Source organism: Oryctolagus cuniculus, chromosome 2 (genome assembly GCF_964237555.1).
Source record: "Oryctolagus cuniculus chromosome 2, mOryCun1.1, whole genome shotgun sequence".
Lineage (NCBI taxonomy): Eukaryota > Metazoa > Chordata > Mammalia > Lagomorpha > Leporidae > Oryctolagus > Oryctolagus cuniculus.
The window spans coordinates 197,557,420-197,782,670 of record NC_091433.1 but is presented as its reverse complement, the minus strand read 5'-3'; the positions used below and the strand labels follow the sequence as shown (position 1 = coordinate 197,782,670).

General features: G+C 46.4%; 2 protein-coding genes across 9 annotated transcripts; both read left to right on the top strand.

Annotated features, from left to right (window-relative positions):
• The first annotated feature begins 14,764 nt into the window (after positions 1 to 14,764).
• ALLC (allantoicase) lies at positions 14,765 to 51,462 on the top strand. 4 transcript variants are annotated; one of them, XM_008274559.3, is made up of 12 exons: positions 14,765 to 14,914; positions 27,392 to 27,486; positions 28,937 to 28,987; positions 33,163 to 33,250; positions 34,383 to 34,508; positions 36,475 to 36,554; positions 38,429 to 38,561; positions 46,065 to 46,220; positions 46,573 to 46,646; positions 48,344 to 48,452; positions 50,378 to 50,502; positions 51,136 to 51,462. In XM_008274559.3, exons 2-12 carry the CDS (start codon positions 27,397 to 27,399, stop codon positions 51,340 to 51,342), a joined length of 1,239 nt encoding a protein of 412 aa, XP_008272781.1. In that variant the 5' UTR covers positions 14,765 to 14,914; positions 27,392 to 27,396; the 3' UTR covers positions 51,343 to 51,462. The 4 variants fall into 4 exon arrangements, with proteins under 4 accessions (XP_008272781.1, XP_008272780.1, XP_051689244.1 ...); XM_008274558.3 differs by having other exon boundaries at positions 14,767 to 14,935; XM_051833284.2 differs by having other exon boundaries at positions 14,767 to 14,935; positions 27,319 to 27,486.
• Positions 51,463 to 51,788: 326 nt separating this feature from the next.
• DCDC2C (doublecortin domain containing 2C) lies at positions 51,789 to 184,783 on the top strand. Of its 5 annotated transcripts, none has more exons than XM_051833277.2 (14): positions 51,867 to 52,867; positions 57,915 to 57,966; positions 74,555 to 74,631; positions 82,578 to 82,706; positions 94,526 to 94,663; positions 97,758 to 97,800; positions 119,255 to 119,381; positions 122,130 to 122,230; positions 127,900 to 127,968; positions 134,425 to 134,466; positions 169,273 to 169,336; positions 177,849 to 177,896; positions 181,656 to 182,345; positions 184,350 to 184,783. In XM_051833277.2, exons 1-13 carry the CDS (start codon positions 52,293 to 52,295, stop codon positions 182,240 to 182,242), a joined length of 2,052 nt encoding a protein of 683 aa, XP_051689237.2. In that variant the 5' UTR covers positions 51,867 to 52,292; the 3' UTR covers positions 182,243 to 182,345; positions 184,350 to 184,783. The 5 variants fall into 5 exon arrangements, with proteins under 5 accessions (XP_051689242.2, XP_051689241.2, XP_051689237.2 ...); XM_070069760.1 differs by lacking the exon at positions 184,350 to 184,783 and adding an exon at positions 183,727 to 184,294 and having other exon boundaries at positions 51,870 to 52,867; positions 181,653 to 182,345; XM_051833276.2 differs by having other exon boundaries at positions 51,871 to 52,867; positions 181,653 to 182,345.
• The last annotated feature ends 40,468 nt before the right edge of the window (positions 184,784 to 225,251 follow it).

Genomic DNA, 225,251 nt, shown 5'->3' with positions numbered 1-225,251 from the left:
TGGAACCTGGGGGACGGGGGGCTCAGGAGCGGGTGAGAAATGCCAGCCCTCTGTCCAGGGCGGCCACTGGCCATGGTAAAGTCCTTTGTCTCATGTCTTCCGCCAACATCCATGAAGCTGGGACAGGCCGATGTGTTCACTTGTACACAGGTGCAGTCCAGCCCCTTTGCTGGTCTTGATGAGAGTCTTGAAATTTCCTTGCATGTAATTATCCACTCATCAGAAGGTCAAAGCCACGAGTCTATTAAGGTTTCAGGGATCTGAGACTCACCTGCTGTGCTTGGAGAGAGGAGTTCTTGGTCTTTGAGCAAAGTCAAGTGCACAGCATCAGCAGAGAGACCAGGAGCTGCTGTCCACCTGTGGCAGGTACCTGGTCGAGGCTGTGGGTTTTGCTCCATCTGCCAGGGCTCCTCGTGGGAAGCCAGATTCCCTCCCAATAGCGCCGATGTCCTAGGGCTGCCAGCCAAGACATCCATTAACCCACCCATCTGGCTGCTGGTCCACTCATTTACCACTGTTATTTCTTCACTGTCTGTTTCTGGCTCTGTCAGGTTTTCAGTGTGGTGACTCTGTCAGGATCTGCGTGAACTTCATGAACTGGGGGACGGCTCTGTGGATGGGAGGGCAGGGCCATGTGGGGAGGGGGCATGTCCTCAAGTGGTCCCTGCTCCTGGTCAGTCACAGCATCTCCATGAGGAAGCAGTCTGTATTTGTGTGTGTGTGTGTGTGTGTGTGTGTGTGTACAGGGGAGAGGGAGAGGGGAGAGGGAGAGGGAGAGATCCCACAAATGCTGGTTCAGTCCTCAAATACCCAGGAGGCGGAGTGAGCTGGGAGGAATGAGGGCAGCGCTGGTGTCCGATGTGAGTGACTCCCTGGCAGGGGGTGCCACTGCGACGGGCCCAACTGGGAAGCAGAAAGTGCCCACGAGACGCCCACGTGCAGAATCAAAGTTGCCATCTGCTCATCCAGGTCTCCCAAGTGGGTGGCAGAGACCTAGCTCCCTGAGCCATCATCTGCTGCCTCTCAGGGTGCACATTAGCAGGAGGCTGGAGTCAGGTGCGGAGCTGGGACCGGGACCCAGGCTGTCGTATATGAGATGCAGGTGCCCAGCTCTGCAAGCACACCTTGTGGAAGTGTTCACAGGGCCTTGGGCTGCCCGCCTTCCCTCTCATCCCCTCCCTGCCCCAACACCAAGCTGCTGTCCTAGAGCAAATCCGAGTACACCATGCCCCCTGCCGGGACATGCCTAAGCCTCATTCCTCAGTCTCCCAGTCTGGGGGCCCTGGGAGGGCTCCCTGAGACAGTGCACGTGGAGCCCTGGGCACTGCATCTGCGCTAAGCCCCTCTTGGCTGCTGACGCTGGAGCCGAGGCCACGGTCCCCAGTGCTCCACAGCACCAGGATGTTTTCCCACAAACTCAAATGAATGAGATATTTTCCTACCCATCTGAGAACATGTAAATAGGCTGAGGGACCGTCTTCGGGCCTTCACCCTTTCTTCAACCGCTTATACCTGAATATTCCAGAAAGCAGGAACTGCACCAACTGCGCAGGGGCCACAGTCATAAAGGAGGGTGGCACTGGCATGGAGGCAGGAGAGCTCCCTGGCTCCTCCGGCAGCTTTAGGGAATTAACAAGGGCCAAGCAGCAGGGCCCTGCTCCAGGGTCCAGCTGGAGCCCCTGTGCCCCTAATGGGGGACTGGAATGGTGTCCACAGGGCTGTCAGGACAGCCAGAGGTCCCTGTCCCTGGTCACTGGCCTGAGTCCCTGACCTGGCTCAAGTTCTCTGGCTCGTCACGGCAGACACCATATGGGCCTGGGTAAGACACAACACAGCACGCTGTGGTGACCAGGTGGGCAGCGTGGAGGAGGCCTGGGCCAGGGGTGTGCAAAGCTCAAGCTTCAACAGCCTCACGACAGTGCCCCTCTGTGGAAGCGGCGGCTGTGGCCCCACAGCTCCTACTCCTGTATTTCTGGGGGTGTGCTCCTGCCCTCCGCCCTGCACCTGTCTGGGCCCCCGGGGTCCTCACCTCACAGGTGTGGCAGGCGGATGCCAACAGCTCTGTGCTTTTGTTTGCCCTTCAGCTGTGTGATCCTGCAGACCCCTCTGCGGCTGCCTCCACCAAGCCTGACCTAGGGGATTTTGTTCACACGAAGTGCGGCAGAGGCGCACATTTCTTTGTACCTGGTTGATAAACGCTTCTGTGATGATGATCTCTCTAAAGCCGAGCTGATGGGATACAGTGACAGGGCATGGAGTCACAACTGTTGCCCTAATTTAATTCCCACGGCGCTCCAGGGAGGGACCCGTTGTGCAGACGGCAGCATCTGATTTGCAAAGCAGGAGGGAAATGATCTGGCCAAGGAGGGCACGGAGATTTATGGGAGCCGCAGTGAGGCATGACCAGAAAGCTGGGAGGCAGGCTTTTTCCGGAGCCCTCTGTGAAGCGTGGGCTGAGATGGATGAGCAGGGAGACGCAGCCTGGGGCTGCCTGGTGGGCGGCTGCCATCTGCGAAGCCACACTGCCATCCAGCGGGCCGTGGGGACATGGGCCAGGAGGCTCTGGCTCAGCGGCTGGGCAGGAGCTGCACAGATGCTGGGCCGGGAGCGTGTGTGCATACATAAGTGTGGGTGTGCATGCCTGTGTGTGAGGGAGAGGAGGACTCCGTTAGTGACAGGGCGAGGGGGGATGCAGACAGAACAAAGAGCAGGAGGGGAGGAATGGAGAGGGGGTGGCAGCCCTGCTCCCCTGCGTTTCCCAGCTTCAGGTGTGCCCGCGTGGCAGAGGCTGGGCAGGAAGGCACGGCTCTCCGACTGCTGACAGCCAGCATCGATGGGATCCGGGGCGAGGCAGGGATGGGCCCTGTCGGGGCCCTGCAGCCACAGCTCAGAAGCCCTTCCAGGCTGAAATGCAGGCGCACACGGAGGCGGGCAGGGGTCGTGGGGCCGCGCCCCGCCGGAGGCTTGCGGGCTGGCCAGCGAGGACGGTGCGGCGCCCGCCTGCCCTCCCAGTGCGGGTGGGGAGAACCCGAGTCTGGCTAATTCGGGCGGGAAGGGGAATTGGGGGGAAGGCCGGGAGAACAAAGCCTGCGAGTCTCCCTCGGGGCGGGCGGTTGCTAGGCAGCCGCGGTTGCCATGGCAGCCGGCGGGGCCGCCCAGGCCGCGCTTCCCGGGCTTCCCGCGCGGGGGCGGGGCGGGGCTGTCGGGGGCGCGCGCCCAGCGCCTCAGGTGCACCGCGGGCGCCGTGGCGGCGGGTGCCGGGAGTCGCGGAGGCGCATGGCAGGGGCCTGAGGGTGGCTGGGAAGACAGAATCGGAAGGCACGGATGAGAGAACGGCCTCTGCTTCTCAGCGAAAGCGCCATCACGGTCCAGACGCGTCTGGGAGCCTGACTCGGGCGTTCGGCCCCTCCCGGAAGAGCTGAGGTCCTGGGAGTGCAGCCGCGCGTCTTTTTGACGTCGGTGCCACAGGAAATGGGTGCCCTTTAAGGAATTTTTTTGCCTCAGAAATTTTTACCTCAGAAAACAAAAAGCATCCGAAGGAGCCAAGCCAGAACTGCGAGGTAGATGCCCGATGATTTTCCATCGAAGCTCCAGCAGAGCTGTCCTGTGTGACGAGGCTGCCATCCAAGTGTTGGATCCATCTTCTGCTGCTTTCCCAGATGCGTTAGCAGGAAGCTGAATGGAAAGTGGAGTAGCCAGGACTTGAACCCGTGCTCACATAGGATGCCAGCATTACTGGCAGCGGCTTAACCCCCAGCCTGGCTTTGCTCTTGGCGCAGTCCATTTTTGCCGGCACTGGGCCACTTCCACGTCTTGGTAGTCATTGCTTTGGTGTTGCTGTGTCTTCCGGATCCTACTGGTAAAGCCATGTTTCATCTCCTGTTCTGAATCTTCAAGCAAATGCCTCAGGATTTTGGTCCCACTTGTTTAAAGTTTCCATGGAGAGCTCTGCTCTTGTGTGCAGTGCTCTGGGCCCACCAAGCAGAAAATCTACTCCACTTCAGTGTTTCATAACTGAGGAAGCTGGGCCTGTTGAGGGGTCTGTGGCATTCACAGCTGTGTCTGCTGCTAGTCAGCTGTCCTCAACAAAGGAACAACCAAATTAACTTTCCTCACAAATCCATGTGCGTGGCCTGGTGCTGCAGGCACTGTCTCCATCATCATCCTGTCCCTTCTTAACACGAATCATCCATTGTAAACTGCTGATTTCTTTGGGATATGATCCCCATATACTTTCCATAAAGCACCAGTTAGTTGCCTATCCTTCTACCCAGGTGTCACCAAGAACTTGATGCTTGTTCTTGCTTCAATTTTAGCAGAATTCATCTTGCTCTGATAGGGATGCTTCAAACTGATGTCAGCTTTCTCAGTGCTGTCTCAACAGGTTGTAACAAGTTAGGACCAGTATATTTTGGGGCAAAAATATATTGAAATCTATAAATAATTTAACCATAATATGCATTTTCCATGAACCTTTGGAAGAGCCCTATATTTTCAGGCCCCTGTGCTGCTTCCTGAGGTGGGGCAATCATGAACATGAGCCAGTCACCCTGAAGATTAGTGATCTGGGACAATTGCTATTTACTCATCCATTGACTGTGTCCATCTGGTCAGCTGTGTGAATGGGTCAGCCTCACAGTTCGACTGGTCTTGTGTGTCTCCAGGTGGCTGTGGAGGCAGCTGATCTAGGACCCCTCAGCTACATGGCTTGTTCCTGACCCATCCTCTATCCCCAAGTGAGCAGCCTGGACATGTTCACGGGGCCACTGCCAGTTCCAAAGGACGAAAGTGGGCATGCACAAGGCCTTTTAAGGCCTGAGCTCAGCTCTGGGACAGGAGGGCTCTGTCACCTGCTACAGTCAAAGTCAACTGGAAGGTGAGCCAGGGTCAAGAGGTTGGGAAGGAGACCACTGTGGATGGGAGAAGCTGTGGGTCCCAGTGCATGGGGGTGTGGAAGACCACAGCCACATTGGCAGTCTGCCTTGGGGAAGAAGCTCAGAGGGGCCCAAGAAAGGTTTGTAGAGGAGAGGGAAGGGTTTTTCCAGTCACCAGGAAGAGAATGGGTGTGGGACTGGGAGGAGTGTGCCCACAGGGCCCTGTGAGTTGGCAGCTGCAGGCCATCACCATGGCTCCTTGCATGTGCATCAGGTCTTATGCTTTTGCTCAGAACTCAGTGCTGATGGGAGAGTGCGGCCTGGGATGACCATTTTTGGCATTTATCTTGGGCTGGAGAATGCCCAGGGTGTTCCCAGAAACCCTTGCTGACAGGCAGTGCAGGTAGAGCTCTATCCCTCTGTCCCTTGGCAGTGAGGGTGCAAGGCCACCCTGAAGCAAGGCTGTGATGGGGGGGGTAGGGTGGAGTGGGAGCCGGTTTCAGTCTGTCCCACTTGTCCATCTGCAGTTGACCCCTAATCCGCACCCCCAGCTGAGTTGCCTGTTGGTGCATTATTCTGATTCCACAATGAATGTGTGTTACTTTATGTAGTTCCTGTGGATCAGGAATTCAGGAAGCTTAGCTGGGCGATCTGGCTCGAGGGCTCTTGCAAAATTATAGTGAGGGTGCTGCTGAGCCTCTCATCTGAGGCTCCAATGGGGCCAGAAGGTCAGTTCTAAGGAGGTCCACTCACACTGATGGGTTAGCACTGGCTTGTAGTAGGAGACCTTGGTTCTATGTGGGTCTCTACAGGGTTGCTTGTCTTTGTGACAAGGCACCTGGCTCCCCTCTTTGCAAATGACCCAAGAACACCTTATGGGAGAAACTGTGAAATTGTAGTGCAGAGGAATCGATCTGGGGGCAAGGGGAGAAGATTGTTCCATGTACAACTACTGCACATGGAAGGAAGGCAGCAGCTGCAGTGACTTCCGTAGCTTAGCCTCAGGGCTGCACTGTCATTTCTGTGACATCTCATGGCTGCAGTACTCGGGCTCCTCAGTGTGGCAGGGCTTTGCCCACAGGATGAGCCCCTAGAAGCTCTTTGGGACATCTTGGAAGCTGACTTCAGTTTTCTCCTTGGGGTTATGCTTTTTGTTGGTGAAAGTGTGTGACCTTGACACACGCATTCAGGCTATTGTCCAGGGGAACCTGAAGAGCCCCAACATATTCCCTAAGCCTTATTGTGAACCAGACACTCCATAAATGCTGGGACTGCATAGGCAGCTTGAACTCTCAGCATATGTATGGAGATGTACCAAACTGTGTGTGTGTGTGCCGGAAGAAACTCCATCCATCTGGACTTCAGGCTTTATTTCCCTGGATTGACTCTGAGATGAGGCATGTAGCATGTCACCTGACTGTGCCTTTGTCTCCAGCCAATGCTGACCTTGATGAGAAGAGCATTGTCGGCCGGCGCCGTGGCTCACTAGGCTAATCCTCCACCTTGCGGCACCGGCACACTGGGTTCTAGTCCCGGTCGGGGCACCGGATTCTTTCCCGGTTGCCCCTCTTCCAGGCCAGCTCTCTGCTGTGGCCAGGGAGTGCAGTGGAGGATGGCCCAAGTGCTTGGGCCCTGCACCCCATGGGAGAGCAGGAGAAGCACCTGGCTCCTGCCATCGGATCAGCGCGGTGCGCTGGCTGCAGCGTGCCAGCCGTGGCGGCCATTGGAGGGTGAACCAATGGCAAAAGGAAGACCTTTCTCTCTGTCTCTCTCTCACTATCCACTCTGCCTGTCAAAAAAAAAAAAAAAAAAAACAAAACAAAACAGCCTTTTCTTAGCTATCTACAGCTGCATTGCAAGTTACCCTGGGTTAGATGCTTAAACTGACACTGACTGCCTCCTGTGTCTGGTCACTGTTTGAGCCTGGATTCCCTGATCTTGTGGCCCATGGCCCCCCACTGGTGGCAGTCAGGGTGACCATTATCTGCTCTCATCTCAAGCCTCTGGGGGTGTAGGATCTGCTTCATCAGCCCCTGCCCACCCCATCATCAGCAGAATTCAGGATTCTCTGTAGTGCAGCTCACAACAGTACAACCAGCTTCATCAGGGCAGATAAATGACAAGAGAGTAAGCGAGAGCCCTGACAGAAGTCACAGACCTTTGTCACCTGGTCTATAGGTAACCCCCTCCACCCCTGCTGTGTTTTCTTCGCTATAAATGAGTCTCTGAGCCCAGCCCACACTCAGAAAGGATCGCTCAAGAGCAAGGACACAGAGGGGGGTTACAGACCTGTCTTGGAGTCTGCCTACCTCATGTTTGTGTGCACATCCCAGTAGTGTTGTACGTGGTGGGGACTGCTGTGGAAAACAAACTTAGGACTGTCAAAGCAACGACCTAATTGAAGGCACAGAGTTTAGGGATCTGCTGACCTCTCACAAGTGGCACAGAAGAAAAGCAGTGGATAAGTGGATGGTTGTCACCCACAGTGAACCTGGGTTTTAGTTGGAGCAATGAAGTTGTGGTCCACTATGACAGGGGATCACTGTAGGCCTGCTGCCTACAAAGCCAGGGAGCCCCACCTACAACATGTCTGGGAAGATCAGGCAGAAGGTTGCTGTACCCAAGGAGCAGGCATTTCCCCAGCATCAGATGCCCATCTCACCGTCCAGTGGAAAGGGCTGCTTTGATGGGAATGGCTGTCTGAGGGGTCTAGCACATAGCCATCTGTCCCCTGTTACCATTACACACTTGAAATCTAGCTCATGATACAGAGGATAAAAAATGTTTAATTCCTTTTACTTCTAATAAAATTGATTTTAATTTTACATAGCAATTTAACTTGAAACAGTTAGCAGCTACTCTGTTGGATGCTGCAACTTGTAGAACTATGTTTTCCAAGTGTGGTCCATGGGCCAGCAGCATTAGCATCACCTTGGAGCTTGTAGAATCTAGAATTGAAACCCTGAGAGCTCCAGACTCAGAATTCATACTTTAACTCACAGTGATTGGAAGCACATTAGGCTGTAGGGACTGACTAAAGTGCACTTCGAGTGTCAAGCAGATGGGGGAACATCTTAGACTGTAGGGCTGACTGGAGCACACACTGCTCTGGAGGGGCTGATTGGGAAGTATGGTGGACAACAGTAGTTAACTGCAGAGCACATCAAACTGTAGAGACTGACTGGAGAGCACTTTGGCATGCAGAGCCGACTGAAGCGTGCATTCATCTTTAAGGGCAGGCTGGAGAGCATGTTGGAGCTGCCTGGGGAATGCCTTTGGATTGCAGGGCTGATGGGTGAGCAGGTTGGACCATAGGGCTGACTGCCCAGCACAGTGGACTGTAGGTCTGACTGGAGTGCATGTTGGATGGTAGGAGCTGACTGAAGAGCATCTCAGACTGTAGGGGTGACTGGAGCAACCCTGATGTGTAAGGCTGACAGGGCCTCACTGGAGACCAGGTTAGAAAGTAGGGCTGTTGGAGCACACACTGACCTGTAGGGGCTGACTGGAGAGAATATTGCACTGTAGGAGCTAACTGGATAGCTTGTTGGACTGAGGGCTGAATGTAGCCAACACTGATCCTTAGGGGCTGACGGGAGGGCACGTTGCACTGTAGGAGATGACGGGAGTACACAATGATTTTGGGAGCTGGAGAGCACATTGGACTGTCAGTGCTCACTGGAGAGTGAGAGTTGTGGGGCTGTCTGGAGCACACTTTGATCTGTAGGAGCTGAGTGGAGGGCACAGGAAGCTGCAGGAGTTGAGAGTAGAGCATGTCAAAATGTAGGTCTGACTGGAGAGCATGTTGGGCTGCAGCACTGACTGGAGCACACACTGGTCTTTGGGGGCGGACTGAGAGCTTATTGGGCTATGGTGTTAACTGAAGAATGCCTTGGACTGTGGGGCTGACTAGGGAGCGAGTTGAGCAGGAGGAGCTAGCTTGGAGTGCACTTTGCAACGTAGGACTGACTGGAATATACATTGATCATTGGGTGGTGACTGAGAGCATGTACACTGGAAGAGCTGAGGGTAGAGCACGTCAAATGTGTGGGTGACTGGAGAGTATGTTGGGGTGTTGGAGCTGACTGGACAGCACGGTGGACTGTAGAAGCTGATTGGAGAGTGAATTGGAATGTGGAAGTGGACTGTAGACAGCAGGGTAGATGGGCACACATAGTGAACTTTGGGGGTGACTGGAGAGCAAATTGGATTTTAGAGGTTGTTGGCAAACATGTGAGTTGTGGGGCTGTCTGGAGCACCAGTTGATCTGTAGGGGCTGACTGGAAACACATTGGATTGTAGGGGTTTACTGGAGAACATTGAAGTTACAGGGCTTCTAGATCATGCATTAACCTTTAGGACTGATTTGAGAGCACAATGGGCTCGAGGAGTTGAGGGTAGAGCATGCTGAAATGTAGAGCTGACTGGAAGGCATGACGGACTGTAGGAGCCGACTGGAGACCATGGTGGACTTTGGACTTTATAGCTGCCTGGAGCAACGTTGATATTCGAGGACTGACTGAGAGTGCCTTGGACTTAGTGCTGATCAGTGAGCACATTGGACTGTGGGAGCTGAGTGGAGAGTATGATGGACTGCAGGGCTGAGTGCAGCACACACTGAAGTTTGGGGGCTGGATGGAGGGCAGGTTGGTCTGGACGGGCTAGCTGGAGAGCATGTAAGTTGCAGGGTGGATTGGAGTACATAACCTTTGGGAGATGACTGGTGAACATGTGGACTGCAGGACTGCCTAGACAGCACATTAGACTGTAGGAGCTGAGTGAGCTCACCTGGGACTGGAGAGCTGACTGGAGAGCTGACTGAAAAACGCACTGGATTATAGGAGCTGATAGGATTATAGGAGTTGATAGGACTGATTGGAGCACATGTTGCACTTTGCGGGTGATTGGAGGGCAAGTTGCACTTTAGCAGTCACTGAAGAGCATGCTAGACTGCAGGCGCTGGCTGGAGAGCACGGTAGACTGTAAGGCTGACTGGCACACATGTTGATCTTTGAGGGCTGACTGAAAGAATGTTGGACTACAGGAGATTACTGGAGAATGGACTGGATTGTACGGCTATATGGTGAGCATGTTGGATGGTAGTAGCGAAGGGCTGACTGGAGAGTGTTGGACTGTAGGAGCTGCACTGTAGGAGCTGACTTGAAAGTGCATTGGACTGTTGGCACTGACTGGAGAGTGCTTTGGGTGGTATGGCTGCTGGGAGCACATGTTGAACTTTGGTGTTGACTGGAGAGCAAGTTGGACTTCAAGGGTCACTGGAGAGCATGTGCGTTACAGGGATGCCTCAAACAGCACACATTGATCTGTGGCAGCTGACTGCATAGCATGACAGATTAGACGAACTGAAGGCATAACATGTCAAAGTGCAGGGCTGACTCGGAGAATGTTGGAGGTTAGGAGCTGACGGCAAACTTGTTGGCTTGAGTCACTGACGGAGAGCATGTTGCACAGCAGGAGCTGCGTGGAGAGCAGGTCGGACTGCAGGACTAACTGGAGCACACATTGATCTTTGGGGGCTCGCTGGAAAGCATGTTGGATTGTCAGGGCTCCCGGGAGAGCACGTGAGTTGTAGGGCTCCCTGGAGCACTCATTGATCTATAGGGAGTGGGTGGTAAGCATGGTGGACATGCGGAGTACTTCAAGGTGCAGAAGCTGAATGGAGAGCACTTTGGAATGTAGGCCTGCCTGGAGCAAACACGGACCTTTGTGAGCTGACTGGAGAACCTGTTGGAGGATAGTAGCTGACGAGAGAGCCTGGAAATGCATGGCTGACTCGTGAGCATGTTGGAAAATAGGGCCACCTATACAGCACACTTGTCCATAGGAGCCTACCGGAGAACACCTTGGATTGTAGGCCTGGGCATGTAGGACTGTTGGAGCTGACTGGAGGGGACTTTGGACTGTAGTGTGGACTGGAGCACATGTTAAACTTTGGGGTGAATGGAAAGCAAGTGGACTTTAGGGTTCACTGGAGAGCAGGTGAGTTTTGGGCAGTCTGTGGCACACATGCATCTGTAGAGGGTTGACTGGAGAGGCTGTAGTGTTGTAGGTGCTGACTGGAGAGGACGATGGAGTATAGGAGATGGCTAGAGGGCTCATGGGTCTGTTGTCCTGACTGGGGTCTCATGGTAGGAGCTTGCTGATCATGCTGTTCTGTACAAGCTGAATGGACAGTGTGATGGACTGGATTGTAGGAGCTGAGTGGAAAGAATGTGAGTTGTAGGGGTGCCGAGCACACGTTGATATGTGGGTGCTAACTGGAGAGCATGATGGACTGGAAGAGCTGGAGGCAGAGCACATCAAGCATTGGGCTGAGGGAGCACACGTTGACCTTTGGGGGTGACCAGAGAGCACGTTGGTCTGTAGGATCAGTGGAGAGCATGTGTGTCAGAGGGCTGACTGGAGCCCACAGTTAGCTGTGTGGGTGATTTGTAGTGGCTGAATGGCAAGCATGTTGGGCTCCAGGAGCTGACTAGAGAATGTATTGGACTATATGAGCAGAATGTAGAGCAACTGGTGTTGCACAGCCGACTGGAGTGCATGTTGGATTGTAGGTAGGGGCTGACTGAAGAACTCTTGGACAGTAGGTCTGATGAGCACACATTGATCTGTTAGGGCTCACTGGAGAGCATGTTGGAATACAGGAGCTTCCTGGAGAGAATGTGAGATTGTAGGGCTGGCTGGAGCACTGGAGAGTGTGTTAAACTGTACAGGCGACAAGAGCACACATTGCACTGTAGAAGTTGATTGGAAAGCACATATGACTGTAGGAATGACTGGTGAGCACCTTAGATTGTAGGGCTCACTGGACAGCATGTTCGGCTGTAGGGCTGACTGGGACACACTGATCTGCAGGAGCTGACTGGATGCTGGTTGGACTGCAGATGACTGCAGTGCTCATGGACTGTTGGGGCTGATGGGAGAGCACCTTAGGCTGCAGAGGCTGATGTACCTGTTGGGCTGTAGTGACTGCCTGGCGCACACCTTAGACTATTGATGCTGACTTGAGAGCATGGTGCTTTGTTGGAGCTGACTGGAGAACATGTTGATGGTGTAGGCTGACTGTCTTGCCTGTGGGGCTGTAGGAGCTCACTGGAGCACCCGTTGGAATATTGGAGGTGGCTGCAAGGTACAAGCAGGGGGATATGGCCACCTTCTTCAGCTTCCTGGGCATCCCTGTGTGGTTTGTTGCTATACTGGGGCCTAGGCTTAGGGAAGCAAAAGGATACAAATGAGGCCTTATGTTCTCTTTGCTTTGCAGTTTTATGGCTGATGAGCACTATCAAGGAGGAAACCACATCCATTAATTTATTAAAATACACTGTACTATAGAGGAGGTACAATGGTTTGTAGTCTTAAGGAATTCTCTCTGGGAGGGGAGACAGATGTGCAAATGTGGACTTGAAGGCCAGGCAGTTTGCTGTGCACAGAGAAAGCTGCTGGATGTGCATATGGGGTGAAGGTGGGCAGGTGCAGACAGGGAACTGAGCCAGCCCTTCAGATGGTCTTGCTTGGGACTGGTACCATGGCATAGTGGTAAAGCTGCTGCCTACAGTGCTGGCATCCTGTATGGGTACCGGTTTGAGTCCTGGCTGCTCTGATTTTGATCCAGCTCCCTGCTAATGTGCCTGGTGTGGGGAGCAGGGCCCGTCTCCTGTAACATGGCAGGACCCGTCGCCCGGGAGACAAATAAGTACTAAGACTGCAGACAAATAAATACTGAGGACAAATACTGAGATTACCAAGACTAGACTAGACTACTGGAACTGCTAAGACTAACTCTATGCATCTGATCTCCCACCATATGGCGCTGAGAGGGAGTAAACAACTTCCACACAGCTGCCTCACCCACTCGACTAACAAGCTGCAGGAGCTGATCCTCCCCTGATTGGAGGAGAGCAGCGTGCTCAGTGCGTGGGGAGAGAAGCCAGCACAGTTGGGATTGGTGGAAGAGGACTATAAAGGAGGAGAGAGACAACATGCAGGAGGAACATCTGAGGAACCCCTGAGAGAGCCAGCTGGCGGTGTGCCGCTCCTCCGCGGAAGCGGGGGAAGCGGCGGGGGGGGTGCCGCCCCTCCGCGGAGGTGGCGGGGGGCGGCAGCTAATCCGGGGAGGACCGGGGGAAGAAACAACAGCAAATCCGTTGCCGCTCCTCCGCGAGCCTGCAGAGCGAGCGACACCTGGGAAAGTAGCTGAAGATGGCCCAAGTTCTTGGGCCCCTGCACCCACGTGAGAGACCTGGAAGAAGCTCCTGGCTCCTGTCTGGTCCAACCCAGGTGTTGCAGCCATTTGGAGGAGTAAACCAGTGGATGGAAGACCTCTGTTTTTCTCTTTCTTTCCCTAATTCTGCCTTTCAAATAAATAAATAAGTAAAATCTTTAAAAAATGGTTTTCCTTTCTGCAGGGAAACAGAAGGATAAGCTAGGCCCTGCAAAAAGAAAGCCCATGAATGGAAGGAGAGATACCCGGTGATGGAATCTTCCAGACGTGCATTCTCTGACCCGGGTCTCCAGTGCATCTGTGGGCCTGACATCTGGCTGCAGGTCAGATACTCAGGACATAAGCAAGCTTGGATGATGTCCGTGCCTCTCTGAGCCTCGGTTTCCTCTGCCATGCAGGGGGCTGTGAGGACAGTGGCATCCTGCCCACCATTTGTGTCCTCCTTCCTGTTGAACAGGGCATCTCTGCAGGCAGGTGTGTATGTGTGTGTGTGTGTGTGTGTGTGTGTGATGTTCCATAGCGTGCAGCATCACTGGGCAAGGTGGTCCTTTCTGTGGGTTCATGGCTTTCTTTAAGTCACATTAAAATTTCATGTGTGTTTTCCTGGGGCTGAAGGTCCTTAGCCTTTATCAAGTTCCCCCAAATGCTGTGCCTCATCAGTAGGTCACAGACCATTGCTGGGCATGCTCAGGACTTGCTGAATAAATAAACTGATGGGTGACTTTGAGAGGTAAAACATTCACTCTGCTTTAACTTGGCTGGATTGGGAAGGTGGGGATCCAGGCCCAGAGTATAACCCTGCTGAATATATCTTTCCTTTCCTTCTCAGATTAGATAAACAAGAGCTAGAGACTAGTGTCTGTTCAAACAGGTAAATAATGCTTGCTTGTGAATTTCAGACTGGCCTTGGGAGAACCAGCTAGGGCTGGGAAATAATCTGGCCCTCCCTGGTCAGCATGAGCAGAGGAAAGAATTCATTGTAACAGAATATACAGGGGTATGAGTAACCAAGGGCACAATAAGCATGGGCCCCAGGCTGAGTGAGCTTCATCCTGGTTAACGGAACACTGAAGTCTCAAAATGCAGTGCTTCGCCTCTTTCGGATTCCGGCCAAATAACATTTTGTAGCTGCTTTTTTGTGCAGAATATATTGCTATGCCCAACTCATGATAAAGTCAAGCCGCCAAGCAAGTTTCTCCAGGAACTGTGTGGATGTCTGCGGCACCCTGTTTTCCACCCCACAGCGGGCTTCTACGCCTGCCTCTCTACCAGCCCACTCTCAGCAGCTCCATCTCCCTTTTGCACTCCTTAGGAGCCCCAGGCCCCCCTCACTGAGCAGGACAGCTCTTGAGACGCCCTCCCCCGCCCTGGGCCCCAGCTGCTACCTTCTTTCAACTGTCTCTTTCCTTTATCCCTGGGTCTTGTCTTCATTCTGATTCCGCACTGTTGAGAAGGACTGGGTTTTGATTACAAGGAGTGGCAGGTGCTTCTGTGCCGGAGCGGGCAGGTGTGGCTACAGTCTTGCCTGAGTGTCTTCCTGAGTGCTGTCTGGATTCTCTGGAGAGGGGCTGTTCCGGTTCTGAGCTTCATCTCCCTAGCCCTTGTGATGTCACACAGACAAAGGCAATCCCTAGAAAGTTCTATCTCAGGCCTTTTAAGTTCTCTCCGAGCTGGCCCTAAGCACCATGGGATCCTAAAGCTCAGGTTTCTGGGTAAGAGTGGAGTGCGGCTGACACCATTTGTAAACAACTCGCTGCTCCTAAAGCTGGCCTTGGGGGACGAGCGCCAGTTGCAGGAGGTGTGTTTGATGCTTTAGGAGGTAAGAGTGGGCCTGGGTGGCACACAGTCATCGGCGTGTTGCTGGCTTGGTGTTGCGTGTGTCCAGAGGGAGGTTGTTCAGCCTGGGCTCTGGTGCCTGCTCTGCCTGGCTTAAATTAATGAGACTCCGGTCTTTTAAAACAAAATCTAACCAACCAAATCCATAGGGAAGTAAAGCTGTGTTCACGAGAAGAGCTACCAGTTAGGGCTGGTCTTTGACAAACACCAGCAGGTACCCGAGGCCAGGGGTGCCTGCTGTCATCACGGGCATCTCCAAATCCCAGCTTCAGGTCACTCGTGTTTTGTCCCGCACTTGAACAGTCAGTAAATCTCACCGAAGTCTCACCCTGAGGTCAGAGGCTGTTTAGTACCCGCTGCCAGCGGAGATGAGAGCTCCACAAGACTGTGTTCTCCAGCAGGGAGCATGTTCTGGGCCTCGCAGCCTCCGTCCCAGGCTTGCTACACTCACCTGTGCTCCTTTTCTTATTTTAATGCAAATCCCAATGGAAAGAAACAGGGTGAGCTGCGTGGCTGTGTGGGATTTCCGGCTCAGGCTTTTCCATCTGAAGAGAGTGACAGTCTCGTGCGGCTGCAGCAGGCCCTCCTGGGAGGAACAGATGCACTGGCAAGGTTGCCGAATGCTAGATTCCAGGGCCGAGTCGCACCCCGCACTGCACTGCAAGCTCATTTGAGCAGACAGCAGGAGACGTTCCCAGTGAGAGTCACAAGTAGTGCCACAGGTGCTCTGAGTGTCATGGGAGAGAGAAAGCTGGGGCTGGCTGGTGGGCCGTGGCCCTAGCCAGGATGCAGCTGGCTCCTTCCCTTTCTCTCCTCGACTTGGGGGTTTTGTCAATGTGCTTGCTGCAGGGGACAGTGAGCAGAGCATTTGGCAAGCCTATGTCCCAGAAGTCATGGAGCTGTGACCTCCAGCTGTGACTGGGGCAGGGAACTAGCATGCTGAAACCTCAGGCCCGTGGTGGCCGTGGGGCGTCCTCCAGGGTCTCCTGTGACCCAGGAATGCTTTTGTGGCTGAGGAGAGGAACATAACAGGGAAGGCAACAAGGCTCTTTCCTCAGCAGACGCTGGCCAGTGCCAGCCATTCAGACACAGTGGTCAGGGCTGTGCTGGGCTCTGGCACTCACATGCAAGTGCATGTCTCCTTTCTTTCTCACGATTTCATCCTAGGGGCCTTGGCCTGGAACAGCTTTGGAGGCTGTGGGGAGCACATAGAGAGTAAACTGTGCAGTCCCAGGAAGACTGGGGAAGTCGTGCAGGACTGTGCTGTGGGAGGGCCATGGCTTTAGATGGTGTGGGATTAGGGTTACCCTCACCTGTGTTCCACATCTGTCCCCTTTAACTGTGTGACCTGAGTGCATGCCCCACCTCTCTGGGCTTCTGTAGTCACATGTGATGCATGTGGACATGCAGGCCTGGGGCTGTAGCTGGGGTGCTTAGTCTGCTCCCTGGGCTCCCAGCTCTGTGGTCCACCCGTGGCCTTATGGTGACCCAAGCTCTTAGTTGGGGGTGGGGCATTGGTATGGCAGACAAACTTCAGCTGAGGATGGGGATGGTCTGGGGGCTGGGGAGCTGCAGACTGGGCCTGACCAGCTGTGCAGCAAGACTGGCCTCTGGTCAAAGAAGAGCACAGCTTAGGCCCTAGGGGCTCCTGTGGAGGGAAGGGACCAGGCTACCCCTGGACTTTGGGCACCCAGAGGCCATGTCATACCTGCACTGTGAAAAGAAGCTGAGCATCTTTGGCCTCAGAAGGTTGGAGCTCAGCATCTCCTTGTGCTTTTTTCCTTGAAAGTTATTACTTTTCAGTTTATTTTTTTTAAGAAGATTTTTTTTTATTTTTAGGCTTTAAGATTTATTTATTTATTGGAAGTCAGAGTTAAACACAGAGAGAACCTGGGCCATCCTCTACTGCTTTCCCAGGCCACAACAGAGAGCTGGATCAGAAGTGGAGCAGCTGGGCCTCGAACTGGCACCCATATGGGATTTCAGAGCTTCAGGCCAGGGCGTTAACCCACTGCGCCATGGCGCCAAAATTAAATTGGCAAACAAAAAAGTTGTCTGCACCTTAATGTTTATTGCAGCTCAATTCACAATAGCTAAGACCTGGAATCAACCTAAATGTCTATCAACAGTAGACTGGATAAAGAAATTATGGGACATGTACTCTATAGAATACTATACAGCAGTCAAAAACAATGAAATCCGGTCATTTGCAACAAAATGGAGTAATCTGGAAAACATTATGCTGAGTGAAATAAACCAGTCCCAAAGGGACAAATATCATATGTTCTCCCTAATCGGTGACAACTGAGCACCAAAACGGAAACCTGTTGAAGTGAAAGGGATACTATGAGAAACAGTGACTTGATCAGCTCTTGTCCTGACTGTTGATGTACAACTTAATACTTTATCCCTTTTAGTATTTCTTTTTTCCTACTTAATACTATTGGTTGAACTCTGTAATTAACACACAATTATTCTTAGGTGTTTAAACTTAACTGAAAAGTGATCTCTGTTAAGTATAAGAGTGGGAATAAGAGAGGGAGGAGATGTACAATTTGGGACATGCTCAATCAGACTTGCCCCAAACGGTGGAGTTAGAAATGTGCCAGGGGATTTCAATTCAATCCCATCAAGGTGGCATGTACCAATGCCATCTCACTAGTCCAAGTGATTAATTTCAGTTCACAATTGATCACAGTGATAGGTCTAAGAGTCAAAGGGATCACACAAACAAAGACTAGTGTCTGCTAATACTAACTGATAGAATCAAAAAGGGAGAGAACGATCCGACATGGGAAGCAGGATACACAGCAGACGTATAGAATGGCAGATGTCCTAAACAGCACTCTGGCCTCAGAATCAGCCCTTAAGGCATTTGGATCTGGCTGAAGAGCCCAGGAGAGTATTTTAGGTATGGAAAGCCAAGACACTCTGGCAAAAACAAAAACAAACAAACAAAAAAAACTAAATGAAAGATCTCCGTGAGTGAGATCCCAGTGGAAAGAATGGGCCATCAAAGAAGGAGGTATCTTTCTCTGAAGGGAGGAGAGAACTTCCACTTTGACTACCACCTTGTCTAAATAAGATCGGAGTCTGCAAACTCAAAAGGCTTCCGTAGCCTTGGCAACTCATGACAAGAGCCTAGGGAGATTACTGATGCCATAAACAAGAGTGTAAATTTGTTAAGTCAATAACAGGAGTCATTGTGCACTTACTCCTCATGTAGGATCTCTGTCCTTAATGTGTTGTCCAATGTGAAGTAATGCTATAACTAGTACTGAAACGGTATTTTACACTTTAGGTTTCTGTGTGTGTGCAAACTGTTGAAATCTTTACTTAAGGCTGGCGCCACGGCTCACTAGGCTAATCCTCTGCCTGCGGCGCCGGCACCCTGGGGTCTAGTCCCGGTTGGGGTACCGGATTCTGTCCCGGTTGCTGCTCTTCCAGTCCAGCTCTCTGCTATGGCCCGGGAGTGCAGTGGAGGATGGCCCAAGTGCTTGGGCCCTGCACCCGCATGGGACACCAGGAGAAGCACCTGGCTCCTGCCTTCGGATCAGCGCAGTGCGCCGGTCCCAGCGCACCAGCCATGGCTGCCATTGGAGGGTGAACCAATGGCAAAAGGAAGACCTTTCTATCTGTCTCTCTCTCTCTCACTATCCACTCTGCCTGTCAAAAAAAAAAAAAAAAGTGAATCTTGACGCGAATGGAATGGGAGAGGGAGTGGGAGATGAGAGGGTTGTGGGTGGGAGAGAAGTTATGGGGGGGGGGAAGCCATTGTAATCCATAAGCTGTACTTTGGAAATTTATATTTATTAAATAAAAGTTAAAAAAGATTTATTTATTTATTTGAAAGTCAAGTTACACAGAGAGAGGAGAGGCAGAGAAAGGGAGAGAGAGAGGTCTTCCATCTGCTGGTTCACTCCCCAATTGACCTCATTGGCCAGCGCTGTGCCGATCCAAAGCCAGGAGCCAGGAGCTTCCTCCAGGTCTCCCACATGGGTGCATGGCCCCAAGGACTTGGGTCACCTTTTACTGCTTTCCCAGGCCACAGCAAAGAGCTGGATTGGAAATGGAGCAGCCGGGACTTGAACCATTGCCCATATGGGATGCTGGCACTGCAGGCGGCAGCTTTACCCACTAAACCACAGTGCTGGCCCCTATTTATGATTTTGATACAAGACAGAGAGGGAGAGTGTGCAAGAGAGGGCGAACAACATACCATAGATATCATCTACTGTTTCACTCCTCAAATGTCTGCAAAAGCCTGGACTGAACCAGGCCAATGCCAGGAGCCAGTAACTCCATCCAGGTCTCCCAGATCGGTGGCAGGACCCAAGAACTTGTGCCTTTGCTTCCTGGGGGCGTTATCAGGGATCTGGGTGGGGAAGGTGTCACTCTCTGGCTCTTCAAGCGAGTGTGATGTAGGAGTACCAGCTTTGGCATCAGAGAGGGGAAGGTCAGATTCCCTTTCCTAGGGAAGAGGACGACCACAGTACTGCCTGGCAAGGTATTTACTAGGATTAGGGGCAGCAGGTGTGTGCGTAGAAGGTCTTCAGCGCAGATAGTCACGGAGATGGTTGTGTGGTGGCATTGAGGGTTTCCTACATGGAGGAGAGGCAGCCTAAGACTTCTAAGGCCATTGCTAGCCTTTGGTATTAGTTCTGAAGTAATCAGTAAAAACGGATTTGGAAATAATGGGCAATCTTCTACAGTGTGCATGAAAACAGCTTCATCAGCCACATACACACTGTCTGGTAGAGATCTATGCCACAGTGGAAAAAGTGTTTCTGTGCTTCTCAGTGTGGCAGCTGCCAGTCACATAGATGTGGCCAATATGGCTAGGGAACTGAATTTAAAGATTTATTTACTTTTAGGGATTTATTTATTTGAAAAGCCAAGTTACACAAAGAGAGAGGGAGAGAGAGAGAGAGAGAGAGAGAGAAAGAAGAGATCTTCCATACACTGGTTCACTCCCCAAATAGCTGCCACTCTCAGGGATGGGCCAGGAAGAAGTCAGGAGCCAGGAAATACATCCAGATCTCCCATGCTCTTTGCCCAGAAGTATTAGCAGGGGGTTAAGTTGGAAAGGCAGAATATCAGAAGGAGGGAGAGTTAGAGAGAGAGAGAGAGAGAGAGAGAAGGAACAACATTAACAGGAAGTTGGATCAGATGCAGAGGAGCTGGTACTCAAATTGGCACTCAGATATGGGATGCTAACGTTGTAAGTGGCAGCAAAACCCACTGTAGCACAAAATCAACACTACCTGAACATTTTAAAATACTCCAGCATATATATATATATATATATAACATATATATATATGTAATATTTGAGGGGCTGGTGTTGTGGTGCAATGGATTAAGCTGTTGCCTGAGATGCTGGCATCCCATATCAGAGTGCTTGTTCGAGTCTCAGCTGCTCTACTTCTGATCCATCTCCCTGCAAATGCTCTTGGAAAGGCAGCGGATGATGTCCCAAGTACTTGGGGGCCCTGCCACCCATGTGGGAGACCAGGATGGAATTCCTGACTCCTGGCTTCAGCCTGGTCCCACCCTGGCTGTTGTGACCACTTGGAGAGTGAACCAGCAGATGGGAGATCATTCTCTGTCTCTCCCTCTCTCTTTGTCACTCTACATTTCCAACAAATACATGAATAAATATTTAAAAAATCTATTTTACTACTGGAAACTGTTCACCTAGTTGAATGTCAGGTCACGTTAAAGCAGCCTATACCTTGCCCCTGGATGGTGCCTAGAATATGGAGAGGAATAGTGGAAGTCTGCCTTCTAGCACAAACCACAGAGGGCACTATTTTCTGAAGCATTTTCTGAAGAAGAGTTTTTAACACATTTATTTTCAAGTCATTTCCAGAAGGGAGTTTTTTTTTTGGAGAATTGAGCTGAAGCGTTGAAATATCTACATTGAGATGAGTTTTTTGGGAGAGGGGATATAAATTGCGGCATTGAGACATTTGCCTTGAAAAGCTGCACAATGCCTTTCTCTCTGTTCATCTTTTTCTATTGAATCTGCAGCCTTGGGTGCACGCATGTAACACAGAATGCTCTGTGGAGGCCATTTGAGGCACATCAAAGAAAAAGATGAAACACAGCAGAGATGAAAGGATGTCTCCACCTCCAACTCTGTGCTGAGCAGGGAGGCTGGGGTGCAGGCCCCCAAGGGCTGTGTTGCTCTTACGATAACACTGTGCTTCCTCCAGCACACAGGGACCATGCAGAGGAGACAGAAAATAATGGACTCAGGCAGATGGTCAGCATGCTCTGCCCTGGTGCCTCTGGTCTTGGCTGCCCCTGAATGGGAACAGACGAGCTGTCCTGGGGAGCAATGGGGTAAATCAAGTGTTTAAGTTGCACAGTCATATATTGCCGGCGCCGCGGCTCACTAGGCTAAGTTGCACAGTCATGGCCTTGCTGCCTGCAGTGCCAGGCACAACCCTGTGTGATGGTAAAGGGGGTCCAAGCCCCTGGAACCTCCACCTTTGCAGCCTCCACACCTGTGCCTCACATCCTGCCAATCTAGCCCAGCAAACAGGGCAACGCAGGGAGAACCCCCAGCCTTGGGAAGCACTTTGAGGCTTGATGTAGGTCGCGAATTTGTGTTGTGGCTTAGTACTATCTCAATTTTCAGATTCCATGAGGTGGGGACTATGGGGTGGGCCCTGCACTATCACCTCCTTAAAGCTTTTAAAAACTTTTTTATTAATATAAAGAGAACAGTTTTTATACATTCCATATGTACAGTTCCAAGAAGAGAACATACTTCCCTCACTCTCCTACTGCCCCCACCTCCTCCCTCTCCTCTCTTCATCAGTTTTTACAAAGCCATAATTTGAATCCACTCTATATTCACAGGCTTAATTTGCCACTAATCATACTATTCAACAAGTAAAAATTATAAAGACCACAGTTCTACAGGAATATAAACAAGGGCTAAAAACAGCAATCATCCAAAATGACCATTTCATTCCTATATATTTTTTGGTATTCTATATAAACCACAATATATCAGAGAAAACATATGATATTTATCTTCTGGGGACTGGCTTGTTTTGCTAAGCATAATGGTTTCCAGTTGCATCCATTTTGTTGCAAAATACAGGACTTTACTCTTTTTTACGGTTGAGTAGTATTCCACTGTGTACATATACCACATTTTCTTTATTCAGTTGTAAGTTGATGAGCATCTGGGTTGATTCCACATCTTAGCTATTGTGAATTGAGCTGCAATAAACATGGGAATACAAATAACTCTTTCATATGCTGATTTTGTTTTGTTTGAGTAAATTCCCAGGAATGGGATGCTGTGTCATTTAGTAGATCTATTTTCAGATCTCTAAGGAATCTCCATGTCTTCTTTCATATAGTTGTACTAGTTTACATTCCCACCTAATCCCACCAGTGGATTAGGGTACCTTTTTTCCCACATACTCACCTGCATATATTGTTTTTCGATTTGTGGAAGACAGCCATTCTAACTGGGGTGAGGTGAAATCTGACTGTGGTTTGTATTTGCATTTCCCTGATGGCTAGTGATCCTGAACATTTTTTCATGTGTCTGTTAGCCATTTGTATTTCATCCTTTGAAAAGTGCTTGTTCATATCATTTGCCCGTTTCTTTTTCTTTTATTTTAAATATTTATTTATTTATTTGAGAAGCAGAGTTACAGAGAGAGGGAGAGACAGAGAGAGAGGTCTTCCAACCAATGGTTCATTCCTCAAATGGCCTCAAAATCTGGAGCTGGCTGGTCTGAAGCCAGGAGCCAGGAGCTTCATCTGGTTCTCCCTTGAGGGTACAGGCACCCAAGCACTTGGACCATCTTCCACTGCTTTCCCATGCTATTATCAGGAAGCTGAGTTGGAAGTCGAGTAGCTAGGACTCAAATTGGTGCCCTTATGGGATGCCAGCTTTACAGGCAAAAGCTTAACCTACTGTGCCACAGTGCTGGCCCCCTTTGCCCATTTCTTAACTGGATTGTTTTTTTTATTTTTGTTGAGTTTCTTGAGCTCTTTATAGATCCTGGATATTAATCCTCTATCAGTTGTATAGTTTACAAATATTTTTTCCCATTCTGTCAGTTGCCTCTTCATTTTGTTGAGTTTTTTCTTTGCAGTGCCCAAGCACTTGGGCCACCTTCCACTGCTTTCCCGGGCCATAGCAGAGAGCTGGATTGGAAGTGGAGCCATCAGCTCTTAAACTGGAACCCATATGGGATGCTGGCACTGCAGGTAGTGGCTTCACCCACCACGCCACAGCGCCAGTTCATATAATTTATAGTTTTTATTCTTCAATTTGTTAATATGATGTATTACATTATTGATTTGTGTATGTCGAGCCATCTCTGCATACCAGAGATAAATCCTACTTGATCCAGTAAATGATCTTCTGATGTGTTGTTGATTCAATTAGCTAGTATTTTGTTGAGGATTTTTGCATATATGTTCATCAGGGGTTTTGGTCTATAGGCTTCTTTCTTTTTTGTATCTTTTTCTGGTTTTGGAATTAAGGTGATGCTGGCTTCATAGAAGGAATTTGGGAGGATTCTCTCCCTTTCAGTTGTTTTGAATAGTTTGAGAAGAATTAATTCTTTAAAAGTCTGGTGGAATTCATGAGTAAAGCCATTCAGTCCTGGGCTTTTCTTTGTTCAGAAAGTCTTCATTACTGATCCAATCTCTACTTGAAACTTTTCTAGTAGAGCCTGGAAAATCTTGTATGTCTACCATCCAAGGTGGAGCTGCATTTGGCCACTGTGCATGAAAAGTGTCTGGGACAAAGGAGACTGGGCTTTAAGTTTCACTTTACTTTAACTAAAGTGAAATGCACTGATGGTCCTGGGTGGCTTCCCTGTTGGGTGGTGCAGGTCCAGGTGAGCAGCACCATGCAACTCCTCTGTTCACAGGGCCCATCTGCCTCTATGCCTTCCTGCCTGTAGTCCCTCATCTGGGGATTTGCTCCTTTTCTGAGTCAGGCTCATGTCCACTGTGGGGAGCAACTCGGACTAGACTAAGTTACTGGAATTAAGACTTATTCTATGCATCTGCTCTCCCACAATATGGCGCTGGGAGAGGAGGAAACAGCTTCTACACAGCTGCCTCCAGTTCAACCAATAAACTGTAGGACCTGCTCCTGATTGGAGGAGAGCAGCGTACTCGGCATGTGGGTAGCAGAGTTGGGATTGGTGGAAGAGGACTATAAAGGAGGAGAGAGACAACATGCACCAGGAACATCTAAGGGGAACATCTAAAAGGAACACCTGTGCAGCCCCCGAGAGAGCCGGCCGGTGGTGTGCCACTCCCCCGCGGAAGTGGGGAAAGTGGCTAGGGGGAACCGCCCTTCCACGGAGGTGGAAGGGACGGTAGCCAACCCGGGAAGAACCAGCAGCAAACCCGGGAAGGGCCGAGCAGACAAAAGAACAGCGCAGGGTCCTGTGTCGTTCCTCCATGAAGAGGGGGAGCGACAGTCCACTCCTCAGGGGGGATTCTTGATCCCCCCAACACAAGGCTCACCGGGGTGTCCTCTGTGCCCTGCTGTGCCTGGAGGCCAGTGCCTTGCCTAGGATGGGAGCCCTCTGAGGGCAGGTGGGTTCCCAGCACTTGGATCAGCATCTGAACACCTCAGGAGCTCTGTGCCTGCTTATTGAGTGAATAAATGCAGAACCACATGCAATTTGCTTGTTTAGCAGCATTAGCACGTCCCATGTGCCAGCACTGTCCTTAGAGCTCCCAAATATCCCTCATATGTGGACACACCTGGCTGGTACCATGGTTCACTGCTCAGCTGAGTGGTTAGACAACTTACGCAACCTTCCAAAAATGCATTTTCTTCATTTCTAAGATGTGGGTAACACCCAGTGGTGGGGTTTTCCTGAGGCTGACAGTGAGAGAAGATGTCTGAATGGTGTGTGACACTGAGGCAAACTCAGCACCAGGTACTCAGTGCTTGGGCAGCTTGTCTCTCCCAGGAAGCTTTGAGTCCAGTGAGGGAACAGGCTTTGTGACACAGACACAGGGAGGAAGTTGCTCATTCATCTCTTTATTCAGCAAGTATTTCATGGGCACCTTGTGTGTGCCACACAGTGTTCTAAGCCCTGGGGACACACTATGGAGTGTGTGTGTGAGTGTGTGTGTGTGTGTGTGGTGTGAGTGTGTGTGCCAGGTAGTATTCTAAGATCTTGGGATACACCTGTAGTGTGATTTGTGTGCATATGTGATGTGCGTGTGTGTGTGTGCCAGGTAGTGTTCCAAGCCCTGGAATGCACTGATGGTGTGATTGTGTGTGTGATGTGTGTGAGATATGCTTGTGTGTGCCACGCAGTGTTCCAGGCCCTTGGGATGACCCCGTGGTATGATGTGTGTGTGCATAATGTGTGTGTGTGATAAATGTGTGTGAGTGATGTGTGGTGTGTGAGATGTGTATGTGATGTGTGTGTGACATCTGAGTGAGACAGGTATATATGAGATAGGTGTATGATATATGTGTGACATGTGCATATGAGATATGTGTGTGATGTGTATGTGATAGGTGTGGTGAATGTGATGTATGTTGTATGAGATATGTATGTAATATGTGTGTGAGATTGATGTATGTGTGTGATGTGTGGTGAGATATGTATGTAATGTGTGTGTGACATCTGTGTGAGACAGGTATGTGTGAGATAGGTGTGGTGTGTGTGAGATATGTGTGGCTTTGAGTGTGGGTGATTTCACACACAGCAATGGGTACAGATACCATGTGACTGCTCCATGTCCCTGTCACCCTCCTGCTACAATCATCACCAGTGCTCGGCCCACCTCACCTCACCCATCCCTTCTTCGCACCCTTCGACTCAGTTTGCATTTGAGAAAATTCCAGGTATTTTACAATTTTAAGATCTCGTACCTACTTTTGAGGCAGACAGGGTTTGGCAGATGGGTGCGGGTGTGAGGGCGTCGGGGGCGAATGCTGATGACTGCAGGGTTCTGCCTAGCGACTGGGAGGGGAGGCTGAGGTGGGGCCACCTGCCGTGTCTCGGACAGGTCAGCTCTGGGATCTGATTGCACTCCCAAGGCAGGCACCACTCTGCTGCTGCCCGGGAAGACCATGTACATTTTGGGGGTCATCAGTGTGTGGGGACCCTAAGAGCCAGGCCTGGGTGCAGAGCAGGGGACAGCCCAGTGCCGAGAACCAGAGAAGGCCAGCTAAGGACAATGGCGGGAGCCCCTTCTCACATGGCTGGGTCTCCAAATCATGCTCTGGAGACACTATGCCCATTCGCATTCCTGTCAGTGGGTTGTAGAGAGCCTGTTGGTGAAAGGAGTGTGGGTTTCCTAGGGAAGGTGGTGTTTGATGGTCAGTTAGCCTCAGGGGAGAGCTGACTGCTCACATCCATGGAGCTGTGTGTCTCTTCTTGGTAAAATTAGAGAATAAATTTTAACAAGTTTTTTTAAAAAGATTTTTAAATTTATTTAAAAGGTAGAGTGACAGAGAGAGGAGGAGAGAGAGAGACAGAGAGATCTTCCATTTGCTGGTTTACTCCCCAGATGGTCACAAAAGCCAGGTCTGGCCAGACTGAAGCCAGAAGCCTGGAATCCCATCCTGGTCTCCCACATGTGGGGCAGAGGACCAAGCTCCTGGGGTCATTTCAGCTGCTTTCCCAGTTGCATTAGTAGGGAGTGGGATTGGAGGTGGAGCAGCTGGGACTTGAACTGACCCACGGTTATGGGATGCTGCCATTGCAGGAGGCAGCTTAACCTGCTGTACCACGATGCCAACCCTTAGATGTTAGCTTTTGTGTAGTTCCTCTCTCATGAGAGGCAGGAGGAAAGGGTAGAGGTGAGATTGTCCACTGTCTTGGGGGTGGGGAGGCCTTGGGGTGGGTCCAGACCCTGTCTTCCCCTTGAGGGCTCATCTCCACCTCTCCAAGTCCCTGCTTTCTCAGAGACACTGGGGAGCTGGGTAAAGTTCCGTCTCTTAGTTCCAGAGACAGGATGGCTCTGGCCTGAGTGTCCTGGGAGGTCTGTGGCATGGACAGCCCTCCTGGGTGTGCCAGCAGGCAGGTGCACCTGCTCCCTGGGCCCGTGGCTGGCTGGGCTGCCAACCGCTTGCTCTTTCCTAAATGAAAAGGATTTTTCCCTTTTAAATAGTAAAGCCAAGTTTGCATTTTGTGGTGGTAGGATCCGTATTTTCAGCAATATTCTATTCTCAGATACTTGAGGAGGAAGCCACAGTCTAAGCCTGAGCCCCCAAGGCTGTTTATGCAAAGTCACCTCTCACTGGCACATCATCCTGGGAGGGCACTGGCCACATCCAGCTGGCACTTGGTCCAGTTCTGCCGTGGCCTGAGCCCTGCACGTCTCCCATCTTGGTTTCAGGAGCCTGGAAGAGGGCCTCCCTGCTGCCCACCTGTGCCTGGAGTTTGATCGAGCCCACCTGTCTCTCTTGCAGGAAGCATGGCAGACACACCAAAGGAGGGTAAACTGACCAGGTTCCTGGACTTCACCCAGCTCATCGACATGGCCTCGGAGGCCGTGGGAGGAAAGGTAGTGAGTGAGTGTCCCATGGCCAGGACATGTGCTGCTTGTGCCTGTGCTGGGGTTCCACTCCCGTGGGGGGAATCTGATAGGAATGGTCAGAAACAGCTGACCAGCTGCAGCAGTGGCCTGGCCTGGAAGAACATGATCGAGGCTCCCAAAGAATTTCTCTAAAATTGGTGGCAATTCTGAGTAAGGGCAGCAGTACCTGAAGTTTTTTTTTTTTTTTTTTTTTTTTTTGTTGCTTGTTCATAAACATTTTGCATTTTTGGAAAGGATCCACATGGCTTCTGTGTGTCTCACAGCTAGTGCCACAGGGGAGCTCTCTGGGGAACTGGTTACACGTTCGGTGCAGAACGCTGAGGGATCAGGGATGTGCAGAGGCCCCGAGGCACTGGCACTATCAGAGCCACTCTGTACAGCACAGAAGGGAAGGGCCTTGCCTGCCCTTGAAAGTCTCACTCTTATGGGAGACAGGTGCGAATCTCAGGCCAGTGCTGAGACAAAGACAAGGCCAGGGTGTCGGGGTGGGTTGGGGGAAGCCCTGGACTCCAGCCATGGCCTGCTGGGGGCAGTGGTTGGGAAAGAGCACTCAGATAAGGACGCAGGAGAGGGAGGTGCTGGGCAAGGTGGGGCAGGGGCTTTGCAGCCGCTTTAGTGTTTCGGGTGCATGTAGGTGTTGGAGTGCAGAGGCAGCCTGGAGGGAGCTTCCCCTGAGCAGCATGAGTAGTTAGGCGGCCCTGCTGTGTCTGCCCATTCTCCCTGAGACATTCCTGGGGCAGGTCAGCCCCAGGCAGGAGCGACTCCCCTAACTCCTGTGCCCCAGCAGCTGTGGCTCCGCTTCAGCTCGGCCTCTCCTGCCCTTCAGGTGCATGTCTGGAGTCAGAGAGCAGAACGGTGCCCCTCCAGGCTGTACTGGCTACTTGGCCCTGGCTTAGGTGGAGTGAGGGATCCACAGCTTGTTTTGCTCGAGAAAATTGTGCCCATGTCTGTTTTCCTTGATAATGATCATGTCTGGTGTACAATTAGTAGCACCAAACGTTACTCTCAGAAGTGTGCTGAGGTGAATACATTCCCAGAACACTGCCCACGAGGCCAGAGCGAGCGTGTGGAGGAACTCCTGAGCTGGCCCAGGTGCCACGTGGTGTGGACTCTGCTCACTGCTGTTTGTGAAAGAGTAGCAAAGCCCGAGGTGTTTGGTTTTGGAAGAAGAATGTGGTTCATTTGCTTCTCAGGTGTAGGAAGTTCATGGCCAGGTGAGAAAGGGGTTTACACTGAAAGGGAGGGAAGAAAAGATTGGGGAGCAGGTAGACCACAGACCTTAAATGTTTCAAAAGCTCTGTGGCTCTGCCCCTAGCTGTTTCTTTCCACTGAGTCTTGTGACATTTCATCAGGGAATAAAATCAAATGGTCTTAATTTATGGTTATTTTATCCTTCTTCCTTCTTTTCTTTGTCTAGGTTTTATTTGCAACCGATGATTTTTTTTCACCTGCAGAGAACCTCATAAAGGTACCGTACACTGGTGTCCTGCCATGTAATGTGTTGGTGGAGCATGATCCATGTAGCTCTGTTTAAAATCTACCTGTCTATCTGGGCTGGGAGACCCATGCTGTGTGTCAGGGAGCCCAAAGGTTGGAAACCTGTGTGAATCAGCATCAGCTCAGGCTGTCACAGCACAGAGCAGACAGAGGCCTGACCATGGAATTGGGGACCACATTGCTTTATGGGGAAAATACTGAGATCTTTAAACACTGATCTTCTGATTAATGTGGATTTTATAATCTGTGTTGGGAAGAAAGCTGACATGTCATGAGTTTTTTTGGAAAATGGTTGACTTTCATAATTATAGAGGTATAGGACATGCTTATTTTACAAAATGGAGAAGATACTGACAAAAAGGGGAAGAAATGGAAGCTCTGGTGGAATCTCACACCCTTGTCACACTCAGCGTGGAGTGTGAATTCCTATGACTGCTGCACCAAGAGTGAGTGCCCACATGCAGGGAGTGTAGTCACAGTTGAGGGCCTTGCAGACTCCACTTGGGGGCAGTGGCCATCTGGTCAACCTGTAGAAATGGCTGCTCTCTGGGCAGAACCTGGCTGGGTTCAGAGCCAGCTGAGGGCTGACCTCTGGAGCCCCTTGCATCTATTGACTTTGCTTATTCTGCAGGAGAAAACCAAAGTAAAATGAGGGGCAGAGATGTTAATTACCTTTACCTAGGTCACAATGCAAGTAAGATCCAAGCCCTTACCATTTTGTCGTGTGTCCTATCTGAAAAATTTAAGTGCACAAGCACTCAAGTTGACATGGGTATTCTGGAGATTTATGTTATTTGCACAAGTAACCAAACAAGTGCAGAGAATTTTCAATCCGGTACTGTTTGAAGGGAAAGAAAAATCAACAGAGGACTAGTTTCAGATGTGGAGTGCCATGGCTTGGTCTGTGCACAGGACATGGAATGCCGTGGGCTAGCTTTCCACACGCCAGCAACTAAAGAGGCCCTTGCATGAAGCGGGGTTTGAATGGACACACATCAAACTGGGAGGCACAGTGTGTGAAGAGGTGGACTGAGGAAGGGGCATGGGGGGCTTCTTATGTTTTACACACACAAGAACACAGCCATCCCTACACATGTGCACACATATGTGGTATGTATATGTATAGTCTCGCAGCTGAACATCACACAGGATAGTGATTTTTTCTTTTTGGATGAGAAAATATTATATTAAAAGCTAAAGTCCCTTCTACCACCAATTTCAAGGCCAATCCGCTCCTTCCCTTCACAGAATTGGCCTTCTGTGAGGCTGGAGTAGGTCTCCATCATGGCTGCTGTAGCAGAGCGCCGTGGACTGAGTGCCTTTAGCACAAATACCTCTTGGGAGCAACTGAGACTAGACTAAGTTACTGGAATTAAGACTTATTCTATGCATCTGCTCTCCCACAATATGGCGCTGAGAGGGAGCAAACAACCTCTACGCAGCTGCCTCATCAGTTTGACTGATAAGCTGCAGGAGCTGATCCTGCTCCTGATTGGAGGAGAGCAGCGTGCTCGGCGTGTGGGTAGCAGAGTTGGGATTGGTGGAAGAGGACTATAAAGGAGGAGAGAAACAACATGCACCAGGAACATCTATCTGAAGGAACATCTGAGTAGCCCTCGAGAGAGCTGGCTGGCGGTGTGCTGCTCCCCCGCGGAAGTGGGGAAAGTGGCAGGGGGAACCGCCCTTCCACGGAGGTGGAAGGGACGGTAGCCAACCTGGGAAGAACCAGCAGCAAACCCGGGGAGGGCCGAGCAGACAAAAGAACAGCGCAGGGTCCTGTGTCATTCCTCCACGAATGGGGGAGCGACAACCTCTCACAGAGCTGCAGGCTGGGGTCTGAGATAGAGGTGCCGGAAGACCCTGTGTTTAAGGGCCCTCTCAGATGGCCATCTTCATGCTGGGTCCTCCCGTGGAGGGGAGCAGGTAGAGAGGGACCGGCTTTCTGGCGTCTCTTCTCCCTTCTTGCCTCCCTCTTTCCTGCCCCTCTGTTCCTCTCCCGATCCCAGACAGACAGACAGAGATCAATCCCCCATTTGCTGATTTACTTCTCAAATGCCCAGCACATCTGGGACTGGGCCAGATTGAAGCCAGGAGATGGGACTTAGTCCAGGCCTCCTGCATGGGTGGCAGGCACCCAAGTGCTTGAGTTATCACTGGCTACTTCCTAGGATGTAAATTAGCAGGAAGCTGGAATTTGGAGCAGAGGAGTTGAGACTTGAACTCAGGTGCTCTGGGACAGCACGTGGGTGTCCCGAGTGGCATTCTCACCTGGCACCAAACGCCCGCCCCCACACCTCTTATAATGGCTCTGATCCCCTCATGAGGCTCCGCCCTCATGGCGCAATCATCCCAAAGGCCCCCCCTCCCAGTCCTGTTGCCTTGAGGTTAGGCTTCAGCATAGGCATTATGGGGAGGACCCAAACATTCAGTCCATTACAGTCCTTTCATATAGACTCAACTTTTACGCGAATATCCCTTTAAACGGGTAAAGCATGATTTTGTGTTTTCACATGTTTGTGTGCATTGTCCTGCTTTTCCCTGAGTGCCGGAGAGCTCTGTCCTCGGTCCACGTGGGGGCAGGCCAGGCCCCTCCCTGCAGAATAACAGCTACGTCACTGTGGCCCCTCCCCTGGGGGGGTGCAGCTTTGCGAGGCTTTAATGCCTCGTGCAGGCATCTGTGCGCATGCGTGCGTTCCTCAGCACCTTGTTCAGGCGTCTGTGTGCTTGCCTGGGTCTTCTCTATACCTGTGCAGGCTTTGGTGCGCTTGCGTGGGTCTCTGCAAACACCCTTGCAGGCGTCTGCGCGCAGGCGTAATTGCGCATGCCTGGTCTCTGCTCGGCCTTTGCTTGTTCTCTCGGTTTAAGGACGTATGTGTTCCCACCTGGTGTGGGCCATGCTGCCAGCAGTCCTGTTTTCTCACACTGCCTGTTAAGCCGCGTGTTTCTAGTCTCCCGCATAGCAACAGCCACTCAGCACCACCCGCCTAAGATGAGGCATATGCTCCCGAAGCTGAACTTGACGCCAAAACATTTGGGGCCCAAAGGGCTGAGGTTCCTGGGGAAGGCCTCCCCCGTCTCCTGCTGGGTTCAGGACAGAGCAGTGCAACTCCTCACTAGCAATGGAGAGGCTGCTGCTGTTGGTGACCTCTAAGATCTGATGTGACGGCAATGAATTTCAAAACACAGCCAACTTTGGTTGGATGAAGCTGAACCAACACTGGGCTCTTGCTTGGTGCCAGATGCATTTAGCATTTAGCTCCCAGGGCAGGGCAGCACAGTCACCATCTGCCTTTGACAGATGAGGAAAATGGGGGTGCACACAGGGCGAGCACTCGCAGGGCCCTTGTCTGGGGATGCTGGACTGGGCTGCATGCTGGCTCTTGCTGTGTGGAATGCAGCTTGGCCTCACTCATCCAGGGTCCCACTGGAGCCTGCCCAGTCCTCCTTCCACTCTGTGGAGGCTCTTTCCTTTCTCTCTGTCCCTGTGGGGAGCTCTTACATGGTAACGTGAGGTCCTCTTTGCACAGACTGCATGGAACAAGGGTAATGATTGCTGAGCTTGGCCACCCACCCAGCACAGAGCGACTTCTGAGGTCTGCTCGGCCCAAGAGTCTCACAGGTGGTACTTCAACCTCACAACCCCCACGAGAGGTTTTTGTTTATGGTAAGTCCTTGCTCTTAAGGGCTGAGAAACGGAGGCCCCGTTGCTTGCATGAGGGTCTCCATAGGTGGCTGGGCTACCCCTGACCTTGTGGGGTGTTAGGATCCGAGTCTTTCCACAGGGGCTCGAGAGCGGCAGAGCTGGCCCTTGTTGGGCTGGGCTCTGAGCCTCCTCAGACACCGGCTGAATTGCCTGCCGCGCTGTCCCTCCTGGGCGGCTCTGGAAATCTGACCAGCCTCTCCCTTGGCTCAGTACCCACTGGGCTGCAGCTGGGAGTGAGCAGCATTTGTGGGGCCCAGTGAGTGCACACTTGCCTGTTGCTGTCAGTGGTTAATTCTGTGTACAGAGGCTCGCATAGAAGTCAGGTTTGTTTCTTCGGTGCTGATGCAAACGTAGGGAGGCGGCCGTGGATCTGCAGTGGGTGAGTGGAGCGTGCAGACTGGCCTGCTTGTTCACCGTGAGCTTGTTGTGCACTTGTGCTCTAGAGCGACAGCCCAAGTTTCAAAGAACACGAGTACACCGAGTTTGGCAAGTGGATGGATGGATGGGAGACCAGGAGGAAAAGGGTTCCAGGTAAGACAACGGTCACCGTGTCCACTCAGCACTGCCCAGTTGAAGAGCAGGGGCTGTTGTGGCACCGCATGTCCTTTGGGTCACTTCTAACTGGGAAGTGCTCCCGGCTGTCACTATCCGAGCACCAGGCTTGGAGGAGTCAGAAGGAGTGACTTGAGCCCTGGTCACTGAGGCGCTATTAGGCAAAGGGAGGATGGAACCAGTGGTGGGAAAATGACAATATTGGCAGGGCAAATGCCTGCTGAGCAGTGCGGCAGGCAGACTTAGCACATCTGATGCACATCACCACTCTCTGAAGGGGGAATTCTGATCCCATTCAACTGCCACGGAGCCAGCTTCCTTCACTGAGCCCGGGTCACACAGCCAATAAGCTAAGCTGGGCTCAAGCTGTCTGGCTCCGCTGTGAACATTATCTGTAAGGTCACCTCCAGGTGCTGTTTTTATTTTTTGCTACTTATCAGTCTGAATCAAAGTATATCTTTTGAAGTTTAAAAAGTCTAAAAATGTGCACTAGTCATGATGATAATCGGACTTTTTTGGCCACTGTTTCAATTATTACAGAAATATTGCACATTTCCAGTTTTCAGTATTTCCATAGTATTTGAGGCAGTATTTGATTTTAGCAAATTTGGACCTTTGAAGATGGCTTATATCTGGCAGCAAATAACCAGGCACTGCACAGTGATGCACTGACTTGAAGGTGTTAAAGAGCCACACTTCCTGAGCGGGGCGGAGAGTGGGCTCCAGGAGGCTCCTCAGTTACAGTGGCCGTGCAGGAGCGCCAGGCTGGGCTGGGTGCTTTCCACATCACAGCTGCCACATGTAAGCTTCCTGGAAGCTAACAGCATCCCTGATTAACAGCTGAAGAAATGAGGTTCCCAGAGGTGGAGCAACTTGCAAGGACAGTTGTAGGAAATACCCAGTGTACAACTGGAATCCTGTCTTTCTGAATCCGTGGCAGAGACTTTTTCTGGTCAGACCTGCAGATCCACACTGTGGCATGCAGGGCAAATGTGGCCAGGTTATAGTGATCTGAAAGTCTACTGGCTGAAAACCTGCACAGGTTTTTCCGTTAGTTCTGTCTAATTGTGGGCTTCACTGGCTGCATGCAATCTGACGTCTGTGTTCTCAGGTCATGACTGGTGCATCATCAGGCTGGGGATCCAGGGAGTGATCCGGGGCTTCGATGTGGACATTTCCTACTTCTCGGGAAGTTACGCTCCTCGAATGTCCATTCAAGCAGCAAACTTGGAAGAAGGTGCGGTGGGGCCCACTGCTTCCCAGAACAAGGGCGGTGGCTGTATATGTCCAGGCAGCGCCTCCCCATCTGTGCCTTGCAGTAAGATCCAGGCAGGGGCAGCAGCTTCTCTGAGGCCATGTACGGACAGACCCCTGGAGCCAGGATTCCTGCTAGTGCACTCTGTCATTCCTGATTTCCAGCCCAACAATGCTCTTTGGCTCAGTGTTGACGCCATTGTTCCATGGGCCTCACCCAGGGGCATGTTTTGTGTTCCCAGGACATTGAAGGGTAGGACCGCTGGGAAGGGTGGGAGGAGGTGGGCTGTGCCTTGGGTGACCTGGATGTTGTGGATCTGGGTCTTGGACATCCCTGGGGCCAGCAGGTCCAGCCCCACTTTGGGTGACCCTGGTGAATGTGATGGTGCAGCAGCTGTGGAGTTTCAGAGGGGCTCCTTCCTGCCTCTAGGAGCACTGGGCCTTATGGATTAAGCAGGGTTGCAAGTGAGACCTGTATTTTTATTCCATTACCTGGAAAAAAAAAAAAAGATTTTTAAAACTTTATTTGAGGCCAGCCGCCTTGGCTCAATAGGCTAATCCTCTGCCTGCGGCGCCAGCATACCAGGTTCTAGTCCCAGTCGGGGCACCGGAATCTGTCCTGGTTGCTCCTCTTCCAGGCCAGCTCTCTGCTATGGCCCGGGAGTGCAGTGGAGGATGGCCCAAGTCCTTGGGCCCTGCACCCGCATGGGAGACCAGGAGAAGCACCTGGCTCCTGCCTTCAGATCAGCATGATGCACCAGCTGCGGCGGCCATTGGAGGGTGAACCAACGGCAAAGGAAGACCTTTCTCTCTGTCTCTCTCTCTCACTGTCCACTCTGCCTGTCAAAAAAAAAAAAAAAAAAAAACCAAAAAACTTTATTTGAAAGCCAGGGTGGGGTCGGGGGGAATCTTTTATCCACTTGTTCACTTCCCAAATGGCTGCAACGGTTGGAGCTGAGCTGATCTGAAGCCAGGAGCCAGGAGCTTCTTCTGAATCTCCCACTTCGGTGGGAGGGGCCCAAGCGCTTGGACCATCCTCTACTGCTTTCCCAGATGCATTAGCAGGGAGCTGGATCTGAAGTGGAGCAGCCGAGTCTTGAATTGGCGCCCATATGAGGTACCAGCATCACAGGTGGTGGTGGCTTAACTCACTATGCCACAATGCCGGCTCCTAGGATTCATCTTTAAAAACAGATGTGCAATTATATGTTTATCTGCATGTCCTCAAGGAAGATAAACGATGTCAGCTGGGAAATTTATACTGGAAGTTCCAAGTGCCCTGTACTGTGTGGGGCTCTGTGGAAGTGAGTGGGCCCTGTTCCCCAAAGACGGCAGGGTCCCTGAAAAGCAGGTGACGACATGAGGGATATTACTTTGCAAGCAGGAGACGGCCATGATAAGTGAGTGACAAATGAGTAGGTTGACTAAAGCAAGCCCATTCTTGCCCATGAGTGCTTCTGTTTCCAAAACACCAAGTATCAATTCTGAAGGGGGAGGTAGTGTTTCTGGAACTGACCTTGCAATTTTCCAACTTCATTGATTCAAGTTTTGAAAACTCTAGGGATGTGAGGGATCTGAAGCTTGACCTGCCTTGGAAACAAAATTTACTGTCTTAACAAATGTAGTATCAAGTGCATGGCACTATGTTTTGTAATAAGCAGTCATGCCTGAAGCATTGAGGGTTTTCAGAAATGTGTGACTCTCATCATCTGATGTTTTGACTTAAGACACGATAACTTCATGTTATGTGACAAGTAAGAGAATATATGAGAGACTTCAAAAAGTTGGTGGAAATGGAATTTAAAGGGTTTTTTTTTGGTTGCAAAACATGTTTAAAATTCATGCGAAGTTTTCCACAATACACGTTTTGTATGAACTTTTTGTGGTAACCTCCTATTTTTTAGCACTGAACCCTAACCTGAATCTTTGTGTGGTCATTCTGATTTCAGAAAAACTACCAGAAATCCCACAAAGAGGCATCAGGACGGGAGCTGCTGCCACACCCGAGGAGTTCGAGGCCATTGCTGAGGTACGGTCTGACTGCTGGGCAGTAGGGGACGGCTCTGCAGCCTGACTATAAAGGCAGTCAGCTGGGGCTCGGATCCCCTCATGACTTACCCATCTGTGACCTTGCAAGTGTCCCATGAATGAGTCTTTCAACACCAAATGTGGGGACACCATGGCCCACAAGAGCTCCAGACTTCTTGTAGTGTTTCCCAAAGGGTCTCCTGGCCCTCTGCAAAGTTGCAGGCCTCAGATGAGCTCTGTACAGAAACTGACAGTAGGCCCTTCAACACTTCACACAGCAACTGGACAGCTTGTGTGTGTGATGACTTTCATCAAAACCAATTGGGGTTTGTGTTTTGGCACGTGTGATCTTTCTGTTTATTTGTCTAGCAGTTGTACTGTGCCTTGCACAAGTGCTGGTCTGCTCCAGACAGGGCAATACATACGCACAGCAAAACCAAGCAGGCCTTGCATTTGCGATGCATTCATCCAGGAAAGGCTGTAGGAAGGTTCAGCCTGGCAATTTCCCCAGACCTCACAGTCATGATTGTGCCAGTTTTTTTTAAAGATTTATTTACTTGAAAGAGTTATAGAGAGAGAGAGGGAGAGGCAAGACAGAGAGATCTTCTGGCTGCTGACTCCCCAGATGGCCACAGGGGCCAGCGTTGGGCTGGGACTTCATCTGGGTCTCCCAGGTGTGTGCTAGGGGCCCAAGCACTTGTTATATCCTCTGCTGCTGTTCCTGGCCATTAGTAGGAAGCTGCATCAGAAGTACAGCAGCTGGGGGCTGGTGCCGTTTTACAGCAGGTAAAAGGCACTGCTTGCAGAGCTGGCATCCCATAGGGGCACTGGTTTGGGTACTGGATGCTCCATTTCCAATCCAGTTCCTTACTAATGCAACTGGGAAAGCAGTAGAAGATGGCCCAAGTGCAGCCATGTGGAAGACCCTGATGGAGTTCCAGGCTCCTGGCTTTTCCAGCTCCAGCCATTGAGGCCATCTGGGGAGTGAACCAGCAGGTGGAAGATCTCTCTCTCTCTCTCTCTCTCTCTCTCTCTCTCTGACTCTGCCTTTCAAATAAATAAATAAATATTAAAAAAAGAAAAAAGGCGGAGCAGCTGGGACGCGAAATGGTGCCCATATGGGATACCAGTGTCATAGGTGGTAGCTTTACCTGCTATCCCACAACACTGGTCCCTTTCTTAAATTTTTCTTTTCTTTTCTTTGTACAAGTTTTTATTTACATGCTGGCTTTGCCATTCCAGTTTCTTCTAAGAATCATCAAGGTGAAGTCATCTGAGATCTTGTCCTTCATTTACAAGCCCCATCACAATCACTCAGTGGTTATTTTTTAAAAATATTTATTTATTTACTTGAAAGGTAGAATTACAGAGAGGCAGAGGCAGAGGCAGAGAGAGAGAGAGAGGTGTTTTCCATCCACTGGTTCACTCCCCAGATGGCTGCAACAGCTGGGGCTGGGCTGACCCAGGAGCTTCTTCCAGGTCTCCTACACGGGTGCAGGGGCCCAAGGGCTTGGGCCATCTTCCACTGGTTTCCCAGGCCATAGCAGAGAGCTGGATCAGAAGTGGAGTAGCTGGTACTTGAACCAGTGCCCTGATGGGATGCCGGCACTACAGGCGATAGCTTTACCCACTAAGCCACAGTGCTGTCCCCAAGTGGTTACTTTGATTAGCATGGAAAACAAAACAAAATGGGCCTTTAGTCTGTTTATTATGAAACCTGTGTAAGGTCTTCATTAGTATCTTATTACAGTGTCCCACTAGGCACTCATCGATTTTTCCTCCTAAGTGTCTATCCGCTGAGCGCACAGAAGCACCAGGATGAGGGAACTTGCTGTCCTCAAGAGCCATTGCTAATATTTTTATATCTCTTCCTAGCTCAAATCCAACAACTGGAGTTACTTGGTTCCCATGACAGAGCTTAAGCCAGGAAACCCTGCTTCCAGCCACAACTATTTCCTTGCCAATTCCCAGCAGAGATGGACTCATGTGAGACTCAACATTTTCCCAGGTGAGTGTGACACGGGCCACCCCCAGTTCTGCAGCTTCTTTACCTTATGTTTATAAAGTGGAAAATATACCCCCCTTCTTGATAATTGATTTCTTTGCCATTTTGAGAATATAATTTTTGTGTTCTAGTAAATTTCTCTTTCAGTCCACTCACCAGCAGGCAGTTCTTGAAAAACTATTAAGTAAATCAGGATGTGATGGCCGTAAGTTGTATTAGGATTGCTATCTCCTAGCAGTCCCCTATTTCACAGGTATGTTATAGTAGCAGTAGAAGTATATGAACAAATTACTCCCATTGTCCATATACAGGGACATGTCACCTGTGACTAGAGATAGTTTCGTGTCTTCCTTTCCAACCTGGATTCCCTGCCCCCACCTCCCATCCCCTAATTGCCCTGTTTAGGGTCTCTAATCTCCAGTAGAAGCAGCAAGCGCTGAATTCCTCCTTTTACCCCTAATCTCATGTGTCAAGCACCCAAGTTCTCCCCACGAGGTGTGCTGCTACTTGTGGATCTTTCTTTTGCAGATGCCCTTTGTCAGGTTATGAAAGTTCCCTGCCACTTCTCGTTTGTTGAGTGCTTTCATCATGAGAGGGTATTGGATATTGTGTCAAATGCCTTTCCTTTCTTTTTGTTCTTCAAATGCTTTTTCTGTGTCTACTGAGATGACAGTTCTTAGTTCTACTGATACTGGTATTTTATATTAGTTGATTATTGAGATATTAAACCAATTTGCATTCCTGGGATAAATCCCACAATTGTTGTGGTGTGTAACTTTTGAAAATAGTTTACTGGGTTTAGTTTGGTAGTTTTATTTTTTTAAATATTTACTCATTTATTTGAAAGGCAGAGAGAGAGAGAGAGAATGAATGAATGAGAATCTTTCATCTGTTTGTTCATTCCCCAAATGACTGCATTGGCTTGGCTGGGCCAGGCTGAAGCCAGGAGTCAGAAGGTGTTCCAAGTGTGTGCATGGGTCCAGGGACTTGGGCCATCTTCTGCTTTCTCAGGCACATTAGCAGGGAGCTGGATGGGAAGTGGAGCAGCTGGGAATGGGACCAGCACCCATATATAGGATGCAGGTGTTACAGGCAGCAGTTTAACCCACCGTGCTGTAGTGCCAGCCCTGGTTTGCTAGCGTTTTGTTGAGGGATTTTGTGTTCAGGTTCATATAAGAGCTACTGGCTTGTAGTTTTCTTTTCCCATGACATCTTTGCCTGGTATTGCTATAAGGTAATACTGGCTTCGTGGGATGGATGAGTTGGGATGAGTTCTCTCCTTGGCTATTATTTTTAAAGATTTATTTATTTATTTGAAAGGCAGATTTACAGAAAGGCAGAGGCAGGGAGAGAGAGAAAGAGAGAAAGAGAGAGAGAGAAAGTCTTCCATCTGTTGGCTCACTCCCCAAATGGCCACAACGGCCAGAACTGTGCCAATCCAGGAACTTCTTCTGGGTCTCCCACGTGGGTGCAGGAGCCCAAGCACTTGGGCCATTTTCTACTGCTTTCCCAAGCAGAGACCTGGATCAGAAGTGGAGCAGCCGAGGCTCAAACCGGCGCCCATATGGGATGCTGGCACTTCAGGTGGTGGCTTTATCTGCTATGCCACAGTGCTAGCCCTGACTAATTTTTTTTTTTTTGAAGGGTTTTGTGAAGAACGGGTATTTACAATTGCTTCCTAATTCAGTCTATTACTTATATGAGTCTATTCAGATTGTCTAATTTTTCTTGAGTCAGTTTGTACATCCAATCTAAGTTATCTCATTTATTGCCCTATCCTTGTTCACACTGTTCCTTTAGAATCCTTTTTACCTTTTTAAGTTAAAGGCTTTAAGGGCATTAGTAATGTTTCTGATTTCAGCAATTAGAGTCTTGTCTTTCTTTGTGCCGGGGTTAAAATACTCTCAGCTAGATGTTTGTCAATTTTGTTTCTCTTTTCAAAGAAGCACTTTTAGGTTCCACTGATTTTCTCAATTTTATTAATTTTACTCAACTCTCTTAGTTCCTTCCTTCAGCGTGCTATAAATTTAGTTTGCTCTTCATTACGAGTGTCCTGGGTGGGAAGTTATTTTTATTATGAAGGGCTAAAGCTGTACATTTTTCTTTAAGCATTACTTCCTGCTTCCTGTAAGTTTAGGTAGGTTGTATATTCATTTTTACTCGTTTCAAGTTATTTTCTATTTTATCTTTGGGTTTCTTCTTTTATCCAATAACTACTTAGCAGTATGTTAATTTTAAAAAGTTTGAGAGTTCCCAAATTTCTTCCTATTGTGGTTGGATAACATATTTGTTTTCTGGCTTTATATCCTAAAGGGTTTCAAAAGTTTAAGGAAAAACACATATTATTAAAAAACTATTCATGGATTTCAGTTTTTTGCACAAAAATTATCTTTACCAAAATTATCTTAAACTTGTTATATTAACCTGTTTATAATTTCTAGCTTTCCTCATTTATTTCTGAGGGTTTGACTTAACATCTGGAGTCATTTTCTTAGCTCAATACAGCTTTGCTCCAATTCACCTCCTTTGCTGTTATTGGTGAACATGTTACATATCGATTACCTTTCTAAGCCATTCAGATCTTTATACACTACTGGTGCCCCCTGTTTCTTCATGTGGAGTTGAGTTACTGTCTAGGGTCACTTGCTGAACTTAGGAACTTAAGCATGGAAAAAGGTCTGCTAGCAGCAGATTCTCTCAGCTTCTTTATATTCTGGAAATACCCTTTTCTTTTCAATGTTGAAACAAATTTTTGCTGGATATTCGGTTCTTGTTGACTTTTTGTCACTTTGAATGCTACCCCAGTGCCTCTGACCTCCACCGTTTGCACTGCTCAGTCGGTGTTAACCCACGGAGGTTTCCAGCCATTTTCAAGGTTCTCTCCTTGTCTCTAGCCTGCTGCCTCTTTGCTACTAAGTATCCATGCAGATCCTCTCACAGCTGTCATGCTGCAGTTTGCTGAGCTTCCTAGATGTGTAGGTTGGTTGATGACGTTTTAAAATAAGTTTGTGGGCCGGCGCCGTGGCTCAATAGGCTAATCCTCCGCCTGCAGCGCCAGCACACTGGGTTCTAGTCCTGGTCGGGGCACCGGATTCTGTCCCAGTTGCCCCTCTTCCAGGCCAGCTCTCTGCTGTGGCCCAGGAGTGCAGTGGAGGATGGCCCAAGTGCTTGGGCCCTGCACCCCATGGGAGACCAGGATAAGCACCTGGCTCCTGCCTTCGGATCAGCCCAGTGTGCTGGCCGCACACTGCGTGTGCATGCCGCTGCGGCGGCCATTGGAGGGTGAACCAATGGCAGACCTTTCTCTCTCTCACTGTCCACTCTGCCTGTCCAAAAAAAAAAAAAAAAAAAAAAAAAAGTATGGAAAGTCTGAACTGCTTTTTCTGCTCCTTTCTTTCATTTTGTACTCATGAAATATGTGTTGCTGTCATCATTGCCCTACATTTGATAGGGGTATCCCCCCCCCCACATTTTTTCCTCTGTTCTTCAATTGTGCAATGTCTATCATATAATTTTTAGATTTGCCAATTCTTTCTTCTAACAGGTCAAGTCTATTGAATTTTTCTAGTAAAATTTTTATATCAAATATGGTACTTTTCTATCTCATTACTTCCATTTGGTTCATATTTATAAAATCTAAGTCTTGATCTTGGTATTTTATGTGACATTGTCATCACACCTTCCTATACTCTTTAATCATGATTTTTTTTAGTGATTTGTGCATGTTTATAAATGGTTACTTTGAAATCTTTGTTAAATCTGATGTCTGAGGGCTGGCACTGTGGCACTGTGGGTTAAGCTGTGGCCTGCAGTGCCAACATCCATAATGGGTGCTGGTTTAAGTCCCAGCTGCTCCACTTCTGATCCAGCTCTCTGCTAATGCACCTGGGAAAGCAGTGGAAGATGGCCCAAATTCTTGGGCCCCTGCACCCACACGGGAGACACAGAAGAAGGTTCTGGCTCCTGACTTAAGTCTGGCTCAGCCCTGGTCATTGTGGCCATTTGGGGAATCAACCAGAAATAGAAGATCCTGCTCTCCCCTCCCTACCTCCCTCCCTCCCCCCCACCCTGACTCTGCCTTTCTGTATCTCTTTCAAATAAATAAATAAATCTTAAAAAATAAATATGATGTCTGGTCACTTTCACAGAAAGTCTGTTTTCCTTGATTTTTCTTCATGGTGTCTGCGTTTCCATTTCTTTGCACGTCTCATGATTTTTGCTGGGAAACGGACGTTGTAGGTAACATTACAATAATACTGGGCAGTGGCTCCCTCCCCTGGCATTTGTTCTGTTATTTATTTGCTTAGACACTGGATGCATTATTTTAGTGAAGTCTATGTCAACCCCATTGTGGAGCCTCTGAGCTGTCTCCTTGGGTGGGGCACAGCTGTGGGTCTGCTCACAGTGGTCATCTGGGCTGGCAGTTTACTGGGGCTCTCTTTGTCTCTTCTTCTAGCCTCATTTGGCGTCTGAGCTCCACTAGTTGTCATCTACTTGATTTATTTTTTTCAACATTGCCCTGGACATAAATTGCTCCACATACCAATTCAATCCAGTCCAATCCAATCCAGTCCAATCCAGTCCAATCCAATCCAGTCCAATCCAATCCAGTCCAGTCCAATCCAGTCCAGTCCAATCCAATGCAATCCAAGTCCAGTCCAGTCCAATCCAATCCAGTCCAATCCAATCCAGTCCAATCCAATCCAGTCCAATCCAATCCAATGCAATCCAAGTCCAATCCAATCCAGTCCAGTCCAATCCAGTCCAGTCCAGTTCAATCCAATCCAGTCCAGTCCAATCCAATGCAATCGATGTTCTTTTGAAGTGGCAGCTTCTGAGGCCCATGTGTAAGATTTGTTCTGACCCCAGGAAGGCTTCCTGCACTCTTTCCTTCTCCTTTCTAGGAAACTGGAGACCTAAGTCTGCAGCATGATTTTATAGCTTGTATCTCTAGTGAATCTATCAGTTCCCCCTTAATTGCTTTTACCACAACTTCCGTGGTTTTTGAGGGTCTGCCTAGGCCCGAACTTCTCAGCACTCTTGCAAATGGAGTCAGCTCACTTGGGAAGATACTCGGAGCTCTCTGTTCTCTGCACTACTCAGCCCCATGGGCAAAATCTTGAGCCCTGGCTCTGGAGCACTGAGTGACACCCCTGATTTTGGAGCTGAGTGCTCAGTGTGGGTGGGACAGTCACCTCAGGTCTTCTCAGCTGGCCTCTTCCAGCATGGAATCTCTGCCGTATGAACCTGGAGATGGGTGATTATGGCCCTGGTATTTCAGCAAGGTCATTCCCAAGGCAGAGTTCTTTAAAGCCGTTAAGAGAACAGTAGGGGCCAGGTGGAAGAAAGGAGCCCGCATTGCAGGATGCAAGCAGATGGGGCCACAGAACGAGAAACACTGATGGCCTGGCCATCCTCGGAAGACAGCTCTCCAGACACTAGACCCTGTGCCGTTGCTGCACCTCCTCGGGCTGGGAGGAGAGAGCAGAGGTGTGGTTTTGGTTCAGATTCTGCAGATTCTCACTGTTCTCATTGAGTTTGTGCATTCTTGAGTAAGTGTTGTCTCATTTGCCATATACCCTTAGAACTGCCTCCAGAGAACTGAAGTGGGTTTTCCCCGATTTTGCTGGGGGGCAGGCCTGCCAGAAGCATGTCTCTTGGTCCTCGTTTTAGATGCAGGTGTGTCTGGCTCTCATGCTGTAAAGGAAGGCACCAGCATGGAGGTCATGAGTTGACTGAGGTTGATACTCACTGGAACCATTGGTTCCAAAACCAGTGGAAGGGAATGAGTGGGCAAAGCTGACAAGAGAGATTTAGGCCTTTTCCCTACTTGTGAATTCAATAAACCCTTACCATATATCCACCTGGAGCTCAGGACTAAGCGCTGCATAGGGCAGAGCTAATGGGCTGTAAGAGTCCTGAAGACAAGGATTATGTGTCTGAGCTGTCATTGGTGTGTGGTGATGCCTGGCACTAAGCACTGCATGGGGCAAAGGACAGATGCTCAGTTAGTTGATAGAGTTTTTGCCCTTATAATCACCCCAGTGAAGACAGCCAAGAGAGATAACTGATAAGGTAGTGATAAGCATTCTCACAAAAGTACCTAGGTAGAACCATAAGTAATTTCTACTTGACAACTTTGATCACCTAAAATGGCAACTTCATGGATCAACCCAATTCAGCATCATGAATGCTACCTTTTGTATGCTCAGTTGCACCGCCTAGCAATGTGGGGTTGTAGACACAAAAATATAAGGTTCTTGGTTGAGTCCATGTGGAAGTTAGCAGTGCTCATTTGTGACACCAGAAATTCATCTGTGGCAAATTTTCCATTTGCTTTTGGACCTTCATGGTGTTGTTTATTAAAAAAAAAAATGGAGTAGCTACGATGTGCCAGAGCATGTTCTAGGTTTAGAAGATGCAGAAGTGACTGAGATTGGTGACTGGCCTGGCCTTCAAGGATTTTATATTCTGAGTTTGGGAGACTAATATTAGCAGGAATCTAAAGAATAATAGGGCTGGGCATTGGTGCAGTGGTTAAATTGCCGCTTGGGGTACCTGCATCCCACATTGGAGTTTTTTTTTTTTTTTTTGACAGAGTGGACAGTGAGAGAGAGAGAGACAGAGAGAAAGGTCTTCCTTTTGCCATTGGTTCACCCTCCAATGGCTGGCACGGCCAGTGCATCGCACTGATCTGAAGCCAGGAGCCAGGTGCTTCTCCTGGTCTCCCATGCGGGTGCAGGGCCCAAGCACTTGGGCCATCCTCCACTGCACTCCCTGGCCATAGCAGAGAGCTGGCCTGGAAGAGGGGCAACCGTGACAGAATCTAGCGCCCCGACCGGGACTAGAACCCGGTGTGCCAGCGCCGCAAGGTGGAGGATTAGCCTATTGAGCCATGGCACCGGCCACACATTGGAGTTCTTGGCTTCAGTCCTGGCTAATGTGCATCCCGAGAGGCAGCAGATAATGGATCAAGTAGTTGGGTTCTCTGCCACCCATGTGAGAGACTGATTGAGTTCCAGGCTCCTGGCTTCGGCCTGGCCCAGCCCTGTCTGTTGTGGCCATTTGAGGAATGAACAAGTGGATGGAAGATTTCTGTCTGTCTCTCTACCTTTCAAATAAAATTTAAAAAGTAGCTCTAGGCTATGACTAGAACTATGGGGAAAATAAAGAAACAGGAGATATGCTAGAAATGTTATGTGGGGAATTAGGCAGTGGCTGAGCAGAGAAGAGCATATAATATAACTTTAGAGGGTGAGAATCGGGGCCCTTATGGGGCCACAACACTTAAGACCTAAGCACACCAAGTGTCTTCTGGGGAGCTGGCAAAGGTGTTCTGATATGAGGCAATGCCTGGGGCAGTGACCTTGTAGTTAAACGCAGGGCACGCAGGTACAGATGGAAGCCAGCACGGGAAGAGACTGGAGCACATTGCAGGGTCCCACAAATTACGATACACACAGACCCATTTCCCCAAGTAGTAACTAAGGCTCTTTTCCTTTTCAGATGGTGGAATTGCTCGTCTTAGAGTATATGGTACTGGACAAAAAGACTGGACTGCCACAGATCCCAAAGAACCTGTAGACCTAGTGGCCACTGCTTTTGGAGGTGTCTGTGTAGGATTTAGTAATGCACACTTCGGGCACCCCAACAATGTGATAGGTAAGATGGTGTTCTAGGAGTTGGTTTTGTTTAGGGAGCCTGGCACCAGCATTCAATCCCCAGTGTGTCCAGGAGACTTAGGAGGGAGAGGTGGGCAGCTCGGGGAAGGAGCAGGTGAGGTTCATGTCCCACGCCACCTCTGTGAGGTGGAGGAAGTCAACAGTGGACCTTTCTTTCCTAGTTTTGTTTGAAGTAATTGCTATAGGAGGAAAAGTGAAACCAGTTTGTGGATTTACTGAAACACTGACTGTAAGGAAAATAATTTATGTAGCAAGGTTCAAGTGTGTGGGACTCAATGATAGCAGGAATTCACCCCGTGGGATACACTGTTAACTGCTCTTATCTTCTGTAGGAGTCGGCAGGGCAAAGTCTATGGCCGATGGCTGGGAGACGGCACGAAGGCCGGACCGGCCCCCAGTGTTAGAAGTAAGAAGTCAAAAAAGTTTAAGTATCCTAAAAAGTAGTTTTTTAAAAAACTCTGCCGGTGCCGTGGCTCAATAGGCTAATCCTCCACCTTGCGGCGCCGGCACACCGGGTTCTAGTCCCGGTCGGGGCGCCAGATTCTGTCACGGTTGCCCCTCTTCCAGGCCAGCTCTCTGCTGTAGCCCGGGAGTGCAGTGGAGGATGGCCCAAGTGCTTGGGCCCTGCACCCGCATGGGAGACCAGGAGAAGCACCTGGCTCCTGGCTTCGGATCGGTGCGGCGCTGGCTGCAGCAGCCATTGGAGGGTGAACCAACGGCAAAAAGGAAGACCTTTCTCTCTGTCTCTCTCTCACTGTCCACTCTGCCTGTCAAAAAACAAAACAAACAAACAAACAAACAAACAAAAAACTCCTTTCCTCTTATTTTATATCAAGGAAGCATTTGCTTATTTTAGAAGTCTCTGAAGCAGGGTTCTAAACCTTCCTCACTGTACTAGGTGCTCCTTACTGTTCTAAATGCTCATTATCTTCCTCCATGTTCGCCATGTTATTTCCCCCTACACCCCTCCCATTCCCAGGGCCTGGGCCCAGAACATGGGTCATTGCCAGCTGCTCTAAGGTGGTTTTTGAATATTACTGTTTCTTCAATAAAGGAACAAAAAGTATCTACAGGTTAATGGTACAAAAGCTATGAATAAATGCATTGGTAGCAGTGGAGAAAAAGCCAACATTGAGTAATTTTTTACCATCTATGAACACTTGTGACAGAAAGAGGGCTGCTGGGGTCAGCTGTCTAACTTGGCCAGTAACTCACCTGAGATAAAGAAACAGAAATTGAAGCTAAGCAACACACCAGTAGATTTTGCAAATTCCACTCAAAACCTAGACACAGCCCTTTCCCCCTTCTTGGGTTGGATTTCTTGTCACTGATGCTCCTGATGTATAAGAATAAGCTGTCCCTTCCAGAACTAAGGTTTGGAGGCAAATCAAAGAACTAGCTCCTGGGGAAGGTCCGGGACCAGCAGGTGGAGCAGGAGGAAGCCCCTGCTGATGTGACATTTGCACGGACCTCTGATTCATGTGCAAATACGTCTGTGTATCCACATCAGAGATCCGTGATGGTGCAACCTGTGCCCAGGCAGCTCGGGAGTGGGCAGATGCATGTAAGGAGTGACAGCAGGGGGCTGGCGCTGTGGCATAGAGGGTAAAGCCGCCGCCTGCAGTGCTGGCATCCCATATGTGTGCCGGTTCGAGACCCGGCTACTCCACTTCTGATCCAGCTCTCTGCTATGGTCTGGGAAGGCAGTAGAAGATGGCCCAAGTCCTTGGGCCCCTGCACACATGTGGGAGACCCAGAGGAGGCTCCTGGCTCCTGGCTTCAGATTGGCACAGCTCCAGCCATTGCAGCCATCTGGGGAGTGAATCAGCAGGTGGAAGACCTCTCTCTCTCTCTCTCTCTCTCTCTCTCTCTCTCTCTCTCTCTCTGCCTCTCCTTCTCTCCGTGTGTAACTGTGACTTTCAAGTAAAATAAATAAATCTTAAAAAAAGGAGTGACTTTAAAAAGGCCATTGGGAACACTGTTGCAGCAAGAAATAAAATCCGTAGCATAGCACAAAGTGTCAACATTTACACCTGCTCGTTTTCAGGAGCAGTTACTTGAATGGCCTCAAGTTAGTTTATCTTTTTTTTTTTTTAATTTTAGAATGATGAAAATGGCATTCTCCTGATTCCAGGTTGTGAATGGGCAGTTTTCCGACTGGCACATCCTGGAGTAATAACTCAGATTGAAATAGACACGAAATATTTTAAAGGTAAGTATAAAGCCATGGGTGTACCTTGTAATTGGTGTGCCCAGTCCACAGATACCACGTTCTGTGGGGCTGAGCTGTGGGCTCTCTTGGGTCCACCCTTATCTGTGCCCTTCTGAGCAAGTTGCTCTCTCTGTACTCTAGTAGGGAATTCAGAGTTGGATGGGAGGACCCCAGCATGTACTCTGAGATCCTGGGGTGCTGTAGGGCTCCTTATGCTGGAGGATCTGAGCCCACCTTGGAAAGAGCCTGGGAGAAATACAGGGATGGTGGCACCTGCTTACAGGTGAGCAGGTGAGCAGGTGCATGGGGCTGTCCAGCTCCTCTCTGGCTGGCACATTCTCCAAGTTGTGTACTTGGATTACTAAAAGCGTATTTAACAAGCAACTCTTTAGTCTATATTGACTTTCTTGTGAAATACAAGCAGTCTTCAGAAAGTTCATGGAAAATGCATGAAAAACCTACTCACGGATTTCAAAATTTTACCAGAATAAACTTAATTTCAGTTTCCATGAACTTTTTGACATGTGACACTACATTAAGAAAGTTCAAAAGAGGTTACTAAACTTTTATCCTTTTGAGGTGACATTTTGTGATTGTTCAGCTGTTTCTGTAATAAGTAGTGGTAGTTTATGTTCATATCGTAGATGGCTGACTTTCAAGAATCTTGCCAAGTCGTGATGACTTTATTCAGTTGTTAACTGTTACAGAAGGCACAAGACATCTGTAAGGACAGCTTTGTCATCCATGGTAATGGACGATGACGTTAATTATTTTTCAGCAGTTTTAACTTCCTTTTGGAGGGCTGCACTGAAGTCTGATTGTGTGGTCCTGGATTTTATTTTTCACTTGGGCTGATGAAGAGCCAACCTTCAGGATCAGGTGAAATGCTGGCACTGCTCTTTTCCTGTGTTCGTGTGTACTTTGTTTTAGGGTTTTCTTTAACCCTCGTTTTCTGCATGAATGCTTTAAAATTACTTGCTTATTTTTGTGAGGGACAGGTTAGCTACAAGCAGGGAGCAACCAGCAAATCCATTTAACCACGCTCCCAAACTGTACTGGATCACAAATGTTGTGCTGTTGATGGCTGTCGTGGGAATGAGGGAGCATCCAGTATCCACTTACATTATGTAATGACAAGAGAAACTATTTATATAAAATGCACAAAGCTCAACATATGCACTTATGTACAGGCATCAGAGAAACAGAAATTGTGGCTCTGTTGTTCCTCCTGAAATAGAAATCTTAGCTCTGTTGTCCTCTTCCTGTGCCCTTTGAGATTCACCCCAGACCCTAGGTACAGGCTCACCCCTGGGGGACACTGAGAGAGGAGCCAGGCAAGCAGTGAGCATCCCCTTCTTTGCTCCGTTCAGCATTGGCTGTTGTTGTTGAAGTCTGGGGGGCTGTCCCTAGGGTCTTACTGCTCTGCACCAGGCTTCCTATGAAATGAGAGAGAGCGAGAGCGAGGCCCAGAGTAGCATGGGGACACTTTGCAGAGGTCCTGGAGGATTGTGTTTGGTGCTCGGCACTGGCTGCTTGTCACGCTACAAACTATGACACCATGAGGAAAATGCTCCCAGCATGGTCATGGCGTCACGTGAGCACACAGCGGCACGCGAGTCGATGCATGTGGCACCCAGGAGCTCTTCACATATGTTCAGCTTTCAAAGCCAGAACTCTCTGCATTTAAAGGGGAATGTGCTAGGGCAGGCTGCTTCTGAGTGCTCTGGCAGACACACGCTTACCTATCTCCTGAGGCCTCCCAGCACCACCGCCAGCGGCTCCTTTTTCCTCTCCTGTCCCCCGGACCTTGGCTTGTACTCAGGAAGGACGACTTGTTTCTGATGTGATGAGAAAAGCCGGGCATGCTGTGGGCTGAGCCGTGCTGCGTGAGCCCGGGGTGGACAGGCTGTGTGTTGTTCCCACAGGCAATTATCCTGACAGCTGCAAAGTGGACGGCTGTGTCCTGACCACTCAGGAAGAAGAGGACATGATCAAGCAGAAGTGGGATCTCCCGGCCCAGAAGTGGAAGCCGCTGCTTCCCGTCACCAAGGTTCGGGGGTGGGGAGGTTTGGAGCAGGCCCACAGGGGCCATTTCCTTAGCTCCACTCTGCAGGCGTAGCATGCAACTCCAACCTTCCACTCAGGTTAGCAGCAAGGGTTTAAAAACTGTGTCTGCACACTTGAATAAGAAGACAGGCTCTGTTTCCCCCACTTTTGCATCTCTAACAGTTGACCTAAAAACCCGCCACGTGCTAAGAATACAGACATGGAAGACTATTTCTGTGTTACATTCAGCCTTGCAGAAGGGGTGACTGGCACCTGTGTTGCTATGGTGGTGTCTGCCCTGAGAGGGGACCTGAGACATCCCAGCACATCTCTTCTGCTCCAGCAAGGGGTGGGGCATGGCCCCTGAGCATCGCAGAGGTCTGCCTCCAGGAGGCACCAGGGGATCCAGTTAACTATGATGACAGGTGTCAAGGGGACTTGAACGTTCAAGCCGGTGTCAGTGGGCACTTTCCCCTCCAGCAGGTTCCTACAGCAAGCCAAATTACTATCATGAGAAAACTCTCTTTCTAAGCCCCTTAACACAAGCCTAAGCCACTGGGCTGTGCCGGGAGGGCTGGCCTCTCTGGGCCACCCACACCCTGTCCCACCAAGGACCTTGTATGTGCCTGTTTTTCAGCTGTCCCCCAACCAAAAGCACTCATTTAACAGCCTGACCCTGGAGCTGCAAGATGTCATCACGCATGCCAGGCTCACCATCGCACCAGACGGGGGACTGAGCCGCCTCCGCCTCAGGGGCTTCCCCAGCTCCATCTGCCTCCTGCGACCCCGGGAGAAGCCCGCCATGAGGTTCTTGGTGAAGCCGGGCTACAGAGCCAACCCTTAGGCCTAGGCTGAAACCCTGGCATTGGCTGCAGAGTGACAGCTGTCTGGGCAGGCTCCCTCTCATGGGTCTGGAACACCGAGCCTCCTGACGACATAATAAAGTGCTCCTCTCTCGAGCTGAGCCCTGCAGTCCGTGTGGCCAGGAAGCCGTGCTGAGGTGGGGAGGCCGTCTCTTAGGGAATCCTTAGGTTCCTGTCAGTAGTGTTCTGTACCTTCTGTGTGCAGCTCTGGTAGGTAATACATGGCCTACTGTCTTGGCAAGTTTTTTTTTTTTTTTTTTTGACAGGCAGAGTGGACAGTGAGAGAGAGACAGAGAGAAAGGTCTTCCTTTGCCATTGGTTCACCCTCCAATGGCCGCCGCGGCCGGCCGCGCTGATCCGATGGCAGGAGCCAGGTACTTCTCCTGGTCTCCCATGGGGTACAGGGCCCAAGCACTTGGGCCATCCTCCACTGCACTCCCTGGCCACAGCAAAGAGCTGGCCTGGAAGAGGGGCAACCGGGACAGAATCCGGCGCCCCGACCAGGACTAGAACCTGGTGTGCTGGTGCCGCAAGGTGGAAGATTAGCCTAGTGAGCCGCGGCGCCGGCCTTCTTGGAAAGTTTAAGCCCAGACACCATCACAAACTGCATTTCTGAGTCATTCACTGTCCCGGCCAAGAGGACTGCTGGTCTTCACGCCCAGAGCCTCTGCCCCCAGGTTTCTTCCTCCAGCTGAGGGTGCTCTCTGCTGAGCCCCCACCCTTGGCGCCTTCAGGAACCCGGTTTCTCATGTGCTGTGACTGCTTCCGGACCATTCTGCCCCTGGTAGAGGACGCCAGGTTACTCACTCTGAGCCAGGGGCCTGGAAGGGATCTGGCCTGAAGTGGACAAATGCTGCATGCTGGTCAGATAGGGACACCGAGCCCAGAAAGGGGAAGCAGCTTCCAGCATCGATGAGATTCTTAAGGAAAAATGGCTCAGGTGCCCTCCCCACTCCACCTCTATCTCTCTGCAGAGGGGGCAGCAAGTGTCATGGGATGGGTCACGTGGGCCCTGAACAGCGGGGTCTCACTTCCTCTCCATCACCCCCTCACCTGCCCGGGGTCTCAGGTACCTCCTCCCCTGTCCCGGCGGCCGGCCGGCCAGCGGTCACAATCGCCTGGGTCGCGTCAACACAGGCCGCCCCGCGGGGCCGCGCCGCAGCAGTCCCGCGCCCGCCGCCCGCTGTCCAAGGCGTCCGGTGCAGTGGGTGCCGCGGCCATGGGTTCCCGCGCGCCCTACACGCTGGTGGACACCACGCCCGCCAAGACCATCCTAGTGTACCGCAACGGAGACCAGTTCTACGTGGGCAAGAAGTTCGTGTTCTCGCGGCGCCGCGCCGCCACCTTCGAGGCGCTGCTGGAGCAGCTGACGGAGCAGGTGGACGTGCCCTTCGGGGTGCGGCGCCTCTACACGCCCACACGCGGCCACCAGGTGCGCGAGCTGGACGCGCTGCAGGCCGGCGGCAAGTACGTGGCGGCCGGGCGCGAGCGCTTCAAGAAGCTCGAGTAAGTGCGCGTCGCGGGGCGCGCAGGAGCAGGGGCTGCGGTGCGTCCGGATGGGCCTGGGCTGCTCCCGGGGCCAGCGCGCTGGGCTTCTGCACAGGATGCGCTCGGCAGTGCTGGCCCAGGGCGCCCATCCGGGAGTCCCGTCGCCAAAACGCGGCAATTCAGAGATGGGGGCAGTGGGAAAAGGGCGCTGGGTGGTGCGGGGCGCGGGGTTCACTCAACGTGGGCCTCTCGGAGCTCCAGGGTCACGAGGTCTGGGTCGGGCGCGCGTTTCTCAGCCTCGCCTTTGCCCTGTGGTCGGTGTGTGCCAGCCCGGGGCTGGAGCCTGCCCCGTCTCTGTGGCTTTCCTCTCCTGGGCTCCTGTCTCCCAGTAAATGGACCCATTTTTGACGCTGAACTCCCTTCTGCAGTTTTGTGTGGGGAATCTCTTCACAGGTTGAGGAAAAGAGGCGAGATCTCCAGGCAGAGTTCCCATCTTCTTCCCCCAAATGGCAGGGACGCTCCCAATCCCGATCCTCTCAGATCAGCAGCTTGAGTTGTTTTCTGTTCACTAAGCACTGCGTGAGAACTGGCTCATAGTTCCAAACACTTGGCAGCACGGGCGCAATGCAAATCTGACACCCTGTTGTTGTTGAAGACAAGTCGTGAACCACGGGCGTCGGAGTCGCCAAGAGGTGGAGTGTGGCTTGGAACCGTGGCCTTGGGGATCCACGGTTCTCTCCGTGACAGTCATAGGATTCTTTGGCGAGAAAGATGCCCCTTTGCAGATGTCTGACTGCAGGATGAGCTGGGCATTACACACGTGTAGAACTTATGACTTCCTGCCAGAAGCCGGTATTCAGCATTATTTCAAGACAACCAAAGAATATTTTTTTTTTATTTTGCAAAAATTGACTTTAAAATCCTTTGCACTCCATATGTGAGGAGAAGTGTTTAATTTTTTTCCCCAAAGCACTTTCTTGTAAATCTGAGGGAGGATATGTGGAATGCACCTGCTCTCACGCCTGGAGCACGCCCAGTGGATGCCACACCTACCTCCTTCCCTCTGACAGATACTCTTACACTTCTCATTGTACTTTATTTAAAGTGTTTTGGATGTATTTTGTTCCTCAAGAATATTGAGGAAGACAAGTATTTCTCATCCCTGCATTTTAATGTTTGTGATTACTTTCTTTGGAAGGATGGGTGATCGATCAATTCACAGAGGGCGAGTGGAGTTCCGTGTGGTCCTCAGCCAAGGTTTTCCTGCACTGTCCACGTTCCTATTGCTGTGCACAAATGTGCAGTTACACATGGAGAGGCCTTTGGGTTTCGTATCTGTCACCACTTCTTAGGTCAATGAAGTGTGAAATCAGAATCCAGACTTTGGTGATCAAAACTCTGAAAAACCATCTTGGCTGGCTTTCCACAAGTATCAGTAAGTGAGCACTTGTTGGGACTTTATATTCTGTAATTACCCAGCCACTGAGCAGCGAAAGTTAATTTCAGCAGGAAATAATGTGCTGATTATGCCGCCAGCAAGTGAAGTTGAAGTGCAGCCCCCCCCCCCCCCCAGCTCCCCTCCTGATAGTGGCTGTGAGAGTGCGCTCGGAAGACGAGCAGCACGGCTTTACCCAATACCCAATCACTGCTGGACTATTTCCTGCAGTTCCTGGAATAAACTAATAGGAGATGAAGAGGACAGTTTTTTTCTCTATAAAACAAAATGTTACAGGCTAATTAATATATTCAAAATAAACATGCCGTAAAACCTAGAATTATTTATTTTTTGGAGAAATCATATTCTTGACAAAATATTGCATGTGTGTACATGTGTGTGTGCATGTGCAATTATGTGTGAGGGAGGAACCCAAATAATTTGAATTATAATAGGAACATTGTCCTGTTTACCTTAGAGCTTGATACTGAGGTACAAATGTGAAAGTGGTATTTATTTTTATTCATTTTAGAGACAGAGGGAGCTCCCATCTGCTGGTTCGCTCCTGAAATGCCCAAGGCCAGGCTGAAACCAGGAGCTGGGAACTCAATCCAGCTCTCCCATGGGCGTTCCAGGGGCCACATTAGCAGGAAGCTGGAATTGGAGGCGGAGCCAGGACTCAAAGGCAGGCACTCCCGACTGGGGACGCAGTGCCCCAGGTTGCGTCTTAACTGCCGGGCCAAGCACTTGCCCCTGAAAATGCAATCTAAATCAACGTTCCTGCTTCTTCTGCGCACATCTCCTGATCTCCCTTGCCACCGTCTGTACCCCGAGGAACTAGTGAGTGACAGGAAAAGGAGGAAAATGAATGGTAAGAGGGATGCTGGTCTCAGAGCCCAACGCCTGTGTGCAGCTGAGTCCTTGTCCTACCTGAGTGACATGGAGCAAATGGAATAAGCTCTCTGGGACTCAGTTTCCTCATCAGTGACATGGGTTCCTCAAGGTCGCTCTCAAGGGCACTCCATATGCCACTATGAGAAGTACACGGTTGTGGTACTGTCAGGTGCTAAGTACAGGTCCTGGGCCTGTCCTCTCCCCTCATCCACTTCAGATGGCCACGTCTTCCGGCCCCCAAGGACACTGAGGCCTGACCAGCAAGCCTCACCCAGACCAGCCCATTGACCCTTGAGGGATGACCTTTTTGTTCTATTTATGTGTTCTTGGGTGTACAATATCGAACCAGTAAATAGTAGTCTGTGATTTGTAGGGTCTTAATTTTTCTGAATTTATTTTTGCTTTTTATTTCCGTGTAATCACAATCAGTTATCTTATTTGGGAGAACAGTGTTCTCAAACAAATATGGAATTTGAGAACTTAGAACCAGTTTACAGTGCTTATTTGGGAAAATGTGGAGACTTGGGGGCAGCTCGTGAAGACGTGAGGCCTGTGGGAGGAGATGGTGAACTGGGACACACAGGCTGCACCCAGCCAGCAGCCCTGATTTGCTTGGTGTTTATAATTCTCAGATTTGAATGCCAGTGACATTTTATAATAGAATTCAAACAATAATACGAACTTTCCTTCAACAGTTTCTATTGAAGAAAAATGAGGGGCTTGATTGTTCAGGGGCCTTGGTTTTTGTTGCCCGCATTTCCACATGGAAACTGTGCTGAGCTTCTCAGGCTCTGTCTGTCTTAGAAGGGAAGCAGTGCCGGATAATTAAAAATGTTATTGGATTAGAACTCAAATTTTTTAAACCTGGTCATATTTAAGAATGAAGTAGAAAATGCATGCTTTATGTTAATTACATTTCTTTAACATTGCCATTCTTTTTTCCTCCAGAAACGTACATTAATATTAATTAATGTGCACAATATTAATCAAAAAACATTTTGTGGGCCTACAGATTTCACTTGTTCTTTACCAGGATTCAGTATTGACTTCATCCTCGAAACCCTCATTCCTTTAACTTGGTCACATTGACATACTTTAGGCTTGAGAGAGGCCTAGAATTTTGAGACTTAAGAGTAGTTGCCCTTACTTAACATTCCAGAAGTTTTGTGCTTTCTTTTGTCGCCATGACCAACTTTGCCCGTCATCTTCCTTCCAGTGCAGTGCGTCCCACCGCGCTACCCCCAGGAGCTGCAGCTTTAGGCACTCAGCGGTGGCCCAGGGCTCTGAGACTTGTTCGTGGGATGAGGTTGGAGTGCTGTCTACTGAAACAATTCTCTTAAACAGATGTCGTGTGTCCTATTTTCTAATAAATTCTTTTGATAAACAAAAAAAAAAAAAAAAAAAAAAAAAAAAAAAGAAGGGAAGCAGTGAGCAGTGCCTTTTCTTTAGCCACAGTCTCCACCACTCCCTAAGAACGACCCTTGGTAAGTGATGTTGTTTACCAGACTGGTGTTTGTAGGGATGAGAGCTTACAACTCTAGACTCCATACTCAGTATTTATTTTTCCTTCCACCTATTAACTCTAAGTCAGTCTCTGATTATTGTTAAAACCGTCATAAACATAACAATTTCAAGTACTTTTTTAAAGCAGGAAGATATCTGAACATCAGATACAGTATCAAGGTGTTAGTCATTATCATTTACACCACTGGGTTTGTTTTTGGGGACCATGGAAACCTCTTCAAAGGTCCTCAGGGGTTAAAAACTGTACATGAGGGGAGCAGGAACGTTTTCATCTGGTGACGCTTTTCCAGTCTGTAGTTTTGGCAAAGCAGGAAGAGTGACGAAGCCCTGGGAGACAGAGGGAGGGGCCGGGGCCGGGAGCTGGGCGAGGAGTGGGGGTTCCTGCTCTGACACCCACCTGCAGCTGGGACACAGGTGCACTCACAATCCTGCTCTTCTGGTGACCTGGTTCCCGGGCACTGAATTAGATGGCCTGCATTTGGCTAGTAAAATGAGGGACGTTCATGTCATTTACGAGACAGTTTGCATGGGGCAATGCCTTTGGCAGCTGGCATGGAAATGGCCCTCCGTGGCGTGGCTGCTGTGTGTGGGGTGGTTCCAGCACTCACTGCTCTGACCATGTGGCTGCTGTGTGTGGGGTGTGGGGTGGTTCCAGCACTCACTGCCTGACCATGTGGCTGCTGTGTGTGGGGTGTGGGTGGTTCCAGCACTCACTGCTCTGACCATGTGGCTGCTGTGTGTGGGGTGTGGGTGGTTCCAGCACTCACTGCTCTGACCATGTGGCTGCTGTGTGTGGGGTGTGGGGTGGTTCCAGCACTCACTGCCTGACCATGTGGCTGCTGTGTGTGGGGTGTGGGGTGGTTCCAGCACTCACTGCCTGACCATGTGGCTGCTGTGTGTGGGGTGTGGGGTGGTTCCAGCACTCACTGCCTGACCATGTGGCTGCTGTGTGTGGGGTGTGGGGTGGTTCCAGCACTCACTGCCTGACCATGTGGCTGCTGTGTGTGGGGTGTGGGGTGGTTCCAGCACTCACTGACTGACCATGTGGCTGCTGTGTGTGGGGTGGTTCCAGCACTCACTGCTCTGACCATGTTGGTTTGGTATGTGGGGTTCTGTATGTAGGTGCTGAAAAGGACTCATCTCCAAAGAGGTCTCACCTTTCTGACTCAGTGTTTACCTTCTCACGAGGTTTTCTTGTTTCTTCTCTTGCAGCTATATTCACATAGTTCCCAGAAAACCTGGAAAGATGCGAAAGTTGAAGGAAGTAAGTGTTCACAGCCAACTGCGCAAGATGAGACAAGTTGGATGATTTGGTAAAGGTGTAATGTCAGTGCTGAATAATGGAAGTTTTACAAGGACGGTGCTTTGGGACGGGGGCTGCTCTGGGCTCAGATCCTCAGCACGAGCTCACCTTGACTCAAAGCACAAAGCACCTGAGTGACAAGTTAGAACGTTCTGAGACCTGGCTCGGGCGCCGTCCTCTCCAAGGCTCACCGTGCAGTCATTTGTGGAAACGTTCCATGTCCCTTTGGTTTTGGGAGATTTGGGAAGACGGGTGTCAGGAAAAGTTATTTTAAGTCATGCAGCATTGAAGCTGATGACAATGCTAGATTAAAAGGTTTGCGCCAAGTTCTCAAAGTTTTTGCAAATCCTTGATAAATATTTAAAAGGTCTGCAGAATGGAACAGTTCATCATTCTGTTTGCAGCATTTGATTCTTAGCAAAAATCAATTTTAGTTTGTTAAGAGACCCACCTTTTTTGGTAAGCCACAAAAATCGGCCAAGTTTTCAACAAGAGAGCCTATTGACGTTTAGAATTTGTTAAACTTTATTTTTAAAGATGGACTTTTCATTTTGTGGAGACTTAAACACATGGAATGCTTTGCGAGTGTCTGCTTCTCTAAGACATGGCCTGGCTGCTCTTAAGTCTCCTCTTCTATGAAGTGGAGACGATGATCTTGAACTTGGAATATTGCTGCCAGGATTACTTAATCAAGTGGGTGGATGTACCAGCCCCAGGATGGAGGCAGTTTCTCTTCCCCGGCCCTTTAAAGTTGGGCTCCTGTGTGTCCTGTGCCGCCATGCCGTGTCCCAGTGGAGGGTGATGTGGGAGCCCTGGCATCGCGCACGAGCTCCAGCCAACACACACCCTCCACAGCTTCCCTCTGTTCTACAGCAGGGCGGCGAGCCACGGCAGATTTGTCCTTTACTCGTCTGAAGTTGTAGCTTGCTAAGGCAGAAGGGCAAGTTTTCAGCTTGCAGCTGTGCAGTCATTGGATTCCAGGGCTACCTTAGGAGGGGAGGGGCAGTGGTCTTGGTCCATCTGTGTTTACCCCTCTTCCCGCAGGGCTGTGGTGGAGTTAACTGACAATTCTGAACATCATCTCTTGAGTGCATTTGTTAGAGTTTGAATCTCTGTTTATTTTTTGCATATTTGGTGATTTAAATGAGATATAATTAAAAGGTTATACTTGGGGCCGTCGCTGTGGTGCAGTGGGTTAACGCCCTGGCCTGAAGCATCAGCATCCCATATGGTCCACTTCGATAGTTCTCTGCTATGGCCTGGGAAAGCAGTGGAAGATGGCCCAAGTCACTGGACCCCTGCACCCGCATGGGAGACTCAGAAGAAGCTCCTGGCTCCTGGATTCAGATCGGCACAGTTCCTGCTGTTGTGGAGAGTGAACCATTGGATGGAGGACCTCTCTCTCTTTCTCTGCCTTTCCTCTCTCTGTGTAACTCTGACTTTCAAATAAATAAATATTTTAAAAAATAAAAGGTTATACTTTAGGACAGGGAGGGAACTTGCAGATCATTTTGTCAACACCACTTACCTTCTCCTAGAGGAAGCTCTGAGTCTGGAAAGACTCAGAGATGTGCCCAGTGATAAACACGCCTGCGAGAATTCACTCCCCTCTTGCCGTGAGCCTGGCACTCTGCCAGTCCGTGCCAGGCTGCTGTACACCCACACTGGGAGGCCACACTTGCCCGAATGAGTGTTGGGCTTTTCCTTTTGGAACTCCCAATTTGTTCATTTCAAAAACCTGATTTACACAAAGAGTTCTTATTGAGAAGTGTTTAGAAATTCATCCACAATCTTGCCTCCCACGGATGCCCACTACTGCATTCATCTTGCCCATTTTCAGTTGTGAGCGAACTCACGCAAGCACCATATATAGGCACATCACTTATGAAGACAGAATCCCCCTCATCTCTCTCTATGTGTGCAGTGTGATGGCCACTTCCTCGCACAGTGAGAGTCCCTCAGCATGGTTTCCTGCCCGAGAACTTCCTGCATGGAGCTGATCACAGCTACTGACCCGACCCTCATCAGCAAACCTTTAATTCATTTTCACTATTGTCTTATTTAAATTTGTTTATTTTTTGATTAACATGTAACACTTTGACATTTTTGTGGGTACAGGGCAATATTTCTACACATATGTGCAGTGTAAACTGATCAAATCAGGTAATTAGTGTTTTCGTTTCCATACCTTTGTGTTGGAGCCTATCAGCTCCTCCCTTGTAGCTCCTCCCACAGGTATGATCCATTACTGTGAACCGTGGCTGCCCCACTGTGCTGGGGAATGCTGAGCTTATGCCTTCTGTCTGAATGTTTAGGTACTTGTCATCCACTCTCCCTCTTCTCCCCTCCCAGCCTTCCAGCCTCTGGTTATCACTACTCTAAGTTCAGATGAACATCTTTTTTTTTTTTTTTTAAATAAATAATTATTTATGTATTTGAAAGGAAGAGTTACAGAGAAGCAGATGCAGAGAGAGGAAAGAGAGATCTTCCATCCACTGGTTCACTCCTCAAATGGCTGCAATGCTGGAGCTGGGCTGATCGGAAGCCAGGAGCCAGGAGCTTCTTCCGGGTCGCCCATGCAGGTGCAGGGGCCCAAGCACTTAGGCCATCTTCTACTGCTTTCCCAGGCCATAGCAGAGAGCGGGACGGGAAGTAGACAAGCTAGATCTCGAACTGGTGCCCATATGGGATGCGGGCACTGCAGGTGGTGGCTTTACCCACTACACCACAGTGCCGCCCCCAGATGGACACTTTTTAACTTCAACATGTGAGACACAGAATGCATGGTGTTTGTCTTTCCATGTCTGGTTTCCTTCACTTAATCATGAAGCTGTGGAGAATGTAAGTCCATGAAATCATTCGGTCTGGCCCTGCCAAGGCAACTGCAGGCAGGACTTTAAATTCAGTAAATCAGTATCAGTCTAATTTTTAAGTTGACAGTTATTCATGGCTCACATTAAATATCCAAATGGCTCTTGGCAGAAAAAATATTCCCCACCCCATAATGTAATGACCTTCAGTTCCATCTGTTTTAAATTCATTTTTTGTGGCTGAGTAATATTCCATTGTGTATTTATACCGCCCTTTCTTTGTCTGTTTATCTGTTGGTGGATACCTACCTTGAATCCATATCTTGGCCATGGTGAATAGGGCGCCATCGGAATGCAGAGGTCTGGATGTGCTGATTTCGTTTCCTTTCAGTCCATTCTCAGGAGTGATATAACTGGCCTGTATGGTACATCTATTTTTAGTTTTTTTTTTTTTTTGATGAAATTCCAGAGTTTTCTATAGTGATTGTATTAATCTGTGTTCCCATCAACATTGTATAAATCTTTTTGTCTTGTTATTAATAGCCATTCTAATGCTATCTCACTGTAGCTTTGATTTGCATTTCCCTGATGGCTAGCACTTTTCATATTTTGATTATATTATATACATATATTTGGTGGTGTATATGTTTCTTTTGAGAAATATTTGTTCCTTGTTTGTTTGTTGTCTTGCCTAAGTATTCTTTCCTCCCTTATTTAATTATTTATTTATTTTTCAAAAGATTTATTTATTTATTTGAAAGGCAGAATTACAGAGAAGCAGAGGCAGAGGCAGAGGCGGAGAGAAAGAGATCTTTCATCTGCTGGTTCACTCCCCAAATGGCTGCAATGGCTGGAGCTGTGCCAATCTAAAGCCAGGAGCCAGGAGCTTCTTCCAGGTCTTCTACATGGGTGCAGGGGCCCAAGGACTAGAGTCATCTTCTATTGGTTTCCCAGGCCATAGCAGAGAGCTGGATCAGAAGTGGAGCAGCCAGGACTTGAACCAGTGTCCATATGGGATGCCAGTACTGCAGGTGGCTTTACTTGTTACACCACAGTGCCGCCCCCCCCCTTATTTATTTTTAAGATTTATTTATTTATTTGAAAGGCAAATATATATATATCTATATGTGTGTGTGTGTATATATATATATAGACACACACACACACACAGAGCACAGAGAGCACAGAGAGCGAGCGCAGAGAGCGAGCTCTTCCATCCCCTGGATCACTTCCCAAATGGCCGCAACAGCCGGGGCTGTGCCAGGCTGAAGTCGGGAGCCAGGAGATTCTAATGGGTCTCCCATGTGGGTGCAGGGGACCAGGCACTTGGGCATCTTCCACTGCTTTCCCCAGCTCATTGGCAGGGAGCTGGATGTAAGTGGAGCAGATGGGACTTGAACAGGTGCCCCTATGGGTGCTGGCACTGCAGGCCTAACCTTCAAACCCACAACGCTGGCACCTAAATACTCCTCTAAATTTTTTTTATTTACTTTTATTTATTTGAAAAGCAGAGAGACAGACACACAGGGATTTTTCATCTGCTGGTTTACTTCTCAAATGCCCATAAAAGCCAAGTCTAGACCAGGCTGAAGCAGGAGCCTGGGATTGAATCTAGGTCTCCCATGTGGGTGACAGGGACCCAAATACTTGAGCAATCGCTTGCTGCCTTCCAGGTGCACATTGGTAGGAAGCTGGAATTAGGAGCAAAGCTGAGACTGCCACTCAGGCATTCACTCTATTATGGGAGGTGGCACCCAAACAACATGTTAGCTGCTGGGCCAAACACCTGCCCCTACCCACTTCCTAACTGAATTGTTTGCATTTTTGCTGTTGGCTTTTTTTGAGTTTCTCATATGCTTGGATATAGATCTTCTGTCAGCTGCATAGTTTGCAACTATTTCCTCCCATTCTGTTGGTTGTCTCTTCACTCTATTGATGATTTCCTTTGCAGAAGCTTCTTTTTTATTTTTTATTTATTTTTATTTTTTTGACAGGCAGAGTGGACAGTGAGAGAGAGAGAGACAGAGAGAAAGGTCTTCCTTTTGCAGTTGGTTCACCCTCCAATGGCCGCCGCGGCTGGCACTCTGCGGCCGGCACACCACGCTGATCTGAAGCCAGGAGCCAGGTGCTTCTCCTGGTCTCCCATGGGGTGCAGGGCCCAAGGACCTGGGCCATCCTCCACTGCACTCCCTGGCCACAGCAGAGAGCTGGCCTGGAAGAGGGGCAACCGGGACAGAATCCGGCGCCCCGACCTGGACTAGAACCTGGGGTGCCGGTGCCGCAAGGTGGAGGATTAGCCTAGTGAGCCGCGGTGCCGGCCCTGCAGAAGCTTCTTTAGTTTGGTATAATTTATTTGACTATTTTTGCTTTTGTTCTCTGTGCTTTTGGGGTTTATCAAAAAAATCAATGCCCATACTGATATCCTAAAGTGATCAGAAGCCACCAAGGAAATGCAAATCAGAACTACAATGAGATATCACCTACCCCTGTCAGAATGGCTATTATCTGTGGGGAGCAACTGAGACTAGACTAAATTACTGGAACTAGGACTAATTCTATGCATCTGATCTCCCACAATATGGTGCTGAGAGAGAGCAAACAACTTCTACGCAGCTGCCTCACCAATTTGACTGATAAACTGCAGGAGCTGATCCTGCTCCTGATTGGAGGAGAGCAGCGTGCTTGGCATGTGGGGAGCAGAGCATGGATTGGTGGAAGAGGACTATAAAGGAGGAGAGAGCCAACATGCACCGGGGAATATCTGAGCAACCCCTGAGAGAGCCAGCTGGCAGTGTGCCGCTCCTCCGTGGAAGCAGGGAAAGCGGCGGGGGTGCCGCCCCTCTGCGGAGGCAGGGCGGAGGGGGCGGCAGCTAACCCGGGAAGAGCCGGGGAAAGAGAACAGTGCAGGGTCCAGCTGGCAGCAAACCCGGGAAGGGCTGGGCAAAGAGAACAGCGCAGGGTCTAGTGTCGTTCCTCCCTGAGAGGGGGAGCAACAATTATCAAAAAGAGAATAAAAAATTTTGGCAAGAAAGTGCAGAAAGGGGAACTCCCTCTTGAAAGATTTATTTGAAAGGCAGAGTTACAAAGAGAGAGAGAGAGAGAAGTCTTCCATCTGCTGGTTCACTCCCCAGGTGGCTGCCACATCAAGGCCTGGCCCAGGCTGAAGCCAGGAGCCAGGCTGTTCTTCCAGGTCTCCCAAGTGGGTACAGGGGCTCAAGCGCTTAGGTCATCCTTCTCCAGGCAGGCACATTAGCAGGGAGCTGGATCAGAAGTGGGCAGCCAGGACTCAAGCTGGTGCCCACACCGTATGCTAGTATTGCTCGTGGCACCTTACCTGCAGCACAACTCAGCCCAGGTCTTTTTCTCTTTCTTGTTCTTACTCTCTCTTTCTCTTTCTTTCTGTCTTCCTCTCTCTCTTTCTCTCCCCCTCCCTGTCTGCCACTCTGCCTTACTTGAGGTTGGGTGGTGGGAGGGATAAAAGGAATTTGGATAAAAAAGGAATCTGGATGGAATTCACTGTGTTACTAATAGGGGATGTGCAGTGAGGGGTATATCAGAACTATTTGTATTACTACCTCACAGTTTTCATTTTGTAAATTTGAGACTATTCTGAAATAAAACATTAAAAATGTTTCTTTTATGTTCTCCTCTAGTAGTTGTAAGTTTCAAGCCTTGCATTTAGATCTTTGATCCATGCTGAGTTTTTTTGAATGGGGCAAGAGGTGAGAGGGAGAAGGCAAGCTTCAGTCTTACACTTGCATATCTGGTTCCCCAGCACCGTTTATTGAAGAGCCTGTCTTTTCCTAAATGTGTGTTTTGGCTCATTTATTGAGAACCAGTTGGCCGTAGGTGCATTGATTCACTTCTGGGATCTCTATTTTGTTTCAGTGTTCTGTCTGTCTGTTTTTATATCAGTACCATGCTGTTTTGGTTATTATAGCTCTGTAGTGTGTCTTAAAATCAGGCACTGTGTTATGTTGGGCTTGTTCTTTTTGCCCAAGATCGCTTTGGCAATTTTGGATGATTTGTGGTTCCGTACTAGTTTAGGATTGTTTTTTTTTTTTTTTTTTTTTTTTTAGTTCTGTGAAGAATGTCACTGGTATTTTAATGGGGAATGTGTTGAATCTGAAAATTATTTTAGGTAGTCTTGGCATTTTGACAATGCTAGTTTTTGTAATCCATGAACTTCTTTCTTAGTATTTTGTAATTTTCATTGTCAAGGTCTTTCATATTTTAGTTAAATTTATTCCAAGGTATTTTCCTTTCTTGATAGTTATTGTGAATGTGATTGTTCTTATAATTTTTTTCTCAGCAAATTCATTCTTGGTGCATAAAAATACTAGTGATTTGTATATGTTGATTTTTAATCCTGCAACTTCACTGAATTTGTTTCAGTTCTAATATTACTTCAGTGGGTCTTAAGGTTTATTATTAATATAGAGAATCATGTCATCTACAAACAGGAATACTTTGTCTTCCTTCTTTCCTATTTGTATACCTTTTATTTCTTTCTTTTGCACAATTGCTTTGGCTGAAACTTGCAGTACAATACTGAGTAAGAACAGCAGGAGTGGATATCTTCTCTGGTTCCAGATCTTAGAGGAAATGCATTTAGCGTCTCTCCACTCAGTGTGAGGTTGGCTGTGGGTCTGTCACATGCAGCCTTTGTTATGTTGATGTATGGTCCTTCTATACCTAATTTATTTAAGTTTTTTTTGTTTATCATGAATGGGCATGAATTTTATGGAAAGCTTTATCTGCATTTTTGAGAGGATCATGTGGTTCTTATCCTCATTCCTTGATGTGATATGTTTATTGATTTGCACGTGTCGAACCATCCCTGCACCCCTGAGGAAAATCCCATGTGATCGTGGTGAATGATCTTTTCTGTCCACTGCGTTAATAAGTGATGTAATGGGATTACTGTAGTGACATACTTACTCACATTCATGACTGTTTATATAGAGAAGTAGAATTACATGACAGTTTTAATACTTTTAATATTTACTTCTGGATTGGACCTTTGGAAGTTTCTACAAATTCTGCTGTTTCTGCCCATCTGTGAGTTGTTCATGACTGCCCACTGGGACAGTGAGGACTGAGCAGGAAAATGCCATGTGCATGGCCCAGCAGAGCTGGGTCTTCCCCTCTCCTGCCCCTCTTCTATTGTAAAGGAAGCCACCTCTGCAAAGTGTTTGTGGTTGTGGTTGTTTGATGTGTAAGTTTTTGTCCTGGTGGGAGTGTAGGACTTTCATGGTTACATGACAGGAGGTGTGGCCACCACTGAGGGCTTGGACCAACACACTTGATTTACTCCAAGATGTCTGCTTTGTGCTGGGCAGGATGTGCCTGAGTTTACAATTGGTGTTTTGCTGCCTTACGTGAGGGCATGGAGCCACTCAGGTACAGAATTAAAGGATGTCAGTCACTCTCATTGATATATGTTGAGTATTTTTATCCAAAATGCTTGCGATGAGATTAGTTCTAGAATTTGTAATTTTTTTCCAGATTTTGGAATGATATAATATATTGGAGGTGAGACCCAAGACTGACCATGGAATCCATCTGTATTTCATGTATACTTTTTTCTTATATCCTGAAGTCTTTCATACAATATTTTAAATGCTTTATGCATGAAACAAAGTTTGCATGTCCCAGCTGAAGGGCCTGGGAGGATCTCTCTCTTGCTGAGGATGCTGAATAAACTGTGTGCTCTGTGACCTGTCACGTGAAGTCAGGCTTGGAACACCATGTTGGCCCTGAAAAACCTCAGACTTGGGAGCATTTCAGGTTTCAGAGTTTGGAGTAGGGATGCCGAAAACCCACACTTCTCTCTTTTGTCACCTCTTACTATCGGGTAAGAACATTGTGCTGTGTATGGGATGTCCCCATGATCACAGAGGTGATAAAAGACTTAATGAGATAAAGACTTGTTTTTGTTATTCATCATGTTCTAGAAATAGAAATACTCTGACAAGATGTCAGGTGCTAAATTCTAGAATTCATGGTTTCATCATGAGCCTCCTGTGCCTTTGGTTTCATAAATGACCACCTTCACTTGCTAGAGTTTGTATGTTGCCACATCACATAATACATTTGGAAGTCATTTCAGACAGTGGATGCTTTATCATTATTTGATGTTAACTTTGCACAAGTTTGACATGGAATACATATGGTTTGTATTCTTGTCATAAGATTTATATTTACATCTGTGGTGTGCTGTGGGAAAATGGGGAAGTTGCAGTCATGCGAGGTAGAGCAGATCTTCGTACCTGCCAGTGACAAGATGAGTCGAGAGGCCAGGAGAGGTTACGGGATGTGAGGTTGGGTGGCAGGTTGGTAATGGCTCCAACATGAAGAGTTCCAGAGATGACCCCAGGATTTTCCCACTCCTTTCCCAGGGAAAGGCCCGCCACTGCATTTGTACAACCGGACAGTATCAAGTATTTCTTCTGTTTAATCCATAGAACTCGGCCGGCGCCGCGGCTCACTAGGCTAATCCTCCACCTTGTGGCGCCGGCACACCGGGTTCTAGTCCCGGTCGGGGCGCCGGATTCTGTCCCGGTTGCCCCTCTTCCAGGCCAGCTCTCTGCTGTGGCCCAGGAGTGCAGTGGAGGATGGCCCAAGTGCTTGGGCCCTGCACCCCATGGGAGACCAGAAGCACCTGGCTCCTGCCATCAGATCAGCGCGGTGCGCTGGCCGCGGTGGCCATTGGAGGGTGAACCAATGGCAAAGGAAGAACTTTCTCTCTGTCTCTCTCTCTCACTGTCCACTCTGCCTGTCAAAAAAAAAAAATCCATAGAACTAAGGACTTGCATGAATTATTTTTGGTCAACATTTGAGCACTTTCTGTAGGGAGAGAGAAGTGCTGTGACCATTGGGAAGTGAGCTACACAGTGCCTTACACTGTTTTCTATTGCTGTGAGATAATACTAGAGATGAGTGATTTGTATGGAAGCTTGTTTGACTCTCAGATCTGGAGGCTGGGAAGCAGAAAAGCCTGGTGCCAGCATCTGCTGGGCCCCAGGGAGGGCCTTCTTGCTGTATCATGGCACGGTGGCGGCACCCCTTGGTGAGGCAGAGCCGGCACTAGCCCTGTTCTCTCCGCCTCCTCTCACAAGGCTGCTAACACCACCACAGGGCTTCCTTTCACCATCTTACCCAACCTCCCAGCTGAAAGTACCATTAACATGAATTTGGTGATTAAATTTCCGGTACGTAGACTGGGGAACATGTTCAAGTTGTAGCACACAGGACAGGCACAAGGCTCTGCCAGGGAAGATGAGGAGGAGTGAGGGGTTAGCTGGATGGGGCAGGTGGTTTCTGTGATGTGAGGGAGGGCTAGGGGTGCTGGCTGCACAACAGCACCGAGAGGGAGACCCTGTCCCTCTGAGCTCCACTTTTTCTAGGGTCAGAGTTGGTTTGAAGGTTGGAGAAAAGCCAATGAGTCCCAGGTGCCGGGGTCAGGGAGCCGTGTGCCTGGGTGTTAGATGCTCCTGGAGTCTTGCTGCATTGAGGCCACGTGCAGTTCTGCTTGCACCATTCCTGCCACTCCCTCAGTGGACAGTCTTCAAGCTATTCATGTGCTGGGCCTCGAGGACACTTATAGCAGCTCGTGTGTGTGTGTGTGTGTGTGATTAGAAACACCTGTGGGAATATTCTGACCATTCACTACTACAGGAACAGTTGAACACTTCACAGCGTATCCCATTGTGATTAGGCGTAGAGATGTCGACCTGCAGTAGTTCTCTGGACATTGTCAGGATTATATAAAATACCCCTGTGAAGATTTAAACTGGTGCCTGGCATTTAGCAAGAACTCACTAAGAACCAGTAACCCTGTCCAAATCTGAGATCCACGCATGCCTACCAATTTGAAATCAGTGCCAACTGTTTCAAAGGTTAAATGCTGCAAGGTATAAGCGTTTGTCAAGTTCCAAAATCCAATGTGCAAATGTTTTGCTAAGCTATTTTGCTTCATTTTGTGAAGTGTCAATATGGAATAGAAATACCTATCTTCTGGAAGCTATTTTTTCATAGAATTTCTGTTTTGGCCAAAATATGTTAGTGGAAAAATTGAAGAAGCTTTATAAGAGATCTTGATTTAGCATAGAAATTTACTTAAAATTAATTAAAATATGATAATTCACAGTTAACATGGCCTCAGACATGGTTTATAAAATACTTGAATGTAATGAATTTAAAATTAAGTTCCATTGAGCACAGAGACAGGAAAATTAGATCTGCAACAGGCACTCTTGAAATCTTGGCTTTTGTTGACTGTCATGTGGATTTAAGGAGAGAAGAGTCCTTGCTCTCAGAGGATTTCAGTTGCAGCTTTGCGTAGTGCTGGCTTCTGATCTCAAGCTGCATAGACTTAGGCAGATGTAAAAGACAGCTCCAGCTCTCTGCTTCTCAGAACTTATGGGCCCTGTCACTATATTCTTCCCTGTGAAGGCCATGCTCAGTCTGCCCTTCTGTGGGTCTGCGTGTGGCTGAGAACAGGGGCCCAGGGGTTAGGCTGTGGTCACCTCCCACTGTCATGAGGAGACAGGTGCAATTTCCGAGAGGAGCTTTCCAGATCCCTCTAGCTACCCATGAATCTAACACAAGGAATATTTCACAGTGGGCTTTCCAGTGGACTGTTTTCCAGTGTTACACATGATGCTCTGCCTTATTGAAAGCTTGAGAAATAGAATTTGACTTTGCTTTGATGACTCAAGGGTTCAAGCACTTGGGCCATCTGCTACTGCCTTCCCAGGCATCCCAGAAGGAAGCTGGACCAGAAGTGGAGCAGCCATCCTTCCTTCCCGCCTCTCAACCCATGTCACCCTGTAGGCCTGGCTTCCTCTTCCTGGTGGCAGAAGCTGCTGTCAGTGGCTCCTCCCCATTACCTATCAGCAGTGTCACCATTATGTTTCTTTTTTTTAAATTTATTTATTTATTTGAAAGAGTTATGCAGAGAGAGAGAGAGAGAGAGAGAGAGAGAGAGAGAGAGAGAAAGAGAGAGACCCTACCTCTTCTCTTCTTCAGTTCATCATCCTGTGGTCTTAGGCTTTCTTACCTATTCCTTTCTGGTGATTTCATTCATAGTGGCTGTTATTAGAGTCCGTGCAAAGCATCAGGCCAGGGGCACTGGCTGGTCTTGGAATGGAAGGGTGCTCTCTCCAGGGACACTGGTCAGCTTTGCTGGTGTCTGCACCTGCAGGTTGAAGAAGGGGTTCAGGCTGCTGGGGTGGTGAAGAAGGTGAGGAGCAGAGGGAGAGAAACAGAGGCACAGGGGACCATTGGCAACTCAAAGTACTGTGGAGAAAACAAAGCCTCTTCCAATACAAAGAAATAAATCACTGAACACAGGTAGGTTTGAGATGTGAGCATCTGACTCCTGTTACTGTGCAGGCAGAGTGGAGGTGGAAAGCAGGGCTCCTAACGTTAGCAGTGTTGGTGCAACTGTGCTGACCTCGAGAAGCAACTGCTCCGCAAGCCTTGGTCTTCTCATCAGGGAGATGGGACTGCAGGCCCAGGTGATCCAGGGCCCCACAGCTCCTGGAGCTCCGATTACTCCCTTTGCAGGCCCATCACCCCTCAGTTCAGGCCTGTCTTGGACAGAGACATAAGTGACTGAAACAGGGACCTCCCTAGCCAAGGCATATTGTCAGGGACACTGGGCTGGGGGAGCAGTGACCCCCCACTTCCTTCCTAACTTTCCAAGGTGGGGTGGTGGGATGGGGTGCAACAGAATCCCATATTTTAGAATCACGATGAAACAGAAAATTGGGCAAGTCATTCATAAAAACCTAAACTTTTTTCTTAAAGGTAAAAGAACTATAGTATTCCCCAAAGGTGGAAAATAAAAACTCATCATCACCATGTCCCAGAAGGCAAGGAGTCCCTACCCCAAACCCATTATAGTCACACCTGCCTGCTCTACCCCCGGAACCTGCAGTGCTGCAGGAGGCAGGGCTGCAGAAGGCATTGGGTTTGCCCAGCTGTGCCACATTTCTGCAGGAAGCGACACCTGGCTGGTGAAGCATGAGTTCTCGTCTGTCCCCTCACGCCTTACCCCATCGCTGCAGAACAGTAACCCAGGGGGACTCTTAGGCAATCTGGGGAGAGAACCTGAGTGCTTCTTTGGCTCATGGTGTCCCCAGAAGAAGCTGGAGTGGCCTTGGGCTGAGCCGGTGCCACCTCTTACAGATGAGATGAGAGCTTTAAAGCCCACTTTCCACAGGCTTCCGTGCCCTGCAGCCGTCTTGTGTCCTTGTGGATGTTTACCTGCTCGGTCTCCTAGCTTGTGCACCTGCTGCTGAGCTGTTCCGCTGAACGTTCTGTCAGCTCACTCTGTACAGTGGGATCCTGGGTAGCCCAGATGAGTGCTGTCTGCTGACCCTGATGTTCTCTGCTGGGTGTGCATTTGTGATGGGATCTTTTCTTGATGCTGGGCTGTCTGGAATCTTTTTTGCTGGATATTTTCTGTGGAAAGGGCACTGAGGGGAGCTGGTGCAGAACCCACAGGTTGGGAGGGCCAGGACTGTGGAGCCGAATAACAGCAAAAAACAAAACAAAACAAAAGAAAAAATCAAAGCAACAGCTGCTGTCAATTGAGTTTCAGCTCATTCAGATCTGCTCAGCAGGTGACAAAATGTTACCTGATATTTTGTTTCTCCTACAGACAACAGCCACGTTATGAGGTGAGTTGTATGCAGCAGTGAATGGCTGGGGGGATGCATGACACCGTGCACGGTTACAGCCAGTGTCAGAGCCAGTGCTGTGCTCGTGGATGACTCAAAACCTAGGCTCCTGAGTGCTGTGCTCTGCTGGAGCAGGTTCCAATATGCGTTCTGCTAACAACTACAATGAAATATGTTTGATGGCTATCATGACCAGGGCACTTAATGCTGTGTGTTCTTAGGGAGATTAGAGGACCACTCTGATTCTTTGCTACCTGGATATTTGCCTGGCTGGTTTGAATGCACACGAAGTGTCGACTGCAGTGCCTAATGCCAGTCCGCATCTGGAAACCATAGTTGGGCCTTGGGTGAACAAGCCTATGGCAGCCCCGAGGATCTTCTGTCGTTGATTCAGCTGTGGTTTCATTCTCTGGGTTAAGGAGGTCTTAGCTGTTAGGCCCTCAGCTCAGGCAGGTGAGTGTGCATGGGACGGTCCTCACCATCAGACAGTAAGGGAAAACCATGTTTGTTCGGTAGTGCCGACGTGGAGTCAGGGGAGAAATCCAGAACTGTGCCTTAAATTGCTGGAGTTATTTAATTAGGCAGTGATATCAGGGTTAATGAATCATTAACACAGCAGAAGAGCAATTAGCTCATTGTTTCTGTGATGTGCAGTTGAGCAGAAAGCTGTGTCTGTGTCTTGGGGGCTGCGTCTCAGTGGAACTGTGCAGACAGCGATTTCTGTTGCTTTCCGGCTTGGTCTATAAATATTCATGGCATTGATTTCCTCACTATTAGTATGCAGGTGTATATACTGTAAAGAATTTGTTTGAGAGGCAGAGAGCCAGGGAGAGAATGTACTCCCATTTGCTGGTTCACTCCCTACATGCCCACAGTAGCTGGGGTGGTGGCCAGGAGCCAAGAATTCCATCTAAGTATCCCATGTGGGTGGAAGAGACCCCAGTACTTGAGCTGTAACCTGCTGCCTCACAGGGTCTGCACTAGCAGGAAGCCGGAATCAGGAGCCAGAGACAGGGATCTAACACAAGTACTCTGTGGGATGTGGGTGTCTTTGATTTTTTTTAAAGATTTATTTGTTTGAAAGAATTAGAGAGAGGGACACACACATACACACACACACACACACACAGAGAGAGAGAGAGAGAGAGAGAGAGAAAGGCCTTCCATCTACTGGTTCTTTCCCCAGATGTCCACAAGGGCTGGGGCTGGGCTAGATCCAAGCCATAAGCCAGGAGTGCCAGCCAGGGCTCCCCTGTGGGTGGCAGGGGCCCAAGTACTTGGGCCATCTTCTGCTGCTTTTCCAAGGCCATTAGCAGGGAGCTGGTGGTGGGAGTGGAACACGCGGGACAGGAACTGGGACCATATAGGATGCCAGCATTGCAGGTGGAGCTTTACCCATTATGCCACAATGCTGACCCTGTGGGAATCTTAACTGATAGGTCAACTGCACCCCTCCCCTCCTTAAAACCTGGTTCTCTGGGAAACACAAGTATCAGTCTTTTCTTACTCTGCCAGAGGTATATGCAGCTTGCTCCTATGTCACTGTGAGCCCACAGAACACAGGTGGTGTTGGTCTTGGTGTAGGATCTGTGGGTAACTTTCTACTCAAACTGGGCGATTCAACACAGCCCCTGGTATTAATGGGTTGGTGGCTCTTGTGTGGAAGCTAGGCGGGGTGGGGGGTGGCAGGGTCTGAGAGCAGAAGGGACCAGGGGGCAGGGCAGGCTCTGGGAGAGCCCCGGGGAGCAGAGTCTGCACAGGGTGGTGGTGGCTGTTTAAGGGGATGCAGGAAGCAGCAGGCCCGGGAGAACAGAGGTGTTGCAAGCAGAGCCAGAGAGTGAATGATGGCTTTGTGGCCACACTGAGTGCCAGTGGGTTGTGGACTGGAGGCCCCAGGGGGAGGGTCTGCAGAATGGAAGTGTCATGTGTGGAAGGAGCTCGTCACAGGGGCCAGGCCTACCTCTGTGGTGGTGAGGACGAGTGGGCACCCGACATGTTTCTGCTGAGAGTATATCTTGCAGGTGTGAGGGCAGCAGTGGAAAGGAAGCTGGACATGGGTCCTACTTAGGGCCGACAGGGAGACCACTGGTGTCAGATGAGAGGGGCAGGGAGCCTGCGGGGTGGAAGTGGGGCAGCTCCAAGCCCCCTTGCTGTACAGCCCAGGCCCAGGTCCGCTGGCTCCTTGAGAAAAGGTCAAGCCTGGCTGGGTGCATGCCTGGGGAGACATGGCGTGGGAGGCCTGTGTGCAAGTCAGCAGGCAGCAGCAGGGGTCTGGACTTTGCTCTGTGGCCGGTGGGAGCTGCCACTCACACGGAGAGCAGCAACTTTTCAGCGTGGCCATGGTTGGAGCACTGGAGGGACCTCCTTGCACAAGTTTCAGGACTGTGTGTGGGGCAGCGTGGGGGCCGTCAGCTTCTCCAGAACCTTCCCTCCGCTGCTTTCTGCATAGTCTGCGCCTGCAGGTGGTGAGCGTGGGGGAGTGTGCTGTTCTGTCAGGTCTCAGGAGTTCTTAGCGTCTCAACCCTGGTGAGCCTGAGGTTGAAGCTGTAACCAGACCATGGCTGTCGGCTCTGCCTCTCAGGCTGCAGTCACAGGGAAGGGGATCACGCCTGCTGGCCGGGACATTCTGGCTTAAAGCTCATGGTCTGAAATCAGAGTCCACCCTGTCCATTCTCGGGAGGGCAGAATTTGGCCTGCACAGAGCCTGTGGCAGTGGACTGCTGACTTGTGCTTGCTGCAGGAATGCTGGGCCCCGCCCGGGAGTGCACTGCCTGCCTTCCAAGTGGGGCTTTTGTCTGTCCCGTGGCTGCCTGACACTCTGCTCTTTCACATCTGAGTTTTTCTGTGACAGGAACATACAGCCTCCAGCCCTCTCGGCCACCAGCACACCCCTCTCTGTGACCCTACTGGGCCCTTCCCTGTGTCCTTTAGACAAGGGGACCCCCCTCCAGCCTTGATGATGTTTTGGGGTTGGTGCTGTGTGTGCTGTTGATCTTCAACAAGGCTTTGTGGATTTGAACTGCATCTGAGGCTTATTTCTTCTTTCAGATCAAGCCAGTGGTACATTGTGATATAAATGTGCCTTCCAGGTGGCAAACATATCATCGGATATCCAGACATATCAAGTAAGTACAGCATTACGGGTGAAAAGTAACAGTTGTGAGAATTTCTTGAAAGTGAACACTCTCTGTCCCAATAAGCTCACCTTAAACCTTTTCTTTCTCTCCTCACTTCCCACTTCTTCCTCTCCCTCTCCCTCTCTCCCTCCCTGTCTCTGTCTCTGTCTCTCTCCCTGGTTAATTCTTCTCCTAGCTACATGCCTCTCCTGGATTCAGCCTTTCAGGTGCTGTGTGTTCTTTCTTTTCTTGGACCGTGACTTGGGAAAGGAGGTCCGGCTACCACACTGTCGTCCACAGAGCCATTTTCCCAGGGTTGAAAAAGCAAGGACATCAGGCACCTGAGTTTTGGGCAAAGTGTTCTGTTTTATGTTTTTATCCAGCAGTGCGGTTGCTGCATGTTGGCGTTCCCAAGTGTTTCCCACCAGGAGCCTGGGCTCTCTGAAGGCTCCTCAGGGTGACGCACAGCCTAATCCTGGCCTCAGGGACAGACGCCCCCCCCCCCCCCCCGCCCCGAGCCCTGGGTCCTTGGTGGTGCTGGTACAGTGGGAGGCATCCAGGCTGACTGGCACGGGTGAGGGGTGGGTTTGTTTGTCTTGAGGCTGCAGGAAGAGAAGACGCTTGTCTCAAGGAAGCCTTGGTTCAGGTCCTAGCTCCTCACCATGTCAGGCTGTGACCTTCCCATGCTCCCTCACTCTGTGCCTGTTTCCTTGTCTGTCACAGGACTGTGTGTCAGCCACAGGACTGAACACCCACCCTGCAAAGCTGTGAGGGGCGCTTGCTCTGGCCGTGTTTGCAGGAAGTTCCGCCCAGTGGTCAATGCTTGCCGGGTCTTCCCCTGCACCCTTCTTTCAGGCAGGTGCCTTAATATGTCAGTGATTGAAATTCCCCTTTGCCGTGGTCTGCTCCAAGTGGGAAGCGTTTCTGTGAGTTTCCACAGGATCACGCGCTCTGAGAACCACAGGGACACTGGGGCTGGCACCAGCCCCAGCCTTTGTCAGCAGTGGTCACTTCTGCCCCTTCCTTCCTCCTCCTGGGGGGAGCAGGGCTGGATCCCTGCTTGACTAGCAGACCCGAGACTGGGGCATGAGAAGATAAAGGAAGCACCGCAGCCCGTCAGCCAGAGGCATCTGGGAGCCCTGTGGGTGTTTTTTTCAAACACTTTGCCTCAAGTTTCTGTCGGGAGCCACCTACATGAGCAGGGTCTGTCCTGGGGCCTACAGCAAGGTGAGAGCTGATGTGAAACACGAAAAGGCACGGAACTTCTCAGTTTTGCAAGTGACACCTTTCTTAGGAGGCTCCAGGTTACTGGTTCGAGGGCAAAGACTGTCCCTTGAGCCACATTTTCTGGGCAGGTCCGAGACAGCAGGGCTGCTCATCCACTGGGCAGACAGTTTCTCCAGTTGTAAACCGTTTGTTCCTGCACAGAGTGCCCCAGCCTCTATTTTGGTGCTGCAAGTTCCACTAGATGGACCCAAATATCCACGTAAATGCAGCGCCCTTCTACCGAGAAAAGAGCTGAGCGGCTTTGCTTGGAGACCTCGTAACTAACAGAAGCACACACACAACACTGACGCGGCTTTCAGAGCTGGACTATCCAAGAGCCAACGGGGCTCCCAGCCTGCCTTGTGCACAGAAGAGCCCGGCCTGGGGAGCGAGGGCTGCACGGAGCTTGTGCCTGCACAGAGGCGGGAACCTTCACAGCACCTTCCACGGGGAGGGGCACAGGTGCTTGAGAGACTCTGCTCCCCCGGGAATAGATATTTCTCTCTCTCTCTCTCTCTCTCTTTCTCTCTTTTTTTTTTGGACAGGCAGAGTTAGACAGTGAGAGAGAGAGAGAGAGAGAGAGAGAGAGAGAGAGAGAGAGAGAAAGGTCTTCCTTCCATTGGTTCACCCCCAAAATGGCCGCTATGGCCGGCGTGCTGATCTGAAGCCAGGAGCCAGGTGCTTCCTCCTGGTCTCCCATGCGAGTGCAGGGCCCAAGCACTTGGTCCATCCTCCACTGCACTCCTGGGCCACAGCAGAGAGCTGGACTGGAAGAGGAGCAACCGGGACAGAATCTGGCGCCCCAACCGGGACTAGAACCTGGGGTGCTGGCGCCGCAGGTGGAGGATTAGCCTAGTGAGCCACGGCGCCGGCCACCCCAGGGAATAGAGACACCTGTGGGTGGATGTGCTGTGAGAGGGAGGTTGACCATCCTCAGAGGTCCTCTGGCAGCAGTGTCCACAGTCATGCAGGCATTTACCAGGGGGATGGGAAAGAGCAGGTGCTGCAGGAGTCCCCTGGTGACATGGAATTTGGGTCCCCCAGTTCATGACAGTTCCTTAGCAGATTCCTTGGGGTGGTAGGGCTAGGGAAGAAGAGCACAGAGCTTTAAGAGGTTGCATAGTTGTATGAGTTTGAGGAGACAGGTCATGAGCCAAAGCCCTCCCACCGCTGTTGATGTGAGTGGTGCAGGGAGGGAGGCAGGGGGCGAGGTGCTGGTGAGGGTAGAAGGTATTGCCCCAGAACCATTAAGAAATGAGGGGGATGCACCTCCATATGCAGGATGCTGTCTCCTTGTGGACACAGGGGCAGTGGAGGGCACAGGGCATTTACTTCGTGGGGAGCAGCCAATGGGCTTCTAATGGGAGGAGATGTGGCTTCTTCCTTCCTCTTCGGACTGGGCAGTGGCTGCCCAGTGCCCAGAAAACGACAGCCCACCATTTTGGGCCTTGCCGTGAGTTAAATTATTTTTGCTCTGCTGATTATTTTAATTGAGGCATTTAATTGAGGTATTGAGGCTGGCGCCGTGGCTCACTAGGCTAATCCTCTGACTGTGGCGCTGGCACACCGGGTTCTAGTCCTGGTCGGGGCGGCAGATTCTGTCCCGGTTGCTCCTCTTCCAGTCTCGCTCTCTGCTGTGGCCAGGGAGTGCAGTGGAGGATGGCCCGAGTGCTTAGGCCCTGCACCCCATGGGAGACCAGGAGAAGCACCTGGCTCCTGGCTTTGGATCAGCGCAGCGTGCTGGCCATAGTGGCTATTTGGGGAGTGAACCAATGAAAAAAGTTCTCTCTGTCTCTCTCACTATCTAACTCTGCCTGTCCAAAAAAATATTTTAATTGAGGTATTGTAACCTCTGTTTTGTGTTGTGTGTGGCGATTCCCACAGTTCTGCAGTTCTCATTGAGGACTGGCACAGACTGGTATTTACCCCACTCAATTTCTTCCATGTGGCTTTAAATTCTTAGTTTTGAAAATCCCAATGAGAACAACAGTTATAACATTTCACTTTAAAAATGTATCTTTTTTTTTTTAACTCCTCTCAAATTTAAATTCCCATGAACTCTGCTTTCCTATGAAGCAGATAAGAACAACGATGCTTAATCTGGTGTCGTAAGTAGGGAGCTAAGACCCAGACTGAGGCCATTCATCTGATGCACATTCTTGTGTCACCGTCTGACCCACCCACACCACCACTGTCCAGTCTCTGCTGGGTGTTGGCAGGCCCTGGCCTGGGACTCAGAAATGTGTTTGTCTCCCATTGTCCAGTGGGGAATGCACTGTCCAGACATGGAGCTATTTAGTTCTAGCATCAGCTCTAGAGGCCATGGCTTCTGACTTCCAGTGTGGAGAACTTCTCAATTCAGCTTCAGCAGTAGCTTGAGTGGTTCTTGGGGGCGAACGTTAAGGGTGCTCAACCCCCTGGGTGGGTGGAGGGTACAGGCAGCCAGCGCTCACGTCCTGACCTGCTCATGACTCATTTGTTACCCCACTGCGATGGATTAGACAATGTGAGAATCATCTTGTGGCCATCAGCAGGTTTCTGAGAGAAACAGCCCATTGCTGACCCTTTTCATCTGGTTTTTCAATAGAGAAGGGAGGAAAGTAGGAGGAAGGGCAATGCTGTGGGAAGAGCACTTTCCAGCTTTGGGCCCAGGTGGACCTGGCTCTCCACTTCACCCCTGAGTTCCTTGGGATAGACACTTGACCACTCTGGGCTCACTTCACCTATCACCAGATTGCAGCTCCTGCACATCTGACTTGCTGGAGGGATTAGAGTCAGTGTGTGAAGTGTGAATGGTTGGTGTGGAGGAGGCGGCTCTCATCACCAGCTCCCTTGCCTGAAATCCATCTTTATGTCCATATGCTGCATTTATTTAAAGACTTTATTCATTTTTATTTTGGTGGGCAGAGTTACAGAGAGAAGAAGGGAGAGAGAGAGAAAGAGAGAGAGAGAGAGAGAGAGAGATGTCTTCCATTTGCTGGTTCACTCCTCAAATGGTTGCAACAGCCTGGGTTGGGCCAGGCTTAACCCAGGAGCCAAGAACTTCATCCAGGTCTCCCACGTGCATGCAGGTACCGAAGGATTTGGGTCACCTTCTGCTGATTTCTCAGGCCATTAGCAAGGAGCTGGATTGAAAGTGGAGAGGTTGGGACTCGAACTGGTGCTGATAGGGGGGTGCTGGCACAGCAGGTGGTGGCTTAATCCATTATGCCACAACTCCATCCCCATGTTTCTTGTTTTAAAATATCAAAAATTTTCTCTATTAAAATATTTATTTTTCCTATTTGCTATTTTTAAAACAGTGGACTTTTGAAAGATTTATTTATTTATTATTTGAAAGGCAGAGTTACAGAGAGGTAGAGGTAGAGGTAGAGGTAGAGGTAGAGGCGAGAGAGAGACGAGAGAGAGAGATGAGAGAGAGAGAGGGAGGGAGGAAGGAAGGAAAGGTGTGGGGAGCAACTGGGAGCAACTCGGACTAGACTAAGTTACTGGAATTAAGACTTATTCTATGCATCTGCTCTCCCACAATATGGCGCTGAGAAGGGAGTAACAACTTCTACGCAGCTGCCTCTCGCCAATTTGATTGACTGAGCTGCAGGAGCTGATCTTGCTCCTGATTGGAGGAGAGCAGCGTACTCGGAGTGTGGGTAGCAGAGTTGGGATTGGTGGAAGAGGACTATAAAGGAGGAGAGAGACAACATGCACCAGGAACATCTAAGGGGAACACCTGTGCAGCTCCCGAGAGAGCCGGCCGGCGGTGTGCCGCTCCCCCACGGAAGTGGGGAATGTGGCAGGGGAAACCGCCCTTCCACGGAGGTGGAAGGGATGGTAGCCAACCCGGGAAGGACCAGCAGCCAACCCGGGAAGAACCAGCAGCAAACCCGGGGAGGGCCGAGCAGACGAAAGAACAGCGCAGGGTCCTGTGTCGTTCCTCCACGAAGACGGGGAGCGACAGAAAGGAGAGAAAGAAAGAGAAAGAGACCTTCCATCCGCTGGTTCACTCCCCAAAATGGCTGTAATGGCTAGAAGTGAGCTGATCTGAAGCCAGGAGCCAGGAGCTTCTTCCAGGTCTTCCACATGAGTGCAGGGTCCCAAGCACTTGGGCTATCTTCTGCTTTCCTAGGCCATAACAGAGGGCTGGATTGGAAGTGGAGCAGCCAGAACTTGAACTGGTGCCCATATGGGATGCTGGCACTGCAGGTGTAGCTTTACCCGCTACACCACAGTGCTGGCCCCCCTATTTGCTATTGAAGAGCAGCATGTTAGGAGATACAATTTTAAAGTAATTTATGCCTTTCTCTTACTTCAATGGTATGTTTTAAATTAATTATTTTTATAGCCAGAAAAAAGTCATAACATTTATCATATAGTTACATGTAATAAACATATAGTTTTAAAAGGTACAAAGTAAAAAATGTCTTCATTCCACTTTTAAAAAATATTTTCATTTATTTGAAAGGCAGAGTGTGTGTGTGTGTGTGTGAAAGAGAGAGAGAGAGCGAGAGAGAGAGAGAGAGAGAGAGAGAGAGAGCTTCTATCCACTGGTTCACTCCCCAAATGGCCACAACGAATAGGTGCTGGGCCAGGTCAAGGTTGGGAGCCTGGAACCCCATCCACATCTCTCACATGGATGCATGGGTCCAGACACGTGGGCCATCTTCTGCTTTCCCAGGCTCACTATCAGGGAGCTGGATCAGAAGTGGCACAGCCAGGACTGGAACTGGTGCTCATATGGGATGCTGACAGTGTAGCAATGACTCAACTCACTGCACCACAATGCTGGCTTCTTCATTCTGTTTCCTAACTCAGCTCTCTATGGGGTTCCCCAGAGGCAGCCGCTGTTTATATGTCTTAAGTCTCCTCCTCAGTGGCTATGCACCCAAGCATTCATGGGTATACGCGTGCTGCATACACTGTGTGAACCTTCATGTTTTTTACCACGTGATTGTCTTGGAGATGGTTTCCTGTCAGCACATACAGATAAATTGTGCTTTCAAAGATGGCCTCACAGTATTCTCAAAACTCTCCCACCTATCAGCTCTCCTTGAGCCTCCCAGGGAAATGGGGGGGGGCATGGTTACCTGGGGTTGACCACCCACCCTACAGGTGGAAGGTGGAGCTCCAAACCCTTGAACAACCTGCTGTTACCAGAAGGATCCAGATTGGTTGTTCAGCTCACCTGGGAAGCATCCGGAGATGTATTCAGTCTACTTCTTCCTCTGAGCTTGAAATTTTACTACATCTCTCTTTTTTGCTGTTGTATTTTTGTTAATTAAATTTTACTTGACACATAAAGTTGTTCATATTTATGGGGTACCAAGTGATGCTTTGATATATATTTATGTTGTATAATGTTCAGAATCGTGTAGCTATGTGTCTTTCCTCAAACATCTTTTTGTGGTGAAAACATTCAAAACCCTTTATTCTAGCATTTTTGAAATCTATAGTAGAGTCTCATTATCTGGAGTTATCCTATTAATGCAGTAGAATGTTTATTTTATTTTAAAAATTTAAAATATTAAAAAAAGATTTATTTATTTCTTTGAAGGGGAGAATGAGAGAGAGAGAAAGGAGATCTTCCATCTGTTACTTCACTGCCCAGATGGCCGCAGTGGCTGGAGCTGCTTAGGCCAAAACCAGGAGTCCCGATCTCCATCTGGGTCTCCGATGTGGGTGGCAGGGGCCCAGTTGTATTTAGATCGTCATCCACTGCTTTCCCATGTGTATTAGCAGGGATCTGGATTGGAAGTGGAGCAGCCAGAGCTCCAACTGGTGCTCCAACACGGGACACCTTGAGATGGGATTATGGCGTCCCAAGCAGCAGCTTAGTTTGCTAGGCTACAGCAGCAGCCCCTAAAATTTGTTTTTTTACAGATATTTCCCTGTAAGTTTATATGCTTAAGGTAAAAATATAAAAATCTACAACAGCAACACTGGGTTTATGTATTCTTAAAGGGTATCATGATATCACTCATTATTTTGAAACTTAAACATATAGCCTATATTTCACCTTACTTTAATTTGAGTTTCAAGATTGCAGTCAGTTTTAAGCATTGTCAAGTGGCTCTGATAATGTGGTAGCAGCTCAGCAACAAAAGAGGACCAAGAATGTTCGCACTGAGATTTGAAAATCTGCCAAGTAGCCTGTTAGGCCGAACAGACAGCACTTATGAAGTCAGCCCACTGGGACCACCTTGAAGTGGCCTTGAAACTGAGGAGTGAAGTCACTTGTGTCCCTTGTGTTTCCAAAGGATTGCATGTGGTCTCCTTTGGGAGTCTGTTGTTCATTGCAAAGGGAAAATCGCTGCATTTTTCAAGATGTAATTTCTCCTTTGGTTTTCCAAATGAATGCAATTTTCTTCCATCTTATCTATCATAGCAGTTGGGAACATATACACTTGAAAGTAGAATTCTGTCTTGTTCATCTGGGCATTTAAGGTTGGATCAAAAGACATTTTCCTAATGTCAGTATCAGGTCAGCAGGCTCTAGGATGCTCTGCACAGTCTGATGGCAGCCCTCTGAACCTGCGTGGCGTGCACTCCCAGGGGCTGCTCAGTGCATGCCATTGTCTTTACAGTTTTGTGATTGTGTGTGTGTGTGTGTGTGTGTATAGTGTTTTTGAATTTTTAATGATTTCCTTCAAATTTAAGGTGCTGACATTCAAATGCTTTTCTTTTTATTCTTACAGTGTTTTCACAAATGGAAGATTATTTATCCCACCTATAAAAATTATTATCCCCAAATTCAGTCTGTCAGATTGGAATAGCGTGCTGGCCACGATTGGAGAGAAGGTCTTTCCTCTGGGAGGCGTTCGGAAGTAAGGAGATTCTCCTGTAGATCAGGGGTGGTGGCAGCTTGCCTTTTTACTTTTCTATGAGGATTTTCTGACTTGACCAGCAAGCTCTACAGTGATTTGTTATAAACTCTGGTTTTCATTCTTCAAATTAGCCAATATTTTCTGTCTTTGTACTGTACTTGTTTTTAACCAGTTTCACTAATTACTCAGCAAACTACCAACGTCTGCCATGTACCACATGTAGTGATTACAGTGCCCCCAGAACTGTTGTGGGACCAGCAGTTGCAGCTGGGATCAGGAAGGCCCCCAGTTGTTCTGCAGCAGTGGGAGGAACCACATGAGGGAGGGTCTGTGTGAAGGGAAATGAATTCTACCGGGCAGTAGCATGATGGTAGAAGGTGGGAGTGGATTCCATGGGCCAGCGGGCATGATGCAGGAGTCAGCACAGCCTGGTGGCTGCAATGTGGGCTTCAGGGTCAGAACTGGAGCCAAATCCTTTCTGCCCACTGTGTGCACCTGTATTACCCTGGGTCCATTCTTAACTTCTTGATGCCTTTTTCCTCATCTGGAAAATTGGAAATAGCAATAAAACCTATTTCCAAGAGCCCTACTATGTGTGTAGTATTCAACATTGTACTTGAATAGAGTGAGAGGTAAACATGGGTGGTGCTTATGGTCACGATAGAAGAGCCCAGGCAGTGGTGGCACACTGGGGGACTGTGGAACTGTGTCCTTCTACACTGTTGAGCTTCATCGGAAGGGAGGCAGTGAGTCCTGAGGCTGGAACTCAGCCTCCATGAAGCCTTTCGGGCCAGGCAAGGGATTGCTCCCTTGTAGCCACTGTGTCCCGCTGTGTGGACGGGAGTTTGCTGTGACAGTCATGCTGATGGATGAAGGGAGATGAGAGAACCAAGGCAGGCAGCTGCGGCTCTGACCAGGCTTTAGCTTTAAGGACACTAATAGGCTGGACGTGAAGGGACTGGAAAGAGATTTTATACAGACAGAAACCAAAAGAGAGCAGAGACAGCTGTACATGAGACACAGAGCAATACCTATAAAAAGAGACAAAAGAAGATCATTATTTGATAGCAGGGTCAATCCATCGAGAAGATCTTTCAGTTACAGAGGCACCCAGCACTGGGCCAGGAATGTCGGTCTACAAGGCAAGTGCAAACAGCACTGAGGAAGAAGTAGACAGCAACATAACCATGCAGGAGACTCCAGTACACCACTTTCAACAATGGACAAATCATGCAGGCAGAACATGAATAAGGAAGCACTGGACCTGAATTGTGCCTTAGACCTGATGGACCCAATGGCCAGGCACAGAAGAGCCCATGAAGGAACAGCAGAAGACACATGGGTCCACTCCCAGGACAAAGAGGACCAAAAAGAAGCCTGAACAAATTCAGCAGGACTGAAATCCCAGTATGCATGCTTCGTATTATGATGGGATAAAGCTAGAAATCCTTAATGGGGAAGTTGGAAAATTCACAAATAAGTGGAAATTAAACAACACACTCCTCAACAACCAGTGAGTCAAGAAAGAAACTAAAAAGGAAATAAAAATCTGGAGGCACATGAAAATAGAAACACCACATACCAAAATTTATGGCGTGGAACAAAAGCTGTTTAAAGAAAGAAACTCACAGTGAGAAAAAGGCAAGATTTCAAACAAGGAACCCAACTATATACCTCAAAGAACTTGCAAAAGACCAAACTAAACCAAAAGTTAGCATAAGGAAGGAAATAATAAAGATTATAGCAGAAATAAGCAAAATAGAGACTAGAGAAACAAGAGAATGTATCACTGAAGCTGAGACTCAAGATTTTTTTTTAATTTTAAAGATATATTTATTTATTAGAGAGGCAGACCTTTATAGCAGGTGCTTGCAGTTTGACTGTTTTGAAAAGATTAAGTTGTAAACTTTTATTACAAATTAGAAGTGGAATTCTTAAAAATCTCAACTTGAGTAGAATCAGTTTAAAGGTCTTTAAACGTGTATTAAGGAAAAGTCAGGCTTAAGAAAACCCCACCTTTGTAATTACCCAAAAGAGACACCTTTAGCCCCGCAGTGCATTGTAACACAGACAGTTCTGGCTTCCTGGTCAACCCACAGAGAGCATGCAGCTCACTTCTCGGTCATATTTTCTGGATGGTGCAGGAGAGGAGGCGGCCTTCACCTGATCCACTGTTCAGCACAGAGCACGTGGCCCCAGCTGCCCCTTGGGGTTACTGTCACTGCCCTGTGCCTGATGGTGCCTGGGCACCTGCATCATAGCCGAAACCCAGTGGCTGCTGACTGCAGGTCTCCCTGCTGTCCTCTCGCCTGAATGTGATGCAGTTAGGGTCAACCCCACATTGAGTCTGTCTCTCATTTGCCCCTCTGCCCTGCTCTCCTGCACCCTGGTGGCCGGCATACCCATCGCTGCTCCCTAGGACGCTGTGGTTCATCCACTAGGGTTTGTGTACTCTGTGAGGTGGGCACCTTTGCCTGCACAGGTCCTGTGTGGATGGGCCTGGTCCATGGGTGCCCCCGTGGGTCCTTCTTCCTCTTGTCACTGAGGGAGGACCCTGCTTCTCCAGCTCCACATCTGAGTTATATTTTTTTAAAAAGATAAAATTCACAAGAGCTTAGCTAGACTAACCAAGAAAAAAAAGAGATGATTCAAATACATAAACTTACAAATGAAAGAGGAGCCACTAATTGCAATGGAGTCCACAGAAATACAAAGGCTAATAAGAGACACTTACGAGCAGTGAATTGGGCCACCTGAAAGCAGCCCTGCAATCATTCACCTTACTGAGGAGAATCAGGAGAGAGAAAACCTAAATGGATGGAAAGTAAGGAAATGGCATCAACAACCCAAGGTCTCCTAATAGGATAAGAACTTTGAACAGATTAGGGTTAGAAAGAATATACTTCAACATAAAAAAGGCATGTGACAAGCTCATAACTAACATCGTATTCAAAGTTTAAAGGCTGAAAGCTTTTCCTCTAAGGTTAGGAACTAGACCAGGATGTCCACCCTCACTATTTCTGTTGTACATAGTCCTGGAAGTCCTAGCCAGAGCATTTAGGCAAGAAAAATAAATAAAAGACATCCAGATTGGAAAGGAAGAAGTAAAATTATTTCTGTTTGCAGATGACATGATCTTATATATAGAAAAATCCTACAGAATCATCAAAAAAAAATGGCTAGAAATAAGAAACAAATTCAGTGAAGTATCTGGACACAGAATCAGCATATAAAATCAGTTGGATTTTTCTAACATTAACAATGAACTCTGAATAAGAAATGGCCAACATGTATATATGAAAATATGTCAACATCACGAATCGTGAGGGAAATCCAAGTCTAAACCACAATGAGATATCCCTTCACTCCTGATAGGACGGCTGTTATCAAAAAGACAATGATGTAACAAGTGTTGGCTAGCATGGATATAAAAGTGATCCCTCTGCACTGTTGGGGGGCATGTAGACAGTCACTGTCGTGGAGAGGGTATGGAGACTTTTCAGAAGGTTATACCAGTCTGCGTGCATAGCAGAAAGAAATGAACTCAAGGTCTGAAAATGACATCTGCACGCCCATGTGCAGTGCAGGACTATTCACGACAGCCGTGTGGAAACAGCCTAGTGTCTACTCACGGGTGTGTGGGTAAGGAGGTTGAGTTCAAGACACACAGTGGAGTATTTATTCAGCTATAAAAACAAAATACTGCTTCGCTCTAAATGAAATAACTCAAAGAAAAGTAGTGCATGATCTCATTTTTATGTGGACTCTGAAAAAAGAGTTCGTAGAACCAGTGAGTAAACTGGTGGCTGCTACAGTCAGAGGGTGGAAAATGGGGAGATGTTGGTTTCAGTTACAAGATGGACAAATTCTGGGGATTTCATATACAGCTTAGTGAGTACGCTTAACTGTCGTGTAGATTTCAATTTTGCACCGAGAGTAGATCTTAAATGTGCTTAGAACAATAGCAACAAAATGGTAATGAGGTGAGCTGGTAAATGCGTTACCTAACCTGAATGCTGTCATCATTCCACAGGATATATGTATATCAAGTCATCATGTTGCAGACCTTAAAAGTACACAGTTTTATCTGTCAATTATACCTCAATGCAGCTGGGAGGGAAAGCTAGCCAGGGAATCAGTGAATGGGTAAACCCCATGCTGGTCTGCAGGTGTGTGGGAGATTGAAAGGCCGGGTGGGAGGGCAGGGAGAGAGGGGACTCCCCAGGATTCCTGACCTGAGGGACTGTACATGTCGGGGTTCTTTTCTGGGGGGGGGGCATCTGATAAAGGGGCAGGTTTAGGTGTGGAGAATGAGCTGAAGTCAACTCTGACTTGCCCGTGGGACCAGCAGGGCTGGGCTGGGGGTGGGGCTGAAGGCTGCAGTTTTAGATTGGGGTTAATCAGTGGTCAGGGTAGCTGTGTGTGTGTGAGAGCCCCTGCCAGGATCGGCCCTACAGCAGGTGCACAGCTCAGGTGCCTGCAGTGTTTTCTGTCAGCTCCTTGTCACCTCATGCCAGTGTAGCCAGGTCATAAGGCAAAAACATGCACTCGTATAGAACAGTCATCCTTCCCTAATCAGTTCTTTTCAGGTCTCTTCCCTAGCTACAGGTGAGGGTTTAGGGGTCCTATGAGAGGAGCCCTGTTCTGCTTTGCCCAGGTGCCTGGAGAATCTCTCCCAGCTCCAGTTTGTACCTCCTTTGTGGTCTTGATGCATGGACCTGGTTTCCATGTCTCTCCCAGGCCTCTGTAAGTTTGTGCCTCATGTGCACGACTTGGGTTTGACCCCCTAGCCCTTGAGGCTGCTTTTTGACTTCTTCTTGGCACCATGTTGTGCAGTATGGAGTGCCTTGCCCTTTCTGTTCTCAGTCCTGGATCCTGGAACCAGCTTGGGATGGAGATCTTGAAGTTTGCAGGAGGAGTTGGAAAGGGAGACGATGAAGGAGAGTGTGAGCTCCAGGGTGGAGATGGGGAAGCCAGACAGGGAAGCCCCCAGCACGACAGTGATGTTGTGGGAGGGAGAGCTGGGCAGTACTCTCTGGACTACACTTAGTACTCGGTGTGGGCCAGGCTCCAGTGAAGGGGAGAAGAGAGAAGGGGTGCAGGGCAGATGGGAGGAAGAGCCGGGGAGATCCAGGAAGTACAGGACCTTAGCTTGAGGTGGTCTGAGGGCAAACACCCACCTTCCCATGGGAGAGGCCTTGGCACATCCATCCCCTGAGAGAAGAGGGTGGGAGGATGGGGCAGATGGAAGAGGGTAGGTGGGAAGCTGTGTGAGGCTGGTGCCTGCATGTGACACAGAGGTGCTGTGAGGTTGGTGCAGGGAGCAAATGTGAGTTAGGAGAGAAGGAAGGTGAGCAGCTGAATGCCTGGGGGTTCCTGCGAAACAGGAACAAGAGTTGTTTCCCGAGAGCTGGAGAGTCAGTGGGGTGGTCAGAGGGACTCGGGCAGGGAGGGCTGCTGAGCTGGGCTGAGGGAGCCGTCGGCCGGCGCAGGAGCAGAGGGCAGGTGGCCCCCGGCCATGGTTGGGTGTGGGGAAGAACCAGCAGGGGAGAAGGCTTGAGGTGAGGCAGCTGGAAGCATAGCTGGTTGGTTTTAAGCCACAACAGCTGGATAGGGGCTGTAGTAAACCTGGTCTGGCTGTTGGATCTGAGGGAGGTGTGGAGAGAAGGGGAGTGAGAGTGCTAGAAGCCAGGGCAGCATAGCCGGGGAGGCTAAGGCATCCATGCTGGGAGCCCTTGTGGTGATGACTGGGTCCAAAGAGGAAGCTCAGGGAAGGTGGGAATCTCTGAGCAGTAAGAGGTTGTGGTGTGGGTGGGGCTGAGCGTCAGGTGGACCACATTTGTGCCCGGCGACCGGCCCTGATGGGGTTGTTGGGGTGGAAAAGCAAAACCTTTATCTTGTCCCTTCTTTTGTCCATGGCCTCTCCCTGAGGGGAAAATTAAAACATAAGGTTGTGATTTACAATCAACAATTGGGGTAGCATGGGGCAGTGTTGAAGTGGGAGAACTGGGAGGGTCCTGCAGGTAGTCCAGGTGAGAGTTGTGATACTAATGACGAAAACCGTGGGTGCACTTGTGAGGAAGACATAAACTGTCACAGCCTGGGTAACAGTGTGCATGCAAGCAGACCCGAGCATTCCCGAGAAGGCAGAGCTTGTGTGAAAGTCAGTACTGAAATCGTCCACAGGAGTCTGGGGTAGAGTTCCAGATGTGTCGTTGCAAAGTAAAGCAGTTCAGAGTGGCTGGACCTGTCTCCATTTCTGGGGGAAACAGGCATCTGTAGGGTGGTAGTGGTGAAAGAGAAGGAGTCCCCGCGTGCAGGCTGTACTGGGGGAAATATTGGAAGGAAGACAGGACGTTCCAGTAGCACTCAAACCAGTTCTTGTGGCTGAATTTAGAAAAGTGCAGAGCTCAGAAATAGCAGAAATGTTAGAGGGTACAAACGCTAGCCTGGAACAACTGATATAAAAATCACCCAACAGCTTTTTTACCAACGTCCGTTACCTTTGAATGGCAGCTACGGCTAATGTTCGACAGACAGCTGAGAAATCATTCCTGTTTCTCTGTGTTTATCACGCCTTAGATGATGCTAATGTGACTCGGTGGGGATTTCTGTTACATTTCTGTTAAGACTGCTTAGGTGAGGATACGAAGGTCTCTATTTACTTTTTGAAAGGGTGACAGAGAAACAGAGACAGAGATCTTCCTTGTGCTGATTCATTCCTCAAATGCCCACAGTCTCTTGGGCTGGGCCAGGCTGAAGCCGAGGAGCCCAGAACTCCATCTGGGTCTTCCACAGAAGCAGCAGAAACACAGGCACTCAGTCCATAGCTTTTCCAGGTGCATTAGTAGAGAGCGGATTTGAAGCAGCGCAGCCAGGACTTGAAGCAGCTCTCCAATGTGGGACGTCAGCACCGCAAGCAGAGGCTTAACTGGCCGAGTCATGTTGTTGGCCCTCAATGGCAGCCTTTAGCCCATGCTAAGGAGTTTGGATTTCGAGTGTGAAGTGAATCCACTGAGGCGGGCGTATCGTGAGCTGGTGTATGGGTAGGATGGGGCAGTGTTGAAGTGGGAGACATGGGAGGTCCCTGCAGGGAGCCAAGGTGAGAGACCTTGGTGACGTGGTCCAAGGTGGTCAGATTCTGCGTCTTGTTTGGAGGTCTACCTGCTAGAACTTACCTGGGGGTGGGCCTTTGATGTAGCAGTAAGGACATCACATGGAACACTTGTTTCCCACTCCATATCCAGGTGCCTAGATTCTAGTCGTGGCCCCACTTCCAAATCCAGCTTCCTGCTAAGGCACATCTTGCGAGTCAGTGGTTGTGGCTCAAATACTTGAGTTCCTGCCGCCTACATGGGAAACCTGGATTGAATTCCAGGATTCTGGCTTCAGTCTGGTGCAGCCCCAGTTGTTTTGGACACTTGGGTGGACGGAAAAATCTCTCTCTCCCTTCTCTCCTCATTTTAGATAAAAATAAATGAATATAAATAAAGAAAAAATAAATTACTGACCTCTGTGGAGAAATGGGGTGGGAGAAAATGAGGGAGGGAGAGAGGGAGCAAGAGGAGAGGGTCAAGGGAGAGTCCCAGCCCTGTGGGCAGAGTAGGTGTGACTGCTGGTGCATTCCTTGTGGTGGAGGACGTGGAAGGGGCCCAGGTATGGGGTAGTTGAGAATGAATTTTGGGGCGAGTCCAAAGAGGAGATGCAACCAGGTTGACCTGTGAGTGTGAGGATCTGGATCCGTTGGTGGAACAAGACAGTGTTTAGAGTCATGTGCTGTGCTGGGCATGACAGAGGGGTGTTAGAGGAGGGAAGGCCGAGGCCCCATACAGTCTCATAACTGACTATTCCTCTGCCTTGGGCCGTTATTTGTGGGTTTGCCTCTAATTCCTACCATATTTTAAAGCTTGGGGCTGTTTCTGATACACTCCTGCTTCTGAATCTCTTAATAATGGGGAAACAGGCTGAACTATCCGCTGGGTCCTGAGTGGGCTGTGAGTCTAAGATTCAGGGTGCCCAGCTAGACCTGCACGCAGCTGAAATTCAGGTGTATCAGCTAGCTGCTGTGTGCTCCTAGAAGTCTTTATGTTTCAAAGTGTTTTTAAGGCAGACTCTGTATTTTTTGAAAACAGTGCAATTATTTATTGTTAAGCAAAGTATTTAGAGGAATGTAGAAATATTTATGTTCAGTTATATATCTCAATCCATAAAGTTCATAGGAAGTCACTTAATGATTGACATTTGTAGAATGCTTTCCAGTTTAAGAACCAATCTCATGAATGGTTGTTTCATTTGGTCCTCTCATTTTCTGAGATAGGCAATAATACAAAGATCTCATGTTAGTGTTTTACAGTGCAAGACACTTTGTGTGTATTCATAATCTCATTTGATGTTCATGTTCTCATTTATTTCCATGAAATTCCCACTTCAGTAAACCTGCAGCTCTCTGGAGGTGACACGGAAGCTCACAGATTCACATTTGCTAGGGTGTAACCCGACATGACCTGCAGGCTTTTATGTTTATACTGATGCACATGTCACGTGAACATCATGTATGGGCTCACATTTCATATGCACTAACATGTAATCTGAACATGATGTTCAGACTCACATGTCCATGTCCACACAAGTGTCATGTGGGTATGACCTATAGACTTGCCCATTTATGTTAATTCTGGGGTCATGCAAACTTGATATTTTATTTATACTAACATGTAATCTGAACATGCTATGCAGACTCACGTGTCCAAGTCACATGAACATGGACCACAGGCTCACATTTAAAGTGTTCCAGCGTGTGATCTGTCCACGATGCACAGGCTGACATGCTTGTGTTCATGTATGTGTAGCACTCCTTGTCTGGAGCCCCCTCCTTGCCTTGTACAGCCAGTGAGGTTCCTTTGACCCTTCACTGCCCTGGTCACTTCAGGAGTGGACTTTGTTCCTCTCCTGGAGGACCGTGAGGCCAGGGTGTGTTGGGGATGCATCTAAGGGGAGCATGCTCCTGTTGCCTGTGGAGCAGCTGGGGGTTTGGCCCGTTGTGTTTGAACCCCAGGTGGCACCTCCTGTACCCTACATTGGGGTATCTGAAGTCCCATCTTTTGCTTGTTTTGTCTCATCTCTGAGTGAAACGAACACTTAACTTCCTGGAAATGAACAAACAGCCATAAAACCCGGTAACCCGGTCCTCATGAGCCTTCTCCGGCTTGAAGGGAAACCGAGGCTTTGGGTTCTGCTGGGACACTCCTGTGGGTGTTCTCCCATTACAGCACTGCTGGCGCCTCATCTCTTCCACCCATCTCCTCCTCACCAAGCCATCTGTGCTGCTTATCCCCAGGAGGGAAGGAAGCCGACTCGCGTCTGACATTGCTGCATCACCAGGGCTTGCTGACCTCCCCCCAAGCCTGTCTGCCTGTTCTTTGGCCTCCCTCCCTCCCCAGCAGCCCCTAGCAGCTGATATGATGGAGAACTTGCGTTCTGGGTGCTTACAGATATGTGTTCACCAACCTCAATTTTTTTTAAGATGACATCAGTTGTGCCAACGTGTTTGCCGGCCTTGGCCTCACACGACCCTTGCAGCACCTGCTGGGTTTGCCTTTCCTTGTGGGGGATGAATACATATATTCATCGTATCCTTCTCATTTAAAGGACAGTTTTACCAGCTCCGAAGTTCTGTTCTTTGGGATTTTGAAAATATCACCCGTTGTTTTCTGCCTTTAATGCTGTTGTTGAGACGTCTGAGGTCAGACTGTCTCTGCGTCTGGGGTCTGCTGTCTCCGTGGAGCATCTGGCATGCTCTTGCTGTGTCCTTGGATGTCACCCGTGTGTCAGAGAGGAGCTTCCTGTAGCCTCTCTTTGCCATCTGTGGACTCCTAATCTGAGGCCCTCCTTTAATTTTGTCTTTATTTTTTATACATATTTCCTTCTTTCCACTTTTATGTGAACTTATTTTGTGGATTCTTCTTCTCTGGATGTTGGCCCTTCTTAACTTCTTATTTCTTAGCTTGCTTCTGTCTATTTGCCTTCTTCCTTCTCTCCCTGTCTTTCTTCCTCCTTCTGTTTTCTTTCTCCCTCCCTCCCTTCCCCACCCATGCATGTGTGTGTGTGTGTGTGTGTGCTCGTTCTGTCGCCATGGTGACAAACCGGTCCTCAGCAGCCAGATTACCCTTGCTGAACACTCTCATCCACTCTGTGTGGAAATCTTCAGTCATTCGGGATAAACCGACAATGAAGTTCTCTCCTGGCAGCCTGAGGTTCTTCATAAACTGCCTCGACTTGCTTGTTCACCTGCTCTGTCTGCATTTTGCCCTCAGTGACATCAGCCCCACGCTCTGGCTCTCTGCCCAGGCCCCTCCTCGTCCCTGATGACTGTGTCCCCTTTCACGTGGTGCAGTCTCACCCGCCCTGCCATCCCCACTGCAGATTCTGCTGTCTGCCAGTCCTGCAGTTGAGTTTCATCTTTCTCTGCTGGGGACTCCAGCACTTTGTTGGTTTTTTTTTTTTTTTTTTGATCCTTAAGCTTATGGGGTTTTGTGCATTTCTTGGCCATTCTATCCACATTTTTGTTTAATGCAATGCCTGCCTCACTATCCAATGCATAGGGGTCAGCACTGAATTGAATACTTTCTTGAGAAATAACGAAGTGAATGAATACTTGTCCAACCTAATACTAAATAAGAAGCGGGATGACGTGAGGCTTTTGATGCGTATACAAAGTTGTGTATTTGCTTGTATTTCAAGTGTTGTGATAACAATACAAGCCAATTTGTATTAATTTTAGCTGCTACTAAAATTAATTGAGGACTTACCAAGAGCTTAACATGTTCCTGAGAGACTATAAGTACATTTACATAATTGAAAATACACTTTAATTTAAAAATTTAAGGATAGCAAGTCTAACTCTGGAAGAGCAGACCCCAGTAGGGTTCATTGGCTCCTTTGGGTTTTGCTTGTTTGTGAATTTGTTTTTCCAACAGTCCACTCACCTGTCATGTCATATGCAGGATGCCAACAACCCATACTCGTCATGTTAGTAAGGACACCAATAGTCCATATGCTTGTCATGTTACATTCAGAAAACCAGCAGTGCACATGCTCATCATGTCATACACATGTCAGTTCAACAGTGCACATGCTCATCATGTCACACACATGTCAGTTCAACAGTGCACATGCTCATTGTGTCACACACAGAACACCAACACTCCTCATGCTCATCATGTCACACACATGTCAGTTCAACACTCGTCATGCTCATCATGTCACACACATGTCAGTTCAACACTCGTCATGCTCATCATGTCATACACATGTCAGTTCAACACTCCTCATGCTCATCATGTCATACACATGTCAGTTCTTCAACACTCATCATGCTCATCATGTCACACACATGTCAGTTCAACACTCGTCATGCTCATCATGTCATACACATGTCAGTTCTTCAACACTCCTCATGCTCATCTTGTCACACACATGTCAGTTCAACACTCGTCACGCTCATCATGTCACACACATGTCAGTTCAACAGTGCACATGCTCATTGTGTCACACACAGAAGGGTAACATTCCACATACTCATTGTTTCACAGTACACCAAGAGTCCATGTGCTCATGATGTCACTAATGGAGCATCAACTGTCCCCTTCCCCACCTTGTTATGTAGACAGCGAAAGTCCGCATGCTCATCGTGTCACAGCACCAACAGTCCATGTGCTCATCACGTCACACACACAGCACCAATAGCTCATTGTGCACAGAACTCCTGCAGGCCTATCTTCCTGCTCTCAAGTCTCTATCCCATTCTCGTTTCTTTGCAGATTATTCACGATGAATGGGCATCTTTTGGACAACTCTAAGGATTTGCAAGACAACCATTTCTATGTTGCTGCAGGACTGGAGAGCTTCAAGCATTTTGCTTACTGGAAGTCCCCAAAAGTTCCCAGTGAAGTCCAACAGTAAGTGTGTTTTGTGCCTGTCCCTCCCGAGCTTTGTCACATTTACCTCCCTCTCTTCTGAATGTGTCCAGTTCTGTTTTGGTTATTTTTCGGCAGTGAGGCTTGATATTCTCTTTTTTTACATGATGCAATTCTGGACTTTGAAATTAGGCTTGCAGGTTTCCTCTTTTTGGATAAGCCACAGTGATGTGAGACCCTCGGCTGAGTCCATGGTCTTTTCTCTGGGATGCCAGTAGCCTCAGCTGTCATGGGTGGAAATGGGCAGGAGAGTCTGGGACCTAGGATGTGGTTATGCCAGGCTCTGCCGCAGCCAGCAGAACATCTTATTTCCTTAACTTGATGGGCGCTTCTGTATCTGAAATGCAGAGCTTGTGCAGGGCTTCAGTCTTTTTTCGTGAAAATATTGAGATTTTTGCAGTAGACCACTGACATGAGTGTCTTTATGGACACAAAGGGAAGACCCAAAGTAACACGATGACATTTTTTGGGAGCCCCCATTCCATTACCTGGGAGAACCAGGGACTTCTTGCTGTTCTCTGCCCAGTTTCAGTCTGGTTTTGCTTCTAGAATGACCCCAAATTCACCCGTGATTACTCTTGAGGAAGGTGCTCTTCCACAGACCACGTCTGAAGATGCTTCCCATATGGCTGAGGCCCAGCATTCAAGCGCAGCTCCCCTGATGCTCACAGAGGCACGGGTGGACCATGCCACGGCACCGTGGCCTGCAGCTTTACCTCCTTGACAGCGCAGGAGGAGCTGCTCTGAGTTATGTGCCAGGGCTGAGGCGCATCTGGAATTCCTTAAAGAAATCTCGCCCTGCCCACCCACACTGCCCCATCTTCCTGGGTTGTATTTGTTTGCAAAATCTCAGTAGTCCCTACTCTGAGTATCAGTGGGACTGTAAATCATTCAAAACAACCTCCTCACTTTGCTGTGCCAGACACAGAAAGCCATGGCTCCTGAGTTGCTGAGTCACCAATGCTGAAGGGCCAGACTCGGCCACAGCTTGGGAAGTTGGTGAGGACAACGCGGGTGACTGGACATGAAAGACAGAACCGATTACTGCTGCAGCATTTACTGGCTGTGTACTCAGAACCTATTTTTCCTCTTTTGTGAAAGTCAAAATTGTAATATTAACATAATGAACAAGGAAGCATTTTTTACAAGTTACAAAGTTTCTGTAATGTGCACCATTGTGATGCTACTCATTGGCTTAAAATCCCAGACTGAGGTTCAAAGGCACAAACTGATCCAAATCCTCAATTTTTCTGCTGCAAACGAGAGCCCAGCTTTAGGGCAGAGGCCACATTTACTGCCTGACAGGCAAGGGGCTCTGGGGATAGACTGGCCACGCTGCAGCTGTCCCCTCTGTGCCCTTGGCTGTGGGCAAGACCTTGGCCGCAGGGCTGTGCTCTCCCAGCCACTCCATTGCTCACCTCCCCCGAGAAGCAGGTTCAGTTCCCAACAAACACTTGGGCCCAGGCTCACCAGATGCTGCCCACTCTACCTCCCTTCGGGGGACAGATGTGCCCTAGTGTCCCTGTAGTTAGATTTCACTGGTTAGTCTTCAACATGGACATCAAGCACCTGTCCCCACACTGATGGGCGTCCTCCGTTCCCCAGCTGGTCGGGTTGAGTGGTTCAAAAGCCCAGGGGAGAGGGAGCGGGAAAGGGGAGGGTGCAGGTGGGAAGGAAGTTATGGGGGGGGAAGCCATTGTAATCCATAAGCTGTACTTTGGAAATTTATATTCATTAAATAAAAGTTAAAAAAAAGAAACATTAAAAAAAAATAAAAGCTCGCCTGTAGCGTTGTTCATATTTGAGTGCTTGGCGCTGGTTGATGAGCCCCAGGTATGCCCAGTGTAGGAAACCGCAAGAGGGCTTAGCAGGGACTTCCTCGTAGCTGTCTCTGTCCAATCTCAATGGCCGCGAGAAAGGAAGAGCTGTCATTCTCCATGTCATGGCAGAACAGGACAGGTGGTATAAGTGTGCTACGTGTTTCCAGGGAGTCCCATGCAGCTGGCCAGTCTGCACCCCAAGACCCTTCTGTTTTATTGCATGAGCACCTTCTGCATTTGGTAAGTGTGGCCCCCACTGTGGGCACACTTTGGTGGCGGCCTCTCCTGGGTACTGACAGGTTTCTCCTGGCCCTGTCTACTGAGGACCACCCCACAGAGGTTTGCTGTTGTGGCTGCTGGTGAGGCTGGGGTCCTGCAGCCTGTTTCTTTGCTTTGTTGACTTGGTTCAGTGCTGGTGTCCTTGGGAGTGCAGTGAGGATAAGTGCTGTAGGGGCTGCACAGTTCAGCCCGGTGCCTCTCTGCTCGATTTTCCCTGCTGCCCACGACGTGTTCCTCCCTCAAGGTGTTTTGTGTTTTTTCATCATCCTTGGACCCTGACCTGAGTGTGTTAGTAGCTTAAATATCTCTCTTCCCCACCAATGAGACAAAGGCCGAGGCTGAGGCCAAGCGGGCCCCAGGCAGTCCCTAGGAGACAGGAGTGAGTGACAGCCACTGGAGAGAGCCTCAGTGAGAGGCATTAGAAATGGATGCAGGTGTTGGCCAGGGTGACAAGAGCTCTGGTGTGGTGGATTCTCAGGCTACCCTGGGCGGCTGGAGGATGTGGAGTGAATCTCTGCTGTCTCTTAGTCTAGGTTTCCTCATCGGAACAGCAAGAAGAACACTGCTGAGAGCTGTGTAGGACACTGTGTTGTGAAGGCCATTTAAAAACTGCTGAAAACTTAGGAATGCTTAGGGCCCTCCGCCTCCCACGACATGAAAACCTTGGGGTGGGAGTTGCCTGTAAATGTGGCACCCTTGGCCAGCGAGCCTCTGGTCAACGAGAATGCTCCTGACTTCCCAAGATCCCAAGGAAGGAACCTGGGGACTCCCCTGAGACCCCCTGCTCCTGGGCTGTGGAGTCTCTGTGGCCAGGAGTTCCGTCCCCTGTGGACAGCAGCCCCCCATCCCCCCAGCAGGTCCCTTCCGCAGCCCCCCCTCTCAGCAGGTCCCTTCCACAGCAAAGGTGGCAGCAGAATTTGCATAATTATGGGTCTGGGCTGCGCTCAGTCACAAGCTGGCTGTCTTTTGTTTTGCAGAAGCTACACGGACACCGAAAAACACCCACAGAGAAAGAAAAAGGTGAGTCTGTTTAAAACAAGAGACGATTGTGGTGTCCCCTGGCAGTAACAGGGACCCTACACATGCCGGGGTCCCTGGGCTGTCAGATGAGTTTCCTGGCGCGGCGTGAGTGGTGGGCTGCAGAGAGGACTCAGATGTACTCCCGTGGCTGACTGCAGAGGAGGGCCGGTTCCTGTTTGGAGCTCACATTCTGGAACAAGGAGGCACACGGGGCTGTTAGTGACACAGCACAGCAGATGTGAAGTGGCATGCACACACTAGATGTTACGGGAGAGGTAGGAGAGAAACTGAGTCAAGTTTGGCATGAGTCGGGGTGGGCTCTGGGGGTGGAGAGGGAGGAGGGCGGTCCAGGCAGATGGGAGAGGGGAGAGCAGCTTGCTATGTGTGTCCATGTATGGTTGATATCATACATGATGCAGGGGACGGGATGGCATGAGGTAACAGGACTATGGTGGGAATGTAAATTGGTGCAGCGAAATCTGAAAATAGACCTACTGTGTGACTTAGCCATGTCACTCCTGGGAATTTACCCAAAGGAAATGAAATCAGCTATCAAAGAGTTAGCCATACCCCCATGTTTATTGCAGCTCAATTCACAACAGCTAAGATACGGAACCACCCCAGATGTCCATCAACTGATGAATGGATAAAGAAAATGTAGTAAATGTATACAATAGAATAGTACTCAGCCATAAAAAAGAATGAAATTCTTTCTTTTTCAACAAAACGGTTACAGGTAGACATCATTATGCTTGGTGAAATAAGTCAGTTCCCAAAAGACAAATATTGTATATTTTCTCTGATATGTGGTAATTAATATAAAATACAAAAAAATATGAAACTGGCACCTTAAGATTTGATTGTTGCTTTTGCTCTTGTCTACTCCTGTGGAACAATGATCTTTCTACTTTTTACTTGTTGAACATTATATTTAGTGGTGCATTAAGCCTGTGATTATAAAGTGAATTAGATTATAATATTGCAAAAATTAAACAAAAAAGAAGGAAGGAGGGAGAACTGAGTGGGGGAGGGAGGGAGGAAGTATCATTATCTCCTTAGGATTGTATCTAGGAAATACACGAAATCTATTCTTTTTGTATTAACAAAAATGATAAAAATGATTTAAAAAAGAGGTAGCAGGACTAGAAAGGGCCTTACCAGTCCTTCTGGCAGGTGCATGTGATCATCAGAGACCCCCAACCAGATTGTAAAATCTGCACGACTGTGGTTCTACCAGCATCATTGCTATCAAATGCCTAATCTTTGCCAGCGCCTATCTTTCAAGTTCTCCGGCTCGAGTACCCTCCTTGCTGTGACTTAGTGGCCTTCAGAGGCCCCAGTGCGTTTGTGCTTTTCAAATACCTGGGTACTACCAGCCCGCGGTTTTGCGTTTCTTCTGCTGCAGCACTGCTTCCATAATCACCCTTTCAGTCACGCTCTTGTGGCAGCCTTTGGAACCACTTGATGTCGTAGCCAGGCTTGGTGAGCCTGACTCAGGTCTCACTGTGCTTGCCGGCAGGAGCGCACTGTGGCCAGTGACAATGACATGATGGACCTACCCTGTCACACTGAATCATGACCACAATCCTACCCAGCCTTTGTTTGCTGAAGAAACCTTACCACTAAAAACGCCTTTCTGAATACATTTTGCCAAATTCTATTAGATACTTTTGTATATTCATACGTGAGGGTAATCTGTGAGAGTGGTGTCATGTTATCTTTATCTGGGTTTTATTGTGAAAGTTTTTTTCCTGAATTGGCTTGGTATTTTCTCAGCTTCCTGAGTTGAATGAGCAGCTTATTTTGGATTTTCTTTCTGTAAGGAATGCATTTCAGTCTTCAGTGTGCAGTGAATAAATGAATGAAAGGTGGTCACTGAGAACACAGGAGGGACAAGAAATGCTGCTGCCCTAGAGTGTGCCCAGGGTGGACAACACACGAAGTTTCTAGAAGTGAGTCCTGTGTGGGTGATACTGTGAGAGGGAGCGGTCAATCCCATGGAGACGGAAGAAAGCTCAGATCATAAAGTGTAGTTCTGAGAAGAGGCAGACATGAGCCTGTGTGAGTGCATGCATGTGTGAGTGTATGTTTCAGGTATGTTTTGTTTCCTGATCTTGGTCTCAGAGTTTTTCCTATTGTCTTCACCAGTGCTTTCACTTATGCTATGAGCAGCGTTGCTCTGGGCACTGGATTTTGAAATATGACTTTTTTTTTTTAGTGTGACAATACAATCTTGAAAATCCCATGCTATTTTAGTTCTGGAAACTTCTGAGCACACAGATAACTGAATAGGCCTGCTGGACCTATCATCTGGTTTTATTACCACGTTCTTTGAATGTGTTCTTCTTCTGATGATTTGACTGTGGTTCCTTATAGGTAAGGATATAATTTCATTTTTGTATTATTAAATGTTTATTCTATTTGGTTTAAGCATGTTTGTTTAAATGTTATCATTTGTTGTACTTTTCTGGATATAATTGCTGTAAAGTTAATGGATTTTGATATTGTTTGACATTTAGGAATCTTTAAGCACATGATCACAAAAGATAGCATAAACTTCAGTGCAAAAATACTTTATTCTTCTAAAAATTAATGTGTCACTGGAAAATTTTCATGACATAAATACAGCAAGCACATGATAGCAGGACAGCAAACATATTTTGTGGTGGAATGTGGGAAATTGTGGAAGAAAACAGAAGGCACTGGTTTGACAAAGATTGACATGAAATCTTTGTACTCATTGTAAAAATACTTGTTGAAGGTTCTTCATGTAATTTGTTGTCCCCTGTGTAGAGGCCCACGTTATGCCGTGATATGAGAGCTTGGTTTCAAATGTTTTTGCCTCAGTTGAGGAGTGAGTATGTTTCTGAGAATGAAGACAATCCCACATTCAGGATTCCTTGGGAGCTAGAATTTAGGCTGGGTTACCACAGCACTGTTTTAAGGAATATACTTGTTTACTGTCTTTTTTTAGATTTTATATTTCTAGCTTTAAACTTTTCTGATCTATTTTCTATGTGAATCACATCAACTTCTTTTTGGAAAAGGGGATGAGAAATCAAAAAGGCAAACACCTCTCTCTCTCTCTTTTTTTTTTTTTCCCGACAGGCAGAGTTAGACAGTGAAAGAGAGAGACAGAGAGAAAGGTCTTGCTTTTCCGTTGGTTCACCCCACAATGGCCGCCACGGCCAGTGCGCTGCAGCCGGCGCACCGCGCTGATCCAAAGCCAGGAGCCTGGTGCTTCTCCTGGTCTCCCATGGGGTGCAGGGCCCAAGCACTTGGGCCATCCTCCACTGCACTCCTGGGCCACAGCAGAGAGCTGGACTGGGAGAGGAGCAACCGGGACAGAATCCAGCACCCCAACCGGGACTAGAACCCAGGGTGCCGGTGCCGCAGGCAGAGGATTAGCCTAGTGAGCCATGGTGTCAGCCGGCAAACACCTCTTAATATGAGCATCGTCCCACTGTGGGGCATGGTGGGCCTTAGCATCTCCATACCATGGGATGTGGGGGTCCTGCCAGGCCCATGGTTGTGCGTTTGAAGGACCTCAGGTAGTCACAGCATCAGTTGTAAGATCAGTGCCGGATTATTTTTCAACATTGAAAGCTGAAAATCATACACCTAGAGTACAAAGCAGAGAATCTTTCTTGACTCTTTCATGAATATGTCAGAGCTTTTGACCTGTGGACTATCAGACTTGGACGGGGGCACTCATTGATTCCTGTCTGCAGTAAGGTAGCTGCTCTGCTAGTGCTGGAGACAGAAAGATGAATCGAATACAAATGTCTGCTATGGGAGAAGGCAGGTGTGTCAATAGGTCCTCACCCAGCCCTTCCATCTCAATCAATCAAGTTCCATTCTCCGCTTGTGCCTTGGCCTAGAAGTCACCCCGATCCCAGCATCAGCCCCTCCTCTCCTGTTCAGTTCCAGCAGATCATCCATTTTCCTTCTGTTAAGCTGCTTAGCTTCCCGTCCTGCCAGTGACACTGCCCAACAGAGGCAGGAAAAAGCACACTACATCTGTGGTGGGAAAGCATCTAGAGGTGGGCAGGTGTGGTAGGAGAGGTTGATGAGGCAGGCAGCAATGAGGTCATGAGGCTGCTGGACATGCCAGGAAGATGTTTATGTTTGTAGGAGTCCAGATGTCAGCAAGAGAGGAAGATGGACAATGCCTACAAGATAATTGTTACTCCTGATGCAGTCCATCATAGGGGCTGAAAATGGAGTCAGACAGACAGGGCCAGAGCAGTCCTGAGCAGCTGTAGTGTTCCCAGGAAAGTGAGGGGTGGGCCAGAGCAGTGGGCTTGGGAGGTGCTGAGTATTGTCAATTTTGTGATGAGCATTTCCGCATCTTGACATCTCTGAAATGTTGCACCTTGCGTTGATGGCATCTTGGGGCCACTGTTGTCTGTTGTGTGCAGTTATCGTTTGCTGTTGGGGTCAGCATGGCCATGACTGCCTGTTTTCACCGTCTCCTCCACTGAGCACTGAGCACCATTGGTTCTGTATATTCATCATACATGTTGGATTTGATGTGTAAAATTCCTCAAAGTGATTTTGCTGTGATTCAGAGTTGAGGTGGAAAGTTATTCACAGAGAAGGCATACAAGAAGAGCATCAAGACATGAAGTTGATGGCAGTGGAGTATTTTCTTCAATTCCATGTATTTCTGCTGAGTGACAACCAGCTCCTCTGTGACACTATCACAGGGCAGCAGGCATGCATTGTCTAGGCATTGCCTTAAATATTCTCTGCTGTGTAACGAGACATCCCCAGGCCTAGGGGTTTAAAACAACGACTGGCCATGCGTTCAAATTGGTGGGTTGGCCGGGTTTCACCCATTACTCACAAGGCTGTGTTCAGCTGTCTAAGGTGACCTGGGGTACTAGCACTTCCACAGCTGCTGCTGGCTGTTGGGTCCTTCAGTGGGAAGTTCCAAGAAGTGGAGAAGTAGATTTTCCCTCAACATAGGAGCATGCAGAGTGCTTTTGGCTTTCATTCTTTGTGCATCCCGAGAGGCAGGGATGTGAGGCCAGCAAGCATCACCACACTTGTGTTTTCTGTTCCTGCCACACTTCAGCAACAACACACTCACACCAACAAGAGCAGCCTGGAAGGTGATTCCACAGTCCAGAGATTACAGTGGAGTGTCCTTCCCACACTGCATGGAAGGGCACAGGTCTCCTTGATTCCAAGTCAGAAAATGGGTCGTGGTTGGACTGTGAATGTGAAATCTGGGAGAAATTCAGGCAACTTATCTCCATTGTATTCTCCTTTTCTTTTATGTTTAAGTGTGATATGCGGTTAAAATCTTTGTACGGGTAAAAAAGGGCTTTTCAGACAGTAGAAAGTAGGACTTTTAGCTAACAAGAAAGTGCTGTGACATGTTTTATGTGGCAGAGATATTTCTCAGTGGTGCATGGAGTGTCATGTGGTTCATTGTGTCTCAATTCAGGGAGATGGGAAGGAAGATCATGGGCATAAATGGGTGTGGAAGAGGTCAAGGGTGACTCCAGGATGCCACCAGACAGTGGGTGAAAGGTGGAGTCAGGGGCCGAGTTCAGGGCTACAGAAGGAGAAAGAGGACTTCGATGTATGTGCATGTGTATGAGACATTGGCGGGTGCATGTATGTGAAATGATGTGTGCATGTGTATAAGAAGTTGTGTTGCTCTAGAGTAGCACATTCATCAAATGAATGTGAAGCGGACATGTGAGAGATGACATTCATGCACAGAAATGCTTTTGACATCAAATATAATTCTCATAATCTACAGTAGAGGACAAACCTGTTTCTGATTTGCCTGAGGTCATCTTTGTGAGTTCTTTAATGAATACAAAGAGGAATCTCCTTGGGATGGAACTTACCTATGTGAAGTGGGTAAAATCATTTTTAAAGATTTATATATTTATTTGAAAGGCAGAGTGATAGAATGAGAGGGAGAGGGAGGAGAGAAAGAGTGAGAGAGAGAGAGGGAGAAAAAGAGAGAGAGAGAGAGAGGGAGAAAGAGAGAGAGAGATGTCTTCCATCTGTTTATTCCCTAAGTGCCCACAACAGCTGGGAAAAGTTCATGCCAAAGGTAGGAACCAGAACTCCATTCAGGTCTCCTATGTGAGTGACAGGAACCCAAATCCTTGGGTTATCCTCCACTGCCTCCCATGTACATTAACAGAAAGCTGGATCAGAAGTGTGAAGTAGCTGGGACTTGAACCAAGCACTCTGATACAGGATGTGGTGTCCAAGTGGCAATTTAACCCACCATGCCACAGTGCCAGCCAAGTGGGTAAAATCCTGTTTACATATTATTTCTTTCTCTTAGTAAACTAACAGTTACCACTGAGGCAAAGCTATAGTGTGTAAAAACAAGCATTCACATCTGTGTGTTTCTGGAGAGAATCCTGCCTATACTTAGCAGCCTCATGACTTCCTGAAGCTCCCCTCTCCAAGTCTCAGTTCCAGGGTGAATCACTTCCCACTCACCTCTGGTTTCCTTTTTTTGGGTCTCTGTCATCAGACTCACTGCCAAGGGCATTATTTAAACTGTTACAGAGACCCTGTCCAGTGTGTTTACAATGTAGAAGCAAAACAGTTTGTCTCCTGCTTCTGGCTTTTCATTGAATAGAATGAAGATTTTATCTTAGCTTAGCAGAAGTACCCTCAATTTGCACTTTTTTTTTGAAAATGAAATTAAAAAGTAAGTTTATTTTGTTGAAAAAAATTGAAATTTATGCATAATTTTTCTTTTACCCCCCAGAAGCATTTTATTTAATGAATACAAATTTCATAAATTTCATATTTACAACTTTAGGAACATGATGATTCTTCCTACTGTAACCACCCTCCCACCTACTCTCCCACACCTCTTCCTCCTCTCTCTTTTATTCCCATTCTTATTTTCTTACTAAGATCTATTTTCAATTAATTTTATATACATATGATTAACTCCATGTTAAGTAAAGAGATCAATAAATAGTATAAAAAAAAAACCTTCCTCAATAGTCGAGACAAGGGCTGTTCAAAGTCATTGCTTCTGAAAGTGTCAATTTCACTTCTATAGATTTCCTCTTAGGTGCTCTATTCGTTATCACAGGTCAGGGAGAACCTATGGTATTTGTCCTTTTGGGACTGGCTTATTTGACTAGGTATGATGTTTTCCAGTTTCATCCATTTTGTTGTAAATGACCAGATTTTTTTAACTGCTGTGTAGTAATCCATGGTGTACATACCCCATAATTTCTTTATCCAGTCTTCAGTTGATGGGCATTTGGGTTAATTCCATATCTTAGCTATTGTGAATTGTGCTGCAATAACCATGAAGGTGCAGATAACTATTTCATATGCTGATTTAATTTCCCTTGGGTAAATTCTCAGGAATGGGATGGCTGGGTCATATGGTAGGTCTATATTCAGATTTCTAAGGTATCTCCATATTGTCTTCCATAGTGGCTGTACCAGTTTACACTTTCACCAAGAGTAGATTAGGTTCCTTTTTTCCCACATCCTTGTCAGCATTTGTTGTTTGTTGATTTCTGTGTGAGAAAGTCATTCTGATGGGGTTGAGGTGAAACCTCATTGTGATTTTGATTTGTATTTTCCTGATGGCTAGTGAGCATGAGCATTCTTTTATGTGTCTGTTGGCCATTTGGATTTGTTCTTTTGAAAAATGCCTGTTTAAATCCTTTGCCCATTTCTTAACTGGGTTGTTTGTTTTGTTGTTTTTGAGTTTCTTGATCTCTTTATATGTTCTGGTTAGTAATCCCTTATCAGTTGCATAGTTTGCAAATAATTTCTTCCCATTCTGTCATTTGCCTCTTCACTTTGCTGAGTATTTCTTTTGCAGTACAGAAACTTCTCGATTTGATGTAGTCTGTTTGTTAATTTTGGCTTCGATCTCCTGTGCCTCTGGGGTCTTTTCCAAGAAGTCTTTGCCTATGCGATTGTCTTATAGGATTTCCCCAATATTCTTGAATAAATTGATGGTATCGGGACATAGATTTAGGTCTTTAATCCATTTTAGGCAGATTTTTGTATAAGGTGTAAGGTAGGGGTCTTGCTTCATACTTCTGCATGTGGAAATCCAGTTTTCCCAGCACCATTTTGGTAGCTTTGGGATCCGCAAGGAGAGAAGGCCCCACTTCTGGGAATGGAGACTCCCTACCTGCACTTCCGGGAATGAAAAGTCCTTGTCAAGGTCCCTCTGGGTGCCTAAAGGTCAACCAATGAGGATAAGACCCACCTCAACCTTTAACACCCACACCCTGTATCTATAAAATGAGCCCGCCCAAGCTCTGATGCGTGACTTCCCTGGCCCCCACTCTATTGGGACTGGTGAACCTCGCCCAGGAGTGGAATTCCAATAAAAGCTTGTAAATTAATTGATTCATCTGGCTGGGAAGATTTGTTATGTGCTGGACACCTTACACATTTGTTGAAGAGACTGTCCTTGCTCCAGGGATGGATTTTAGCTCCTTTGTCAAATATAAGTTGGTTGTAGGTGCTTGGATTGATTTCTGGCATTTCTATTCTGTTCCATTGGTCTATCCATCTACTTTTGTACCAGTACCAGGCCATTTTGATTATAACTGCCCTGTAGTGTGTCTTGAAATCTGGTATTGTGATGCCTTCAGCTTGGTTTTTGTTGTATAAGATTGCTTTAACTATTTGGGGTCTACTGTGTTTCCATATGAATTTCAACATCGTTGTTTTCTATATCTGAGAAGAATGTAATGTCCTTGGTATTTTGTTTGGTATCACATTGAATTCATAAGTTGCTTTTGGTAGTATTGACATTTTGATGATATTGATTCTTCCAATCCATGAAAATGGGAGATTTTTCCATATTTTTGGTATCTTCTATTTCTTTCTTTGTAATTCTCATCATAGAGATCTTTGACATCCTTGGTTAAATTTATTTCCAAGTATTTGATTTTTTTTGTAGCTATTGTGAATGAGATTGATCTTAGTTCTTTCTCAGCCACAACATTGTCTATATATACAAAGGCTGTTGATTTTTGTGTGTTGATTTTCTATCCTGCCACTATACCAAACTGTTCTATGAGTTCCAATAGTCTCTTATTGGAGTCTTTTGGATCCCCTGTATATAGAATCATGTCATCTGCTAATAGGGATAGTTTGATTTCCTCCTTCCCTATTTGTATTCCTTTGATTTCTTTTTCTTGCCAAATGTCTCTGGCTAAAATTTCCAGAACTATATTGAATAGTGATGGTGAGAGTGGGCATCCTTGTCTGGTTCTGGATCTCAGTGAGAATGCTTCCAACTTTTCTCCTTTCATTAAGATGCTGGCCATGGGTTTGTCATAAACTGCCTCAATTGTGTTGAGAAATGTTCCTTTTATACTCAATTTTCTTATAGTTATCATCATGAAAGAGTATTGTATCAAATGCTTTATCTGCATCTATTGAGATAATCATATAATTTTTCTTCTTCAGTTTGTTAATGTGATATGATATTGATTGATTTGTGAATTTTGAACCATCCCTTCATACCAGGGATAAATCCCACTTGGTCCTGGTAAATGATCTTTCTGATGTGTTTTTGGATTCAATTGACTAGAATTTTGTTTAGGATTTTTGCATCTGTGATCACAAAATTGGTCTGTAATTCTCTTTCTCTGTTGTATCTTTTTCATGTCTAGGAATTATAGTGATGCTGGCTTCATAGGAAGAATTTGGGAGGTTTCCCTCCCTTTCAATTGTTTTGAATAGCTTGAGAAGAGTTGGAGTTAGTTCTTCTTTAAATGTTTGGTAGAATTCAGCAGTGAAGCCATCCAATCCTGGGCTTTTCTTTGTTGGGTGGGTGTTTAGTACTGATTCAATTTCTGTCTTGGTTATTGATCTGATTAGGTTTTCTATGTCTTCATGGCTCAATTTAAGTAGGTTTCATGTGTCCAGGAATCTATCCATTTCTTCTAGTTTTCCCAGTTTTTTGGAATATAGCTCTTTGGAGTAATTTCTGATGACCCTTTTTATTTTGTGGTGTCTGTTGTTACATTTCCTTTTTCATCTCTAATTTTATTAATTTGGGCCTTCTCCTTCCTTTTTTTGGTTAGTTGGGCCAATAATGTGTCAATTTTGTTTATTTTTTCCAAAAAACAGCTCTTCATTTTGTTGATCTTTTATTTATTTATTTATTTTTTTTGGTTTCAGTTTTGTTGATTTCTTCTTTAATCTTAATTATTTATTTTCTCCTCCTAGTTTTGGGTTTGGTTTGCTGTTATTTTCCTAGGTCCTTGAGATGGATTGATAGCTCATTCATTTGATGCCTTTCCAATTTCTTGATGTAGGCACTGATTGCTATAAATGTCCCCTTGTCACTGCTTTTTCTGTATCCCATAATTTTTTAAAACAATTTTTTCATTTATTTGAAAGCCAGAGTTACAAAGAGGCAGAGAGGGAGAGAAAGAGAGAGAAAGGGAGAGAAAAGGAGAGAAAGGGAGAGAAAGGGGAGAGGGAGAGGGAGAGGGAGAGGGAGAGGGAGAGGGAGAGGGAGAGGGAGATCCATCTGCTGGATCACCCCCCGCCCCCAAGAAGGCCACAATGGCTTGAACTGTGTCTATCTGAAGCCAGGAGCCAGGAGCCTCTTTCAGATCTCCCACATGGATATGGGAGCCCAAGGACTTGCATCCTCTGCTGCTTTTCCAGGCCACAGCAGGGAGCTGGATCAGACATGTAGCAGCTAGGACTCAAACCAGTGCCCATATGGGATGCCTGTATTGCAGGCGGTGGCTTCATGCACGACACCACAGCTCTAGCCCCTCCCATAAGTTTTGATATCTTGCATTGTTGTCTTCATTTGTTTCCAGAAATTTTTTGATTTCTCTTTTGATTTCTTCAATGATCCACTGTTAATTCAGGAGCATGTTGCTCATTCCATGCATTTGTATATGTTCTAGAGATTCTTGAGTTGTTTATTTCCAGCTTCATTAAATTGTGGTCAGAGAACATGCAAGGTATGATTTTGATTTTTTTGGAATTTGCTGAGACTTGCTTTATGGTCTAGCATGTGGTCAATCCTCAAAAAAGTTCCATGCACTGATGAGAAGAATGTGTATTCTGTGACTGTATGTTGGAACGTTCTATAGACATCTGTTAGGTCCATTTGTTCTATAATATCGATTAATTCTGTTGTTTCCTTGCTGATTTTCTTTCTGGTTGATCTGTCCATTGTGGAATTGAAGTATTTTTTTTTTTTGACAGGCAGAGTGGACAGAGAGAGAGAGAGAGAGAGAGAGAGAGAGAGAAAAGGTCTTCCTTTACCGTTGGTTCACCCTCCAATGACTGCTACGGCCAGCGCGCTGTGGCTGGCGCACCACGCTGATCCGAAGGCAGGAGCCAGGTGCTTCTCCTGGTCTCCCATGGGGTGCAGGGCTCAAGTACTTGGGCCATCCTCCACTGCACTCCTGGGCCATAGCAGAGAACTGGCCTGGAAGGGGGGCAACCGGGACAGAATCCGGCGCCCCAACCGGGACTAGAACCCGGTGTACTGGTGCCGCTAGGTGGAGGATTAGCCTAGTGAGTCATGGCGCCGGCCTGAAATTGAAGTATTGACTCCCCTGATACTATTGTATTGGAATCTATGTCTCAATTTAGATCCACTAACATTTCTTTTTTAATATTTTATTTATTTATTTATTTGAAAGAGTTACAGAGGGAAAGAGATAGAGAGGGGGGGAGGGAGGGAGGGAGGGAGGGAGGAAGAAAGAGAGAGGGAGAGAGAGAGAGAGAGAGAGAGAGAAAATGAAAATCTTCTATCCTCTGGTTCATTTCCCAAATGGCTGCAACCATCAGGACTGGGCTGATCTGATGCCAAGAGCTTCTTCCAGGTCTCCCACAATGGTGCAGGGGCACAGGCACTTAGCCATTCTCCACTGCCTTCCCAGGCCATAAGTAGGTAGTTGGATCAGAAGTGGAGCTGCTAGGGCTCAAACCGGTGCCCAAACAGGATGTCAGTACTGCAGGTGGAAGTTCTACCAGTACTCCATGATGCTGGCCCTATACATTTCTTTTAAATAGTCAGATTTCCTGTAATTAGGTACATGTACATTTATAATAGTCACATCTCCCTGTAGAATTGATTCCTTAGTCATTACATAGTGCCCTTATTTATCTCTTTTAACAGTTTTTATGTTAAAATCTATTTTGTCTGATATTAGGATGGCTACACTAGCTGTTTTTTGGTTTCTGTTAGTATGAAATATCTTTTTCCATCCTTTCATTTTCAGTCTGTGTGCATCTTTGTTGGTGACATGTGTTTCTTGTAAGCAAGAAATAATTGGGTTTTGTTTTTTAATCCATTAAGTCAGTCTGTGTATTTTAACTGGAGAGTTGTGGCCATTTACATTCAAGGTAACTATTGATTAGTAGCGACTTGGCCCTGCCATTTTCCCATTAATATTCCTATTGTTTACTTTGGATTTCCTTTGTATTTTTACTGGGAGATTTTCTGTCTTTACCTTCTTTCATAGTGATGACCATGTTTCTGGGTTTCTGTGTGTAATACTTCCTTAAGCATCTTTTGTAAGACTGAGTGAGTGGTGACAAATTCTTTCAATTTCTGTTTGTTAAGGAAGGTCTTTATTTCACCTTCATTCATAAATGAGAACTTTGGAGTCCAGCACTGTGGCACGGTGGGTTAAAGCCCTGATCTGAAGTGCCAGCATCCCATATGGGCGCTGGTTCTAGTCCTGGCTGCTCCTCTTCTTTTTTTTTTTTTTCATGTTAATATAGGTCTTTTTTTTTTTATCTTTTATTTAATGAATATAAATTTCCAAAGTACGACTCATGGGTTACAATGGCTTCCCCCCCCATACCGTCCCTCCCACCCACAACCCTCCCCTTTCCCACTCCCTCTCCCCTTCCATTCACATCAAGATTCATTTTCAATTATCTTAATATACAGAAGATCAGCTTAGTATACCTTAAGTAAGGATTTCAACAGTTTGCTCCCACACAGAAACATAAAGTGAAAAATAATAGATGATTTTTTTTAAATGATGATGAAATCAGATCAGACCTATTGTCATGTTTAATCCCAGTGAGAGTCAAGTTGGGAATTGATAATTTCTTTTTTTTTTTTTTTACAGAAGATCAGTTTAGTGTACATTAAGTAAAGATTTCAATCGTTTGCACCCCCATAGAAACACAAAGTGAAATATACTGTTTGAGTACTCGTTATAGCATTAAGCCTCAGTGTACAGCACATTAAGGACAGAGATCCTACATGAGGAGTAAGTGCACAGTGACTCCTGTTGTTGACTTTACAAATTGACACTCCTGTTTATGGCATCAGTAATCTCCCTATGCACCAGTCATGAGTTTCCAAGGCTATGGAAGCCCCTTGAGTTCTCCAACTCTTATCTTGTTTAGACACGGTCATAGTCAAAGTGGAGGTTCTCTCCTCCCTTCAGAGAAAGGCACCTCCCTCTTTGAAGACCTGTTCTTTCCACTGGGATCTCACTCACAGAGATCTTTTTGCCAGAGTGTCTTGGCTTTCCATGCCTGAAATACTCTCATGGGCTTTTCCTGGCTGCTCCTCTTCTGATCCAGCTCTCTGCTGTGGCCTGGGAAAGCAGTAGAGGATGCCCAAGTGCTTGGGCCCCTGCATCTGTGTGGGAAACCCAGAAGAAGCTCCTGGCTCCTGCCTTCAGATCGGCATAGCTCTAGCCATTGCGGCCAGCTGGGGCATGAACCAGCGGATGGAAGACCTCTCTCTCTGTCTCTACCTCTTTCTGTAACTCTGGCTTTCAAATAAATAAAATAAATCTTAAAAAAATAAATAAATGAGAGTTTTGCAGGGTACAGTATTCTGGGTTGACAATTTTTCTCTTGAGACTTGGAATATATCTCACCATTCTCTCCTAGCCTTTGGGGTTTCTGATGAGAAGTCTGCTGTGAGTCTAACTGGAGACCCTCTGAAAGTAATCTGGCATTTCTCTGGTGCACATTTTAGAATCTTTTATTTATGTTTTACTGTGGAGAGTTTGACTACAATGTGTCATGGTAAAGATTTTTTTCTGGTCATGTCTGTTAGGAGTTCTGTGTGCTTCCTGTGCTTGGACATCCCTTTCTTTCTCCAAATTAGGGAAGTTTTCTTTAATTATTTCACTGAAAAGGCCGTCTAATCCATTCTCTCTTTCCACAACTTCAGGAACCCCTAGAACCTGTATATTGGTTCATTTGACAGTAACCCATAGATCTCCAACACTTTTTTAGTTTTCTAATTAATTCTTCTTTTCCATGATTTCATTTTGATTTCTCTTTAAGAGCTCAATTTCATGGGAGAGATTTTCTTTCATGTCATGTATGGATTTCATTAGTTCATGAATTTGCTTCTGATTACTTCTAAATAGTCCTATGATAAATTTTTTTGAAATCCATTTCTGGCATTTCTTCAATCTCTTCATTTTCACATTCTAGTATTGAAGTGTTGTGTTCTTTTGGGGGTGTCATGTTGTCTTCCTTATTCTTATTTCTTGAATTGCTGCATTTATTATTTGGCATTTGTGGAGATACTTGTTGGTGTCTTTTTCATTGTTGTTGTTTTTTTTTTTCCTGTGATGGCTTTTATCTTTGGACTATGCCTCTGTGGCTTAGTAGAGTGTCTGCTTTTTCAGTGAATACCAAGAGGTGTGTGGTGGGTGTGGTCAGGGAGCTCTGTTCAGTGCTCCAGGGTAAAGGGAGTGTCCAAGGTGACACCCAGGTTGGGCGTGGTAAATCGCTCCTTTTTTTTTTTTAAATCAGAAGGGAGGTTTGTTCTGCTCTGTTGTCAGAGTCTCATGCTCACCTCCTCTCCATACAAGAGACCAGTGCCTGGGTGATAGTATTCGTCCACACTGTCACAGGAACCACACAAAGGATCTGTGCAATTCTTGGTGTAAGCATGGATCCTGAAGCAATGACCCTCACCAGGTAACCAGGGATCCTGAGTATGTGGAGCCACCCCCAGTGACTGCCCAAAGTCCTAGTCACTGCCCTAGTCCTGCGCCCTCTCTCACAGCCACAGTGTTTTCACAGTCCTGACACACAAACCTCCCATAGTCATGAACACCCAACCCTAGTTAATTCTCCAAGCCAGACTCAGGTGTCTCTGCTTGACAGGTTGCTGGGAACATGGTCATCAGCTGTCCAAATGGGTGACCACCCTCTCTGCTTGTTATAGGATGCTGGTGCAAGGTGGTCAGGGAGAAAGAAATATGCCCCTATTTTTTTCTTGTCTAGTTTGGCAGGTACACTGTACCCCATAGGGCTCCAAGCTGGATTCATGCCAAACTCTTCCCACAGCTTTATTGCCAGTGGCTTGGGCTGCTACAGTCTGATCTACCCTCACTCTACAGAGCTGGTGCTGAGGTTCTTGGCTGCTGGGGTCCCGAGTTGTGTGCATCCACACCCTCCATGTAGATCCACAGTGTCCCTCTGATTTGTGTGGCGTTTCCTCTGCCATTTTCTTCCTATCTCTTCCCTGAGTCTGCTCTCTCTCTGCTTTTTTAAAAACATCCTCTCCTTGACTGGAGCAGTGAGATACCCCTCTATTCTGCCATCTTGGATCTTCCCCTCAACTGCACTGTTAAAATGCCCATTTCTGGAGAAAATGCCCCCAAAACGATTAGTGCATTTTCACTCATTAGGCACCTGAAATGTTTTTCGAAAGAAACCTGCATTATTCAGTTGGTTGAGTTCCATTATTGCTGGATTCAGATATTCACGCGTTGGAACATATATCATTGTGAGTCTGCCAGAGTCTTGGGTGCCTCCGCTCACTTGAGCTGTTTAGCTGGTGAAAGTAAGCAAATGAAGCTACTCTTACTGTGTTATGTAGATGTCAGTTTTATGGCAATTGCGTTTGCTATGACTTAATATCTATTACTTTCCAAAGATGTAAAGTTAATTTAAATGTTTAAGATTGCATTCATAGATTAAATGAATATTTTATGGTATACGCCTTATAGTTAATAATCCTTGTATTTATATCTCATTGATATTGAATCCTTTTCCTTGGAGCATAAAGCAGAAGTGGTGGTGGGCAATAATGATAAGGGAATGAATCAAATTAAAGGCATGTGAGAAAACAGTGACAGGCAGATGTACAATGTGAGCCGAGGCCTACACCTTAATAACCAGGTCTACACCGTGAAGCTCAGTATGAAATAAGTTTGGAATGGACATTTGCAGGCTGATAATGTCAAGGTCATAGCAGCCTCTCACAACAACCACGGCAGTGTTGCATGTCCTCCTCCAGCACCAGCCAGATCTGGACATAAGCAGAACTTCCACTGGAATAAATGTTCAGAGCAGGGCCTGTGGTGGTTGCAAGATGGTGACCGCTTTGGGTGGGTCCAGGACACATTTGTGGGAGCTAGTTCTTAAGGCACCGCAGAAAAATAAACCAACAAGCCCGAGTTACACTTTGTAAACTTTAAATTTTTCCAAGATTTATTTCTTTGAAAGGCAGAGTTACAGAGAGAGAAGGAGAAGCACACAGAGAGTAAAATCTTTCATCTGCTGGTTCATCTCCCAAATGGTGTCAGTAACTGGGACTGGGCCAAGCTGAAGCCAGGAGCCTGGAACTCCATGTGGGCCTTCCCTGTGGGTGTCGGGAGTAGTTAACACTCGAGCCATCTTCTGCTCACTTCCCAGATGCATTAGCAGTGAGCTGGGTCATAAGTGGAGCAGCCAGGACACCAATCAGCACTCATATGGGGTGGTGGCATCGCAGATGGTGGCTTAGCTCTCTGCACCACAATACTGGCCCCTCTCTAAATGTTTTTAATAGGAAGAGAGGTGGATGGAATTACAAAGGAGAAATTGTCCCCTTTGTGAACAGATCTCAAGTTAATTCAGAGGGGCTTGAAACTTAAGAGATAGAGAGATACCAGAAAGTGTCAGCTATTTTACTGAAGGTAATGGATTCTCTGTTTTCTGCCTCCATCCCTGGCACATTGATAGCTGCAGGAAACCCATGATGCTCTGAGAATTAAGACATCTGGGAGCCCATGTACTTTGTCCCAAGCTTGAGCATATAGAGATGCTAGTGGCCTTGCCCTCTCCCTAGAGAGCTTGCAGCCAGAGGGGGGAAGCCACAACAGGAGACCTGGGGCACATGGTGGGGGGCTGTTTATAAAGTGGTGGATCAGGGGGAATTTGTGCTCACTGTGTAGGTCTAGGAGGATGTGTAGGAGGGCTTGTTGGTGGCTGAGAGGCGGGAATGATGTGGAGAAGATGGGAATGGGGAGAAGCTGATGAGTTGGGGTGTGTGCTGAGGCTGTGTCTGAGGGGACAAGGAGCCTGGAGGCTGAGGGAAAAGTGGAAGGTGTTGGGCTTTATCCTGGAGAGAGGAAGACCTTGATGCCTACACACATGCTAGGGCATTTGGTCAGGTTGACACACTGTCCACTTAACTCACCTGGAAGAGTCTGTCAATAGCTTCCCTGTGCCCTGATTCCCAGCTTCTCAGGAAGTTTGGGGTGCAGTTGGTCCTCTCTGCTCAATCTTGGATGTTTAGTCCAACATCAGGAGGTCTGGAGTCCAGTCTGGTTCGTTCCATTCATGGACGTGTAGTCCAGCATTTTACTAAGCTTCTGCTGGGGACCCTGTTCAGCCCGAAGACCCTTCCACGTGTGACGTGATGCAATCCTTACATCAACAGTCACTGCTGCCAGTCCCATTACCATCTAGAGGGGACCAACACCACACCAGGGGGTGACTGGCCCATAAAGAGCTGGTAATGGGAGCCATGGAGTGCCTACAGCAGGCAAGGCTCTAAAGGGAAATTTAATCAGAGAGCTGCATAGCTCAAGGCTGCTCATCCTCATCACCGAGAGCAGAACCTGGGTCATGCCTATGCTGTCCTGTCCCCGTCCAGGGCAAGAGCATCTGCAGAGATGGGTCTCCCCACAGCCCCCTATACATGCCCACTTTCCTCCCTCTTGGGGAATACACACCCCTGCCTGGTGACTCCACATATTGCATGGGCGTTAGCATCACTTTAGGAGGGCTCTTTCCACCCCACCGTGCAGTGCCCTTCAGAACCGACTCCCTGCTCTTGGTCTCCAGACACGACCTCGCACACCCTTGAGCTTAGCTTTTCCTTGTGTGCTTGACTCTGAGCCATGTTCTTCTGTTGCATATGCCCCAGGCTGGATGTCAGCAGATGAAAGAATTCCCTTAGCACTGCTGCTTGGTGACTGGGAAGGATGCCAATGTTCAGTAGAATCTGGTGTAAAATTGGGCCTTCGCGTTAGGGCACTTAGCGGGTGTCTGATGCATTGGTGTGGTGGGCACTGCAGCGGACTCAATTAGAACTGTGTTTTCAGAGGAGGCATAGACTTGGTCCCTTGTCATTCAGTCTTCGTGTTTGTTATCTGCAGCTGGGAAGACACACCCACTGCCTTTTTCTGATCAAGCATGTGAGTAGCCTTGAGACTCCACGTTTAAAAGGCAGTAGGCTTTCAACTGAGCAAAACTCAAGAAAAATAAGTGTAGCATCAGGACTGTGTATGACTCAGCTTGCAAATGGGTTAAATGACATTTTCTCTTTCAAATGGAATTAGAAATCTGTGGCTTTCTTCCTGTGAGTTTTCCAAGTACTGTTGTGATGTTGTGCTGGTTAGGAAGTTACGATCCTCCGCTTCCTGAGGGTGGCTCACAAGCCTTGCTGCAGAGGTTGCCAAGGATGAGCCTCGTGTCTGGCCCGAGTTTAGGGCAGGGGAGTTGGCAGCAGCATATTTGCATGTCCTCCAGGAGGTGTTTTTAGGAGGGGCAGGAGTGCTGCCTGGGAGGAGCTGTGCACCTCACTGCAAGGGCTATATCCCCAATGAGGGGCAGCCGACCTCTGACACTTAGGTGTGGCACCTGAGAGGCACGTGGCCAGGTAAGATCTGGCCAGGGATACCCAACCTTCATCTCAGGTGGAAACAGCAGACAAGGTAGACTTCTGGACTTCTGCAGAACACAACAGGACTGTGTTATTTTAAAATACACTTGTCCCAAAAGACAAGGGAAGTGGGAGGAGCTGTTCTAGGCTAAAGGAGACTAAGAGACCTTGGTGTCCAAGTGGGTCCTGGGCTGTGTCCCAACTTGAGTGAAAATTGCTATAAAGCACAATTTGTGGAGAATGACAAAATTGGAATGTGGATGTTGTATTAGATGGAAACCTTATATCAAAGAATGTTTCCTGAATTTGGTACCTGTCCTGTGATTATATACACAATTACATTTTGTTAGAAGGCAAAAAGCATCAAACAGGTGATGGGTCTTCAGTATTAAGTAATGCTGCTATGAGCAAAGCTGTAGGATGCAAGGAGGTCTCTCCCAGTAGTTCAGACATAACATGAAGTTAACATACAAAGACACGCTTGGCCTGCAGAGGCTGTCCCTGCAAACCTTTGTCCTCCCTGTCTGAACAATGCAGGTGCTCCCTCTTCTTTCCCTGTGTTTTCCTGTCCTCCTGCTCAGTTTATTCAGTCAGAAAAGATTCACTGAGCCACTCTGCTGCGTGCTCAGTTGGCAGCATGTACATGCTGAGCACAGACTACTTGCTTTGCTGGGGAACACAGATGGTCAACATACATGGAGCTGTCATAGGAGTGCACCCAACGGACTGTTGAGGTGACACTAGGACTGGCATTTGAAGGATTCACAGAAGTAGGAAGGAGGTGAGGAAGGGCATCCAGGTGGAGGGGCCATGGGTAGGAAAGCAAGGTGATGTGCAAGCAGGAGGTGGGGAAGGGAGGTTGGGGGCTGGCAGGCAGGTGGAACTTGGAGCACGAATGTCACTCTGCTGAGCTAAGGCCTTTGTACATCATCCCAAGGCTGTAACGACTCCCTCAGGTGTTGGGAAGGTAGGAGGTGATTAGATGTGCTGGCCCCATTCACTCATTCAACAAATGTGTTTTCAGCGTCTACCATGTCCTAGGCTCATTCTTCATTCTCATTCACAGATAAAAAAATCAAGCCTACATCTTTGCCATCACAAGGATTTTCACGTCCTGGTGGTGGAAGAGAAACAGCCAATCTTGTCTGTCCATTATATACGGTGCTGTGAGTGGCAAGTGGGGAAGGCATGGACAATGGGAGTGGCTGACCGTTCTCACCCAGGAGGACGTGTTTAGTGGAGGTTGAGCAGGAAGCCACAGCTCTGCTGCTCTTGAACCAGGGGCACCTGTCTTTCCTGCATATGCTTGGGGAAGGTGTTACCTGGTGGAATGGCATTGTGTCCATGCTGTGCCCTGTACCTCTGCAGCTCCTCTGTGTCAGGTGGTGCTCCAGGTGGCATGGGGGCAGTTACTCTTTACCTTGTTGAAGCACCCCGGTGATGGGAGATGCCATCAAGGTGTGGGTGGTCTTTGCCTGCTCTGCTCTCTGCGTGATATCATCCCTGCTTTGGTTCCCTCACACGTGGCCGTGTCTGTCCCTGTCTTTTTGTCTTTTAAGCATCATTTCAGAGATAATAAGACACAGGTGTGATTTCTCTCTTGGGGGCTACAGATTGGAAAATGGACTGCAACAACCAGATCTCAGCGGTACTGAAAGAAACCAACTAGATTGCCAGCTCCCTCCAAATTCTAAGCATCATGTGCCGATTTCTGTTTCTAAAACCAATTCTGCTCGGGTTGCTTTTTCTATACTTGTGAACACGATTTCAGCTTGTGGGAAATTCCTTAAAATAGGTAGAGACATTCTGTGTGGCCTCTTGAGCGAGGCTGGAGGGCTATTTTCATGCTTTACTTTCCACAAGGAACAAAGAAACCCGGTAGTTTGCATCATGCACGATGTATGCACAGTACAAGGTGTCTGTTTTTAGTCCGACATTCTTAAGTGACACAGAGAACGTGAGAAAAATATCTATTTATATACTTTCACCTGGATTCAGTTCCAAGCACTCAAGCAAGGATGAAAAAGGAGGAAACACTAAAGAAGACAGATTGCATTATAAAGATAGTTTGTGGGATAGAATTGGGATGTGCCAACAATGGTTCCATGCCTACTCTGCGGTCTAGTGCTGCTTTGTTGAGACAATCTGTGTATTTTTAAAAACCCTGAGTTCCCCTTTATTGAAGTCCAGGGGTGATTTTCATCAGGGAAGCTGTCAGCTTACTCGGAGGCCCAGTGAACAGCCCTGCAATGGTTGCTGACGGCTGTCAAGGGTGTGTGTGTGTGTGGCTCACTCACCCCGTTCCTGGATCAGGTATCGGGAGGACCACCTCCAGGCTGGAAGCCCATCTTGTCTGCCCTGGGAGGGAGGGACAGGGCTACCCTTGGCCATTCACAGCAGGGCCTGGAGGGACACAGGGCAAGAGGCTGCTCCTACTAGGCTTCCAGGAGATGTCTCCTGCGATGGAACCTGTGGGGCCCATTCCTGCTCTGGCCACACCTAGGGAGGCTGTGAGGCCCATTGGAGCCCTGTGCCTAACAGCCTTATTTTTCTTCTGTTTCTTAGGTGGATTCCAAAGAAAAAGAGCCTCATAAACAAGACAGCCTCACCCCCAGAACACAGGATTCTGTTTATTATGCCAAAGAAGGAAAGAAAGAAACCATGGTAGAACCTTTAGTCCAAACCGGCGCAGGTACCATGAAATTCCACTGTGCTGTAGGTAACACAGGGTGCTCCCAGACTGAGAACATGTGTATGTGCATGTGCGTGTGTGTGTTTCAGGTTTTATACTGATTTGTTGAAATGTCCAGCTTGTATAGCAGTGGTAGGCAAAACAAAATTCTAAGGCTCAAGGCAACCGGATTCTCCAGCTAAGGGCCTTTGGTTAAATCCAGCATTTGAAGTTAGTCCTGTAATTTGTGTATAATCAGGGGTGGGTGTATGAAAAGCAGCAAGCAAGTAAATCTCTGAGAGACACGAGAATGAATGCCACCTGGAGGTTCATCTGTGTGTCTTGAGTGTGAGAGACATTGGAAAGATGAGCCTTCAGAGCTTTTTTTTTTTTTTTTTTTGACAGGTAGAGTGGACAGTGAGAGAGAGAGACAGAGAGAAAGGTCTTCCTTTGCCGTTGGTTCACCCTCCAATGGCCGCCGCGGCCAGCGCGCTGTGGCCGGCGCACCGCACTGATCCAAAGGCAGGAGCCAGGTGCTCATCCTGGTCTCCCATGGGGTGCAGGGCCCAAGTACTTGGGCCATCCTCCACTGCACTCCCTGGCCACAGCAGAGAGCTGGCCTGGAAGAGAGGCAACCAGGACAGAATCCGGCACCTCGACCGGGACTAGAACCCCGTGTGCCGGCGCCGCAAGGCGGAGGATTAGTCTATTGAGCCACGGCACCGGCCGACAGAGCTGTCTTTAAAATGAACTGATTTTAATACTCTTGTTCGTGTGACTGGCTCCTACCGCTTTTATGGAGCCCTTCCTGGGTGCTGGGCTCTGAAAGAGGTCCTCTCCGTGATGCATCGCATTCGTACACATGAGAGATGCTCAGTGAGACCCCGTCTGCCCCGTGGCCCAGTGATGCAGGGGAGAGGCCCATTGCAGAATCACAGCTTGTCCCAGACGTCTCAGCAGCCTCTGGACAGCTCTGGAAGTCATTCTTCCTTTCTTAAAATTTAATTTATTGTTAAAATTTTATTTGAGAGGAGAGACAATAGTGAGAGGGAGAGTGTGAGCGCCCATCTTCTGGTTTACTCTCCGAATGCCTGCAATGGCTGGGACTGGACTAGGGCTGAGGCTGGGAGCTGGGACCTGGATCCAGTATTCCCCATGGGAGGTGGGGAGCCAATCACTTGAGCCATGCCTGGTGCCTCCCTGGGTGTGACAGGGAGCTGGAGTCAGGAGCAGGAGCTGGGGATCCAACTCAAGCACTAATCAGAAGGCAAAATGCTTGTTCCTGGAAGTAATTTTTCTTAACAATTCTCCGATGGCTTCTGTGCCATCTGCCTCAGGTTCTTTCCTCTTTGTTTCTGATGATCGCTCAGCTTCCTCTATTTTCCTTCCTTCTGTTTCCTGGCTATCAGTTTGGACATTTCCCTACAGCTTTCCTCCGGCTCCTTCTCCCCAGTCCACAATGTGTGTGCTGTCCTGCTATGTGCCAGGCATGGTTTGGACACCAGAGGTGAGCAGGACATGTTGCGTCCCTCCATGGGGTGTACTATGGGGTCATGAGACAGTGGGCACCCAGAGGGACTGTTCTAACAGCCAACCACGTGGTCAGGCTGGCTCTACTACCTGGCATCTCACCACACACTGACACCAATGGAGAATCTGATCACGACGTGTGGGATCTTTTCTTTGGCAACACGTACTGCACGTGGTAGCCTGGCTGCCTAGCACACCGGACCTTTCCCTGAGATTTGGAGTTCAGATTCCAGCAGTGGGTCACACTGAATGTTTACCTGTGGGGTGTTCTTTCTCTGCAAAGGGGCACAGTAGGTTTGAGCATCACCACGAGTGTGAGATCTCAGTAAGCAGTGTGCAGATGAGTGTCTGGACACAGTGGGCTTGCGTGACTGTTCGTCTACCCACCCTCCAGTGCCCTCTCCCAGCTCAGGGCTCTGTAATGATTCTTCTGGGGCAGGGGGCTGGGAAGGAGGAAAGGACGAGTGCCTGGCTAGTGAGGGCAAGCAGGGCCAGGGCTCTCGGCTGAGGAATGGGATGGACCTGCAAATGGAGTTTCCCATTTGGGAGAACCGAGCCCATGAATGGCTGTGTTTCTAGCTTTTAGGATGTTGTTTCTAGCTTTTAGGCTGCCCTACTGTCTTTGTCCTGCTCTCACCTACTGGGTCTGATCAGGACGAGTATGGACTTTTCATAAACCTCAGATTGTAAAAGCATTTAATACGCATGATCATAATGCTAAGTGCATTGACTGTGAGCTGTCATTAGTAGCTGAGTATTTGATAACGTGTGTGCCAGCAGCATCTTGTTTGAATCTTGTTCTAAATATATTTTGAAGCAGTTACACTGTATTTCCTTAAAAACCTGTCCTATGACTTTGCTGTGTGGTGAGGTTGCTGTGTGCTTATTTCCCACTGAGTTAGGTGGACACAGTTTTCTGGGCGTACTCTGTGTTTCTGCCCTTGGGCTGACTACAGTGGTGGGTGGGTGTGCACAGGGCTGCCCCTGACTTCCAGTGTCCAGGGCCTTTCTAGAGACAGCTCAGCACGAGACTGAGGCTCACTGAACTCATGGCCTCCACAGAAGCAAAACAAGGGCCAAAGGGAAATGGGGGTGAGATGGCACGGGGCACGGGGTCCCTGGGCCAGGCTGCTTGTCCGATGATGCGGGGAGCTCAGGGAACGCCAAGCTCTGTACCTTTGACATGGGTTAGAAAGAGTACAGAGGACTCAGCTTCTTGTCTGTGCTGTTTTCCTGCAGAAGGTGATGTGTACAAAGCACAGACCCCCACCAAGGATGCCCAAGGGGCGCTGCAAGTCAAGGAGGACCTAGACGTTCCAGTGGAGGAACCCCTGGACCAGGTGCGTAGCGGGGGCCAGGCGACTCCTCCCACCACCTCTTCATTCTGCTCCATCAGCTCCTCCAGTGTCAGCCTCATCCTCAGCCCTCCACGCTGAGTTCTCCCTGGCCTAGAGCATCCTGTGATCCCCCTGTTAGCCACTGCTCCTCCTCGGACCTGTCTGCCTGCTTCTCTGGAGGTTGTTCTGCTCCAGGGCCATTTATAGCACCATCACATGTGTGAAGGTGTATTTGGCATTGCTGATCTTTGTTTATTGCCTCTGTTCCCCACTGAGCTGTCACCACCACAGGAAGTGGGCAGTGTGCCCTGTTCACCACTGCAATCCCTGTGCGGGGCAGAGCTGCAGGCCTGGATGAGGCCCCTCATAATTGTTGTGGGCTGACTCTGGGGATGGATGGTGTAAAAGGACAAGGCAGTGGTGAAACCTGGAGCCTCAGCTTCCCGCTTTGTGGCTGAGGTGATGTTGTCATGCAGTCTGTAGGGACCGAGGCAGGGTGTGGGGAGCAACTCGGACTAGACTAAGTTACTGGAATTAAGACTTATTCTATGCATCTGCTCTCCCACAATATGGTGCTGAGAAGGGAGAAGAAGCTTCTACACAGCTGCCTCCAGTTCCACCAATAAACGGTAGGACCTGCTCCTGATTGGAGGAGAGCAGCGTACTCGGCGTGTGGGTAGCAGAGTTGGGATTGGTGGAAGAGGACTATAAAGGAGGAGAGAGACAACATGCACCAGGAACATCTAAGGGGAACATCTGAGGGAACACCTGTGCAGCCCCCGAGAGAGCCGGCCGGTGGTGTGCCGCTCCCCCGCGGAAGTGGGGAATGTGGCAGGGGGAACCGCCCTTCCACGGAGGTGGAAGGGACGGTAGCCATCCCGGGAAGAACCAGCAGCAAACCCGGGGAGGGCCGAGCAGACGAAAGAACAGCGCAGGGTCCTGTGTCGTTCCTCCACGAAGACGGGGAGTGACATAATGGTGCCGTGACTCGGATATGAAGCCTAGGCAAGGTTTAGTGTCGTTCCTCCATGAAGAGGGGGAGCGACATAATGGTGCCGTGATTCGGATAGAAAACCTAGGAGGGAAGAAATGGGAAGAAGTGGAAAAATACCGGAGAGAGAGACTAGCAAAGAGCCTAGGGAAAAGCCGGACGAAAAAGGTGCCAGAAGAAGCTATCAAAAGCCTAGGCATAGACTCAGATACGGACTACGGGGGGAAGCTGGGAGAAATCTCTAAGGTCGAAAGTGAAAGTGAAAGCTAGAACAAACAGACTTGGATACGGACTGTGGGGAGAAGCCAGGAGAAGTGAGAGGGGAATATTGTTGTTGGAAGAAAAGTTAGGGAAACATACCGGGTAGAGAAAAATGTTAGGGAAATTGAAGCCGCGGGGGCAGGCCGAGGCGGAGACGTAAGCCAGCTTGGAATTCTTCAAGTCAGCCCGGGGAGCAAAAGGCGAAAATCTGGAACCAGAGGCAGAGACGTGGGCCGCCAGGTTGGAATTCTCCAGGTTAGTCCGGGGAACTTGGACTGAATGCTGGTGGTGGAAACGTGAGCTACGCTGTGTGATTCGCGGAAGCCGCCGCGTGCAGAGAGAGCACGGGGCGTGAATAGATAGGGAACGCGGGGCTGGCGCGAAGGCCGTGGTGCGGGCGCGCGAAGCCGCGCAGATGAGAGAAGCGTGGGCTGAAGCGCCTCAGAGCCGGGAGGCGCCGAGAAGCAGCCTCGGGGCGGGCGCCGGGAAGCCGCGGGAAGTTTAGAAGTAAAATAGGAGAAATAGGAATTCCCGGAGATAGAGAAATAGAGAAAAATAAGGCCTCCCCTCAACATGGCAATGAGAGAGCTTGGATTCGGTCTGCCTGATTAGGGAGGTGGTGAGCACCTGTGGGCGGCTAGCAGCTTATGCGCCGCAGGTCACCAAAGACAGGCACGAATTAACATCAATAAGTCTCCCCACAATACCGCAATGAGAAGGCTTGTATTCAGTTTGCCTGATTGATAGGGCTTGTAAGCACCTGCAGGCAGTTCTAGCAGAGCAGAGCATGCGCTGCAGGGCGCCGAACACAGGCACGCATCAGCGCCTAAAAACCTCCTCACAACATGGCGAAGAGAGGACCCGGATTCGGTTTGCCTGATTGATAGGACTTGTAAGCACCTGTGGGCAACTCTAGCAAGCAGAGCAGAGTGTGTGCCGCGGGGCACTGAAGACAGGCGCGTATCAACGCCAAAAATAAAAAGAAAGGGGGATCTGTGGGGAGCAACTCGGACTAGACTAAGTTACTGGAATTAAGACTTATTCTATGCATCTGCTCTCCCACAATATGGCGCTGAGAAGGGAGAAACAGCTTCTACACAGCTGCCTCCAGTTCCACCAATAAACTGTAGGACCTGCTCCTGATTGGAGGAGAGCAGCGTACTCGGCGTGTGGGTAGCAGAGTTGGGATTGGTGGAAGAGGACTATAAAGGAGGAGAGAGACAACATGCACCAGGAACATCTAAGGGGAACATCTGAGGGAACACCTGTGCAGCCCCCGAGAGAGCCGGCCGGCGGTGTGCCGCTCCCCCGCGGAAGTGGGGAAAGTGGCTAGGGGGAACCGCCTTTCCACGGAGGTGGAAGGGATGGCAGCCAACCCGGGAAGAACCAGCAGCAAACCCAGGGAGGGCCGAGCAGACGAAAGAACAGCGCAGGGTCCTGTGTCCTTCCTCCACGAAGACGGGGAGCGACATAATGGTGCCGTGACTCGGATATGAAGCCTAGGCAGGGTTCAGTGTCATTCCTCCACGAAGAGGGGGAGCGACAGCAGGGCTCCTGCCAGCGCCTGTTCCAGTACCTGTCACACGGCGGATTCCCAGCACCATCTCTCTTCTGGTATCATGGTGGGTAGGGAGTGGAGTTGTTTTTTTTTTTGACAGGCAGAGTGGACAGTGAGAGAGAGAGACAGAGAGAAAGGTCTTCCTTTGCCGTTGGTTCATCTTCCAATGGCTGCTGTGGCTGGCACGCTGCGGCCAGCGCATTGTGCTGATCCAATGGCAGGAGCCAGGTACTTCTCCTGGTCTCCCATGGGGTGCAGGGCCCAAGGACTTGGGCCATCCTCCACTGCACTCCCTGGCCACAGCAGAGAGCTGGCCTAGAAGAGGGGCAACCGGGGACAGAATCCGGCGCCCCGACCGGGACTAGAACCCTGTGTGCCAGCGCTGCAAGGTGGAGGATTAGCCTAGTGAGCCGCGGCGCCGGCCTGGGAGTGGAGTTGTAAGGAGAGTCTAGGGGAATGAGGGAGGCAGATGAGGTGGCAGCAGGGAGCGTGGGACAATGGAGGAGTTGTTAAAATGAAGGCCTGAAGGCCAGTGAGTGGACAACAGAAAAACCAAAGCCACAGGGGCATGGGCTGAGACAGTGGATGCAAGACTTCTGGGGCACAGGGCAGGGATGCTCAGGCAGAGGAGGAAGAAGCACATGCTGGTGAGTACAATGCCCAGAGCCAGACTAGGAGGCTTGGGGTCCATCCCAGCTTGGCTCACTGCTGCCTGGACAGGCCCCATCCCTGCTCCTGCAGTGGGAGATTCTACTCAGCAAGCCCTAAAATTACAGACTGTGTCACCATCCACCTGGTAACTCAATGTAGGTTTCCAGTGGCTGGTTTTTGAGAAGAGAACTTATATTGTGCAAAGGGTAGTGTTCACATCTGAGTCTCATTTTCATTCCTCTTTAATCAATTGGATCCCAGCTCTGCTCCTATGACTGTCAGGAACCAACTCCTACAACCAGGGAGCTTCCTGCTTCTGGCTTTCATTTTGAAGACTCAAGTCATTAAACCCCAGTGTTAAGGAAATACTTTTAAACAAAGATCTGTGCAAAGATTGGCATCCATATATGAAAACATCACTGTTGAAATTCTGATTTCAGGACATTTTTTACAAAGCACTGTGTTCTTCCAGGGATACGATTATAGTTAATTTTGAAATCCTTTGAAAAGGTGGATAGATGCCTACAATTGCAAGTCCTTTTTAGCCCATGTCTCCAGTCATTTGGTCCTTTTCCGGGAGGTTGTGGGTGGGGAATGGTCTAGCATTTACTCTGTGCCTAGCTAGCTCTATTTTAGAAGAGAAGGGCTAAACCATGTCATTCTCCAGGTGATACGCACACTATACATACCTGGTCTCAGGAAATGCATGAAAACAAGGATTGACAAACCACCAAGGATTGGGTGGTCCATTGCTGAGTCTTGGGCCATATGTGCTACTGCATCAGATGCCTGGACTGGGTTGTTTATGATGAACAGAGACTTTTGGCCCAATAAGGGACATAAGGGAGCCCAATGCCCAGGTACCAGGTGCTGATGAGGGCTTCTTTTAGTGTCATTGAGTGGCAGAAGGCAAGAGGGAGGCAGGGTGGACCCACTCCTACCCCAACAACATAGGTCTGTGTGTGAGGGTGGAGTCTTTGTGGCCTCATCAGCTCTGAAAAGCCTCACCTTCTCAAGCTGTTAGAGTGACCAGTGCATTTCCACATGAGTTGTGGAGGGGACAGTCATTCAGAGGGTCTCAGAGAGTCAGTGCACAAGGAGAGCCTTTACTTAGATTCAGGGGTAGCAACCAGAGAAGCAGGCCACAACTGCATCTCCCAAGTGCCTCATGCATTTCACTCCAGAGAAAGTGCCCAGAGCAAGTCACCAACTAAAGAAAAGACAAAATAACTCAAACTAATTGGAGAAGGTCAGTCTAAATTTGTGTAATCTGTGAGTGGTTTACTTGGAAAAAGCATAATAAGCTTGGGTCCTTTCAGGTGCGTGGAGTAGCTCAGACTGAGCTAACCAAGGTCGCTGGGAGTATTTGCTTTAATGAATAAATTAAAAAATACAGTGAACTTCTGTGAGTGCCTCCAGCAATAAGGAACGTTTGCCCTCTATGCAATAGAAGGCCTTGGGGGCCTCTGTGTGATGAAAGATTCCAGGGCCAGCGAGCTTGGGGTCTCAGGGATGTCATGGGGCATCCTGTTCTTTCCATCACCCTCCTCCCATCCTCAGCTTCTGGACGATTGATCCAGCCTGTGTCTTCACAAGTCCCAAGGTTCCAAGTGGCTCATTGAAACACATGAATGATGACGAGAATGGAAGGTCCATTTCCATCCCTTGTTTAAGTAGTAGGAAGTCATACCGAGAGACCCTTCAGAAGTGGGCTGTGTCCTCCTCATTGCCTAGGGATGACTGCCATTTCCTGCTGGTGTTGGCAAAGTGGTGCAGGGCGGCCACAAGGTGGGATGTCTGAGGAGCGAGATCCTCCAAGGCAGTGGAGACGTCTCCAGTACAGGGAGCGGATGCTGGTTAGGAGTCCCACGGGTGCACCAAGACTTAGGAAGGCACCTATTCCCTGCTGACCAGAGGTATTGAAGTGACTGTGCCATCTTTTTCACAAGAAAGACAGCATTTGTGTCCCTCCTTAAAGATTTGCCAGCAGCTCTCCCATGCAGGTGGCATGTCCAAGGTGAAGACTACAGAGCCCAAGGTGAAGACTACAGAGCAGATACGATGTTGCCTAGGTCAAAACCGCAGTGACTTCCCAGGCTGTCCATGGAAGCGTCTGGGATGTCACGCTTCTTCGTGCGCTCTCTGATGTGGCAAATGAGTTAGTACATGTTGATTATGGCTAAATGGAAACATGGTGTCTTCTGTCCTTAGGTTCCAGCTGAAATAGTAAAAGAAGATGAAGAGACACAGGTTACCACCCCTGATTTTGAAAGCAAGGCGGTGAGTTCATATCATTTTCTTTTTTATGGCTTAGGTCTAAGGTACCTCTTGTCACTGGACTGTGCTAAATGGAGCTCGCATTCGATGGGCAAAGGATCCACGACCCAAGTTAGTTCAGACCCAAGTAAGCGGCTTGCTCAGTGTGTTTGACAGCCAGGCTCTGTGCGCCAGAAAGTTGCCTGAGTCATTTTAGCATCTTCTTATTACCTCGCACTACACTTGCAGTCACAGACTTAGGAACTTTTTCTCCTACACGCATCAAGAGGTATTTTTAGTGGGCACATCAGCAGCTGCGTGGGTGGATCCTTTTGTAAATAGCTTTGTGTGAGGGACTGCCAGGCTCCTGCCCGCCTGCAGGTGGCAGCACCAGCTGGCAGGGGAGGCCAAGAGTGCCAGTCCTCTTGGCTTTTCTTTCCCTAGAGGGCACTTGGGGTGCAAGGTCCACGCAGGTGGCATGTTTCCTTGGGCCTCTGTGAGATGATGTCACTAATATCACATATAATATACGGGTTGGGCAAACATGAGTATAAAATTCACATGGCTTAGAAATGGATTTTGTGGAGTGTTGATCTCTGGATTTTTTTCAAAGGTAGTTTCTTGTTTTTAAACACTGGGGCTCAGGCAGGAGGTCATGCAACAGCTGGGATTTCCAGCCTGACCTGCTCAGCTGCCGTGGACTGCTGGCTACAGGTAACCCTGGATGGAGCAGCCTCGCCAGCCACCCTTGCTGCCCTGAGGTTTCCTGGTGGCCTCCTGGGGCCCTGCCCCCTTAAGGAAACGGGGAAATGGCTGCGGGGGCCAGCCTGGTCTCTACGTGGGAAAGCTGTGCGTCCTCAGGAAGTTTGCTCAGGTTTTTTTTTTTTTTTAAGATTTATTTATTTATTTGAAAGTCAGAGTTATACAGAGAGGCAGAGGCAGGGAGAGAGGGAGAGAGGTCTTCCATCCACTTGTTCACTCCCCAGATGGCCACACTGGCTAGAGTTTCGCCATTCTGAAGCCAGGAGCCAGGAGTTTCTTCTGGGTCTCCCAGATGGGTGCAGGGGCCCAAGCACTTGGGCCATCTTCTGCTGCTTTCCCAGGCCATAGCAGAGAGCTGGTTCGGAAGTGGAACAGCTGGGACTAGAACCTGTGCCCATATGGGATGGTAGTGCTTCAGGCCAGGGCGTTAACCTGCTGTGCTACAGCACCGCCCCCCCACCCCCCTTTTAAAGATTTTATTTTTTTATTTTATTTGAGAGGTAGAGTTACAGAGAGAGAGAGGGAGAGAGGTCTTCTTTCCATCGGTTCACTCTCCAAATGGACACAATGGCTGGTACTGTGCTGATTCAAAGCTAGAAGCCAGGCACTTCTTCCCAGTCTCCCATGTGAGTGCAGGGGCCCAAGGACCCGGGCAATCCTGTACTGCTCTCCCAGGCCACAGCAGAGAGCTGAATTGGAAGTGGAGCAACTGGGACTCGGACTGACACCCATATGGGATGCCGGTGCCGCAGGCGGAGGATTAACCTACTATGCCATGGCGTTGGCCCCATTTGTTCAGGTTTTTAAAAAGTGCCAGAGGAGCTGATGACGTGAAAGCATCACCAAGAACCCGTGTGAGAAGCTTTGCCTTTCCTTCCTTGCCTTTGTTCATGGGTTTGCCTTAGAGGCAGTTTGGGTGCAAGGCACTGCCCTCAGCATCTACAGGGGTTGTGGACAATTGCAGACGAGGGGCGAGTATGGCGACAGGGTGAGACTGTCCCAAGAGGTCACGGCCATGAAGCTCTTGGTCCCAGAGCCTCGGCAAAGAGGGCGGAGGGCTGCTGTGGTTTCCTTCAGAGCTCATGCAGACATTGTAGTGGAAATACAACAGGGGCATGTTGGTTACATTGACTATGCTGTTATCTGGGTGCCTTGTGCAGGTTGGTCATTGAATTTGTCACCTGTGCCTCAGGACACGCTGCCTTCACACTAATTGGTCACTTGGTACCAGCCAATAGCAGACTCAATTTCTTAGACGAGTCAAAATGTCTCTCCGAATGCTAGCAATGTTGCTGGGATAACAGCAAACCCAAGCACCCAGTCTTTAGATATCTGGGCTAAGAATTAAACTTTTGGGGACAGAGGGTGAAAGGCCTCAAGAAAACCTCCGTTCTCACCCAAGTGTTGAGTACACAGGTCTGGAGGGTTGGAGGGGGCATAGCCATGTGCCAGGCCTGGGCAGTCCTCCATCTTTTCATTTACTTTTTAAGGCAAATATCAATTAAGAAAAGATTTAGAAAGCTAGCACAAACAGTGTAACTGGTCAAGGTCACAGGAGGTGATGGGCGTTGGGTTTGAACCCAGGTTTGAAGGATTCTGAAGGCTGTCATCTCCCCAGTGAGCCAGGCTGTTGTGTTTAGCTTCCCAGGAGAGAGTCACTGTGTCAGCTCTCACACTTTGTTCCTGGTAGAGGCCATTGTGTGTACTCTGTCACCTGTGCGAGGGCTGTTGGAGATGTGGTAGCTCTCAGGTCCACCTGTCTCCATCTTTGCTGCCAGCAGGACCTGAACAAGATGTGGTTGGTGTGAATCCCCCCCTTCCCCCCAAGAATTGAAGGTCTCTGCCCAAATGTCTAGACTGTGTTTTGATTTTTAAAGATTTACTTATTGAAAGACAGAATTAGAGAGAGAGAGAGAGAGAGAGAGAGAGAGAGAGAGAGAAAATCTTCCATTTGCTGGTTCATTCCCCAAAGGTTACAATGGTCAAGGCTGGGATAAGCCAAAGCCAGGAGCCTAGAATTCCATCCAGGTCTACCATGTGGGTGGTAGGGGCGCAAGTATTTGGGCCATCTTTTGTTGCCTTTTCAGGTGCATTAGCAAGGAGCTGGATCAGAAGCAGAGCAGCCAGGGTGCAAACATGGAGTACCTGTGTCACAGGTGGCTCCTGTACCTTGATGCTGGCCCCATTCTTTGTTTTCAAGGGCTCAGAAAGAGCAAGCATTTTATAGCTAGTAATAGTAAGAATGAAAAAGGAGCAGTAGTATCCGATTAGCTCTTTCCGACTACTAGGCCCCGCGGATCTGCATCTGCTCTCAGTAACGAAAGTCTCATGTGGTCTTTTATCTGTACATCCATGTGGAAGTGAATCCTAGGACATACTTGATGTTTACTGTATTCACTATTTTAGGCATCTTACTGATGGCCTGACCTCTCCTAAAGCAGGTTGTGAATCCCTAAGGAGCTGAGTTATTGCACTTTATTATCCCATGTGTCCTTCCTAGCGCGTTATTCCCAGTTTGAGTTTAATAAATGTCTGTGGTTTTTCTTTGGGTTAGCAGTGACTCAGTTGTTTAAACTAAAATACATATTCCCAGAGTAAAATGCTAATTAACTCGCAAAGTTATAAGAAAATGTATATTATCATGAACATTTTTTTAAAAGTACATACCTGTGATATTTGTTCACAGAATTTTTGTTGTCATTTTTTTTTTTACCTCTTGTAGTAAAAAATACATGAGGGTATTTTAAAAAGTCCATAGAAACAGAATTAAAAATAAATTTGGTGCTGGTGCCGCGGCTCAATAGGCTAATCCTCCACCTTGCGGCGCCGGCACACCGGGTTCTAGTCCTGGTCGGGGCACCAGATTCTGTCCCGGTTGCCCCTCTTCCAGTCCAGCTCTCTGCTGTGGCCAGGGAGTGCAGTGGAGGATGGCCCAAGTGCTTGGGCCCTGCACCTACATGGGAGACCAGGAGAAGCACCTGGCTCCTGGCTTTGGATCAGCGTGGTGCGCTGGATGCAGCATGCTGGCCGCGGCGGCCATTGGAGGGTGAACCAACAGCAAAAGGAAGACCTTTCTCTCTGTGTCTCTCTCTCACTGTCCACTCTGCCTGCCAAATAAATAAATAAATAAATAAATTTGGTGCAAAAATTTTTGAAGCATGAGGGTCTTCAAAAAGTTCATGGAGAATACATATTATGAAAAAACTATGCATGGATTTCCAAATTTTTTGCACTAAAATAGGCATCTTTTAATTTCATTTTCCCTGAGCTTTCTGAAGTCCCCTTACATGCAGTGTAAACTTAGCAACCTTAGTCATTTCCAAATGCACAACCCAGAGGTGGCAGTGGTGACGCACGCAGTGTCAAGTAGCCATCACCCCTCCACCTCTAGAACAGAAGCTCTGGCCCCACCCCTGTTCCTCCAGCATGGGCTCTGCTGCCATTTCCAGGAGAAAGGAGCTGCTGACATGCAGATGCTGTGGTTGGGTTTGGCCCTGGCCATTTATTTCGTCATTGTGTACATCAATGACATGGAAGTGGGTGACGTCAAAATAAAAAGCTGAGCTGTTGTGTGACACTCCATCCTCAGGACACTTTAAATATGTAAATTGTAAAGTCATGGCAACTCTGGGAAAATTCAGCACTCTAATATTATTTTTCATCTTTGAATGGAATTTTATTACCATTAACTAATTTGAAAAGCTCTTCTGTGAGATAATAAAAATGAAATGTGTACTTTTCCTTTTACTTATTTTAAATTGTGCTCATGGCACCCACATTCCTGTACTCTGGGTGCTTGAGAACCAGCTGAATCCCAGTGGACCGAAATTTTCTCCAGGTCTTAGTGCTGATTTGTTAGGAACCTTTGTGAAGAGTGTTCTGTGCAAGCAGTGTTTTGTATTTATGCTGCCTGCTGAGTTTACGAAACAGCGAGTAAAGGTTTTGGGAAGAGTCAATCCTTTTCCAAAGGAGAATGGGAGGGGCGTGAACAGCAATGCTGAAATCGCATCTGAAGCTGTGTACTGGAGTTCCTGCCCCTGGGAGCATCCTGGGGTGCCTGTAGGTCAGCTTGGCAGGTGTTTCAGAGACACCTGTGCACAGCAGTGGTTGGGTCCTTCGTGACTCTGAGTTTTTTCTGATGGTTTTCAACCTTTAATGTTTTTAAATTTTTCCTACCTTTGAAAAGATCATCTAAAATTTCATGGATAATTTTGTGCATTCAATAAAGAGAAGGAGGAGGAGGGAAGTTGACTTTAATTTTTGAACAGCATGCTTTGTACCTGTCTGCCTTTTTTTTTGTGCTGTGTGTGCTGCCTGGCCTGCCCTCTGCCTTTTCTACTTATCTTTGTCTTTCTGCTTCCACTCGTGCCCGACTCCCTGCAAACACCAGGCTCCTCCTACTTGGAGTTCTCTAGAGCCTTCTCCAGGTGGAGCATCTCTTCCTCCACTGACCCCTACAGTATTCGTCTATACTTTCTGTGTCATCCAGATCACACCGTGGCTCCCACTGCAGTATGTGTGTCCGTGTACTTCCTTCTATAACAGTGTAAATTTATAGAAGGGAGAATCTGTACTTGCTTCATTTCACTATCATCTTTAGCCCTTTTCTCCTTCCTTGGCCACAAGAATAACTGATTCTGAATTTAATGGAGAACCTTGAAGATATTAGGTCACTCTTGTTACGGCTATGGGGGTAACACTGGACCTTGTAAAGACCTTCCTGCCCAGGAGACTGGGCATGGCAACCCCAGGGCTGGGAGAGCCCAGTGGGGAGGACTAACATGAACACACATATTCAGTGGGTCTCACAATGCTATATCTGAAGAATTGATCTTCCTCAAAGCCATACCCTTTCTCTGTATGAAAGTAAAACTTTTCTCTTTGGAAAAATATCATAAAGTCATACATAATTGAAATGAGGAAGAAAATATTTGCAATACAAATTAAAGGTTTCTTCATTTAGAAAGATTTAACTAATGGAAAGACCAATAAAAAGAAAGGCAAATGAAGCAAATAGGAAATTCGCATAAAGAATACAAATCTCCAAATGACGTGGAAATAGATCCATGTGATCCCTAGTGAAAGAAAAGCAAATAATAAATGATGGGTTTTTCCTAAGACCAAGTAGACAATGCCCAGTGCTTAATAAATCCAGATGAAGGGCTTATTTTATGGTGTCTTTCTAGAGAGGGTTTATTTCTTTCTTTATATGGAAGTATAGGTGCAAAGAAGCAGCAGTGCTTGTCTCAATTGGTGCAGCCCTTTTCTTTTTTAGAACAGTAATTTCAATAGCTAGGAATACTCCATAACTGTATTAATTGATAACAAGTAATAAGGACAAGTGCAATATTCTTCCATACAGATTGGCTCATTAATTTATGCTTCACACATAGAATAGAAAACAACTATGTACTAAAGAGTGGGGCTCCAAGACTTTATATTAAGTAGGAAAACAATGAAAGTGGAGCAGAGAATATGATGTGTTGTGTTTGTCCACAAGACAGGCACAGGAAGCAAGGCATCAGAATGGGAATGTGCTGTCTAAGGGCGAGGGCAGGTAAGTGGGAGGAACACAGGGAGGTGGCTCCGACTCTAGAAGGAGCTCCCTAGGACGTTCATGCAATTCACTGAGAACGTGAGGGAGAAGGGAGGTGGGGCTTACCTTGCAATACCCTCCCTGCAGGGAGCTGATTACTCTGTTTATGTCTTCAATAACAGGAAAAAGGAGATGAATGGCTCTCAGAAGACGGTGAAAGAAAGGTTTGTATGGATAACTAGTTTGTGTTTCCAGTTCTGCAGACAGACCTAACAGCATGATCAATGGATCCCCCACCTTGTCAGGTGTTTTTAGGAATATAACTTCTGTGCCTCTGTCACATGCCACAGCTCTGTTCCTAGACTTAGAAAAGAAACCCAGAGGGAAAGAAGCACCACTGAGGCGTTGCAGATAGGTGGATGGATTTGCTATTTGCTATAAACGCAGATCAAAAACAGGCACGCCGAAGCTGCTGAGGCAGCACACTCGGGGACTCCCGCAAGTCCCCTGTCCCAGCTCCTGGAGGCACTGCTGTAGGATTTCCGGGACGTTGTGACAGCTGCAGCTTCAGACTCCAGCCATAAGCTTGAGAGGGACGTGTCACACACTGAGGGCATAAGAGGAGGTCGCTCCCCTGCTGTGTCCCTACCTGGCAGCTGTAGGTCCTTCGTCTAGGATGAGCTACCTTTCCTACCACTCAGCAGTAGCTCTGTCCCAAGAAGGACAGAGTTCTCATGCGTGTTTGCTAAATGACTGAGTTCTGAGTATGTACATGTCATTTACTTAGACCCTGATTCTCAGACTCCTCATCACTCTGTTTGGAAAGGGTAGTGATCAAAGCCAGCACCTGGAGGCCCCGGGCACTGGGCTTCGTCTTGACACAGAGCCAAGTGCTCTAAGCTTTGGGAACATGTCTTACATCCCAGAGCCTGGGTCCTCTTTGCAAATTTTTGTTTTTGTTGGATTGTTTTTTTGTAATCAAGTCTATCTCCTGGATTAGAGAGAATATGCATAAAATATGTTTTTGTTTGTGTTGACTGGCTTGTAGAAGAACCCTAGCAGGGTTATGGGGCAGGGGCACACCATGTGTTCTATCTTGGTATAGGTTTTCACGTATGGATGTGCAGACAGTCACAGGAAGAGCCCAGAATTCCAGTGTTAGCGTTCCCATGAATTTGCTAAGTGAAGTAGCCTCTGTGTGTGTGATCAGTGCAATAAAAAATTATTTCACGTATCTATAGCAAACTTCTCAAGGATCTGTGAGAGGGTATACCTGTGAGAGGGTATACCATGTCTGTGTTTCACAGTGTTTGTATTATTTGTCCTTAAGGTCGATGATGAGAGTTTGTGTTTCTCAGCTTGAAAGGAGACACTGGGCTGTCCCCATTCTTAACTCCCTCTGAAAAGCCACCAGTTCTGATAGTCTATCCTCCCCCGTTGTTGACAGCCAGCTGCTCTACACTGTGCTGGAAAAAACGATGATCTGTTTTGATAATGCTGTTTCTGGAAACATACAAAATAGCTGGTTTCAGTGTCAAGTAATTCTTTGGAGACATTTATTACTTGTTTGGCTTATATGCTACTTGTTCTTTCAATTACAATGTTTTACCAGACCCATGGAAGTGAAGAGTGCAGATCTGAATCCATGCAGATTTCCTGTGAATTTGGTTTCTCTCCTCTGGGCCTCAGTTTCCTTATATGTGAAAATGGAATGATTCCCAATTTGTGAAGTTTCTACAAGATTAGGGACGTTCCCAACTGCCTCAGCTCCTGAGCTGGGAGTGAGTCACAGCTACTAATGTTATTGCTATCTCCAGTGAAATCCTGGTTCTCACAGAGGTTTGCATCATTGAAAGCGGGGATTTGATTTGAGTGCTATTTGCATTGTTTTGTAACATCAGGCAAACGTAGCTCTTTCCCCACAGTCAGCACTAATGATGTTTTAAAACTGAATTTTCTTCTGTGATATCTCTCATTAGTTTTGAAATGAAGACTCTTGTCAGTTCATCAACAACTTGTATTTATTATAGAATTATTAGAAAATACAGATAAGAAAAAAGTGAAATCACTGAATTCCTCTATTCACAAGAAACTTTTCATTTTTGTGTACATTCTTTAAGACTGCTTTCCACTTCTTTTATGTAGAATATTAACAAATATTATGAATCTGTATTGAGGGTACTCATAGCATTTTGTGTTTTTTTCTCAATATGCTTTACATTGATTTCCTTGATCTGAAATGGGTGTAAACATGTTTAGCAGAGCTTTCATTCACTCTGGAAACAGCGCTAGCCACATGTACATGGTGCTGAGCTCTGCCTGACAGATGCCCCTGCTGGCTGTCTGTCCCAGCCATTTGAGCTCACACCAGGACTGAAAGTGTGGCCTTATTTTTTTTATTGGAACAAATATTCACTTTGCTTTCTTGATGAGTGTGTTTTTGTGACTTGAGTTTAAAATTAAGAGAGACTAAGGAAGAAGTAAACTAAAGAGATGGAATCAGTTAACCAACGGTGGATCTACAAGTGTAAACCAAGATCTGCATCATGGATCTAGATGTAGAATTATTCTGCTTCCTTCCTGTGCTGGGCTGATGATGACTCTCACACGGAATACAGAGGTGCAGTTTGTCTTTTCCGGCCTTTATTTGTGAACACACCTGTCGTGTCTGATGGATAAGCATGGGTAGGTTGTCATAGTGACACGTTCTAGGGCCAAAGTGTACAAGAAGATGAGATTTTTTTTAAAGCCTTCAAAATCAAGTATAATTTTGATTGGTAAGTGCCCAACTAGTAAAAAAAAAAAAAAGAAGTACCTAGTACAAGATTTTTAACATTTATGCCAACATATGAGATAGTCTATTATGTCTTGGAAGTGCATTTTGTAAGTCAAATGACAGGTTAGGCATGATGGTATCAAGGCAAAGTGCTTCAGACACACGGTGGAGGCAACGTTTTCTTTTCTTTTCTTTCTTTTTTTTTTTTTAAAGAAAGATACACATTTTTAAAGATTTATTTCTTTATGTCAAAAGCAGAGTTAGAGAGGGAGAGGAGAGATAGAGATCTTCCATTTTGTTTTACTCCCCCATGGCCAAAATGTCTAGGGCTGTGCCAGGCTGAAGCCAGGATCCAGGAACTTCATCTGAATCTCCCATTAGGGTGCAGGGACCAAGGATTTGGGCCATCTTCTGCTGCTTTCCCAGGTGCATTAGCAGAGAGCTGGATTGGAAGTGGAGCAGTTGGAACTCAAACTGGCACATGTATAGGAGGCTGGCAGTGCAGACGGTTGCTTAACCCACTACACCACAGCATCAGACCCTGGAGGCAACAATTTCAAAACCTGCTTTAGTGCCACGTGTCCTCAGTGTCATGGGAAAATAGCAGGTTTCATCTTACTCTGAAGTTTTTATATTTTAGCCCATTGGAGAAACAGGAATTGAAAACTAACAAGTATCACATGACTAGAACTCATGCCCATGTTTGAATTACTCCTTGGAATACTTATAAAGTCTAAAGCAACTTACATAATTGAGTGCCTTTTGTTCTGCTGAAGCCTCGATGCCTGTAAATTGGCACATTGAGAATGGATTCAGTCTGAAAACTCACTCTGCAGTCTCAGATTTGGCATTGCGCCATGGAGGATCACTTGTCTGCAGGGTTTTCACCCTAAACCAGAGTTTACCGAAGACATCCCCTACTCAATAAGGCTTGAATCTTCCGAACCATGAGGGATAAGTTTATGCTTTAGTCTTCTCGTCCAAGAGTGCTCTGTTACAGTGCTGGACTGCTGAGGGGAATAATCCATGCCCAGGTACAAAGGCAGCGGACCCGTCATCTTTGGGCAGGTGTGTGCATTTCCACATGGGTGCTGTGAGTGCATTTCTGCCCGGATTCCATCTCCTTTGAACTGGGGGACTGGCTCCAAGCTTCCCTCAAAATGCCCGACAGTATGGTGCCAGGTCTCGTGTTTACTTCTCTTCTGGCCTGGCCTTTCACTCCCTTTCCAGTGCTGCATAACCTAATTCTGCTGCGAGTTTTCTCTCCCAAGAAACAATGACCCATTCTTGTCCTTTCTTCCAGCAGTTATGCATGCTGTCTTAATCATGTCACTTTCAGATACACTTGCATTTTCCAGGTATCCCAACGTTATTTTGTGTGTGTATTCATGTTTCCAATAATTCGTAAATGGATGGCTTAGTTTTTCCTGCTTAATGTTCAGTTCTTTATGTTCGGGGTGCATCTTTTCCTATTGTCTTACTGTGCCAGAGCACTACTTGCTCAGACAATTCTTACCCAACCAACCCAGGGCACTCTTGGGTTAGGATGTGGAGTAAGGGGTTGTACCCTCTCATAGCTTTTAGGCTTCAGTGTTTCATGTTGTTGGGAACTAGGAAATTTCAAAGCACAGGTTGACCTTGGGTGGGATGATAATGACAAGGAAATGGAAAATGAAACAGAACACCATGTGCAATTTTTGTTAAGTAGTTCTAGAGCAGAAGTTAACTGTCACTGATGAATGTCATGTGTTGTCTGGGCTTATTTTCTTTAAAATAGATGTTTCTGTTTTTAATTGTTTTGGCATTCTGAATCACTCTAGCATCACATTGTACTTAGAAATTCCTGATAGTTGAAATCTCTTTAGCCTCAGTCAGAGCTTTGGAACAGTTGAGGGTATCCCATGGGTGCTCTGTGGGTGCTGAGGAATGGTGAGTCTTGTGCTGATGTTTACCCAGAAAGCCCGAGCCGAGATCAGGTTAAACACAAAGTAAATATTTGATACTTGTGTGCTACTGGCTACTAAATGGGTGATAAACCAGTGCAATATTTTCAGATGATCAAAGTAGTGATTTATATCAATTAACATAAATAATATTTAAATGATTTAGCTTATTTAATAAATACTAAGCTTGGGACATTAGAGAATTTTCCATTGCCTATAGCTGCTAAGGAAAACACCACTTAAGCATCTTACCCAAGTAAAATGCGTACGCAAATCCATAGCAGTAATTTACTCTCATTGTGTGCTTTATCAGTCAATCAGTAGAGGGTTTTCATTTAATTAACATTGCCAGAAATGCCAATAAAACCAGGGTTTTTGTGATCTAGCATTGTCTCTGACTCAGGCTTTTTGTGACAAAATGAAAATGGCATTGATTCTTTAATTGATTTTTAAAATTCATTGCCTGCCCAGTGTCTTTACTATTTTTTTCCCCTCATTATCTTGATACCACTCTGTCACCATGCTAAGTATTTTATTGCTTCCCTAAGAGACAGGGTCAATATTGATCAACACTGGAGTCTCAGAAGCTAAGTGTAAGTCATCAATAATGCTAAGTGGGATCATGGTGAATTAAATATTAAGTAATGAAACTTTTTGAGAATTGCCTGATTCCAGAAAAACAGACTTGTATTTTTCTATATGTAGATTCATTTGGCGTCAAGTGAAAAGAGAATTTTCACGTTAACATCTCCCACACAATTGCAGACATGTTTTGTGTAACACCCTTCACTATAAAACACAGGGTACCACATTGATACATAGGCCAACTGATCCATCATTTGACATGGTAAGCTCCACGGAGACAGTCTTGTCTCTTGCATGGGAATTCCTGAAGGAGGATGTCCAGTGACTCCTCTCTAGCCTCTGAAAATCAGCCACTACAGCCAGTTCTTGCATCATGCTTTCCATCTTGGAGGTTCCCATGCTGCCTGCTTTCTGGGTTGAAGACTCAGATTCTCACCTTCTTTCCCAGTGCTCAGAGGGCCCAGATTTCCTTAGTCGCATCCACAGGTCCGACAGTCTTGGTGTCTCTCCAGTCCTGAGTTCATTTGCTGCAGCCTGGGTACTCTCCCACGACCTGGCCAATGCTTCCCTTCCACGACCAGGACAGTGACTCCATTCTGTGGTCAGGTCAGTGGCTCCATTCCCTAACAGGGCCAAAAATTCCATTTCAAGACCAGGCCAATGGCTCTCCCACTGTTCCTTTCAGAACTTCCTCCTGATTAAGCTAATACCTCTGGGTAGAACGTGGATCACAACTTTCTGTCACTGGGTTCTCTTGGTCCCTCAGATATGTTCCCCATTTATTTGCTGACGGTGACACTGTGAAAGGGAAAGAAGGTAAGGTCAGATGCACGGGTAGGCATCCTGTTCTTCAATGGCCCTTGTTTGGCCATTCAGGCATTAGTGCATTTTTTCACATTGTTCACAATGTTATCTTTTACTGAAAATTGATTTTAAGCATATGAACAAAATTTTTCCTTTGGGCCATATGCTAGGACATAGAGAAATAATAGCAATTTTTGTTGTGAGCAAATTCTTTTAAAGTATCTATTTATTTGAAAGAATGAGAGAGAGAGAGAGAGAGAGAGAGAGAGAGAGATGGAGAGAGATCTTTCATCCACTGATTCACTCCCCAGATGGCCACAACAGCCAGGCCTAGGCCAGGTTGAATCTAGGGGGCAGGAACTTCATCTGGGTCTCCCATATGGGTGCAGGGACCCTAGCACTTGGGCCATCCTCTGCTGCTTTTCCCAGATCATTAGCAGGGAACTGGATTGGAAGTGGAGCAACCAGGATGAGAACTAGCACCCACCCAAAAGGGATGCCTGCGTTCAGGCAGTGGGTTTACCTGCTACACAGCAACACTGGCACAGTGAGTAAATTCTTAATTAACAGTGCCAGCATGGGTACTTCTCATGGGGTAAGAGTCGATTAAAGTACCTCATAGAATTTTATGCCCAATCTGTAGTGCCAGATAGCAGGGATAGGGCATGAGGGAGAGAAGAAAACAGAGATGATCCTCCTTGGTTCAGCCTGACAGTGTTCTCTGAGCTGTGAATCAGCCCTTGGTGTATGGGGTATCATGATCCATTTCTGTTTGCAGTGAGTGGTCCTCTTATCATACTTGCTTGGCCTAGGGTTGACAGGTTTTTATTAAACTGTGACCAACTAACACAGAAACCATTGCAGTTATACAAGGAAAGGGCATTATTTGTACTTGCTTGGTTTTCCCCATGAGTTATGGAGATGCTATCTATAACTTTTAAAGCACATGAATTATTTTTAATTACAAGAATATATATGGCCAACTTACTACATTTCTGTAATGCACCAAACAACCTGGAGTTTAGGTTTATATAACTTAGATATGGTCATAAATATAATTTTTGGACACAGAAAGTGACATTTCAAATTTTCATTTCTGGGAAGGCTAAATGAGAAATCTTTATTGGCTTCCTACACCACATGCTGTGAAGGTACTTTTAGGTGAATTTATTACCTAGTTACCTTAAATTGACAGCCATATTTTGGTGAAAAAAATATCTTCTCCCATGAGTAGTTTAGAGGAAAGAAAATCAGAGATGTGACGAGGTAAAGGGCTTGCAGGTCCAGAGGCACTTAGAGTTGACAAATGAGGTTGTTCAGTAGCCTTTTTTCCCTCTTTGTTCCACATATCTTCTGTGAACCTGGCTGTTTTTCCCCAAGAGAGCGGCATGGTGAGAAACAGCAGAGGAGCTGTAACTCAGAACCGAGGTTTGTGGCTCAGGTTGCCCGGAGATTCTGTACACGAGGCCATGTAACATCCACTGAATCCCAGGCCTTTGTTCTTCCTTAGGGTTTGTCTATATGGATAATCAGAGGGTAAGGATCTGTGGCAGTGCAAGAAAGTCCTACAAATAAAGCCTATATTTTCAGCTTGTTAATTGAATGTGTAGAAGAAAACAGGATCTTACAAAAGTTGTAATATATCAAAAAGCAAATTTGCCCTTGATTTATACTCAAGAACACATTTCACAAACTGGTAAATATTGTAGGGACAGAATGCATCTGGATTTCAGACACTGCATGTGCATTTTGGGTTGGGTCCAGGGATGCTTCTGAATGCCCTTCGGTTCTCTCTTCTGTGTCTGCAGCCTGTGCAGCATCCTCTCAATGTGACGCTGTCACTCACTGCTGACCACATCAGTCACATGCTCTATGCATCTGTGGCTGATGGATAAGCCTGTGTTGCATGGGCTACTGGCTCTCTCCCCAGCAGCCCAGCAGGAGAGTACATAGGGCCCCTGGGGTCTTAGAATTCTGAGCCAGAAGCACCATGGAAATGATTCCTTTCTAATTCTTTATGCAACCAAAGAGAAAATGGAAACATCTTTCTGCTAACTCAGTGGTGTTATTTAGGTTCTCCTTATAATAAAGCTGTTTAAAATCAATTCCAATATCAGATGAGTACCTTCTGTATTGAGGACTTATTCAGGTGTCCAGAGCCGGCTCCTGGTTCAGGCATAGTAAGTGCAGGGAAATGCAGACCTGGTTGTCTGATTCGCCAGTTGCTCAGCTTGTCAAAGTCACAAATGCAGAAAGCTGGTGGGTGTGGGGTAGGGGCCGGACCATGGGGAAGGAGGATTAAGGCATACTTTTAAGGCAATGCTTCTGTTCCTGTGATTTACAAAAATATGCAATTAGAAAAAAGATCAGGCTTTAAAATAAAAATTAGAAACTGTAAGCAAGTAGGTGAAACTAGTGATTTTTTTCCTAAAAAAAGGGATAAAATACCAAGTCAGAAATTCTCCCTGCAAATGGTGAGCTTAGAAGTTATTTATTTCAGACCTGTATTTATTTCAGACCTTGGAAGTTTGAAGCATATATAGAAGGTGACAGTAGGTTCATGATCTCACTATTAAAATGAATGCACAAGCAAGTGGACTTTTGGTGCAGGGCTAAAGCAGTGTTTGGGATGCCCACATCCCATTCAGGAGTGCCTGCTTCAAATCCAGGCTCCTTTGATTCCATCCCAGCCAGAAAATTCTATTTGTGTCTCCCACATGGGCGGCAGGGCCACCACTTGGGCCATCACCTGCTGCTGTCTCACGCACATTATTAGTAGGAAGCCAGATTGGAAGTGGAGCAGCTGGGACTTTTTTTTCCACTTTTATTTAATAAATATAAATTTCCAAAGTACAGTTTATGGATTACAATGGCTTTTCCCCCCATAACCTCCCTCCCACCTGCAACCCTCCCATCTCCCGCTCCCTCTCCCATTCTATTCACATCAAGATTCTTTTTCAATAATCTTTATATACAGAAGATCAATTTAGTATAAACTAAGTAAAGATTTCAACAACTTGCACCCACACTGAAACACAAAGTGTAAAGTACCATTTCAGTACTAGTTATAGCATTAATTCACATTGAACAACACATTAAGGATAGAGATCCTACATGAGGAGTAAGTACACAGTGACTCCTGTTGTTGACTTAGCAAATTGACACTCTTGTTTATGGCGTCAGTAATCACCCTAGGCTCTTGTCATGAGTCACCAAGGCTATGGAAGCATTTTGGGTTCACGATTCTGATCTTATTTAAACGAGGTCATAGTCAAAGTGGAAGTTCTTTCCTCCCTTCAGAGAAAGGTACCTCCTTCTTTGATGGCCCTGTTCTTTCCACTGGGATCTCACTCACAGAGATCTTTCATTTAGGTTTTTTTTTTTTTTTTTTTTTTTTTTTTTTTTTTTTTTTTTGCCAGAGTGTCTTGGCTTTCCATGCCTAAAATACTCTCATGGGCTCTTCAGCCATATCTGAATGCCTTAAAGGCTAATTCCAAGGCCAGAGTGCTGTTTAGGGCATCTGCCATTCTATGAGTCTGCTGTGTATCCCACTTCCCATGTTGGATCATTCTCTCCTTAATTCTATCAGTTAGTATTCACAGACACTAGTCTTGTTTGTGTGATCCCTTTGACTCTTAGACCTATCATTATGATCAATTGTGAACTGAAATTGATCACCTGGACTAGTGAGATGGCATTGGTACATGCAATCTTGATGGGATTGAATTGGAATCCCCTGGCATGTTTCTAACTACCGTTTAGGGCAAGTCTGATTAAGCATGTCCCAAATTGTACATCTCCTCCCTCTCTTATTCCTGCTCTTATATTTAACAGGGATCACTTTTCAGTTAAATTTAACCACCTAAGAATAATTGTGTGTTAATTACAGAGTTCAACAATAGTATTAAGTAGGATGAAAAAAATACTAAAAAGGGATTAAGTATTAAGTTTTTCATCAACAGTCAAGACAAGGTCTGATCAAGTCACTGTTTCTCATAGTGTCCATTTCACTTCAACAGGTTTCCCCTTTGGTGCTCAGTTAGTTGTCGCCGATCAGGGAGAACATATGATATTTGTCCCTTTGGGACTGGCTTATTTCACTTAGCATGATGTTCTCCAGATTCCTCCATTTTCTTGCAAATGACAGGATTTCATTGTTTTTTACTGCTGTATACAATTCTATGGAGTACATATCCCATAATTTCTTTATCCAGTCTACTGTTGATGGGCATTTAGGTTGATTCCAGGTCTTAGTTATTGTGAATTGAGCTGCAATAAACATTAATGTGCAGACAGCTTTTTTGTTTGCCAGTTTAATTTCTTTTGGGTAAATTCCAAGGAGTGGGATGGCTGGGTTGCATGGTAGGGTTATATTCAGGTTTCTGAGGAACCTTCAGACTGACTTCCATAGTGGCTTTACCAGTTTGCATTCCCACCAACAGTGGGTTAGTGTCCCTTTTTCCCCACATCCTCGCCAGCATCTGTTGTTGGTAGATTTCTGAATGTGAGCCATTCTAACCGGGGTGAGGTGAAACCTCATTGTGGTTTTGATTTGCGTTTCCCTGATTGCTAGTGATCTTGAACATTTTTCATGTGTCTGTTGGCCATTTGGATTTCCTCTTTTGAAAAATGTCTTTTGAGATCCTTGGCCCATCTCTTAAGTGGGTTGTTTGTTTTGTTATTGTGGAGTTTCTTGATCTCTTTGTAGATTCTGGTTATCAACCCTTTATCTGTTGCATAGTTTGCAAATATATTTTCCCATTCTGTTGGTTGCCTCTTCACTTTCCTGACTGTTTCTTTTGCCATACAGAAACTTCTCAATTTGATGCACTCCCAAATGTTAATTTTGGCTTTGACTGCCTGTGCTTCCGGGGTCTTTTCCAAGAAGTCTTTGCCGGTACCTATATCTTGCAGGGTTTCTCCAATGTTCTCTAATAATTTGATGGTGTCGAGTTGTAGATTTCGATGTTTAATCCACGTTGAGTGGATTTTTGTGTAAGGTGTAAGGTAGGGGTCTTGCTTCATGATTCTGTGTGTGGAAATCCAATTTTCCCAGCACCATTTGTTGAATAAACTGTCCTTGCTCCAGGAATTGGTTTTGGATCCTTGATCAAATATAAGTTGGCTGTAGATGTTTGGATTGATTTCTGGTGTTTCAATTCTGTTCCATTGGTCTATCCATCTGTTTCTGTACCAGTACCATGCTGTTTTGATTACAACTGCCCTGTAGTATGTCCTGAAATCTGGTATTGTGATGCCTCTGGCTTTGTTTTTGTTTTACAGGATTGCGTTAGCTATTCGATTTCTCCTGTGTCTCCCTATGAATTTTATCAGCATTTTTTCCATATCTGAGAAGAAGGTCTTTGGTATTTTGATTGGTATTGCATTGAATCTATAAATTGCTTTTGGGAGAATGGACATTTTGATGATATTGATTCTTCCAATCCATGAGCATGGAAGGTTTTTCCACTTTTTGGTATCCTCTTCTATTTCTTTCTTTAAGGTTTTGTAATTTTGATCGTAGAGATCTTTGACATCCTTGGTTAAGTTTATTCCAAGGTATTTGATTGTTTTTGTAGCTATTGTGAACGGGATTGATCTTAGCAGTTCTTTCTCAGCCATGGCATTGTCTGTGTATACAAAGGCTGTTGATTTTTGTGCATTGATTTTATACCCTGCTACTTTTCCAAACTCTTCTATGAGTTCCAATAGTCTCTTAGTAGAGTTCTTTGGATTCCCTAAATAAAGAATCATATCATCTGCAAAGAGGGATAGTTTGAGTTCTTCCTTCCAAATTTGTATACCTTTAATTTCTTTTTCTTGCCTAATGTCTCTGGCAGCCAGGACTTAATCAGCACTCTGATATGGGATGCCACATTGCAAGTGGTTGCTTAAACTGCTGTGCCAGAACACCAGCCCTGCATCGTTTTTTTTTTTTTAAAATATGCTAGACAAATTCAGTGGTTCATTATATAAAATTTTGACACATGAAAATGTTTAGAATAATGGTTCTCAAGCCTTATTCTCAGGACTCCTTTGCTCTTGTGTGTGTTATTGCATACTTCAAAGTGCTTTTGTTTATGTGGGTTATACCTAGTTGTAGCTCCTACAATAAGAGTTAAAAAGATTTAAAGACATTTACTTATTGATTCATTTAAAATAGCTATAATCCATCAGTTATATATTACTGTCAATGACATAGGTCTTGTTAAAAGTTCTGTTTTCCAAACAAAGAAGCGAAAATCATCCAGGTGAGAGGCATCATTGTGCATTGTGGCAGATATCTTTGTCCAGACAGAAAAGAGACTTCTGGATTTTTATATCTGAATTTGTGTCAATTTGTTTGCTATTTTGATTGAAGAAGGTGAAAAAAAGTCAGCCTCACATAGCTATGTACTAGAAAAAGGAAGAATGTTTTTATAGCCCTTTTAGAGAATTTTGGGTGTTCCTTGGTATTACACCAAAACTTGGCAAGTGATTGTTTCTTAATGGCTGGTTGTGATTTGGAATTAGAAATACCATCATTTTTTGCAACACTAAATTCCATTGTTTTATCTACATTTGGTATGGGTTTTTACTCATGTATGATTTTGTATCATGACACATAGGTAATTTTGATAATATTGATGAAATGAATTATTCAAATGCTGACACATTTAATTATACAATATTTTAAAAAATCACAAGCATTGATATTTTCATCAATATATTTAGGAAAGACTCGTAGTATCATGAAGCGGTCCAACACATGGGCATGTTTGCAAATTCTAATTTCTTTGTAATGCTCCAATTTTATTATTGGATCAAAATATTGCCAGTTGTTCTCATTAAAGTTATAGACTCATTTCATTGAAGAAAATGTCTTCCAAATACCCGAGAGTGAACAACTGTGATCAGTTATTCATTCTTTCAAGTAAAATAGTGTTCTATGAATCAGGCAACTTGCTCAGCTTGTGCCGTGAACGATCACATGAGAGCTTTTCCTGGCGCCCTTCCGTGCTGTGGAGTGCTTGGTGAGTGGGTCTCAGAAGGTCATAGACTCAGGGTCCATCTTTAACCACACTGGTAATTTTCATTCCTCATCAAGGACATTTTAAGTGACACTGCTGTCTTCCAGAGCACTGTCACGTGGAGTCTGGCGGTGACTGGAGCAGTCTGCCGCCATGGCCTGATCAGTCCCTGGGCACCAGCAGGCTTCCCTGCCATCTCTGGCACCATCCGTGCCAGTGCTGCATGGAGAAAGGGACGAGCAGGTGCTAGTGCCATTGTGAACATACTGTTGACCTCGCTGTCCCTGTGGAAGGTTTTGTAGCCTCCCCAGGATCTGCACACTCCCTTTTGAGAAGCAAAGCTTTAGAATAAGATGATGGTGATGTAAAACAGTCACAGAACAAAGCTGGGCCTCATACAAAACCAGAATACAATTTAGCAGGAGTTCCATGGGTCTCTGGTCCTTCTTGGAGCAGTAAGTCAGGTGCAGAGGTGCTGCAGGTGAGGGGAAGAACAGGCCTGGTTGCTCTGGGCTGTGTGGTCTGTCCTGAGCCCTGGCAGTCTGGTTTCCACTGTGTGAAAAAGAGGACCCTGCAGGACTCCTGTTGGTGATAAATACGGTATTTCAGGAGCAAGCTGGGCACATAGGCAGAGCTCAGTAAACATTAGCTGCTGTAATTATTTGATAGAGTATAAAACTATTAGATGTTAGGACACATTGCTTGATGTTTTTGATTTAGAAATGGAGAAAAACATGTCTAGAATTGTAATACACTCAGAAAAATGCTGCTGTGTTTGTATGCTCAGGAGAGAAAGGAGCAAGACCCCTGGGGAAGGCAGCCTTCATGGGGCTGGGGGCAGTGGGGCCCCTGCAGGCTTCCTGGTGACTTGTCACTTGGCTTCTGCATGGGTGCTTCCAGACACTTGCGTTGTTCCTGCCGATCCCGAGCTGAATTCCTTTCCTCCCATGCCTTTGCATAGGCCCAGCTCTGCTTGTTGTTTCTTCTATTCTGATAATCGTCCTGGGGGCATCTGCCTCCTCCAGAGCTCCTGCTCACCAGCCCCTTGGAGGCCCAGGACGTTGAGCTCTCCCCTGTGCCTGTGGACTCTGGAGGGATGGCACAAGCTATAGGACATCAGCAGAGCCCTTCCTGTCTCGGGATCCCGGACGGTAAAATGGTTCTCTGGCTTCTTGACGGGCAGCTGTCTGAGATCCACTCACAGAAATTCTGTAGGAAAGACCATCCTTGCTTCTCCTTCTCCCCCAGATTTGTGGTTTGTCTTGTTCTTAGGCTCTAGCCGAGCCTAGGTTTCAGTCTGTGCATCTCAGGAGCTGCCTTTCCTAGCTTTCTGAAGAGGCTGCGGCAACCCCAGGTCATCTGGAAGTAACTGAAGCCCATGTCCAATGGCTTCTAGTTATTTTTCTGAACTCTGGAATGAAAATCAGATACTGTACCTTTAAATTCAAATGATGCAGGTCTGACCACTCAGCCTGAGAAAGACTTTCGGGATGACCTCTTCTTGGTATTCTAAGTGTGTTAGCCTTTCCGTCAGACAAGGTTTCACATAGGTGCACTGGTTCCACTTGTCCAGTGTCTTCTCATTATTCCTCCGCTACACGGCTCCACCGACATTCCACTGCCACTGCTCTCTCACCGCCACTCAACTTGAATGTCGAGTTCAGTGATCGCTTCCTTCATCTACTCCATCCTTGAAATCACTGGGATTTTCCTTTTTTCTGATGCTGCCTCTGCCCTCTGTTGTGAGCCTCATTGGTTCCATGGCATGATACCCCTCTGGTTGCCATCTAGCCTGTTGGCTCCTCTGCCTTAACCCCACTCCAAGCAGCGACCTCTCATTCTGTCTTCCCTCTCTCTATGATTTCTCTTTGGAGGTGAGTTTGCCCTAAGGCTCTGGAGATAATTTCAATCATCTTGACTTCCCTCTCTGGTCCCACTTCTTCTTCCAAATGCCACTCAGTCCCTCCTCTTTCATGAAACCTCTGGTGGCTTGCACTCCCTGAGAGCTTCCCTAGTGGCTGGTGTCCACACCTCATGGTTTGGAGGAGCCCTGCGTTTTGACTTGATGGTGATGCTTCATCTCCAGTAGAGCTCCTCTCAGGCACCCCCAGACACCCTTGTTCCTCTCTGTCGACAGCACCTCTGTCCTTCACATCACCCTGGCCTGGAAGAAGTGCGAGTCTTATCTTTAAGTCTTCCCTTGGCTGCACCTGTTTCTAAGCAGTCACTTGCCAGGTCTTCCCAGCGCCCCTGTGCCAGTCCCTCCTCCCCTCCTGCCACCTGGACGCTGGCTCCACTTGCACCATGTGCAGGCGAGTTCTCTACCTTTGCCCTTTTACTGTGTCACTGCTCTGTCCCTGCCTAAGTCTCACCTCTTCTGGGGAACCACCCTGACTACTCCCAATGTTGGAAGTTTCTTAGATCCTGCAGAACGTGGTCTGTGTTAACAGAACTGAGCATTAGTGATGACAGTCATGGTCTGCCTGTCAATTCACTCCTCAGTACGACTGTAAATCCCTGGTACAGAGATCGCCCCTTACACCTCTCTGCTATTGGCTGTCAGCCCTGCACAGGTGGTCAGAGCTCAACTGACAGCTGGTGATTGACTGACATTTGCCATGTCCAGGAAACAGACATCTAAAACAGGATCAAAATTTTCTTTCCAGTCTCCACAGTGGAAATTTCCCTCTGTTTTTGAGAAATAAGCTCTATTTTCCCTTTTTATCCCTTTGTGCTTAATACATTGAAGAGCCCTTTTTGAATTTGCTTCAGGCCTTGCCCATTATTTTGTTTCTGGCTTCTACTTTCTTGGTTTTTAATTCTTACAATTGCACTCTAAGGATGAGAGTAACCCAAGAAGGAAGACTCAGCAGGAGCACACGTGGCTTTAGGAACATTTCATGTCATGCTGCCACTGGATTTTTCTGAGGTCATAATTATGACATTAGCACCAGTATTTACTAGGATCCTATCCTCTCTCAACAAGTAATTTTAATCAAAAGTATGAGTTTTGATAGAAAAGATCTCATTTGTATTATCTTGTAGAAAAAGAGAAGATAATGGTTTGAATGCATAAAAGTGATTCATAAGTAAGAGTGGTTCATGGTTGTAACAGACGTGATAAATGGTGTTAATGTGATTTTAAGTTACATCTTTCTGGGTTGTCCTGATCACTGAGCAAGTCTTTCCAGTGAGAATTTTAATGTCGCCATGTCTATCCCCATCTGCCCTCTAAAGAATTGTGATGTAAATGGAGGAAAAATCTACCTGCTGTTGAAGTGTTAGTGATACTTTCTTCCAATGTCTATTTTGACAAGACTAGGTGGTTGTTTTCCTTGTAGAAATACAAACTCACGTAAGAATGGACATGAACACTGCCTGTAGAATTAGCTTCTATTTCCCCCTTATTGATTATGTGCATTATGGAAATCCATAAAACATCCTCAAACATCCTCACCTGAGTGAAATGCTGCCAACGCCTCATAATAAGCGGGCATGCTCAGGGCTGGGTACAAGTCACGCACACCTTGTATTCTGTCTGTCACTGAGCACAGGAGAGTGGGAGTTCTGGGCAGATCAACCCAGGAACAGCACGGGTAGGGTCTGAGCAGTCTTGGAAGAGCCCTGCAGAGGAGCCATTTGCTGGGCAGGTGCACTACGTTTCCCTCATGGTGGAGAAAGCATCAGAGCAGCAGGGAAGTCCGGGGTCTCTATCCTCCCCTCCCCGTGCTTTGCCATGGAATTGGGCTGGGCGTGTCTGGAGAATGTTTCCTCCATGCTGGATGCAGCTAGGTCAGGAGAGACTGCTTGTGTTCCTGCTGCCGGTGCCCCCAGACAAGTGGCAAGCAATGAATGTTGCGCTTCATGCCCGTGTTTCAGTCAGCAAGATTCATGACGTTTTTGCAGATAAATATTTAGCATGTCGTTCTAGAGGTGGTGGTGAAGATGACAAGGTACTTCCCTCATACTTTTGATGAGGCCGCCTTGGATGGTTTCCGTGAGAACAGTTTGGTGAGATGCAAATAGAGTAGAACTTTTTATTTTATTTTTTTAACTTTTATTTAGTAAATATAAATTTCCAAAATACAGTTTATGGATTACAATGGCTCCCCCACCCCAACTTCCCTCCCACTCGCACCCCTCCCATCTACCGCTCCCTCTCCCATTCCATTCACATCAAGATTCATTTTCAATTATCTTTATATATAGAAGATCGATTTAGTATAAATTAAGTAAAGATTTCATCCGTTTGCACCCACACAGAAACACAAAGTGTAAAATACCGTTTCAGTACTAGTTATAACATTACTTCACATTGGACAACACATTAAGGAGAGATCCTACATGAGGAGTAAGTGTACAGTGACTCCTGTTGTTGACTTAACAATTTGACACTCTTGTTTATGGCATCAGTAATCTCCCTAGGCTCTAGTCATGAGTTGCCAAGGCTATGGAAGCCTTTTGAGTTCACCGACTTCGATCTTATTCTGACAGGGTCATAGCCAAAGAGGAAGTTCTCTCCTCCCTTCAGAGAAAGGTACCTCCTTCCTTGATGGCCCGTTCTTTCCTCTGGGATCTCACTCACAGAGATCTTTCATTTAGGTGTTTGGTGGTTTGTTTGTTTTTTTTTTTTTTTTTTTTTTTTTTTTGCCAGAGTGTCTTGGCTTTCCATGCCTAAAATACTCTCATGGGCTCTTCAGCCAGATCCGAATGCCTTAAGGGCTGATTCTGAGGCCAGAGTGCTATTTAGGGCATCTTACATTCTATAAGTCTGCTGTGTATCCCACTTCCCGTGTTGGATCGTTCTCTCCCTTTTTTATTCTATCAGTTAGTATTCGCAGACACTAGTCTCGTTTGTGTGATCCCTTTGACTCTTAGACCTATCGGTGTGATCAATTGTGAACTGAAATTGATCACTTGGACTAGTGAGATGGCATTGGTACATGCCACCTTGATGGGATTGTATTGGAATTCCCTGGCACGTTTCTAACTCCACCACTTGGGGCAAGGCCGATTGAGCATGTCCCAAATTGTACATCTCCTCCCTCTCTTATTCCCGCTCTTATATTTAACAGGGATCACTTTTCAGTTAAATTTAAACACCTAAGAATAATTGTGTGTTAATTACAGAGTTCAACCAATAGTACTAGAACAAAAAAAAAATACTAAAGGTGATAAAGTATTACATTGTACATCAACAGTCAGGACAAGGGCTGATCAAGTCACTGTTTCTCATAGTGTCCATTTCACTTCAACAGGTTTCCTTTTTGGCACTCGGTTAGTTGTTGCCAATGAGGGAGAACATATGATATTTGTCCCTTTGGGACTGGCTTAATTCACTCAGCATAATGTTTTCCAGATTCCTCCATTTTGTTGCAAATGACCAGAATTCATTGTTTTTGACTGCTGTATAGTATTCAATAGAGTACATGTCCCATAATTTCTTTATCCAGTCTACTGTTGATGGGCATTTAGGTTGATTCCAGGTCTTAGCTATTGTGAATTGAGCTGCAATAAACATTAATGTGCAGACAGTTTTTTTTTTGTTTGCCAGTTTAATTTCTTTTGGGTAAATTCCAAGGAGTGGGATGGCTGGGTTGTATGGTAGGGTTATATTCAGGTTTTTGAGGAATCTCCAGACTGACTTCCATAGTGGCTTTACCAGTTTGCATTCCCACCAACAGTGGGTTAGTGTCCCTTTTTCCCCACATCCTCTCCAACATCTATTGTTGGTAGCTTTCTGAATGTGAGTCATTCTAACCGGGGTGAGGTGAAACCTCATTGTGGTTTTGATTTGCATTTCCCTGATTGCTAGTGATCCTGAACATTTTTTCATGTGTCTGTTGGCCATTTGGATTTCCTCTTTTGAAAAATGTCTATTGAGGTCCTTGGCCCATCTCTTAAGTGGGTTGTTTGTTTTGATGTTGTGGAGTTTCTTGATCTCTTTGTAGATTCTGGTTATCAACCCTTTATCTGTTGCATAGTTTGCAAATATTTTTTCCATTCTGTTGGTTGCCTCTTCACTTTCCTGACTGTTTCTTTTGAACTACAGAAACTTCTCAGTTTGATGCAATCCCAAATATTAATTTTGGCTTTGACTGCCTGTACTTCAGGGTCTTTTCCAAGAAGTCTTTGCCGGTACCTATATCTTGCAGGGTTTCTCCAATGTTCTCTAAAAATTTGATGGTGTCGGGTCGTACATTTAAGTCTTTAATCCATGTTGAGTGGATTTTGTGTAAGGTGAAAGGTAGGGGTCTTGCTTCATGATTCTGCATGTGGAAATCCAATTTTCCCAGCACCATTTATTAAAAAGACTGTCCTTACTCCAGGAATTGGTTTTGGATCCTTGATCAAATCTAACTTGGCTGTAGATGTTTGGATTGATTTCTGGTGTTTCAATTCTGTTCCATTGGTTTATCCATCTGTTTCTGTACCAGTACCATGCTGTTTTGATTACAACTGCCCTGTGGTATGTCCTGAAATCTGGTATTGTGATGCCTCTGGCTTTGTTTTTGTTGTACAAGATTGCTTTAGCTATTCGAGGTCTCCTGTGTCTACCTATGAATTTCAGTATAATTTTTATTTTTTTAATTTTTTGACAGGCAGAGTGGACAGTGAGAGAGAGAAACAGAGAGAAAGGTCTTCCTTTGCTGTTGGTTCACCCTCCAATGGCCACCGGGGCTGGCGCACTGCGGCCGGTGCACAGCGCTGATCCGATGGCAGGAGCCAGGTACTTATCCTGGTCTCCCATGGGGTGCAGGGCCCAAGCATTGGGCCATCCTCCACTGCACTCCCAGGCCACAGTAGAGAGCTGGCCTGGAAGTGGGGCAACCGGGACAGAATCCGGCGTCCTGACCGGGACTAGAACCCGGACTAGAACCCGGACTAGAACCCAGTGTGCCAGCGCCACAAGGTGGAGGATTAGCCTAGTGAGCCACAGCACCAGCTCAGTATCATTTTTTCCAGATCTGAGAAGAATGTCTTTGGTATTTTGATTGGTATTGCATTGAATCTATAAATTGCTTTTGGGAGAATGGACATTTTGATGATATTGATTCTTCCAATCCATGAGCATGGAAGGTTTTTCCATTTTTTTGGTATGCTCTTCTATTTCTTTCTTTAAGATTTTGTAATTTTGATCGTAGAGATCTTTAACATCCTTGCTTAAGTTTATTCCAAGGTATTTGATTGTGTTTTTCTAGCTATTGTGAATGGGAGTGATCTTAGAAGTTCTTTCTCAGCTGTGTCATTTCCTGTGTATACAAAGGCTATTGATTTTTGTGCATTGATTTTATATCCTGCTGCTTTTCCAAACTCTTCTGTGAGTTCCAATTGTCTCTTAGTAGAGTTCGTTGGGTCCCCTAAATAAAGAATGATATCATCTGCAAAGAGGGATAGTTTGAGTTCTTCCTTCCCAATTTTTAACCCTTTAATTTCTTTTTCTTGTCTGATGGCTCTGGCTAAAACTTCCAGAACTATGTTAAAAAGCAGTGGTGAGAGTGGGCATCCCTGTCTGGTACCAGATCTCAGTGGAAATGCTTCCAACTTTTCCCCATTCAATAGGATGTTGGCTGTGGTTTTTTTCATAAATTTCTTTGGTTGTATTGAGGAATATTCCTTCCATATCCAGTTTGCCTAGAGTTTTCATCATGAACGGGTGTTGTATTTTATCAAATGCTTTCTCTGCACCTATTGAGATAATCATATGGTTTTTCTTCTGCAGTCTGTTAATGAGGTATATCACACTGATTGATTTGTAACATTGAACCATCCCTGTATACCAGCAATAAATCCCAGTTGGTCTGGGTGAATGATCTTTCTGATGTGTTGTTGCATTCTATTGGCCAGAATTTTATTGAGGATTTTTGCGTCTATGTTCATCAGGGATATTGGTCTGTAATTCTCTTTCAATGCTGCATCTTTTTCTGGCTTAGGAATTAAGGTGATGGTGGCTGCATAGAAAAAATTTGGGAGGACTCCCTCTTTTTCAATTGTTCTGAATAGTTTGAGAAGAATTAGAGTCAGTTCTTCTTTAAATGTCTGGTAGAATTCAGCAGTGAATCCATCTGGTCCTGGGCTTTTCTTTGTTGGGAGGGCCTTTATTACTGTTTCAATTTCTGTCTCAGTTATGGGTCTATTTAGGTTTTCTATGTCTTCCTGGTTCAATTTAGGTAGGTTGCATGTGTCCAGGAATCTATCCATTTCTGATAGACTTTCCTGTTTGCTGGTATACGAGTCCTTGTAGTAATTTCTGATGATCTTTTTATTTCTGTGGTGTCTGTTGTTACATTCCCTTTTTCATCTCTGATTTTATTGATTTGGGTATTTTCTCTTCTTTTTTTAGTTAGTTGGGCCAATGGGGTGTCAATTTTATTCATTTTTTCAAAAAACTGGATCCTTGTTTGGCTGATTTTTTGTAATTTTTTTGGATTCAATCCTGTTGATTTCTTCTCTGATTTTCATTATTTCTCTTCTCCTGCTAGATTTGGGTCTGGTTTGCTGCAGATTTTCTAGATCCTTGAGATGCATTGAAAGCTCATCTATTTGGTGCCTTTCCAATTTCTTGATGTAGGCACCTATTGATATAAACTTTCCTCTTAACACTGCTTTTGCTGTATCCCATAAGTTTTGGTATATGTTGTGCTGTTATTCTCATTTACTTCCAGAAAGCTTTTGATTTCTCTTTTGACTTCTTCTATGACCCATTGTTCATTCAGGAGCATGTTGTTCAGTCTCCATGTGTTTGCGTATGCTCTAGGGATTCCTGAGTTGCTAATTTCCAGCTTCATTCCTTTATGGTCTGAGAAGCTGCATCGTATGATTCTAATTCTTTTGAATTTGCTGAGACTTGCTTTATGGCCTAGTATGTGGTCAATCCTAGAGAAGGTTCCATGTACTGCTGAGAAGAATGTAAAATCTTTATGTATAGGATGAAAAGTTCTGTAGATATCTGTTAGATCCATTTGGGCTATAGTGTCATTTAAATCTACTGTCTCCTTGTTGATCTTCTGTCCTGTTGATCTGTTTATTTCTGAGAGTGGAGTAATGAAGTCCCCCAGTACTATTTTTTTTGGGTCTAAGTCTCCCTTTAAGTCCCTTAACAAATGTTTTAAATAAACCGGTGCCCTGTAATTAGGTGCATATACATTGATAAGCGATATATCTTCCTGTTGAATTGATCCCTTAATCATTATATAGTGCCCCTCTTTGTCTCTCTTAACAGTTTTTGTGTTAAAGTTTATTTTGTCTGATACTAAGATGGCTACGCCTACTCTTTTTTCATTTCTGTTTGCATGGTATATCTTTTTCCAGCCTTTCACTTTCAGTCTGTATGCATCTTTGTTGGAAAGATGTGTTTCTTGTAAACAGCAAATAGATGGGTTTTGTCCATAAGCCAATCAGCCAATCGGTGTCTTTTAACTGGACAGTTCAGGCCATTAACGTTCAATGTGACTAATGATAAGTGGTAACTTTGCCCTGCCATTTGCCAAAGATAAGTTCTAATATATGCTTTGAACTTCCTGTGATCTTTTGCTATGAGGTTTCCTTCCTTTACCTTCTTTCATATTGATGGCCGTGTTTCTGTGTGCAACACATCTTTAAGCATCTTTTGCAGGGCTGGACGAGTGGCGACAAATTCTTTCAATTTCTGTTTGCTGTGAAAAGTCTTTATTTCACCTTCATTCACAAATGAGAGCTTTGTAGGATATAATATTCTGGGCTGGCAGTTTTTCTCTCTTAGTACCCAGGCTATGTCTCGCCATTGCCTTCTAGCCTGTAGGGTTTCTGATGAAAAGTCTGCTGTGAGTCTAATTGGAGATCCTCTGAGAGTAATCTGATGTTTCTTTCTTGCACATTTTAGAATCTTTTCTTTCTCTTTCACTGTGGTGAGTTTGATTACCACGTGTCGTGGTGAGGGTCTGTTTTGCTCATGTTTACTAGGAGTTCTATGAGCTTCCTGTACTAGGATGTCTCTGTCCTTCTCCAAACCTGGGAAGTTCTCTGCTAGTATCTCACTAAAAAGGCCTTGTAATCCTTTCTCCCTCTCCATGCCTTCAGTAACTCCTAGAACCCGAATGTTGGTTTTTTTAAATAGTATCCTGAAGATTCCCGACAATATTTTTTAGATTTCTAATTTCCTCTTCTTTGGTTTGACTGTATACTTTCCTGTGCTCTGTTTTCTAAGTTCGATATTCTCTCTTCTGTTTCACTGACTCTGTTTTTAAGGCTCTCTAATGTGTTTGTCATTTGATCTATTGAGCTCTTCATTTCATTTTGATTTCTCTTCACTATCACACTTTCCTGTTCTACTAGTTTCTGCATTTCATTTTGATTCCTCCTTAAGATTTCATTTTCTCGAAGGAGATTTTCTATCCTGTCCGGTAAGGATTTCTGTAGCTCAAGCATTTGTTTTGAAAACTTCTAATTGTTCTAATCATAAATTTTTTGAAATCCATATCTTGCATTTCTTCCATCTCATCATCTTCATAATCTTGGCTTGGGGTGCCTTGTTCATTTGGGGGCATCAGAATGTCTTCCTTGTTCTTGTTTCCTCGGTTTCTGCATTTGTTGCTTGGCATTGTGGAGATATTCTTTGAATTCTTCTTCCCTTGCTGTGGTGTTTTTTCTTGTTATACTGTGACTGTATTAAGTGGACTGTCTGCTTTTGATGGAGCCTTAGAGGCTTGAGATGGGTGTGGCCTGAGAGCTCTGTTTGGTTCCTCAGGGTTAAGGGTGTGCCAAAGGTGACACTCCCAGGTTAGGTGTGGTAAATCTCTCTCTTTCTTTCATTTTTTTTTTGATTCAAAAGGGAAGTAATTCCACACAGCTGAACGGAATTGGAGGTAGTTAGCAGGCAAATGATATACCCACAGGAGCCAGAGATCAGAAGATCTTTCCCAAGGACCACACAGGGAATCTGTTCTGCCCTCAGTGTGGGCTCAAATTTTCCTGCAGTCTCCCACTGGGTTGCCAAGGTTAACGAATTGTAGCATCTCTGGAGAGTACTCATGTGAATTCCGTGAGTTCTCTCACACACTGTCTCTTTTTTCACCGTCTCAGTTCATTAGCACCACCCATTCACTAGGTCCTAATCTCCTGTTATTTCACCCACCCTCCCAGAGTCAGGTTTTTCTGCTTGGCTGAGGGCGTGTGCAGACCTGAGGTCGCGCCGCTTATGACGTATGTCCAAAATGGCACCTGCTCTTTGTCTTGCTCGCCTTTGAGAGGTGAGCGGAGAGAGAGAAACTTGTGTCTGTACTGGTCACTTTTTTTTTTTCCCCTCTCTCTTCTAGTTAGCCTGGTGAACTTTTCCCCATGGGGTTTCAAGCCTCGTTCCCTCTAGTGTCCTCTTTCTGCTTTCCCGCCAGTGTCTCGGGCTATTGAGGTTCAGGTCACCTCGCATTCCAGCGCTGGTGTGTTGATTCTGCCGCTGGTGTCCTGAGCTGTGGGCTCCCATGCCCTCCACGCAGGTCCACTGTGAATCACTAGTTCCGGAAGAGTTTCCTCTGCTGTTTCTTCCCCTACTCTTCCTTGAACCTGTAGTATCTCCACTTTTATTAAACTGTCTCTGCCCGGACTATCAGTGTGCTCCCTTCCTATTCAGCCATCTTGCTGCTGCAATCCCTAATCTGAACTTTTAATTTTTAAAAAATATTTTATTTATTTATTTTAAGAGCATAGTGACAGAGACAGAGATAGATCTTGCATCTTCTGGTTCATGCCCTAAATGGCCACAATGGCTGGGGCTGGGCCAGGCAAAAGCAAGGGGGCACAAACTCCATTAGGTGTCCCATATGGGTGTCAGTGCTCCAATATGGGAGCTGGCCTCACAAGCATGCAATGGTCAATTTGCTGCATTACAATGCTGCCCTTGCTTACCTCTCATTTTTTTTAAAGATTTTATTTATTCATTTTAGAGGTAGAGTTACAGTTACCGAGAGGGAGAGACAGAGAGAAAGGTCCTCCATCTGCTGGTTCACTCCCCAAATGGCCCCAAAAGCAGGAGCTGAACTGATCTGGGGCCAGGAGTCAGGAGCTTCTTCCAGGTTTCCCATACAGGTGCAGGAGCCCAAGTACTTGGGTCATCTTGCACTGCTTTCCCAGGCTATAGCTGAGAGCTGGATCAGAAGAGGAACAGCTGGGATGTGAACCAGTGCCCACGTGGGATGCTGGCACTGCAGGCAGAGGCTTCGCCTACTGTGCCACAGCACTGGCCTCCTGCCTCTCATTTTTTTTTTTTTTTTTAAATTTCTTGACAGGCAGAGTGGACAGTGAGAGAGAGAGACAGAGAGAAAGGTCTTCCTTTTGCCGTTGGTTCACCCTCCAATGGCTGCCGCAGCTGGCGCGCTGCAGCCGGCACACCGCTCTGATCCAATGGCAGGAGCCAGGTACTTATCCTGGTCTTCCATGGGGTGCAGGGCCCAAGCACTTGGGCCATCCTCCACTGCACTCCCGGGCCACAGCAGAGAGCTGGCCTGGAAGAGGGGCAACCGGGACAGAATCCGGCGCCCCGACCGGGACTAGAACCTGGTGTGCCAGCGCCGCAAGACGGAGGATTAGCCTAGTGAGCCATGGCACTGGCCCTGCCTCTCATTTTTAAGCCATGTTTTGCAAAGGTGAATTTTCCTTATATTGGACACCTCTGGACTCAGCTAACATTCTTCATTTAAAAGCTGTGTCTCCCTGTGGATGGATCACACTTTGTGCCGGGCGTGTCTCTGTGCTGAGTCCCTCTGATGTGTGCAAAGACGATTGAGGGCTGCAGCCTTGGGGGCCAGCCTGCTGGGCTGTTGGTGTTTCCTGGTTGCCTGTTTTCCCTTTTCTGGTCGCCCTGCTCCGTGCAGTGCTCAAGTGTTCTTCTGCCTTCCCAGCGTGAGGCTTGTGCTCTGTGGCTGGGAGGGAAGCTGACTTGAGGTCACTGGAACTGTGTGAACAGAGACCCGGGGCTTCCTATGACCAAGTGTAGGACCGTGAGCCCCTGCTCCGTGACCTGATTCCATTCTGGCCTATTTGAGCTGTTTTCTGGGTAAGTGATGTTTCCAGGCATCGTGGTTTTCAGAGAAATGAGGCGTTGCTGTCGAGCCCCTGGGAGCTCTGTGCCTCTGCTGCTCGTGTGTGTGTCCTGAGGTGAGGGTAAGGCCAGAGTGCCGCGTGTCTGGCTCCCACGTGTGCCGTGGCGCCTCTTTCTTCAGGAAGCTCATCTGGGTTTTGGCAGCATGCTGGAGGTGTGATTGGCAGGCGCTACGGTGTGAGGTTTAGGCAGAATTCACCAGTGCCCGGTGGGTGGTGCTGGGGAGGCAAGGCCGAGCCTTCCCGGTGCAGCTTTCTCCCTTCTCAGGTTCCTCCTCGGCTGCTGTTGGGGTCACCTGCCAGTGTGGACAGAGGGCTGCAGCATGGGCCGGGCATCTGTCCCCGGCAGACTTCCCATGCTGCTGTCCTGCCTTGGCAGTGGTGAAGGGATGACACGGTGGCTTTTAATACAGGTAATTATTTCATTTAGTTCTGCCATTTTCACCTGCAGGGAGAAATCACTCTGCCTACCCCTTCATACAATTTCCTTTTTGGACCATTTTATCTCAGCTTTGTAAAATTGAGCTATGAAGAGCGGGCATTTGGCACAGTGGCTGAAATGCCACTTGGGATGCCAGCATCCCGTATCAGAGTGCCTGCGTTCAAGTCCTGGCCCTGCTCCTGATTCCAGCTTCCTGAAAACATGTACCTTGAGAGGCAGCAGTGATGGCTCAGGTAGTTGGGTCCCTGTCCCCCACAGGAGAGACCTGAGATGAGTTCCAGCCTCCCAGCTTCAGCCTGGCCCTGTCCCAGCCATTGGGGCAATTGCGGAGTGAATCAGAGGATTTGGTGAGGTCTCTGTCTATCTGTTTGTCTTTGTTTCTCTGCCTCTCAAATAAGTGAATAAAATCTAATGATCGTTTATACAGATTTGCTGTATACTGCTCCAGGCAGTTGGGAACATGTCATGTGACCACTGGCATATTCTACATCTATTGTCCCCTTCTGTAGTCACCTCTCTCTCTTCACCCCACACCTCCCAGATCTGGAAGCCACTGATTTACTTTCTGCTCCATGATTTTGCTCCTTCTGGGATGTGGATTAACTGGAGTTGTGCCTCTTCTCCCTCACTGTGGACATGAGACTCATGCCCCTGAGTGTGCCAGTAGCATCACCCCTCTGAATTGCTGGGTTGTCCATTTTATGGATGTACTATAGCTTGTTTATTCATTTACCGATTGAAGAACATTTGGGTCCAGTTCTGTTTTTAAATTTTAATGTATTTTTTATTTTATTTGAGGGAGGGAGAGTGGGTGGGGGAGAAAGAGAGAGAGAGAGAGAGAGAGAGAGATATCTTCCATTTGTTGTTCCACTTCCAAATATCTGCAATAGCTGGGGCTCGGCCATAGCCAGGAGCCAAGACCTAATTTTTGGTTTCTCAAGTGCATGGTAGAGACTCAAATGCTTGAGCCATCATCTGCCTCCCAGGTGTGCGTTATCAGGAAAGTGAACTGAAAGTGGACTAGCTGAGACTCACATCAGGTGCTCTGCTATGGGGTGCAGCAGCCCAAGCAGCAACTTAATGCTGCACCAGACGCCTGCCCCAGGGTCCAGTCTCTGACAGTTTTGGAAAGAGCTTCCGAGCACATTCATGGACAGACTGTGCACACACAGGAAAGGGATTGCAGGGTCGTGTGGTAAATGCATATTCCCTTTGTGAGAAACTCCTGAAGTGCTCAACCAGGGAGTCAACGTCTGTCCATGTACCTGTCTGCTGCCCAGGTGTCATGTGTGGGGCCTGTCTGCCCACATTTTTCAATGACATTTTGATTACTGGGTGGTTTGTTTCATTTTCATTGAGTTTTGAGACTTATCTATGAATTATAGATACAAATTCCTTATCAGACACTTTTGTAAGTATTTTTTACCAATATGTGGGTTATCTTTTCACTCTCAAGACTCAAGACTGTATTTTGAAGAGCATGTGTTTTCAGTTTGTAAGACTGATTTGCTAGTTTGTTCTTTCATGGATTATACTTCTCATGTCATATTGAGTTTTTTTAAATGATTTATTTTATTTAGTTTATTTGTAAGGCAGAGTGATGGAAAGAGAGGGAGAGATAGAGAAAGAGATCTTTCATCTGCTGATTCACTCCCTAGATGACTACAGTGGCCAGGACTGGGCCAGGCTGAAGACAGGAGCCAGGATTCCATATGGTTCTCTCATATGGGTGTCAGGGACCCAAGCACTTTGGGCCATCCTCCACTGTTTTCCCAGGAGCATTAGTGGGTAGCTGGATCAGAGTGGAGCAGCCAGCACTAGAACTGGTGTTCTGCCAGTGGCTTAGCTCGCTGCGTCACGATGCCAGCCCTGTATCTAAGAGTTTTTTGCTTGACCTAAAGACTGGGAGAATTTTTTCTGATGCTTTATTTTAGAAATCTTATGGTTTTATGTTTTAGATTTATATACAGGACTCACTTTTAGTTAACTTTTATATGTGATGCAGGAATGAGATTTTTTTGGCATATGAATATCTAATTGTTCCTGTAGTATTTGTTGAAAAAACTATCCTTTTTTGCCTAAAACTGTTTGCATGTTTTTAAATTCAATTCACCATATTTGTATTGTGTTTCTGGAATTGCTTTCCTCTCCCATTAATCTTGTGTATTTCTTTCCTTTCGGCAATATCAAGCTTGCTGGATTACTATAGTTTTGAAATAAGATTTTTTGAGACTTCCAATGCTATTCTTCCTTTTCTATAGTGTTTTGGGCTAGTCTAGATCTTTTGTCTTTCCAAATAAATATTAGACTTGGTCAATTTCTTTTCTTTTTAAAGATTTATTTATTTATTTGAAAGGCAGAGTTACAGAGAGAGAGAGAGACAGACAGACAGAGAGTTCTTTGAACTGCTGGTAATGCCTGCAGTGAGCCAGGAGTCTGGGACTTCATCTGGGTTGCCCCTGTGGGTTGCTGGGCCCAAATATTTGGGCCATCTTTCCCTGCTTTCCCAAGTGCATTAGCAGGGAGCTGGATTGGAAATGGAGCAATTGGACTCAAACGGGTGCTCATTATGGCCTGCTGGCATTGTAAGCAGCAGATTAACTTGCTGTGCCACAATGCCAGTCACGTAGTTTGTCAATTTCTGTAGAAACCCTGCTGGGATTAATTGGGATTGCATAGATTAGTATTTCAATTTGGAGAGAATCTAAATGTAAATGATACTGGATATGATGAGCTATGGACATGGTCTATCTCTCCCTGTATTTAGGTTTATATATTTAAAAAAACGCTGCTTTTTTCATTCAGCATATTGGTATTACATATATTTTATGGGATTTATGCATAAATATTTTGGTTTTAGAGGACATAGCAATTAAAATTTCAATATCAAGAGTATGGTGTTGTGGCGTAGTGGATTAAGCTGTGCCTGTGACACCAGCTTCCCGTAAGGACACTCATTGGAGTCTTGGCTGCTTCATTTCTTTTTTTTTAAGCAATTCTTTTAATTTTTAAGATTTATTTATTTATTTTGAAGGCAGAGTTACAGAGAGGCAGAGTTGGGTGGAGAGAAGAGAGAGAGAGAAAGAGAGAGGGAGAGAGATGTCTTTCATCTGCTGGTTCACTCCCTAGGTGACCACAACGTCTGGAGCTGTGCCTATTCAAAGCCAGGAGCCAGGAGCTGCTTCTGGATCTCTCTTGTGGGTGCAGGAGCCCAAGGGCCTGAGCCATCTTCCACTGCTTTCAGAAGCCATATCAGAGAGCTGGATCTGAAGTGGGGCAGCTGGGACTCTAGTGCCCACACAGGATGGCAGCACTGCAGGTGGTGGCTTTACCCGCTACGCCACAGTGCCGGCCCCAAGACTGCTTCACTTCTGACCCGGCTCCTTGTTAATGCACCTGAGAAAGCAATAGAAGATATGCTCAAGTACTTGGGCCCTGCCACTCACATGAGAGACTGGGGTGAAGCTCCTGGCTTTGACATGGGCCAACCATGGCTGCTGTAGCCATTTGTGGAGTGAACCAGTGGATAGGTGTTTCTCTCTCTCTCTAGCTGGGTTCAATATATTAATATTTTGTTAAGAATCCTTATGTCTGTGTTCAAGAGGGTTATTCATCTGCAATTTTCTTTCCTTGTAATCATTTGTTTGGTTATGGTCTCAGGGTCTCATAGACTGTCTCCTTGTCTGGAGTTGTCTGCTCCTTAGTTTGGAGTTTGGAAAGAACACCACAGAGGTGGCCACTGTTCTCATGCCTCATCTTAAGATAGCAACGTGACATCTGGCTTGGTGTTGATAAATAATTGTTCAAAGTATTCCCTTATAATTCACTGTATTTCTTTGAGCTCTGTAGTGATACTCCTGATACAATTCCTGATCTTATTAATTTGATATTTTTTTCTTTTTTTCTTGGTTATCCTAGCTATAAGTTTGATGAATTTGCTGATCTTATAAAAGAACTGACTTTCAGTTTCGTTGATTTTCCTCCAGTTTTTTCTATTCTCTATTGCATTTTTCCACTTTAATTTTTATAATTTTTTCCTTCTGCTTCGTTTGTGTTTAGCTTGCTCTCTTTTTTAACAGTTTCTTTTGTTAAAAAAGATTTATTTATTTATTTGAGAGGTATAATTAAAGAAAAAAAGGAGAGAGAGAGAGAGAGAGAGAGAGAGAGAGAGATATGTTTCATCTACTGGTTCACTCCCCAAATGGCCACAATGGCCAGAGCTGTGCCAGTCTGAAGCCAGGGGCCAGGAGCCAGGAACTTCTTCCAGGTCTCTCATATGGGTGCAGAGGTCCAAGCACTTGGGCTATCTGTCACTGCTTTCCAAGGCTGTTAGCAGAGAGCTAGATGGGAAGTGGAGCAGCCAGGAGTTGAACACATGCCCATTTGGGGTGCCAGCATCTCAGGCTGAGGCTTAACCTATTACATCACAGTGCCAGCTCCTAATAGTTTTCATAAGTGGGTGATTCAATGACTTGGAATCTTTCTTCCTTTTGTTACCAAACCACTTTCTTTGACTCACTTGTAGACATAAATTAACAAGAGGTCAACATACAACCCAGACAAGGTTTTGGGGGCTTATGCTCGAACACAGAGGAGACAGCTCAGTGGGAAGAGGTTCTGCTGACTGCTCTCCAACAAGAGCTGAGCAGGTGCTTTTATGGTGCTTGGGAGGTTGGTGTTTTCCCCTCGGAGCTTCGGTTTGCACCCAGCTCTGTGTTCTGTACAGGCACTGTTTGTCTTCCACACTGTTGCCACATTCAGTATGCTGGTGTTGCTCACTACTGCCAACCAGGAAGGTCACAGATCTATCACACTGAGCTATTCTGGGCAGGTAACAGGGCAGTAGGGGTCTTTTTGGTTGGGGTCTGGACACTCCTTGCTCCTCATTGCCTTGGTGCTGTAGATGGATCCGTGTCGGTTTGGGAGTGGCTTGACTTGGTGAGTCCTGAGTCTGTCCTGTCTCACGTTTTAATATGGTGTCCAAAGCTGTTAATTTCCCTCCAAGCACTGCTCTAGCTGCATTCTGTAATTTTGTTGTTTTAGTTCTAGTTCATCTTAAATTTCTTCTCTCTTTTTTTTATTAAATTTAGGAATGTGGTTTTAAGTTTTCTGATATAACTGAAGTTTCAAGTTTCCTTCTGTTACTGATTTGTTGTTTCATTCTACTATGTACAGAGACCATATGTCATGGAATTTCAGTCCTTTCAAATGTATCGAGACTTATACTTGGTCTGCCATGGATAATGTTTTTGTGGCCTTGAGAAGAATGTATGCTGCTGGTGTTGGGCGGAGTACTGGAGACACCTTTACATCTGGTTGGCTTATACAGTTGTCCAAGTCACCTGTTTCTTTGTCAGTCATCTGTCAAGTTGTAATATCAAAGATGCAAAGTGTGATGTTAGAGAATCCAACTATTCTTGTTAAATTGTCTATTTCCTCACTTGCGCCAGGTTTTTTCTCATGTATTTTGGGACTCTCTTGTTAGACCTCTTTGCAGTCTGTTTTCATAGTAGATAGAATTCTTTGATAGTGTTTTTTTTTCCCTGTTAGCTCTCTTAAAGATATCATTGCACTGACTGCTGGTTTCTGTTGTCTCAAGCGAGACCCCTGCTGCAGTGGTCCTACCCCTTTGATATTGTGCCTTCGTGTCTCTAAATTTCCTCTTTCTCCTTTTAAAATTTCTGTTCTCCTTGTTCTCTTTTTTTCTTTTTAAAGAGTTATTTATTTATTTGAAAGGCAGAGTTACAGAGAAGCAAAGGCCGAGAGAGAGGTCTTCCATCCACTGGTTCACTCCCCATATGGCCACAAGGGCCAGAGCTGAGCTGATCTGAAGCCAGGAGGCAGGAGCTTCTTCCAGGTCTCCCACGTGGGTACAGGGGCCTAAGGCCTTGGACCATCTTGCACTGCTTTCCCAGAGCACAGCAGAGAGCTGGATTGGAAGTGGAGCAGCTAGGACACGAACTGTCACTCATATGGGATGCCAGCACTGCAGGTGGCAGCTTTACCTGCTAAGCCACAATGCTGGCCCCTCTATTTTTTTTTTTTTTTTTACTATTTACCCTAATTTTGGTTTTGGAGACTTGTGGATCTATGGTTTAGTATATTTCTTTACTTTTGAAAAAGGGTCAGCCATTATCTTCAGATACTTCTTTTTCCTCTTTCTCTGCATGTCTGTTAATAAGGTTTGTGGCTCTGTGATGCTCCTTCAACCTTTCCTCTTTGTCTTCCCATTTCAGGAAATTCCATTGACCTACTTTTTTTTTTTAAAAAAAAAAGATTTATTTATTTTATTTGAAAGTCAGAGTTACGCAGAGAGAGGAGAGGCAGAGAGGTCTTCCATCCGATGGTTTACTCCCCAGTTGGCTGCAATGGCCGGAGCTGCGCCGACCCGAAGCCAGGAGCCAGGAGCTTCCTCCAGGTTTCCCACATGGGTGCAGGGGCCCAAGGACTTGGACCATCTTCTACTGTTTTCTCAGGCCATAGCAGAGAGCTGGAAAGGAAGTGGAGCAGCTGGGTCTCGAACCGGCACCCAAATGGGATCTCGGCGCTTCAGGCCAGGGCGTTGACCCACTGACCTACTTTCATGGTCACTATATCTCCTCTTGACTCTGTTTATTTTATTGATAAGCCTATCTAATCATCTATTAGCATGAAAGGCCCTCTGGCATTTCCATTTATTTTTGTCCTACAGTTTATTCTCTCAGGTGAAATTCCTCATGTGTTAAAGCGTAGTATTCACCTCTGGCTCTAGAGCAGGGTTTGATAAACTTTACACAAAGAGATGGACATAGGTGCTGTCTGTTCAGCCCCTCAGCTCTGCTGCTATAGGAGCAGCGGCCAAGGCAAGGAGTACCTGGGTGGTTGGCACACGTTCAGGTGAGCTCTGTGAAAAAGCGGGTAGGAGGCCAGGTATCAAATTAAGGCAGTGGTGTGGTCGCTTCGGCTTAGAACTCTGTTTGATAATTCCAACCTGTAGATCATATCTCTGGTTTCTTTGTCTGCTTTATGTTTGGTGGTTGCTTATTATTTTTTCTTGTTTTTCATGAGTTTGAGAAATTTTGGTTAAAAATTTCACCTCGTACATAGCCCAGTGTGATGAACTTTCTACCAAGTTTCAGAGTGACTATTTTAGACTTCATGGGGCACACCAGAGCTGTTACGACTACTCAAACCTGTCATGTTGCAGAAGCAGACAGACAGAACATGAGTGAAGGGGCTTGGTTGCGTTCCAACAAGTCTTCATGCACAAAAGCAGACGGCAGGTGGGGCTGGACAAAGGCCACAGAGGCTGCAGTGAACCACAGATCTCCCCTCATGCATGGGTACCTGCTGCTCTGTGAGGGCTTCAGCTGGGGGCTGGCAGCAGTCCAGAGAGTTTAATTTAGTGTTGCTGTTACTATGGTTACCTTCCAGGCTTCCAATTCATTGCCCTGTGCCTTGGAGGGGGCTGGTTGCCCGAGAGAGGGGCGGTGTCCCCAACCTTCCTGTCCCCCCATCAGCTCTGGGCTTTCTCTTGCCCCGCAGTGCCGTCTTCCTCTGTGCTCCTGCCCTGGGCCCAGCTGGAGGCTTCTCCTTGCTATCTGCTGCTTGCAGAGGCTGGCTGGGCACAGAGCTGCTGTGGGTGGAGGGCTTTTCCTTTCTCCATGGAGGCTCTCCTTCCTTTGCTGTGGATCTTCACCATGCCCTGGGGGGACAGGCTTTGCTGTCCTCCTTTCAGCATATGGCCTTGTCCCAGGAGGCAGCAGGAAAGACTGGCCATGGTGTGCACTGTTTGCGTATGCAGCCCCACAGACTGGGCACCATGTGGGACCCTGCGTCTCCCATTTGTCAGCCTCGTCTTCCCCCAGGCCCTGCCCCACGGGAGCCGGGCCCATGACCTGCATATCCTCTGGAGTAAGGGGTATCCCTGCTTTAGAGTTCAGGCTAGCTGGTTGTCCTGGGACCACTGTCACTCTGCCATCACTGCTCAGGTTTTCTTGCCTTTTCTTATCTCTAGGATGAAGCTGGGTTGTTTGATGTGGAAAATGCCTGGAGGACTGGGTGGTGGCAGAAACCATGCAGTCTGTGTGAACTTGGCTCCCAGGTCCTGGTTTCCAGATGGGTCACAGAACTGACCTGAATGAGGAGTCTCTCAGGCTGGGCTGGACCCTAGGCTAGACTAGTGGACCTTATCTGGACAGTGGTGACCCCAGGCCAGGCCAGAATAAGACCGGCCCTGGCTGTGGCCAGAAGAGTGGGTGGCCTCCCAGCCCTGGCTTTGCATTGGGGCCATTGCTGGCTCCAGTGGACTGACCACCTGTCAGTCCCGTGTCTCAGGATCCAGCACTCGCTGGGCACCCCCGTCCTGAGGACTCTAGAGACGAACTGTCAGCTGCTAACCTGGCTGGTTTCTGTTTCAGGGAGACCATTCTCGAGTGTCTTTTAAGAAAAGATTGTCCTTAAGACACAACACAAAGAGAAAAGGTATGTCAAGTAGATGTTGAAGACATAGAAGTGTATGTATCTGGTAGAATCCAGCCATGGCTGAGAGTACTTGTAAGACCCTAGTATAAGCAGCTGGTATACCACAGGCTAAGCTGTCTCTGTTAATGTAGTTAAAACACACAGAGCATGCTCCATAGAGATCTTACTTCTTCCCTGCCTCTCCCCTGCCCCAGTAATGGTGATAGCATCACCCAACCACAGACTCCTCTGCTGAGTTTGTCCTGTCCACTGACAACCACGGCACTGTGCCTGGGTGGCGCTCCAAGCACTTTCCCAGAGTATGCATGTGTATGACTTTCTGGTGTAGCTTCTCAGCCGTGAAGGGCAGGAAGATGGCAGATGACACTGTCACATGGCATCGTGCCCAACAGACTGCTTTGCAAGTTATAAAAATCCTGTGGAAGTGTGACCCATTGGGTTCTGTAGGATGTAAATGGGGCAGTTCACAGCCAAGGACACTGAGGCAGAGAGTGGGCAGGCGTCTGCCCAAGGTTACGTGGTTTTCCCCTTGAACTTGACATAGGTGGGGCTCTCTTGAGGCTGTGTCTTCTGAGGATTGAGGGTCCAGTCTCCCTGGGTAGGAACAGGAGGCCCAGAAGCTCATTCCATAACTGTGCTAAGACTTTTGTGCTATGTGGCTCGTTCCCAATCCGAAGCACCTGCACCCCCTCCCCCATGGTGACTGAGACCTTATTGAGAGACAAGCGGCCGTGAGATCCCTCAGTGAGCACTACCCCACACTGTTTGCACTGCACCCGGTACCTTCCTCCCTCAGAGGTTGTCACATGGACTGTGTGCAAGAGGACCTACACGTGGCTCCTCTTGAAGAAAGACCCAGGACTCTCTACAAAGGCAGGTCGAAGGACATCTGCTGGTTCCTTGGGAGGTGGGTGACCCACACGTGTCCTGTGTGGAGGCCTTGCCCCTCAGCTCACGCTAGCTGACTGTCTTAGTGCTCACACAGTCATAAATAGGCCCGTCACCCCAAGAGGAGCCTTGCAGCAGGAGGAGACCCAGAGGAGCAGCTGGACGGGCACCTGTGGGCAGGTGGGCATGTGGACCTCTGTGGGCACCCAGAGTGGGTGCAGGGGGGAGTGCAGAGCAGATTCACGGCCAGCAGGGGCTGCTTCGTGTGTCAGAGTTGCAGTTGGTTTTCTGGTTCTGAGAGGGGAGTGAGAGTTGTTTGTGGGGCAGTCCTGTTCCCCTCTTTCTGTGGCCTGGGAGAGCAAGACACGGGTTATCGTGCTACTTGGAGCTTCAATTTCACCATCAAACTATTGACATTTTCTCCAAGTATTTTAACCATCTCCCTTGAGTGTTGACTTTCTACTCCTCCTGCTAACTTCAGAGAAAAGCCATCATTTGTTATGACAAACACCAACCAGATTATCAGAGTCGCTTTTTCCGTTTTCAAGAAAAGAGGTTTGTAGAGTGGATCCCCCAGATACTAAGAGAGGAAGGCGGTATTTGCTCTGCAGTGCGAGTACATTTGGGTCCCAGAGCGCCACCTATTGACCGGAAAGGAACCCGCGGGGCATCCTAAGTGAGTCTGGCCGGGCATAGCTTCAGTTATTGCCTCGTTTTTCCTTTTGTTACTTAATTTTTAATCAATGAGTGACCTCAGAGAGAAAGATCAGTGGGCAAAATCTAACCCATCTGCCCCTTCCGGTCAAGGTCTTGGCAGTCTTAACACCCATGAAATTCTGCAGGCCTTCACGGAGCCTCAGGCACAGGAAAGCTGACTGGAACCATCTGCTGAGGTCGTCATTTGAGAACGTGTCGAGATTCTGGAATGCCATCCGAGACCTTTCCTTCTGCCTTTGATTTTCATGATAATCCGTTCGTCAATGATCCCCACTTCACAGAGGAGAACCCAGAGTGAGAACCTGTCTTGTCCTTGGTGACAAAGGTAGCGCAAGGAGCAGCAGAAATTCAAGCGAGTCTGTCTCTCTCCCAGGCCAGTCGTGTGCTGGGCTCTGGGTGGGCACAGCGCAGCCCTGGGCTGCCTGTGGGCTTCTCCACGAGGCCGGCGCTCAGAGCCTGCAGAGGGGGCTGTGAGCGATTCCACGAGCCCTCCCGTGTGTCTCCAAGTGTCCAGTTACCTTTCAGGCACTGCCCAATAGCTCTGCAGTTCAATTATAGCCTCCAAGGTCTCTGAGCAGTTTTTCACAAAAGCACATTACACAGGGCTGTGGAGGTGACTCAGCCAATCCTAAACCACCAGGAATTGTGGCCCAGTACAGAGATTTATTTGGGAGGAGGGAATGAGGCCATTTCACACTCACTTAAAAAACGTTACCTTTCTTCCTGGCTGCTGATGGCTGTTGGTGGCCATCAATTCTATCCCATTCTATAGAATCAGGGGCTTACAAATCCCCGAATTCCAACACATTGCAACAGTTGTTTCCCAGGCATCACAGCATCTTCATGTATTTTGTGAGTTTGCCAGTTCCATTTTTTTGGGGGAGGAGGATGAGGCAAGTTTAAGTCCCTGAAGATTAACGAAAGGTGGTAATGTTTTCTTTAATCCACTGGAGCTCATTGTTTGGCTGTGTTTTATTGTGGTTATTTCTGTTTGCTTTGTGGGGGATATTCAAAGAATAGGCACAGAAGAAGCAGGAAAAGAAGACCAGTTTCTGTCCACTGCAATTTTCAACCTGCTTTAACTTTGCTTCCAAGTGTTCACATTTCTAGCGGCAAAGTCACAGGAACGAGCTGGGCACTGTACGGTACTTAAGATGCCCGGTGTCCAAATCTTCCTGCAGTGTAGACACAGATGCACCTGCTTCCCACTCTTGGCTCCTTTTGTGCTCTAAGTGTGTGCATTGAGAGGTGCAGCCTGTGCAAGCCACAGCCTCACCCTGGAAGGCCGCACTCCATGTTTCTTTTTTTCCTTTGCTGTGATTTCATCAAACTGGCAATCAAGGAACTGTTACAGAATGGATTTTTAACAGTTTTATGCAGATCACCAACCAGCTTGGCTCTGCGATGACCTGCTACTGGTTCTCATTTAGGGAGTGACCAGCAGTTGGTGACAGTGCCTGTGAAGCACAGGTGCACGCAGGGGTGTGCCCCTGGCTGTCACCTCTCAGAGCAGTGTTCTCAGCTCCCAAGCGCGAGGGGACCCGGCCCTGCTTCCCCTCCGTGCTGCTTCGACAGCCTCCTTTGACTTGCAGGCGAGAGCCTGCTCCCAGCAAAACTTACCCTCACCATCTGCTTTCCAGTTCTCTTTTGCATCTCTGGGTGGCGCGATGGAGATCTGCTTCCCAGGACCAGGCCCCTGCTCATTTTCCCTGCTGCCTTTGTGACTCCCATCGGAGCGACCCTTGGCAGAGGGTGGCTCTCTGGTTTCACAACATTCTGCTGCATCCCCTGCCCCTTGGAGAACCCCCTTCTTGGCCTCTGCTCTCTTGCCTCACGAGCTCTGCTCTTGAGAGCTGCTACCAGTTATTTCCACTGTGGTGTGAAACTAACTCAGCTTCTGCAGCTTTGTCTTGTAAGTCTAGGCAGGAGCCGGATACAGAGCGGGAGCTGCCTTTTCTGTGAGGATGTTGGCTTTGGAACTTCTGAACTTGCCGGGCTCTGGGGGCAGCACCGCACAAGCATTTTATGTGACCCAAGGCTAAGGAAAACCGGGGCAACCAGAAGCTCCGGCTCATATCTGCTTGGTGCCCAGACCCTGGCCTTTGTGCTGGGACCCCCTCTACACCCGTGAGTGTGTACAGACGCATCTGTGCAGTCTCACACAGGTGAGGTCGGTGGTAACTTTACCAGCTGGGGTTTCTTTTGCTTTCATATGCATAGCACTTATTTTGGAGGGGTTTACTTACTAGTTTATTTAGGCAGATCCATTTGGTGACATGCTGTGAGCTCTTACTCAGGTGTAAAATGGTGCTTAGACCTGCAGCATGGTGCAAGGGAGAGCGAGTACCGGGGCCTGTGTCCCAGAGACCTGGTAGTGGCCCTGGACCTGCTGTGAAGGGACTGTGCCAAGTGAGGTATGCTGACGGGGCCTCTGTCCTGGTAAGATGAGACGGGGGCATCAGAGGCTGCCTTCACTTCTGGCTCTAGTGGAATTCAGGAGAGCCACATGTGGCTCAGCTCTTGCCATGGGCTTTTCTGGCCTAAGTGTGGGCAGCTCTGTGTGGCCCACACTGAGGCTGGACCCACTGGAGGCCATGCTGAGAGGCGGTAGCAATCAGGACCCTTTGGGCTGTGGCAGGATTGGCTCAGGCTCATGGGAGGTGGTTTTTGAGTTTTGGATGCAGAATCTTTTAGACCAAGCAAGAGGCCGTATATTCTATAGAATGGCGCACAGCACAGCTTCCTCTTTAGCAGCTCTCCTTGCTTATGAGTCTTTCCTGAGATCTCAAAGTCTTCTTTAGGACAAAAGGTGTTGCTGTAGACGAAGGCCTTCTTCTGTCTCCTGGGGTAAACACCCAGCCTGGCTCGGTAACCCTTGAGTTGCATCAGGGCTGTGTCTTAGTGACTACAACCCAGCCGTGCACCCATGGCACCTTTCCTCATTCGTGATCAAAGGTGCAGTGCTTTGTGTGGTCAACTGCCCAAAGAGGGGCCACTCCCTTTGCCTTCTCGGTCACCAGAAAGACAGGTGTCAGCTTCTGTCTGAGGACAGCCCCCTCCCGTGGGGCCTGGCAAAGCTGCTGGGAGGACTCGCACATCTAGTTGTGTAAAAAGTGTTTTGCATATCTCTGAGAATGAGAAGAAGGGAGGGAGGCAGGCTTCAGTTAGAGGGACTCAGCACAAAAGAGGGCCCTGCCAGGGCAGTTCAGCCGTGTGCAGTGGTGAGTGCTGGGGCCTGGGCTCGGGGTCCGTGCTGTCTGAGGAGGTCCCTTCACCTCTCTGTCGCTTCCTCTTCTGCACACATAACTTTACGTGGCACTGCGGGGATGGTGCACGAGGAAAGTTGTCTGCAGGTGTGTTGTTGACGGCTAAGTCCCCACATGTATGAGCTGTCTCCTTTCTTCACGTGTGTCTCTGGAGCATCCCTGAGCTGTCATGCACTTTGTGTCAGGATCTGTCTCCTGGCTTGGGAGAGGGGCCGTTTCCTACTCAGGGTCCACCGTCATCAGAGCTCTGATTTCATTTCCAGCTGTCTGCACACCTGAGTGAGGCTTGTCCTCTATTTGACCTTCGACAGTTTCTGTGTGCCAAGCAAGCATCAAAGCAGAAATGTCTGACTTCTGTTCAATTCTGCAGCAAATTGCACAGCACTGACACCTACAGCGTGAGCCGTCATTCCTTCAAAATACAGACTCCAGTGTATTTTTGATCAGGATGAATAAAAAAATTAATAGAACGTGGTTAAGGTCAGACTAGAAAAGAATCTCTAAGATCTTGCAGTCCACCTCTCTTCTGCTGGGCAGCCCCACTGCTTTGAGGGTTCTCTGGGGGCAGCTTTTTTGTTGCTGGAGAGCTCCGTGAGCTCCAGATTCTCTACAGCGTGGACAGGAAGCCCGCACCCCCAGGCCCTGTGTGGCCAGGCCACACCTCTTCCCTGTATCTCATCCCAGATCTGTAAATTGGTAAACAACTTGGGCAAGATAAGGAGTTTGGCTTCACAGATGTTAAGATACACAAGAGTAAACTTGAGACAGGACTAGGGAGAAGGAGTCACTGGGTGAGCACCTGCTGTGTGCAGGAGAGGGCACTGTGTGAGCACCTGCTGTGTGCAGGAGGATAAGTCACTGCGTGAGCACCTGCTGTGTGCAGGAGGATAAGTCACTGCGTGAGCACCTTCTGTGTGCAGGAGAATAAGTCACTGCGTGAGCACCTGCTGTGTGCAGGAGAGGACACTGTGTGAGCACCTGCTGTGTACAGGAGGATAAGTCACTGCGTGAGCACCTGCTGTGTGCAGGAGAGGACACTGTGTGAGCACCTGCTGTGTTCAGGAGAGAGCACTGCGTGAGCACCTGCTGGGTCAGGGTACTGTGCTGAGTGTGCAGGGGAGAAATCATCGTCTGAGTACCTGCTGAGTGACTCCTATGATTTAGTCAGTTCTCTGTTTGATTAAGTGAGGCTCAGAGAGAAGTTCAGTCTCATGGCCATGTGACTGGAAAGTGGGTTTATTCTCACAGTGCAAGGGAAGTAGTTCTTTGCAACCACATCATGTTTCTGTGAGAGCAGGCATTGGAGGCATTCGCGTCTCTCTGGGAGTGCCGCACTGCCGTCATGAAGGCTGTGAGACAGGACCACTGGACCAGTGCACAGGGCAGTGCTGGGCCTCTCGCTTCTGATTTTGGACTTGTTGATAAGATTTTTATACTACTGGTTGTCAAAAGGACATAAATGATTTAAAGTGAAAATAGAAGTAAAAGAAAATTGAAAACCTATAAAGGAAGGATAATAGGAAAATCCAGCAATGATCTGGAGGGTAGGGGGAGGGCAGTGAGTCCTTTTGCTCTAGAACGACGTCTGGAAGTGCCTGGCTGAAGTGCAGGGCCAGGACCAGTGTCTGCCTCCTGCAGAGTCCCCAGTCCCTGCTTTCCCTCTGTTCCTTGCTTGTCGTTGGGTTAAAAAATTTCTGAATACAGGTCAAAAATCCTTGATAAAAGAATTCAAAAACATTCCCAAGTCCAAAAATTAATGAAAAATACATGTTATGAAAAAACTATGCATTGATTTTAAAGATTTTCTGTAACCAAAGAAACTTATCTTTTAATTCTATTCTTTTATGAACCATATATGCATTAAAAGCCTGAAAATAAGCAAACTTTTAGTCATGAATCTACAGTTAGAAGTTTATCCTGTGGCTCACAAATCAGAGATAAATCCTGATTTCCTATTGCTAGATTTAATTTAAGTTACAACTAGTGATAGCAAGTGGTGGGTTTATGACTTATACTTATTTCCATGTCTTTTAGCTTTGTTCTGTTTTCCAGTTTTTCTCTGAATACAGAAAATAAATATTTTAAGAAAAGGAATCCATAGAGGTTGCAGATGCTTCGTTAGCTTAACCTCCTAGGCCATGGTTGGACAGAACCCCTCTGAGCCTTAGTGAACCCAAAATACTCTTGATCGGACTTGTTATTTCCTTCAGGGACTTGGTAAATGTCTTTGCTGATTTAAAAAGCATTCCAATGCACAGAGAAATCAGTTGCCTAAGTAATAGCTACCACATGCAAACATTAAATGCTAACTTCAGGTTTCCACCTGAAGCCAAGTTGTAGGATTTGCTTTCACAAATTTGAGCCTGGCATCTTAATTCATAACCATCAGCTGCTGGGCGTGATGGTGGCTACAAAAATGAGTGAAAGTCAGCACCAGGCTTTCAGCCAAGCATGGAGCACAGGCCTTCCTCAGTGTTCAAACCACACTGTGTGGCCACGTGTGCCATGATGGCTTCTCTGTGGACCTGGGCTGTGCTTCCTCCACCTTGGACACCACTGTGGTTGGTCTACTTCTTGGTGGCCTCTGACCTTGCACCAGCCCTTCCCCCCGGGGCTCTCGGTCCTTGTTCTTTGTCTGACTGCTCCAGATTTGATTCCCCAGCTATGGCTCTGGGCAGCGCAGTCTGTGGTCAGCCCTGCAGCAGCCTCTGCTTTGCTTCCTGCAGTGACTGGCAGCTCCCTGAGCTGCTCTCACACGTCTTTTTCATCTCATTTGCTGAAATGCCAGGAATTCAGAACGGCTCCGGTCTCCTTATTTGGCTCCAGAATCAATTTAACTGGAGTGCTTATTAGCAAACAGTCTGTGTTCATTATGCCAGTGGAGCCTTTGACACAGACACACTCAGGAGCACATGCAGAGAAAAAAGCTAATATTTGCATGCTAGGTTGTTGAACTGGCAGAGGCTCCCGTAAACCCTTCAAATGCCTGAAATCGAGGCAGACTTGTGAGATATGTGGTTAAATGGAGGATATCTTCAGAAATTTTACAGCGCTTATTTATATTCTACTTGTGTGGATTAGGGGGTTTTATCTTGCAGGTGTTGATGTAAGTTATACATTTCTAGTTTCAGTGTTGCCAAGTCGAAGGAGCACTCTGCTTTTATTGCTGATGGCGCGGAGGTGTTAAGCAGCTGCTGCGTTATGGTTTTTGGGTTTCTGGTTGCTGGTAGAGCGCACCCAACACCTGCCTTTTACAGCCCCGGGTCCTGGGGCGACTGTTAGCCCCTAAGCTGGTGCTGGGCAGAGGCGGTCTTGTCACCTGTCACAGAGCCTGTGAAGGAGGGCGGCAGGAGCGGAACTCAAGCAAATAGGCTTTTTCCTTCGAGGAAGAGAAATAAGACCAAAACTGCCAGTTGCCGTGCAGCCCCAGGAAGTGCAATTTGCGTGATGTTTCTGTGCAGGATGGCTTTTGGCACAGTAGCAGCGTGCTCCCAGTTGTACTGGGATTGGCCCTGAATTCTCTCCCCGCTCATCACTGGGGTGACGTGCCAAATTCTTTCAGCCTTAGATCTCTCATTAGACACTGTGATGTGTAAACCCCTTTGATCAGCTTATTAATGACTGGATTTTTTTTTTCTCAGCGTCTCTCAAGAACATCAGCAAGAATAAAAAAGTGGTTCCGCTTTCTGGTAAGAGAACATTCTACCCGTGACCACTTACGAGCTCCTGGGGGGCGCTAGGGGTAGAGTGTGGTGCCGTCGCTAGGCTCGGCCTTTGTCCATTTGGGAGAGCCCCGTTGGCGGTGTCAGCAGTCGGGCCTCTCCCTCGGGCCCATGCCTGGCGCCTGCACTGCTCGTCTTTGGGTGAGGCACACCTTCCTAACTGTGCAGAACCCTCCACCCCATCCTTGTGGGCAGCTTTTAGGTCCTTGACAACGGCAGAATTTGCCTTTCTGTGGGTGACACTCTGTGGCCAGCAGTTTGGTTTAGAGCCATTGTTCACAGTGCAGTTATTTTAATATTTTACTGCATTTATCTTTATCATAGTTTGTAAAAAAGGAGTGGACAAGAAAAATAGAAACCCCTGAAGCATGAGCTAAGAAGTGCAGGTGTCAGAGGGGAGACGTCAGAGAAGTATAGGTGTCTCAGGTGCAGCACAGTGACAACTCAGTCCTACTCGGATGCCTGTTGGTTGAGTTTTGAAAGCAAACAGCATAGGATCTGCATGCAGTGCCAGACATGTCTCAATGACAATTGTATTTAAATCAAGGTGAACTCAGGGATTTCTGAACTTGCAATTTATTATGATGTACACTGTATATCATAAATGTAATTTTATATTAATATTAATACTTTGTGTACCTTCATATTACATATATTCTGATATTAACACGTCATATGAACACACTTGAATATCTTCATTCTATTTGAATTTTGAACCTTCTAATTTTATGTGTAAAATTTTAGGAGTGCTTTATGTGTAGGACTGCGGGTTCATTTATCACTTACGCCTTTATTCTTTCATCTATCAACATTTTCTGAATTTCTTCCATGTGCCTGCCTGCATTGAGAGGCAAGGAGGGGTAAGACGCAGCCTCTGCCCTCCATGCCCGCAGGCGGTGAGGGGGACACCGCCCGTGTGCTAGCGAGGCAGGCGTGCAGGAGGTGCTGGGTTGCTGAGCGAGGAGGGGCAGCTGCACAAAGGCAGCTCAGCACAGCACTCAGCGTCTGCCTCTCACCTGGCATATGGTCCTATGTTACCCTGTGGCAGTCTTGGTTTGTCCTCTATAACCCGGTGTTTGGCTCTGTAAGCTTTGAGGTGATAAACAGCATCTCATCACTGTTCACAGTGTGCTTTCATTCACTTATCACATAATCTGAACATTCCTAATGATCCATGTTTTGTCGCTTTTTTATAAATTAACTAAAACCTAGAAAGGTGAGTTGAATAGTCCAGGGTTAATCTGAAAGTAGGACTCACACATTGTTAGTCATTCTTTATGGGGGTGGGGGATGCCTGGCGCTGTGAGCTCCCGGCCAGGTGAATGATCCGGAAGAACGAGATGCAGGTTTGCTGTCCTCAGCCAGCTTGTGAGTTGAGCTGGAGACACCAGAAAGTCCAGTGTGCTGAGCGTTACCGTGGAAGTGTGCACTGAGTATCCAGGGACTGCACTGCATCCATCGGGATGCTCTGGGCTGGGAGAGAGGCTGCCAGGATTCGCACAACGTGTGGTTCAGGACGGGGCTGCTAAGAAGAACTGTGAGGGATCAGTGGCAATTTTCCAGGTAGATGGTGTGGAAAAGGGGAGGCTGGGAGAGGGGTCGGAGTGTCCAAATGCAAGGGGGAGCAACAGTGAGTTGGAGGGGGCAGCTGGAGACCCACGTTTCTTTGGTGTCAGTGAGAGTGGGAGACACTCAGCGTCTGGGTCCGGGTGGCTGAGGTTTCTCTCGGGATCGTAGGAAGCCTGCTGTGGGCTGGAGACTTGCCAGAGCAGCTCTCCTGCGTGCAGTGACTCAGATTCCTGGTTGCTGAGATGCTGGCATCTTCAGCACTCGGTGTGGAGTTTGCAAGGGAGGGGAGAGGATAGCCAGAGCCAGTTAGAGCAAGTGCTTGGCCGTCTCTGCTCAGAAGGGACACATCACGCCTCCTTCCTTGTGGTCAAAAAAGCCTTTGGCCCCACCTGGAAACACAGCTCTGCTGAGCAAGGGGAGTGTCGATCTTCAGTGCCTCATCCATCACTGCTACACCCTAGTTTATTATTCTAAGGACTTTGGTCTTTATCCTGTAGGCGATGTTGAAACAAGCAGATGATGTGATGAATGTATGTTCTTTAAAAAGCATTCTGGGGGCAGCAGGTTAAGCCACGCCTGCTGTGCCAGTATCCTGTGTGGGTGCTGGTTTGAGTCCTGGCTGCTCCACTTCCAATGCAGCTCCCTGCCAATGCTACTGGGAAAGAAGAGGAGGATGGCCCAAGTCCCTGGGCCCCTGCACCCACATGGGAGACCTAGATGAAGTTCCTGACTCCTGGCTTTAGCCTGTCACAGTCCCAGCTGTTGTGGCCACTTGGGGAGTGAACCCGTGGGTGGAAGGTCTCTCTTTCTGTGTCTCTCCTTCTCTGTTTCTGTAACTCTCTCTGCTTTTCAAATAAATAAATAAGTCTTAAAAAAAGAGAAGCACTGATAGCAGGGGGAGAAGGGAAGGGTCAGAGGGCGCGTGTTCTCCTGTTGTTCTCTGATGGAGAGGGCCTGGCTGGAAGGGGACAGGTGTCTGTTGACCTGACCACATGATGGCTCTGAGGGGCAACGTGAAATCAGAGTTGGGGGTGCTGGCTTGGAGTCCTGAGTGGTGCTTTTGAAAATAAGAGGAAAAACCAGTCTGGGGAGGAAGGCAATGTGTAAATATGTGTTGTAAACATTTTACTTGAGTTACCTGGTTTCTCTCAGGTATGGTGAGACTTCTCACCTAAGATAGGTTTTCATTTTTAAAAATTATTCTTTTGGATTTATTTCAAAGGGGAGGGAGTGGGAGGGGGGAGAGATCTGTCATCCAGTCATCCAGCCATTGGTCCATTCCTTAAATGCCCACAACAGCTGGGACTGAGCCAGGCTGATTCCAGGAGCTTAGAATTCAGTTCTGGTCTCCCATGGGTAGCAGGACCTAAGGACTTGAGCCATCCCTGCTGCCTTCCAGGGTGCATATTAGCAGGAAGCTGGAATCAGGAGCAGAGCAGAGACTCCCGCCCAGCCACTCTGATGTGGAATGTGACAACTCAGCCGCTTCACCACATGCCTGCCCCAGGATGTCTTCCTAGGTGATATGTAAGGGCTGTGTTGTCGGTTTTCAGGAGCACCCTCTGATTCCTTCTGCCACACCCCATCAGTGCCATAGGCCAGGTCGGTGTTGGCGTCGCTGACGGTGGTTTACCAGTGGAGATCAGCAAACACATGGCGTCTTCCTGAGCTCAACAGCGGGTTTTCATGTTTTTTTGTGTCCATTCTGAGAAGACTGTCTCAGATGCCCCTGCACTCTGATTTCTTTCTTTTGCTTCTTATTGAAAATCCATTCTCTATCTGAGTGACTCAGAAAAAGCTTTTTTTTTTTCCTGTAACTGTTCAATTTTAAAAACACTAATGGATTATATCTGTTTAATTACTATTTGGTAACGTACATTTTTATTCTTATTTCTCTTAGAGTTCTTTGATACTATCCCATCCTTCCTATTTTATGCTTATTTGAAATTGTATTTCCCAATGAGAGCAAAAGTGATAATGCATACAAAAAGCACATTGTAAGTGTAGCACCCTATGTAAAGCTATTTTTATGAATAGTTATCACTGTCACTACTAAATCAATGATGGAATAGCATGATTTATATGATTTATTTCAGTTGATTTGGATGGCTATTATATGTAATAATGACTTTGTTTTATTTTGTCAATAATAAGAAGAACAATATGGCATTCTAGAGGAAGAAAATACATCTGAACCACTAGAAACCCCTGTAGAAATAGAAACCCAAAAACAACCACCAATGAGACAACAGTCACAAGACGAATCTGCAACAACACAAGAAGAACAAATACCCGAGGGACAAGAATTATCTGAACACTCCTCCTTAGGACAACCATCCCAAGAACAGGTACCTGACAGACAACAGCCTTCTGAACACTCTTCCTTGGGACAACCATCCCAAGAACAGGTACCTGACAGACAACAGCCTTCTGAACACTCTTCCTTGGGACAACCATCCCAAGAACAGGTACCTGACAGACAACAACCTTCTGAACACTCTTCCTTGGGACAACCATCCCAAGAACAGGTACCTGACAGACAACAGCCTTCTGAACACTCCTCCTTAGGACAACCATCCCAAGAACAGGTACCTGACAGACAAGAACCCTCTGAACACTCCTCCTTAGGACAACCATCCCAAGAACAGGTACCTGACAGACAACAGCCTTCTGAACACTCCTCCTTGGGACAACCATCCCAAGAACAGGTGACTCGTCAACAACACAGAGAACAAGTGCTGTGAAAGCCAAACCTCAGCCATGTTGTAAAGAACAACAGTCAAAAACTAGAAAGGATCACAAGGAAAATGAATACAATTAGACACTTTTTCACATGATGCTGAAGAGGTATGCTAGTAGAATACTGAAATTGTGAATTTCATAGTTTGGTTACCAGTTATAAAGTTTAAAAAAAGTGTGACAAAATTCATCTGGGATTCTTTCCTGTTTTCTGTTATCATGAAGCTGTAAGAGGAGGGGTGTGGTTGGTAAGACTTCGAGCATCCTTGCTACTTGGCTCAGACCTTCCCTTCTGAGAACGTTGACCCTTATGGTCTGCTATGCTGACTCAGCAGTCCTCAAGCCACCCATCCTCAAACCATCCGGTGCTAATGCCACCCACATCTATCACTTATTCTTTTTACCTAAGAGTGAGTTAAGGAATACTATAATTAAACATATATATTTATATACAAAATACACATTACACTTACATTTGTATATATGTGTGTCATGTCTGTTGCAAAATGGACAGTTGTAGAACCTTGTGGAATAGTACATTTTCAAGAGAAAAACATTCTCATCTCAGACTACACAAGCCTGGTTTCTTCACTCATTGAGAGTGTGAACTAGGTTTGTGCCTCAGTTTACTCACTCAAAAATTAGGGCTGATAACACCTAACCATAGACTTTTGGGATAATTATTACCAGTAAGCACTTAGAACAATCCTGGGCCCATGGAAGAGGCACTAAAATGTTAGTTATTGTCATTGCTTCATTTTGCCATGGGCTTTTGTGTGAGCTCTGCTGAGGTGAGCATTGGATGTGACCTTTTTGGTAACCAAGCTTCTCCAGTGCCAGAACGAAGCTCAAACATGGATTTTAGCATTGCCAAAGTCGAGATGAAGATCAAGCCAGTTCTCTACCATCTGGTGTTATACCAGTTGTGTATGGAGGAGAAAGACAAGCCATTATCTTTCCATACTTAGAGTTTCCTGATTTTTTGTTAGACTTGACTACAGCATTTCTCATGCTTTAAGGAACAAGTTTGTAATCAGATGGGAACCATTTGTTCTCATCTTTAGCTTTTTTATCAATAAATTCCTGATAGCGCCTTCCTTTTGAGTTAGCACCATTATAGGTACATATTTTGGTGCATGAAAAAGAAATTTAGGAGTGTTTCCCGTTGCTCTTGTCTGTGAATTCTTTCTTGCTGTCCCAGAGCCTGTGGCTGAAACCAGCATGCTGCTGTGGAGAGAATGGGGTGGGTGTGAGAGCTGAAAGCGAGGCTCCAGTCAGAATGCGACCATTTGCTGACTGAGTGGTTGTGAGCGGTCCTTTGTCTTCTGTGAATGAAGTGTGGATGATGATGGGATCGTGGAGGGGGTTCACAGTTGTGCTGTGAGCTCACCTCTGAGGGTGAAGTCCCATGGGACTGTAGCTTACAGGAAGCACAAGTGGGGCTTGGACTCAGGTTTTCCCTTCTTTTTATTTTGACATTTAATTTCAGAGCCATCGTATGCGTCAAGTGAAGTTAAGGATGCTGGTCACTTTCCTGGGGTAATATATGTTCATTTAAACACAGCAGATACATGACTTTAAAAACTGCAAAGCATCGTGCCTCTAGATGATGGCCACAGTATCTCTGGAAGGGAGTCACTCAGTGTCACAGTGAAAAAGAGCTGTCAGTACCAAGAAGGCACAATTAGAGCTGGGAGCAGAGAGTGTGGGGGATACAGAGAAGCTGTAGTAGAGGGCACAGTAGTAAGGGTACAGGGGTGACAGGCCAAGATGGCAGAGCACAGGGACAGCAGGGACATTGGCACAGCAGGGAACAGGGACAGCAGGGAACGGGGACAGCAGGGCCTGGGCATCGCGGGGGCACATTTTCAGAACACTTGGAGAGGGATGGCCGCAAAGGAGAACAGCAGCAGATTCCAAAGTGAGTTTTCAAGCTTGTCTTCTGCATGGTGCCTGCATGGCAGGTGTCACTGTCCGACACGCTGGGATTAGCTGTCATTTACCACTGCAGTGCCTGATCCAGACTCCTGTCCAGTGAGAATGCAACGTAAAATGTGCCCAAATCACGGTTTTGGGAAGGTTTATGTCAATGTGCTTTTCTGTGTCTTTCAGATGGCCCAGGAGCACAAAGCAATAAATGAACGAAACCACCTTTATGTCCACCTGAAGTCCACTTTCCTCCACGGAGGTGTTGCACATGGACGTTTGAACAGCAGGAAAGTCCTGTGTGGGGGAGTAAAGCCCCACACAGTGCTGTCCTCTCTAAAGCTGGAGCCAAGGCTTTTCTGCTGCCTTCCTTAAGCTGATTCCCTTTGCGGTGATATTCTTTTTAGTAAACATTTAAAAGTGAAATGCGGTTTTTTATGATAAAGCCCCACAAAGGTTGTCCCGAAGACCAGAGGGATATGAAATAGTCGTGTGCATTGACCACTCGCTATTTTTTCTTTTGGAATTGCTCGCAAAGGTATTGTTTCATTTTTTTAGGAATCAAGAATTCTCATGAAAGAGGTACTTTCTGCCATATTAAAGTTCAAAGTATGAAAATATTTTATCTTCTGAATGATTAATTGTAAGTAAAAAATAAATCCAGGTTAGCTGAGAAAAAATTTTATAAGGTTATTTACTTACTTTCATAAAAGCAAAAATAATACCTATGTGGCTTCATTAGAATATATATATAGTTGTGTATGTATAGAATAAATATATATACATATATACAGTTGTGTGTATATATGTGCACACACATTTGAGGTGATTGTGAATGTGTATGTGTGTGCATGTGGGTGCATATATGAGGGAACTTAAAAATGTATGTAAATAGAATTAAAAGGTAAGTTTATTTCAGCGCAAACATTTCTTTAAACTCCATGAACTTAGGACCAATATTTAACATATATTCTTTGGGAAAGGTTTTAATTTTAGCACATTATGTTGACCTTTATTTTTTAAAATGATTTATTTATTTAATTTACTTATTTGAAAGGCAGAGTTACAGAGAGGCAGAGAGAGAGAGAGAGAGAGAGAGAGAGAGAGAGAGAGAGGTCTTCCATCTGCTGGTTCACTCCCCGAATGGCCAAAATGACTAGAGCTGGGCTGATCCGAAGCCAGAAGCTTCTTCCAGGTCTCCCATGTAGATGCAGGGGCCCGAGAACTTGGATCATCTTCCACTGGTTTCCCAGGCCATAGCAGAGAGCTGGATTGGAAATGGAGCAGCCAGGACTTGAACTTGTGTCCATATAGGGTGCCGGTGCCACCAGCAGCAGATGTACCCGGTGTGCCACAGCAGTGGCCCCGTATTATGTTTACTTGTAAATCACTGTGTTCATCTCTGGGCATTGGCTGATTGTTTGGCTGAGATGCCGGCTTGGCTTTTCTTTCTCTATTTTGTTTGTGATTTCATCTTGCTTCAAGGAATTCTCTGTTGGCCTTTACATTTTGTTAAAAAATGAATGTGCACTCAACAAGGCTAGGTTTTCACAATAGGGGCTTAAATGTCTTTGTCTCTGAGGTAGTGAATGTTGTCATGCTAAACCCTTAAATGTACTTAGTGTTGCACTTACTGTTAGAGTAGTTATAACTATTCACAAAAGGCCAATATTTTCAACTTATATTTTCACTGATGTTGATCTGAATCTGTTTTACATGTTGATCTGAATTAAAATTTGTTTTTATTTAACTCCTAATCTCAATTATCTAGATAATTCTGAAATGCATATCACCTTTTAAATAGCCAGATTTCATGTATTGTGTGGGCCTGTTTCCAAAATCCTTTACAAATTTTAATGGCATACAATCTTGACTTCATCATTCTAAGTCAAACTAGTCTTTTTGAAAAAGTTGAATGTAGACTTTCTTCCTGTGTACTTTTCTTTGTTGGAATTGTTCCAGGTTGCTGTGTTAATTCCTAAAATCTCAATCATGATGCTGTAGTGAGAGGAACACATTGAAATTCTGTCCTTAAGAACACCCAAGTAGCTTAAGGTCTGAAGCACTTGAGCACTTTGAAGGCTTTTAGGAATGTTTCTATAACATTAAAATCTAGGGAGACCCACTTGTTTCTCTTTAAGTAGAATAATACAGCGTGTCTCTATGTTTGTGGGAACAAGATTGTTGAAAGAGCAGAGGGTTTTTTTTTTTCTCTTCTAAATCAAGAAAGGGGAGCTGGTGTGAATCCTGTTGTGTGTGTTCTTTTCACAGTAAACCTAATATATGACCACTAACCAAAACTTGCAGAGAAATTGCCTTCTTTGTAATACCAAAGTGCTCTCGGATCATTAGCGGGTACTTCTCCCCAAAGCACTGCACTTGCGGTTGCTTCAGCTTCTGAACGTCTGCACTGGAAGCACTCTTGTGCTCATTCCACTGACTGACGCCATGGAAATGGCACAGATTCCACCCTGCCCTGACGAGGGCTGACTGAGAAACGGGCTTGAATCTTTGGGTTTGTACTTGAGCATGAATTAAGAATATTCAGCAATTTATTTTTTGAGTTATCTTCTCTTTCGATTTTTTTAAATGGAAATGCCATTTAAAATATGGGCAACCCTGCTACCCCATTGAGGCTCCTGTCACAAAGCCATCAGGAAGATTCCCCACAGAGAACAAAACTAATTGGTGCCTACTTTCCCACTTGGGTTAATACTGAAGTATGTGATCTCCCTCCTTTAAGTTGCCTGAGATATTTGCTTAATATATTTGATTAGGTTTATCTGTCATATATATATATATATATATAGAGAGAGAGAGAGAGAGAGAGAGAGAGAGAGAGTAATCCATAAAACTGTGTTGGCAAAAATTAAAGTTTTTATAATTATTTCATGAATTATATTTTAGCTTCCACAAGTAGGCCCCTATATATGGCATGTAATTGCATTTTTAGGAATTTGTGTCATGGCTAAATTAACTAGACCTCATTGGCAAAAGTCATATACAGATTTTTTTTGTCATATAATTTTATGTTCAGAACAATGGACTATTTATTTTTCTCTATATCTTTTTAAAAAAAGATTTATTTATTTATTTGAAAGTCTGAGTTACACAGAGTGAGAAGGAGAGGCAGCGTCAGGGTGGGGGGGGGGTCTTCCATTGCTGGTTCACTCCCTGATTGACTGCAATGGCCAGAGCTGCACGGATCTGAAGCCAGGAGCCAGGAGCTTCTTCCAGGTCTCCCACGCGAGTGCAGGGGCCCAAGGACTTGGACCATCTTCTACTGCTTTCCCATGCCATAGCAGAGAGTTGGATTGGAAGTGGAGCAGCCAGGATTTGAACCAGCACCCATATGAGGTGCCGGCACTGCAGGCGGCGGCTTTACCCTCTATGCCACAGTGCCGGCCTATCTACATCTACTTTTTAAACTCTAATACGAACTGATACTTTAACTGTTCTGTGCCTCTGTGGTGCCCCAGAGAATATTTTTGTATGTCCTTAAGTGTAGTGACCTGATGTCTTCTGAGAGATTCTGTGAACGTGTTGGAGCAAGCCTTTCATAGTCCCTGGAGTGCTTACAGCTGCTCTTTAGCCTTCACCTCCTGCCTGCAGAGAGCTGGTGATCAGGCTGAGGCGTTGCTCCCTTGCCTGCAAAGGAACGACACTGCTCCCAGCTGATCGGTCTTCAGTAGACTTTTATTTAAACAGGATAGAAAAAGAAACCCTTGAGCAAGGGGAGCTCCGAAAGAAAGGGGAAGCTCCCGTAACTACATCACGAACGGCTTATATAGTATATCATTGCAGAAGCATGTAATGCAAGCTTAGTCCATGCTACAGTCCATGCGGCGGTGCTCCAATCGGGTGCCTGATCACGCACAGTCCACGCGCTCCTTGTCCAACCATAAAGGTGATCAAGTGCCTTCATCCAATCAAGCTCCTGGTCACGTAGCAGTTGACTCGGGTGCTAACAACAAGCTTCCACCTGGTGTTTTCTCAGCCTTGGTCAGTGGGAAAAGAAGTACGGGAAGCCCCAAGGCCATAGTTGTTTTGACTCTAGCCTGGAGCTATGGAACGGTCCCGATATCGCAGCTCAACAGAACCCATAAACATCCACACAGCAGTAACTAATGCCAATGGTCAGCAAGCCAAGCCTTAGCATGTGGGCCCATGGCCGGCTCATGGGTCCCCACACTGAGGTGAGGCTGCAGGGTCCTCTCAGGACTTCGGTGGCATGCACAAAGCTCTGCACATACTTCTGGCTGCCAAGACTCTGAGGAATATGTCAGAACATGGCTAAGGCCCTGGTAGACATCTCATTCCCTCGTTTTCCCTTAAAACTAGAGCACGATGTTTTCTGGTCAGCCCTTTGTTAGTCCCAGCTGATAGTATCTTGTCAGGTAGCTCTTGTGAGAAACAATCACCACTACTTGTTTTTGATAAATGCCCCAGGATAGGGCTGTTCCCATGGGAAGAGCTCTGCCTTGGTCAAATAAGGACAAGCTATGAGAGTGGAGCTTTTCACGGTGTGGGTCAAATAGAGGCACTCTTCTTAATAAGAGCCTCTGAGGAGCACCAAACCTGGTCTGACTTCTCCAGGGCATGCCAGGCTTCAGTTTTCACAGCTACTGTATTTTGAAGCTACTAGTTTACAAGGCTACTGAGAGGGAGATTGGAACAGGTCGAGTTAAAACACCATTGAAAAATTCAACAGATCAAATAAAAAATGTGCTGGAAAGCCTTAACAACAGACTTGGTGAGGCAGGAGAAAGACTATCTGAGTTAGAAGACAAATCTCTGGAAATTTTACAGTCAGACCAAAAATAAGAAGAAAATAGAAAACTAAAAACACTGTTGGAGATTTATGGGATACTATCAAAAGACCCAACATATGGGTCTTATGAGTTACTGAAGACATGGAAATAAAGAATGGATCAGAAGGCCTTTTTAGTGAAATAATTATGGAAAACTTCCCTACTTAAGAGAAATAAAGAGATATCCAGGTACAGGAATCACATGGAATTCCTATTAGAAATGACCAGAAAAGATCTTCACCACAACACATTGTAATCAAACTCTTCACAGTAAAACATAAGGAAAAGATTCTAAAATGTACATGAGAGAAACACCAGATTACATTCAGAGGATCTCCAGTTAGACTCACAGCAGACTTCTCATCAGAAACCCCAGAGGTTAGGCGTCACCGCGGCTCACTAGGCTAATCCTCCACCTTGCTGCGCTGGCATACCGGGTTCTAGTCCCGGTCGGGGCGCTGGATTCTGTCCCGTTGCTCCTCTTCCAGGCCAGCTTTCTGCTGTGGCCAGGGAGTGCAGTGGAGGATGGCCCAAGTGCTTGGGCCCTGCACCCCATGGGAGACCAGGAGAAGCACCTGGCTCCTGCCTTTGGATCAGCACGGTGCGCCAGCCGCAGCACGCTGGCTGTGGCAGCCATTGGAGGGTGAACCAATGGCAAAGGAAGACCTTTCTCTCTGTCTCTCTCTCTCTCTCACTGTCCACTCTGCCCTGTCAAAAATAAATAAATAAATAAATAAAAAGAAACCCTAAAGGCTAGGAGAGAATGGTGAGATATATTCCAAGTCTCAAGAGAAAAAACTGTCAACCCAGAATACTGTACCCTGCAAAGCTCTCATTTATGAATGAAGGTGAAATAAAGATCTTCTGTAACAAACAGAAATTGAAAGAATTTGTCACCACTCATCCAGCCTTTCAAAAGATGCTTAAGGATGGGCTACACACAGAAACATGCTCATCACTATGAAAGAAAGTGAAGGTAAAAAATCTCCCAGTAAAAGTACAAAGGAAATCCAAAGTAAACAACAGAAACATTTGTGGAAAAACAGCAGGGAAATTGAACTTGTTCTGGTTTTTCCTCTGTAGTTCCTTAGATTTCAGAATATCCTCTTACCGGTGATCGAGCCACATATTAGGGCAATCTGTTTCTGAATCATTTTAAAAAGACTTTGATTGTATTAGACCATGCTTTTTTCCTTCTCTAATTACATACCATTTATGTGATTACAGTGTTAAGTCTTAATTCTTGTGTCTTTGAGCAGAAGAGTGTGTGTTATTTTAAACGAATTTTTCCCTGTGTTTGAAGCTCAGTCCATAAGCATGTTGTTGCCACAAAGAGAATACTTGGGTTTGCATTACTTGAATACCTGAAAACTGAAATTGATAAATACATTATATAATGAATTAGGTTTTTCCTTCTGAATACAATTAGAAATGAAATAAAGATTTGTACTACTTAAAGTACTGGGAAAGCACTGGGAACCCTTTTGTTTTTGAGGCAACTAAAATTCAAGTGTTCATTAGATTTTCCTCCTGAAATCCTGCTCTTCATTCTGTGCTTCATGCATTTAGTTTATTATTGATGTTGTAAAATAGCAGGGTTAAAGTGTCATTATATCTGTGTTCATTATGAACACCATAGTTAGGAATAAAATAGTCTCAAAAATACTTAGTGTCATTGTTTGGTTAATATTTTACCCACTAATGGTATTTTAGATACCTTTAATCATTTTAATAAAGTGTCTATAAAATTTAAAACATTACATGTTGTATTTGAGCTAGTTAGTGAAGAGTAAAGAAAAAAAAACTAGCTTATTGAGACTATAGATGTTCCATTAGTTAAATCTCAAAATTTTTAACAAAGGAACTTTCAGAAATAGGTTGAGAGCTGATGGTATCCATTAAACTAGCTCCTGTGACATGGAAAGGAATCCCGGAAGCAGTGGAGGGCAAGTGAAGGCATTTACTTGCCATGGTTGTGGTTGTAGTTGTGGTGTGTAAGTACTTTAATACAGGTAGTGACACACTGACATTTTTGTTGCCCAGTATTCTGGAGTAGTGGCCTTCATTTGTCTGTACTAGAATAACTAGAAATAAATGAAATATACAAAGAAGAAGCTTTATGACTATACTGTATTTGGGAGCCTTTGTAACAGCTAGGTAAAGTTTCCATGATACAAAGTATCCTGATTTTAATATTTACTATTATAAGGAAGAAGACATGGAATTATTCCATGTGCTTAAACGATAACGTGCTTATTGATTTTCAGAAGAAAAAATATAAAATGAGTAATTGTCACTGCATTAATTATAATGTTAAATTGGCAAGTTGTAGCATTAAGTTTAAACCTGTATTACTAAAATGTGAACCATAGTAGTCTAACGATGATTTGTATATACTGTAAGCGCTACAAATAGGCTCAGCATTGAACATGCATTGCTACTCCTCAAACGAATGCAGCCTTTGATGTAGGTGTTTTGATATGCCTCAGAAAGTATCTTAGTGTCTACAAATTCGTTAATCTGTTTGATAAGGAAGATACTTCCTGTTCAAAGAAACACCATTGCTGAGATTCATGTTTTTCAATTTAAAAATTTTTCTGTTGATAATAATTGTACATATTTGTGAAGCACAATGTAATATTTCAATACCTCTGCTGAGAGTGTACTGATGAAATCAGGGTGCTTAATATTTCCCCCTCTTTATTATTTATTTTTTCCCAGAAACCTTTTATTTAAATAAGGAATACAAACTTCATACATTTCATAATTACAACTTTAGGAACATGGTGATTCTTCCCACTGTCCCCACCCTCCCAACCACTCTCCCACCTTTCTTCCTCCTCCCTCTCCTATTCCCATTCTTATTTTTTACTAAGATTATTTTCAATTACGTTTATAAACATATGATTAACTCTATGTTAAGTAAAGAGTTCAACAAATAGTATGGGAAAAATAAAAACATTCCTCAAGGGCTGTTCAAGTCATTGCTTCTCAAAGTGTCAATTTCACTTCTACAGGTTTCCTTTTTGGTGCTCTACTAGTTCTCACAGATCAGGGAGAACATATAGTATTTGTCTCTTTGGGACTGGCTTATTTCACTAGTATGATGTTTTCCAGATTCCTCCATTTTGTTGCAAAAGACCAGATTTTTTATTTTGTATAGTATAATATTAGTATTTTTTTAGTGTGGTATTCCATGGTGTATTCCATGGTGTACATATCCCATAATTTCTTTATATGGTCTTCAGTTGATGAGCATTTGGGTTCATTCCATATCTTAGCTATAGTGAATTGAGCTGCAGTAAACATGAAGTACTGATAACTCTTTCATATGCTGATTTCATTTCCCTTGGGTAAATTCCCAGGAGTGGGATGGCTGGGTCATATGGCAGGTCTATATTCAGATTTCTAAGGTATCTCCACACTGTCTTCCATAGTGGCTTTACCAGTTTACATTCCCACCAGCAGTAGATTAGGGTACCTTTCCCCCCACATCCTTAATAGCATTTGTTTTTTGTTTATTTCTGTATGAAAGCCATTCTAAACGGGGGTGAGGTGAAATCTCATTGTGGTTTTGATTTGTGTTTTCCTGACGGCTAGTGATCCAAACATTTATTTTTTTCATTTGTCTGTTGGCCATTTGGATTTCTTCTTTTGAAAAATGTCTAAGTCCTTTGTCCATTTCTTAACTAGGTTGTTTTATTGTTTTTGAGTTTCTTGATCTCTATATATTCTGGTTATTAATCCTTTATCAGTTGCATAGTTTGCAAATAATTTCTCCCATTCTTTTAGTTGACTCTTCACTTTTCTGAGTGTTTCTTTTGCAGTGCAGAGGCTTCTCAATTTGATGCATTCCGTTTGTCAATTTTCACTTTGATTGCATGTGCCTCTGGGGTCTTTTGCAAGAAGTCTTTTTCTATGCCAATGTCTTGCAGGGTGTCCCCAGTGTTCTCTAATATTTTGATGTTTTAGGTCATAGATTTAGGTCTTTAGTCAATTCTGAGTGGATTTTTGTGTAGGTGTTAGGTAGGGGTCTTGCTTCATACTACTGTAGATCCATTTTTCCCCAGCACCATTTATTGAAGAGGCCTTGATCCAGGGATTAGTTTTAGTTTGTTGAAATATAAGTTGTTCAAATATAAGTTGGTTGTAGGTGCTTGGATTGATTTTTGGCATTTCTATTCTGTTCCATTGGTCTATCTATCTGTTTTTGTACCAGTACCAGGCTGTTTTGATTATAACTGTCCTGTAGTGTGTCTTGAAATCTGATATTGTGATTCCTTCAGCTTTGTTTTTGTTGTATAAGATTGCTTTAGCTAATTGAGGTCTATTGTGTTTCCATATGCATTTCTTTTTTTTTCTTTTATCCACTTTATATCTTTCTTTTTTTAACTTTTATTTAATGAATATAAATTTCCAAAGTACAGCTTATGGATTTAAATGGCTCCCCCCCCCATAACTTCCCTCCCTCCCGCAACCGTCCCCTTTCCCTCTCCCTCCCCCCTTCCATTCACATCAAGATTCATTTTCAATTCTCTTTATATACAGAAGATCAGTTTAGCATATATTAAGTAAAGATTAACAGTTTGCACCCACATAGAAACACAAAGTGAAAAATGCTGTTTGAGTACTAGTTATAGCATTAAATCACAATGTACAGCACACTAAGGACAGAGATACTACATGAGGAGTAAGTGCACAGTGACTCCTGTTGTTGACTTAACAAATTGACACTCTTGTTTATGGTGTCAGTAATCACCTTAGGCTCTTGTCATGAGCTGCCAAGGCTATGGAAGCCCCCTGAGTTCACTGACTCTGATCATATTTAGACAAGGTCATAGTCAAAGTGGAAGTTCTCTCCTTCCTTCAGAGAAAGGTACCTCCTTCTTTGATGACCTGTTCTTTTCACTGGGATCTCACTTGCGGAGATATTTCATTTAGGTTTTTTGTTTTTTGTTGTTCTTGTTGTTGTTTTTTGCCAGAGTGTCTTGGCTTTCCGTGCCTGAAATACTCTCATGGGCTTTTCAGCTGGATCCGCATGCCTTAAGGGCTGATTCTGAGGCCAGAGTGCTGTTTAGGACATCTGCCATTCTATGGGTCTGCTGTGTATCTCGCTTCCCATGTTGGATCGTTCTCTCCCTTTTTTATTCTATCAGCTAGTATTTGCAGACACTAGTCTTGTGTATGTGATCCCTTTGGCTCTTAGTCCTATCATTATGATCAATTGTGAACAGAAATTGATCACTGGGACTAGTGAGATGGCATTTGTACATGCCACCTTGATGGGATTGAATTGGAATCCCCTGGTATGTTTCTAACTCTACTGTTTGAGGTAAGTCAGCTTGAGCATGTCCCGAATTGCACATCTCTTCCCTCTCTTATTCCCACTCTTATATTTAACAGCGACCACTTTTCAGTTAAGTTTCAACACTTGAGAATAACTGTGTATTGATTACAGTATTCAACCAAAAGTATTAAGTAGAACAAATAAACAAAAAAAATACTAAGAGGGATAATGTATTAAGTTGTTCATCAACAGTCAGGGCAAGGGCTGATCAAGTCACCATTTCTCATAGTGTTCATTTCACTTTAACAGGTTTCCTTTTTGGTGCTCAGTTAGTTGTCACTGATCAGGGAGAACATATGGTATTTGTTCCTTTGGGACTGGCTTATTTCACTCAGCATAATGCTTTCCAGATTCCTAAGTGATCCATATGCATTTCAACATCATTTTTTCTATATCTGAGAAGAATGTCGTTGGTAATTTGTTTGGTATCACATTGAATTCATAAATTGCTTTTGGTAGTATGTACATTTTGATGATATTTCTTCTTATTATTTTCCATTTTTTGGTATCTTCTATTTCTTTCTTTATAATTCTCATCATAGAGATCTTTGACATCCTTGGTTAAATTTATTTCCTAGTATTTGCTTTTTTTGGTAGCTATTGTGAATGGGATTGATCTTAGTAGTTCTTTCTCAGCCTTGGAATTGTCTATATATACAAAAGCTGCTGATTTTTGTGTGTTGGTTTTATATCCTGACAATTTACCAAACTCTTCTATGAGTTCCAATAGTTTCTCAATGGAATATTTTGGATCCCCTATGTAAAGAATCATGTCATCTGCAAATAGGAATAGTTTGACTTCCTCCTTCCCAATTTTGTACCCATTTGATTTTTTCTTTTTTCTTGCCTAATGGCTCTGGCTAAAACTTCTAGGACTATATTGAATAGCAGTGGTGAGTGTGGGCATCCTTGTCTGATTCAGGATCTCAATGGGAATGTTTCCAAGTTTTCCCCATTCAATAGTATGCTGGCTTTGGTGTTGTCATAGATTGCCTTGACTGTGTGGAGGAATGTTTCTTCTATACCCAATTTGGTTAGAGTTTTCATCATAGAAGGGTGTTGTATTTTATCAAATGCTCTCTTGCATCTATTGAGATAATCATATGGTTTTTGTTCTTCAGTTTGTTAACGTGGTGTATCACATTGATTGATTTGCGAACGTTGAACCATCCCTGCATACCAGAGGTAAGTCCCACTTGGTCTGGGTAAATGATCTTTCTAATGTATTACTGTATTCAATTGGATAATATTTTATTGAGGATTTTTGCATGTATGTCCATCAGGGAAATTGGCCTATAGTTCTCTTTCTCTATTGTATATTTTTTAAGTTTAAGAATTAAGGTGATTCTAGCTTCATAGAAAGAATTTGGAGGATTCCCTCCCTTTTAATTGTGTTGAATAGCTTGAGAAGAATTGGACTTAGTTCTTTAAATGTCTGGCAGGATTCAGCAGTGAATCCATTAGTTCCCAGGCTTTTTTGTTGTGAGGATCTTTATTACTGATTCAATTTCTGTCTTAGTTATGGGTCTGTTTAGGTTTCCTATGTCTTCATGGCTCAATTTAGGTAGGTTGCATGTGTCCAGGAATCTATCTATTTCTTCGAGATTGGCCAGTTTTCTGGCATACAGGTCCTTGTAGTAATTTCTGATGATTCCTTTTATTTCTGTGGTGTCTGTTGTTACAGTTCCTTTTTTATCTCTAATTTTATTGATTTGGATCTTCTCCCTCAATTTTTTGGTTAGTTGGGCCAATGGTGTGTCAATTTTTTTTTATTTTTTCAAAAAACCAGCTCTTCATTTTGCTGATCTTTTGTATTTTTTTTGGTTTCAATTTTGTTTATTTCTTCTCTAATTTTAATTATTTCTTTTCTCCTACTAGTTTTAGTTTTGGTTTGCTGTTGTTTTTCTAATTCTTAGAAATTCATTGATAGCTCATTAATTTGGTACATTTCCAATATCTTGATGTAGGCACCAATTGCTCTAAACTTTCCACTTAACACTGCTTTTGGTGTATCCCACAAGTTTTGATATGTTGCATTGTCATCTTCATTTTTTCTAGAAATTTTTAATTTCTCTTTTGATTTCTTCAATGATGCACTGTTCATTCAGGAGCATGTTGTTTAGTCTGCATATGTTTGCATATATTTTAGAGATTCCTGAGTTGTTGATTTCCAGCTTTATTCCATTGTACTCAGAGAAGATGGTTGGTATGATTTCATTTTTTTTAATTTGCTGAGACTTGCTTTATGGCCTAGCATGTGCTGTATCCTAGAGAATTCCATGCATTAATGAGAAGAATGTGTATTCTGTGACTGTAGGATGGAAAGTTCTGTAGATATCCATTAGGCCCATTTGATCTATAGTTTTGATTAACTTTGTTGATTCCTTGCTCATTTTCTGCCTGGTTTATCTGTCCATTGTTGTAATTGGGTATTGAAATCCCCCATTACCATTTTATTGGAGTCTGTGTCTCCCTTTAAACCCATTAACATTTCTTTTAGATTCCCAAGTGCCCTGTAATTAGGTGCATATATGTTTATAATATTTACTTCTTCCTGTTGAATTAATCCCTTAATCATTACATAGTGCCATTCTTTGTCTCTTTAAGCAAATTTTTTTGTTAAAGTTTATTTTGTCTGATTAGGATGGCTACACCAGCTCTTCTTTGTTTTTGAAAGCATGGAATGTTTTTCCATTCTTTCACTTTCAATCTGCATGTATCTTTATTGGTTAGATGTGTTTCTTGCAGGCAGCAAATAGATGAATTTTGTTTTTTCATCTATTCACTCAGTCATGTCTTTTTACTGGATTGTTGAGGCCATTTACATTCAAGGTTACAATATATAAGTACTGACTTGACCCTGACATTTTCACATAAATATTCCTATTGTTTCTTTGTACTTTTACTGGGAGATTCTCTGTCTTCACCTTCTTTAATAGTGATGATCATGTTTCATCCTTAAGCATATTTTGTAAGGCTGGACAGGTGGTGACAAATCTTTCAATTCTTTTTTTGGAAATTTGTCTTCTGACTCAGATAGTCTTTCTTCTGCTTCACTGAGTCTGTTGATAGGGCTTTCCACTGCATTATTTATTCGTTCTATTGAATTCTTCATTTCAAATATTTCACTTTAAGATCTTAATTCATGGGAGAAATTTTCTTTCATGTCATTTACTGATTTCATTAGTTCTTGCATTTGCTTCTGATTACTTCTAAGTAATCCTATGACCAATTTTTTGAATTCCATTTTCTGGCATTTCTATAATCTTTGCATTCTAATATTGAGGTGTTGTGGTTTTTTGGGGGTATCATGTTGTCTTACTTATTCTTGTTTTTTCAATTGCTGCATTTATTTTTTGGTATTTAGAGTTTCTTGTTGGTTTCTTTTTTTCCCCCATTATGCCTTTTATCTTTGGACTATGCCGCTGTGGCTTAGTGGAGTGTTCGCTTTCTCTGTGAATACCCAGAGCCATTTGGTGAGTGTGGCCAGGGAGCTCTGTTCAGTGCTGCAGAGTGAAGGGAGTGTCCAAAGTGAACCCAGGTAAATCTCTTTTTTAATTTTAATCAGAGGGGAGGTTTGTTCTGTTTTGTTGGCATTATCTCACACTCACTTCTCTTTATGGGAGACCAGTGCCTGGGTGCTAGCCTCAGTGAATATGATATTCATTCTTGCTGCCCCAAGAACCACACAAAAGATCTGTGCAGTCCTTGGTATAAGCACAGATCTCACAGCAATGACCCTCACCAGGAAATCCAGGAGCCCTGAGCATGTGGAGCCACCCACAGTGACTTCCCAAAGTCCCAGCCACAACCTGCACCCTCCCATGCAGCCAATAGTTTTCACAGTCCCAGCACACAAGCCTCCCACAGTCACGAGCTCCCAGACCCCTGTCAGTGCTTCCTGCCAGTCTCAGGTATCTCCACTTGGCTGGTTGCTATGTGCATGGACATGAGCTGGCTCAGCTGTTAACGTATGTCAAAATGGTGCCTGCCCTCTCTTGTTTTTTTTTACAGGACACTGGTGTAGAGTGTTCGGGGAGAGAGTAATTTCTCCTCTATGTTGGCATGTACACTGTCCCCCACAGGGCTCCAAGCCGGTCCCACACCAGACTCTTCCTGCAGCTTTATTGTCAGTGGCGTGGGCTGCTGCAGATTGGTCTCACCTCACTCTCCAAGGCTAGTGCTGAGGCTCTAGGCCGCTGGGGTCCTGCGTGTGTCCACACCCTCCATGTAGGTCCAGATTGTCCCTCTGATGTGTATGAAGTTTCCTCTGCTGTTTTCTCCCTAACTCTTCCCTGAGACTGCACTCTCTCTACTTCTTTTTTTTTTTTAAATTATCTTCCCTTAGGTTAGAGCAGTGAGCTCTCTCCCTATTCCATCATCCTGGATCTCCTTATTGTTACTTTATAGTTGGAGCCTTAGAGCTCCTCCCTTCTATTTGCTTATAAATATACCAAATGTTATTATGAACTGTAGTCACCCCATGCTGTGTAATACAGGAACTTATTTCTTTTATTTAAGTCTGATTTGGTACCCCATATCTAATGCCCTTTTATCCCCAAGACTCCTCCCAGCCTCTAGTATTTACTATGCTATGCTCAGATTGAGCTTTCTTTAGCTTCCATATATGAGGGAGAAGATGTGGTATTTGTCTTTCTATATCTGACTTATTTCATTTAACATAATATTCTCCAGTTGCATTCATTTTGTTGCAAGTAGATTTCAGTTGTTTTTTTGAATAAACATCTCTTGAATATCTGTGAACCTTTGCTTGATTTCTAGAGTTCTCAAAAGGCAGATTCTGAAAGATTTTGCTAATGTTTTCATTACTTTTATGGAGAAGGAGATTGCTTTTGATGGTCCTTTTGATACTCTGCCAATTATTTTGCATGGCAAAAGGTTGGAATGTAGTACCCCAGTGTATACCTGTGACGTATTTTCAGTTATCTTCTCCATTGATTTATATATGACCAACACTCAAAAAGGTTATGCAAATGGATATTATGAGAAATCTATGAATAGATTTCATTTTTTGCACCAAAATAAACCATCTTGGAATTCCATTTCTTAAGGACTTTTTGAAGTATGCTCATATGTCCAAGAGGCAGATCAACATCAGCTGGCCATGATGCCACCCAATGTGGGGCACGTCAGGTTCTCTCCCTGAGAGCATTTGCTTTGTGATTGACACACATGACAACTTCCTTCCCCAGACCCTGGGTGGAGGCTTCCTCACTCATGAGACAGAGGGAAGGAAAAGCCAAAGCTCTCTGCACTCAGCTGGTGATTAGGGTGACCATATGACTTATCTTGAACCAGGATTCTTCTGATAATGAGAAAAAAACACTGAACATAATGCACATAATCTGAGTGTATTTCTGAAAGTTTGTGGAAAATGGAATTAAATGATGCATTTATTTTTGTGCAAGCAACTTTCAATATTCATGCATAAGTTTCTGATAATATACATTTTTATGAACGTTTTAAAATCTCTTGTGTGAAATAGCGAGAGATAGAGAGACAGAAGAGAGGGAGAGAAGGAAGGAGTGAAAGGAGGCAGATTATTGCATCTGAGGGCAATTCTGTTGAAAAAACCGTTTTGAAACAAGCTTTTATATAAAACAATTATAAAATATCTATGTCCATGAAAGCAAAACAAATAGAAGTTTTAAAATATTGGTTATCTTGTTGCTGTGGATTCATTCTGAGAGGAGGGCAAGAGGCGTGGAGTCACCACACAGACCCCAGGAGTTGGTTAAAACGGGCCTGAGGTGAGCAGCCTGCAGACTCATTTATTTCAGTTGGTACAGCAGCTTATATAGCCGAGACAGCCAATCCAGTCAAGGGGCAGTTTATGCCCTAACCAGTCATAGTCCGTTGCCAGGCAGGCTCCATTGCCAGGTGGTTTCCCAGGAGGTTTCCAAAACCATTCCTGAGTAACTGACGCTTGCTTGCCAGTGGCCATCTTGGACAGCCTTCTCATTCCACCACATTATCTGAACTTGTAAACAACAGAATAGCTATTCTTAGCATAATATGTATTCATGTGTTGTTAATAGCATCCTTAAAATTATTTTGATAATGCCATTTATGTTTTTCCAAAACTATGCTTTATTATATAATTATTTTTAATTTTATGGTTTCTACAATTTTATTCAAATTTTTTTTGTAGTAAATAAGTTTGAAATTTTTGACATCTCCCATGGACTCTCCTCTAGGTACTATTACATTTGTAATTGAAAAACTTTTTTCTAATGGGGCTGAAGGACTGGGCAAGCACAGAAAATTTTGCTGAGTGTAGAAAAATTTTACAATCTATTTTAAAAATATTGCAATGGTAAATATCTTAGGCATATATTTTCATATTTAATTATCTTTGTGCTTCCATTTATGATGATTTCTACTGACAAGTATTTTTGCAAGACAAGTTATTTCTATGCCTGATTTTTACCAAGTTTATATAAATCATAGACCTCTCAATGTTTTCTCATTGTGATCAAAATATAAATTTATCCAATTGAGAATAGGTGTTGTATTAAAAAAATTCTTCCTACAAGTTGAGATATTTCCAGGTGAAATTATAGCAATTCAGAATCCACTTGAACATTAATTATCCCTACATGTTGAATGTCTTCTCTGCTTTTTTCTTCTTCTTCTTCTTTTTTTTTTTTTTTTTTTTTTTTTTTTTTACAGGCAGAGTTAGACAGTGAGAGAGACAGAGAGACAGAGAGAAAGGTCTTCCTTTACTGTTGGTTCACCCTCCAATGGCCACTGTGGCTGGTGCGATGTGGCCAGCCCACCGTGCTGATCTGAAGCCAGGAGCCAGGTGCTTCTCCTGGTCTCCCATGCGGGTGCAGGGCCCAAGCACTTGGGCCATCCTCCACTGCCTTCCCAGGCCACAGCAGAGAGCTGGACTGGAAGAGGAGTAACCAGGACAGAATCCGGCGCCCCGACCAGGACTAGAACCCGGTGTGCCAACGCCACAGGCGGAGGATTAGCCTATTGAGCCGCAGTGCCGATATCTTCTCTGCTTTTGCAAGGATAGATTTCAATGAACTCCTCAATTTTTTCAACCCTTCTTTTCAGCAACTGCAAATTTCTAAAACTTTGTAAGTTGCAAATTTTATTATTTAACTGTTTAATAATTTGAGCAGGGCTTACAACTGATTTTGGATGAAATACAACCAAGCTTTAGGAAAATTTAAGAACTAGTTGTAAGGCCCTTGGTTTGGTCTATAAGGAAGGTTTTCAGAGCTCAAACATTTCTTGCAATGTGACAGCAGGAAACAGAGAGAAAGTGTGTAATGCCATGTTGAAGTTAACAACATAAACATTATCGAAATTCATGTGTAACTCATGTGCTCTTTGACATGTAAAGATACCAATTTTGACAGTGACCGTTCCTATTCTGGTTGGTGGAAAAATACAGGTGTATCACAGCCAATGCCGTGTACAGTTCTGTTCCTTAGCATTGTTAATTTGTGGAGAATATTATTAAGTCACTACATAGTGCTCCACTTAATGTGGAGTCAAATGATCTCCACAAAACATAGTTTTGCATTAATTCTTAACTTCTTAACTGAAATTTACAAAAGCATTCCCAGCAGTACCATGACTTTCATCTTCAACAGATCCAAATACCAGCAGCATTTATTTTATTTCGTGAATTGGATGAAAAATTGAAGCACTATTGGTATTAGTTGGACTGATTATCTTATTTGAAGTTGGATATGCATGGGAAAGCCTAGATGAGCATGGTGGAGTTAGGAAAACCATCATCTGATGTAGATGCAGAGGGAGCAGTCTGGTGATTTGTACATTCCCATAGGGGCTGCATTCCTTCTCTGGGCTGAACTTTAGGGCCAGCCCCCCTCTCCTAGTGTACACTGGCTTTAGGGGCTGTCTCTCTCCTGCCGTTCAGTGAGCTGGGTCCAGGTGGAGAGTTGTGAGCATGGCACCTGCTGGAGATGTTGGCACAGCAGGCAGGTGCTTGGTTCTCCAGACTCTGGAGGAAGCAGCCATGCCTGTGTGGTATGCATATCCACTCTGGATGGTGGGGCCATGAACTCTTCCCAGCCCTGTGCGCCCATTTCCTTGTGGTGATTCTTTCCTCTGGTGGTCATTCCCCGTGGATGTGCAGATAGGTTCTTCCCCGCAGGACTCTGCAGATCTGGTGCTCACTCTCTGAGTGTCTCCCTCCTGCTATTCTGTGCTGCCGATTTCTCTTCCCGTTGTTTCCCGGTTGCTTCCTCTACTGGTTGAAGTTTCTGGGTCTGTCTGGATTTTCCAGCCCGACCACTGGCCTGGAAACTCCTGCAGGCAGAAAGTCTTCCCTCCACTTAGGGAGCACAGTTCTGTGTTGCAAAGATTGACAATGCCATTGCTTCTCTGCCTGGTTCGATTTGAATCTTTTTGTTTGTTTATTTTGGAAAACTGAGAGTGAGGCAAACCTGGGGAAGAGCTTTGGTGCGACCTGCTCGGCTTCCTCACAGGTACTCTATGAGAGTGGGTAGGTGCACAGTGTAACCCAAGACAGGGTTTCCCTCTCTCAGGATCACAGCAGGTGCTTACAGCAGGTTGGAATAGCGGTTTAACTACTCACTGAGCTCTGGTCACAGGGTGCAGGTACACCTGCACACACACCTGTATGCAGTGCAAATCTCTGGAGTGTAGCTCTAAAAAGCCGGCATGTATACCCAATAAACATAATGTCTCCATTCAGGATGAACATTGCAAGGACCAATGATTTTTTTTATGGTGAATGGCATGAAAGACCCATTCTAGATCCTTGGTTTCCTGCTGTTTTCAGTTTGAGTTTTCTTTCTTTCTCTCTATCCTGTGAGGCAGCTCTTCTTACTCCCTGCACAGTGCTTATCTAAACAGCTCCTTTTCCTCACATAATTTGCTACCCTCAATGCAATATGGAATAGAATCAAGGACACAAAACTTGTTATGAGCATGCAAATTAAGACTACTGCAGACCTTGAGTGAATGCAAGGGCAGGGGAAAGGCGGCTCTCAGCTATGGAAAATACATGAGTTTGGAACACAGATTTTGTGTGCACTGTTCTAGCTGCCAAGGCTGCCTAGCAGGTGGATCTTGGATGAGTCTAGGGAAGAGCAGGGAAGTTGTCTGTCTTCTTTGCATCCTAAAGTAGGCAACTCCCCTTTATTTGGGTTCCTGGTCATTTCCTACAGCCCTTTTAGGAAGTTCATGGCTGTCTCTTGTCTTTTCATGAAATATTATTAAAGTTGGAATAGACCTGAAAACAGATGGACACAGGTTGAATCATGAGAGGGTGAATTGGCTGAAAGTGAAATTTATCATGAGATCATGGTTACTTTATCTGTGCTTAGGGCATATCCAGAAGAGCTCTCTGCTGGTGACTCAGCTAAACAATGGAGAAAAAAATTCAGAGAAAGCCTAGCTTTAAGTACACAGCCATGTCTCATGCAATGCTTTATTTGCCTCTTAACAAATAATTCTTAGCTTTTTAAATGCTTGATGAAATAATCTAATAGGAGAACATTTGATCTAGAAGTTAAGATGCCACTAAGATGTCCAAGATCCAAGTGCTTGGGTTCAATTCCCAGCCCCAACTCCAGATTCTAGCTTCCTGCTAATATTAGCACATCTTGGGAGGCAGCAGGTAATAACTGAAGTAGCTGGGTCTTTATCACCCACGTGGGAGACCTGGGTAGAGTTTCTGGCTTGTGGCTTTGGCCATAGCTACTGTGGGTATTTTGGAAATGAACCAGTGGTTGGGAACTCTTTGTCTACTAACCTCTCAAATTAGTAATTTTTAAAACAGGACCATGAGATTAAAATATGAATGTAGACATTTAGAGAATTTTTAAAAGAATTTTAGATGTGGTATATCTTTGGTAACATTTACTAGTATAACAATGTAAAACATTAGCATAAATAATAAATAAATAAAGCTCCTATTTCACTTATTTTGATGAGAAAACAAGTTAATATCACAATTAAGCTTACTCTTGTCCTGAAAATAAAATTTTTAAAGTGTATAAGTATTTTTAAAATATAGGATATACAAAATCTAAAAAATTGAGAATTGGTGAGATTTGTGTTTTTTTCTAATTCTTCATAGTGACATATTCTGACCTATTTCTGGAACTTTCATAGTGATTGGCCCAAGACAAGACTGCTTAGGGGTAGAAGGATTGGAGATTTGAGCTCGGCCTCTGACTGGGAGAGAGCTCCATGCAGGCTGCAGCACGTTTGTGCCCCTTTTTCCTTGTCCCCTGCTTCCTCCTGCTCTTCTTAAATCAGGCCAATGAAAACTTAAGATTTTTTTCATGAAAACTGATTTTTGACATGTTTTTCTTTATCACATTTTTGTTTTTATTTATTTGAGAGGTCGAGTTACAGACAGATAGAGGGAGAGAGAGATCTTCCATCTGCTGGTTCAGTCCCCAGATGACCGCAACAGCTGGAGCTGAGCACCTGATCTGAAGCCAGGAGCTTCTTCCAGGTCCTGCACCGTCCTCTGCTGTTTTCCCAGGCCATAGCAGAGATCTGGATTGGAAGAGGAGCAGCCAAGACACGAACTGGTGCCCATATGGGATGCTGGTGCTGTAGGTGGAAGCCCAGCCTACTACATCACAGTGCTGGCTCCACATTTTTTATTTTTTAGGTTTGTTTTATTTATTTGAAAGACAGAGTTATGGGGAGGGGGGAGATACAGTGTGTGTGTGTGTGTGTGTGTGTATAGAGAGAGAGAGCGAGTGAGCGAGCTCTTCCACCGCTGGTTCACTCCCTAAATGGCTGCAACAGACGAGGTTGGGTCAGACCAAAGCCAGGAGGCAGGAACTTCATCTGGGTCTCCCATGTGGGTGCAGGGGCCCAAGCACTTGGGCCATCTTCCTCTGATTTCCCAGGCACATTAGCAGGAAGCTGGATTGGAGGTGGAACAGCTGGAACCTGAACTAACTCTGATATGGGATGCTGGCTGGTGGCTTAACCCATTATGCCAACATATTGGCCCCTTTCACATTTTTTAAACATCACAAGTTAGTTTATATTTTCTCATGCTAGTGTTGAAGTTTTAATACAGAAGCTGCTAGAAGACACAAGTAAATGGAAAATATAGAAATTTGTATTTATTAATATCTGCAATCTCATTTGTTAACCAAAATTACTGACTCTTATTTTAACACATTAAAATTTTAAAATTTATTTCCATTTTATTTGAAATGGAGATGAAGGTCTTCCATCTGATGTTTCATTCCTCAAGTGCCTGCAACATTTAGAGCTGGGCCAGGTTGAAGCCAGGGTCCTGGAACTCTATCCAGGCTTCCTTCATGTATGACAGGGACCCGGCTACTTGAACCATGACTTGCTGACTCCACGTTGCACATCAGCAGGATGCTGGACTGGAAGCAGAGGAGCTGGGACTTGGGGTGTGGGCAACCCAAGCAGCAACTTGACTACTGTGCTGAACGCGCAGTCCCTGACTCTGTCCTTTATCCCTTTAAACATTTGTCTATGATCATGATCCTTCCTTTTATGCTTGTTTTTTTTTATAAGCTTTAACATTATAGTCAAAATATTCATATAATTTCCTCCAATATACCTGCCCAGAATATTCTGGCCAAGAAACAAGCAAATAAAAAGCAGCAGTGTAACAACTGGCTCTTTGGAGTATGGTGAGGAGTCCTTACTTATCACCTTCCATGGGATAAATATCCCCGCCATGGCTGATGCTCAGTTATCAGGCGATGTCCCTGATTGCACTGTGGGCAGGAGTGTGTGCCATGGGCTCTGTGACCCATGTGAGCAGGCTCCAGCCCACCACTGCATAGATGAGCAGGTTTAATGGGAAATACAACTTCCTCTATTAACCCCACCAAAGGTCTACCAATTCCTAAGAAGTATTTTATCAAAATACTGAATTGGGACAAACTAAATGTTTTGGGTTAAAGGCTAGATATCATGCAACAATTGCTTATCTCAAACGGTCTTTTTATTACAAGTGTATAGTTCTCCTGTTTCTATAGCAAACACAGATCTTCTACAAAATAATGAAGAGAAATAAAGACTTTGTACTATCAATAACTCAAGTTCTCTTTCTTATTTTACCACAGTTAGCTAAGCCGTCAATGACAAATACCCAAATATCTAGACTGACTTTTTTAGTATCTTACCTATTTAGTATCTTATTGAAATTTGTAAAAATAGAATAATATTTTTACATATTACATTAACCTTTAAGTGTTCTTTCTAGTTTCCTAATTCATTTCATGGCAAAAGGTTCAGTTAATTTGGGGGACAGTTTTCTAAGGCAATACATTGGAGACAGGAAAAATAAGTATTTTATATCCATTACTTATACATGAGTAATATTATTATTGGAGTTTAAAATTTTTAAAATGTTATTTATTTGATAGGGAGGGAGAGAGGAAGGGAGGAAGAAGGGACAGAGAGCAAGCGATCAAGCTTTCCTACTCGGTGGTTACATTCCAAATGCCTGCAAAGGCTAAGCCTAGGTGAAGTCGAAGTCAGGAGCCTGACACTCAATTCAGGTCTCCTACATGGGTGGCAGGAGCCCAGAAGCCCAGACATTTGAGTCATCGTTGCTGCCTCCCAGGGTCCACATTGACAGGAGGCTCGAATTGAACCAAGTGCACTTGATTTGGAAAGCTAGTATTTTAACTGCTAAGGCAAATGTTGCTCATGGAATTCATTTTTATGGGGAAATGTACACATATAACTGCATTCTGCATGATTATCTAAAGCTTAGCTTCGCTATGAGTTCTTTTGTTTTTCTTTGATATCTACAAAAAAAAAAAAAAACACTGTGTTTTTACTGAGTAGCCACTCTGCTATCAGCATCTGATAAGGCGCTTTGCTATATTGTGAACTTTTAAAAAAATGTATTAATATAGAGAGAACAGATTTCATATATTTCATGGGTACCATTCTAAGAAGATAATCATACTTTCTTTCCTCTCTCCCTTAATCCCCTCCTTCCCTTCCTTCATTCCTTTTCTTTAATTTTTGCAAAAAGCATAATTTTGATCTGCTCTATAATCAGAGGATTATTGTACCACTAACCATAATATTCAACAAGTAAAAAGTATAAAGACTGCAGTTCAACAGGCATATAAACAAGGGCAGAAAACAACAATCAAATCACAAGATGTCCATTTTGTTCCTATATATTTTTTGTACTATACCAATTACTACATATAAGAGAAAATATATATGTCTTTTTTTTTTGATAGGCAGAATTAGACAGTGAGAGAAAGAGAGAGACAGAGTGAAAGGTCTTCCTTCCGTTGGTTCACTCCCCAAGTGGCTGCTACAGTTGGCACGCTGTACCGATCGAAGCCAGGAGCCAGGCGCTTCCTCCTGGTCTCCCATGTGGGTGCAGGGCCCAAGCACTTGGGCCATCCTCCACTGCCTTCCCAGGCCACAGCAGAGAGCTGGACTGGAAGAGGAGCAACCAGGACAGAACCAGTGCCCCAGCCAGGACTAGAACCCGGAGTGCCGGCCCCATAGGTGAAGGATTAATCTAGTGAGCTGTGGCGCCGGCTGATATATGTCTTTTTAGACTGCCTTATTTCACTAAGTATAATGGTTTCCAGTTCCATCCATTTTGTTGTAAAAGACAGGATTTATTTTTTATGACTGAGTAGTATTCTGTAGTGTATACATACTACCTTTTCTTTATCCAGTGATCAATTGGTGGACATCTAAGTTGATTCCATATCTTAGCTATTGTGAATTGAGTTGTAGTAAACATGGGAGTATAAATACCTCTTTCATTTGCTGATTTCATTTGGTCCGGTTAAATTCCTAGGAGTGAGATGACTGACTGGGTCATATGGTAGATCTATTTTCAGATTTCTGAGGAATATCCATACTGTCTTCCATGATGATTGTTCCAGTTTACATTCCCAGCAACAGTATATTAGCAGCAGTATATTTTCCTCACATGCTTGCCAGCATTTATTATTTTTTGAATTTTGGATGGTAGTCATTCTAACTGGGGTGAGGTGAAACCTCATTGTGGTTTTTATTTGCATTTCCCTCATGGCTAGTGATCCTGAGCATTTTTCATGTGTCTATTGGCATTTATATTTCCATCTTTTGAAAAATGCCTGTTCATGTCCTTTGCCCATTTCTTAACCAGATTATTTATTTTGTTGTTGTTTAGTTTCTTGAGCTCTTTTTAGATACTGGATATTAAACGTCTATCAGTTACATAATTTGCAAATATTTTCTCCCCTTCTGTCAGTTGCCTCTTCACTTTATTGAAGTTGAAAGCTGTTCACTTGTTGAGTGTTTCCTTTACAGTGCAAAAGCTTCTTAGCTTGATGAAATCCCATTTGTCAACTTTGACTTTGATTGCCTGCTCTTCTCCTGTGCTTCTGGATTTTTTTCCAAGAAGTCTGCCAATGCCAACATCTTGCAGAGTTTCCCCAATGCTTTCTGCTAGCAATTTGATGGTATCAGGTCAGAACTTGGCTAGCAGGAATTTGGGGAACTTAAGAGAGTGGAAAGAATTTTTGATTTTGTAATGTTGTGGCAAATGTTAGTTGTTGTATCAGTCGTTATTCTCCAGAGAAATGACTAGTAAAATCTATATAGGAGATATAGATATAGATATAGATATAGATATAGATATAGATATAGATATAGCCATGCAGACAGAGACAGAGGATTTTTATTAGGGAAATTGGTTCAGGTAATCATGGAGACTGAGAAGTCCCATACTAACCTATGTGGAAAACAGAGAGCCAGGGAAGATGATAATATTGCTCTGTCCAATAGAAATGCCTAACAATGGCCAGAGTCCCAAGACTGGAGAACATGGAGTTCTTATGTCCAAGTGCAGGAGAAGAGTATCACAGAGACAATTTCCTTCCTCTTTTGTCTCAATGTCTACATAAGCCTCAGTCCACTGGATGGTGACCACCACCCTGGGGGAGAGCAATATCACTGATTCCAATATCAGCCTCTTCCAGAAAAGCCCTCACAGATACATCCAGAAATAATGTTTGCTAGCTATCTGGGTCTCACTTAATTACACTGAAGTTGACATCTAGTATTAACCATCCCAGTTGTCACTTCAGTGAATTTTACTTTCACAGTGAACGTAAAGTACCTAAGAGTGCTTAGCTGTGGCAGTTCTCTCACTGGATAACCTGGTTGGGGAAGTAAGATGTCCTTCCTTGGTAATATAACTGCACAGCAGGCTGCCTCCTGGGGTACAAAGCATGTGTGCCATACAGACCGAGAAGAGAAAGACTCAAGCGCATGGACTGTGACAGGTGGCAATGTCAAAGAGGCAGACGACTTAAGTTGAATGTTGAAGTATGTGAAAGTGGGCTGACCAGCCATTCCAGATGGGCACAGCTGTGCAGCATCTGCACAGGGGGCCAGAAAGCCCTTTCATTGGAGGAGAAGATTTGGGTAGAGGGTCAGTACCATTGCACGTCAGTCACCGTTGGGTGAGCACCTTCCCCTGCCTGCTGTCCAGGCCGACCACCAGTTTCAGGGAACCAGGGTCAGAGTGCAAGCAGAGCTCTCACAGTGTATTTTTTAACATTAGAGAGCTACAAAGCAAAGTATAAATGGTTACAATAAAAGTCCCTCATGTCTTCCCATCAGTTTCATTCATAAAAACAAAGTAAAAATTTAAAATACATTTTTATGACTGAAGTTAGAAAAATGTCAGTGTTGAAGTTATGGATTTGATTAGAATAGTTTTCTTGCTCTTGTTTACAGTTTGGATCAGTAGCTAAATGTTTGGAAAACCAGAGTGCCTTGTTTGCAAATTTTATACGGGTCATTCTTTTTTTTAACTTTTATTTAGTAAATATAAATTTCCAAAGTACAGTTTATGGATTACAACGGTCCCCCCCCCCCATAACTTCCCTCCCACCTGCAACCCTCCCATCTCCCACTCCTTCTCCCATTCCATTCACATCGAGATTCATTTTCAATTATCTTTATATACAGAAGATCAGTTTGGGTCATTCTTGACAAAAATCTGTTTATTTCTGTTGTCTTCTTTTCCTAAAATTTAAAAGACTGTCTTTTTCAATGTTTTTGTTCTTATTTAAGATTATTGTTATGTTTTCTATTTCTAGTAAAATGCCAACTTCCATTGACTCTCATTGATGTCAAGCTGGCCCTTTGTAGGCATATTTCTCCAGACTCTGATATATAGGATTAGAAAGAAAAATGTAGCTTCCCTTAAAATACAAAATTTGAATATAATGCCTGTAAAATAAATTTGAGTAAATTAGGGTTAAAAATTAAATTATCTTTCTGATGTTTTCAAGAGTACTATTTTGCTCTTAAACATTAAAAATTATTAAAATTAAAGGGCAAGATATAAACCAAAATTAATACCAAAAGTTAAACAAAATTATTTCAATAGTCATTCAAATTTAATTTTTTAAAAATTAATTTAGATATTTTTATGGAAATGAAAGGATCCTACAATTCTAGAAGTGTTATGTAAGTCTAGTTTTGGTCATAGTGAATCATTCTTATAGTTCATGACTGCTGCATCTAGAATCCATCTGACAGTTCACTCAAGATGAATCTAAACTTACATATGTACACATTTAAGAGTGATATGTGTTTTTATATTGTGAAATATTTCTCAGCCCCTCTGCACAGTTGTTGCCATGGCCATGATGATTAATGAGAGCCATGAATAAAGACTACAAGAAGCAAGGAAAGTAGTTCCTATTAGTGGAGTGGTTCCTTAGCCCAGGATCCACTCCTCCCCTCCCCCAAGGGGAAGGATCTGACAGATAATAGACTAACTGTTGTGTGTTTCACTCAGGTACCTTTCTCTGGACATGGGCAGGTGTACAGCACGCTCTTCCAGCACTCAGGTGTGTCACCTTTGTGTAGAGGTCTCAGGGAAAGATAGGAATGCAGCTTCCCCACCCTGAAGGGCATTAGGAATGGAGCCGCTGGTGTGTTTCTCCTGTTTTTTTTCCCTGCCTGCCGGAGGTGGGGCACCCCGTCCTCCTTGCAGCAGGAATGTGAGTTAATGCCAATTTTAATGCTTTTTCCCTCTATCTGGCTTAGCTCCACGGATTGCTGGTTCTGATGTTTAATTGCCCTTTGCCTACCAGTATAAACAATAGATCAAAGGGGAGAGAAGCTGGCCTCTGGTTGGCTGGCTGACACCTCTTTGGAGATTCCTCAGAGACTGCCTGCTGTATGGATCTTCACCATGATTGAGTAATAGAAGACAGTAAAGCCTTCTGTTCCAATTTAGCCTTTTCTACTTTACTGCAATAATTGCAGACAGTTCTGCAGAGAGTGGGCAAGAATATTTGGTTTCTACAGAAAATAGCAGAACAGCTCCCAGTGACTCCCTAAATGGCATTTGGAGTTATGACTCTTCCTGGCTTATTAAAGTATTGATGGTTTTGAGATTGAGTTGCTGTAGCAAGCATCATATCTTATTTTCAGAAATGCAACGGTACATTACAGCAAGCAAAAAGCCACCAAGATTTCTCTTGCAATGGGGAGCCAGCCTTTTGTTGCTAACGTTCCCACAAAATAAAATGGTTAATTTTTCTGGGTGTTTAGAAATGTCAGATCAGAAAGGTAAGGACAGAAGTCTAAATTAATATATTCCAGGCTGTGAACTGCTCTGTATACATGGGTAGTTTTACTAATGGGAAGATTTTGAAAACTTGCCTTCTGAATAAACAGTGCCACATAGGTTTGTTTGGGCTTCCCTTCTCTGTTTCCATTGATTGTTGTTTGCATTTCTAATACCGTGTGAGGGGCTAGAGTGCTGCTTGTGTATCATAAAATGAACTGAGATTTTATGCTAACTGGTGACATGAGCTCAACCAGAACTAAAACTTTGTCTACTGAGATGTTACTTGTGTTTATGATTTTCATGAGGTTGAATGCCAAGGAAGAGGCCATGTCCAGCTGTATCTGACAGTTCACGAACATCAGTGCTTGCAATAGGCATCCACGAATTCATTGCCATCTGCTTCACATAGGGAACAGAGTCTTTGGATTGGTCTTTCTGAAGCCCTTGAGCAGCACTGGTCACTGCTGGATGATCATGGGTCCTGGGGAGGAGGAATCTGTGGAAAGCTTCATTGCTGGTGTAGCTATAGGGTGGCAAGTAGCGATCTGGAGGCAGAAAGTGTGGTACTTATTCCTGCTCCATATCTGAGCTTCCTCATCCACCATGGAATCCCCAAGCCTCTTTCCTCTCATGTGAACATCAGGTGCTTTTTTTCCCTCTAAGATTATCTAGTATATTATTAGTAAATCTACTTTAGCTAAAGGCTTTGTACTAAACAACCTTTGATATACGTGCTAGACACAGGTAAGATCTGGGGAGCCGCAATGTTACCCTAAGAGAACACATCAGATGGGATGAAACCCAGCTTCAGCACAGAGGCATTGCCAGGCTTCTCTCAGAGTCACAGAAAGCTCTACCTCTGTCTAACTTTATTGGGTCTCTCAACATGATTGCTGAGTAGGTGATGAGAAATGCTGTGTACACAAAGATCCATTGGGGGATGGCTTTGAACTGGATTCCATGGAGTTATTGCTTGCCAATCACTGGAAAGTCATGGCTGGGCATGGTCCTGTTTTGGCTGAGGTGTTCCTGTGAGGACTACTGATTCATTCCTGTAGGGTGATTTAGGTGGTCGTGCAGGGAAAGCAGAAACTCCTTGACAGTGGAAGAGTTGAAGGAACTGTATGTGTGAGGAGTTTAAGACTGTGTATATATTAAACACTTGAACAATTAAAGAGGGGTTCTATGTGTGAAGGGCTGAAAGTGTATATGCGTGGCCCCTTCAACTTTTAAAAAGATTTATTTATTTGAATGTCAGATTTACATAGAGGGAATGAGAGAGTTTCTATCCACTGGTTCGTACCTCAGATAGCCAGGGCTGGGCCAGGCTGAAGCCAGGAGCCAGGAGTTTGCTGAGTGTCTCCAAAATTGGTTTCAGGGACCCAAGTACTTGGGCCATCTTCTGCTTTCCTAGGAGCATTACCAGGTAGCTGGATTAGAAGTGGAGCAGCTAGGACATGAACTGGTGCCCATATGGGCTGTCAGTGTAGCAGGTGGTGGCTTTACCCATTGTGCCAAAATGCTGGCCCTCCCATCAATGCTTGGCTCTGATCATCGAAATCCTTTTTCAGTCTTACATGTTGCTCCTCTACTCAACATTCGTTTCAACTTTTGACTGGTATCTGTTCCTTTGGACTCATCTGTAGTCCACAGTGCCTAACCTGGAGGGCAACAGTAAAAACAGGACGGAGGACAGACTCTGACACAGGACTTGCACCTGCATTTCTCCTTGGTTTGGCCATTCCAGGCAAGCTGACTCACTGGCAGACTGACTCCTCCTTTGAGTGGAGATCATAAAGCCTACCTAGCAGTTATTAAATGGTGCATTATGAAATGCCCACCAGATTTCATAGGTGCCACCCAGTAAATAGTAGCTACTTAATTGACCTGAAGTTTTTCAAGAGTAACATCTTTGTCTTCGTGGCAGACACCCAGAAAACCCTCAACTATTTCTTTTTTCTTTTTAAAGATTTATTTATTTATTTGAAAGGTAGAGTTACAGAGGGGCAGATGCAGAGAGAGAAAGAGAGAGAGAGAGAGAGAGAGAGAGAGAGAGAGTCTTCCATCCACTGGTTCACTCCCCAAATGGCTACAACGGCTGGAACTGAGCCAATCCGAAGCCAGGAGAGATAAGCTTCTTCTGGGTCTCCCATGCTGGTGCAGAGGCCCAAGCACTTGGACCATCTTCTACGGCTTACCCAGGCCATAGCAGAGAGCTGGATTGGAAGTGGAGCAGCTGGACGCGAACTGGTGCTCATAAGGGGTGCTGACACTGCAGGTGGCGGCTTTACCTGCTACGCCACGGTGCTGGCCCCAATAACTATTTTTTTGAGTTTAACACACACCTCTCATATGTTCTGGACCCAGGGCTTCATGGATCTCTCTATATCCTACAGGAGCTTCTTCCTGCTGAGATACCAGCTCCAAGCAGGAAGTGATATGGGTCTGGCTTTTACAGCTGCATCTGCCGAGTCTGGGATAGTGTCTAGCACACAATTATCACTCAATAAATATATTCTGAATGAATCCTTGCTGGCAGCATCTTGATTATTTGACGGGACCTAGCTGCTTTCTTTTTTGTGGTCATTTGTATTTCCAGAGTACCTATTAGTCCAAGTAAAGAAGAGAAATAAGAATCCTGCTGTGTTGCTGTCAGGGATCATGACGCATTGGAAATTTGAAATCAATCCTTATTGTTATTAATCCCCTAAACTGGGATAATGTCTATGGAATGATTCAGGTGTGCATAATTAATAACCAACATCTTGAAATACACATGTTTTTAATATAAGCCGTGAAAACTGGGCTCACTCAGAATGACACAGCTGCATCCTGCTCTTCTACAAGACATGTAAAGCTGGCTAATTGGTCCAATTATAACAGTTACTGCACAGACAGGGCCCTCTTCTACTTGAATTCCAGTTGTGAGCAGAGGGGGCCCTCGTTTTTATTCTGTAGCCTCAAGAATAGCTTCTGTCATCTGACTCTTCAGGTTGGAAGCTTCGTTTTCCTGCACAGAGCAAGGACACATATTTCTTCCCAATTATATTTTATTCCCCCAGGTTCTGACAGAGCCATTGTGTACCTTTGCTTTTCCCGTAATATGAGCGGAGGATGGAAAAGAGGATGCTATGTTTGGTTGCAGTTACTGCCATGGAGACCGAGCTTGGTGCTCCAGTGGGCATTTCTTTCACCATTTCAGTCATAATCTGTTTCTTATTTCAAAAGATAGTTGGAGCATTGTGAAATGACGCGGTGTCAGAGTCAATGCCTCTGTGGACAGCGGAGCCCTCGAGTGTTCCCTGTAATCAGTCTGTCCACATGACAAAGGGTGATTGCGCTGCAGAACTCCACTCGCTTGCTTGCCTTGCAGGGAAAAAACAAAACCTTTTGTTTAGAGGGTGAAGGAATGGAAGCTGAGAATTCTGTCCTGAGGAGCCTGCGGAGTGATGGGTGGGCAGCCATAGCTGTCCTCTGAAGTCCTGTGAAAAATCAGCAGAGATGCAGTTCTGAGTAATGGCTCTGACTCATTTTAGTAAAACTCTGCGTGGTTCATGAAGAAAGGGGGCAACCTACCCATCAAATACAGGGCCTGGATCAGGCTGGTCCTAGGCACTTAGGCCAGCCTATGAGGACCTGGACAGTCATGTCCTATGGTCAGTGGACTGGGGTGGGTTGAGAATTTCCGTGGTGTTGGTTTCATGACCACTGAGACATCGATGCATTTAACAATTCAGTATGGGGGCAGGCATCTGACCAAGTGGTTAAGCCACATTTGGGATGCCACATCTCATATTGGAGCACCTGGGTTCAAGTAGTGGCGCTGTTTCTGACACCAGCTTCCTGCTAATGAAGACCATAGGATGCTGCAATGATAGCTTAACTAGCTGGGTCCCTTCCACCCACATGGGAGACCTGGATTGTGTTGGCGGCATCCAGCTCCTGTGCTAGGCCTGGCTCAGTCCTAGCTGGCCATTGCAGATGTTCAGGGGAGTCAGCCACTGAGTGGGAGCTCCCTCTGTCTGTCTGTTTGCCTGTCTGTCTCTCTCTCTTTCTGCCTGTCAAATAACAACAACAACAATATCAACAAAAAGAAATTCAGTATATTACTAACAATACTTGAAATAATTCAACTTGTGTGAATTCTTTTAAAAAATCTGACCATATTATTACACTGCTGACATTTTAATTTGGTTTTGGGCTTATGTTACAATAGAGTGGCTAAAATTTTATAAATATTGGAGAGTATTATCTGGAACTGATAGCTTATAAACAGTCGTTCTATTGATTATCAAGCACTATTTAAGTCCCACCTTCTCCCAATCTCACATTGCTGAAACAGTTGCAATATACAGCTGTGTGACTGGGAGGAAAAGACAGTGTGTGTAAAGCATACCGTTTAGGTCACAGTGCTTATGAAGTATTGCCCATCCAGATGTTTAGCGATTTTCATAGAAGCTCTTTCTGCCACTGTGCTCCCTGGGGTTCCTGGACTATGGTGATGTGCAGGAAGATGTGTCTGCGAGGGTTCCTGTGTACTTGTGGCACTGCTTCGAGGACACTGATCTCCCATGGTGTCTGTTGGCTGAAGGGGACGCAGCTCCTCCATGGGTACTGGTGGTGCCTGAGGCCCGTCATGCCAAATGACTCTTGGATGTATGGTCACTTTGTAGCTGAAAGGACATAAGAATCTACTTGGGATCACAGACAACTGAAGGCTAGGAGAAAATTGAAGTGTGTGTCTTACACTAAAAACCCCTCTTAGTAAAATTTCATGAGGCCCATGAATGACATAATCTATTAGTATATGCAGAACATTTTTTATTAGACTCTGATTTTTAGTAGATTTTAGGTGAAATGTCTATATTTGATCATTTGCTGTAGTGTGATTTATGTAGATGTGACCCATGGAGACCTAGGATTTTAAAGATGAACATGTTTGGAGATGTGTTTGCATTGTTTGTTTCTACCTGCTGCTTCCAGTGAGTGAAAAATCGTGCACAAATGCTCCAAAAGTATAAATGAAATGTTAAGTGATCTACCAGAATCACACAATGCACTGTGCAGAACATTTAAAAATGAAAAAATTGATTTATAAATAGGCTAAAATATTATTGTAAAAACCTACATCTGGGTGAAATTTTTAAAAATGTGTTCCTTGTTAACAATAATTTTGCAGTTCTAGTCACTGTATCTGGAGCATAGCAACCTTCCCTTAATTTAGAAATGACTTAAGTCTTGAGACATGCTATGTTGAATGGCATTGAGAGCTCTGTGTGGGTCACTGCTCAAGAATTGGGCCCTTTGGACTTTATACGGCTTATCAGTGCTATTGCTGATGCCAAGTCGTGGGAACAACAGTTCTATAGAAAGTCTATTTACGATTTTTAGTGTGATGATGTTACCTTTTGTTTTTTAATGATCTGAGTTGATATACAATGAGCTGCATCCACTGAAAATATGCATTTAAAGACTTTTGAAGAGTATACACAGACTCATGAACCTACCACTGATGAGAAAACATGGAACATTTCCCTGAGACATCAGCTCCTTGCTCCACCCTGACTCAGGCAATCACTGATCAGCTTTCTGTTACTAAATTGCATGTTTACAAATGGAACTGCATGGGAGTACTTTAAAAAATTTAAGGAAAAAAGAATGAAAAGTTTAATTTGGTGCAAAAAATAGAAATTCAAGTATAGTGTTTAATAATATACATTGAAAATTTCTTGAATGGCATACTTTTTAAATCATGTTTAGATGTTAAGTTTTGTAATTGCTAATAAAATATGTATTTTTTGGGAAGTACTGTCACTTGGTTATGAATCTGCAGAATAAATTCCTTCTGTGGTATGGGAGGGTGTCGTTTCTCTCTCTGCTCCCTGCGTATCAATTTCCCAGAGCTGCCCTAACAGACAACCACACACTAGAGGGCCTAAGACAACAGAAACTTCTCTTTCACAGTTCTGGACGAAGAAGCAGTGACTGAAGGTGTTGGCCAGGCCATGCCTGCTCTGAGGTATGCGGCAGAGGGTGTCCTGGCCTCTTCAGACTTCCAGCGTCGCCATCCACCCTTAGTGTTCCCTGGTGGCTTCGCTCCAGTCTCTGTTTCTGTTTTCTCACAGTGTCTTCCGGGAAAGTCTTTTTTCTGAGATGAGTGATTTGTGTCACGTTTGGCTATCCACAGAAGGATCCCCAGTGATGTGGATTTGGTTGCTTGCCCATCTCTATGGCATGATATGCAGTCTGCAGAATGTTCCAAACAAACCATGTCTGTCTGCTCAGTGCACCTGTCAGACTGGAGTCCCACAATGAAGAGGAGGGCAAGGGCTTTGCCAATGAGAGACCAGGTGCATTTATGTCACTTGCCCAAAGTCATGGCATTGGGTGGTGGAGGAGTCAGGACAGAGGCTCATGTCCTCACAGCCGGAGGTGGGGGTAGGGGCTGCTCCTACATCAGGCTGCCATCTTGCAATCTGGGAAGTGGCTGTAGGACCAGATGACTTCTGCCTTCCCTTTCAGTGCCTGCTCTGCGATGCTTTGTATTTGCACCATCTCTGGCCCAAATGGCACCCACGCCAACCTGCTGTTTGGCAGCCAGTAGCCCTAGCTTGTAACAGCTGTGAGTGTGGGTGCCACATTTCCACAGCTCTAGTGTTTGGCTTGGGGCCGACATGAGTGTGGGCTCCACGTGGCCGTAGCTCCAGTGTTTGGCTGGGAGATGATTAATGATAAAAGCAGAGAACAAATGGTCTGCAATCCAGATCTCTCAGCCAAGTCTCATATGGCTGTGTCTCAGTAGCTATAAATAACAAAATAGTGACATCACTCTCCCCTGGGATCCAAATGGTGAGAGAAGAAAGTAAATTGCATACCATCATGAGTTTTAGCTGTATTTTACATTGTTTTACTGCTCTTCAATGTGTTTTTCTCAGTTGCTTCAACATGATGAGATGTATTCCTGTCAGTTTTATCCCGGCATTCAGCGTATAAAGCACATCTTAGCTTATGCATAGATACGTATAATTTGCCTTTCCAGTTGCTGCAGAAGCTCAGAACACAGGTGGAACTCAATTGATGCCAAAATTCTGGTGCCACCAGGATTGTGTGTGCCTTTGAAGACTTGGGGGATCCCTGGACTCACACGTGGAGATCTTTGAAAAGCAAAATGGAGATGTCTCAGCACAAGCAGGGGAACACAGTCTGATGAATTAATTCCCTTTCACCATTTAGTCATGACACATGAGTTTATTTTTTTAAATATCCATTTGAAAAGCAGAGTTACAGAGATAGGGAGTGGAGGAGAGAGAGAGAGAGAGAGAGAGAGAGAGAGAGAGAGAGAGAGAGAGAGAGAGAGACATGCCTTCTATCCACTGGTTCACTACCCAAGTAGCTACAATAGCTGGGGCTGGACCAGGCCAAAGCCAGGAGCCAGAAACTTCATCTGGGTCTCCCATGTGGGTGGTAGGGACCCTAATACTTGGACTATTTTCTGTTTCCTTCCTACGCTCATTAACAGGCAGCTGGACTGGAAATGGAGCGGCTGGGACTTGAACTGTTTCTCTGATATGTGATGCAGAAATTGCAGGTGGTGGCTTAACATGTTGTGCGACAATGCCAATTCTGGGTTATTTACTTTAAAAAGGCACTGATTTCCTGTTGACTGCCAAGTTCAGTGTCCACTCATTCAAATCATTTACACTACCATGTTTATGGTGTGCTCCCCAGGAGCCAGATCTGTGCTAGGTGTTGGGGGAATCAAACCTAAGACGGAGGCCTATTTTTAAAGCATGCTTCTTCTATGGTCTGGAACACACACATATTGTTGGACCTAGCAGCCTAACAGTAAAAATAACGAAAGTAGGCGTAATGTCTGCACAGCTCCCTGCATGTGACAGAGCATTTTCAGACACATAACAGTTTGCGCTTGTCACTGTTTTGTGAAGTGCTGCGTCTCTACTCTCCAGACCGGGGCTGTAGCTCTCCATCTGCAGGGTCCAGCCTCTGCTCCTCCCACCCTCTCTGTGATGAGCCATGTCCCTCACATCCCTCATGGACTGTTCCAAACTCACTTCCTGGAGGAAGGTGAGGGGCTTTCTAATGCATGCCCAGATACCCTCAGAATGGTCTAGAAGGGTGAGGCATTATTTCCAATTCTTGTCAGGATCCCTTCAGAATGCACATCCACATGAGTCCTCCCCGCCCTCCATCTAGTTCCAGAAGTTTAGATATGATGGAGAAACTAAACATTTAGTTGTATTTATTGTGATGAGTTTAAACTTCAGCAGCCACCTGTGGAGCTTGAGGTCTTCCTCTGCGCTACTTCTTCAGTGTTGGCGCATATTCCCCTGGCTCCCTCATTCCCACCTGGGCAGCGCCAGCTCCAGGCTGCACCTCCTCCATGAAAACATCGCAGCGTGTGGAGGCTGCAGTTTTGGTCTCGATTCTGAATCTGGAAAGTGACTGTAATAACTGGAGATTGGGCCAAATCCCTGTCTCCATCAATATTATTTTATATATTTTCCGATTTATGTGTCCGAGGGTAGGGACGAGGTCCTATGAGTGCTGCCTAGAACTTCATACAGCTGTGACAGGAAATGTGCATTTTGTAATGAGTTCAGTTAAGAAAATAGTTACTGAATATTTAATATAATGGGGATTCAGGTGATTCATAGAAAATTCACATCTTTTTTTTTTTCTTTTTATTTATTTGAAAGGCAGAGGGACAAAGAGAAATCTTCCATTTGTTCACCTTCAAATGCCTGTGTTCCAACAGCTGTGGGTGGGCCAGCCCCAAGCCAAGAGCCAGAAACTCAGCCCACGTCTCCCATATGGGTATCAGGACCCCAACCACATGAACCATCACCTGCTGCTCCCAGGGTGCACAATAGGAGGAAGCTGGAGTTGGAAAAGGAGCCAGGACCTGAACCCGGCACTCTGATTGGAATACTCGCATCGCAAGCAGTGCCTTAACCATGCTAAACACTTGCCCCCCCCCCCCCCCCCGCATTATCTTTTAGTTTCATTTTCCACAAACTTTCTTTAGATTCTCTTAGGTTCGAGGTCTTATGCCAGGGATAGGGACTTAGAAAGACCTGGAGCCTGCTGGCGCCACTGTGACTTAACACAGTCAAGGGACACCGCAGGCAGCGAGGACCCCGCCGATACGGTGTAACCACTTAGGTAAAGCTCAGGCCCGCTGGAGCCCTTGCCTCCATCAAAGAGACGCGCCCACCTTCCCAGGATGCACCTGCCACACTGGAGGCCAGGGCGCATGCTCAAACCCTGCCCCTCAGCCAATCCGCGTGGGGCACCGCCCCTTCCTTGTAAGAGCGGTGGAAGGCGGGAAATCCGCTGCCGCCTCTCAGAGGGCTCTCCGCGGTCCGTGCTCTGCGCCGCGAGGCGCGCTCTGCACCGCCCCGCCCCCTCTTAGAGGGACTGTTTTGGGGTTTTTCTCTCTCACGCTTGCCTGGAACGCCTCGAGTTGGGTGGTTCTGCGCGTGGGCGGCCCGCGCGCTGCCTCGTTTATTCCGTGGGGTGAATTCTGCCCTTTTCGGCACCGACACGGGGAGTCCGGGCCCCCCTCGCCTGCATCACGGGGTGCAGGGGGTGGGGCCCAGTCGGGCAGCGCAGCCGAGGGTGAAAGGTGAGGAGACATCGGAAGCGCGCGTGGCTCCCACGGTGACGAGAGGCGGGGTGCAGAGGGACCAGGCCGGGTCCTCGTGGTCACGGTGCGACCTGTATCCTGGAAAGGGCGGGAGGGAGCCCGGTGTGTGGTCTGTGGAGGCCGTGTGCCTTGAAGTGGACTCTGGGGGGGCGGGGGGCGATCGGGGATGCCGACACTTGGAATCTGTGGAGCAGCCCGTGTGGAGACAGACCGTGGTCCGGCGACGGAGAGGAGAGCGTGGACTCCGGGTGTGCTCAGGAGGTCGGGGCAGAGAACGTGGCTGCGGAGCGCTGCCGCGGTGCCTGGCTTGGAGGTGTGTGGGTCTCAGGGCCTCTCCCGACCCCAGCCCTGGGAGCAGGAGCCGGCCCACGGCTGAGAGGGGCGGTGTGCACAGTGGGACGTGCCTGTGGGGTGGTGGCGGAGGAACTGACCCCAGAGTCACTGTTAGTTTGCGGGGACCACCATGACGAGAACCACCAAACCGGGTGGCGGGGCAAACGGGCATTCATGGTTTCACGGGTCTGGAGGTTGGACGTTTGAGATCTCGGGGTGGGAAGGGCCATCCCTCGGTCCTGGCTTCTGGAGGTTGGCTGGCATCCTTGGTGGTCCGGGCTGTGGGCCCTTGTCCTCGTGTTGTGTGTGCAGGGCCAGCAGGCTTGTGTGGTTCTGTGTGCCATTGTGTGTGTCTTCTCTTTGGCAAGGACAGCGGTGATGCTGGACTGGTGACCCACCCTCAGGCAGGATGGCCTCAGCTGATTGTACCTACATTGTCCATTTTCAAAGAAGCTCCCATTCGTGAGTACTGAAGGTTAGGTAGTTCTGGGAGACACAGTTCAACCTGCACCCGGGTCTGTGGCTTTGGAAAGCGGTGCCAGCTGGAGGTCTGGATTTGGGATTTGTTGGAATGCTGGGAGGAAGCGAGGTCACCAGAAAGTGGCTGCAGGGTCAGGGGGCCTCCAGTGGTCTGAGGAGCACGGCACTGAAAAGGGGGTTGAGGGAGTGCTTGCAGCTGGTGAGGGAGAACACTCGGGGAGGGAGAGGGTGAGGAGGGATGCAGGGCACTTCTGCAGCAGCTGACCGGGCAGGCTGCTGACATCCGCGCCGAGTGGGATAGCTGGGGGCCACTGAGACGTCTGCACAGCAGCTGGAGGGGGGCGGAGGATTTGGCCTCAGCCCTGCCTCCCATCTGCAGCAGGAGAGACCAGGTCCTGAGACGTCGCTGGGTCAGTCTGGGAAGTGAGGGGTGCGGTGCAGTTTTAGGGGCAGGTGTGTTAGACTGAAGGCTACAAATTTGATGGAGACCACGTGAGGAAGGCACTGCGTGCCAGGCTGAGGTCAGGGCTTCTGCACCGATGAGGCCGACTTTCGGCTCTTGCATAGCCTGAAGGATAAAGATCTTACAGGGTTTGGCATTATGCTGTGCATTCAGGGGAGTCTCGATAAATATTGTTGATATGCTTGACTGCGTTCGATTAGGCTATCTCTGCCTACGCTGACCTTGTCCTGTGAATATATGGGCAGCTTTGTTCTGTGTCTGCACAGATATGGACTTTTCCACTGGCAATAAATCCCATAAAATCTTTTATTTAGGATTTGTTGAAGATAACTCAAGTATAAAAGTTATTGAAGACCTGACAAATCACATAGTCTAATCACTAAATCTAAGAAAAGAAAATGCTAAAGGAGGTTGTTTTTTTTTTTAATAAAGAGTCTTGTTTTTCTCTTAGAATTTGTATGCTCATTTATAAATTTTTTCAAAAGTATAAAATTTTAGGGTCTGGCACTCTAGTGTAGTGAATTAAGCCACCACTTGCAGTGTCAGCATCCTATATGGGTGCCGGTTCGAGTCCCAGTTGCTCCACTTCTAATCCAGCTCTCTGGGAAAGCAGTGGAGGATGGCCCAATTGCTTGAACCCTTGTACCCATGTGGGAGACCTGGAATAAGCTCCTGGTTTTGGCCGACCCAGCCCCGGCTGTTGTGGCCATTTTGGGAGTGAACTAACAGATGGAAGACCTCTCTATCTCTCCCTCTCTTTCTCCATAACTCTCCCTTTCAAATAAAGAAATCTTAAAAAAATTTTGAAAATTTAAATTTAGGAAAATCCCTCTACAAGCCCTCTTCCAATTGTCCTTGAGACGATGGCCTCAGTGGTTTTGGTATCAGACTCCTCCAAGGGAGGGAATCTGATTGTAGGCTCTACTTTGTAAAGCTAATCATAGACACAAGAGTTTGCTGAGCTACCAACCTGCAAGGGCTCTGTTGAAATCCCCATGCTTCACAGTGCAAGCACCATTGCAGGGATGTCTGTGCTACCCTCCCCCTTTCCTGGAGGACACATGCCTAGCTGGGAGAGGCAGGACATGGCCTTGCTTCCTTGGAGCCCTTCTCTCATCCTGAGGCCTTGGCTACACAGGCAGAAGGTTCAGGGCTGGAAAGCGAAGTCCTGGGCCAGTCTGCCTGGCTTTGTGTCCTAGCAGTCCCAGCCTCTGGCTCTAGGCAGGGAGTCGTGGGAAGGAGTCCTGCTTCCAGAGAGTTGTTGCCTCCAAGGGGCTGACATTTAGAGCAGTTTCTCGGCCACGTGGCTCTGGTTAGTAGTGTGTCAGCTGGTAGTCTCCTCTGCTCAGATTTTTCCTACCAGCAGTGATGACATTGTTGGAGGCTTCATGGGAGGAGTCTGAGGGCACCCAGGCCTTCCCTGCCTGAACACCAGCAAGTCCACCTGCACCATGTGGCAAGTGTATTTTATAACTCAAATTGCTGTGAATTTTAGAGATATGAAAAAAAAATCCCATTTTGGTTTGGTGTAGATGGACGCTCTTCAAGGTACTCAGAAGATGGGGTTATAAAGAGGAGGTGGTTTTCTGGTTATAATGTTACTTTCTGTTGTTTTTCTTTACTGGGTTCCCTCATCTTTAAACAGGGGCAGTTAAAGTGTGCCCCTCCCAGGGCTTCATCAGGAACTTGTGAGATCTTGTGCAGAAAGAGCAGGCCTAGGACTTTGTGAGGGACTTGGTAAAGTTTCCCTTATTCTTATACACTGTACCCTCCAGACTCTCTGTGAGAATCAGACTCAAGTTGTAGAGATGGGATCAGCCATGAGAAATTCCTAAACTTGAGGCAAGTATGCCATCCATTTGTCAGTGGGCTCCTCTGGTTTGATAAAAGATACAGAGAATCATTGGAGAAAAACTAATGTCATTTTGTCAATGGAAGTAAAGAATTATCATGATGTACTTTGAAATGAAAACTCTGAGCAGTGTGAATAACTCTTTGCCCGCCCTCCTGGCTGGATTATATTTTGTCAGGTGTCCTCAGGTTGGGCCATTTCAATGTGCAATTGTGTTTAGGAGTTCCTTGTGGGAATTTAGGTCTTCTACTCGAGCAAAATTTTTTTTGCCTCCTGCCGATTCTGCTCACTAATCTGCTAAGAGTCTCCTTGTAGGTGCACTATCCTGTCTTTCCAAGCAGCTCTTGGCAGTTTGCTTCAGTTTTTAATTTGTTTTGAAGAACTTAACACATATACATACTCATGTACACAAGCAACCCATAAGTAATGTGTAAAGTATTGATGCAAGTTGTTTAAAAGCTTCAAGTTAAGCCCCTTTTGCAGCTTCTCACAAACTCTCGTGTTATATCACATGGTGATTTTCAGAA

Excerpts from the sequence above, each read along its gene's own strand:
- ALLC (XM_008274559.3), top strand. The coding sequence starts at position 27,397 with ATGGCAGACACACCAAAGGAGGGTAAACTGACCAGGTTCCTGGACTTC. Across the intron at positions 27,487-28,936 it reads CGGAGGCCGTGGGAGGAAAG|GTTTTATTTGCAACCGATGA; the intron begins GTAGTGAGTGAG and ends TTCTTTGTCTAG. Across the intron at positions 36,555-38,428 it reads AGTTCGAGGCCATTGCTGAG|CTCAAATCCAACAACTGGAG; the intron begins GTACGGTCTGAC and ends ATCTCTTCCTAG.
- DCDC2C (XM_051833276.2), top strand. The coding sequence starts at position 52,293 with ATGGCTCAGGTGCCCTCCCCACTCCACCTCTATCTCTCTGCAGAGGGG. Across the intron at positions 82,707-94,525 it reads CCTCTGGGAGGCGTTCGGAA|ATTATTCACGATGAATGGGC; the intron begins GTAAGGAGATTC and ends GTTTCTTTGCAG. Across the intron at positions 94,664-97,757 it reads GTTCCCAGTGAAGTCCAACA|AAGCTACACGGACACCGAAA; the intron begins GTAAGTGTGTTT and ends TTTGTTTTGCAG.